The 288,358-nt window shown below is 42.9% G+C and overlaps 5 protein-coding genes and 1 non-coding gene across 30 annotated transcripts; 2 read left to right on the top strand and 4 right to left on the bottom strand.

The window, feature by feature from the left end:
• Window positions 1–64,137: 64,137 nt before the first annotated feature.
• Window positions 64,138–80,840, bottom strand: CCNE1 (cyclin E1). 3 transcript variants are annotated; one of them, XM_073307769.1, is made up of 12 exons: window positions 80,576–80,839; window positions 80,210–80,259; window positions 79,986–80,076; window positions 79,604–79,672; window positions 72,805–72,947; window positions 72,584–72,719; window positions 70,992–71,138; window positions 69,339–69,434; window positions 68,831–68,965; window positions 68,616–68,727; window positions 68,377–68,534; window positions 64,138–66,267 (listed from the first exon to the last, which is right to left on the bottom strand). In XM_073307769.1, the coding sequence occupies exons 2-12, from the start codon at window positions 80,221–80,223 to the stop codon at window positions 66,145–66,147; spliced, it is 1,224 nt and encodes a 407-aa protein (XP_073163870.1). In that variant the 5' UTR covers window positions 80,224–80,259; window positions 80,576–80,839; the 3' UTR covers window positions 64,138–66,144. The 3 variants fall into 3 exon arrangements, with proteins under 3 accessions (XP_073163870.1, XP_073163868.1, XP_073163871.1); XM_073307767.1 differs by having other exon boundaries at window positions 80,210–80,839; XM_073307770.1 differs by lacking the exon at window positions 79,604–79,672 and having other exon boundaries at window positions 80,210–80,840.
• Window positions 80,841–80,963: 123 nt separating this feature from the next.
• On the top strand, window positions 80,964–160,962 carry LOC140896266 (uncharacterized protein F13E9.13, mitochondrial-like). 7 transcript variants are annotated; one of them, XR_012154493.1, is made up of 7 exons: window positions 80,964–81,108; window positions 81,410–81,485; window positions 83,519–83,601; window positions 96,363–96,543; window positions 108,401–108,551; window positions 109,874–110,028; window positions 110,867–110,954. XR_012154493.1 is itself a non-coding variant. In XM_073307777.1 (7 exons), the coding sequence occupies exons 2-7, from the start codon at window positions 81,413–81,415 to the stop codon at window positions 157,437–157,439; spliced, it is 645 nt and encodes a 214-aa protein (XP_073163878.1). In that variant the 5' UTR covers window positions 80,964–81,108; window positions 81,410–81,412; the 3' UTR covers window positions 157,440–160,962. The 7 variants fall into 7 exon arrangements, 6 of the variants coding, with proteins under 6 accessions (XP_073163878.1, XP_073163880.1, XP_073163882.1 ...); XM_073307777.1 differs by lacking the exon at window positions 109,874–110,028 and adding an exon at window positions 157,411–160,962 and having other exon boundaries at window positions 110,867–110,994; XM_073307779.1 differs by lacking the exon at window positions 109,874–110,028 and adding an exon at window positions 137,669–138,183 and having other exon boundaries at window positions 110,867–110,994.
• Window positions 160,963–170,867: 9,905 nt separating this feature from the next.
• C12H19orf12 (chromosome 12 C19orf12 homolog) lies at window positions 170,868–254,319 on the top strand. Of its 8 annotated transcripts, none has more exons than XR_012154495.1 (5): window positions 170,868–171,030; window positions 185,160–185,336; window positions 188,178–188,430; window positions 195,362–195,554; window positions 205,095–215,439. XR_012154495.1 is itself a non-coding variant. In XM_073307790.1 (5 exons), the coding sequence occupies exons 2-4, from the start codon at window positions 185,177–185,179 to the stop codon at window positions 195,441–195,443; spliced, it is 495 nt and encodes a 164-aa protein (XP_073163891.1). In that variant the 5' UTR covers window positions 170,868–171,030; window positions 185,160–185,176; the 3' UTR covers window positions 195,444–195,475; window positions 205,095–215,439. The 8 variants fall into 8 exon arrangements, 7 of the variants coding, with proteins under 7 accessions (XP_073163891.1, XP_073163890.1, XP_073163895.1 ...); XM_073307790.1 differs by having other exon boundaries at window positions 195,362–195,475; XM_073307789.1 differs by lacking the exon at window positions 205,095–215,439 and having other exon boundaries at window positions 195,362–199,116.
• PLEKHF1 (pleckstrin homology and FYVE domain containing 1) lies at window positions 211,880–226,191 on the bottom strand. Of its 5 annotated transcripts, none has more exons than XM_073307773.1 (3): window positions 226,057–226,191; window positions 214,783–214,913; window positions 211,880–214,039 (listed from the first exon to the last, which is right to left on the bottom strand). In XM_073307773.1, the coding sequence occupies exon 3, from the start codon at window positions 214,032–214,034 to the stop codon at window positions 213,207–213,209; it is 828 nt and encodes a 275-aa protein (XP_073163874.1). In that variant the 5' UTR covers window positions 214,035–214,039; window positions 214,783–214,913; window positions 226,057–226,191; the 3' UTR covers window positions 211,880–213,206. The 5 variants fall into 5 exon arrangements, with proteins under 5 accessions (XP_073163874.1, XP_073163875.1, XP_073163872.1 ...); XM_073307774.1 differs by lacking the exon at window positions 226,057–226,191 and adding an exon at window positions 218,466–222,030; XM_073307771.1 differs by lacking the exon at window positions 214,783–214,913 and having other exon boundaries at window positions 226,057–226,190.
• TRNAV-CAC (transfer RNA valine (anticodon CAC)) lies at window positions 233,678–233,750 on the bottom strand. Its single transcript has one exon. It is a non-coding gene; the product is annotated as a tRNA-Val (tRNA).
• An 18,961-nt stretch (window positions 254,320–273,280) lies between the features above and the next one.
• On the bottom strand, window positions 273,281–279,206 carry POP4 (POP4 homolog, ribonuclease P/MRP subunit). 6 transcript variants are annotated; one of them, XR_012154494.1, is made up of 8 exons: window positions 279,091–279,206; window positions 278,637–278,728; window positions 276,032–276,255; window positions 275,273–275,350; window positions 274,992–275,053; window positions 274,399–274,500; window positions 273,701–273,946; window positions 273,281–273,425 (listed from the first exon to the last, which is right to left on the bottom strand). XR_012154494.1 is itself a non-coding variant. In XM_073307783.1 (7 exons), exons 1-7 carry the CDS (start codon window positions 279,095–279,097, stop codon window positions 273,810–273,812), a joined length of 702 nt encoding a protein of 233 aa, XP_073163884.1. In that variant the 5' UTR covers window positions 279,098–279,206; the 3' UTR covers window positions 273,281–273,809. The 6 variants fall into 6 exon arrangements, 5 of the variants coding, with proteins under 5 accessions (XP_073163884.1, XP_073163886.1, XP_073163887.1 ...); XM_073307783.1 differs by having other exon boundaries at window positions 273,281–273,946; XM_073307785.1 differs by having other exon boundaries at window positions 273,281–273,946; window positions 278,676–278,728; window positions 279,091–279,204.
• Between the last annotated feature and the right edge of the window lie 9,152 nt (window positions 279,207–288,358).

Below are 288,358 nucleotides of genomic sequence, written 5' to 3'. Positions count from 1 at the left end.
CTTCTGCAGGAACTGACTCTAAGACATTTGGGTCTAAAAACATAAAAGACTCTTCTGTCTGAGCTAAAGAACCAGCACAGCTGGGCTGGAGGCCGTAGCACACTCTTAAACCTCTACACGTGGTCTCACCTCGAGAGAGGGACAGATAACTGCATGGAGGTAACATGCGTTACACACACACATACATCACCCCAAAAGGGGAGGGGGAAGAGGTAGTGTCCTGGGCCTGCTTCCCCTTTGAACCTACTCATTGCGGTGGCCCTGTACACAAGGGGTAGTATGCTGCACTCCTTGAAGGGGTGTAGCAGTGGCTGCACTAACTAACTCTCCCCCCCCCCTCGAGAAGTGCAGTTTCACATCCCCCCTACAGAGGTCTGTGCATAAATGGCATGACTGAGCCAAGAATGATCATCACTTTTATGAGAAAAATTCCATAGGTTCTTAGACACACAAAACAGTTTTTGCTATCAGTGGAATTGCAAACCCTGTCAAACGTTCTCTGGTGTTAAAAGCATAGTTATGATTTATGGAAAACAAACTATAAATTAGACAATTATCACTGAAAATATACTTATATATGAAAGTGCAAGTAGAGGTTATAAATACTCTGTCATTATTTATATAAACTAAATTGTAGAAATTCTGATGGCTGCAATTTCAGTAGTCTTTCAAAACAAACAAAGGACACACCATTAGCATCTATGACCCCTTTAGTGTGTGTTTGGGTTCTTTTTGTTTTTTGCTTTTTTTATAGAGCAGACACACTTAAAGTAAGATGGCTGCTGCCATCCCATAATTATCAAAGTAGGAGGCTATAATGGTCTAGTTAGTCAGTGGAAAGCCACCCACAACATCAATACATAATTGAACCTGTTTTGGTTTCCATCAAGTTCAGCTTAAAGTTAACCACATGCTTAAGTCTTCACAGGATCAGGGCCAATATAAATTTGTACATGCAAATACCCAGTTTGTGCATACAATCATGATAATCACTTGCACAAATTAGGTATACAATTCTATGTTCATTTTTCCATTCCCATATTTGAAAGCCAGGGCCTATCTACCTTTCTACCCTACTAATTATGTGCCCATCACCATAAAATCTGTGCACTGTTTATATGTTCAGATATCAGGAATGCCAATTCTAATACGATGGGACAAATTCCTTTGTCTTCTAGCCCAGCTCATTTTCTCTGAAATGACTTGTCTTAGATTTTCAGATTAAAAATAACGAGTATATAATTCATAAATACCATATAAATTTTATATTAAAATTTTAAAAACCATACCTACAGTATTTTAGTACCTGACTTGTATATTTATGTGACTATTGTTAGAAGTGACTAATTGGGTTTGATTAGCTTCATCATTAATATTCTGTCCATAATTTAACATGCTTCAATAAAATACCCTAAAGCAGTATAATGATTAGATTTCAGGAATATGTGTTTTGCAATTAAGTTGCTCTTGATTTTGATATGCAGATTAAGAAATGGTGGTCTCATTTAAAAAAAAGCTGCCCTTATTAACTCAGCAGTATACTCTGAAGATTAGGTAAGAAATCCAAGATTTTTTCTTTGTATATGCTAGTTAAAATGTATTTCAATCAAGCATATGTGGGCAAATCAGATTTGATTAGTTTAAGTTCACAGTCATTCTATCTAAATGAATAATGTGTCACCTAACATTGCAAAAATTTGATTAATAGTTTATCAGTTAATTAAAAATGGGGTTTAATTTTTCTTTTTTTAGGAAAATGCAAGGTAGATGTTCCTTGTGTTCATCATAAATGCAAATTATTTCATCTTGAATCTATTGTTCCTTGTTCGTTTCTTAGCCAACTGGCAAGAAAATAAAGCTTTTAGAATGATCTCTTTTAGAAAGAAGTAGTAAAACTTTGCTTGCTTACACATATGGCTGCCAGTTGTCTAACTTCACGTGGGAGAGCGAAGGATTTTTATTTTCTGCATGCATCCCACAAAGCCTCTAATCCTCCCCCACCTTCTATATGTGGACATTTTTGAAAAGGCCCCTAACCATTAGATTATTTCATTTCACACCTCTACAGAGATAACAACCCTGTGTTAACCAGAACACACTTTACTAGTAAAAACTAGAAATTAGTCCATGGATGGCCTGCTAGGGAACTAATGAGGTATATAGAAGGACTTGTGGCCATTTCCACAGATTAAACAAAACACAGGACAGGAAAGGATCTGCAGTCATGGCCAATCCTTTGTTTGCTGAGCACAATAGCCGTGTACAATATTTGTAACCCCCGGTCTTAACTCAGGATTTAGCTAAGGTCTGAAGTATTCTATTTAAAAGTTTTAACACACTCTCTCTCTCTCTCTTATTTATAGGCTATGTAGGTTGCAACACTTATAGTTAAGACTGCCAGACACTTTCCATTATGAGACCCTATTTCCAGTTGCTTATAACTTTGCCAACTTTAACCATTTAATCTGAAATGTTCCATGCTGGATGTCTGCTCAGGTTGATATATATATATATATATATTAATTTCAGTAAAAATAGTTCAGCTGTTTCTCAGCAGAAAAGAGGTTGTTTTGCTCATGTTAATATTTTTTTAAAACATTTTGTTGAGACGCTCTTGAAGCCGCATGCTTTGGAACAGGAACTTGAAATTTGGGAGGGGGAACAGGCTGGTGTTAAGGATGTGTCTTTTGTTGTCCCTATGAAAAATCTGCCCAAATTTGACCAAGGTATGAGCCTCTGAAAATCTCAGTTTATATACATTCAGAGAGACTTGTTAGACTTTGACATATTTTGAAGATTCCATTTGTACTGAACACACAGAGGTTAAGAAGGACTTTCCCTGCAATTGCTCCTCCTGGCGCTCACTGGCCACTGTGGTGCAGGGTACCAGAACTGACAGCAAGAAGACTGTCTCTCCTTGCTCTCAATGCTTCCCACTTCTGGTGCCCAGTCAGCAAGGAAAAGGAGGAGGAAACAGCCTGACTAGCATGTAGAGGACTGAGGAACTGGGCCTTGGGCTGGTGAAGAGGGAGACTGAGAAAGTGGGTCAAATGGTGGGGGATGGGGATAAGGAGCCAACAGGGGGATTGGAACTGGGGACTAGGACGAGGAGACAGGGCATGTTCCGGGTCAGGGATTGGGAAGGGGAGCAGAGGGGTGGGGACTAGAGCATAGAGCCGATGGGGGATGGAAGGGACCCTGGGATGAGGAGCTAAGGGAGGATTAGGGAGGAAAGTGGGACAAGGACAGATTGGAGGGGCCAAGGGCAGAAAAGATCAGATGGGCAGAAGTGTCTGTAATCACAAGAGGACACGCCACTTGAACCTCAAGAACTCAGGAATGATTCCTAAATCTCAATATTCCTCTGCTCTCAGCAAACAGCTGTGAAACCCTCTTGCACATGTACCTCATTTCCCTCATGACCCACACAGAGGATGGCAACCTACTTCTACTATCAGTTACTCTGTCAGCTCAAGTGGCTGAGATCTTTGCAGTGGATCTATAGGTTCTAACTCTGCTGAGTCAAGATTCAAGATTCTACAAGATGGAATTGTGCAGTTTCCCTTTTTAGTAATTTATGGAATTATACACCAGAAACTCTTTTAAAGGAACATTAAGGTTGCAAAGTTAAGTACTCAGATTTAGAAATTGAGGTTGCCTGTGCTACTTTAGTTCAGCCCCCTTGTGTGTGTGCATTATGATATAGTCTTTAAATGCATTATCACATTAGCTTTTCCACACGAGCCCTGCTTCAGTCAGTGCACAAGATGAGCAGTGCTCACTGAATGAGCAGCTATTCAATATTTATATATATAAATGCATGCAATTTAAGAATTGTGAAACTTGATGAAGCCCTCTTTAAAGATGCCTTCACTGACCATCATTCAATATTCAGGGTTATTTGATAGCTTATGAAAAATGAATTGGTGGTTTTAGCATGGTACCTCTGGACAGATATTCACATCATAGAAAATACCCTCACAAATGGTGCTCCTGTTGGCATTCTCAGAGTCAACCAAATGTTGAATGAGCTTGGAGAGTGACCTATTCTCTCACCCCTAAGTATGGTCCATTCAGTGGAAGTCTGAATGGGACTTCAGGGATGATAGGGTGGAGGTTTCTACTGCCACAGTTCATGTTGTTCTTAGCTATTTAGAGGACATCAGTTTCCTTTGTCCAGACAATATCTCTGAGTTACTTTGTCTGTTTTGTACATGTTCATTATAATAGTTTAAAAAATAATCCCAAATGCACAATGATCTATTCCTATTTTAACATGTACAGGCTGGATTAGTGATATGCTCATGATGGTTCCCCCTCTCCACTTTTCCCATTCTCTGTCACTATAGACATCACCACCATTCACCTTGGTGCTCAGGCCTGTAATGTGGGCTCCTTAATCTCAAATGCATGTCCAGACTGTATCCACATTTCTAAGAGCTGTCATTCAGCATGTCTATTCTGCAATTAGACACGCGCTGCTGGCCCCTGCCAGCAGACTCAGGTTCGCGGGGCTCAGGCTAAGGGGCTGTTTAATTGCCTTGTAGACATTTGGATTTGGGCTCCCACCTTGCAGGGGCCTAGACCCTGGTCTCCAGACTCAGCCTGAATGTCTACAATGCAATTAAACAGCCCCTTAGCTCCAGCCCTGTGAGCCCAAAACAGCTGACATGGGCCAGCTGCAGGTTTTTAATTGCAATGTAGACATACCCATTTTCTCTCCATCCAGGCCTTCCTCATCTACCATTTTGTCACTTTCTCACACAAATCTCTCCACACTTTCTTCTGTGTTGTCCCTTGTGCATGGATCACCCTCCCTGAACTGATCCAGAAGGCCACTACCCTCTCTGTGCCTTCAAATCTTTCCTCAGAAAGACCCACTGTTCCCATGATTTCTGCCAGAAATCAGTTGGTTAATGACAGCTTGTGGGGATATCGGGATAGCTGGCACTTAACCTACTTATAATAATTATTTTAAAATTGCAAATGTATATATGTCTGTAAATACATGTATTTAGTTATACCCCTCTCTCCTCCCACTTTTAATGTCACTTTTCTATGGCCTGATTTTTCAGAAGTGCTAAGCTCCAGCCAAAGTAAATGGGAACAAGAGGGTACTTAGTATCTCTGAAAATCCGGCTGTTGGATTGTAAATTCTTCGCATGTGTTTGTACAACACCTTCCACCTACCCAATTCTGACATCAGCCTCTGGGCACAACAACAATATAGATATTAATAGTAATAATAGTAAAGCTATAAATATATTGGGCTAAATTCCGTTTTTGGTTGATTTCAATGGGGCCATGGGCATATGACCAAGAGCAGAATTTGTCCCATGCAATTTTATTTCTGTACTAATCTCCCATATTTTAACTAATAATCTGGTGGCAGGGGTGGGGGTGGAGGAAAGAGGAAAATAGACCATATTTGCATGTGAAAACTGCTGCACATGACATATCTTAATTTTTGCATAATATTACCACTTGCAAGAAATATAGAAGTCACATATAAATATTAATGAAAAGCTGCAAAAGTTGGACATGCAGAGACACAGGGAATCCTGAAATGCCATGCTTTCCTGACATCAGTGGTTCCTTTTGGCTTTATAGACCATCCTATGGTTGCTTGATTGGGGAACTGAAAAGAGAAATAAAAGTATTATTTAATTATTCATTGGATAAGAATAAAAAACCGCTAGTAATTAAACATAAAAATCCAAGTACGTAGTAGAAATATACAATTATAGTTACATGCTCAAAGATTATATTACAGAGAGAGCTACGGGTAACCATGAATAATGGATCCATCAGAAAATACTATTGGCTTCAACTGGAGCTGAGCATACTCAGATTTCTAATGACTAAAACCTAGCTAGTAGTATCCCTAAGATAGAAACTAATTGCTCATGGATAATAATGTACCATACTTGCCCTCCAATATTTATACATAAGTATATTAATATATCATAACATGGTATGACTAAGATCTAAATCAAATGATTATGTCAGTGGCCCATTAAGCAAATAGTATATTAAACCAGAAGAACAGCATATCGTGTTTGCTCCCTATAACAGTAGGTTTAGACCTTAACTAGACTCTCCTATGAATAGAACTATTCACTAGCTGCAGATTAGCAACAAACTTGTCTTATTTAGTTGATTTATTTAGTTGATTGTTGCTGTCTCAAGGTTTTTAAAGGAGTCTACTAATATAAAATATTCATTCTATGACAGACTATACAAAAGCATTCCAATCTTTCACCTCAAGCAGGAACATTCTATTAATATTACTATGAGAACTGGTCAATATTTTTTCATCAGAATATTTCCCCTCAACAAAAAATAGCTTTTCAACTACTACTAATAATAAAATACAAAATCTTTGCAGAAAATTTCAGTTTGTTTGAAATGTTGTGTTTTTTCATTGAAAAAACATTTTTTTCTCGGAAACTTTTCACTTTCCAGTTAAAAAATATAGGTTTTGGTCAAAAGGTTTAGTTTAGATTTTTGAGAACCAAAAGTTTGTGTTGAAAACCAAAATTTTTACCAAAAACATTTTCAGAAACTTATGTTTCGGTTTTTAGCTTCAGTTTTTCACAGAAAAAAACCAAAATATTTTCATGGAAAATTCTGAAATTATTATTTTAAAATTGGCATATGTCAACCAGATCTAGTGAGCATTAACTAGAAAGTGAGCACAGACTTGCTTGAATTTTATCCTAGTACACATATTAATTCTGCTCTCAAACATGAGTACTGCCTCTAATAACTGTATATTCAAACAGTTGGAATGGAGGACTTCTGACTGATGATCAAATTATGTTTTGCTTTATTAGAAATGGATCTTTCCTTCTGGCATGGTCTGTGTGAAACTAATGTCATGACAAAATCAGTTACAATATTGGCATGGAAACAAGAGTTGACAGAGAAACATCACATGACACAGATAATTGAGACAACTCCAAAATGGTTGATACCCTACATAAAGGTGTTTCATCCATAATCATTGTGTTTATTTTGGTAGCACTTAAGGGGCCCAGCTGAGACGTTAGCTATTTTATCAAATGAAGGTATCAAACCTCTTGCTAAAGTTGATCAACTGGCAGAGGACGCAAAGGGGTACATTGAGTTTTACAGGGATCCCTTGGAACAGATAATGGCATAATAATTCACTAAAGGGTGGCGATTAAGGTCTCTACCGAGAGCCACTAGTCCACTGGTCATCATAATCATGGATGATATTTAAGGACTTATGTGTCTATACTTAAAAATTATGTTCTTAAGGCAGATAACCAGGAGGTAACATGTCTCAGACAGGTTGCTTTCAAGAAGGAGGTAACCAGTGCCTCTCTCTCTGTCTGGTCACGTGTGTATTGGGCACTGTATGTATCACAATGGATGCCTGTTTGCTAATTAAGAGATTGTGAAATCTTCAAGAGAAGAAATTTACATGAAGAAATAAACAGAAGAAGGAGATCCTGTTTACAAGTAAAGACAACGGATTGTTGGGGTGCATGTGGGGATGCAAAAACACCCTAGGTCTTTTACTGAGGAGGCAAGCTGACAGCATGACTTGTCTCAGAAATGGAAGATCACCGCCAAGCCTGGCTGTATAAGACTGGTGATGAATACTTTATATATGAGAGTATCTTGTTACTTAAGTCTAGGCTTTAGAACGTATGTTATGATTTTATTTTACAGGTTACCATTTGTTTCCGATATTTTCTACTTGCTATCACTTGAATCTCTATTCTTTGTTAAATAAACTTTTACTTGTTTTCCCTATAAACATATCTAAGGACTTGTCTACACTTACAGTGCTGCAGCAGCACCACTGTAGCACTTAGTAAAGACTCGTCAGCCTAGGTACTCCACCTCCCTGAGAGGCGGTAGCTAAGTCAATGGGAGAAGTTCAGTCAATATAACTGCGTCACTTAGGAGTGTGGTGTAGACGAGGCAGTGTCAAGGGCATCACCACAGGGAGAGAACATGGTTGTCTTGTCCATACAAAAACATGGACAAGCTGCTGCTGTTCAACTTCTCACTTGTACTAAAAAAGTACGTACAACTTACTTCTATCCACATATATGTCCACTAATTCCCAAATTCACTTATGTAAAGATTCACCAAAAGATTGTCCTCCTTGTTTTCAAAACTATTCATGAACTTGCTCCAAACTACGTCCCAGACCTAGGGCCTGATTTTCCACTTCATGTAGTAATTTCATCTGTGCAAAGTGGTGTAAAATGCTATTATCCTGATTTAGTGGCATTTCACATACTCTTTGCATTGACTTTGCCCAAGTATAAATTACTAGAAGAGATGCAAGGTAGTGAAAAATAAGCTCCAGGTCTTTCTCCCTCATTCGTCTCTGCCAATACCTTTAAAAAAAATACAAACTAGAAAATTTTGATATATTTGCATAAATTTAGGCAAAAACATCAGAAGCCCATACCTAACTAATTTAGCAAAATCCCTGTGAGGGTAGCTAATTGCATTTATGGGATGGCTAGAGACTATATACTTTACTAGAGTATGCAAATACCATCAAATACTAGCCATCCCATGAATGCAATTAGATATGCACAGAAATACCATAAACATAATAATAAATAAGTGATCTTGCATATCAATATTATTTTGCTTCATGGTGATAAGCTTTAAGGATAGGGTGGGAAGAGGGAATGAAAGCCAAGCCATTTACAGCACCTTTGTACTGATGTGTTTAGAAGAATTAGTCACACTTTTATATTTTTACATCAAAAAATAAGGCTCCAAAAACCTATTTCCATTTTTAAACAAAAGTGTTAATTTCTTTACCTCAGGGAACAACCTTTCTGTTTTCTAAGTAACCCTGAGAAGATCTGATAGCAGATTTTAAACCCGAACAGTAATAACTGAGAATTCTGGCAAATATGTGTATTAAAAAAATAGAGAAAGGTAGAAATATTTGCTTAGAAGTTTATCTTGTGAAAGAGTTTGGGGTATCTCAAGTTGTATAATCTAGATTATGAGAGAAATCAAGGAAACAGAAGATGACTTTGAAACATTTTAGTGCAAGGGTTATTTGTTAACAGCACAAATCTCTGATTTCATATGAAACCCCCCTGTACACAGCACTGAGCTGATCACCAGAAAAAAACAGCAGATTGTTCAAGTTTCCCTACAGACCTATAGAAAAGCAGTGGAGGAAACAGTAAGACTTGTCAAGTCTGCTCATTGACTCCATCTCTTTTCAAATCTCATCTTAAAAGACGCATCTTTTCTCCCTTGCCTCTGCCTATAAATGTCCTACTGCTCTCTGTTATTAGCCTTAAGAATTAATATCTTAATTTGCCATACAATAGTCCAAATTCAACCTGGTGTAAGTGGTGTCTGTCATTGACTTTGACAGTTGTATTTGTTTAGACAAGATCTGAATTTGGCCCAAAATCTTTATATCACAGCTTCTGTAATAATAACCCCACTACTACCACCTTGCACGTGTATAACACCCTCGATTTGTGGACCACAGGGTCAAAAAAGAGACTTGAAAATACTAATGACTTTAGCCTCAGAGAACCCCTCCGGGGGAAATTTTCAAAAGTGGTTTCTGATTTTGGGTGCTCAGTTTATGAGTGCCCACTTGAGACACCTACAGTCTGATTTTCAGAGATGCTGAGATCCCACCACTTAAGATAAGTTAATGAAAACTAAGTGGAATCCAGGTCTGACCTTACCATGAGACAAACTGAGGTGGCCGCCTCAGGTGTCAGACTGTGGGGGGGCGCCACTAGGACCCAGAGTGTAGAAAATTGTGTCTGCTGCTGGTGCACATGGATTCTCTCTGCTCTACATGCACAGAGATGGTGGAGAGCTGTGCTGGAAGAAGGAGGGCACAAGAGACATAACAGGCAGGCAGTAGGAAAGGTGAGAGGGAATAACAGAAAGCAGCAGGAGCTGCAGGGAGAGAGAGGAGGAGGAGCCTCTTATGACCTCTCTAGTACCCCCAGGAGCCTGGACTAATTAACACCAGCTTCTCAGGGAGCTTCCTGTTTCCTGCTGCTTCCCTGAACCCACTTGAGGAGAACAGGCAGTCAACTGAAGTAGTAGGAGCCAGTTAGGCCCTTAAGACGCTGATCTCTTCCCTCACTCAGGCCCTGCTACCAGCCTGCTTATTTGTCCCCTTCAACTGAGTTGAACCAGGTTCAACTGAGAACCACTATAGCTGGCACAGAACAGCAGTCATGAGTGAAAGAAGAAAACGCCCCTCTGGGGCAGCATTCAGAAAAAGAAAGAAAGCAAAGGAAGCTTTTCTATCTAAGCAGGAAGGAGCTCTCCTGAGATACATAGACACAAATGTTCACGGTGAGCCTTCCGGCCCCAGTGAGGATGTGCATGGTGAGGAGGTGCCTGATCTTCTAGTTAGTCACAGTGCAGGTGACCTGGCAGCTACTGCAGCATCCATATCTCATCTCAAATGGATGTAACCATGCACATTCCTGAAGAAAAGTGCAGATCAGAGAAGAGTGTGGTGGAGGCGCAAGAAACAGCTGCTGCTCAGTTCAGTTCCTTAAGTCTAGATGATCCAGGACAGTGGACCCACTTGAGCAGTAGCCTGAGGGACTTCCTTGTACTGCATGGGCCACAGCAAGTGAAAAACTTCATGTTCCCCGAAGACAATGAAAATAGAAGTTTCTATCCAACACATTACTGGTGTGAAATCCCCAATGGTGACAAAGTGAGAGGCCATGGCTTATGTACTCAAAAACCCAGAATGCTGCATACTGTTTTTGTTGCAAACTCTTCCAGTCTAATGTTCCAGCAACATTGGGTTCTACAGGAACAAAGGACTGGAAAAATCTGACTAGAAATCTGGCATGCCATGAGAAGGCAGCAAATCACCAGAGAGCATTCCATAGGTGGAAAGAGCGTGAGATGAGACTAAGGTTAAAGGCCACCATAGATGATCAGCATCAAGAGAAGATTGTATTAGAGTCTCTTTACTGGTAAAATGTTCTGAAAAGGCTCATTGCCATTGTGAGAATGTTTGCTACCCAAAACTTAGCACTGCGTGGCACTTCAGATCAGCTGTATGTCCCAAATAATGGAAACTTCCTTAAAACTGTGGAGCTGATGGCTGAATTTGATGCTGTACTCCAGGAGCATCTAAGAAGAGTCACCACCCAAGAAATGTACACACACCATTACCTTGGAAAAACAATTCAAAATCAGATCATATAGTTACTGGCAACAAAATCAAACAGAAGACTGTGGTAGATCTGAAGTCAGCAAGATATTACTCTTGTGGCAGACCCAGACCAGTGGGGCACAGGAGTCTGGTAGAAGGCAAATATACTGGCCACTGGATGAATCGTTTTCTGTTCCCTGAGTGACCAGAGCAGGGGCTGCCCTAGAGCAATCAGGAACCTGCTAGAACCAATTAAGACAGGCAAGCTAATCAAGACACCTGGAGCCAATTAAGAACTTTCTAGAATCAATTATGGCAGGCAGGCTAATCTGGACACCTGGTTTAAAAGGGACCTCCCATCGGTTCGTAGGGGGGTGCGCAAGGAGCAGGGAGTGAGAAGGCGTGCTGCTGGAGGACTGAAAAGTTCAAGCGTGATCAGGCTTCAGGAGGAAGATTCTGCAGTAAGGATAAAGAAGGTGCTGGGGGAAGGCCATGGGGAAATAGCCCAGGGAGTTGTAGCTGTCATGCAACTGATACAGGGAACATTGTAGTCAGCTGCTATCCACAGGGCCCTGGGCTGGAACCCGGTGTAGAGGGTGGGCCCGTGTTTCCCCCATCCCCCCAACTCCTAATTGGACACAGGAGAAGTTGACCTGGTCTATGAGAAACACCAGGTGGGAAGATCTAAATTGGAAAGGGATCTGGCCTGTCCCCGACCCACTAGGCAGGACAGAGAGACTGCAGGGATTGTTCTCTGTTTCCCCCATGCTGACCAGTGATGAGGCTAACTGAGTGGACGGCAGGTTTGAGCCACTAACAAAAGTGGCCAAACTGAGGGCTGCTGTGAATCTCTGAGGTGAGCAAATCCACCAATAAGTGCAGGACCCACCAAGGCAGAGGAAGAACTTTGTCACACTCTGTTATTCCTGACTGCACACCTGACATCAGCCATACGGAACAAATGAGTTTAATAGTGCATTTTGTAACAACAACAGAACGTAGTGAAAATGTCCTTGCAATGGTGACTGTCAGACAGCATTTTCTAGAATTTATTGATATTGATGATACTACAGGAGCTGATATGACAAATGTGCTTCTTAAAAAGCTGGAAGATATGGGAATTGCGATAGCTGATATGAGAGGTCAGGGCTACAATAATGGTTCCAACATGAGAGGAAAGCACAGAGGAGTGCAGACACGGATCTCAAGGTTTTTTTGTCCCATCCAGTTCTCATTCATTGAACTTGGTGGTCAGTGATGCAGCATCAGCTTCTAGTGAGGTGGCTGATTTTTTTAATGTAATTCAAAGCATCTATGTATTTTTCTCTGCATCAACTCATCGATGGCAAATTTTGAAGCAAGATCTGGGAACAACTTCTCTGACAGTGAAACCACTGAGTGCCACACAATGGGAAAGTGGAGTGGAGGCAATAAAGCCTGTCAAACACCAAACTGAGAAGATAGATGATGCCATGGTTGCCATTATGGAGGATAATGCTATGACAGGAACTGTTCGTGGGAGAACAGTGGTGGAGGTAAATGGAATCATCAGAAACATGCATAACTTCAAATTTCTGTGTGGCTTAGTGTTGTGGCATGACATACTGCTTGAAATAAATGTTGTAAGCAAGAGTCTCCAAGATGTTGACCTTGATATATCTGGAGCAATGGAACAAGTGGACAAAGCAAAGTCATACCTACAGTCTTACCGGTCAGATGAGGGATTTCAAAAAGTTCTGAAGAGTGCACAGAGTTGGCAGAGGAACTTCACACTGAAGCTATTTTCCCACCCATTCAAGAATACAAGAGTCACCAAAGAAGAAGACATTTTGATTACGAGGCACGGGATAAACCCATAAGAGACCCCAAACAACAATTCAAAGTTGAATTCTTTAATCAGGTGCTAGATTGTGCAATACAGTCAGCTGAAGAATGTTTCGTGCAGCTCAAGAAACACAGCAGTATATTTGGGATGTATGATATTCCAAAACTCCTCACTATACCTGAAGAAGACCTACACCAGCAGTGCAGGGAACTGGAGACAGTGTTGACACATGATGACAAGTGCGATATTGATGTGTGTGATTTAGGTGATGAACTGAAAGCCCTTTCAAGATACATTTCAGCAAGCTCAACTCCAAAGGCTGTTCTGGAATATATGTGACAAATAAGATGACTGCCCTCTTTCCAAAGGCTTTTGTTGCTCTGCGCATACTTCTAACACTTCCTGTAACAGTTGCCAGTGGAGAATGCAGCTTCTCCAAGCTGAAGTTAATAAAAACACATCTATGCTCTACAATGACACAGGAGAGGCTGGTCGGCCTTGCAACCATCTCAACAGAGCATGAGCTGGCCCTGACTGTGGACCTTCAGCAGGAAGCAATTCAAATCTTTGCATCCAAGAAGGCACAGAAAGCACCACTTTGATTATTCAAACAGACAAAAATGCCAGTGTTTACTATGCAGACAAGAAAAGTTACATTTGCTGTTCAGGCGTTTGAAAGTTAAGTGTTACTTAAAATTTTTGAACAAGGCATTTTAAGTTGTTAGTTCTCCTTTATTCGGGGAGGTAGCAGAGCAGTACCATGAAAAGTATAGAACAGGAAGAAGGCAGAATTGAGACCTTTCAAAGTTTTGGCCCAAGCGAGGGGCATGGGGGTATCATTTGAGCTCAGGTGCCGTCTCAGGTGCCAAAATGTTGTGGGCTGGCCCTGGGGAGATCAATACCTCAGAAAACAAAGACATAGCTGTCTAATGTCAAGCTTTAAAAGAAAAGGAGTACTTGTGGCACCTTAGAGACTAACCAATTTATTTGAGCATTAAATTGGTTAGTCTCTAAGGTGCCACCAGTACTCCTTTTCTTTTTGCAAATACAGACTAACACGGCTGTTACTCTGAAGCTTTAAAAGCTGAAGCACCAAGAATTGGAGGTCACTTTTGCAAATTTTCACAAGAAGTTTTCGGATTTCCTGGCTTCCAATTCTGTGCCTCAACAAGAAATCCATTCTCTTTACCCTACCACATAATCTTTGGCTACTCTAAACCATCAGACTTGTGTTTGGAGCAACCCCAACCTTCCTTATGGCAATGGTTGGTGCATTAAGGACAGGAAGATGTTGGCAGCACAGCTCCAGAGAAAGCCATGAGGGCAGGTGACACGAGGAGGCTTGGAAAGTAATACAGAAGGGACAACCCTCTTATACCCTCTGCACTTTCCTTAGCCCCTTGGAACTCAGAACATCTGTGGGGCTAAGGAAGCCATAGCGAGCCTCTCACATCTGCCTCTAGCTGCTTGATACCATAGAAATTCTGAGCAGAAATGTGATTTTTTTTCTGAGTATCTTTAGCCCTACAGTGGGTCCTTCTGCCAGAGGACATGCCAGGCCCTTGGCTAGCTACAGTACCTTTAAATTGCAGCATTCGCCCACAGACAACTGATTACCAAGCAGAAAACTCTAATGACAACTAGTAAGTTTTAAAAGGAGAAAAAAAATTGCTGTTTATAGACTTAAAAACAAAAATACAAGAACAAAAAGGAACAAAGTAAAATAACCACTTTTCTGCAATATTTGTAAAACATATGAATAGCATTGAGAGAATGAAGTCAGTGGTTGGCCGGAATATAAATAACAGAAACTACCACAAATAGACCAGGTCATTAAAAAGTTATAGATAAACTAAAGAGGAGCAGTACACTAGAAAAAAACGATTTAAAATCAAGTTAATAGAAGCTTCTTTCTAATGTTCTATAACTGAGAGCTTAGAATATTTTTTCCCATTGTAAGAACTTATACAAAAACGACAAAGAGAGAAAAATATATAAAAAGCCAAGAAATAATGACTTTTTAATCTTTGATGATATCTACTCAAAGGGTAACTATCTGTGAGGACTGCAAAATTTAACCTATCATTTTCATAGTGACAACAGAATTTATAGTTTAAAGATTTATAGATTTTAAACATTTGGAACTGAACCATCTGGCTCTGAGATAGCCAGTCCCAGCCTCAGTGCTTAAATAGCTAGATCTTTTCTAAGTGAACAAAAGCCAAACCTCAAGTCATCAGCAGCATCTGGCGATAAAGCCTTTATCCAACATGCAGTATTCAGAAATATACTACTAAATTAGCAGGATGTGTCTGAGAAATAGAGCTACATAAATGAACAGACGGAACCTCACTGTGTTTCCTTTGAGAAAGTTCGAACAAGGTATTGAATCTGTTTCTCTCTCTCTCTCTAGATCATGAAGTGATGGATTAAAACTGGATACATGTAAATTAAATTTTTAAAAATCTGTTCAAATAACATTAAAGGGTCAATTCCAACCCTGCCTGGTGTTGTAAAGGGAGACACTGACAGTTGTGTCCTATTGGCCAGGAAAAGATTTTCAGAAGTGGCCTGAGGGACATGTGGTGTGATGTCCTTGGCTGCTGCTCTAAATGGGAGCAGCATATGCTAGCACCTAGCATGGGGAGGGAGGGCTGACTGTCATGGGTCTTTTACAGGAGTGGGTGGGTGGGATTCTGTGGCCTGCAATGTGCAGGTCAGACTAGATGATCATGATGGTCCCTTCTGGCCTTATAGTCTATGAGAAGGTTGTGTGCCATTGAACAGGCTGGAAATGGTTTCTACCCAGCAGAATACACCCATGCCTTCCCTTCCAGCATTAGGGAGAGATCCTGCCCTGCGGCTCTTGTAGGTGAGGAAGAGGAACCCGACACTCAGCAAACTGGAGCCGATGAGGGAAGGCTCTAGCACTATGGGACAAATCACCCACATCTCCCAGATGGGAATTCAAGACTCAAACAGCAGTGGAACTGTGGTTCTGCTATGTGAGGAAACAGTAGGAGGCTGTAGATAAACTACGCAGTGAACTGGGAGAGAGATACTGGGTGGTCAGCAGGAGCACAAGCTATGAGAATATACTGGCCAAGACCTCTAAATATGATGCATGCCACAGGTTGCCACCTGCTGAATCCCAAAGAAAGTCCACTTATCCAGGCTTTGGAAGCAAGAATTTAGCCTTAAGTGTTCAACAAAATCAAGTCTATTGACCGTACCACAACTTGCTGTGCTTCAGTATAGTAGGAGTTTCAGAATAGTGGGTGATCTCACATCTTATAAAAACATAGGCATAATGGGGGGGAATTAAGGATAGAGCTGTATTTTCAGTTCAGAATTTTCTTGTTTTAGTGAATTTAGGCTTCACCCTTAGGCATGGGCGGCCGGTGACCTAGCCATTGGGGGAGGCTATCCCCCAGCTCCTCCCCTTGTGCCTGAGGCCCCACCCCCTCCTTCCTTTTCTGCCCCCCACTGACCCCACAGGAGCCCAGAGAACCCCCACCGTGGCCCCCAGCCCCCAGGTGGCTGGGCAGCGTGGTCACAGCGTCCCCAGCCCTGGTGCCCTGGGCAGCCACCCCCCAGGTCCGGTGCCCCGGGCCGCCAGACAGCACAGCCACAGCACCACCAGCCCCGGAGTGCCAGGAGGGCAGTGCAGCCCCAGTGCCAGCCACCCTGAGTCCTCATGGCAGGCCAGCCAGCCCCAGCCCCAGCCAGCCCGGGCCAGGGCAGAGCGCCAGGAACTGCAGCAGGAGGGGGTGTGAGGGCAGAGTGTGGATGGGGCCACCGCAGGCTGTTTGGGGAGGCACAGACGCCCCTAGCCTACGATACCCGCCGCCCATGCCCTTAGGGCTCAGTCCCTCCCCCAGTACAAAGTTGGCCATGTCCTTTGGTCATGTCCCCAGTGCACTGGAAGGCAGGCTTGACGTAGTTGTTTTGGCTATTTTGGAATTGTTTCTGTTTTTCAATTGCAATATAGAAATAAAACTCTGAAAACAAAGTTTTCCTTGACATATTATAACTGCATTTGCACTGACAAGTGCAAGAGACACGTAACAACTCCTTCAGGACAACACTTTTTTAAAAAAGTTAAAGACTAAAGATAAACCTTCCATAGATGTTGTAATGACTCTTTCATTGATACCATAACAGCTCTGTGTACATTCTTGTACAGGGAACAGCTCATTAAAAAAAAAATCTTAGTTGGCCACTGCATGGGGTCTATGGCTCCTTCAGACCCAATATGGTAGCAACGGGAATGCTGTGACTCATACCTACTTGTTGAAAAAGTTTAAGATTTTATGAAATTGCTAAAGTGATATGTACACTCACATTAGTACTGTATGTTCATATGAATTGTAAGATTTCTTGCACAGATTGTGTGACTTACAAGTCTAATTTGCTCACACAATTACCATGACTGCACGTGCAAATTAGAGCAATTTCACTTGTAAATGGTAATAAACTGGGTACACGATGACTGCGTGACAGTCACTGTAATTATGCCTGTACATTGGGCACAGGATTGCTTATCACTCTAAAAATCTGTTCCTTGCTGTATAGTGTTCAAGGTCTTATCTGCACAGCAAAATTTTCTGTTTTGAGGATTATGATATAATGTGTGGTAGGTAAGCAAATGGACTAGAGCAGGAGTAAATGCAATACATAACTGAGAACACTGAAGGAGTTTAGGGACTCAGAAGTAGAACATCAAGATGGTAGAATTGTTACATTTTACAAGTGTGTGTGAGTAGGTGACTCTCCTACCCTGCTTTGAACAAAAGTATACACACACATCATAGGAGGTCCAAACTTATCCCCTTTCTGGGTCCAAATGTATCCCCTTCCAGAGACATTGGTCTTGTGACGTGTCATTCCATATTATTTATGAAAATATGCTTATGATATGAATATGACATAACTGAGATATACTTTATGCAAGATGGTTCACGTGAAATATCATTGGAAAGGTTACGATTTACTGAATGTGATTGTCCAATTTGTATGCATGTATCATTTCTGTATCTGAAATTAGGAATATTGACTATGTATCTGTATTTCAACTGTGCTCCTTTGAGTGATGCCTACTGCCAACACTTCAGGTACAACAATGGAAAAACCAGACAGGGCACATGGTCCATCAGCAAAGACAATGGACTGTAAAGAGCTTAGTCTTCCTGTGAACATGTGGGTTAGCCTGTGAAGAATAGCTACAGGGGCCATACAGTCAGGTGGTCTTGTCACCTGATACTAAAACATTACCTGGGACTTCTTGTAACTTTCCACTGTAAGGGAAGGGGGGTCAAACTAGGAAACAAAGGACTCTCACCTTATGCAAATCCTATTTAAGGGTGGGAAGTGAGGTAATCCAGGTTGTGAGTTCTCCCCTGCTACCCCATCCAAGATGACTGCTGGAAACAACTAAGACTGAATAGGGGGAAAGAACTGGGCCCAGGCTGGAAGGGTATCTGGCCTGTGAAGAAGCACATTTAGGGTGAGAACTCACATGTAAGCAGTTTCTTTAGTTTATTAAGCTTAGTTTGCGTGCTCTGTTTTATTTTCTTAGTAATCTGCCCTGTTCTGTCTGCTACCTCCTTAACTATTTAAAGTATACCTCTTATAGTTAATACATTTATTTCTGGTTTATAATACAACCCAGTTTATGTGACTTCTAACTGGCGGGGCTAGAAATTCTGCATAGCCTCTTCCACATTGAGGGAAGAGGTGAATGTAACATATCTTTGTGTCTATACTCCAAGGGAGGTAGACATCTGAATGCTGGAGCAAGTTCCGTAAGCTAAATCTTCCCAGAGTTGATCTGCAGCTGGGTGTGGCCCTGCCTGTGTGTGTGTTAAAGGAGGTTTTAAGAGCCTGGCTCAGCAAGACAAGTTAAAGGGGGCCCATGCTGGCAGAACAGGTAGACTGAGTGGAATCTCAGCACATCAGGTGACTTCCCAAGGGGTCCAACCTGTCACAGGTCTATTGCATGAGAACACCACATAGTCCTTCGTGGTTGGAAGTCTCAGCCCAAATGGGCCAGGATTATACTGTCAAGGTTACGATGGAGATATATTGACTGAATTATGTGAGAGCCTTTGTAACAACTGTCTGTCCTATGCCTGTGGCTCTAGCCATTGTTTTCATAAGCACCTAATTCACATACAGTTTTGTTTTTTTTAAATGAAGAAAGACATCAGATCTTCAAACCTGTAAACTTAAAGTTCTTTGGAAAAATCAAAAAGATAAAAGCCTAATATTAAGGGGAGAAAAACAGAGAAATATAGGCCTGAAACAACTAATAAAGTTTTGTGTCAACCAAGCCATAAATTGGTAGAGATTTGCTGGACTTTAGTAATAACTGAAGTAGCAAGAGTTTCCTTATAATATGCTCTTAAGGAAAACTCCAGAGTTCAATGTATCTGAACAGCATGCTTTCGGTTCAGTTTACTGAAATCTTTTTGCCATTTATGGACCATTTCTGCACATAAAGCAGGAAATTAGTGCACTAAAAATGACTGATGCACCAAATTAGTCTGTTTTCTTACTCACAAAATCCCAGAGCAGCTGTATTTAACTTTGACCCAAGCATTCACCTCAGGGGTGAATCACCTAGAGAAGCTGGAATCAGATGGAAAAGTACTCACAGCTCTAGGAAGTATATTTTGTATATTCACCAATAACGTTTTTTTCTTCCAAAAACATAGGTCCCACAGACCCTGTGTAAGGACCCTATATGGCCATAGCAATCACTGGAGCATTGAATCCCTTCAGTATTGCTCCACCTCAATACCTGGTCATTTTTATTCTTTCCATCACTGAGGTGTATCTCAGAATTCATTTCAGCTAGTTCTTTCAGTTAAAAAATTATGCCATTTAAAAAATATTTTGCTTTGTCCTCCTATCTGGCTTAGTGCATTTCAATCAGATTAAAGCAGTGACCATAATTTTCCGCAAAACCATCCCTATTAATAACCTCTACATGTCTGTATCTCTGCTTTTACCTTACCTGAAGCATTTGAGTGTTACCACCCAAGATTTAAGGGAAGGCCCTACCCTCATGACTTCAAGGCATAAAGTGGGGGAAACAGAGTGGTCGAGAACACATGGAAGGTCCATGCCTGCATGGGGCATGATAGTTCAGAGGGGTTCTGGAGTCAACACGCTCCACATAGGACATATGCTCCCCTTGGGGCTTGCTATCAACAGGGTTGAAGGTCTAACCAACCATTCAAGTCAGTGACCAGACCCCTTGGTGTCATGCAGCACCTCTGAGCATGTTAGCCAGTCTCCCAGCCTAGCATAAAGAACAAATGATCTTCCCTTGTAGGATTTCTGAATCTCCAGGTATCATACAGAGTTCAAAGTTGTTCTGGAGGAAGAGCTTCCAGGTTAGCCACTGTCAGGATCCTGGGTGAAGGTATGCAGGACTAGTGGCAGGAGCTTGGGAACCATGAACTGAAGCCAGGGGTCAGAGCCAGTATCATGCCCGAAGCATCAGCCAGAAGTTCAAGCTGGAGTCAGAGTCAGGAATCAGGCCGAGGTATCGGGGCCATGTGGGGTTCCCAGGGTCAATCAGGAGTCAAAATCCAAGTCAGAGGAAAGGTCAATACCAAGAAATCAGAAGCAGGATAATCATAATAGCTAACCAAGGACCTGAATTGTTTCCTGAACAGTTACTGGGATGCCCCAGGGGCTTATATAAGATCAAGAAGCCAATAAGCAATCACTAAGACCATTCTCTGTTAGATCACTTGAGGCAGAACTTCCTGTGGCAAGCAATCCCTGTGGCTTGCGGGTCACAGGGAGCAGTCAGGTTACACCTGCTGCTGGGTGATAGTGTGGGGGTGTTGGTTACCTGGCAGGCTGGGTTCAAATGCTGCAGAACCTTAAAACCAATAAAATAGAGTTGAAGTCCCTACTCAAGACTAGGGGAACCCTTCATGTCCATTAATTGTACAGTTAGGCCTTGTCTACACTACAGGGTTTTGTCGACACAAGTTACACTGACACACAGCCATCGCTGTAATTAAACCGCAGTTGTATGTCCACACTATGCTCCTTGTGTCAGTGGAGTGCACCCACAATAGCAGCTCTTGCATCAACACAGAGAGCTTGTGCAACTGGCCACAAGGTGCTTTGGGAAGGGTTTGCAATGCCTTATGGGGACAGGTACAGCGTCACATGATGAAGGTTTCTCATGGGCATCCTACTAGATTGCCAGCCGCTTTTCAACTGCCCTGGTAACCTGCAACCCAGCGATCTCTGGAAGCATGGATCCTGCACTGCTGCATTGTGCTGTGTGTTATGAACACAAGGCTGTAAGAGGAGCCCAACAGAGGGCTATTCAGCTGTGGGATGCCTTGAAGCAGCATATTAACACTGAGCCACAGTAATGTGTGTTGCTGGAGTATGCTGAGCCTGATATTATTTTCTTGCACCATGCTATGAACCTTGTAATGATTGTAGTGTATCCCCAAAAAGTAACATATTTTAAATCACTTTTTAAAGAAGCATTTGGTACAGACATTGCTGAACACTAACAAAAGAAGCCCATAGAATTGTGTGTGTGTGTGTGTGTGTGTGTGTAACAGGGAGGGCGTGTGCATTTGTGTGTGAGAGAGAGACAGATAGGGTTGCCATCCCAGAATCAGCATTCATCTCCTGGTGACTGTTGAAAGCAATCAGGGAGATTTTAATAGGATATTTTAAGAAAATGACATTATGTCATGTTAGGGGGAAAAAAATCTCCTGGAATAGCTTCAGTCAGAGTTGGCAACCCTAGAGACAGACTGTATTGGGGGCGAGTGAGTGTGTCGGCATGCTGTCCCTTTAAGTTCAGACAGCAGCTGGAAGCAACCAACCCTGTGGCCGAAGCTGGTTCATGGACAGCTGGTGTCCCCCTGTCCCTCCACCCAGCTCAGCAGAGACTGGTACACCGGCACAGGGAGGGGGACAACCTGACATCAGCCCCCACCTCCCTCCCCAGCTCTGCACAGCACAGCAGTCTCCTGCACCCCCACCTCAACACCCACCTTATTCCCCCCCCCCACCCCCCCAGCAGCAGCCTGCCCTGCCTGCCTGCTTGCTGCTGTGGTCCTAGTGCCGGATTCCGTGTTAATGTTTTGATTCCGTGATTTCCTCCGAGTTCTCCCAAAGCCTCCTCTCCCCACAGACCAAGCAGATCCACCCCCTCCCTTGTAGTCCAGGCAGCAGTGCATTCGCTGCTGGGAGCCAGCATGCTCAGCTGGACAGTAGCTCTGTGAGCTCTCCACGCTGAGCAGTTTCAAAACTTCCTGTGGCTTTGAAAGGGGAAGGACCTGTAGCTGGATGCAGGGAAGCGGAGTTCAAAGCAGTGAACAGAGCAGTCACGATGGGCATTGTGGGATACTTGGAGGCCAACTACAGCGATGTAAGGAACGCAGTGTCTACGCTGCCGCTTTGTCGATCTAACTTTGCTGCAAAAAGCTCTACACCTGTGGTCAAGATGGTTTTATTCTGTTGGCAAAGCAGGAAGGAGCATTGTAGTGTGTACATCTCCACTGTTTTGTCAACAAAAGCTGCCTTTTGCCAACAAAACTGGGTAGCGTAAACAAGTCCTAAACGTGGGAAAGAAATAGAATCCTCCTTGTTTGGGCTGGAGACATTGCTCAGCCTCATTATGGAATCACTTCTTAACTCTCCTAATTACTACACAGCTCTCCTCAACTTTTTTTGTTTATAAACGTTGGACTCACATGGCCTGATTCCCCTTTTCACTAAAGCCCTTTGACATTGCTCTAGCAGTGTGATTAATTATATTTACATCTACTTTAAGGCCCATTTACACCTCCAATGCATCGAAAGAGGGCCTCTTGCACCATGCTATGAACCTTGTAATGATTTTTTTATTCCACAAAAAAACTTTTTTTGTGGAATAAAATATACACCCTGTAATCGTGGAGGAGAAAATACTGGATACTGCCACTCTTACTCTGTTTGTGTCAGATTCAGATAAATGGAATTCTTGTAAAAAAAACAATTATGTGTTCCCATGTTTGCTTTACTTTCCCCCAAATGAATCTTTTTTTTATGTTTAAGATTATTTAGCTCTCTTACAGTCCAAGTCATCAATTTTAATAGTTTAGTCCTAACTGGTGGTAAATTGCATATAGACTGAAGGACATCCCTCTACAGGCTTAAGAAGGACAGACTAAGCATACAAAGATAATGAGCTGGGTGCCATATACATCACTGCCTAGTCAAAATCCACATCAACCTCCCAGTCCAATTCTCAGCACAGAAGCCCACAGAGGTGAGGATATAGGGTCAACGCATCCACTGCACTTGGCTATACGGTTCAGTACATGGGTCCTTAGTACCACCTAAAACAGGAACAAATGATGAAAGGGGAAGAACAGGGGGAAGTATTCTGCACGCTGCTGTTCCACATTCATAGGCTTGCAGAGGTGACTGAGGTGGGTAAACTGAAGAGAAGAGAGAAATCACGGAGAAGAACACAAGTACAAGTTGAGCAGGGTTCCCTTAAAGTTATCAGGAAGTTAGCTGAGAAGTGTGACTGGCAGAATCCAGTCTGCCTGCATCAGTCACACTGCTATCCTCAACAAAGAAAGACAGGCCCCTAGGGAAGGGGGACAAATAACTGTTCTTTACACAGAAGACATTCATGAGTCATTTACATTTCTCTAAGTTAAGAGTGTCCCCTTGTAATCGAAACTTTCAATATGATATAATGAGGTGCTGCATCTAGCCATAGATGAGGTCCACAAACACAGACTAGTTCCCTTAGGGCTGTTCTACACTTAAAACTCTGCATCATAGCACTTAAGTGAATACACACCTATGCTGACTGGAGAGCTTCTCCCACTGGCATAGTTAATGCACCTCCCAGAGAGGCAGTAGCTATGTTGACGGGAGAAGCTCTCCTGTCGACATAGCGCTGTCTACACGGTGGATTATCATAGAATCATAGAAGATTAGGGTTGGAAGAGACCTCAGGAGGTTCATCTAGTCCAACCCCCTGCTCAATGCAGGACTAATCCCAACTAAATCATCCCAGCCAAGGCTTTGTTAAGCCTGGCCTTAAAAACTTCTGAGGATAGAAATTCCACCACCTCCCTAGGTAACCCATTCCAGTGCTTCACCACCCTCCTAGTGAAATAGTTTTTCCTAATATCCAGCCTAGACCTTCCTCACTGCAACCTGAGACCATGGTTTTTTGTTTTGTCATCTGTCACCACTGAAAACAGTCTAGCTCCATCCTCTTTAGAACCCCCCTTCAGGTAGTTGAAGGCTGCTGTCAAATCCCCCCTCACTCTTCTCTTCTGCAGACTAAATAAGCCCAGTTCCGTCAGTCTCTCCTCATAAGTCATGTGCCCCAACCCCTAATAATTTTTGTTGCCCTCTGCTAGACTCTCTCCAATTTGTCAACATCCTTTCTGTAGTGGGGGGACCAAAACTGGACACAACACTCCAGATGTGGCCTCACCAGTGCCGAAAAGAAGGGAATAATCACTTCCCTCAATCTGCTGACAATGCTCCTACTAATACAGCCCAATATGCCATTAGCCTTCTTGGCAACAAGGGCACACTGTTGACTCGTATCCAGCTTCTCATCCACTGTAATCCCCAGGTCCTTTTCTGCAGAACTGCTGCTAAGCCAGTCCGTCCCCAGCCTGTAGCAGTGCATGGGATTCTTCTGTCCTAAGTGCAGGACTCTGCACTTGTCCTTGTTGAACCTCGTCAGAGTTTTTTAGACTAATCCTCCAATTGGTCTAGGTCACTCTGGACCCTATCCCTACCCTCCAGCAATCTACCTCTCCCCACAGCTTAGTGTCATCCACAAACTTGTTGAGGGTGCAATCCATCCCATCATCCAGATCATTAATAAAGATGTTGAACAAAACCGGCCCCAGGACTGACCCCTGGGGCACTCCGCTTGATACCAGCTGCCAACTAGACATCCAGCCACTGATCACTACCCATTGAGCCCGACGATCTAGCCAGCTTTCTATCCACCTTATAGTCCATTCATCGAATCCATACTTTTTTATCTTGCTGGCAAGAATACTGTGGGAGACCGTATCAAAAGCTTTGCTAAAGTCAAGATATATCACATCCACTGCTTTCCCCATATCCACAGAGCCAGTTATGTCATCATAGAAGGCAATCAGGTTGGTCACGCATGACTTGCCCTTGGTGAATCCATGTTGACTGTTCCTGATCACCTTCCTCTCCTCCAAGTGCTTCAAAATGGATTCCTTGAGGACCTGCTCCATTATTTTTCCAGGGACTGAGGTAAGGCTGACTGGTCTGTAGCTCCCCGGATTCTCCTTCTTCCCTTTTTTAGATTGGTTCTGTTAGGGTTAGGTTGGTATAACTACGTTGCTCAGGGGTGTGGATTTTTTACACCCCTGAGGGACGTAGTTATGCCAATATAGGTCTGTTGTGTAGACCTGGTCTGAGTCAGATCCTTATACCATCATGCTGACAAGACAATTTAAGGAATGGAAAAAGAAGAAAAAAACCCCCACAATTTGGAGAATAAACCTAATTTTGTTAATCCAAGAATTTTCCAAACCCTTTAAAATTAGATCTACTATAGCACAGTAAAACCTCTAGACAAAATGAGGAGAAGGTGTTCTATAAATGGGGCTCACAGGCAGAGTCCACGCCTCACTGTGAGGCTGCCATATCATCATAATTCTTTACTGTTTGAATGAACTGAAATATGTAGAGAGAGCTGGACAAGAAACACCAGGAATAGAGCACCGGAGTCCCAATTCCTAACTACTAACCTTTAATGCAAAGTGACCATAAAAGGCAAACAGATTAGGCAAATTCTGCTCTCTGTTATACCAAATGGGGCTTCCATGGGTGAATACCGGACCTTCATTTTTAAAAGCTCAGTTTTTCTTTTACTTATTCACATCGGGGAACAATGAAAGACGGGGGATATCACTGAGCAGTCTGATTTTTAAAAGATTATACTAAAAGGTGAATTTATGTACAATAACATTTGCTTACATTTTAGCAGGTTTTGCAAGTCAGTGAGCAGATACCCACAAGCCTGAGTGTCAGAGATGGGCCAAAACAGAATCTTCAACTTGAGCCCCTTTGAATTTTTGGGTCATTTGGAAATGGATCCCTAGACTCTAGATACAATGCAACACTGAACAGGCCTATCTGTCCAGTTTCACTTTAGAAATGGTCAAAATCTCAAGGGAACAGCTTGCAAAAATTTCAGCACCATCAAATCCAAACCTCAAGTTCTATCCCCGGTTCTTCCTCAATACCAAACCATGAATCTAAACTGGAGCCAAATGTCATTTCCTCAGCCCAGCTGTATTTAGCATGAATGAAAATTACAAAGTATGCAGAGAATATTAACATGTCTCTTATATCTCTGAGAAAACATTCAGTTACTGATCTCTGAAAAGAGCAGAGCTCTCAAAAACCTCCCATTCCTGCCACGCAGAGGATCATGTGCCCTCAGCATTAAAGGGGGTAAACACTCCTTAATATGCAGTGAAATCCATCCTCCCCCATTGTCATCAACCAAGTAATAAAATTCACACAGCTAAGTGAGAGATTGTTAATTATTTTATATGGTCATTCTCTCTTGTGCAACACTGAGGTCGGTTACGTGCCAAAGCTTGCTCAGTACTTCACCCACAAAATCATGCACGTGCAGAGCAGAGAAGGACAGACCGACCGGTGGATTTCTTCAGGCCATGCCAAGCAGGGCACATATGCCAATCGATTTATAACCCTAGCAGAGATCAGACAGCAGCGATTGGGGAGAAGCGAGATATTGTAGCATGCAGCAAGTACTGAGGCTAATTCCAGACCAAAGGGGAAGTAGGATAAGAGGAAATTTATGAGTAAGCTCTTGAAGTAATGAAACGAAAGTAATGTTGATTGGCCTCATTTACAGCAGTTCAAAAGCAGATTGTCACCACTGCAGCAGTGAAGGATCGAGGGACAATCATTTCTACGAGAGAGAGAGAGAGAGAGAGAGAGAGAGGAGTTACCTTGAACAGGTTGAGAGAGAAGCTCCTTAGGCCCTCTGGCGACAACATGGCCTAGCAGTGTAAGCACATGACTAGAAGGCATTTAGACCTGGCTCTGTGACTGGCCCTGGGCACATCATTTAGCAGAGCTTAGCACACAGAGGCCAAATTTATGGGTCCCTTACAATGCTTAACAATAACAGTGACAATAATGGGCTCACTGCCTCACGGTTCTCCCTCTGTAACATGAGGAGAGTAACAGCCACAGGAGTGGTAAGAGGAATAGCTGGTTGGTATTTGGAAAGTTCACCTGAAGATAAAAAGCACAATATAAGCACTAAGTGTTGGTATTATCACGGTTGTTAAACTAAGTCAAATGTTTATGGAGGCAACTATTGTTTTTCCCTTACGGAACGTAAACAGAGAGATCTGTGTCACATCACACAAAGTGAATTATTTAAATTAGTGCCTCTCAACTGCATGTGGCCAGCTAGGGCCCAACGCTGCTCCCACTCCCACGGCTGGGCACCCACCACACAGAATCATGTACACCAACACTAGTGCCCTTCCCCACTAACCCATCCACCCACCACTTAATGGAGATCATGCCTATTCCACCTCTTCTGGGGCTCTCAAAACCCTCTAAATGTACCCCTTTTCTGGACTCTCAGGAGTCCTCAGGCTTCTGGATCTTTCATGTGCCCTCATGACTCCCACCTGAGCATCTCAGTCCCTGGGTCCCCAACAGCCATGCTCTGGGTCCCTCAGCCACCCCCTCTCCATTCCTTGCCCCAGATCTCTCAGAATCCCTCTTGGCCCCTTGTGGCCCAATCCCCTCTTTCTGGATCTCTCAGGGGGACCCTCAGTTATCCCTTATGGTTCCCGCCATGTCCCCATCTCTTTCAAGCCTCCCCTCCACTCACGCTGTCTCTCTTCTTGAGGTGGCTGCAGGGGGAGAAGTAGAGTTGGGGACCTGGCCTGGAGGGCCTCTATGATCTGCCTCCCCTGTTCACAGAGCCCTGCAACAGGGCAGGCAGAGATGGCAGCAATTCCTCCTCCAGTCTCCTTCAGCCTGTGCTAGCACCATGCGGGGTGGGATGTGGGAGAAGCTTTGGTGGCTGACGCAGGGGATGAGGCCAGAGAGTGAGGGGGGTCCAGGAGAGTTAGCGGGAGGAACAGCATGAGCCACAAGAATGCAGCTGCTCCCCAACGAAAGGGCTGGAGTGCTGCAGGAGGAGAGGAATGGAGAAGGACATGTGATGTCTCATGAAATTCTCAGACTTGGCGGCGAGGGTGGCCCTAGGCATTTTGCCAGCCAAGGTGGAAAACATTTGTGATGTGTCCCCCCACCCACACCCAACACACCCAAGAGAGGCCACAAAAACCAAAAACAAAGCAGGTAGGCCCAGTGGGCACTCACCTTTAAGCCACCCTTAATATCCACCCCAGCTTCGCTGAGGTCTTGTTAGGCACAAGGATGCACTGTACTCATAGCTTAGATACTGAGAAATGAACATGGCCAATTGACTCTAATAGGAGCAAGACTGGGCCCATAACTTTCAAATAGTCTCAAAGTCATGAGCTTCACTGAGTCTTTACTCCCACTTCAAGAAACAGACATATCCTGCAGCTTGTTCATCTTCTCCCAAGCACAGCATACCTGAAGTCTTCAGAGAGCTGCTAACACAAACCTTTTAATACTGCCCTCTGATGCAAGGCAGGTGTTACCCTTTAGTAGAATCACATGTCCAAGACCATATGATCACCATTCTCTTACCCCCAGTCTGAGTAAGAAAGACCATTCAAAAGTACAGCAGCTAATAGAACCAACAAATCAAAATAAAACCTAGTGCATCACCTTTATTCTATCAGTGTTTCTCAAAGTTTTGTATTGGTGACCCCTTTCCCACAGCAAGCCTCTAAGTGTGACTCCCCCTTATAAATGAAAACATTTTTTATATTTAATACTATTATAAATGCTAGCGGTGAAGCAGGGTTTGGCGGTGGAGGCTGACAGCTCGTGACCCCACATGTAATAACATCCCAACCCCTGAGGGGTCATGACCCCCCCAATCGAGAACCCCTGTTCTAGATCCTATTTGTAGAATGTAGGACAATTGCCTCCCAGATACTGTGTAATACACTAATCGAGAAGCAAGACAGAGGGAAATAATGCCACTAGGTTGAATTGATCACTATTGTAATTCCAATGAAGCCACTAAATTTGCCCTATTATGTTTATACATGAATTATACTGGAATACAATTATTTGAATGTCATTATGTTGAACTATTTGGAAAACATTTGATACTTTTGAATTTGAACATAGCCATCAAACCAGTTTGTCCAGAAACATTCATAGCCAAATACCAGATAGTACTCAGTTCTGTGAAATCTTTTGTCTTTTCCAGGCTGATGTATCATGTTGTGACTAATTTTGCAGGTCACACTGCATTATGTCCTGAGCTGTAATCAAAGTAGCATGCCTGATAAAATCACATATGATACCATTCAGCACAATACATAAGATTTGAAATTATGGATGGGGAAATGGCAATTTCCACATAAATACTGACTTAATTAAGAATGCAGCAAAAATTCACTCTATGTAAACACTTGTTGTTCAAGAATGCAGTATTGTAGCTGAATTCCTACACCTGAAAAAATAGGTTTATTTCTTTAAGGTTTAAATTTTAAAATTAAAATCAGATTTTTTAAATTAATCCTAATCTACAAATTATGACACAATCGGTTTATAATAATAATATAGCCAGTCTTATGTAAATTAGTGATTTCCTGTGTAGATCCCCATCAGTAAGCAAAATGAAGCCTAGAGCTGTGCAACACTTGGTGATTTTACTTTGCTGACCATTGTTTTGTTCAGTTCATGTGGGTTCGTTCCTGTGGTGTTTCACTTTGAGTTTCAGGTTCTAGCAAACCACAAAACTCAAAATGAAATCCAGCTGAAATGACTAAGATTTGCCTGTGCTCATGTCAAAACCATCCCAAGCCAAAAGGAGTCAATCGCCTCACAGGTGGCTCTCAAAGTTTTGCAGGATTGGACCCTTATATTGTAAATTCTTTAAGGTAGAAACTGGTCATTTTTATTTGTCTGCAAAGCACCATATACATATATGGTGTCATATATATAATACCTAATAAGAATATTCAGAACACGGATGATGTTCTTTTCCAATATGTTATAGTTGCATAAGTATATACTTATCCACAAGATGGCAGTAGAATCTTTGAAATATCCTAGTTAGGTGATCAATACCTACATGCATTTTTAAATAAAGTACAACTGTTTGGTCTCAAATTATAACATTTAATATTGTAAGGTGAAAGTAGATTTATTCTGAAACAAGCACAGTAAAGCTAAACATGTTTGGAACATTCTTTCACCCACTTCTTATAATGAACAAAAGAGCAAATCTAAATAATTTCATGGGCTGGTTATAAATCTCAATAATTAATCAGAGTTTTTCATTCCCAAATTCCCAAACACTCCTCTCTTGATAATTGTCATCCCACCCAGCACATCCACACATCCTCCCTCTTTCCCTAATGTAGATTTAGAAACCAGGCACATGGGACTGATACAACATGCAGATAGTTTTTTTAAAAATGAAATAAAAATAAGAGCAACAATAAAGCAGTGGTCTTCGAATTCCACTGCTCCTGTAGAAGTGTTTGCTACTTCACTGCATATAAAATAATAACTAAGTTACCCAGAGATAACCTTCTCTTCTCCTTCACTGTATTGATGCTAGAGACTGGGCCAAACCAAAGCTCAACACCTCCTAACTATAGGAGAGTTTCAAAATTGATCAAGATCTAGGTCTCAGCTTTGTGACTCAGATCCATCTCTGAAGGATGCTAGGCCCTTAGGATAGTCCTGTTCACTCAACAATACCCTTACCTTATTTATTCACACTGAAGGTAAAAGTCCAGAGGTTGCCTGTGTAATGAATCTCCCTCAGTGGGATTTTATGTAAGGTAGGATATCCCTTTTTATCTCTCTGGAGGGGATTATAGAACACAATGAAAGTATCTCTAGAAGGTAGCTTAGTTCAGCCTGACTCCCTTGGTTTAGACCTGATGGGCAAGAGACCAGGAGAAAGCAGAATTATTATAACTGCTATCTTTATAACAACATCCCTTTCTTCATCTTATCAGGCTCTAACAATCTCGCCATATTAAGTGCAGTTTGTTGTGAGTCAAGCTTAGAAAGGCTGGAGTCTTGAATACTTGAAATGTTGTTACCATCATAAAAGGAGAAACCTTTTTCTTAAATATTTTTACAGAACAGCCCCCATCCAATCACAGAGGAAATGCAATAAATCACTTGTAAGCAAGTAATATTCCTGGAACACCAGGACACAAAAGGGACCCTTTCTCCATCAAACATGCTAGACATTAGGTTTGGGGAGAAGTTTCTTCCCTCCCCAGTCTTTGGAAAATCAAGTCACTTATTAAGGTGCCTAAATATGGACTCAAGGGCCTAACTTTAGAAACCCACTTTTGAAACATTGAATGAGACTTGGGCCCTCCATGATTTCATAATCAAAAGCAGAGTCAGGCTGGACAGGCCTTGACTTGCGATGAATGGGCCATGGCTGCTGCTGCTGCCAGCACAATGGACCGGCCAGCCATGACATGAGGCACTAGACAAGCCAGCCAGTGGTTAGATGTAATCACAAGGCATAATCACTGACCCGCTTTCAAATATGATACCATAAAAATTCAACCTAAGGTAAATACATCTTGGAGGGTTAAGGGGTTTTTCCATCCCAAGGTTGAAAATATTAACACAGAAGCTCTGTTCACACTGTGATTTTTTTCCAGACAGCTCATCCACTAATAGAGGCTGCTATACATCTCCTCAATTAAGCAGTCAAGACATTCTGAATAATAAATGAGTACAGGAAGAACTCAGTGCTGCAACTAGAACCCAAATCCCCTGGTTACTCTTGCAAGTGCTCTTCCAGTTGAGTTAGTGGAATATTTCTGCAAGCTCAAGATAGGAGAAAATACTCCAGCTTTACAGTACCTTTCTGTACTCACCCCATCTGGGCAAGCGAAACATTTTAGCGCTTTCTAGACAGCACCATGTGGCCTTTCACTTGCTCTACCCTCCCAGCCACTGCACAGCCCAGAGGGGCTGATGATTAAAGGATCCAGTTCAGTCAGAACTGAGACATATTCATATAAACATCAAAACCCCCACTCTTAGATGCCTCTCTTCCTTCTGCTCACAACAGCAGTCAGTTCCTTACCATCTCTGCAGCTGAGGGAACAGTCTTTAGGATGGCTGGTAGAAAAGCACTGAAAACAGATCCCTGAAAAGTCAGAAAGGACAGTCAGCAAGAATAAGGTGAACGTGGCTAATATAATAACCCCCGCCTGTGCTTGGTGACTTTGTAATGTAACAATCCTCTTCATTTTAATATGAGGGAAGAATATGCGGGAAGAAATAAAAAAGGAAAGAGAATCAACTTAGTTAACGCATCTGTAAAGTACTGTGCCATCTTATGTGCCTGCATGCAGCATGTCATCACATGCACCATGTGAACATGACTGGGGTCTTTGAACACTGCTGTACTAATTAACTTCCAGTTAGATCTGTGCAAAACAAGCTGTGCTTTTTGCTAGAGAGATTGTCAGAGAACAGCTATCAGAAAGGAAGTCTGTTTAACTTTCATTTTTTATTGAGTAGCAAAAAACAGATAGACTACTGCCTATTGTACATGCACCTAAGGGCAAAGGGCGAGATAACTATGCAGTTTACATATTAACCTTATTAATGAAGCTATAACCTGATACAGCCTATTAGTGTGCATTTGATACATAAATAAGGCTAACGTAAATGTCAGGAAGGACAACCCATGTACATCAAACAAGATCAGTTTTTTGTTTACAAGAAATTATGGGTCTCCCCCATTTGAGATGTTTTCTCAACATTTACACCTGGGCAAAGTGGATGTAATGGTAGAATTTTACACCCACTTTGGGTAACATTTTACACGTGCTTAAAAGACTACACAATGTGCCACGCAGTGGAGACCCAGGCCCAATGACTACATCTATTTAGAACAGTGTTATCAAACAGTTCATTGTTTGCATGGGTGGAGGGACAATAAGCAAATTCAAAACATTGGCTCCCAGAAGCCTGTAGAAGTAGCTAAACCCAGCAGCTAGTCAACTAACTGTTTGATGATAAATGCAAATGTACTTAAAGTAAAACATCATTGTACCTCAGATGGGGGGAGGGGAGTTTATGACAATGGAACTCACATTTTGCTATGTGAAAGCAACATCAACTTTTGCATTGCAATCCAAAGTTTATACTGAGTGTCCTTAGGAGATATAAATGGTGAAATTTTCTGCCTGTTTAAAACTCCATTGAAGCCAATGGAACTGCATCACTACAATATCATTTGACTGCAGTGAATGAGACAATTATGTAAATTAATACAAAGAATCCTGGTTTTTTATCCCCTTCTCATAGAATGATGGAAGATCTCTGATCACATGTATTACACGTCTTTAATGGCTTATCCTACTTACAATGCTGGACGCTGCATTTTGCACTAGCTGAAGGTCCCAGGTGGGAATGCTACAGCATGACTCTCTTACAGCCGGGGGAGTGCAGAGAAACAGGACAGAGCAGCTACATGCGCAGAACAGAGGCTGGAACTAAGAAGTAAAAATGTTAAAATTAGCCGTTCAACCCCGTGATGCGTCTACCTGATGGGAACCCACTTTTCAAAATTGGGGTCTCAAGTTTGGTACCTACATTTATAGTTTCATAATTAAGTGCTACTCATTACAGGTATCTACTAATACAGAGACTTGGTGGGATAACTCATATGACTGGAGTACTGTCATGGATGGTTATAAACTGTTCAGGAAGGACAGGCAGGGCAGAAAAGGTGGGGGAGTAGCACTGTATGTAAGGGAGCAGTATGACTGCTCAGAGCTCCGGTACGAAACTGCAGAAAAACCTGAGTGTCTCTGGATTAAGTTTAGAAGTGTGTGCAACAAGAGTGATGTAGTGGTGGGAGTCTGCTATAGACCACCGGACCAGGGGGATGAGGTGGATGAGGCTTTCTTCCGGCAGCTCACGGAAGCTACTAGATCGCATGCCCTGATTCTCATGGGTGACTTTAATTTTCCTGATATCTGCTGGGAGAGCAATACAGCGGTGCATAGACAATCCAGGAAGTTTTTGGAAAGCGTAGGGGACAATTTCCTGGCGCAAGTGCTAGAGGAGCCAACTAGGGGGGGTGCTTTTCTTGACCTGCTGCTCACAAACCGGGTAGAATTAGTGGGGGAAGCAAAAGTGGATGGGAATCTGGGAGGCAGTGACCATGAGTTGGTTGAGTTCAGGATCCTGACGCAGGGAACAAAGGTAAGCAGCAGGATACGGACCCTGGACTTCAGGAAAGCAGACTTCGACTCCCTCAGGGAACGGATGGCCAGGATCCCCTGGGGGACTAACTTGAAGGGGAAAGGAGTCCAGGAGAGCTGGCTGTATTTCAAGGAATCCCTGTTGAGGTTACAGGGACAAACCATCCCGATGAGTCGAAAGAATAGTAAATATGGCAGGCGACCAACTTGGCTTAATGGTGAAATCCTAGCGGATCTTAAACATAAAAAAGAAGCTTACAAGAAGTGGAAGGTTGGACATATGACCAGGGAAGAGTATAAAAATATTGCTCGGGCATGTAGGAATGTTATCAGGAGGGCCAAATCGCACCTGGAGCTGCAGCTAGCCAGAGATGTCAAGAGTAACAAGAAGGGTTTCTTCAGGTATGTTGGCAACAAGAAGAAAGCCAAGGAATGTGTGGGCCCCTTACTGAATGAGGGAGGCAACCTAGTGACAGAGGATGTGGAAAAAGCTAATGTACTCAATGCTTTTTTTGCCTCTGTTTTCACTAACAAGGTCAGCTCCCAGACTGCTGCGCTGGGCATCACAAAATGCGGAAGAGATGGCCAGCCCTCTGTGGAGATAGAGGCGGTTAGGGACTATTTAGAAAAGCTGGACGTGCACAAGTCCATGGGGCCGGACGAGTTGCATCCGAGAGTGCTGAAGGAATTGGCGGCTGTGATTGCAGAGCCACTGGCCATTATCTTTGAAAACTCGTGGCGAACCGGGGAAGTCCCGGATGACTGGAAAAAGGCTAATGTAGTGCCAATCTTTAAAAAAGGGAAGAAGGAAGATCCTGGGAACTACAGGCCAGTCAGCCTCACCTCAGTCCCTGGAAAAATCATGGAGCAGGTCCTCAAAGAATCAATCCTGAAGCACTTGCATGAGAGGAAAGTGATCAGGAACAGCCAGCATGGATTCACCAAGGGAAGGTCATGCCTGACTAATCTAATCGCCTTTTATGATGAGATTACTGGTTCTGTGGATGAAGGGAAAGCAGTGGATGTATTGTTTCTTGACTTTAGCAAAGCTTTTGACACGGTCTCCCATAGTATTCTTGTCAGCAAGTTAAGGAAGTATGGGCTGGATGAATGCACTATAAGGTGGGTAGAAAGTTGGCTAAATTGTCGGGCTCAACGGGTAGTGATCAATGGCTCCATGTCTAGTTGGCAGCCGGTATCAAGTGGAGTGCCCCAAGGGTCGGTCCTGGGGCCGGTTTTATTCAATATCTTCATAAATGATCTGGAGGATGGTGTGGATTGCACTCTCAGCAAATTTGCGGATGATACTAAACTGGGAGGAGTGGTAGATACGCTGGAGGGGAGGGATAGGATACAGAAGGACCTAGACCAATTGGAAGATTGGGCCAAAAGGAATCTGATGAGGTTCAATAAGGATAAGTGCAGGGTCCTGCACTTAGGACGGAAGAACCCAATGCACAGCTACAGACTAGGGACCGAATGGCTAGGCAGCAGTTCTGCAGAAAAGGACCTAGGGGTGACAGTGGACGAGAAGCTGGATATGAGTCAGCAGTGTGCCCTTGTTGCCAAGAAGGCCAATGGCATTTTGGGATGTATAAGTAGGGGCATAGCGAGCAGATCGAGGGACGAGATCGTTCCCCTCTATTCGACATTGGTGAGGCCTCATCTGGAGTACTGTGTGCAGTTTTGGGCCCCACACTTCAAGAAGGATGTGGATAAATTGGAGAGAGTCCAGCGAAGGACAACAAAAATGATTAGGGGACTGGAACACATGAGTTATGAGGAGAGGCTGAGGGAGCTGGGATTGTTTAGCCTGCAGAAGAGAAGAATGAGGGGGGATTTGATAGCTGCTTTCAACTACCTGAAAGGGGGTTCCAAAGAGGATGGCTCTAGACTGTTCTCAATGGTAGCAGATGACAGAACGAGGAGTAATGGTCTCAAGTTGCAGTGGGGGAGGTTTAGATTGGATATTAGGAAAAACTTTTTCACTAAGAGGGTGGTGAAACACTGGAATGCGTTACCTAGGGAGGTGGTAGAATCTCCTTCCTTAGAGGTTTTTAAGGTCAGGCTTGACAAAGCCCTGGCTGGGATGATTTAACTGGGAATTGGTCCTGCTTTGAGCAGGGGGTTGGACTAGATGACCTTCTGGGGTCCCTTCCAACCCTGATATTCTATGATTCTATGATTCTATGATTCTAATGGTGCCTAAATTAAGAATTTTGGTGACTCTGGTGTAGGTGCCTAACATTTAGCAGACAAATGTGAAAGTTTAATCTGGGTAATTTAGAAACAGGAATGTTTAGAATGTTTGCAAATAATTCTTCTATCCAGTGTGAACTCTGCATGCCACAGGTAGCACAAGGACCATGTGATGTGGTAGCTTCTCATTTTTTGCTTCAGTAGACTCATTTTTTATTGAATAGCAGAGTAAATATTTAAGTAAAACTAGTGTAAACTGTTGGCAGGTGTGCCATGCTAAGGAGCAGTCATTTACTTTTAAATAATTAAAAGTCAATATACAAGCACAGCATTCTTGTTTCGGTGTGGAACGCAGCACTGCAGCTCTGTCTACTCTATATGCTCTTTCAGAGCCTGATTTACTAGCAAAACATTTAGCCCAGCTCACTTTACAGAACCGAAGTTTTTAAAATTAGCCTACTTTATGGAATGATTTTAGGTGTTTTGGCTGAACAGACCCATTATTTCTATGCAATACTAAAGTTATGCTACTTGATAAAAAGGGCCCTGGTTTCTTTTGCATTATGCATAGTGGAAGTGTCAGGATGACTTTGATGGTATTTAATTAAATATTTGGCAGTGTTTAATTAATTAAATATTTAAACATTAAATACTAAATATGATGTGATATCTGCTTGGTGGACATTATGTCTCAATAGCCATTAGTCATTTAATAGAACTCAAATTGGCCCTACAAGGCTTCCCCCAGCTAAGTGAGGCCTTAAGTATAGGCACTTTTGGATCCTCATTAATAAGATAACTGAGGCTGGATTCACACTAAGTAGCCACACAGATATCCCTATTAACTGAAATGTTAATGACTCTAGCTGAGAGAAGGCTCTCCAGTCAAGACAGCAGAGGATGTACTGAGAATAAACTAAGATGCGTTGCTTTTTAGACCACAGCAAACTTTCCCCTCACACCCCTGCTGCATTGTTAAAAACAGTAACACAAATGCTAGTCTACGTAACACATTTGTGGCACTCCTTGCTAACCCAGCATCAGCAGCGACCTGCTGGACACCAGATGTCCAATGGAAACCATCTGCATGATTCACAAGGAAAAAGGTCCTTGTTATAAGCTCTTCAGTGCCACCTGCTGGCCTCTAGCTGAAAGAGCCACCGTTGGATGACTCCTGCCCTTCACATGAAAGAGTGGGAGCTCATGAGCAGAGAACAAAGGTGTCAAGTTGTATAGATGCGTGTGGTTTCCCAGCACATACAAATAAAATACCCTGCCTATTTTTAGGTTAACTTCAGGGAATTTTACACCATTTACATGGTTTAGAATTCACATACCATGCCTGAGCCATGTAAAGTGGCTGTTGTGTAAATGGGAATCTGGCTCTCTATTCCCACCACCTGCCATATTCTCCATAACCATTCATTATGGCTTTAATTTATCAAAGCACTGATGCATGGGCCTAGCTTTAAGCATAGGAGTAGTCCCATAGAAGTCAACAGGACTGCTCAAGTACTTAAAGTTAAGCAGATGGTCAAACGCCTTGCTGAATCAAGGTATATCAAAAGAGACAGACTCAGGCTTTCAAACTGTTATGATATTCCCCTGCTAGAAATAATATTTTAAAGGCTTCTGTGGTCTTGCATTTCCTATTTCATTATTGTCTATTCCCAAGACAACCACCTGGGGTGAGGATTTAATATTTTTTCGTCCCAGTGATATTTGTGGTAACATTTATTATTTTTTGCCACTAAATCTGCATATTGGGCAATAGTACCAAATTATATATTTTCTGTTTCCTTCCTCATTGCAATTTCATCAACACTGTTTGCGTGGCAATAATTTCATGAACGACTCATTTGGCGTGGGTGAATCCTGACTCTCTACCACCCCCGCCTTCTGACCCCAGCATAAAGAATGAGTTGGGCCAAGTGTGTAGCCCCTGCACACTGCGCTCCAGCAATCCCAAGCCAGCATAATGGCCTTTGGGGGATCCACTATAAATGAGTGTAATTTAGAACAGCCCGGAGACGGTTCTGAGTACACTGCCCCCCAAACCTATTCCCAGCAACACCAGGAATTGGGGGAGGTGAGAGCACAGAGGTGGCTTAAAGTCACCTTTGCCCCATCCCCTTCAGCAGCTTTTTAAGGTGTATTCCTTTTGGGTGAAGTTTGGTCCTGTGCCTAGGCCTTATGAAGGTCCTTTGCACAGGAACAAATTAAACTCTTAGGGAGGAAGCCATATACCAAGAAATTAGGCTCCTGGAGGCACTCACCTGTGTTTTAAACTTGGGACCAAATCCATATTGTTGTCCTCCAGTAGGGAATCCTGTCTGGTCTCTGTGTAGCAATTGTTTGATTATAGTCTCCTCTTTGCTGCCAGCATTTAGCACAAAAGTGTTCATTTCTACATTTTAAAAGGAACTTGATTTGTAGGATCCACAATTATCTCTGAGTTCATCCTCCTTGGAATCAGTGCAATTAACAGTAGCTTGTTGCATGCTTTCCAGGAACTACTTTTTTCTAAAATTTCAGCAAAGACTCAACTTAATAAGAGAATAAGTTCTTGCCTAAAAGTTGTTAAGAACTTGGCTCCCTAGGCTTTCAGCCCTGGGTTTCTCCCAGACTTTGCTGTTTATAGTCTTTTCACTCTTCACCAACATATGTGCTCCTCTAATCTAATTGCATCTTTCTCTCCTAGAACGGGCAGTTTTCATTTGTTTTAAATACTGTTGTGTCTGCTCCTGGGATTTGCACATTGTGATGTACATAAATTTGTATAGAAATCAGATCCAGGTCTTCCATTGCAAAGATCTCCTTGATGGAGTTATTTATGAAAGAAAGGGCATCTCCTCCTCCCTCTCCTGCTATAAGACAAACCTCAGATTCAATTTTCATCCTTCAGACCCTGCCAGTTTCTCCTGGATCCTGGAAATCTCTGTTTGATTTTTACTGATCAAAGCTTCGGCTGCAGATCCTCTGCTGTCAATACTCCCAGTCTAGCGCTTTGCTTCTGAGATTCTGTCTTGGAGTCCTCCTCCATACCAGTAATATCATTTACTGTTTTCGGCACAGAAATCATTTGGCCAGTAAGGAGAATATAATTCTACAATATTTTTATTTGTGGCTTCAGGGTTTCCAACACCTGCCCTATGTCTTGGTCTAGAGGGTCTGATTCTAGATCAGAGCCAGCTGGTGAATCAGTCATTTTACCTTTGTATTTCATCCCTGCCAGCTTCCTGGGGTTCTTAGAAGTTGCCATCTCAGTACTTTGGCGGGGGGTAAATCAATCCTGGTGGTGGATTTCTGCTGAGGTAGAGCAACCCTCTGCCATCTTGGTCCATGTGACCTCTAGTTGCATCCATTTACATTTCAAGAAATTGAAACAGTGCCTGGAGCCATTGGGGTAATCTAAAGAATATAAACCATCAAACATTAAGCAGCACATTCACTTTCCAAATTATTAGCTAGCTGCGCAGTGTGGATTTACTTTTCAATTTTAGTGGATCTTGTTTTGCAATGTCAAGTTATCAGAAGATACAGTCTAAAGAATACAAAACAAATAGAAGTGCCTCACTTAGTAATCATTCAAGCAACTAGCTCCTTCGTCCCATATTATCTGCCCAGCCCACAGTGAGTGGAGTGAGTGGGTTTGAATTGCTCACAATCTGGTCCGCTCCCCTGAATTACTGCTATCCCAGTTCTTTCTTGTAGTAGTTTTGTATGCTTGTTGCTTGCTGTTAAAAGGCTTTTCATTTTTTGACATTTTATAAATATGTATTGGAACTGAAGGATGCGGGTGAAATAACTGCTGTTTCTTTTTTAAAAGAAAATTAAACATGCCAAACTTAGTTATTCATGCAAACCATCAGTCTGTTATCTCTGATTATGCAGGTGAATATGAGTGAATGAGTGCATTCATCAAAGTAAACTGTCAGAGGCAGGAACACAGTTTTAACCTACCCTTACCTATTTTCTTTTGTACTTCTATTTCTTTATCTTCAACAGGCAGTTCAGTTGCCTAATACTGAGAGTACCTATTTCTCTACAAGTGTATTTTAAGGGGATTAATCAACCTCGAGAAATTGGTGGAGAAAATCTGCACCTACACTATCTATTGCTTTAAAACATCATTTCATCAAGCTATTTTAAGCGCACAGCCCGGAACATATGGTATTTCAAGAACAGAAGCTGAAAGCACAGTACATATGTATTCCTTCACACATGTATTCGTTAAACGCAGAGAGTTTAAGTATTTCGGTAAGCCTCTATATGTGTGCATATATATGTATGTGTGGAAGAAATAAGCAGAAATAAACTTCACACAGAGAAATAAATGACACAGATTTATTTTCATCTCTGCTCCAACCTGCCCCATAGAAACAGTGAAAGACTGGGATATGTAAACTTGAGAAAACAAGAAATATTTTATCAAATCATCTGAATTTATGGAAAGTGCCAAAGTTTACTCTCATTTTTTAGATCAAGAAAATCCATTCCAGCTGGTAGTAAGGCATGGCTTCAGCTCAGGGTGATGACCTGTTCTAGCTCTTGGCATTAATGCAACTCTCATTTCAACAGGAGCCAGCTACAGGCCATGAGACATGGCGGAGGGCATTTTGGCGGTGGCTTCTCACCAGGGCCGTCCTTGTCCATACGCAAAGTATACAGGTGCGTAGGGTACCACATTTCCTGCTCCAGCCGCTGCTCCAGCTCTTCCCACCCCACCCTGCCCCTTCGCCAGCCCACTCCCCGAGGAGTGCAGCAGGGCCAGGCCTGCACTCACTGGCGGTGGGAAGTGCAGCAACCTGGCCCACAGCCATGCTGCCGGTGAGTGTTGGGGGGCGGTTCCTCCCTGCTCCCCAAGCCAACCCCACCCCCCGTGGAGGCCTGGGGTCAGGCCCCTGTTCCCCCCCTGCTATGGTAAACTACACCAGTGGTTCTCAACCAGGGGTACATGTATCCCTGGGGGTATGCAGAGGTCTTTGGGGGTACATCAACTAATCTAGATATTTGCCTACTTTTACAACAGGCTACATAAAAAGCACTGGCAAAGTCAGTACAAATTAAAATTTCATAGACAATTATTTGTTTACACTGCTCTATATATTATACACTGAAATTTAAGTACAATATTTATATTCCAATTGATTTATTTTATAATTTTATGGTAAAAATGAGAAAATCAGCTATTTTTCAGTAATAGTGTCTGGGAACACTTTTGTATTTTTATGTCTGATTTTGTAAGTTTTTAAGTGAGGTGAAACTTGGGGGTACACAAGACAAATCAGACTCTTGAAAGGGGTACAGTAGTCTGAAAAGATTGAGAGCCTCTGAACTACACAACATATGTGACTACAGGGGAGAGAATTTGAACCAGGAAAGGGTCCATGTCTGTTCTTGTTTATGGGCCCAATGCAGGTAAGCAGGAAGAGCACCTTTGATCACTGAAGCTGGGTCCAGTAGCAAAGGGAAGAAAAGGATTACTTGTATGCTCACATCCTTGCTTTACAGGGGGCATGCACAGGGAAATGTGGTGATGTGGAATAGTGTAATTCAGCCATACTACATGTATCAATGTGTCTCGTGTTGTTATGATACTGTATTAAAAGCTTTGGTTTAAACTTCCTGCCTCTTTATTGTTTCCCAAGCACTTACATGCCAATGGATTGTGTACCCAAACACTTACATAAGAACAAAACAGGCAGCCTTGCTGCCACCCCACAGAGAGTGCAGATGTTAAGAGGAGTGGAGAGTACAAAGTAAACCAACATCACTGGTAATGGAGCTGCACATCACCAATGCACTTGTTCTCCTTCCCCCACTGTTGCATTGGAGTCGAGTGAGCAGGAAACATCTGCCCATGCACATTTACATACAGGAGGGCATGGACTGGCTCATTGACCACCCCCAATCATCCAGTGGCTGCAGGATGTAGTAATGTGGAGCAGTGTCCATTGGAGATTGCTGCACCAGAGCAGCCAGTCTGCAGAGGCAGGTACTGGAGTCTGCTGCCTTCTGGCCATCAGGCTAAGCAGCCTCTCGAACAGTTCCCTCTGTTGTCGTTGGTCCTGCTCCTTCACCATCCTGTCATTTTCAGCGTACTTCACCTCATTCTCTCCTCCCTCTCCAGCATGTCTCTCTGCACTTCTGATGTGATACTCTGATCTGTGGCCAAAGTCCTTCTGCGCGCCTGCAGCCAGTCATCCCTGAGCCTTTTCCAGGAGATATTTCACTGCCTGATGACTCATCAGCAAATTACTGGAGAGTAGAACTGGCCAAAACTTGTGACTTTTGGTTCATGAGAAATTTTGTTTTTTGGAATCTGGGTTCATTCCACATCAAAACTAAAGCAATTTGCCCAAACGTCTCTGAGAATCAAAAATTTTGTTTAGGAAATGCTGAAACATTGCCTTTCCAAAATGAAATGTGGAATGGCCATTCCTGCATCTGTGGCTCAGGGACAGCTTGTTACCAAAGCTGACTGACTCTAGTAAAAGCCTGCCTGTGGTTTGATAAAAATCCTGTCAAATCTGTAATAGACTTGGTGAAACATTTTGCTTCAGTGAATCGCCATTTTCTGATGAAATTCAGAACTTCAACCAACTCTAGCAGAGATGTCTAGTAAGCTAGATAGGGGGTAATAGAAAGTTTGCCCTGCCCAGTAATCTCAGACCATCTTGAATTTCTCTTCTATGAAAAGCTCTCAAGCATCATCAACCAGGAATGGACGAAAATTTGGAGGAACAATAAACAGGATGCTGAACTAAGATGCAAACGCTTCATTACAACAGATGTGGCTTTTCAAATCACCCTGCATGGACAGAAGACTGGCAGTTACAAGGAGACTTTAAACTGCTCTGCACTTAAGACAGCTGCAGGTCATACAGTGGGACATACAATCTAGGCTATCTTAGACAATACTTTAATGCTAGTGTCACTGTGAGAATAAACAGACTGCAGTATGTATACAAATATGCATGTATGCTTATGCTGCATGTGTCCCTGCATCTGCCAGCATAGCTCAGTTTAAAATCCCAGCTTTGCACACACGCAATAACGTGTAATAGAATAAATCAGTAGTTGCATGTTTACATTTCTTTTCTCTGCTTGGATTCCATCTTGGATCATGTGTCCAGGAGGAAAGGGGGCCAGGAAATGGCCTCATTTCCACCTCAACTGAAGCAAAGGCCATCCCACAGCGTAACATCTTCCATGGCAATAATTACATTGGTCATAAACCACCAAAACCCCTCCCACTTATGTTGTAATTTCTCCCCACACAATAACAAAGATGGCAGTGGTGACTTAACCAGCTGCAGCTGTGATGGGGATTCCTCCCTGCTCTGTTCCCAACCCCCTTCCCCAACAGATCCATGGACTCCAGGCCATCATTGTTTTCCAGTCCCCCTGCACATGGGGTCTCCAGACTCTCTGCCACTAGGGTCTCTTCTGGCCCCTCTGGTCCTGCTGGCCCTTTTCCAAAAATTAGCTCATTCAATGTCCAAAGCTCATTCAGCATTACTGTGGGCGCCATACGCAGTGCAGAGCTGAGCACCTGGTCAAACTCCTTGTAGTCAGGTTAGGTTGAGGGGGATTTTCCTGACTTGCCGTTGGTGTTTTCTTCTTGCGGTATGAAGTCTTCAGGTTTTTTAATCTCTCCCTGCATTGAATTGCCATCCACTTAATCCCTTCCTCTGCAGGCCTGGTACTACTATCGCCCAGGTGATGATTTCAGGATACATCTCCCCAAACTGTGGACCTTACTGACCTCACACTAGATGTCCCGCAGAAACCTTGGTGGGAGCTCTGGCCAACGAGAAGCATGCTGGGAGGAGGATCTCCCATATCACATTTCTGTTCAGGCACTGTCTGAGTGCTGTGCCGAAAAGGAGCAGGCACATGGAATGTGGGGTTTAAACACCAGCTAGCTACATATCAACTGGTAGGTGTCTTCTGGTGCAGATGAAGGGAGTAGGTAGAAAGGCAGGAAAATACAGTCCTTGGGAACTGTGGAAAGGCATTAAAGGACTATCAGCACCCGAGTTTTGTAACCTGGGTTAGAGCCTTCATCCACACTGCAAAGTAGGTGGGTTAGAGCCCAAATTAAGTAGCAAAACTCAGGCTCTAATCTATAAGAACGTCGATACTGGGTCAGACCAAAGGTCCATCTAGCCTAGTATCCTGTCTTCTGACAGCGGCGCATGCCAGGTGCCCCATAAGTAATGAACAGAACAGTTAATCATTAAGTGATCCATCCCATTACCCATTCCCAGTTTCTGACAGACAGAGGCTAGGAACACCATCCCTGTCCCTCCTGGCTAATAGCCATTGATGGACCTATCCTCCATTAACCTCTCTAGTTCTTTTTTGAATGGTTATAGTCTTGGCCTTCACAAGACTTGGCTTACCCCCACCTGGATAAGCTAGTCTGAGTTCAAAGCACATCTAAATCCAGGTAAAAGGTTTGTTGTGTGCGTTGACAGTATGGGGGAGGAGGGGAGGGTGGTTAAAGCTAAAACACAGGTAAGAGCTAGGTTAATTCTGAAGTGAAGACACACCCTGTATGGGGGAGGTGCTCTTATCTCAATCTTTGTCCTAGGGCGAATCTGGAAAGAGTGATCCCCCCCCCTCGCCCTTCAGATGTTTTGAAAATACATGCTAGTTACCAGGGCTGGTCCTAGTAGGGGTCTAATTGGCACTGCTCTGCATTTGGAGAGGCCCCAAACACTGAGAAACCTCCTATGAGCTCCTGCCCTTAACTTGATGATCTCCTCCCACATAGAAATCCAGAGATCCAAATCCAGAGGGATCCAGGGATCCTCAGACTGTTAAAATGAGAATGGCCCAGTCCATTCTGAGTAACAGTATTTGGAAAGAGGAGTCTTAGTCTGAGCCCAACAGGAGGCAGAACATAGCTAAGTAGTACCTGTCACAGTATCAGGGTAACCTCACCCGCCCCCCACCCCACCTCTTGGTCCATTCCAGGAATGCCTAGTCAGGTATCCTAGCATCACCTGTCTCTGGGCAGGGACCTGTGTCCCACTCCCTTTTGACCAGGGGTTTTAAGGCTGAACAGCTCCCTGCCTTACACTGTGATATTTCCAGCATCTGTGTTGCTTTCTCTCCGAGGGCAACGAACAATGTTTTGCCCACAGTTACAAGTTACCAGACAGCTCTTTCTAAGCAAGCACATTTATTTTAAAGTATACAGAGAAATTATTTTTTTAAATGTTCCTACACTCATGCAAAAAGCTTACCAGCCATCACCCATCAATCTCACGGGACCATAGTAGGTCAAAGTCTTTCCAATCCTCCTGCAAAGGTTGGGACCCCCTTGAATAGAAGGTCCTGTCCATTTGCTGGATCAAAAAGGCAGCCCTGGAGGAGTACAAATGCAGCCTTTTTATACCCAAACCTTTTATACCCAATCTCCTTTCTTTGTTTCCTACTCTCTGGAAACCCAGCTTATAACAGTATATGCAAACCACTCCAGGAGCTGGTACTTCTCTAGAGTTGTTTAGCCCCAGTGACTCGCCTTAATCATCCTCCACTGTTTTTAGTTCTGGTAGGATCTGTGGTAACCCTTCTCTGTGAAGTAGAACACAGTCATTCACAAACCATTCATAAATTTAATACAAAGCCCCGTAAGATATTGCATGGGGTTGCCATGTCTGTCACGGTACCCTCCATATTACTTTTCACAGAGTCTTTTGACAGCTGAGAGTGAGTCTGTGGCAGGGAAAGGGGGATTGATGGCCTAGGTAATGCAGGAGAAAATAGGCCCTATTGGCTACCCTCTTACCCTTACCCTCCACCCAAGTCAGAGTGGAATCAGATTGACAGTGCAATATGTGGGTAGGGTGTAGTGCTTCTGTCTGTGCCCTACTTTTTCTGTGGCACGCTCTGAAGAGAATTACAGTCTCCAAGGTCCTGCCCCAGAACCACAGAAAGACAGACAGATTTTCTATTCTTATGCATTAACCTTGTGTCATGTACATTTTATTTTTCAGCTCCTTTATAAAAAAAGTCAAGCAATCTGCCCCGAAAGACCTTTGACCTCTCCCTAAACACCCCGAAGTTACACACGTGAGTCAATGAAAACAGATGGCCTGGCCTCCATTTCATTTATTATTTGTGTCCTATTCATTTTTAACTGAATCCGAGGCGAGCACGGTCACCGCTTTTTATTGTGCATCGCACCCTCTGGCTGGTTTCATCAATGTCCACGTTAAAGGAGACTCAGCACAGGATAGAATTATTTCAGGCCCACTTGGTTTAAATAACCGACAAGGCAAAAATAACATTTAGGCAAAAAGTCAATGTACCATGATGCCTAACTGGCAAGAACGTAACTGATTTGCCCAGCAGTTTCTGCCTGAACTGTAACAGCTTGCAACAGAAACCAAGCTAGAGTACATGATCATAATAAGAGGCCTCTACCACCCTGGCTGTGAGCGTGTAACTCCCATTAATGTTTTTTAATACCTTTGTCTTTATCTCAGGGTGCACACACACATTGGGAAGGGCTGATTACTGTTTAATGTGACACACTTGGATCATCTGTGCAAAATTTGCAAGTTAATTAATTGGTTACAAATCTTTTTTTTTTTAAAAGAACATTAATGTTGTATTGAAAAGTACTTCCTGCTTGGGTAATGTCAGGAGGCTGTCGACGCCTTCCTGCCTCCCACTGTCTCATGCCTTGCGGGCATCGCTTTCACCACTGATTCAGCTCATTTTGGTGGAAGCGGAAGAGTAGAATTTTAAATCTTCGGTGGCATTCACAGTAAGCCACTGTCCCTACTGTGCTGCTGAAAGCATGCGACGCATGAGGAGTGTAATTGGCCAGGCACTTTCATGGTGGAGTGGAGGGAAGGAGGACTGTTTGTAATAGAAAAACCTCACTGTAATACAATATGACTTTTTGGTATTGGAAAAAATCCACACCATTATACCATCCATGATTTACACACTGGCTGAGGCAGTTTGACAATGAGATTATTTAATGTTACCCTCCTCCCCCATTGTTGCAATGATTTGAACACTGCATATGTAGTCACAGTTTCCTTTCCATTCAAATCCTCTTTCTGACCTTCTTCTCTGACTCATTTCCAAGGTGCGCACTGACCTTCATGCTAATTTATGATTACTAATAGATAAGGATAATGTGACTTCTGAACTGTACTTTTGTGTGCACCGTACTACTTGACTGGCATATTCTGCATTTCTTGACTGGACTGAGATAATTTGAAATTGAAACAGATCCTGGTAGACAACTTAGAAAGCTTTCAAAGTGCCAATGAGTGTTTAGAATTGCACTTTAAGCATGGCAAGCCACTGCAACGTTATATACACCTGTGAACAAAGCAGACTGAAAAGCACACATCACTCTTTTTTACCACAGACATATGCTACATGTCTCTTATTAGCTATTATAATTAGACTTAATAGTATCACAATGTACTTAAGCATATTGTTGATACAGTAATTCTTTACATATTGCACTTGATCCAAGGACCTCACAGCACTTTACAGACATCCGCTAATTAACCCACACAACCCCTGTAGCATATGTTTGTGGTGAAGAGGAGTTCTATTTTGAGCTAGGCCTCTGACTCTCCGGATAGCTTTTGAAAAGTCACTTTAAATCATTGTGACTCAGTTTACCTATGGTGGGTAACGTTAATCTGATAATCTGAGTCACTAAGAATTAAAATGAGTTTTAAAAAGCTAGCCAGAGTCAGGGGCACAATTCAGAATAGAACTCAGGAGTCCAAGTCCTCATTCACCTGCTCTAACTATCAGAAAATACTACCTCTCTATGATTCAGTAATAATGAACAGCATATTTCATACAAAAAATGGATTATTATTGGAATCTCATACATAAAGCCATTCATCTTGTAAGGACCTTGGGAATTGGAGCAGTTGACACATATCAAGACAGAGAGAGAGACAATAGCAAACATGCAAAGACATGGTGAGCAGAGAGGTATATGGAAATGTCAAGAGGGAGAGAAGCTAAATGGAGAAGTAACTCCTTACCTGAGACACAGTTCTTTATCATTCAGAAGATGTGTGTACCACTACACGTTCTAAGCCAGTTTTTCAAATACCTTTAGTACACAGGGTGAGATTTTCAAAAGTATGTTAGCGAGTTAAATAGCTAACTCCCACTGACTTTCAATTGCTTTTGAAAATCCCAGCAATACATAGTGTACACTTTGGTTATTTGCATGCATAATTATCTGATTTGCATGCACAATGGCAGCAATTTTGTTTGTAAATTAGGCACACAATTGCACAAAGATTTTGGACACACAGTTGCATGCCTAAATTATTTGAACATCTGGCCCTATAGTCCTTTGCAATGATTGAAGGGAAGAGCAATATTCTTTAGGCCTCATATCTAGTAAGTACTCTGGTGCCATTATTATGGGTACCATATAAGGATCTGATTAGAACATAATAGAAAATCAATAATGAAATAAATGAAGTTGGGTCCCACATCTTACTGTAAGCATACTCCTTTTACAAGTGTTCTGCAGTGGGTTACCGTATGAAGATTGTGTGAGGCTCACAGCTGGACAGAATACAAAGCACTGTGTGAACTTTTCTCGGGTTATGCAGAAATTGGCAACAGGCAATAGTAACTGGTTATTCCTTTCATTCTGAACAGATCATTCACTCCACCATCTTATTTAGTCACTGGTTCTTTTCCTAGAGTGACAGATAATATAATTGGCAATCGTTGTACAGACCTTGACACAATTACAGTTTCCATGTCACTAGATTAGAAAATACCAGTAAAAGTGACCAGAGGTTTTTCAAAGTGTAGTTGGAAATGTTGACTGCATGTATATGGAGAGATTAGGTGTTTCCACACACACAAAAGAGGGGGCAGGGGCAGTCGGAACACACGGCCAGCACACACTCAAAAAAACTTTCAGAGTATGAATATGCATCTTATCCATAGCAAAATAAGACAATCTTCAGCAGTGTTACCAAACATTCAGATTAATGACAATGCTTCTGTGAAAATGGCCTTGCTGAGTCAGAACACGTTGTTACAAGATGCCAGATTTTGTAAGTAAGCAAAAATGTTGAGCTGTCTGTTTGCTTTAAACAATTATGTCAGCTCTGCAAGTAAAATACATCCCCAATTGACCTCTCCACAACTGCTAGGTGGAGCAACCTCTCTGTGTCTCTTGGGCTATGTCTACACTATAATGGGTTTCCCCCTTCTGGGATACCAAAGTCTCCTTCAATGCTCCCGGGCAGTCTTCCTATTCACTGCCTCACAGTGCCACTCCCACACTGACTGGCAGGGGAACCCAGGCCCGCCCTGTACTTTGGGTTCCGGCTCAGGGCCCCTCTAGTAGTCAGGGTCTGTTCCCTTCTAGATCTTACTGCCTTTCCCTGAGCCCTGTCCTACCTTTCTGCCTTCCTTTCCTCCTCTCCGGGTTTGCCAGCACAAACACACCTCCCTTCCCTCAGGGAGTGATTGCAGACTTTCCCGGCCACCCCTTCGGTTTCCATTTTCCTGTCTTTTACAGAATCCCTGCCTGTCTCTCACAAGTGAGCTTCTCTCTAACGAGCTTCCTCCAGCCTAAAGCTCCCCTGTTTGCAGTCTAACTAGCTGATTGGACTCACCTGGTCCAACTCAGCTCTTGCAGGGCCATAGTGTATTTTGCAAACGTACTGAGGTCTTAGTAACACAAGACCTCACTGCACCATTCTGCTAACCATAAGAGAATGAGCTTCTCATACTGAAACTGTACATAAAGCCAATAGTCATTTAAGTTCAACCCAGAAAAAGAAAATGTGGCTACATGGATATTCAGGGATTACTTACAACATTTCCAGTGCTATGTTCAGGTGAAGAGAGAACACCGAGAAAATTACATAACACCTACATTTTGATAATCCTTTAACTTCTGGTATTTCAACCTCCCAACTATCATCAGGTGAGAGGGAAATATAGTTTGCCATTGCCAGTCTTGAGCGAGTAGTATAGTTTAGCAGCATCCAAAAATTGTTCATAATCATCATAGTCCAGGAAATAGATCTAATTTGCTCAAAAATATTTTGGCAATTCACTGGGTAGAAAATTGCTATTTCTGCTCCAACATTGAAGAATTCCATTTTTTAATTACTGAAATTTGCAATAATAATATTCTTCATATTAGCTCTCCTTCTTTCAAACATACCGTTAGCTTTTTCATCTGGTGTAATGCATTGAGCAGACATAGGTCACTCTTGTTGCTCAGGGTCAGTCATTCTTACCTTCGGAACCAATTTCAGTGTATGACAGAGGACAAAGGTTTATGTATATTCCAGGACAAGTTGTTACGGAAATCAATAGCTTTTGGTAGCAAGAAATACTCACTCTAAATCTGTGCTCATCAAGCTGGTTATACTGTAATAATTAAAACAGGGGTTCTCAAACTGGGGGTTGGGACCCCTCAGGGGGTCACCAGGTTATTACACGAGGGGTCGCAAGCTGCCACCTCCACCCCAAACACTGCTTTGCATCCAGTGTTTCTAATGATGTTACATATATAAATGTTTTTATATTATAAGGGAGGGGTCACAGTTAGAGGCTTGCTATGTGAAAGGGGTCACCAGTAAAAAGTTTGAGAACTACTGAATTAAAAGATAATTCTCTTCTCCATACCTAGTACATATGGATCAAGAACATGTTTTAATATGGTTAAATGTACATTTATATATCTAGGAACAAAGAATGTAGACCATACTTACAGGATGGGGGACTCTATCCTGGGAAGCAATGACTCTGAAAAAGATTTGGGAGTCATGGTGGATAATGAGCTGAACATGAGCTCCCGGTATGACTCAGTGGCCAAAAGAGCTAATGCGATCCTGGGAATCTAAAGTAGGAGTAGAGGGATTATTTTGCCTCTTATATTTGGCAGTGGTGCTACCTCTGCTGGAATTATTTGTCTAGTTCTGGTGCCCACAATTCAAGGATGTTGACATATTGGATGAGGTTTAAGAGAAGAACCACGAGAATGACTACAGCATTAGAAAACATGCCTGATAATGATAAGTGAAACAAATTGAACTCTTTCAGAGTCTAACAAAGAGAAGGTTAAGTAGTGACTTGTTTACAGTCTATAAGTGTCTACATGGGGATTAAATATTTAATAATGAGCTCTTTAATCTAGCAGGGAAAGGTATAACATTATCCAATGGCTGGAAGCTGAAGCTAGACAAATTCAGACTGGTAATGAGGAGTAAATTTTTAACAGTGAGGGTAATTAACCATTGGAACAATGTACCAAGGTTCATGGTGGATTCACCATCCCTGACCATTTTTAAATCAAGGTTGGATGTTTTTCTCAAAGATCTGCTCTAGGAATTATTTTCAGAAAGTCCTACAGCCACTGTAACACTGGAACTCAGTTAGATGATCAGTTAGTTGGTCCCTTCTGGCCCTGGACTCGGAAGGTAGAATTTATTGTGAAAACAAAGCAAATTGAGCATCCAATTCCACAAACAGACATACGTGGCATTCCACTAAAGAGAATGGTATGACACACAGGTACCAAGGGGTCCATGCTAGTGAATACATTTGCAAATTCAGAAACCTAGACAATAATGGAAGAGTGTCTTGACTCATAGATTAGTAAAAGCAAAGGCATCCTAACGCAGTGATTAGTCATCCCATAGAATTCATCATCTCAGAGCATTGACTCATTTCATAAAGGATAACAAACTACTCTCCAAGGTCAACAATTTGCGATGTCTGGCTCAAATCAATCCCGGTTAGAAACAGCTGAGAAGTAAAGGACTCCAAATACACACATACTGGTTGAGAGCTACATACCCAGGATTATCAATGCATTTCTAAAAGATATACAAAGATGATAAATTAGCTGCTTTAGAGTAATCTGTTGATGTTTTATACAGATTGTCTCCAGAAGTTTAGTGTCTCCTTTTTCAGTTCCTACTGGAATGCAATACCTTCACTGATCCAAATAAATAGCCTTAATAGGTAGTTTATGCAAGGTGCATCAACATGCAAGGTGCATCAACACTGATGAAAACTGGGTGCATAATTATCAACAGGCGCAGCTCCATCAAAGCAAACCAGAGTGGGAGGTATAACACAGACAAGGCCCACCCCACCACCTGTGGGCAGAAGGGGGCACTTGGGCTGTCCCATTGTGGGCAGGAGGGGGAGGATACACTGATTGGTCCTCTGTGCATGTCTGGAAGAGAAAGGACACATTGGGTTGGCCCACAGCTAATGTGTGTGGGCAGAGAGGGCATGTGGGCTAACCACCTGTGTGAGTGTGCGGGGAGCCATGTGCATGTGGATGAGCGGGTCTATAAGAATCAGCTGTGTGTGTGTATGGTGGGGGGTGTGGAATATGAGGATATGGAAAAGTGATGGACTCCTATCTCCCAAATATAAATCTCATAGCCTGCTTCATGGTTTTAAATGCATAGAATAGATTTCCCACTCCTGCAAGAAAAGGCCTTATTCATTACATTGGTCCAATACAAAATAAAGCTAATACCTCAGGGAACTATCTTGCAGACACATGGAGACATTCTGAAAACAAGGACAAGTGGCAACCCTTCAATGATCTAACTAGCTGAAAACACTTCATTACTTTATATCGTAACATTATAATTCATGAGAGCAAGCCTCAAGCTGAGGCCCAGCACCCTTTCTTTTGAGCAGAGCTTTCTTGGCTTTTATTTTCTAATACAGACCTTTTTAAACCAATCCCTTCAAGTCCAGACCTTCCTCTCCTTCATTTACGATCCCTGTCTGTCTGCGTTCAAAACTAGTGCTGCTCTCCCCAGCCAGGATCTTTGCTGCAGTGACAGCCATTCCATTCTACTAAAGATCTGCTCTGGCATCTGCTCTGACAATGTTCCACTGCTACTGAATAAAAGATTACATTTAAATCAAACAAAACAATATCCCCCAATTAAGCTCTTTCAATATAAATCACAATTTAAAGCAGCCCCCACATGTGAGCACACTGGAAACCCTTGCTAGCCAGCATTTGAAGCCTCCAGCCTGTCCACATTTCCCTTTGAAGCATGCCTGCTGGCTGCTCACTTGCAATTACAACTCTTTTCAATTTCTCTCTTTTTTTTCATTTAAAAAGATTGAGAGGGATTTAAAAAAACCCTCATCCATCAGATTTATCAAATACAATTTCAGAGGTAAAGTCAGCTGCAGCTACACACTATGAGACTACAAGACAGCTGCAGCTCTGAAAGGAACTGTAGTAATTCACAGCTGAGGTGCTCCATCCTAAGTTTAAGGGCTCAATCCTATAATGAAGTCAATGGGGCTGCTTATATGCTTAAGCTTAAGCAACAAGCTTAAGTGCTTCGCTGGATCGGAGCCACAGTACTCGGCACTTCACAGGATCCAACCCTGATTGCACAGGTCTTGACCAGTGGATCTGGGGGTGAGTAGGTGCTGGATTTGTTATTTGTGTGTGCACATGTTTCTCACACTTCTTTAAATGAACCTGAGATTATCATTATTATTTATATTGTTGTAACAGGCCTGTTAACTTTGTGTGAGGCTAGAATCTGGCAGATTTTCTGCCCTTCTCCTTGGATAAGTTGGTAACTAAATAGCTAATAACAGAATAATAGAAAACAAAAGATTGAAATTATTTTTCCAAGGGAGGGGGGATCCAGACAGAAAATAATAAATAAATAATAATAATAATAATGACATTTGTGTGAAAAACCAATGTGTATATGAGCAGCATGGCTACTTCATTCTCCTGAGATAACAGTCACATGTCATTCAAGTTGGACAAAAGCTAGGATGAGAGAAAAGGACATAGGGTGAAATTCTGGACCCCACTGAAGTCAATGGCAAAACTTTCGTTGACTTCAATAGGATCAAGATTTTACCCACTATGTCAATTTTTCCCCACAGAGAAAATTTCAATTACACAGCAGTTCTCAAACTGTGGGTCAGGACCCCATTTTAATGGGGTCACCAGGGCTGGCTTAGATTTGCTGGGGCCCGGGGCTGAAGCCCGAGCCCCACCACTCAGGGCCAAAGCCAAAGCTCGAGGGCTTCAGCCCGGGGGGCAGAGCTGCGGTTACAGGCCCCCTGCCTGGGACTGAAGCCTTTGGGCTTCAGCTTTGACACCCCACCCCGTCCAGAGCGGTGGGGCTTGGAATTTGGCCCCCCACCCAGGGCAGTGGGGTTCAGGTTTGCTCAGGCTTCAATCCCCCATCCTGGGGTTGTATAGTAATTTTTGTTGTCAGAAGGGGGTCACAGTGCAGTGAAGTTGGAGAACCCTTGAACTACACTATTGCAGAAACTGTGCAATACCATCTGAATACATAAGCTGTTACACTATTAAATGGTTTATTTCTAAAGATAGAATTCTATAAATGCTGTGAGGGTTCAGTCCATTAACAGCACCCAACATGATCAGTTCTTTTTTTATATGAACACTGGCACATTCCTACTTTGGGTTTCTTATGGTCCAGCACATATGAAAATCCTAATAAAAGACCAATGGATGTCTGTGGCAGCTATTGTTATAGTGTTATTTAATTCACAGAATGGCAGTGTTAAAAAGTGACGTGTTTAAGCTAGGTTGCATTAAGAGCTGCTAAACAAAATATTTGCCGTGTACAACAAGAAGTGTTATTGGTCCTGCTTAACCCAGGTTCTACACTGCATATTCGAAAGCACTATCTTTTGGCACCTTATCTATTTACATATATGCAATGTTGTTGAAGCTGTCTCAGTCCCAGGATATTAGAGAGACAAGGCGGAGGAGGTTAAAAACTGGTTACCTACCTTTTGTAACTGTTGTTCTTTGAGATGTGTTCCTCATGTCCATTCCAAGCAGGGGTGTGTGCGCCACATGCATGATCGTCAGAAGGTTTTTCCCCTAGTGGTACCCGTCGGGTCAGCTGTGGAGTCCCCTGGAGTGGTGCCTTCATGGCTGTGTATATAAGTCCCTGCCAATCAGCCACCTCTTCAGTTCCTTCTTGCCGGATATTCCAACCGGGGAGGCAGGTGGGTCTTGGAATGAGCAACACATCTTGAAGAACAACAGGTATGAAAGGTAGGTAACCATTTTTTTGCCTTCGAGTGATTGCCCATGTCAATTCCAAGTAGGCAACTCCCAAGCAGTTCCTCAGAGGAGGGGTTGGAGTTCACCGAGTTGTAGACTGAAACACGGCTCTACCAAATGCAGCATCATCCCTAGCCTGCCGTGTGATGATGTAGTGCGACGTACAGGTATGGAGAGATGACCACGTCACCGCCCTGAAGATGTCCTGAATGGGGACCTGCACCAAGAACGCTGCAGATGAAGCCTACACTCTCGTGGAGTGCGCCATCAACTCTGGGGCTGGAATCTTTGCCAAGTCATAGCACGTCCTGATGCTGGCCATGATCCAATATATATTTTTTGAGATGGGGTGACCACATCTGCACGCAGTATTTAAGATGTTGGTGTACCATGGATTTATATAGAGGCAATATATTTTCTGTCTTATTACCTATCCCTTTGTTTCCCAATATTCTGTTTGCTTTTTTGACTGCCGCTGCACATTGAATAGATGTCTTCAGAGAACTATCCACAAGGACTCCAAGATCTCTTTCTTGACTGAGAATTTAGACCCCATCATTTTATATGTATAGTTGGGATTATGTTTTCCCATTACTTGGCATTTATCAACGCTGAATTTCATGTGCCATTTTGTTACCCAGTCATCCAGTTTTGTGAGATCCTTTTGTAGCTCTTCACAGTCCACTGTAGACTTAACTATCTTGAATAATTTTGTATCGTCTGCAAATTTTGCCACTTCACTGTTTACCCCTTTTTCCAGATCATTTATGAATATGTTGACTAGGACTGTCCCAGTACAGACCCCTAGGGGACACCACTATGTACCGCTCTCTATTCTGAAAAGTGACTATTTATCCCTATACTTTGTTTCCTATCTTTTAGCCTGATACTGATCTATGAGAGGAACTTCCTTTTATCCCATGACAACTTACTTTGCTTAAGAACCTTTGGTGAGGGACCTTGTCAAAGGCTTTCAGGCCTGTAAAGTTTTTCATGTTGCTCCAAGGCACATGTACCGTGATCCCTAGAGATCACCTTTACGGGAGCAGAGCACCTGCCTATTCACTCCTTCCTGCTCAGACCTCCAAAAAGACTGCCAATTGCCAATTCTCCACAAGAAACGGAACTGTGTTGACCAACTCGTTTTGTACAGGCTACCAAAGCTCTGTCATATGGTAAAGATTACTTGTCATTTCTCACCAGAGCTAAATCTGAAATAGCAAGCTAGAGCCAGAAAATATTTTAGGCTGTTTGACAGTCCCCTGAGACATCCAACACTCTTGATCTGCTGCTTTTAGTATGAACAACCTCTGCAAAGACAAAGTGTAAAGACAAACAATACTTCATTATCTTTTGCCTCTCTCTGCAAATTTGTGCAATTCTGAAGAAAATTCAGTTGTATTTAAATTCAGATTTATAATTATTTTTCACGCTTTAGGTACCACAGGGAGATCTTATAGGATTTATAGAGGAAATAACATATTTAAATCGTCAATTTGCTGAAAATTTAACCATAACAGTGGATTAATGTTCAATCGATTCATATTCAAATACATTAGCTTACTTAAAATCTGTTTTAGACCCTTCATGGTATATTCTCTTCATAATGCATGAAAAGCATACACTCTTTACTGTTGATATTTCCTACATTATTTTATTTGCTTTTCCTTTCATTATAAGCAAAAATGATGTTTGGCCACGCAGCCTTTTCCAGGACAAATGTCATACTTCGTGCTTGCAGAGGCAATGAAAAATTAAAAGAAATGATGTTAGATGCCAACATTAAATGTCAAAAAATGATTTTAAGTGATTACTAATATGCTGGTGTGAATGCATTTTATTCAGAAAATCCCTTTTAAGCATATTAATCTGGGAATATTCAAATTTATTATGTAGAACAATATGGCATTAACATGCTAGCTCCTATTTAATGCTTTGGTTCATAGTGACAAAGATACCAATGGGAAATCATTAAACCAATATGTGATTTTTGCAGTATAATAGGTCTATGTTTGGAACTATTGGAAAAACTCACTGAGCTCAAACTAACAGAAAAATTGCAATGATCAGGCAAAGTACAGCAACATTATAAGTGTTAATAGATTTCAGAAAGCGATTTTATGTTAATTCAAATGTTAATGTTGTCCACAGCAGTTGAAAGGAATGCAAGTCTGTGAGACGAGATAGATAGTGTAGTCAATAAGAAAGCAAAGGGCACACAAAAGGCTAGCTTTTTGGTGCGGGATGGTGAGTTTTATTAATTATATTTCCTTTATAAATGTAACAATAACATGTCAGTAATCTACACAGAATGTATTTAATTGATGTTAATGATTTCACTGTTCCATTGTTTTTGCTGGTGGAATCTCTCCATGTCCACTCCGGCCGAAATTCGGCTAGACGGGTCCTGAGAATCCTTGCCTTTTAACACTCTTCTCTCTTAGGGCCTTATCACCCTCCCAGTTAAGTCACTGAGTTTTGCCATCGAGCCTATAATACTCATACCATCTCCATACTCCCCTCTTTCATCCAAGTCCTCCCACGGCTACGTCCTCCAACCTGCTTTCTGAATCTGTTAAAATCACTCACTAACCATTCAGCAGAGGCCACAAAGGATCAATGCGTTTGCCTTTTCTCCCTCTTCTCCAACCCAAAGGGCTAAGCACACAGCCCCTGTAGGCTTGGAAAGGGAAATAAAGGCAGTAATCAAATCTGTCTTCTAGTTTAGAGTGAAAAATGCTACTAAGGCCTCAGGGCAAGCCTGGACTCTATTGTCTGTATTACATATAACAGACTGATGGGTACAAACTCACACACATACACCCGAACACCAAAATGTTTGTTCTCCAACATCCAAGATTTTTTATGTATAAATCCAGAGTAGGATGATCTCAGTAAGTATAAAAGGCCGGCTCACCCTGTGACAAAAACAAAATCAAATGTGCAATTCTGAAAGCTAGATAGAGGCTGGAACTATGCGTGGGGGGCACCTCCTGACTTAAAGTGGTTTTCATTATATATAGGGTTTAGAGTTTGGTTCAATGGCTCTCAGCATCCCCACTACACAAATTATTCCAGCACCCCTGGATTGAGGTCCCTTAGAAAATATGACCCTTAGAGTTCTTGTCCCTTTAAACCTTGCCAGTCTCTCAACTCCATTCACAGAACACCAGGCAGTAATACATGTTACTCTGAGTAGTAATACGTACTGTATGCACACTCGTTTTATGTTATCCAGGGTGGAGCCACTCCAACTCCTCAGACCCAAGTAACCTAGTCTGCAGGAATGTTATGAAACAAAACCCACTTTGCAATATGAGGCCTGGACACAGACCTGTAGCACAACTATATACAGGCTATAGTAGTAGCCACTATAGCACTTGCCTGACCTCTCAGGACACTGCATGGCCCTAAACAGCCCTGTGGATGTACGCTCCTATGTAGTTTGACTATTTAGTATGGTCCTAGTGTGCATACAGCTTGTGGTGCTCACAAGGATAATGGGTTTTAGCTGCATAAACTAGGTGGCTTCTTTCTGTCATTTAACAAATAGATCTTTCACACTTTCCTAGTGTAATCTGAAACATAGGATAGCAAATGATGTGTAGAAAATTAACCTCTTCTTTGGTACCTATCTTGTCTTCTTGTCATACAGAACTCTGGGACAATCCCATGGGATCCTTTGATGGCCTGAACATTGTTCCATTTCCCTGGAGAACAGAGGTGGCCCAGACATTTAATAAATTGTTCTGTCACTGGTGAGGGAAAAATGTTTAAATATAACAAAATGAATTCTGAGAAATCTCAGGTGTATTTTGTTATGTTAATAACTGTTTCCAACTGTTCCCTTTATGTTAAAGGCTTGACTTGTTTTCAGTTTGGGTGAGAAGACCATTTGCTTTTACCTCGCAGTCCTTTTACACTCACCCAAACTACTCATGTGAAAACACTTTCATATGAAAAAAACATTGTCTGGAGCAGTTATTAATCTACCGTTTGAAGCACAGAACACTAATAAAACAACTGAGGATAAACCAACCATTTCTCATTCTGCAAGATTTGGGTCCAAATTAATACCTTTCTCTCTGGCTGATTTGCCAGTCTTTGGAGACAACCACACTTCACGAATTGTGATTTAAAACAGAAGTTTTTATTTTTTGCTCCACTTTGCTAAAAACTATGCTCCAGTATGTGTGTAACTGGGCTTGTGGGAGACATCCCTAGAAACGTTAAACATTGAAAAAATAGAAAATGCACGATCAACAGAGCTGGTTGAGAGGACAAATGGATTTGCCAACTTTGAGTGGCCTCAAAAGGAGGTCTCACAACTGGACCTTACCAGGAGCTCAAAAATATTACTTAGACAACTGATAAGTACTTGGAAGGTTAATGTTATATGAAAGAATGATTACCTATTGAACTCATCACTCCCACTAATTATTAGCATACACAAACGTCGGCTGGAGGAACACCTGTTTGCAGCAATTATAGCCTCTAAATCTTTGTAAAGTATCCAATTAAAAAAGCAACAGCTGAGTAAAATACTGTACTGCAGTGGTACTCAACCTTTCCAGACTACTGTACCCCTTTCAGGAGGCTAATTTTTCTTGTGTACCCCAAGTTTCACCTCACTAAAAAACTACTTGCTTACAAAATCAGACAATACAAAAGTGTCACAGTACACTATTACTGAAAAATCACTTACTTTTGCATTTTTATCATATAATTATAAAATAAATCAATTGGAATATAAATTTAGTGTACTTATATTTCATTGTATAATATATAGAGTGGTATAAACAAGTCCTTGTCTGTATGAAATTTTAATTTGTACTGACTTTGTTAGTGCTTTTATTGTAGCCTGTTTAAAACGAGGAAAATATCTAGATGAGTTGATGTACCCCCGGAAGACCTCTGCATACTCCTGGTTGAGAACCACTGCTGTACTGTATTACTCATTTTGCCTTTCTTTTTGATGATGTAACTCTAGGACTCAGGTGAGAAATACTTTTTTCATACTATTCATTCTAGTTACCTGATCAGTATGTGTGAAGTGCACACAAGTGGAATCAGACCACAATAACTGTAGACATGGCAAGGCACAGCTGTTGCTGCTTCTCAATTTTACAAATGTATAGAAAAAAAGAAAAGTACCTCCTGCAGTTTTACTGGTCCTATACGGTCATTGCTGTGGGTGCTTAACTTCCAGCCAACTTCCTGTATTTTTGGTTCATTACGCTCCTCGCATGCACATTAGAAAGAGTTACTGGCCCAGATTCAGAGTTCAACTGATTTGCTCTAGAAGGGGTTGCAAAAACTTAAACTTGTGCAAGTAACTAATTTATTCCAGCTAATATGTTGCAGTTGCAGATTTTCAGTTTCAATTTTTCAGCTCTCTTTTATAGCTTCCATTTCCTTGCACTACCAAGGGGAGTCAGTTGGCTAATGAACATTCTTAATTGTGCAAGAAACTAATTTTGGTGGAGGTGGGGAGGAGAGAAGGGAGACGAGTCTTGGAATATCTAAGGTTTTTCTTCTAGATACGCAGAAACTAAAAGAATCTATTTCTAATATAGAGAAATGCATGTGATGTTGAGCAATGTGTACATGGTCTTGGCTTTTCGTACTAGGAGCCTAATTTCTGTGATAATGCCACTTTTCTGAAATACTTTTTTTGGGATGAATACAACATTTCATATTGTTAATTAAGGGTTTCTTTCTATGTTGGTAAAACAGACTCAAGGCTACAAACATAATTTACTTCTTAACCAAGATGTGGCATAGTTTCAGTGTCAAGGTTGGCTTTTTAATATCAATTTGTACAAATACCCCAGGCCATTTTACTATACTTTTGAAATTCAAGAGACAACTCATTTTTGGCCCAGTATTCAAGTGTGTTTTTTTTTTTAAAAAAGGCTTTTTATAAAAGCTAAGACCCCTTGAAATATTCCCATGAGGATTTATTTTTTTAAATTGCAGTGGAAGTTATTTTTAAACAATTCAACATTCCCCTACTATATGTGAAATAACAGGCATCAGGACAAAAAACAAAGTATTGCGGATTGTAATTACAAAACTTATTCTTTTGTGAACCCCATAACCACAAGTGTGGTTGAAATCTTGAAATATATGGGAAGGGAAAAAGCAAAAGTCATTGTGGATCATTCTCTGAAAACATCCACTCAATGTGCAGTGGCAGTCAAAAAAGCAAACAGAATTCTGGGAATAATTAAGAAAGGGATAGATAATAGGACAGAAAATATCATGTTGCCTCTATATAAATTCATGGTACGCCCACATCTTGTGGTCGCCCCATCTCAAAAAAGATGGGGTGGAATGGGAAAAGGTTCACAAAAAGGCAACAAAAATGATTAGGGGTATGGAACAGCTTCTGTATGAGGAGAGATTAATAAAACTGGGACTTTTCAGCTTGGAAAAGAGACAGCTAAGGGGAGATATGATTGAGGTCTATAAAATCATGATTGGTGAAGAGAAAATAGATAAGGAAGTGTTGTTTACTACTTCTCATAACACAAGAACTAGGGGTCACCAAATGAAATTAATAGGCAGCAGGTTTAAAACAAACAAAAGGAAGTATTTCTTCACACAACACACAGTTAACCTGTGGAACTCCTTGACAGAAGATGTTGTGAAGGCCAAGACCATAACATAAAAGAACTAGATAAATTCATGGAGGATAGGTCTATCAATGGCTATTAGCCAGGATGGGCAGGAAATGCGTCCCTAGCCTCTGTCTGCCAGAAACTGGGAATGAGCAACAGGGGATGGATCACTTGACGATTACCTGTTCTTTTCATTCCCTCTGAGACAGCTGGCACTGGCCACTGTTGGAAGACAGGATACTGGGCTAGATGGACCTTTGGTCTGACCCAGTAGGGCCTTTCTTATGTAATGTTTACTGTTTTGTGCTTGACAAAGTTCTTTGAGAATTAAATGGATTTCAAGAGATTGAAAAGTGACATTTTAAAATGGGGTTGGGTGCTGTCAGAGGCAGATGTTTAATTTAAAACTTGAAGGGAACAATTATATGCAAAGTGAAGCAAATATTTAATTCAGACTGTGCTGATGTATTCCAGATAGTATGCAGAATGATCTAGTTACCAAAGCTATACTAATGCAAGAACTTAAGAGTTAATGTTAAAAGTGTGTTTTTATAGGCACTTTACATAGTACAAAAATTCAACAACTTTTAGAAAATTCAAGTGAAAGGATCCATCAATCGCACTTACTCCATCCAGCTTACTCCTCCCTCCTAAATAATGTTGCACTTTGAAATCTGAGGTGGGGGGTGGGGGGGCGCGCACGCGGCGGAAGAGAATGAAAGATATACTTTCATTTCCTATTCAAGCAATCAATTTCTAGAAATCTGTTATTTTAACTTGTTATTCAGAAAGCTTTCCATTCTGAGACAATGCAACATAGCTCATTACCACTCAGTACATTGACTCCCATCTTCTACCCCTCTCTACATATAATCCATGCCCAAGTCAAATGAATTCAAAACACATTCCAAAAAAAATTTAAACTCTGCTTCATCTAACTCATGAAAACAGCTGTGTATTAGCATGGCCTAAGCTGTAGTGGCTGATTGAGGGGCTTGAGGAGGGCTATGATTAAGTGCACTCTGAACACAAGTCTCCTTTCCTCAGAAATAAGGCATTTTAAACTTTTTTCGAAGTTACCACCACTTATAGTTAGAACCTAAAGTAGGATCAGTATATAAAGTCAGGCTTCATTTTGGCTAGACACAACTGCTCATAGAAATTGAGTTCCATGAGGTACAACTTACTTCTATCCACGTATCTTTCCATAGGGGTATAGAACATTTGCATTTATTCTCAAACATTAGGATGTCAAACCAGAAAGTTTTTTTCCTAATGGAAACTGAAAATTAGTGCTGGTCACATTTGCTGTGTTTGCTACGGTCTTCAATTTTTCCACAATTGGAGAGGGCAGACTATTAAAGTCCTAAATTAAAAGTGTAACATCCTATTATAAGCAGTCTGTCAGGGTTCCCTCCCCCCTCTGAGATACAGATGGGGGATTCACATGAAAAAACCCCTAAGCTTATATTCCACCAGCTTAGGTTAAAAACTTCCCTAAGGCACAAATTCCTTTCCTTGTCCTTGGACAGTATTGCTGCCATCACCAAGTGATTTAAATGAACGTTCAGGGAGAGGCTACTTGGAGCTCTATCCCCCAAGCCCCTTCACCCCCTTTCCTGGTGAGGCTTGAGAATAATATACCAACCAATAGGTTAAAGTGAGCACAGACCAAATCCCTGTTTTTTAGGGCACTGAAAATCAAAATCAGGTTCTTAAAAGAAGAATTTTATTTTAAAAAAAATGTAAAAGACTCACACCTGCAAAATGAGGATGGAAGATAACTTTACAGCGTAAATAAAAATATTTAAAACCCAGAGGATCACCTCTGACTTTGCTTCCCAGTTACAAAACAGGAATAAAATTACTTCTTAGCATAGGGAAAATTCACAAGATAAAATGAAAAATAATCTAATGCATTTCCTTGCTATTACTTACAATTTCTGTAATTTTAGATGCATCTTTTTAGGAGAAGTTTTTTTCCTGCTTGGTCTCTCTTTGTCCTGAGAGAGAGCACACCACAAAGAGAGCACAAACAAAAACTCCCCACCCCAGAGTTGAAAGTATCTTCTTTCCCTATTAGACTTTCTGGTCAGGTGCCAAATCAGATTAAACAAACTGATTAACCCCTTACAAGTAAGAGATTCTGTACCTCTGGCCAGGAGGGATTTCTGTTACTGCATACATAGAGGTTGTTACCCTTCCTTTATATTTATGACACAGTCAAATGGGGGTTTTGTATATGGTGGTCATTATTTAATACTGAAGCTTTTATAGAAAGCATTAGAAATAATGACTGGAAGGTTTGCATTAAAAACTGATTTCTCATCAATTACAAGGTAAGAATTCTGAAATACTTTTGTTCAGGTTTTAAATGAGTGTGAGGATATTTAAGAGTAGTACTAAGCTACATGCATTTTCACTACTCATGAGTATTTCTAACATTCCTTCCAATAAGGTCCAGGCCTCACTGTCAGTCATATCTCTGCCAGAAGTAAGAACTTCAAGTTGGTAGCTGCCAAATTGTTCAGTTGACATTTACACTTGTTCCTTTAACAACCAATTTACAACCTTTCAGAGAAGGATCTTTCAAGAGACCGAACAGCATCATGAAGATAAAAATGAATTGTTTAACCATAAGCAGCATTATTTAACACTTGATCAAGACTATGCTTTTTTCAATGTATTAGGGCTTTAGATTGTGTCAGATTCCCTCCCACCCAACACGCTAAATTACTTCCAAACACCAGAGTTACCAGCAAGCTTTAGTTTGGACACCAGGAAGTTAATGAAAACCCCAAACAACTTGTATTCCATTCCTCAGTTTCATGCTGCTTCTGCGTAGTTTATGGGAAACTAGCATGAGTAATGCTGAAAGCCTCCCAGAATTTTCAGCATTACATTTGCAGTAGAAACTGCTCACTGACATTTTGAAAAACAAGTGCCAGGACGAACTGAAAAGCTGGTTTACATCTCCTCCTCCCTGCAATATGTGGAGGCGGAATATCAGTTTCCAGAAGTAGTCATTCAAAATATTTGAGAAAAAAAATACACAGTATGAATAGTCCCTGTTTTCAGTTGCATTCACAGCTTCATTCTCTGGATGTTCACATTTCTGTATCCAACAAGAGACTTAGTTCGCAGGGAAGCAGTTGGTGGTAACAGAAGATATCCTTACTTTCTTAATTCCCCCATGTTTTCTGCTTCAAAACAGCTACCTTTACCACACTGATACAACAAATACACATAAAACCAGCTGTCTTGGACAGCATTTTTATTTAAAAATTGATATACAGAGACATAGCAGCATTTACGTAAAGGGTTTTTAAAAAGTCATCAAGTTGTAAGCCAATAGCTTGTAAAGAGGCTCTAAAATGTAGTCTTCCACAGCATTCTCAAACCCATTTGCCCCCACAAGGTGAAATGACCCCGGGATATCCAAAGACAGACACACAGACACACACACAGTTGCAGGTTTTAACTTCAAGCCTTTTTTTTTGAACAGTTGGTCACATCAAGTATTACCTTCCTTAGCAGCATTTGGAGCACTCTTCGGCGTTCTTTTAAGTGGCTGGTGTACTTGATCCATTTATTTAAAATATCAATAGTTAATAAAAACTTTTTCATATAGAAGATTCTTCTGTCACAAAAAAATGCAAGTTTCTTTTTTAGAATCCATAAAAGCTTATGAACTTCACTGGCAGCATTTCCATAATGGAGCAGGATTCAGAACCAGCAAAAACAGGCACTTCAGCTAAATTGTCTCTGATGTAGACAGTTTGCAGTCATATCAGCTTCAGCCCAGTGGACTGTTTCTTACTACTCTGTGGTGGTGTGAGGACACCACTGGGTAAAGGAGAAGTCCTATTTTGCTCAGCCAACATGGCCTGATTTGCTTGAGCTTTGTCCTGAACAAGTAAAAAAAAGGTAATATTTAAGTTAGCGTGTTACAAAATCAGCTTTGATATTCCAGCCATGCATATTAATAAAAGAGGCAAAAGACTTGAGGTATTACTTAAATGCCCATTATTTTTCCAAAGCTATCATTCACACATTTAAACCTCTCTAGTTTGTTTTCACCAACTTATTATCAATTTAAAAATTCTTACACCATAGCACTGAAGTTGCTTCAAAGCTAAGACTGCCTCTGAAAAACCAACTGATAGCAGAATAAGTCTGAGAGTAACGCAGCAGCGCTAATTCTTCAATTTAGGTAATTTTCCAGTGTGCAGCTTTGCCTTAAAAGTATTATCAACGTGAGTCCAGAGTGCAATTTGGCAGGTTCCTATTGAGACCTACCAAACAACTTTACTGTAATCAGATGTATTATATTGCTAGTCAGACACTGTAAATCATGATAGATCTAAGTTAGCAGCATTTTGAATTCCCTTAACCACTATTAGATATAGACCTTACAAGTGTGTAAGAAAGCAGAATTTCAGTTGCTACTAAGCTTTAGAGGGGTTTTTATAATCTACTATATTTTAATCAAAACCTTTTTAATATAAAAGAATTAGTGAATAAAAAGTTAACTCCAGTTTATAATACAGCTGTAATTGCATCAAGCAAATATATTCTGACATTTATTATATATTATAATTGCTTAAAACATTATTGCTTGACTTATTCAACTAGTCAACTGCCAGCAAACCTTGGGATATTGATCTTACTGGCCTATAGTGAGAATTTAGTCACTGGCGGAGAAAGAAAAGAAAAAGAGAAAGAAAGCATTGAAAAATAAATCAAAAGCAGTCATCCAAATTGGGAACGTGTTTTCTTTCCTAAAATTAGACTATTCTATCTTTCCAAACATAATGGGGAAGCTCTATGTTCTATAATCCTTATGGAAAAAATAAGCCCAGTATGCAACACCTGAAGCATCCCAAAGCTGATACCAAGTTAGGGGAAAACCAAATTAGAGGAGGTTTTGTTTCTTTCTTTGACAAGTATTTGCAAGACGGTAGTATGTTTCTGACATAACATATACAAATTACTTTCAAGTGCTCTGTGTATTACGCCATCACCAAGAGCCCACAATCTGAAGAGTGGCCCTTTTGTGCGAGGCACAGCACAAAATATGACAGTCTCTGCCCAAAGGAACTTGCAATTTAAGCTCAAAGTTTGTCATCAGCTGCACTCTTAAGTCCTTCAGTATATACTGGGTATCACTTTTTAAAGGCATTTAGTTTCTGAATTTGCTCTATCGCAGAGGTGGGCAAACTATGGCCTGCGGGCCACTCCTGCCTGGCCCCTGAGCCCTTGGCTCAGGAGGCGAGCCCCTGGCTCCTCCCCTGCTGTTTCCCCTCCTCCTGCAACTTTAGCTCACTGCGCCGCCGGTGCAATGCTCTGGGTGACGAGGTCCTGGGGCAGTGCAGCTGCAGAGCCCGGCCTGACCCAGTGCTCTCACTGCACGGTGGTGTGGCTGGCTCCAGCCGGGCGGCGGGGCTGTAGTGCTGCCAGCCACCGGTGCTCCAGGCAGCGAGGTAAGGGGGCAGGGAGCAGGGGGACTGGAGAGAGGGCAGGGGAGTTTGGGGTGGTGGTCAAGGGGCGGGGGTGTGGACAGAGGTCAGGGTGGTCAGAGGGCAGGGAAAAGGGGGGTTGAATGGGGGCAGTCAGGAAGGAGGGGGGCGGGCAGTCAGGAAGGAGGGGGGCGGGCAGTCAGGAAGGAGGGGGGCGGGGCGGTTGAATGGGGAAGGGGTCCCGGGGGGCAGTCAGGAATGAGAGGAGGTGTTGGATGGGGTGGCAGGGGACAGGGAGCATGGGAGGTGAATGGGGCAGAAGTCCCAGGGGGGTGGGGGCACACCTGGCTGTTTGAGGAGGCACAGCCTCCCCTAACCAGCCCTCCATACAATTTCCAAAACCTGATGCGGCCCTCAGGCCAAAAAGTTTGCCCACCCTGCTCTATCAGGTCACAAATTTTAAAAAAGCCTTGAAATTCCTATACTCTGCAAGAGAATATATAGTTTTTGCCTCTAGAGATTACATAAAGTGAAGATTTTTTTTTAAAAAAAGCATACCAGCAAATCCAAGCTGTTTATATGTGTTTGTATATTGTGCAAATCTTCAGAAGCTATGCCTCTGAAGTGCTTGAGTTTGGAGCTTCCTGCTTCCCTGATAGCGATAGCAAATGGAACCATCCATTTTACACACTCTTCTATATCATACCAGTCATAACCTGGAAGGTAAAGATACTTATGTGAGCTTTAGGTTAACTTACTTGTCAGACAAATATTTGCGATTAGAAAGCGTTAATTACCCGAAACCTTCTGCATCAGTTCAGATGAGGAGAAGTGGTACAAAGCAGAAGCAGCAAGTACTCCATATGTATATTCCAAGCAGCCAATATCGAGCACACAGAGATCCAAAAGCTACACAGGGAGAAGACAGATTCCTAACATGTGACAATCTCATATTACAAATGAGAAGTCTTAACATGAGATGCATGGAGTTTGGGGATGAAGTCACCCTTACCTCTGCTATCTGTACAAAGATTTGCTGGGGATATTGTGGCAGCAACACCTCATAAAGCTCATTTAGATATGCAACTTGCATGTAAATATTTAGCCACGATACAACTGTCAGTGGATTTAAGTTCCAATTAAGAGCCTAAAAAAGACAGATATAAAATTGACAAAAATGTTAACGAAAATGTTATTAGAATATGCATCTTACTCTTTACATCATTACCTAGTGTTGGTGGGAGACTGCATTCCCATTTATGGTAGCAGTGCAAAGAAAACAATGTTCTTTTTCCCAGTGAAACTGAACTTTCCCAAGCAAAAAAAACCTAACCAAGCCACTTTATCTGTAACATTTGAGAAGTATGCAAATTTCTACATCTTATAAGGCACTAGTTTTAACTACAGGAAAAATATTACTCTACCAGAATATTACAACACTAATTGCAGATCTCTGCTGAAGTTGATCACACCATGTTTTGGTCCTTACAGAAATGTAAACAATACAATTTTATAACTACCTTCATAATGATCAATTCCATGCTGAGGATTTCATCTTCTGCACAAGCTCCATCTGTAACATAAGCAAACTGGTGCAACTTTGGTGGATAGATTTCCTGAAAGATAAAAGATCAAAAATATAAGTCAAGTAGAATGTAGATATTCCACATGTAAAAAAACTGAACATTTCAAGTTGTGTAAAACTAAAATCTCATGTTTCAGAGTAGCAGCCGTATTAGTCTGTATTCGCAAAAAGAAAAGGAGTACTAGTGGCACCTTAGAGACTAACCAATTTATTTGAGCATAAGCTTTCGTGAGCTACAGCTCCACTCCATACGGCTAAATGCAGTGTGGAGCTGTAGCTCACGAAAGCTTATGCTCAAATAAATTGGTTAGTCTCTAAGGTGCCACTAGTACTCCTTTTATTTTTAAAATCTCATGGGAGCCCAAGTGTTTGTTGACTCTCATGAATCATGGCAGTGATAAAAAATGGCTTCCCAAAAAGCAAATTTCTTGTTCATAGTCTTCGTTTTCCATTTTTGATTTATCAGTCCAAGTCCAAAATAGAGTTTGACTGCAAGGGATACAATGCATGTTCTCAGAGCTCATATCAAGATCTTCATGTCAGTTATTCCACCACCTCACAAATTCGCCTCTGTATTCCTACTGCATACATGGAGAGATAACACCTGCATATTCCTAAAAATGTTTATTCAGCCTTTAAAAAAAAAAAACCAAAAAAAAAAAAAGTGTGCCACCCCATTTTCTAGGGGCCAGGTTCCAATCTTAGCGGGGGTGTGTGTGTGTCTATTTTTGTGTCACATTACAAGAGGATTAGCCCTCTAGAAGAAATATTAGGAACAACACGGCCAATGACCTATTCTAATTTCCCAAATCTAAGATTATAAACCTGGTGCCCAATGCAGATGTGGTATGAGGATGTATCTCTAGAGGTTATGGGATATATTTGGTCTAAATTTGGCTTGTTAAAAGAGGCAGTGGGGAGAGGAAGAAACAGACATTAGCCCCAATTTAGCTTAACAATTTAAATGCTCTTTTAACATATCTGTTTTTTCAGACAAGTTGGCTTCCCCAACCCTTCCACTCAATTGACAGGTATAAACTTTACCTTACTCACACTTAAAATAAATATCTCATGAGGCCTTATGATTTAGAAGCGGAGCAAGGATGTGTGCCAAAGAATACCTCAAAGAATCAAATGCATTCCAGAGATTTCTATTCATCTTCACCTTTAAGAGTTAAAGCCAAGAGAAAGTCACTTATTTTAATAGTTGAGTTATTCAAACAATTGAGGGATAACTCCTGAGTTAGGTCATCTTGTTCCAATGTCAGTTATGTTCTTTATTGGTAGAGTACTTAGAAGTGGTCTCTGTATCCAGCGACCAACCTTAAAACCCAAGGTAACTAACTTCACCTCAGTTTTTGAATTTCCTAGGAGTACAAAGGAATGGCATATTCTGGTGTAACCTTATATAGGGTAAAATGGGCCAGAGGGGAATTGTAGCAAGAGTGGAGTCTTCTTTCTTCCTACAAACTCCTCCAAAAATTCTTTTCCCCTCAATGACTTCCATAAAGCAAAGATGTACCCAGCACAGAAAAGAAGCAAGCATTTCCAAGCCACTTATGTTTAGGTAGAAGCTAAAGACTTTTACCTCAAGCTTTGCAGCTATGAATAAAGATGAAATGCCAATAAGCTGCAACAGTGTTTTTACAACATTTTGTTGTGTTGCCATAAACCGATCAAAGAAATCTTGTGCCAAGTAAAAAGTCTCTCTGTGAAGTTTGTAGACCTCACAAACCTGCAAGAGATAAACAGTAATGCATATTCATAAGGAAAGCAGAGTACATACAAGTCCTTTTAGGTATCAAACCAACTCATGTACCTACAATGGGGGTTTTGTCTCAAGCAGCGTATAACATTTAATAAGACAAATCTAGGGATATTTCATACAGTAGTTTTAATATAAAAAGAGCTGAAATCAAATATGGGGTAAGAAGGATGGTGTCATGTCCACACTACAGCTGTAAGTTGACCTATGGTAGGTCAACTTACAGCCACCGCAGTGATGTCTTTCCATGGGACATCTGTGACCCTTCAATCCTAATAATTACTGCGGTGGCTGATGCCAGCTGAAGAGGGGCAGCATGAGGGGATGAGAGCCAGGGCTCTCAGCTTCATGCAGCTCTCTGCTCGGTGCCCAGCTGCCCCCCAGGCTCTTCCCTCCCTGCTCCCAGTCAGGAGTGGAAGAGCAGCTATCCAGGCTTCTCGGCTCCTTAAGCAGGGAGCCTTTGGGCAGTAGCCCAACTGGGAGTGGGGAGCCAGAGGAAGCTGGGCTCTAACTGCCTGGCTTTCTTGTCAATTTTCACACAATGTCTGCACAGACACTGCATTGCCTTAACTACACTGCCATGAGAGCGCTTATGTAAGTGGAGTTATGTCAGTGTAGTATGGCACTTACATTGCTGGGACAAGGCTGTAGTGTGTAAAACAAAACAACCAACAAAAAAACCACACACACACACACACGGGAAAGCATGCATGTTACAAGACCAGAGCATCAGGTCTTCATTTTCAAAAATATGTAGCCTCCCCACAGTTCGTAACGGAAAAAAAAATTCTCACAAGTTGGTTGTGACTGAGAAGAACTCTTCAGTCTTCTAAGCCAGTAGGTGGCCAACAGGAAGATACTGTGCAACAAGAATGTTTAAAAATAGCATCTTTTCAATTCTAAGATTATCATGTTAGAAACAGTTGCAGATCACATAGTATACGCTGAAACTATTAGAATTATGACACATTAAGCATTACATCAGGGTTCCCAACTTCTCTACACACACCATCACTTCCCCTCCACCATAATTTCATCTTCATTTGTTTTGCTTTAGTCTAGAACACAAAATGCTGAAATAAAACATTTCATGTAAGTTCCAGGCAGAAGTAGGCATTCACATTCACTGAGTATAAGTTTGATAAACTATCCTTATATTAGATATGAAGTTATCAAACTGCACACTTGAAACTTGGAACCATTAAATTCTACATATTTGGTGCCAACACTCTGGTAAAATTTCTTAGATGTGCACTGAGTAAACAAGTTCCACTAATATTCTGGTGCTGTATGCATTATGTAAAGTGCATGAAAATCAGATCATACTAGGTATTTAGAAAAATTCATGTTATTCAGGGCATCTCTATACCTACCTACAGCACACATAAATTGTTAGCAAGAACAGCAAAGCTCACCTCCATCAGCCAGTCTAGAAGAATTGTTCGCATTTTAGGTTGCAAGAGAGGGTGCTTTTGCATATAATGTTTCTCTCTCACATACGTCTGTTCTTTGTTTAGCATGTTTTTCCAAACATCATCTCTATTTGCCCAGCTAAGGAAAAAATATAAACATGTTAAGTATCAACTGTTAAGTGGTGAATGGGACAGACAAAGAAGGGGGAATGAAATACAATTACCCCAGAATTGGTAGCGGTGAAGTTCTAGATGGACTAAGTCTGAGGTGTACAAAATGAGAAAAGCCAATATTAACTGGCTCATCTTTATCTGGTGTGGGAATCAGCATATGGGGACTTTTCTGGACATCCTTATTCCAAGATGGCTATTAAAGGAAAGAAAAAAATGTTGCACTATAACTGGTTTTATAGTTTCTAGGGCTATTAATGCACACAGACTCCACACAAGACACACTAGTTCAGAGAGGTGATCACTCCTGTAGGCAGCTAAAATTCAGAACAAGTTGAAAGGTGCATTTTCACACGAAGAAAGACTTTCAATTGCTGAGCTTAAAACAAGTCATTTACCTTTCATATTTTGGAATTGAAGGGTCACAGATGTCCCACAGAAAGACAAGTGTTCTCTATAAAGAGTTCTGTTGCAATGTTTTGGATAGAAGGAGATTTTGTGTGAAAATACGATTTTTGTCTGGGAGTCGCATCGCTTATTCCCCACCTGAAGTTCGAATCCTTTCGTTTATGGCATCACAATCCCAGCCAGATTCCCTGGCCTGGGCCAGGCACTAATGATCCAATGCCAGCAGACCAAATTCAGTGATGAATGCTGGTCACGTGCCACATGAGGCATGTTGCACATATGCGAAGACGACAATCAAGGATTAGGACTCAGGTGAGGAATAAGCAAATGAGATTCCCAGACAAAGAGGCTGCTTTTGTGCAAAATGTCCTTGGTAATGAACACAGCAGAGAAGGAATGCTGATTTTGTTTTGTCTTTCAAGATTCAGAGGTTATTGACTGCTCATCTTGTGAAGTTGGTTAAGCAGAAAGCTAACATTTTGCTATCACTTCAGATATATGAAAATGACTTTGTATACATTTTATTTGCCCTAGGATGTTCCCTCTTAGAAAAGAACTAAAACTCATAATAGCTAGTCCATTCATATACAGAATAGGTTACTAACAAATCTGCAAATGGTAGACACCTGACATTCCAGCTATTATAACTTGTTATTTATGTATTTGGAACAGAACACAGACCTAATGCTACTTTTCTTTAAAGAAGGCTTATCTTGGCAAACTAAATTTTAAAAAAGCAAGACTTTACTATAAAGTTATCACCCCAGTTCCTAAAGAAAGACAGAACCCATTTTGCTTAGCCCAATGTTCTGAAAGTTCACAAAGAAAGAAAATCCTATCACCATGAATAAACACATTTATTTTTATTCTAACTAAAACTTGGCATTTGACCTAGTACTGGAGGCAGCCATCTTACTGAAAAAGGAATGCAATTTGTATCAGTGGCAGGGTCAAAAAGCTTCAGCAAGTCCTCAACCTGCTTTAAATAGAAAACACTTGTTTTACAAGTTAAAAATAAGAAGACTTATGAATCAGTTCCAAACCTGGGTTTTTAGTCTGCCTTTGTCACAACTAACACTTTCCAGCACTAGATTCAGAATGCTCATAACCACGTTTTGGTTTATTCATAGTGAAAATTGCTTTGTACTATTTGAGCCACTGCCTGAAAAAGCTAGGCAGTTTTCCTCTTCAAAAAGGAGAAATTGTGCATGCAAATCTATCACAGGCATGTGCACAGCTATGTCCAAGATCCCAGTGCGGTTTGTGTTACTATTTAACTGGGGGGAAAGATGTATCATTCAGAGTAAGACGACAGTAGATTCCCTATGAACTGAAAGTTTAAAATGTCACATCAGCACTTAACTTAATTTTTTGTCCTTCCTCTAAGTTACATTTTAGGTACATCTAGTTCTCCAATTACATGGCAGGCATGGACGACGGTCCTTTGAGTGCAGTTAATCAAACAGACTGTGGTTTGGATAAGAATTAAGGAAGGAGAATTATAAACTTTCTGTATAACGTGGCACATGCTTGGCACCTCAGAAAGACAAGGTCCCTGCCCCTGCCCCAGAGAGCTCACAATCTAAACATGTAGACAAAATGAGGGCAAAGGGAAACAACAAAAGGCAATGCAATTCATCAGTGCACTGAAGTACAGCGGGTGTTTTTAAATAAAAAAATAAGTAAAACTCAATAGGATTGGAACGAGAGGACCTCTAAGATTTAAGAGCAAAATGATGTTTAAGAGTGAAATGATAGGTGAGGGGCTAGGTGTGGTCAGAGCAGCAAGCAAGATACATTATCTTAAGAGGCAGCATTTTAAATAGGCTAAAAAGAAGCAAGATGACCATCTAGCAAGCTAGTGAGGAGGAAGAGGTTATAATCATTGAAGTGAGGGATTATTATTGCTTAGATAAGGGTTTTTGCAGGGGAGATGGAGACAGCTACAGATTTTGTGACAGCACCAATTTCAAATGAGGAAATGTATCAAAAAAGTTGTATTACATCAACTGAGTGGATTGTCAAGTTGCCATTTGTGGGGGGGAGGGGGAAATGGGCAAAGGCTTAGGTAGAAAAACTAGTTCAATTTTTGCCAAGCTTAGTTTAGGTTTGCATAAAGTAACTAGTCCCCAAATCCTGGAGCTGCAATCGGCTCCTCTGCAGGGACCCCACCCTTGTATCCAGGATGGCAGGTGCAGCTGAAAATCTTGGCAGTGTAGCAAAGGAAATCCTATGGTTCGTGGGCTCCTCCAAAGGCACTCTGCAATGCTGGAGCAGGAGTGGGATGTAAGCCAAGACCAGGATTCAGCAAGAAAGGGAAGCCAAAGAATCTAGTGTGGAAGAGGAGTGGTTTTATATGTGAGGTCCAAGAAGTTCTTTGGCAAGGCTCAGATACTTCTATGATGGCTGCGGTAAAAAACCTGTATTTTATTTATATGCTGCTATCTATATCAACAGGAAGGAGGAGTTTGAGAACTCAAGAAAGTTAATGGCTTCGCGGTAATAGGACACACACAAAACACAAAACAAAACAAAAAAAACAGCAAAGGCAGATGAAGAATGAAGAAATCTAGCCATGAGTGAACAAGCAGCAATGTACAGCACCAAATAAAGTCTAGACCACGGCTGTATGTAGGAGGTTGACTCAGAACTACTGAGGGAAAGAGGATATAAGAAGCAAAAGGTTGGATGGATCATCAGCATTGAAGCTGAAGTTACCAAACATGAAGGTGGGATCGGAAGAGAAAGAGGGATATAAACTTAGCCCTCCCCAACTCCGCAAAACCCAGCATGTGCTAGCAACTAGTGCCTGAAGCCATGTTAAGAATAATGCTGTTCTCCTGCAATTTGCCTACAGAAAGTGACACAATGTAATTCTAGTTAGTTTCATTCCCTGAAGGCACTAGGCCGTGGTTCTCAACCTGCGGGCCCATGGGCCGCTTGTGACCCAGTCAACATCCTCAGAGCCATACAGGCAGTATTGGATGTGGCCCACAGTGATAAGTAGGTTGAGAACCACTGCACTAGAGTCAAGTATTATGGCACAGGAAAGATAGACAAGACAGTTCTACCAGCCAGCTTCAAAAAATGAAGAGAAATGTTAAAGAAGTCAGACAAGGGACGGGATCATTGTGATTCATGCTCCAATTCCCAACCCTAAATTTGATAGTAGCCAACGTAATCTTGGTTATAAATTATGTGGACTAAGCTCATCATCCGGGTCTCCCTTTGGTAGGTTGTGTGAAAAAATAATTTCAGTTTAAAGGACCTTTGTTTCACAAAACATCCTGCTAATGTATCAGCACTCATGTTAGTTACGACCAAAATCAGGATGAGAATTGAGAACAGTGCCTGTTATCTTACTTCAAAACCAAATACAAAATTCCTGCAGTACTCAGCTTCCATCAGCCTGATATAACCACCCTTTCATCACATACAGGGTAACATCATCCTAATTAAAAGCTCGGGCCGTACGTTCAACAGAAACAAACTAATGAATTGGGTATTAACATGCCATAAGTGGGATGTGAGAGTGATACTTTATACATGGAGCAAAATGGAGCTTCAACTAGTATACAATAGTTTATTTAATGCAATGTATTTATGTAATGCAGTGTATGTTGCACAGGATTTAAGGCTACTTGCACATTGAAGTTTGCTATGCTATTATTGTGCACCATCTTGCTTTCTCACTAGCAATCAACAAGCTTGCTCTACTCCTGGTGGAACTGCACACAGTCTCATTAGTGGCCTATGGCAATTTATATCAGAGAATAGCTTGTGTCACACCACATACCAAAGAGCTGCTGCTGTGCAACCAAATGTTAGCTTCATGGATTTGTCAAAGGATAACTGTTATAACAAAGTATCCACAGAATCCTCTCAATGTACAGACTGATACTCAGGTACCTCTTATTTATGAACTACAGAGTTGCAGGGCCTTATCAACACCAAGTGGGTTTACAGAAAGCTAAGTCTTTAATTTACACTTCAGGAATTGGTGCTTTAACTGTATTTCAATACATCAATCATTCATGAAGGAATTGTCCCAGCATCTATTTTAAAAAAATCTAATTTTCATGTTAAGACAGGACTGTAATTCCATTTCTAGTTCTGGAATAAGAAGAGTTACAGTAAGAGCATTTTATGCTAAACATTTCAACTTTCTTTCTACTGCCATTTTGGGGAGAGGGGATAAATATCTGGGTACATGTTATTAGAGCTTATTAGTAAGTAGCTACTGTGTAATATATATTTTAAAAAAAACCTCAAATTGAGTGATGCTTTTTAGGGAGGGTGGAGAAAAGGAATTCTAATGAAGGACAGACAGCTCCCCCTTGTCAAAAGTGAGAAATTAGTTTAATATACTGCATAAAAGGAAGACAGACGGGAAGAAGAGATCCCCTCATTAAATGCTCACCATTTGAGCCCTGCTTAATATGTTGAGTGATAACTAGTATATGTGGTTGCAACAAGCAGAGACCATTCCAAACAATGATGTCCATCTGTTATGTAGCACTTCAGTCTTCAAATTTGCAGTTGCCACTTCTGGTTAGATGCACCGCATTATGCATAAGTAGGGCCCTACCAAATTCACGGTCCATTTTGGTCAATTTCACGGTCATAGGATTTTTAAAAGAATAAATTTAATCATTTCAGCTATTTAAAACTGAAATTCACTGTGTTGTAATTGTAGGGGTCCTGACCCAAAAAGGAGTTGTGGGGGGGTCGCAAGGTTATTATAGGGGGGATTGTACTACTTCTACCTTTACTTCTGCATTGCTGCTGGCAGCAGTGCTCCCTTCAGAGCTTGGCAGCTGGAGAGAGGCGGTTGGTGGGCTGAAGCCTAGCTCTGAGGCAGAGCCACTGCCAGGATGGCACGGTATGGTATTGCCACCCTTACTTCTGCACTGCTGCCTGCAAAGCTAGGCCCTCATTCAGCAGCCACTGCTGTCCGGCCACCCAGCTCTGAAGGCAGTAGCGAAGCAGTAAATGATGGCATGGTATGGGATTGCCACCCTCACTTCTGCATTGCTGCTGGCAGGGTGCTGCCCTCAGAGCTGCGTACCCGGACAACAGCCACCACTCTCTGGCCGCCCTGCTCTGAAGGCAGCACAGAAGTAAGGGTAGCAATACCACAACCCCCCTAAAATAGCCTTGTGCCCCTCCCCCACAACTCCTTTTTGCCTCAAGACCCCCAATATGAGAAACACTGGTCTCCACAGTGAAATCTGTATAGTATAGGATAAAAGCACACAAAAGACCAGATTTCACAGTCCGTGACGTGTTTTTCATGGCTGTGAATTTGGTAGGGCCCTATGCATAAGTAACCCTATTACTGAATGAACAGGGTACTGTATTCCCCACTCATGACTTTTGTAGTTTAAATATCCTCCTACATATGCATTAATTAGCTCAAATCCTAACAAGGAAGAGCATGTATGTATATTCTATTTCTTCATGCCTCAGCCAAATTTAATCTGCACATACCTTAAAGGTGTACAGTGAGTGAAACCTCACAAACTCAGTACACATCTCATATTGTGTATGAAAGTGTGGGGCAGTAACTGATAGCATACCCAAGTTTGTGGAACAAAGGAAGAATGGAAGTGGAATGGAAGAATGGAACAAACAAATGAAGTTTAGAATACTAAGGGTTAAAAATCAAAATTAAGTTATCTTAATATTATCACAGGGAGATTTAGAAAGCTAGCACTGCCTGCTAAGGACATTATTTCTCCTCCTAATCTCTACCCCTCCTAGGCCAGTTACTGCTGTCTATCTGAACAACCCCTAGTGCCTTTATAGGGATTACTATGCCTTACCTAGAAGCTTCAGTCCCAGCAATGCCACGGAAGTGTACATCCCCTAGTATATAACATAAAATTTCCAAATCCTAACTGTGCACTTTTTGATTTTTTGGCACTCAGAAAACATTCAGTGTCACAGCAACAACAAACCATTAATGGGCTGTAGGAGGAATACAGATGTCCTCTTTTCCACATTCATATTTAAAGTAGGGAGACAGCTGCAAGAGGGTCCAAACTGCCAGTTATATGGAAGTGGATAGGACATGTGTCCTAACTCTCTAATGAAGTAAATGGGGTTCTGTGCGGCTATCTACCCATGCAAAATTAAGGCCTTAATACATGAAGCCCATGCAAACCAGGATATTTAGTCATGCTATAGTAATACCACAAGAATTCGGACAGACCTCATCTGTTTTATGAGAATGTTAAAGATCCCATGTCACCTTGTGTAAATTGGAAGGGGGTTTCTCTTAGTGTCCCTGGACAAAAGTCTCCCCTCCCCCATTACCATGCAGCATGCTAGTGGTGATGTAGGTACAGAGTTGATGAAATGCTCTACATTCCAAGAAAACTATATAAATTAAAAAAATTACAGTAGTATCAGTAACTATGTATCCACAGCCAAATCAATTACCTGGCTTTCATATTGCTTTTTCTTGTTCATTTCCATTTTAGCAATTTCTTCATCAGGATCCTGTAAGAACTACAGTGGGGGGGGGGGGGGGAGAAAAGAGAGCCATGTGCTAACAAGAATACAGACTCCAGGCCAAACTCTGCCACTCTGAATCATACTGGTGTAAATCCAGTTGTTGCTCCGGGCACATTACGCCCGTGTGACAGAGCACAGCACTTGACCCAGTTAGTGTACACTCCAAATGCCACATGGACATTCACAATCCAGCAAGGGCAACAGAGGCCATGGTCCAAACAGTTCAGCAAAGAGAATCCACATTTACACTGGAATGACAGAGCAGGACTTAGCCCTAGAGGATCAAAGTGAGCCATTTTGTACTTACAGTGGCCACATCAGCTTTCCTCTTTCGGGCTCGCATGGCAAGATCAGCAGCACCCTCACCCTTGGGGGGAACCTTCTCATCCACGTAGTCACTGCCAAGAAAGAGAGATACAGGGCCATAAACCCCTCGAGGGAGTCTCCTCTGGGATCTGCCTAATGGAGATCGTGGCCTACCCCACTTCCACCCCCCACACGCCCTGCAGGGGGCTGGGGAGAGAGACTCACCTCTCCCTGCGCATGGTGCCTGGATGGGACGGGGTGAGGCTGGCTCCGACCTTAGGAGGAGGGAAAGGCAGAGGGTTAGGGGGGGCAGGTCACTGCCTCACAAAGGCGAAGGCGGCAGCAGCTGCAGCTCCCCAGCCCCACAAAGGGCTCCGGACGCGCGGGCGGCGGTGGCCCTCATCGCCGGGCGGGGGGACCCGAGCGGAGTCCGCCGGGGTCGGATGCGGGGTGCATTGGGGGGGGGTCGGATAGGGCCGGGACCTCCCCACCTCCCCCTCGCCTGCCCCCTCACTGGGGCACCTCCAGGAAATGGCCGAGGGGGAGCCCCGGGCACAGGCACCCGACCCTCGCCGCCCGCCCCCGCCTTACCCCGGGGAGAGGGTGCCCTGTGCGAGGCGCTGCCCGGCGGCTGCGGACGGGGCGCGGGGCAGGGCGGGCGGGGAGCGAGGCGCGGGCGGGCTCCGCTGGGCGCCTCCTGCCTCACAGCGCGGTCGCTCCCGTCCCTGCGCAGAGAGCGGCCCCGGCCGAGCGGGACATTTAAATGAGAGGGCGCGGGGCCTCCTCCCTGCCCGGGAGCCGCACACGTGGCCCCGCGCGGGGCCCCGCCGGGAGCCGGCCGGGGCGGGGCGGGGTCTGCGCGGGGAGGCGGCGGGGCGCAGGGGGCTGGGCCCGGGGGCAGGAGGGGAGGCGCGGGAGCCCAGGCTGCGCGGCCACCCGGCTCGGCGGGCAGCCGGCTCGGGCGGGGCCTGCGGGCGCGGGGGCGGAGCCGGCGGCCCCGACGCGGAAGCGGGAGGAAGCAGCGTGGCTTCCCCTGGATGTAAACACGGCGGCGGGGCCGGGCCAGGCCGAGGGGTCGCGCCGAGGGGTCGCGCCGCGGGGCTTCTCCGAGAGGCCCTGCCCAGGTAACGGGGAGCGGCTGGGCCGGGGCAGGGCTGAGGGCCGGACGCTCCCTGCGTTGCGAGGGGAAGAGCCCGGGGGGAACTGCCTGGGGCGCCCGCCTGTGTGGGCTTTGCCTGCCCTGGGTCAGGACAACCCGACTTTCCACTTTAAATCGCACCTCTTCCCTTCCCCTGGATTGCCGCCGTCACACGGGGCTGTACCGCTCAGTAGTGAACCACAGGAGCGTTCAGAACTCCCCCCCCCCCCGGGGCTGACTGACTGACTGACTGACTGACTGACACCCCCCTGTCTGTTTTCCCATAGGTCATGAAGTTTCTGAAGCTCTTTGGGCGATTAAAATCAGTTGTCATTGGGATGGTGCATGTGGGGGCATTACCAGGTAAAAAAGAGGTTTTATACTGATTGCAGCTCAGATAAGCCTGTGTCCAGTGAGTCTGATTTAATACCCCACTGACCCATGTTTGCTATTTCTTAACATCCAACAAGGCACAGAAGAGAAGTGGGGTGGAGCTAGCATATTGACATTCTTCCACGTTGTCCAGCTTGCTGCCTCTTGCCTACCTCCATATGTCTGTAATCTAGCAAGGTAGAAATGCACTATGCACCATATGATCACAACATAGCAGGTGCTGTTATGTGTAACCAGATCCAGCCTTTGCGTAGGAGTGCGCTCCCTGGACTTTACTTAAGTTGCACAAGTTTGTTGGCTGGATTTGCTCTGCTGTCCAGAACGTTAGAGAGTAACAGCCGTGTTAGTCTGTATTCGCAAAAAGAAAAGGAGTACTTGTGGCACCTTAGAGACTAACCAATTTATTAGAGCATAAGCTTTCGTGAGCTACAGCTCACTTCCTCAGATGCAACTGAGGAAGTGAGCTGTAGCTCACGAAAGCTTATGCTCTAATAAATTGGTTAGTCTCTAAGGTGCCACAAGTACTCCTTTTCTCAGAACGTTAGAGTAGGTGACATTTTATGAGATCCCCATGCAGCCCTGGGTGAGCGGGACATTTAAGATCCCACAACCTGAGCTCTTGGGAAGGGAGCCAGAAGAACTGCAGTCCCTGTTGTTGTGTGGGTTTTTTGTTTGTTTTGTTGTTGTTGTTTTTAGGGAATATTGGAAGTTAACCTTGTCGCTGAGCTCACCATTCCCATGGAGGGAAGGTGCTGGAGAGTGACTGGGGGGAATTGAGAATTTATGGGAGGGAGTGAGAGACAAAAGATCAGGGTTTCTTGTCAGGATACAGTGACAGTGACCTACCTGGAAACCTGATAGCTGAGATGAGCATGCAGGTTTTTCACTGGGACATTTGCCCTTGACTTCACAATGGAGCATCAGTAATATTAGCTAGTCAGTGTCAGGCAAATTCTTCAGGCCCTGCCCAGAGTGATCTTATGGTTGTGGCAGACAAATTGAAGGTGGAGCACTCACTAGGCTCGGTATTTTTAGAGTGGCTTCTGAGTTTGGTTGCCCAATTTGTGACATCTACAGCCTGATTTTCAGAGGTTTTTCTGTTGGAATTGTGAGTGTTCAGCACCTCTGAAAATAAAGCCTAAAGTTAGGCACAAAAATATCAGAGGACACTTGAAAGTTTTTGGATTTCATCTTACCTTTAGGGAGAACAGACAGAAAAACAGCAGACTTCACTGCTTTTTGTCTGTTACTCATCAATGAGTTATTTTGCAACAGTTTGCAATTGTAGTTGTATCTCTGTGTCTTGGATACAGTCCTGTGTACTCGCAAAAAGAAAAGGAGTACTTGTGGCACCTTAGAGACTAACCAATTTATTTGAGCATAAGCTTTCGTGAGCTACAACTCACTTCATCCTGTGTACTGAGAATCTTCCTTTTAGCACCAGTGCAGTTTTTAAATTGTCTCCTGTGCATCATTCCTGTTTGTGTGCCTCTGGGAAAACTGTCATGCAAGATTTAACCTCCACTTCTCATGAATCATTGGAGAATCCCTACCAAGCATCCCTTCCTGTCAATTTCTTTGATCTTCTTCCTATTAATTTCCCATCACTGGTGCAGAGTAGTTGCCTGTGACATTGCCACAGATTGAAATACATGCTTTGTCACTGGTAAAGAATGAGGTGTGATCACAATTACAGGCAAGAATGACAAGCTAGGTGCTGGTCTGGTTCAGTGTAAGGTTACATTTGATATTCCTGAAGTATGAGGGCTTTTAAACCAGTTTTAGGAACTCAGTAGTCAAACCATGTCAATCAAGTTCTACTAGGGACAAGATACCATTAAGGTATGAGACATTATGCAACAGCCTACTACTCACATTATTTACTCTGCCAGTTTGTGCCTACTTTGGCAGTTCTGTCAATGCTTGCAATAATCTTAATCTAACTCTGACTTTGTTTTGATTTCTGCTTGTATCATGGCATATAACATTATTGTTCTTTGCAGGGACACCACAGAGCAGTTTGCCATTGACCCAGATCACTGATCAAGCCTGTCATGAGGCTGAGATTTACAAGGATGCTGGAGTTGTAAGTTTCATTTTTCATCCTTCTATTTCGATTTTTGCATAAAGATATTGCTATGTCAGAGTACGACAAATGTTGGTTCTGTGGAGCTAATATTTTCAAGATCACATTTATATTAGAATTCTTGCCAAAACCTGGATCCAGACTGACATACAGATTGTTAGAAGGGGTTTGAAATTCAGTCCTAGATCCACATTTTGCAGATGGCCTCGATTTCTATAATAGTCTAGATCTCAGTATTCCTGAGCTTTGGAAGAATCTGGATTGGCACTTTGCAGCTCAGGGCCAATCACTTAAGCATGTCTGCAATCAAATCCTAGAAGAATCAGACCAGTTAAGGAAGTTAGATTGTCTTCTCTTGTTTTATGTTTATACAGTGCCTACCACATGGGTTCCTGGTCCATAAATAGGTTTCTTAGGCACTATGATAACACAAATAATAATTAATATGATTAAGATAAATTCGTTATTGCCAAACATCTTGTCAGCTTTGTTCTTTGATAAAATTGCTGAACCAGTCTGACAAAGTGGTATATTTGTTTGCCCTACATATTGTATTTTAATATAATTAAAGCGCTCTGTTTTGTGGACTTACTGGAGAATGGAGTATGCCCAGGCAGCAGATCAAGCACCTCCACTTCGCCTCTAAGCAGATTCAACCTGTTCTGGTTGTGCTGGCCCCTTTGTGTATATTATGCAGGGTACAAAAAGCACATGTGTCCATTTCTGCTAAGTGTAACCCTCCCATGATATACCCCTGGCAGTTAGTGCTCTTCTACTTTACATATCTAGAAGATCTGAAAGGCCAGTCTCAGCTAAAGGCAACAAAATGCAGGTACTAGTGACTGAATTTCTATGGACCTCAGGTGTTGTAATAATTTCCATAGTTCAGCAGATTTTTAACAGGGTGCATGTCCTTTTAAAAGGTCAGGGTATGTTTTAAACATTTCATTGCGCTCTGTATCTATGTGCTGCTGCACTTTTTGCTTTGACTTGACTGGAGTGCAAGTTTCTGGCATGGCAATGATGCAGGGTCTCAGTGATTGGGCTTTAAACAGGGCTTAAATGAATAAATAGTCACTCCTGTGAAATACTTTTATTTTCTGCATAACATTTTGAATATGTTTATTTTTATATAGTATCATAAATTCACATGGTACTTTACAGGCAGAGTAAAATTGAATCTAAGAGCGTAAAATCTTAAATTACAGAAAGCTAGAAATGAGATGCAGAACAACATTTAATTTAAAGAAGAGTTTGCAAAGTATTGGATGGATAAACCTAGAAGGAGTCATGGTAAAAGTGGGGAAGGAGAGCCGGGAGCATGAAAGTGAAACAATGAGATGAAAGAGAGTATTAAGAAGAAATCTGTGAGGAGCAGGAGACATGTCAGCTGTAAGAGGGCATGAGGTTATGTATGGCCTTGAAGGCAGAGACGAAAGTAGAATCTGATATGTTAAAAACTTACGCCCAAACCAGGCGAACTGCTTCATGGAGGCAGATCTCTGTGCCTACAAAGAAGGCCATTGGCTTCACAGAGTTTACTCATGCAGAGTTTTCTGGACTGATGCCTCAGACTGTAAGATAGTTGGGTCAGGATCTGAGTTGTTGTTGTTTTTGTCTTCTACAGCAAGGGTTCTGAACCTTTTTCTTTCTGAGGCCCCCCAACATGCTATAAAAACTCCACAGCCCACCTGTGCCACAACTGTTTTTCTGCATATCTAGTAGATTAAAAGATGTATTAAATTGATAGTTATACAGTTAAACACACACACATATAATATAAAAAAGAAAAGGATAAAATAGGCACAAAAATAAAAAACTGAATATTATTTTCTTTGTGTAAATCTGACGGGGTGCAGGTTTTGGCTTGAGGCCCACGCGGCGGGACATAGGCTTTGGCTCCTTAGTCTCTCTGCCCTGCACCCCAGTGAGTCTAGTGCTGGCCCTGAAACCTGCTCGTAGATCCCCAGTTGAGATCTGCATTCTACAGCACAAACCGCTCTGAGCACTTACTGAAAATACAACAGGAAATAAGTGACAGAATTAAGGCGACTAGATGTGGTTAGAGTGGCAGGAGAGGATAAGGACTAGCAGTAGGGCTTTGTGTAGAATGGCTGGGATAGGGAAGCTAGAGGTTAACATTTTGGTAGAGGGATCGGGTACAAAAGTAATCTGTAGTTCTCTTAAAGCCACTGTCAAACATTCCGTTATTTGACTATACTGGAGCTTTAACGAATATTTAGCAGGAGGAATTTTGTTTTCCTTGTGTAAGGAGTTATACATTGAAGCCTTTAGGGTCAAACCTGAAACAGCGTCACAAATACATTTTAAAAAATCTGTTGAAGAAAATGTAAACACTTAAATATAACTCCCTTCATTGGCCTCAGTTTTAGAACATCTTCAGCAATTTTAGACAAGTCACTAATATTAATATATGAGTTCGTGAAAATTTTTTTTTTCGTTTTTGCCTTTCTTTGCTGGATCCTCAATTCCCCTTCTTCAATTAATATAACAAATCCTGTACTAACTGGGCTGCCATAATTTGCAGTATCAAAATGGCTAAACTCTTCACTTGCAAGCTTAAAACTCGCTCTGTAGATAGATGAAAGATTAATGCAGTAATTTCTCTGCATATTAAATCTTATATTCACTCAGAGTAGAAGTAATAGCACAAACATTCCACGTAGCATTCACAAGTGCTGTAATAGTTACATCAAACCTGTCTTTAGTTCCAAAGTTGAACACTTGAAGTAGGCTTTACAGTTGAAATACCTTATTGCATTGTGATTGCAACACCAAACACGTGAGGACTCCGAAAAACAATGAAAACCACACACCTGTTCTTTTGATAACGAGGGTCAGAAATAGCTGTGAATATCAATAAGGAGGTTGTTATAAAATTTGTGCTGAGTACCCCGATAATGCTTTCCTTCTGCTACCCTATATCACTTGCACCATTTTCTCTAGCACTTCGAATGGTATACTGGTTCTCATTATACTTCAAAGGATTACTCGTTTCTGGATATTGAGAGAGCACTCCTCCTCCAAATTCAGCTTCTTCTGGGGAGGCAAGGAATCTATTGTCTCTCTCCCCATGGGGACTTGAGGTGAATGGTTAGACTGCCTCTTCACTTCTCTTGAAGGGTCCTGATGGGTCTCCTCTCCCACTAGAAGACAGATGTTCTTTAGTGCCTCAGACACTGGAAGTGTTGCTCAAATCTACCCAACTTCTGTCTGGCAACTACTTGTTGATAATTACTTGTTTACATAGGCAAAAATGCCCTGTGTACCCAAGCCAATCAAGAATTTAGTATCTATGGGATAGAATCAAAGTCCTGAACAATAGCTATGGGTCTTCAGAAAAGGCCTTCCCCCCCTTTGATCCCCTACATCATTTGCATATAACTATTTCCTCCATGCTAAGAACCTTCACAATCTTGTAAGGTTTCTCTGGCTAAGTGAATTGGACATAACTGCTTTTGAGCTAGCTTATCTTGAAGCAGCACCATCTATCGTAGGCATTCCTAATGTGCCCGTTACCATGGTAGGAAATTGACAAGATCAGCTGGCAGGCTTTATCACTGAAGCGACTCTTCCTCTTTTGGAAGAGGCACTTACACAGCAACAATGCCAGGCCCCATCAACCCTACTGCAGAAGTTGGATTTTAAGATTCATACTTTGGTCACCCACTAGGAAACACAGAGTGTTACCACTATTACTTATGAACTCTATCTACAATAGACCTTTATCAAGCATTTCTCACTAGGGCTATCACCGCTCCCACTGAAGATAAGGTTTTCGTGACTTCAAGGCTGGGAATTGTTAAAATTGCTTAGTGTAGACAAAGCTACAGACAGTTTAAATTTTCAAAGCACTCTATATACACAGCATTGATTAAAGGAAGTCCTGCATCTTTAGAAGGTGACTTGCCCGGTTCCTTAGCAGTTTTTTAACATAATAAATATGAAGGATTTATAATGTTGGAGCACAATAATAAAGACAAGTGAGTGCTCAGATAGGAGGCCATCTGTACTGAAAAATATCAAACACCATCCATGTACTTGTATTGCCAAATAACCAGGTTGCCTAGACAAGATTTTATAAGTGACAGATTCTGAGTCTTTAAGTTCTCTGCAATTTTTCCAGTGTTCTGCTTTCATTTTAAGAGAGGGTTAATACAGGGTTCACAATGTAAATCTCTGGACTTATGTTAACTCAGCCTCACAGAAAGCTTCTACATTGAAACAACAAGGGTTCAAGTTTTCCTCCTTCACATCATTTACTTTAATTAACATTTACTTTCGTCACCTAGTTGAGACTATTTAAATACTACAGTGAAGTACAGGCAATTTAAAAATACAGCAAAATACTCCGCTAGCATGAGGACATTGCTAAAGAAACATTGATTATGTTGTTGTCATGGTTTTTACCCATATAGTTTCCCAAACAAGTCTGTCTTGTTGCACTGGCTCCTTGTAAAGAATTTGGGGTTCTCCCTACCTCCTTTGTACTTGGAAAGTTTTACAGCTATGTGCGTAATTTGCATTAGTTTTTTGGCAGTGAAAAATGAACACCTAGACATATTTTTAACTGCTGGTAAAAGCTGCTGCATGGATATGGCAAGGAATGATGGTTGGAGTCTTAGTGTAACCTGCACTTTACTCCTGGGGGAATTTTGCACCCCTGCACATACGCAGAATTCATGTCCCTTGCAGATTCCCCTTCCCACCTAGTAGAAAATAGATTCTGCCAGGGAAGTGTTGCAATTACTCCTTTTGCCCACCAGAGACTGCTATGGCACCAAAAGAAAGGGCAGATGACTCCAGGCCGAGCAGCCAGCCATGGAGAGGGAGGGGGCAATGGCTGCCTTCCTCACAGCGTCCTGCACACAGGGCCGGGTGAGGAGGCACAGGACACTGGTGGGAGAGGGGCAAACAGACTGAGGCACATGGTGCTGCTAGTGGGTCATCTAGCCTGGGGTACAGAAGGGCTAGTGGGGGGGTCACAGGAGCTATTTGGGTGATACCATTGGGATAGGGGTGGAGGGGGTTGCTGAGTGGGGGTGCAGGGACACATGGGGATAGGGTGAGGGGGGAGCAGGGGCACACAGGGATAGGGCCAGATGTGCCTGACTGAATGGGAGAGGCTAAGGGTCAGCCAGGGTCTGCATGGGGGAGGGTCCTCAACTCCCTAATAATCCCCACCCCAAAAAAACCCCACCACGTTCCATACTTCTCCCAGCCACACCTAACAACCCTCCAGGTTCGTTCCCAGGCTCCTTCCCAGCAATTACTTCCCTCTCCCTCAGCTCTTCTGTTACCGCTGACACCCCCAAGCCTTTTCACTGCTTTTGAGAGGTGTGGGGAATACATTTATGTACTGTAATTTAAATGAACTATTACTCAGAAGTCTATATTAATATGTCTAGTAAGGAATCAATTTGTCAAAAAACATTTTCTGAATCTTTTTTGTTGTCTGTATTGTTACAGATATCTTGCTGACAGGTATTTTGAAATAAATTGTCAAAATAATTGAAACTGGCATGATTATATTTTGTTATTTTGACAAATAAAATATGCAGAATTTTGCAGAATTTTAAAATATTGTGCACAAAATTTTTAGGCACAGAATTTTTATTTCCCCCAGGCATAATCCTTGTTTCTTAACAGTTTCTTAAGTCCCATCCACACTATAGTGTGGTGGAATCTTGCATAATTATTATCTGATATAGCTTGATTTAGTAACAGAGTAGTACACAAAAAACCCCTTACATATCTAAGATAAAGAAGAAATCTTTTTGTTCAAGTAGAGCTTTTGAAGGAAAGCTGGTCTTGTGTTTAGGGTAGATGATTCCTACAAACAGAAAGTAGATCTTGTAGGACAGTGGTCTCCAACCTTTCTGAATTTAAGTGAAACCCAGGATCTGCCCCACCCCTTACCCAAGGCCCTGCTCTGCTCTCTCCATCCTCCCTCCCTCCGTTGCTCACTCTCCCCCACCGTCACTCACTTTCACCCAGCTGGGGCGGGGGATTGGGGTGCAGGCTCTGGGCTGAGTCTGAGGGGTTTGGAGTGTGGGAGGGGGCTCTGGGCTGATTCTGGGGCAGAGGGTTGGGGTGCAGAAGGGGTGCAAGTTCTGGGAGGAAGTTTGGGTGCAGGAGGGGGCTCTGGGCTGGGTCAGAGTGTGGGGTTCAGGAGGGGGTATGGGGTGTCAGCTCTGGGAGGGGGATCAGCATTGGAGTAGGGGGTTGGGGTGCAGGAGGGCGTACGGGATGCTGGCTCCACAAGGGGATTCAGGGCTGGGGGTGCAGGAGAGGTGCGGGCTTCCATCAGGTGGCATTTACTTGGTCGGCGGCACAGCAGGGCTAAGGCTGGCTCCCTGCCTTCCCCGACCCCACGCCACACCCAGAAGCAGCCAGCGTGCCCTTGCAGCCCTGGGGGGGGGCACGTGGCCCTATCCTCCATGACTCCTCTCTGTAGGTACTGCCCCCACAGCTCCCATTAGCCGCAGTTCCCCATTCCTGGCCAATGGGAGCTGCGGGAGCGGTGGTTGCAGGTAGGAGCAGTGTGCAGAGACTCCTGTCCCCCCGGCGTGCCAGCTGCTTCCGGCAACGGCGTGGGGCCTGCCTTAGCCCTGCTGCGCCACCAGACTTTTAGCTGCTGGAGATAGCGATCGACTGGCAGAGGCTCCAGGATCGACCAGTCGAACGCAATCTACCGGTTGGTGACTCCTGTTGTAGGACAATGTGCCAATTGATTTCCTTTTATAGGGGAGCGACTGAGGCAGAGCTAGAGGCATGGATTTTTCCAGAACACATCTGGGTGCTGGAAAGGAGATATAAAATGATGATTCCTAAGTGAAAGTTAGTTTTCTTCTAGACTGTTGTTTGTGTAACTATATCAGCATTAAGGGAAATGGTAGACTCCCCTCTGTAGTTAGAAGGGTTTTTTTTTTTAAGAACAAGTATCCAATATCTAATTGTAACAAAAGGAGAGCTTTTTGTTATTATAATATTTTGCACACAACACATTTTAGACACGTGTACACATCACTCAGAATGAAAGGGGTTACAGGAAATATTTTATATGAGAAGGAAGGCAATTGTCTGAATAAAGAAGATGTAAATAATCTTAATATTCAACTAAAAAGAAATGCTAGAGAAATAATTACAAGAGTTTTATCTGTTCCTATCCAAATAAATTCTGTTTTGGAATATGTAATACTGTAACTGTTGCCATAGATTTCTGCTCTATAAGCTTAAGTTCCAAGAACTTTAATTCAGCATAACTGTTTTCTCTCCACCATTTTAATTAGCTGTCTGATAATGAAATCTGTTTTATATCCATATGAATTCAGTAAAAACACAAAAATCTGTGGTAAGTGTTATAGTTTTGACACAAAAATAAGAAAGCAAGCTTTGAGTTAATGTATCTGTAATTTAGCTCACTGTATTGCAGAACATATGTTCTCTTTTTCAAATTAAACAAAACCTAATGTGCAAAAGATCACAGTCCTATCTGATGGTACCCAAAGAATAACATGTTATTAAAGTAATACCCAGAGCCTGTTGCGTTGCCCAGGGCTGAGGGGCACTCTAGTTGAGGAACAGATCTACTGAAGTGTCTGGGTATAAGTGTATTAAGGGGAAAGGGCTCAATGTTTGTGCTTTTGATTGGAGCTAATGTGTTTTAGTATCTTGTGCTGGGAGCTGTTATAAAAATGGGAGAGGCTTTCATTTTTAGATTTTAATGAATAAATGACATACTATTTTTTTAATGCTCATAGAAAATTTTCAAAAGTTTTCATAAATAATTTCAATGATAATTTTCTGTCCAGACTGTTATCAATATAAAATATTTGTATTCTCTAGGTCACCTAATCTACTGTATGTCTACAAACCACACAATAAAAAATTACCACTTGTGCTATTCAGTATATATTTTTTTCTATCATGAAGCACAGTGTGGACAGCATTAATTTGAGGCCTAGACATAGCCCTCTATGACTTCCCTCTCAAACTGTGGGTCAGCACATAGTCTGCTTCCTCTCTTCTCAGAAGCTACTGTGAAATGCCAGCAACACAGTCCAGTCCCTCAAGTCTGCTCTCTTCATAGGGGCAGTCATAGGGGCAGCCATAGACACTGTTCTTCCTGATTGTTTTATGGTTCATGAGAATGATCTTGTGGAGTGGATTGAGGCTGGCCAGTGCATACACAAAGCAGTGCATCTTCCCAGGCTGTTTGTTGGTGGCGAGTATATTGTGAGACTGGCTAACGGATCTTGGGTGGAATTGAGAGGGGGATAGGAGACACTGATGTTGGGCTCATTGAACTAATGCTTCTTTTCTTATTCCATAGCAGTGGTCAGGACTTAGGAACTCCTTCCTACCACAATAGCAATATGGGAGCGGGGGCTTCTTACCCTGGGAGGATAGGAGTTCTAGCACTTCTGCTGTAACTCTGAAGTGAAGAGGAGACTTTCCTGTAACTCTGGGATGAAGAAGAGAATTCCCATCTCATGAGTTCTAAGTATCTATAATATTTTTTAATTATAAACAAAAACCCCACAAACAACCACTGGCTTGGGTCCTTTTCGCCTCTCGAATGATGCATACACACACAATAAATTATTACTATTACAGCTCTATTAGCTTCTACTTCCTGTACGACAGTATAAACTCTTAACATAAATGGGGGTTGGTTTTTGCCTTTGGGTTATAGGGTCTTTTATATTAGTTATTCTTAAAACTGTGTGGACTTTTGCCCTCCTACTGCTCAGGCAAATAAAAATCTCATAGCATAATTTCTCCCTCCATGGTGATAATTTTTGTTGTGCCCAAGGTTCTGGCAGGTGACTTGAATCGCGCAGTGGGCAGCCACCTCATTGCCTGTGATCCGGGAAAAGGCCTTCTGTGAGATTGGAGGGTTTGGAATCGACTTGCCCAAGGTGACTGCCTCACCATTTTTGCAGGGAGATATGATGCTGCCAGTGGGAGCAAGGAATCCTTCTACATTTTATCTGTTGTCCACCTTCTGGTTCCTCTTGGTGGCTGTTATCTGCTTCATGATGGATCAGAGTTTAGTGCAAGGCTGCATTTCATGTGTGCAGATGATGCAGCCCTTGTGGCTCACAGTGTTGATGCCCTACATCTTATTACTGAGTTCTCTGTTTCATGCAAAATCTTTGGGCTAACAGTAAGCTTGAAGAAGACCTATCATGCACCAAGCCTCTTCAGAACCCATTCCAGATATCATCTTAAATGGTATTCATCTGGATGTTGTTGACCAACTTTGCTACATTGGCTCTACTGTTACCAGCAGTGTAGATCTTGATGCTGAGCTGACCAGTAAAATCGGCAAAGCAGCCCAGGAACTTTGGTCTTTTGCAAGACAGAGCCTGGAACAATAACAAATTGTCAAACTATAGTGAAAATCTGTATTTCTGAGATATGCTTTATCCACTCTTCTATATGGATTAGAAACATGGACAACTTATATCAAATATATCAAAAGACTAAACAGTTTTCATATCAGATGCCTGTGTAAAATTCTTCAAATAAAATCACAAGACAGGCTGATAAATATGGAAGTGTTCAATTGTGCTGGTATGTCATTCATGGCAACGTTGATCAGTAAAAAAGACGAAGATGGCTTGGACATGTCAACCGAATGCCGGATAACTGGATCCCAAAGCGTGTGCTGTGCTCTAAAGATTACAAAGGGTCTAAAAAGAGAGGCAGACCGCTGCATAGATTTCAGGGTGCTTGCAAGGATGATTTAGTATCCTTTGAAATCTCTGTGGATGATTGGGAAATGCCGTTCTGGTTGGCTTGTAGACGGGGTGATGCATTGTGAGGCGGACTGGATCGAGCTTTGTGATGAGCAGCGTCAGAGGAGGAAAGAATCTGCTGCTCGGATTCAGAGCGTTGCTAGCGCGTAGGTATGCCCTACCTGAGGATGGGACTGTCACGTGCGCGTTGGACTGAGCAGCCGTCCAAGAACTCAGCAGCGTATACGCCATGCTAAGCAAAGAGCGACAGTGCCAGTAGCATTTCAGTACAAGCAGTTTTTGTTTCATGCACAAGACCCTTTCTGCCATGGCCAGACTATTTAAAAAAAAAAAAAAAAAAAAAAGTAAACCGACCCATAGAGCTGGTCAGAAGTTCTTTGATGGAACATTTTTTGGTCAGAGAATGCCAATTGTGAAAATTGAAAAACTTTTTGCAGAGACTTTGACAAATTTGCAATGGAGAAATTTCTGGTTTCCTACCAGCTCATCCACCTGCTTTTTCAGCAGCCCAGGCTTCCAGGCTCCTCATTTTTTCCAAGAGCCTGTAAGCATTGGGAGCCCCAGCTCCTAAACTCCCAGGCTCTTTGGTCCTTCCATAGCTTGCCTGGCAGAGTACCATGGAATGGGTCTTCTTCGGGTTTTCAAATCCCAACTTACAAGGTTCCTGGCTCAGCAAGGTAGACTCAGCCAGGGTACCAGAGCTTTCAGAGTCTGTAGCTCTGGGACAGCCCACTGAGAAGACTGCCCCAGAGTTGGGACTCCAGTCTGTTTTTGAAGAGAGTTTTGAAATTTGAATAAATCCAGATCAGAACAAATTTTGAAATATCTTAAATCCTTTGCAAATTGGAGTTGCACGACTCTACAAATCAGCAACTTTGGGACTTTGACGTGTGTGTGTGTGAGAGAGAGAGAGAGAGAGTTACCTTTCCTTTGACATCAGCTGGGTTCAGCAGGCTTTCTTGAATGAGTAGACTAGAAAACATTTGATCAAGTTGGGATTTCTGGAGCAATTATTTGCTGCATCCCAGAGATTTTTATGAAATGTTTTAATTGTATAATTCTGAGAGTCCCAAATGGTGATTGATGGTTAGTCAGTCACCTTTATCCCACAGTGTGAGCACAGGATGAGAAGTGAAGGTGTTAAACTGTTTGGTTGTGCAGTTGAATTGGGCATGATTAAGAACAGATTTGAGGTTTCTTTATCAATACCCATACTGTTTCTCATGGGAGATTAGGTGGTTGGGGGATCCTTGACTTGCAAAGCTGAGTCCTCCCAGTGAGGAAACATCAAATAGTGAATGGCTCCATTAATTTGTTTGAGCTTTCGGACTAGGTCCATTGCTGAGTAACCATTTGTTAGCCAACTAATAAAAGTGTGACCTGTTGCCTCTAAGGAGATGTGTCTCCTATTTGTCTAGGTATTTAACTGTCAGTCACCTGGGGACATCAGCAGTATCCTATTATGTTATTCTCCATCATATTTATTTTAGTATGGTGCAGGTATATGGTCTTATCACACTGTTTCAAGAGACTGTTTAAATGCTCAAATTTGTGTTCCCATTCCTTCATTTTAGGTGTCTGTTTGTGATGTCGGATGTTTAGTCTTTAACTCAGCCATCACATGCTGGCTGCACATTTATGATATCGTATCTTTTGTTTACAGAAATAGCTTCTGCATTAAAAAATACTGTTAAAATGAAAAAAATATACAAATGTAATATTTCCTTAAAAATATTTGTCTTTCTTCCTGGTTCTACATTCTTAAGTTACCATTAGCTGCACCATCATTGATTATTATTTCACTTGTTATCGTCCCTATGGTAAAATTTTCTTTGTTGAAATGCTGTCTCTGGTGCCTTCCAAACACGTTTAGTTCAATTAAGACACCCTTGATAGGCTAAGATCTCTTGGGAATTAATCTCACTTTCCCCTAATTATGGAGTTGTAAAGAAAATAGGAGTTATGTATTTTTTTTTCAAATGATTCCCTTCTGTACTTTTAGAATTAAGTGAAGGTAGGTTAAGAAGGTCCAAATTCTTTTAAGAATCCTTATGTGAATGCAAAACATTAGATTTGAATGGATCTTTCAAGTTATATTTTTAAACTTATTAGTCCTGGGCATAATTATATATGATTTTCAGCTATTGAATATTTTCTAATGTATACCATACTGATGATTAAAAAAAAAACCACTGTCTCATATAATGTACAAAGATGTTTAATGATCACACAGGTTGAATCAGCAAAATAGTTTATAGCCACTCCATTGTTTACCAAATATATGTTTCTACCAAATGAGACATATAGTAGACAATAAAAAGCCAACATCTTCTGTTAAGCAACCTTGAATCCAAAATATGAGCAGTGTTGAAGCTTAATAACAAAGTTATAGGCACCTTGAAAATACTATACCTAGATATTTAACTCCTCCTCTTCTCCCTCAAATTTTAGTCATTTGAAAACATTTTTACTGATACAGTAAAAATACAAACCCCAAAAAACCGCAAAAGAAACCTTTGTTTATCCAAAATAACTTTAGTCTCTTGATATTAATTGATTTGAAAATTTTCTTGATTATCTAAAAATGCAATTGTCCAAACTTATTCAATATACTCTATTCCATCTGAATAATTGAGGTTTGACTCTACAGTATATATTTTAAATTGGATTTATGATTTAACGTGTTCCTCTATAGTTCGCATTGTAGCACAGATTCAAAGGAAATCTAATTGACAAAGTGTGTAATTGAAATCACATTTATTTCATTTTGTGATTACAGATATGATATTGATTTAAAGCATTTTTGCAAGTGGGTATTTGCATCAACAATTTACTGATCCCTTCTTTGAAGAAAAACCTTTAAATATAGTGTTTCTTTTTAATATAAGCCTTTGTCTAATATCAAAATAGCTATGATTTATTTGAAATGGCTCTTCTCAATTTAATCAGATTTCTCTATAATAATCTCCACAGGATGGCTTGATGGTGGAAAATATGCATGACCTTCCTTACACCGTTTATGTTGGGCCAGAAATAACTGCAGCAATGGCAGTCATTAGTGCTGCAGTGAAACACACCTGCCCACGTCTCCCATTGGGTATCCAGATTCTGTGTTCTGCAAATCAACAGGCTGTAGCTGTTGCTCTTGCTTCAGGTAATAGAAATGACTCATAATTTGGTACTGGTAATTGATGTGATATTTCCTCTCTGAAACTTGTGTGCTAACATAGACACCCTCAGGAAGGAGACAGGAAGGGCACAGATCCTTCAGTACACTCTCTCTCTCTCTCTCTCTCCTGAAAAGGCAGGAAGAGGGTTGTACAAAAGATGCCAACTTCATATTGAGATGGTCCCTATTCATTGCTCAAGTGAGAGGCAAATAAAGATTAATTTCATCCACAATGGTTAAACATCTGATTTCAGTTATATCTTGGGATACTCTTGTTAGCTACTGTAACTGAATTTTTGTAAAGGAATGTTTTGATGGGGTAATTAATACGAAGATTTTATTCTTTGAGTGATTGCTCATGTCCATTCAACTTAGGTGTGCGTGCCAGAAGTTTTTCCCTCAGCAGTATGTGTAGGGGACGGGCTCTAGTGCCCCCTGGAGTGGTGCGCATATGTCGTGGCATATAGGGCGTTGCCAGTCCCTTCCACCCTCAGTTCCTTCTTTCCGCCAGTGACTGTGCATGGAACTGGTGCTGCTTCAGCTAGAGCTGTTGCTTTTCGTTCGTTCAAACTCTTCTTTGCCTCTTGCAAATATTACTGTATATAGTTTCCCTCTAATTTAGTTCAACCTTTTTGTTAAGTTGGAGACTTAGTAGGTTGCTAAAGGGACTTCGCCTCAGGATGGGGCATGCCCCAGTCCCCAGACTTTAAACCTGCGATCACTGTAAAAGGCCCATGTGAGCCAGCACTGGCCTCCTTCTGTGGCTCCAGCCAAGAAGCCCAGGAAGATGGGGCAAGGAAGGTCTCCATCTTCCCACAAGGGAAAGGACAAGTCTGGGGTGGACAAAGGCCCTGTTTCAGGCACCTCCTCACCCCCTTCGGGATCCTGGGCCCCAGCTCAGGTTGAGTGGTGTAGCCCAGCCTGCAAAGGCGGAGGTCCTCGGCAGCTCCATGTGCCGTCCACATTGGAGGCCCTCCAAGCAGCGCAAGACATTATGTCCCTCCCGATGCCACACTCTCCAGCCCCTATGGGGTCCCGGTCCCAGGGTAAACCCACGTAGGGACCACCACAGTCTCCACCTTTCCGGCAGCGCTCCCCGTCATGGGGGACATCCTCCCAAAGGTCACCCTCTCGCCGCCGACACGCTTCTGACTGTGATAGGCAGAAGCTTCGTAGCTCCATCCAGTCTCCGGACCTAGGATGAGGGCAGAGAGACTTGAGGCACAGCTCGCCAGTAACCGGGAGCAGACCTCTGGAGGTACACTCCTCCCGGCAGGAGTTTTGCAGTCGGCGCCCGGAATCTCCATGGCACTGGTACCGTTCCAAGGACAGGTCAAGGGACCAACGGTACCGTTCCCCAGACCGTCGCCAATCCCTCAGGGTGGCATCACCACGTGTGGCTGCATCTAGTTCCCAATCTCTCTCCCCACTCGTGAGGCATAGATCGCCAGCCCGGAGTCATTGCGGATCCGCTGCGTACCGCTGGTCACCAGGGCCCCAATCCAGACGCTCATAGAGGTTAGCCACATCCAACTTTGGGATGGGTGACCAGTACCAATCAGCCCTGTCTTGGTCGCAGGGGAGCGACCACTCGGGCTCTGGCTCAAGGTTCCCTAGTGGTGGGAGCAAGGTTCCCTAGCTAGGGAGGTAGCCGGCATGATCTTCCAGAGGTGGGGAACTCCCCAAGTGGATTTGTTCACCACCAGGCAGAACAGGAGGTGCCACCGGTTTTGCTCCAGATGGGGTCTGGGCAATGGCTCCCTCTCTGATGCCCTTCCTCCTTCTGTGGGCAGGAAGCCTGATGCATGCATTTCCTCCGATTCTGCTCATCAGCAAGGTCCTAGTGAAAATCAAGAGGGAAAAGGTGCAGCTTGTCATGATTGCCCCGCTGTGGCCTCACCAGAACTGGTTCGGGATGCTGTCAAGCTGGTCAGCGATCCCGCCCTGGCTTATGCCGAACTGACCGGACCTGCTGTCACAGGATCACGGCCAGCTCTTGCACCCCAACCTCATGTCCCTCCACCTCACAGCATGGATGTTGCGTGGCTGAACCCGGATGAACAGGCCTGTTCGGACGGGGTCCAGAAGGTCCTCCTTGAGAATAGAAAGCCCTGGACTAGGCAGACCTACCTGGCATAGTGGGCGAGGTTCTCCCACTGGGCGGCCGAGCGGGGCATCTCCCTTTCTCATTCTTCGGTGCAGTCGATCTTGGACTACCTGCTTCATTTAAGGAACCAGGGCCTGGTGCACTCCTCTATCCGGGTGCACCTGGCGGCCATTTTGGCATTTCATCCACCAATTCAGGAGCAGACTGTGTTCTCCCATGACATGACTGTCAGGTTCCTTAGAGGCCTTGAGAGGCTCTTTCCTCAAGTCCGATCCCCAGCCCCTCAGTGGGATCTCAGCTTGGTTCTGTCCAGGCTCATGGGCCCGCCCTTTGAGTCTTTGGCCTCATGCTCCCTTTCCACCTATTGTGGAAGGTAGTTTTCCTGGTGGCAGTGATGTCAGCAAGGCGAGACTCCGAGCTATGAACCCTGACTTCAGAACCGCCATACGCGGCCTTCTATAAGGACCAGGTCCAGTTCCAGCCCCACCCAGCTTTCCTTCCCAAGGTAGTGTGTACTCTCCACATGAGCAAGGACGTCTTTCTTCCGGTCTTCTGCCTTGAGCTCCATGAGACTAGTGAAGAGAGGCACCTTCACGCTTTGGACTCTGAGGAGGACTCTGGCTTTCTACCTGGATTGGACAAAGCCTTTCCGTACGTCGACTCAGCTTTTCATCTCTACAGCTGATAGAATGAAGGGCCTTCCAGTGTTCACGCAAAGGACTTCTAACTGGATCACCTCTTGCATTCGAACCTGCTACGAGTTAGCGGGAGTCCTCCACCGCCAATCGTCAGAGCCCACTCGACTAGAGCGCAGGCAGCTTCAGTGGCCTTCCTGGCATGCTTCCCGATCCAGGACATCTGTCAAGCCACGACATGACCCTCAGTACAGATGTTCATGGCCACTGTGCCATCCCGCAGCAGGTTGGGGATGATGCTGGATTCAGCAGAGCTGTATTGCAATCTGCATGTTTGTGAACTCCTTACTTGCCCCCATAGGTACTGCTGGGAGTCAGCTAAGTTGAATGGACATGAGCAATCACTCGAAGAAGAAAAGACAGTTACTTTTTTCCGTAACTGGTGTTCTTCGAGGTGTGTTGCTCATGTCTGTTCCACAATCTGTCCTCCTTCCCCACGGTCAGAGTTTCTGGCAAGAAGCAAATGAGGATGGAGGGGGCCGGCAGTGCCCTATATACTACAGTATACACGCGCCGCTCCTGAGCCAGTCCCCTACGGATACTACTGAAGGAAAAACTTCCAGCACCGGTGCATGTAGCGAGCACACACACCTACGCTGAATGGACGTGAGCATCACCTCTCTTAACCAAAATATTAAGCAATTTAAATTGTGCTTAGAAAAGTTAAATATAAATTCAACTTACCTGGCTACATGAATCCCGTAAGAAACAGCAAGGCTAGCAACAATTGTACAGTCTCCTCCTCCCTGCTGAAAGTTTGGTTCAAACAATTTGTGTTCCACTCATTTGTTTCTTGGTTTAAAGCTGATGGCTGAATTAACACTGAAATCTTGCATTTCGTATCATTACCTTTAAGTAGTGACAAACAAATCTCAGGTTATATCAGCATGCTCTTTTCTAGCTTACAAGTATATTTTCCATGATCTATTTTATCTTCTTGCATTGCTGTATTGCCTTTTTCTTCCATGCTTCACAACCCACACTGTTGCAGGTAAGTTCTCAGGCTACTTTGAACCACTGGAGTCTTTTAGTTACAGAGTCATGGTGAGTGGAGAGCAGATGCATCTTCTTATAATATCATACCATTTAAATGGTGGTTTTTACCAGTTTTTGTTTCTAATGCTTTTGTAATATTTTAGAAACTTTCCCCTAATGATTGTTTTCTCAACAAAAAGGATAAACTGTTCTTTTCTCCCAGTATTTTGCATGGAGTTCAACTGAATATCATTGTTTTAATTTTAATACAAATGACAGTAACTTTGACGAAGATTCTTGTCATATCAGAATATTTTTATTGGTGATTGAGCTTCTCTGTTGTTTTTTTTTTTTTAAAAGCTCAGCTCTGTAAATAATATCTACTGCTGCAGAGCAAGGCAGGCAGCATGTACCATTCCATGTCCATGAATTGTGTGCATGCAAAAATATGCACACACGCTTTCTTTGATGCACTTCAGATCACAGGACTCCCATGTAAAGGACCATTTAAACTGCTCTGACTGGTAGTTTGCACATGCATTTACCCAGATTGCCCATGCAAGAGCAGTATATTCACATGTTTGTGCATGTATAGTTTTAAAAACCTGGCACTTTCTTTTGTAAGACCCACAAAATTAAAAGATGTTTAACTTTGTGTTTTAAAAATATTAAAAATACCATTCAGAAAATGTGGACTTGTCTATTAGAATGACAGCTGTAATTTGGTTGAATTTCTCTCTGAAAATCTTGAGTCTCTTTCTTAAGAGAGTTTTTATTAATAGAAGTGTTTTGTACTGTGATTTCTTTTCAACATTTTAAAAAGTGAAACTGCATTTTTGCTGTTGATCTGGTTGGTAAACTAGCAAGCTTAATCTATTTTCATTGCTTCCCTAAAGCTTATAGGAAAAGCTATGGCTGCAATAAAAAGTAACTAACAAAATCCAGTTATCTTTTAATTTTTAGGTACAGTTTCCATATAGGGATACTTGGCAGTGCTTGCAAAAACGTCAATTTATTGTATTTCAAAAAATCTGAACCGGATGCTTTAAATTAACTGGGATTCATTTAGGGACATGTTGCAGTACCAAAAGGAGAAGATATTGAAGGAGCAATGTATTTCTGACTTCTTAGTCATTGTTAATGAGGGAGAGAATTCCTGAAGGTACTGTTAGAGTTCTGTGCTACTTGCTCTGTAACTGGGGGACTGGAGCTCTGAAGGACCTGTGTTTAATGCATTTCATTCAACTACTGCAAAAATGATTGTATCAAGCTCAATGAACAGGAAAGCAAGAAGAAAGAGGGAATCACTGTAATTTGAAGAGCCCCTTTCAGCAACTCTTCATTAAAGTGAATGCTGCTTTGTAGATCCCTCATCTTTGGTCAGTATTTCTGTAATGATGCAGTAGTGACTTGATTGTGTAATGCTGCAGTTTTGATGGTCAATAGAGGTGACTATTAATAAACAGAGCATTGCACATTTTAGTCTTTGTTACAAAAACACTTAAAGATGTGGTACTTGAAAAAGCAGATGCAGCAGCAGCAACGTCTCCTGCTATTATGTAGCCATTTCATTCCCTCTGGGGAATGTCTGTCTACTCTCTGTCAGTAATAATACCTTGGAACAGAATTGTGTTGGAAAACAGCAGTTGTCTTCTGGCTTTTGAGAAAATGTAAGGAAATCAGAAGAAGCACCAGCACTTTGTCACTCATACAAACATTTTGTCTGTAGGTGAGGAATGAAGCAGAGATGAACTTCTCAATTTCCCCCCCAGCATTTTAACTCAAAGGAATTATCAGATAAATCTGACATTGGCAGTCATATGGTGCTACATTTAAGAATGTAAAAGGAAGGCACCTCCTCCCCTTTTTTTATTGTGTAAGAGTAATGGTCACAGAAAGGAACATGGACTAAAGGAAAAAAGCCTGTCATAAAATACACCCACTTGGTGGAACTTGGTTTCTTTACAGACCTATATATTTATTAATTCTACAGCTCTTTAAAAGAGAGATCAAGGTGCCTGACAACATGCATCATTTTCAAGCAGCCTCAAGAAAATGCAATGGAGTCCGCTGATTATGCAGAAAACAGTAACAGCTAGGTAAACAAGTGTGGACATCAGACGTGCCAAACCTGTGGAAAAAATGCAGAAATTGGGCTTGTTTTTGGCTTAATTGGCTTGTGAGTTGCTTGTTGTCTAGTTTTTGACTTGTAGCTTGTTGCTTTTTTTTTTTTTTTAAATCGGCTTCTGGCAAGCAGGGGCCGGTGTGGGGGAGGAAGAGAGTCAGGGGTGCATATTGGGCTGCCACAGTCCCAGTCTGTACACTAGGGGGATCTTGTCACATAGGGTATGTCTACACTACGAAATTAGGTTGAATTTATAGAACTTGGTTTTGTAGAAAGCGGTTTTATACAGTGAATTGTGTGTGTCCCCACACAAGTGCTCTAAGTGCATGTAGTCAGCGGAGTGTGTCCACAGTACCGAGGCAACCGTCGACTTCCGGAGCGTTGCACCGTAGGTGGCTATCCCACAGTCCCCACAGTCTCCGCCGCCCATCTGAATTCTGGGTAGAAATCCCAGTGCCTGATGAGGCTAAAACATTGTCGCGGGTGGTTCTGGGTACATATCGTCAGGCCCCCGTTCCCTCCCTCACTCCATGAAAGCAGGGGCAGACAATCATTTTGCACCTTTTTTCTTGAGTTACCTGTGCAGACGCCATACCACGGCAAGCATGGAGCCCGCTCAGCAAACCGTTACCGTATGTCTCCTGGGTGCTGGCAGACGTGGTACTGCATTGCTACACAGCAGCAGTTAATTGCCTTTTGGCAGCAGACAGTGCAGTATGACTGGTAGCCGTCATCGACGTAGTCCTGGGTGCTCTTTTAATCGGGTGCCTGGGCAAACATGGGAGTGACTCAGTCAGGTCATTTCCCTTTTAAGTTTCGTCTCGTGGCGATTCAGTCCTACTGGAAGTGCACTGTCTTTTAACCTCCAGCCAGCAGAAGATGATGGCTAGTCGTCATACTGCACCGTCTTCTGCCAAGCACCCAGGAGATGATGATGGCTAACGGTCGTACTGCACAGTCTGCTGCCAGCAAGATGTATAAAGATAGATGAAGTGGCTCAAAACAAGAAGTAGACCAGATATGTTTTGTATTCATTTTCTCCTTCCCTCTGTGAAATCAACGGCCTGCCAAACCCAGTTTTGAGTTCTATCCTTGAGGGGACCATTCAGTTTCTCGCAAAGCCACCCCCTTTGTTGATTTTAATTCCCTGTAAGCCAACCCTGTAAGCCATGTCGTCAGTTGCCTCTCCCTCCATCAGGGCAATGGCAGACAATCGTTCCATGCCTTTTTCTGTGCAGACGCCATACCACGGCAAGCATGGAGCCTGCTCAGATCACTTTGGCAATTAGGAGCACATTAAACACCACACACATTATCCAGCAGTATATGCAGCTCCAGAACCTGACAAAGCGAAACCGAGCGAGTAGGCAATGTCAGCGCGGTGACGAGAGTGATGAGGACATGGATACAGACTTCTCTCAAAGTAGGGGCCCTGGCAATGTGGGCATCATGGTGCTAATGGGCCAGGTTCATGTGGTGGAATGCTGATTCTGGGCTCGGGAAACAAGCACAGACTGGTGGGACCTCATAATGTTGCAGGTCTGGGATGATTCCCAGTGGTTGAGAAACTTTCGCATGCATAAGGGCACTTTTATGGAACTTTGTGACTTGCTTTCCCCTGCCCTGAGGCGCAAGAATACCAAGATGAGAGCAGCCCTCACAGTTGAGAAGCAAGTGGCGATAGTCCTGTGGAAGCTTGCAACGCCAGACAGCTACCGGTCAGTCGGGAATCAATTTGGAGTGGGCAAATCTATTGTGGGGGCTGCTGTGATGCAAGTAGCCCACGCAATCAAAGATCTGCTGATATCAAGGGTAGTGACCCTGGGAAATGTGCAGATCATAGTGGATGGCTTTGCTGCAATGGGATTCCCTAACTGTGGTGGGGCCATAGACGGAACCCATATCCCTATCTTGGCACCGGAGCACCAAGCCAGCGAGTACATAAACGGCAAGGGGTACTTTTCAACAGTGCTGCAAGCACTGGTGGATCACAAGGGACGTTTCACCAACATCAATGTGGGATGGCCGGGAAAGGTACATGACGCTCGCATCTTCAGGAACTCTGGTCTGTTTCAAAAGCTGCAAGAAGGGACTTTATTCCCAGACCAGGAAATAACAGTTGGGGACATTGAAATGCCTATAGTTATGCTTGGGGACCCAGCTACCCCTTAATGCCATGGCTCATGAAGCCGTACACAGGCAGCCTGGACAGTAGTCAGGAGCTGTTCAACTACAGGCTGAGCAAGTGCAGAATGGTGGTAGAATGTGCATTTGGACATTTAAAAGTGCGCTGGCGCAGTTTACTGACTCGGTTAGACCTCAGCGAAACCAATATTCCCACTGTTATTACTGCTTGCTCTGCGCTCCACAATATCTGTGAGAGTAAGGGGGAGACGTTTATGGCGGGGTGGGAGGTTGAGGCAAATCGCCTGGCTGCTGGTTTCGCACAGCCAGACACCAGGGCGGTTAGAAGAGCACAGGAGGGTGCGGTGCTCATCAGAGAAGCTTTGAAAACCAGTTTCATGAATGGACAGGCTACGGTGTGAAAGTTCTGTTTGTTTCTCCATGATGAAACCCCCCGCCCCTTGGTTCACTCTACTTCCCTGTAAGCTAACCACCATCCCCTCCTCCCTTCGATCACCGCTTGCAGAGGCAATAAAGTCATTGTTGCTTCACATTTATGCATTCTTTATTCATTCATTACACAAATAGGGGGATAACTACCAAGGTAGCCCGGGAGGGATGGTGGAGGAGAGAAGCACCAGGAGGGGTGGTGGACGAGGGAAGGACAAGGCCACACAGCACTTTAAAACTTTAAAACTTATTGAATGCCAGCCTTCTGTTGCTTGGGCAGTCCTCTGGGGTGGAGTGGCCGGGTGGCCGGAGGCTCCCCCACCGCGTTCTTGGGCGTCTGGGTGAGGAGGCTATGGAACTTGGGGAGGAGGGCGATTGGTTACACAGGAGCTGTAACGGTGGTCTGTGCTCCTGCTGCCTTTCCTGCAGCTCAACCATACGCTGGAGCACATTGGTTTGATCCTCCAGCAGCCTCAGCATTGAATCCTGCCTCCTCTCATCACGCTGCCGCCACATTTGAACTTCAGCCCTCTCTTCAGCCCGCCACTTACTCTCTTCAGCCCGCCACCTCTCCTCCCGGTCATATTGTGCTTTCCTGCACTCTGACATTGTCTGCCTCCACTCAGTCGTCTGTGCTATGTCAGTGTGGGAGGATACCATGAGCTCAGAGAACATTTCATCATGAGTGCTTTTTTTTCGCCTTCTAATCTTCACTAGCCTCTGGGAAGGAGAAGATCCTGTGATCATTGAAACACATGCAGCTGGTGGGAAAAAAAAAGAAGAGGCAGTGGTATTTAAAAAGACACATTTTCTAGAACAATGGCTATACTCTTTCACGGTAAACCTTGCTGTTAACATTACATACACAGCACATGTGCTTTCATTCCAAGGTCACATTTTGCCTCCCCTCACCACGTGGCTAGCCCCTCCCCTCCCCCCCCCGCCCCTGGCTAACAGCGGGGAACATTTCTGTTCAGCCACAGGCAAACAGCCCAGCAGGAACGGGCACCTCTGCATGTCCCCTTAAGAAAAGCACCCTATTTCAACCAGGTGACCATGAATGATATCACTCTCCTGAGGATAACACAGAGAGATAAAGAACGGATGTTGTTTGAATGCCAGCAAACATACACTGCAATGCTTTGTTCTACAATGATTCCCGAGTACGTGCTACTGGCCTGGTGTGGTAAAGTGTCCTACCATGGTGGGTGGAATCAGGCTGCCCTCCCCAGAAATCTTTTGCAAAGGCTTTGGTAGTACATCCAGGAGAGCTGCAAATGCCAGGGCAAATTAATCATTAAACATGCTTGCTTTTAAACCATGTATAGTATTTTAAAAGGTACACTCACCAGAGGTCTCTTCTCTGCCTGGTGGGTCCGGGAGGCAGCCTTGGGTGGGTCTGGGGGGTACTGCCTCCAGGTCCAGGGTGAGAAACAGTTCCTGGCTGTCGGGAAAACCGGTTTCTCCGCTTGCTTGCTGTGAGCTATCTACAACTTCATCATCATCTTCCTCATCCCCAAAACTTGCTTCTGTGTTACCTCCATCTCCATTGAAGGAGTCAACACGGCTGGGGTAGTGGTGGCTGAACCCCCTAAAATGGCATGCAGCTCATCATAGAAGCGGCATGTTTGGGGCTCTGACCCGGAGCACCCGTTTGCCTCTCTGGTTTTCTGGTAGGCTTGGCTCAGCTCCTTAAGTTTCACGCGGCACTGCTTCGGGTCCCTGTTATGGCCTCTGTCCTTCATGCCCTGGGAGATTTTTGACAAAGGTTTTGGCATTTCGAAAACTGGAACGGAGTTCTGATAGTACGGATTCCTCTCCCCATACAGCGATCAGATCCCGTACCTCCCGTTTGGTCCATGCTGGAGCTCTTTTGCGATTCTGGGACTCCATCATGGTCACCTCTCCTGATGAGCTCTGCATTGTCACCTCTGCTAATGAGCTCTGGCCAGTGTGGCAAGCTGCAGGTGACCATGCAAACAGGAAATTGAAATTCAAAAGTTTGCGGGCCTTTTCCTGTCTACCTGACCAGTGCATCTAAGTTGAGAGTGCTGTCCAGAGTGGTCACAATAGAGCACTCTGGGATAGCTCCCGGAGGCCAATACCGTCTAATTGCGTCCACAGTACCCGAAATTTGACCCGGCAAGGCCGATTTAAGCGCTAATCCACTTGTCAGAGGTGGATTAAGGAAATCGATTTTAAGAGCCCTTTAAGTCGAAAAAAAGGGCTTCATCATGTGGACGGGTGCAGGTTTACATCGATTTAACCCTGCTAAATTCGACCTAAACTCCTAGTGTAGACCAGGGCATAGAGTGTTCGGGTTCTTAGGGATTGGCTTGTTTGGGGCTTGTTTTGAAATGGGATTAGTTTGATTTTTGGGCTTATTATGAAAGTCAGGGTGCTTATTTACTGTGTGAAAGTTGGCAACTGTGGTGAACATCTGTTCTAAGAGGTTTCTGGAAAAATAACTATAGTAGTAAGAGAAAGTGTGGGGTGCATACCCCATCACAGGAGATAATAGCACTTTCCTACCTCACAGTGTAAATACACTAAAGATAGGGAGATTCTCAGATTCCACAGTACTGGGAGCCATATAATTACCTGAGATTCATCTTGTTCCTTTACTACCTATTGTTGCTTCTTCTTAGAATCAAACACTATAGTTGATGCAAGGCAAATGTGAGTTTGGTACACTGGGAGGGGAGAGAATGTGGGGGAAAGGGAGAAATGAAAGTCATTGTCTTAAATAGTGCCCCACAGTATGCAAAAGTTTGAGAACTGCCATTTTACTGGATTACCAATAATGTTCTAAATTCACAACTGAAAATCATTTTTAATTGGGGCCTGATTTTGCATTCAACCAAAACTCCCTTTCTATTTTAATAGGCATTCAATCTCTATAAGAATTACAGGGCCAGATCTCTAAATTTGATCAATTAAATAAAAACTGCAGAAAGTTTTAGAAATTTATTTTAAAATTTGAAATTTGTACATCGAAATCCAAAGATTGTATCTTAGCTGCAATTAGGAGGTAGCTCACCATCCAGCTTACGGGTTTTTCCTTGTAGTGGGCCTAGGAGGTACGGGGGGGGGCTGTTTGTGGAAATTCAGTTTGTGTTGCTCTTGATGTATGCCTTGCACCTAGAGGCTACGGTGATGGGTTGCACTAAAAATCTTTAACACATGTTTTAACTAGGCTTGACAAACTACTTATCAGCAGAGACTTGCTTTTTGTGCTAGTGTCTGAGAACCTCTCAATACTGTATCAGAATAGACTGAAAATGTAATTACAGGATGAAATTTAGGAGAAATGTAATTTCTCTTTGCAGTTCAATTTCATCTTCAGATTTCAAATTTCTTTTCTAGGTCTGGATTTTATCCGAGTTGAAGGGTTTGTTTTTTCTCATGTTGCTGATGAAGGGATTATAAATGCCTGTGCAGGTGATCTGCTAAGATACCGAAAACAAATCGGAGCACAGCATGTTCAAATTTTTGCCGATATTAAAAAGAAACACAGGTAAATATGCGCACTGTTTACATATGTGTTAATGTAAAAATAATCTGATGTTCATTTTACATTAATCTTATTAATTACTCAGAAAGTGAATATTGGGAGAACTTTACTGCTCACACAGGGTCTTGCAAAACTATTAAACTTGCCCCTATAAACTGCAGCTTTCTGCATCTGTGTAATTTGCAGTTGTTTAACTTTCAGAATTTGTAAATGTCTTGTTTCTGACATAAGGTGATGCTTTATATCAGTTAGATGTATCTCCTTATTATGTTTACAAATAAATCATGTTTCATGAGGGTAAGCATCTAAAATAGCTATTTTAATAGCTAAGTTAATATTAATATTTTAATAGCTAAGTTATATGGGTGGCTACCAAATGTGACACATACAAATCATGAGATTTTTGCCACATTAAAAGCTCTTATCCCTTTCCCTCTAATATTGGTTTCTTCAATTTTAAATCAGTGCTGTATGTGGATATGGAGTATGTTTTATGATTATCAGGCAGCAGCATCTTATGACAGCTATGTGAATTCAAGCTGACATTTCATCACAATTGTCATATAGTCCTTTCTGTTATTAGATGTTTCTTTGAAATTTAATTCAGAAAAAGAGAGAACCAAAAAGCTGTGTATTGCGCATATCAAGTAGCTTGAATTCAAGAAAGATTTGTGTGTGGAGTGTGGGAAAAGTCATGGAAATAGCTAGGTTTGGGGCATATTTAATATCTGGTTTAAAAAAAGAAACATTTCATTATAATAAATGATATGCCGCATTTTCAACATAAGTTTAAAGGTTCCTTCAAAGCATTTACTTTCTAACTTCACCTCTCCATATTCTGAACATCTGTGCAATGATATTTCTTCTTCTGAGAAGTCCCAGAATGTGGTACTTCATGCACATATTCTCATCTTTGTCATATGAGACACTCATATTCAGAATGTACACTGAATTGTTCATAGGCTGATACAATGTGGTGTTTGTTATTTGCTTAGTTAATAGTGGAAAGGAGAATGTCATCTAACCAGTTTATGGGAAACAAATATTCATGGGATTATTGAACTAAAGGGCAGGGGTTAAAAGGCTGTGGTGTTTTCTCTAACAACAACAACAAAATGCCTGGCACCAAGAATTAGCAGTGTCCAATTCTCTAACTTGACAAACTGTTTCCCAGGTTATCCTTCGTTACTAGCGTTAGGGATTTCCATTTCCTTTCACTCTGTTTTTTCCCTCCATATTTTTACATATGCACAACTTCATCAAGGCCCTGACATCACAATGACTTTCTTCTGGCTGCAAAAAGTTGTTTGGTATTCTTTTTTTAGCACAGTCACACTGATGGAGAGGGTCATGGCAGAGTGAATATGCCAGAAGAGGCATTGCCTCTCAATATGACTGAAGCAAGTTCCTTCTATTCCATTCCCAGATCTGGTTGGCCCAGAAAGAAGGACACTAGTCCCAGGACTACTGGTCTTTTGTGGTTAGTGCTCTGTACTACCATAACAGAGTATCAGGTTACTGTATAATATTGTCTGTGTTAAATATCGTATTTTCTGATTCTATTGTAGAAAAGATAGGGGGAAATTATAAATGTAAAAGTTGGTGTTTCAAAGGCTAAAACTTTCTCAAATTTTTGAAGCTGTCTAAAGCTGAGGTTGCTCTAGATGTAGGTTTCAGAAAAAGAGGCTAGCTTACACATCTTACTGACAGTTACTGCTTAAAATTTGAATGGTACATCTTTGGATGCATGAAGCAACTACTGTTTGAAGATGATAGCTGCTCTCATTTTTTCCTCCAAAGACAGATATCCAGGATATAGTGCTTGCTAATGACTGAAAGTTAGTTCTTTTTGTTGGCCTTTATGAAATGAGATGATGCTCCTAGTCCAGTTCCTAGAGGACAAGGACCTGATTTACAGAAACACCGAGCACCTACAAATCCACTTGAAATCAGGGGAATTCAGCATCTATGAAAATTAGCCACTCACTACAAAAGCTGCCAGCTCAGTTGGTACTCCAGGGTGACAGTCTAGCACATTTAGCAGTCACTGTGTAGACAGGGTGAGACCCAGACAAAGAGACAAGTGGGTTATGGGTCTAGGATGACCAAACTTTTTTTTCCCTCACATTGTGTTTTTAATGTCAACTGTAAAAAAAAAAAAAGGCACTTAACACTCAAAAGTCAATCTTCAGTTGTTCTGACAGTAGGGAGTTGAAATACAATCATGAGTTGTAAGAAAAGCAGCCTAACATTAAACAAGGTGGATAGCAAGTATGTATGCTGAAAGTAACAACAGGTTATGTTTCTGCTGTTTACAGCGCTCACGCTCTGACAGCAGATGTCAGTATATCAGAGACTGCTAAGGCTGCTGAGCTCTTCCTTGCTGATGGGATTGTATTGACTGGAACAGCTACTGGAATGCAGGCAGATCCTAAAGAATTGAAAGGTGAGAGCTGTCACACGAAGGTCAGGCAACAACCAGTGAATCATTTTCTGGATTAAATATAGAGAGAAATCTATACATTCTCTGTTCTAAAAACAGAGAAACTTTCTTTCACCCTAGTGTTTGATTTGGTCTCGCACAAACCAGCGTGATTTGGGTTTTGGTTGGATGTACAGTAGCATGTTTATAAAAACAATTTTTATAGCATAAAAGTTAAAATTATTGTAAGTATTGGGAAAGTATGCTTGGTAACATTTAAGTGTTACTCATATTGGCTTCTTGTAAGAAAAGGAAGGCTTAATTTCTACATGATTTTAATTTAAGAATGAGATTCTCCATAGTCTTTTTTTAAAAAATAGGCTAATAACTAGACTAGTTAAAAATACTTAACTATTAACATGGAAAGACTATTTATAATTGGATTTCTCATTGTGAAACACATATTCCAGCAGCAAGAGAGGAATCTGCCGAGATTTGGACATTTCGGTTCAGTAATACTAGGGGAAGTGTAGCCTTTAAGAGTTGAAAAAGAATTCTCTTTCTCTGATAAGTGGAAAAGTATGTGACATTTAAATTATTTTTAAAGGCGTATTTGTTTCTAAGAGAGAATAACTTGACCCATGAATTCTGACCTGTGTAGATATCATGTATGGTGCCTGATGTTACTATATTGGCACAGGTTGGAATTGTCTTCAACAAATTGGATTGCTCCTTTGTTACAGTTCATTGTGCTAAGGACTGATATTCACGTAGATGAATGGCTTGAATCTGAGAAATGCTGAGCACCTGCAACTTTCATTTGAAGTCAGCTCCCATCGATATGGCTGGTGTTCATCACCTCCCAGGGTCAGGCTCTAAAAGTAATCATCATATGCTCAACCAAGACTGGGAACATTTTTAGCAAAAATCATGTTTGAAGAAACAAGAAGACTGCTTTTGTGGGTTCCATTCTTGCTGCTTTAAACATGGCTCTTTCTGGTCTAAAGACAGCCAGTCATTCATCCTTCCTTATTACAATTCTAAAGAAGAAAAGGCAGGTGATAAACATACTACATGTTTTACATATTTACCACAGAGACCTGCGTATCAGACCACATTCAGAATGTTACATAGTTAGTGGAAATTTCCAATATTTATCCATACAATACAGGTTCAACACTATGTTGTTACAGGGCATATTAAACTTGACAAATTAGGTTTTCATGTGCATATACAGAATTAAAACAAAGCCCTTGCCAAAGAATAGATGATAAATGACTACATTTTAGCTCACCCTTAGGTAAACTGCAGTGGAAAGCTGGCTATGTATGAAGATAGGCCTCTTAAAGTAATGGATTTTCTCAGTATTAAAACAAAAATTGTTTCATGAAACAGAACCTTCTGAAAACAATGTGACTCTAAAGTTTGACAGACTTAACCTTTGTATCATCCACACCCTTAAATTAGTTTTTGTTTCCCCCTTCTTCAATGGAAAAAAACAAATAAGTCTCAAAAAGTCGTAAAAACCAGAAGGCAAAATTCTGTTCTAGGATGTGTGTAGCTTCCCTTGACTTTGGTGGGTGCCACCTCACACATCAGAGAGCAGATTTTGTCCTATAGTTTTTTACAGTGGGATACCAACCAAGCCAAACCATGGATTCTAGAATTTATGTATACGTGCCAGTTTTATTCTCTTTCTGGCTCCAAAGAACAGAGATCAGAGAAATGACACAAAGTATACCCATTTGTGTGGCTCTCACTTTTGTGTCATGAATACAACAAACCTAGTATTCTGGGTTTGTTTTGGTTGGGTCACACAGCTAAGTGCTGAGATTTTATGACAGTGTGGCAATCCCTCATTTAAGAGGGTTGGTAGTTTTGAATTGTTAATTGGGGAGGGACCTCTTGAAAAATCAGTATTCTTGGGTCGGAAATGAGAGTTTAAGCACATCAGTGTTGGTAATCTCTCTAACAGAATCAGACCTACGGTCACAAAGTTGAGTGTTGGTGTGAGTGAATTTTTGCATTTCACAAGTTTGTGTTGTTAGAAGTACTGTGTTACAATGAAGACGTTAAGTGTAGACAAAATTGGACACCTTTCATCATGTTACAAAATATATAATTTAAAACATTTTATGCCAACTTAAGCTTTGATCTGATCAGCTGTCTCTTGAAAGTAGAACTGAAAAGGCAGTTGAGATTTTGCCATATCCTTTTTCAGATTTGTTATGCAGCAATACAGAAATGCTAGTGCCTTTGTCTCTGATGTATTGAATTGACTGTGATTTGAGGTAGGAAAGAAGTGTTTCTGTCAAACAAGGAAACTGTGTGAAGGGGCTAGAATTTTGTTTAGATTATGTTGATACCTTAATTCAAGCCTCCTAATTGTGGTGATACTTTGCCATGACCAGCCCTGACCAAAGGTCCTTTCACATGATATTGTGAGGATCTCTCAAGTATTATTCTCTGTAAAACTTCTATAGATGACTATAGATACGTCGCTTTTTCTCTGTTTATGAGTGAAGGCAAGCAGGCTCCTCTGAGGCAACTACCAGTCCATTCCACACAGCAGCTGGCAGGCATTGCTTATACAGTCAGTGACTATTGGGCTCTCTGTAGTACCCAGCTACTTCAGTTCTACAAAGTACCTAAGCAGCACCGGTCTAGGAAGTGAGGGACCCAAAGTCCCTTGTGCTTTTGCACTCTACCACTGTTGGGCCATTAAGAAGCAGGCATTAGAATGCTGGGCTTATGTTGCACTTAATTTCTTAGCAGACTATATTTCCATTTGAGAATGTGTTTATCTTTCAGATAGGCAAAATTATATTATAAAAACTTCTATGATGGGAGACTTGTCCAAGTCTAAATAGCTCAAGGCTTGCTTTTGGAGGATAGGTGCTTTCTTCTTTAGATCTCCAGTCCATATCCAGCCTAGGTTGGAAGTAACTAAAAAGTTTTTACTATTTGATGACTGTTTGATGAACTGTGGGAAAATGAGTTAGTGGTCGCAGTCCAGTAACCGCTGGACATGTACCCATGTCACAAAAACCACCAGAGTAGATAGTAATAATTTGGACCTTTGTTGGCATTGTTCACAGTGGGAACATGGAGACCAATTTACCTTTCTGCACATAGGTGGTTCGCTTATGTTGGGTACAAGCGCATTGCTGCTGCCCATGCTGTACCTGTTCTATAGATAAAGAGAGGACATCTGTCTCTAATCTGCACCTTTTACCAGCACTAGGCATAATGATGAAACAAAGCCCTTTGAATTAAAATAACTAAAACGTGTTACAGTACTGCATATACCATAAACACAGTGGTGTGTATGGTACAATGATTATTGCATATGAATAAAATGTTAAAGAAAAGTATTTGAGCAAGTTATTGGGGCATTGTTTAGTTTTACACTGTTTACCTTTTTTTTTTAAAGCTATGAATTGTTGACCTTTATTTCATGCAATTTGTGCATATCCTAGTTCAAAAAGTTTCATTATGCTTTGCTATTTCATCTGATTTTTATTAGACATGTATTCAGATATACTGTCACAAGGAAGAACACAGTGTCCTCTAGTTATAGTTTATTGAAGCAGAGGAATGTCTAAGTATAATTGTATAAACTTTGAGATCTTGTCACGTAGAATACATAGTCACAAAATTATCTGAAAAAGTACAGTAGCTTGCGAAGAGTTGGCTTAAGAGTTATAAACAAGGTTTTGAGTTTAGAGACAATTAACAAATGTAGTGTTTAATGTTAAATTCTACTACGCAGAAACATCATACTGCACTGATTCCCATAATGCTGTTGCCTATTTAAAAAATAAAAAGTTAGAATTTGGGCAGTGATATAGTGCAAGTCTTATTAAACAACACCAAAATGTAAACCATTTGACCTGGATCAACATTATGTCTTACTGTGTGAAAGTATCTGTTTAAAATAATTTGAGTGACTTTACACTCAATTTGGTAACCAAATGTAATGCCAAAGTGGGCAGTAAGGACGATGTATGTTTCCTATCCTGGTACTTTCTGGCTGCCCCCACCTTCTGCACAGGAAAGGACAGATCTGTGTGTGGAGGGTCCACTTCACACACAGATTACTGCAGGATGCTTGGATCCTTTGTTATTTAAGGAAGCCTTTGAAATAGCACATTTCAGTTTTCATTGTCTTAGTCTTTGCTTCTTAGGGCTTCTCTTGGGCCCATATGTCAGCTTAGATATTCTACTCTTCCTGCATGATCAGTTTACTTATTGACTCAGTACAATTATGTAGTGCCGGCAATGTGTCCTGTGCACTTTTCATAAAAACAAATACAGACTTTTGGCCAAATTCTCCTGGGAGAGCAGTTGAGCACTGCAACGCATATCTGTGAAAAGAATGTCATGTTAAATCTGTATTTGAGCCTAAGTAAAGCGGATAGGGTACTCTTAATAGATAGGGCATTGTATAAATAAAATTCTGATTTTGTTTTTGTTCAGTAATATAGTGGAAAGCTAATGAATCTATTATTGTGAGCAGGACTCCTGTCAGGATATAAAATAGGCATGAAAAGGGCTATAGCCCGACTCATCTGATGTGTCTAATTCAGGGCAAGGCTTTCCTTAAAATTGTCTTCCACTGTAGGATGGTCTTATTCTTCTGTGTTTACAGTATGTAGGATGACCAGATAGCAAGTGTAAAAAATCGGGATGGGATGTGGGGGTAATAGATGCCTATATAAGAAAAAAAAAACAAAATTGGGTCCCTATAAAATCAGGACATCTGGTCACCCTAACATTATGTGACAGATGGTGTTTGTTTTAGATGGAAGAATGCTAGCACATCTGACCTAGAGGAAGCTTCAGTAGCATTTGTATAGGTAGCTCTTCTCTTGGTGAAGCAGAATGGAAGTAAATAATTAGTCTTTCCTGTAGCATCATTAACAAGTTACAATTCTTCTGAAACTTTAAAGTAAACAGCATTTTCTTGCAGAGTTATATTTTACATGTGTATCCTTCCTCTGACGCTGTAACCACCTACGCCAGCTTGTTATCACCAAGTAAAGCAATTTTTATATTTCTGTAAAGGTCAGAAATAATGTTCTACACCATTTTCTTTGAGGAAGCAAATAGAGCATCCTGCAAGGCACCGAGTCATTTTTGTGAGAACCAATTTGAAGTTAATGGTGATGAGGAAGTTCAGCACCTATTAGAATTGAGTCTTTATTTTTTCATAGCTAGATATTGACTTGTGCCTTTCAGAGACTTCTGTTAATCATCTGTCCTTTCTCCATAAAAGAAACTGAGCATAATAATAAATTTGAGATCTGAACAACAAACTACTTTCTCTGGACCTTGTATCAATTTCTGTCATATTAAAAAAAACCCAAAAACCTCAGAATGCTTACATCTCACAGTGAACACAGTCACTTGAATAAATCTGAGGGAAATTCACCCTTGTGCACAGGGACTGCACAAAGGCTGAAGAGGGACTTCAGTGTTGCATAAGTCTTGTCTTGTGCCCGGGGTGAATTTCACCATATGCAACCTGGTGAAGGTTCGACTTGTTAAGTGATTTGTTGTTTCTAGATAAAATAATGTGCTGCTTTTATGTCCCACTGCCCTTTTAAAACAAAAATAATATTTACTAGCACTGCCTTTGGCCTGCAAATAAAGTAGATGGAGTTGTCCAAATAGTCCTTATGACCACTGTTTGCTTCTCTGCTTCCCTTCCCCTAAATTAGAAGATCAACTAGAGAGCCTGTTTTTCCTTTTCCTTTCATGGGGAATAACACTGTTTTGCTGCCTCTTCCCTGAAGATCTTGTTCTAGTCATCAGCATAGCATAAATTCAGCAAAGAGACCTGGTAGAAATATACACTGCTCCAACTACCATTATTGTGATTTAAACTGATAACTACAGAATTGTAATGAACACAGCACTATTGAATAGTTCTGCCATTTTAATAATCTCACCGCCTCCACCCAAAAAAACCCATCTGTGCTGACATAAATGGAAACAAGAATAACGTCTTATTCTTGTTGCTGTTACACTTTAATTACCATCTAGAAAGATTTGTTTTTATTGTTTTCCTTTTGGGATGAGAGAGAAATTGATAACACAGTTAAGAATCCTTATTTTTGTATTTAAGTAACTCCCATAGGAATAAATTCTGTCCCCAAGACACTGGGTTCTGACTTGAGTGATCTAGGTTCTATTCTAGATGCTACTTCAATATAAATGACTGCCTCTTTCTATGTGTTTGTACAGCACCTCGTAAAATGAGGCTCTGATCTTATTTGGATGCTAGGTACTGCTGTAATATTAGTAACAAGGGAATCCAAGATGCAGAAGAACCATTGTACTTCTGCTGCGCAAGGGAGCTCCCTCAAAAGCTTAGTTCAGCAGAGGCTTCTTGGTAGGGTTGCCAGCTGCCTAATCACACAAACCCAAACACCCTTCCCCTCCTCCTGTCCTGCCCCTTCCCCAAGCCCATGTCCCTGTCCTGCCACTTCTCCGAGGCCCCGTCCCCACTCACTCCACCCCCCCCTTCCTCTCTCTCCCCCACCCTCACTCACTTTCACCAGGCTGGAGAAGGAGTTTGGGATGCGGGGTGTGGGCTGGGACAGGGAGTTGGAGTGTGGGAGGGGGTTGGGGTGTAGGGTGCAGGCTCTGGGAGGGAGTTTGGGTGCAGGAGTGGGTGCAGGCTCTGGGAGGGAGTTTGGGTGTGGGCTGGGGCCGGGGGTTGGGGAACAGGAGGGGGTGAGGGGGATGGCGCTTACCTCGGGCGGCTCCCAAAAGCGACCAGCACATCCCTCTGGCAGCGGCTCCTAGGCGGGGGGGCCAAGGGGTCTCCACATGCCGCTGCCCCTGTCTACAGGCACTGCTCCCGCAGCTCCCATTGGCTGCAGTTCCTGGCCAATGGGACCTATAGAGTCGGCACTCTGGGCGGGGGCAGCGCGCGGAGACACGCACACACCCAGGAGCCAGAAGGACGTGCTGGCCGCTTCCGAGAGCAGTGCGGAACCAAGGCAGGTAGGGAGCCTGCCTTAGCCCCGCTGCGCCGCCAGACTGTCAGTGCTTAAAATCTCCCAGTTTGGGTGCAGTAGCTCTGGGAGACAGATCGTGATTCCAGTAGACTCTCGACGAAACCAGGAGCATTGGCCACCCTACTTCTTGGGCATCTTCGTGCAGCGTGGTTTGTGGGGGCAGGAGAAGAAAGGGCTAGTACAAGTGAGGCCAGAGGATTCACTGCCAAATAATCATTGCCCCATGTGGAGTGGCGGTCACAAGAGTGGCCGTTAATTGTTTCAGTTGCAGGCTTTGCCTCTTCCTCAGCACTGAAACTGCCCTGTGATGCATGGCCAATGGTGGTTTCGTGTGACCCCAACTTTGTTTCTTTTGCTTGAATAGTGGTTTACAAAACAAATGCAGCATTGTTGTAGCCATGTTGGTCCCAGAATATTAGAGAGACAAGGTGGGTGAGGTAATAGCTTTTATTTATTCTCAGTTGGTGAGAGAGACAAGCTCAAAAGCTTACACAGAGCTGCTCTTCTTTTGTTAGCAGTCATTACAAGTGGTTTCTACAGACAAGCCACGTAATTCTTTACCAGAGAAACCAAGACCAGGTGTTGCTGACAGTCAGTATCATTTTTTAGCAAAGTATCAGTTGGAAATTGGATAAGTCAAGGCTGATTAATTTTGTGTCCCTATAATTTTAAGGGTGGGAGAAGGGAGAATGATTCTAGAGTGGGCTTAATCCTATTGTTGGATTTACATACGTGGCTTTCTTCATCTTAGAAGTTGAACATGCTGTGAAGATTCCAGTGCTGATTGGGTCTGGAGTGACGCTGGAGAATGCAAGGAACTACTTGGATGCAAATGCTTTAATAATTGGTTCATATTTCAAGAAAAAAGGTTATTGGGCAAATAGTGTTGATCCTGACAGAGTAAAGAAATTTATGGATCATATAGGTAAACTGAGAGAATGAATTTATCATCATATAGTATTGTGTTTGTGTAGAATAAGATTTGGTCATAGCACAACTTCTGTGGGGTTACCATACAAATCCAACAGGATATACAGTACCATGCACAAGCAACCTCTATTAGCATTCATGGGAGTTGCATGGGAATTGGTTAATACAATATTAAATGAGGAGAAAAAATCTTCTCTGTGGCTAGCCAGTAAATCAGGTGGCATTTTAAAGAAAATGGGTGTTCTCAGTTTCATTTGTCGAAGGCACATTTCTGCCGCTCTCTACTCCATGTTCCAGTACTAAATTATCTCTTAGACGTTTTCAGGAATATATTCTTTATGACAGGTAAAGAATTTGTGCAGCTTAAGAATTAGCTGAGTTTTGTTTTACATGTGGAATACAATAGGACACCCTAAGATTTCAGCCACCAGTACTGTAAATTGGGCAGGTCAGTTAGCCGCTGTGTGCCTCAGTTTCTCCATCTGTAAAATGGGGATAATAATACCTATTTTAAAAAATGTTGTAGGACATAATGAGATTTTGTAAAGCAATTTCATCTAATAAAAGTTACTATAAAAGTGCAAGATTTTTTTTCATTCAAACTCTATTTGTCAAAAAAATACAATAAAAATGCTGTAAGTTAGTAAAGTCCATTTATTCATGTCTGAATACTAGTGACGTCGTAGCAGAATTTTTGGAAGTCTTGATCCATCACTAACTTCAGACACTCAGCAGCTGCCCCTCCCAGTTTTAAGTGGCACCCCATCTATTTATCTCTTTGTTGGTCCTTTGCTATGATGACCCATCATGAACTCCTTCCGTGATGACTGTCTCAAGATTATTTCCATCTCTATGGCTGATGTGAGCAAACTACATAAGTTTGTGCCTGTTGATTTCTGAGAGCAGAGTCCTCTTTTCTCCAATAATATTTCGAACATAAAAGTATATGCCAGCACCCCATTCAAAGGCTTCAGTTTTCTTCTAGTCATCCACATTAGTTCCCTAAGATTCACTTCCATAAGTCGCTATGGAAAAAAATTATACTTTTCACCAGTTAAACCTTTGTATGTTTCGAGAGGCCACAGTTTTTCTACACTTTTATAAGGGAGGCCACGACTGAACAAGCCATCCCTAGTCTTCTTCCGATTTCTTTAGACTAGCCTCCTTGATTGGACTATGAATGATCCCAGGTAATTAAATCAATCTACTTCCTCTACAGCTTGACCATTAATCTTGTTGTCCACTTGCATCCTGACGTTAGTGATAGTGTCAAGATACATGCATTTTCATTTTTGCCCCTTTCAGTAGTACATATTTCTCATTAACTGTTTTTAACAGACACCAACATTTGTTGAATTCCATTGATGGTTGCAACAAAAAGCATATCCGAGGTCAGTAAGAGGTGTTCACCAATGGAAATCCTAGTTCCTTTCACTTTATCAAAACCTTCAGGGCTTGTCTCACAAGAAATTCTGCATACATATTAAAAAGACTTGGGAGGCAAAGGAGCATTCTGTCTCCATGTACCAATGGAAAACTTACTGCTGTTTGCACCATGATCTGTTGATGATGGAGACTTGTCACAAATTCAATTAGATGCTTTGGAATCCCCATGTCAGCCAGTATCCTCCAGAGACTGTCATGATGGATGATATCAAATGTTTTGGAGTAGTCAGAGAAACGCCTAATCAATGGATTGCTGAATATTTGCAATTTGATTGTATGTGCCTCGTCCCTCTCTAAAATCAGCTTGTGGTGATGGTAGTTCTGCTTCTGTCATTTGCTTCGTGCTGTCCTGAATTATACAGAGGAACACTTTACTTGCATGCTATATCAAGGAGATGGTACAATAGTCACTGTGCTGTTATATTTCCTTTCTTTGGTAAGAGCAGAAAAATTCCCTTTGTCCAATCATCCAGTCAATTTCTAGTCATTCATGCATTGTTGCAAATTTTCCACATGAGATCAATATCACCATCACCAATCACTTTTAACAATTCTGCAGGCACATTATCTACCCCTGGTGCTTTCCCAAGCTTCATTTTCATAAAAGCACGCACCACTTCCTCACTCAGGATTGATGGCTCAGGCTGTGTACTCTCTTTTCTGTCATCCTGTATTGTAAGTGGCTCTGATGAGGCATAGAGGTTGGCACAGTAATCTCTCTGTGTTTGAAATCACCACCTTCAGTAAAAACACTACTGTCATGATCTTTTATTATGCTTGGTTGCAGGGAAAACTTTTTACTAAAATGTCTGACCACTGTGAACATACCTTTTGTTTTATTATTTTAATTCTCGAGTTCCTCACATTTTGCTCTAATGTATTTGCTCTTATCTCCTCTAGTCTGCCTTTCTATCTGTCTGCTCAGTTCCTTACAGCGTATTTTCTCTCCTGCATTCTTCAGTCTCCAACCTTAACCTTCTCTGTTAATTATGGTGCGGTCTGACACTCACTTTTTGGAATGTGTGCTTTAGTGGCTTCAAGCATGATAGTTTTCATTTTATTCCAAAAGTCATTCAGGTTTTTTCTTCTCTTTCACATATGATAGTGACTCACACCTGTTCTTTACGGAAGTCATGTAGTTTTAGTTGATTTGGGACAAGTGCAGACGCAGCGGACCTGACAAACGTCCTATCTTTTTACGTTTTAATTTTATGTTTGAGGGTAACAGTTGATGGTCTGACCCACAGTCTGCACTCAGGGAAGTCTTTGTCCATTGGACGCTTTATCTCCAGCGTCCCTGTATCATTACATAGTTGAACTGGTTCTTTGTCACATCATCAGGTGACCTCCATATATGTAAACATATAGGATGTTGGGTGAAGATATTGTTTGTAATGATCAGATGATTACAGTACAGACTTCGACTAAACATCTTCCTCTCATATTGTAAACCCAGACCACTGTTTCCCTTTATTTCTTTGAGAGCTTACAACTCCAACTTTTGTGTTCAGATCTCCAATTACAAGGGTGATGTCTTCACTTGGTGTTTTAATAAGTGTCTCTTCAAATCATTCATAGAATGCCATAAATTGTTCGCTCGTCAGCTGCATAGAGGCTTAAACCTCTATGATCAACCTTTTAACTGACTTTGCTTGAAGGCAAATTGTAATGGTTGTATTGCTGATTGTATTATATCCAAGCACACACTTTGGTGTCTCCTTGAATAAAATAAATGCAACCCCTTTTTTCTCACTTTCTCAGAACCTGAGTGTATACCACATACCCATCCATCATCATGAAGTGACTTCTACCATTCCATCACAGCTTAGATTTCATGTATATCTATCTTACATCTTTGTAAATGGCAAAGTTCCCTTCATACATACGCCTCACAATCCATGTTCCTGTTCTGATCATTCTTTTATGAAGGTTCAAGTTATTCTTTTCCTTGGTGCAAACATCAGGTACTGTACTTCCCAAAGGATTTGGTACAGCACCATCGTAACTGCAACTGGTACTCTTGATGGCCAGAACCTCCTCCCCAGGATAATTTGATGAGCCTTTTGACGTGGGAGGTATCTCACCATCCAGTGCCACACATGGATCATGTTGCCTTTGTTCTGCCATGATTGGTCTCATGGGAGAAGATACACGGGGTGGTTTCCTATTGCCTTCTCTCTGGTTTGTGGTTGCTGTTGCTTAAATCATGATTTAATAACTCTTCTCCCTGTTGATGGCATTTCCCAATTGGAGGTCCCAATATCCTCCCCAGGACCTCATCTGTCTGAAGCCATTAGTACTTCCTGAGGTTTCAGCCAGTTGTAGATGGTACGGTCTACTGCCATTACAGCATCAGGCTGACTTGGAAATGCTGTACCACAACCAAAATTTTGAAAAAAATTGGGAAATGGATTCACTTTCAGTACTTAATGAAGAGTAAGTGTAAATATTTAAATTATTTTAAATAGAGCTGCTTGACATTTTTTAGGAATTTTGACAAAATATTTTAGTAAAAGTATTTGAAATGAAGATTTAATGCTGTTTCCAGACCAGCTAATTCAGCTCTGCACTTCTCAGGATTAGTATTAGTGATGTTGCAGACTGCCAAGATCCTTCCTGATACACACAGGGGTAATTGTGATGGAAGCCTTTCTTGTTGTACTGAGGGGTAAACACAGATTTTCATTTTTCACAAAGAATTCTTCAACACAGAAAACAATAGTGGATAGATTCAGCCATCTCTTAAAACTAATAAATTATCATGAATAAAAAATGATTTTCCTTAGCCAAAAAAAGGTCTAGAAGTCATTGTGTGCTTATGTAAAATCAGAGAATGATAGAAGTACTAAAAGATCTTTAAAAAATCTTTTTTGTTATTTTGGGTTCATAATGTGAAAATCTGTGTGATGTTTTAGTGAGAATGATGTGGACCCAGACATGTTCTACATGGATACATTTCAGAGAGGTGTTTTTATCTGAGCACCGAAGTGAAAGAAGAAATTTTGCACGATAGTATTTATTTATTATATATTTATAATGTATTTTGCAGATTTGTTGGGTTGGAAATGTATTTACTTCATGAACTATCATGTGAAAAACAGTCAAATGTAAATAAAAATGACAATTTCTGATTATATTTTGAGATTTTACTCTTTCATTTTTGATAGAATGTATGTGTGTTTTCATTCTTTGAGACTGTGAGTGAAATCTGTCCTTTGGAATCTCTCTCTTGACATCTGTGCGTAGCTTCCATTGATGCTAATGTAGATTATGTTATGTATATCAAAGGATAAGTGTAAACCCTTTGTAAGCTGGTGGAGACCCACCCATCTCCAAATAAAATGGCACACTTATTGTAGAGCAAAAAGATAATCTCCCAGAGGTTTTGTTTTGTAAAGATAAAGGTAATTCCAAAAAACACAGCATGAAACTCAACATAAGCCTTCTCCCATGGTTCCTTCTCCCTGGACTTACCTGTCTGTCCCATGGTTCCACCAAAGGCTGTTGAGTCCTTTGACTTGCTGTGTGGCCTGTAGAAAGCACAGATGCTTCAGAAGCATGTGTGTCATACACACACAGAGTTTCAAATCTTCGGAAGTGATGTGTTACAAATGTCTGTGTCTGCAGTAACTTGCACTCCTTCCCCTGCAATTTGGTGGGTCTGGTTGGTGTGTTCCCTCCAGAACTACAGAACATCAGCAGGGAAGAGTAGATAATGTCCTAAAGACGTTACTCTTCCCTTTTCATACATCCCCAGCCCCCAAGCAGAGTCTGCATACACGGGCTGTGTGCAGAAGTATTGGGAAGCATGGGGTCCTTCATATGTTAAATTATTTTTCATCTATTTACACTCTACATATTCGCAAAAAGAAAAGGAGTACTTGTGGCACCTCAGAGACTAACCAATTTATTTGAGCATAAGCTTTCGTGAGCTACAGCTCATTTTATCAGATGCATCAAGGTTCCACAAGTACTCCTTTTCTTTTTGCGAATATAGACTAACACGGCTGCTACTCTGAAACTCTACATATTGTAACATATTAATTTATATGCTAGCCAGGATGTTCACTTTGTGTATTCTTTAAGTCCTTAATACTAAATTATGAGACCCATATTATATAGTACTTGTCCTGTTTACAAAGCCATATGCTGTATAAAATTAAAAAGCAATGTGTTTAGAATTCAGTAAAAACAACTGATTTCCATGTTTTAAAATTAATAATGTTTTTTTTCCCACCTGTGTGTTTATGGGGAGGTTTCAAGCAATTCTGAACTTGCATATATTTCCATACCTGATTGCATAGTAGATGAAGTTCTTCTTGTAGTGTCACATGTTTTCTAGTGGAATTATCACCAACTTTGAAATTCATTGTTAAGAAAATGATGAAACTAGAAAGACTAGCATGTGAACAAAGAGCACCAGCTAATAATCAATCTAGTGTTGGAAAGGTTTTAAAGCAGTCAATTGGAAAGTGCAACAAATACATTGATAATGACTGTGCAGCAATGATAGTTTTTAAAGACACTGATTACAGTTGCTAAAAGTCACATTAATTACTGTGAAGGTGAAAATCTAATGTGTTACTGTAGTGTTACTAGAAACAAAGAAAAATAAAATTACTTGGCCTGATTTTCTACTCACTTATACCATGTTAGTTAAGAGTAACTCTAATGACATCAGTGGAGTAACAAGATTCTAAAAAGGGGGGTTAAGTGAGAGGAGAATCAGGCTCAATGTGTTTAATACCATTGCTGTGATCTAAGTGAGGAACACAACATGTCCTGTTTCTGTAATAGCTATTCTTCGGAACCAAGAAATCTGCACGTTTTGGCAATGTCTATAAGGTCTAAAATGAAATAACATCAGGTACACCGTAACCTTATAAGAGAGAGACCTTCTAGCGATTTTGTGCAATACTCCGAATATGCACTGAATGTGTCAGACAGAGCACCTCCACTCAATGATTGCTACCTCAGTGTAAAAGAGGACCAAGGCCATAATTTGGCCCTAAATTATTATATGAAAATGTAACTGCAGGATGTAGGGACCCATGTCAAAGAAAAGCTGATTTTAAAGCCCAAGAGGGTGATTGATCGCCAACTCTTTATCATTCTTTCTGCTGAAAGTATTTGTCTAGCATCATTAAGCATCTGCTTGTCTGTTGCACACAGATGCTGTAAATAGAATTTGACCTTTTTATGTAGAAAATGCTTGAATATTTAATGTAAAAATATTAAGTTATCAGGAAGGCTGTGTCTTTTGGGAAGAATGTTCAATTTTACACAAGTTCTCAGAGTACTGCAGAGCATGAATAACTTTGCAGCAGAACAAAGCAGCCAGTGTTATGTGTAGAAACTCTAGATGTGAATAACAGCTGTTCAAGAAGACTTATATTAAATATGTATTAATTAATTTGAAGTGCATCACTTAAATATGTGAAGAGATTATCTTGTGTTAATTTACAGTAAAACATTACAGTACTTGTTAGCTTCATTATAGTATCCTAAAGTATTCCTCTGCCTACATGGGAGCATTTTGTTGAGTGTTGATTGTTTTCGATTTGCCCTTTAAAAATGTCAGTGGCCTCTTTCTTGTTGGATTTGTTCTTGCATAGATACTGCACTTTCTTCTGAGCATAGAATGGACACAAATAATTTGAAGCCAAACTGTTTGAAGAAACTTCAGACAAAGAGAGCTTGTAAAAATATGGCTTCAACTATACACAGCCCTGTAATCACCTGGATTTCACACACAAATCTCTCAGTTGCTTGTGAGCAGATAATAGGTGCACAGTTACCTGTTTGTACAGGTAAGGGCCCGTGCATGGAAGTTCAATATCACCTATCATTTAGGTGGCTATTTGGGAAAATTGGGCCCATATAATATACATGAGGTTTAAGGAGTTGATGGGACACTATAAGCATTGTAATTGTGAAACTTACAAAATTGGTTAATAATACATACTTTCTGTAGTTAAATCAATGTACAAACTTTAACTAATCCTCATTACATCTGTAGAGGTAAGAACATAAGAATGGCCATACTGAGTCAGACTAAAGGTCCATCTAGCCCAGTATCCTGTCTTCTGACAGTGGCCAACGCCTGGTGCCCCAGAGGGAATGAACGGGTAATCATCAAGTGATCCATTCCATATCGCTCGTTCCCTGTCGCAGGCAAGCAGAGGCTAGAGACACCATCCCTGCCCATTCTGGCTAATAGCCATTGTTGGACCTATCCCTCCATGAATTTATCTAGTTCTTTTTTGAACCCTGTTATAGTCTTGACCTTCATAACATCCTCTAGCAAAGCATTCCACAGGTTGACGCTACATTGCATGAAGAAATACTTCCTTTTGTTTGTTTTAAACCTGTTGTATATTAATTTCATTTAGTGACACCTAGTTCTTGTGTTATGAGAAGGCGTAAATAACACTTCCTTATTTACTTTCTCCACTCCCGTTATGATTTTATAGACCTCAATCATATCCCCCCTTAGTTGTTTCTTTTCCAAGCTGAAAAGTCCAAGTCTTATTAATCTGTTCTCATATGGCAGCTGTTCCATACCCCTAATAATTTTGTTTCCCTTTTCTGACCTTTTCCAATTCCAATATATCTTTTTTTGAGATGGGGCAACCACGTCTGCACGCAGTATTCAAGATGTGGGCCTATGATGGATTTATATAGAGGCAGTATGATATTTTCTGTCTTATTATCTATCCCTTTCTTAATGTTTCCCAACATTCCATTAGCCTTTTTGACTCCCGCTGCACACTGAGTGGATGTTTTGAGAGAACTATCCACAATAACTCCAAGATCTCTTTCTTGAGTGGTAACAACTAATTTAGATACCATTGTATTATATGTATAGTTGGGATTATGTTTTCTCATGTGCATTACTTTGCATTTATCAACATTGAATTTCATCTGCCATTTTGTTGCCCAGTCACCCAGTTTTGAGAGATCCTTTTGTAGCTCTTCGCAGTCTGCCTGGGACTTAACTATCTTGAATAGTTTTGTATCATCTGCAAATTTTCCACCTCACTGTTTTACCCCTTTTTCCAGGTCATTTATGAATATGTTAAATAGGACTGGTACCAGTACAGACCCCTGGGGGACATCACTATTTACCTCTCTCCATTCTGAAAACTGACCATTTATACCTAACCTTTGTTTCCTATCTTCTAACCAGTTACCAATCCATGAAAGGACCTTCCCTCTTATCCCATGACAGCTTACTTTGCTTAAGAGCCTTTGGTGAGGGACCCTGTCAAAGGCTTTCTGAAAATCTAAGTACCCCTTGTTGACCCCCCTTAAAGAATTCTAGCAGATTGGTGAGGCATGTTTTCCCTTTGCAAAAAACATGTTGACACTTTCCCAACAAATTATGTTAATCTATGTATCTGACAATTTTGTCCTTTACTATAGTTTCAACCAGTTTGTCCAGTATTGAAGTCAAGCTTACCGGCCTGTAATTGCCAGGATTACCTCTGGAGCCCTTTTTAAAAATTGGCATTACATTAGCTATCCTCTAGTCATTTGGTACAGAAACTAATTTAAATGATAGATTACAGACTACAGTTAGTAATTCTGTAATTTCACATTTGAGTTCCTTCAGAACTCTTTGGTTAATACTATCTGGTCCTGGTGACTTATTATTGTTTAGTTTATCAATTTGTTCCAGAATTTCCTCTAATGACACCTCAAATCTGGGACAGTTCCTCAGATTTGTCACCTAAAAACAATGGCTCAGGTTAGGGAATCTCTTTCACATCCTCAGCTGTGAAGACTGATGCAAAGGAACTCATTTTATTTCTCTGCAATGGCCTTATCATCCTTGAGTGCTCCTTTAGCATCTCAATCATCCAGTGGCCTCACTGGTTGTTTAGCAGGCTTCCTGCTTCTGAGGTACTTAAAAAAATTTTGCTATTACTTTTTGAGTCTTAGGTTAGCTGTTCTTCAAATTCTTTTTTGGCCTTCCTAATTATATTTTTACACTTCATTTGCCAGAGTTTATGCTCCTTTCTATTTTTCTCACTAGGATTTAACGTCTACTTTTTGAAAGGATTCCTTTTTGCTTCTGACTGCTTCTTTTACTTTGTTGGTATTAGCCACGGTGGCACTTCTTTAGTTCTCTTACTGTTTTTTAATTTGGGGTGTACATGTAAAGTGGGGTATACATTTAAGTGTCTTTAAAACGTTTCCATGCAGCTTGCAGGAATTTCACTTTTGGCACTGTACCTTTTAATTTCCGTTTCACTAACCTCCTCATTTTTGTGTAGTTCTCCTTTGTGAAATGAAATACTACATGTTGGGCTGTTATGGTGTTTTCCCTTCCACAGGGATGTTAAATTTAATTATATTATAGTCACTATTACCAAGGCGTCCAGCTATATTCACCTTTTGGACCAGATCCTCTGCTCTACTTAGAACTAAATCAAGAATTGCCTCTCCTCTGGTGGGTTCCAGGACCAGCTGCTCCAAAAAGCAGTCATTTAAGGTGTCAAGTAACTTTATCTTTGCATCCCGTCCTGAGGTGACATGTACCCAATCAATATGGGGATAGTTGAAATCCCCCATTATTATTGAGTTTTTTATTTTAATAGCCTCCGATGAAGTGAGCTGCAGCTCAGGAAAACTTATGCTCAAATAAATGTTAGTCTCTAAGGTGCCACAAGTCCTCCTGTTCTTTTTTCTAATCTCCCTGAGCATTTCACAGTCACTATCACCATCCTGGTCAGCTGGTTGGTAATATATCCCAACTGCTATATTCTTATTATTAAAGCATGGAAGTACTATCTATAGCAGGGGTGGGCAAGCTTTTTTGGCCCAAGGGCCACACTGGGGTTGCAAAACAGTATGGAGGACTAGGTAGGGAAGGCTGTGCCTTCCCAAACAGCCTGGCCCCTGCCCCCTCCCGCTTCCCACCCCCTGACTGCTCCCCTCAGAACCCCCAACGCGTCCAACCCCCCTGCTCCTTGTCCCCTGACACCCCCCCAGGACCCCACGCCTCTAACCACCCCCTTTGACCTCACCGCCATTGAACCCCCCTACTCCTTGTTCCCTGACCCGTATCCACACCCCTGCCCCCGACAGCCCCCCAGGACCCTTGCCCCATTCACCCCTCCCCACTTCTTGTCCCCTGACCGCCCCCTCCTGAGACCCCCGTCCCTAACTGCCCCCCCAGGACCCCACCCCCTATCCAACCCTCCCTATTCCCTGTCTCCTGACTGCCCCCCTCCCCGAACCTCCACCCCATCCGACCACCCCCTGTTCCCTGACTGCCCCCTGGGACCTCCTGCCCCCCGCCCCCTTACCATGCCGCTCAGAGCAGCAGGACAGGCTTGTTGGAAAGCCTGGGAGGTGGGAGGGCGCAAGCCACGCTGCTCACTCGGCAGCATGGCTGCGTGGGAGGGGGGACAGCGGGGGCCCGGCTGGGGGTGAGCCTTCCTAGGAGCTCAGGGGCCGGCAGGACGGTCCCCTGCGGGCCATAGTTTGCCCACCTCTGATCTATAGCAATTCTATGGTACAGTTTGGTTCATTTAAGATTTTTACTTCATTTCATTCTACACTTTCTTTCACATATAGTGCCACTCCCCCACCAGCACAACCTGTTCTTTCCTTCCAATGAATTTTATACCCTGGTATTGCTGTGTCCCATTGATTATCTTCATTCCACCAAGTTTCTGTTATGGCTATTCTATCAATATCCTCGTTTAATACAAGGCACTCTAGTTCACCCATTTTATTATTTAGACTTCTAGCACTGGTATATAAGCCTGTTAAAAACTTGTCACTTTTTAGCTGTCTGTCATTACATGATGTAATTGAATGGGACTTTTTTTCATTTGACTCTCTCTCTCATCAGATCCTACTTGTATTTTATCATCTTCCATCCTCTCCTCCTTACTAGGACATAGAGAATCTCCATTAGTAGATCCTCCCTAAGGGATGTGTCTGTCCAAACCATGTGCTCCTCTGCACCCAGCCCTTAGTTTAAAAACTGCTCTATGACCTTTTTAATTTTAAGTTCCAGAAATCTGGTTCCATTTTGGTTTAGGTGGAGCCCATCCTTCCTGTATAGGCTCCTCTTTTCCCAAAAAATTCCCTAGTTCCTAATCTAAACCCCTCCTCCCTACACCTTTGTCTCATCCACACATTGAGAGACTGCAGTTCTGCCTGTCTACCTGGCCCTGCACATGGAACTGGAAGTATTTCAGATAATGCTACCCTAGAGATCCTAGACTTCAAATTCTTACCTAGCAGCCTAAATTTGGATTCCAGTACCTCTCTCCTATTCTTCCCCATGTCATTGGTACCTACATGTACCACAACCAACAGCCCCTCCCCAGCACTACACATAAGTCTATCTAGATGTCTCAAGAGATCTGCAATCTTCTCACCAGGCAGGCAAGTTACCATGCGGGTCTCCCGGTCATCGCAAATCTATGTTTCTAATGATTGAATCGCCCATTACTAATGCCTGTCTTTTCCTAATAACTGGAGTTCCCTCTCCCGGAGAGGTATCCTCAGTGTGAGAAGATACCACAACATCATCTGGAAGGAGGGTCCTAACTATGGGATCGTTTCCCTCTGCTCCAGTTGGATGTTCTCCTTCCCTGAGACTTTCATCCTCCTCAACAGCACAGAGGCTGTGGGACCGTTCTATTGTGTCCTGGAAAGTCTCATCTATGTATCTCTCTGTCTCCCTTAGCTCCTCCAGTTCAGCCACTCTGATCTCCAAAGCCTATACATGGTCTCTGGGGGCCAGGAGCTCCTTGCACTGAATGCACACATATGCCATCTGCCCATAGGGGGGCTGGTAATAATACATGCTGCATTGGGTGCAATAAACTGGATAGCCCCCACTTGTGCTGGACTTCTGCTGGCATTCTTTTTTTACTCCTGAAGTTAGTTCCTTTGTTGAGGTTTTGTTTTTTATCAGGGGGTATTTTTGGCTTTCAGTTTAAAGTATGTATCTAGCCCTCTCTCACACACCCTGTCTAAATTCCCTTGCAAAACTCCTGAAAGCAGTGTCAGGATGAGCTCCACTCTGACATCTGGTGGTGAGGTGTGGCAAGTTGTGGAAAAGAACTTCAGGGGCTGATCTCATTTGCATAGGCACACCCACCCCGCCGAGAATGAGGCCATAACTGCCCAAATGGTCACTTTGGCTGTTGTGGGATCCCCAGTGTCTCTGTTATTGGGGCGGGAAGAATAAATTGTTATTACCCTGATTATGGGAACTGTGCTTGGAACTGTACTTGGCCTTTTGTTATGATGGAGGGACTCACCATCAACTAAGTAGCACTCGCAAGGCAAGGGACATGGGTTCCAAAACTCTGTGAATTGAGAGAGGTTTGAGACAGGTATTAGTACCTAGTGGCGTGGGCCCCTTTGTGAGGGCCTGGAACACTAATTGCACCTCTGTCTTTCTCCACTGTGGAATGTCAGAGCTAATTTTGGGTCTATTAAGAGTCTTGCTACAGGTACTGTGCTGAATTCACTTTGGCCTTATGGTGCACCAGCACTAAGTCTCCCACTACTATGAGCTGAAATCACTGAGCACTGTGTCAAGTAGTGGGGAGCTGGAAGATCTAGAGTGCAGTGGTGCTGTTCATGGATAGGCTGGCAGAGCGTTCGTGAGACGGTGAGGCGAGCTGTGCAGAGCGGAGCTGTTCGTGAGATGGCGAGCTGTGCAGAGCGGAGCCATTTGTGAGACGGCGGAGCAGAGCGGAGCCCTGTGGGGCAGTCAGCTTGAGGACACGTAAGGTGCCCCTTACCTCTTTCCACCACACACAGGCACATTTTAGCCAGACTGGGGAGTAACACTATGCAGATGAACTTTTGAACTCTGGGGCTGGACTTTTTGGACTTTGGGTGATTTGTGGATTGCTGGACTCAAGAGACGTTTGGGTTCTGAGACTCAAGCACCCGAGGGAAAGGATGTGGCCCAATTTGCTGGGGTGGGTCTTTGCTCATGGTTTGGTTAATGAACACTAGTTGTGGTGTTTCCCCAATTTAATGCTGATGTCGTTTACCTCATGTTATTAAAGATTCTTTGCTACACCGAGACTCTGTGCTTGCGAGAGGGGAAGTATTGCCTCTTTGAGGCGCCCAGGGGTGTGTAAGATTTTCCCAGGTCACTGGGTGGGGACTTGAGCCAGTTTTGCATTTGCTTTGATGAGAGCACTGTGTACTGAACCCGGCCCTTGCTGCTATCAACTTGGCCTGGCAGAAGGGTTACACTCCCATTAGCTGCTCCTCGCTAGCTTCTCTGGTCACTTCAGTAGGTGTTTTTACCCTCAGTTAGAAATAGGGAAACTGGGGTAGAGAAGCTAAGTAACTTTGCTGAAGCCCCACCAGAAAGTCAGTGTATGAGTCCCAGTTGGGAGCCCTGAGTTCCTGGCTTTCAGTCCTATGCGCTAACCACTGGATCATATAAAGTGTTGTGTAGAACAGGACCCCATGTAGTCCTCAGCACAATGGGCCAAGTTCCACAGCAGCAACCCCTAAATTCTGTGGCAACATTAATTTATTTTGTCACCATTAAATACCCTTCTTTCCCATCCTCCAGCCCTGACATTAATGCACACAGCAATGGCATATAGTTTGGAAATACTAATGGACGTAAATCATTGATCATTTTCAAGGATGGGCTTTTTGTTACACTTTCCAGGGGGCCTGGAGCCACTTTCTAGACCTCAACTCCTGCACTGTTCTCTGGGCTGCCTAGCTCACCAACTTGCACTTCTGTCTCCCTCACTACAAGCTGGAGACCAGCTCTGGCTTCCCAGCCTTGCTCTGCCAAGCTCCATGAAATAGTCTGGGGAGCGTGCATAGTAATCCAGTCAGCTCCCCCTTGTGAAAAAGCTGGAGAGCCAGAGGCATAGGAAGGGGAGTAGAAAACACAATGCTGAGCATTTGGCTGCAGCAAAATGCTAAATTCCATGGCATTCCTGGCTGAGGTGAAGGGGGATGTTCACACCACTCAGAGCTATCGTTTCAGGCTGTTTGCAGAGGTAGGCAGTTTACACTTGGTTCACATTTTCAAGATTATTTCTACAACCATAAACACTAGAAAGATGTTTTTTTAATGAAATCTGAGATTCTGAAGGATTTTCTGTGACAACAAGGGGTTAATTCTATGGTACATTTCCTCATCATAGAATACATGGAGACCTGTTTTAGGAACAGATTTATCTGAAACATAGGAATCTTTAAAAAGAAACCATTAAAGCATTTGTTATACTTTAAATTAAAACGCATTTTTAATAAATTCACAATCTCTTTCCCCATTCCTTCCACTAAGCCTCGGCAAGTGTAGCCACACGTTGCTCTGTATTCACTGTGCCAAAGCCATCTGTGCTTTCTAGACTGGAGGGTCTTCAGAGAGAGAATGGCTTTTATCCTGTGTTTAACCTATTTTAAAGAATGGTGTCCTGTGATGGTGCTATATAAATGATAAAGAATAAGAAAAATAACTCCTTGGAAGCTTGGAAATTATAATAATTAAAAAGGCAGCACATCCCTAAGAAAACTAACTGACAGGAAAAAAAAAATCACAAAACAGCCCAATGCACCTAACAAACATAACCCTAAACTTAGGCTACATAAAAAAGACATGAGTACAAAAATGCAGGCAGAAGACCAGCAGCAGAGTGGGGCTACCTAGTTTATTGCATTGAATGCAACATGTCTGATTTCCTGCCTCATAGGCAGGTTGTGTGCGTGTGCGTGCAGTGCAGTGCAAGCAACTCATGGCCTTCAGAGACAGTTCAGGCTAATGAGGCCAGCGTGCCTGAACTGGAGAAACCAAGGGAGACAGAGGTACATAGAGGAAATTTTTAGGGACATAGTAGAGCAGTCCTACCACCTGTCCAACAACCTCTGTGCTGTTAAGGAGAATGAAAGTTTCATGGCAGAAGAACATCAAGCTGCAGCAGAGGGAAACAGTCCTATAGTTGGGACCCACCTTCCAGATGCTGTCATGATATCTTCTCTCACTGTGGATATCCCTCCAAGGCCAGGACTCCAGTTATTAGGAAGAGACAGGCAATAATAGTGGGGGATTCGATTATTAGAATCCCCATTATTAGTTGGGTTTGTGGTGACTGGGAGAACTGCATGGTCAATTGCCCGTGGGGTACGAAGGTTGCGGATCTCATGAAACATCTAGGTAGCCTTATAAGTAGTGCTGGGGAGGAGCTGGTGGTCTTGGTACATGTAAGTACAAGTGACCTAGAGAAAGGTAGGAGAGGGATCATGGGGTGAGATTTAGGCTGCTAGGTAAGAAGTCCAGGACCTCCGTGGTAGCATTCTCTGAAATGCTTCTGGTTCACATGCAGGGACAGGAAGACAGATCTAAATAAGTGGATGAGATGATGGTTAGGGAGAAGGGATTTAGGTTTGTTAGGAACTGAGGAATCTTTTGGGAATGAAGGAGCCTATACAGGAGGGATGGGCTCCACCTTAACCAAAATGGACCCAAACTACTGGCATGTAACACTAAAAAGGGTGTAGAGATTTTTTTTTAAATAAGGTCTGGGGGAAGGCTGACATGCGGAGGAGCACATGGTTTGGTCAGAGGCATCTGATAGGGATGAATTTAGTAAAGGGGAAACGCTATATCCTAGTATAGAGGGTAGGAAAGAAGTTGGTAAAGTACAGGTGGGAGCTAGTGAAGAACAGTCAAACGTAAAAGAATCCCACTTAAACATAATACATGAAGGCAAGTAACTAAATATTGAGAAAATGTATAAGTGCTTACATACAAATGCTAGAAGTCTATATACTAACTAAAATGCCTGGCATTAAATGAGGATATTGACATAATAAGGTATCCCAAAAACTTAGTGGAATGATGATAATCAATGGGGCACAGTATTACCAGGGTACAAAATATATAGGAATGACAAAGTAGGCCATGTTAGTGCAGAAGTAGCACTATATGTTAAAAAAAAGCATGGAATCAAATGAGGTGAAAATCTTAAATGAATCAAACTATACCATAGACTCTCTATGGATAGAAATTCTATGCTTATGTAAAAAGATCAGAGCAATAGAAATATATTACCAATCACTTTACCAGGATGGTGACAATGATTGTGAAATGCTAAGGGAGGTTAGAGAGGCTACAAAACCACAAAACACAACAATCATGGATGATTTCAACTATACTTATATTGACTGTGTAATTGTCTCTTCAGGACATGATGCAGAGATAAAATTTGTAGACGACATACATGACTGCTTCTTGGAGCAGCTTCTTCTGGAACCCACAAAGGCAAGGCTATTCTAGATTTAATCATAAGTGTAGTACATGATCTGGTCTAAGAGGTAACTATAGCTGAACCACTCGGTAATAGGGACCATAATGTAGGGGGAGAAATACCAAAAAATACCCCACCATAGTAACATTTAATTTTAAAAAAGGGAACCACACAAGAATGAGGACACTAGTTAGATAGAAATTAAAAAGAGTATTCATAAGGGTGAAATTTCTGCAAACTGCCTGGAGACTTCTTTAAATACCATAATTGAGGCTCAGACTAAACGTATACTCCAAATAATAAAAACAAAAGACAGTAAGAGTTCAAAAAGAATGTCACTATGGCTAAACAGCAGAGTAATGGAGGCCATTAGAGGCACAAAGGCATCGTTTAAAATTTGGAAGTCAAAACCTAATGAGGAAAATAGGGAGATTTACAAACTCTGATAAGTAAAATGTAAATGTATAATAAGGGAGGCCAAGAAAGAATTTGAGAAGCAACTTGCTAAAAACACAAACACTAAATTTTTTTTAGGTACCTCAGAAGCAGTAAGCCTGACAAACAGGCAGTGAGGCTGTCAAGGTTCCTTCCCCAGTCTGAACTCTAGGGTACAGATGTGGGGACCTGCATGAAAAACCCCCAAGCTTATTTTTACCAGCTTAGGTTAAAACTTCCCCAAGGTACAAACTATTTTACCTTTTGCCCCTGGACTTTATTGCTGCCACCACCAAGCGTCTAACAAATATGTAACAGGGGAAGTGCCCACTTGGAAACGTCTTTCCCCCCCAGAATCCTCCCAAACCCTACACCCCCTTTCCTCGGGAAGGCTTGATAAAAATCCTCACCAATTTGCATAGATGAACACCGACCCAAACCCTTGGATCTTAAGAACAATGAAAAAGCAATCAGATTCTTAAAAGAAGAATTTTAATTGAAGAAAAAAAGTAAAAGAATCACCTCTGTAAAATCAGGATGGTAAATACCTTACAGGGTAATCAGATTCAAAACATAGAGAATCCCTCTATGCAAAACCTTGTTACAAAAAGACACAAAAACAGGAATATACATGCCATTCAGCACAACTTATTTTATCAGCCATTTAAACAAAACAGAATCTAACGCATATCTAACTAGATTGCTTATTAGCCCTTTACAGGAGTTCTGACCTGCATTCCTGCTCTGGTCCCGGCAAAAGCAACACACAGACAGAGAGAACCTTTGTTTCTCCCCCCCTCCAGCTTTGAAAGTATCTTGTCTCCTCATTGGTCATTTTGGTCAGGTGCCAGTGCGGTTATCCTAGCTTCTTAACCCTTTACAGGTGAAAGGGTTTTTCCTCTGGCCAGGAGGGATTTAAAGGTGTTTACTCTTCCCTTTATATTTATGACAGAGGCCAATAGACAATAAAGGTTATGTGTCAATAATAGATATTTTAGAACAAATTGATCAACTAAACAGTACTAAATCACCATGACCAAATGGTAGTCACCTAAGAGTTCTGAAGAAACTCAGATACAAAATTGCCAAACCACTAATTATAATATGTAACATATCACTGAAATCAGCCGCTTGTACCAGGTAACTGGACAGTAGATAAAGTAACATTGATTTGTAAAAAAGGGTCTAGAGGAAATCCTGGCAATTGCAGGCCAATGAGCCTAAATTTGATACCAGGCAAATTGTTGAAACTGTAGTAAAAAATATACTTATCAGACACATAGATAAACATGATTGGTTGGGGAAGAGTCTTTTATAAAGAGAAATCACATACTTTGAGGGTGTTATGACATTACATTTCATATTCCTTATGAAAATACTCTTATATGCCCATATTCCTTATGAAAATATGCTTATGATATGAATATGACATAACCGAGATGTACTTTATGCAAGATGGCTCATATGAGATATCATTGGAAAGGTTATGATTTACTGAATGTGATTATCAAATTTGTACACCTGTATCGTTTCTGTATCTGAAGTTAGGAATATCAACTATGTATCTTTATTTCAAATGTGTTACTGTAGGTGTCACCCCCAACCAGTGCTTCAGGTAGAACAGTGGAAAAGCCGGACAGGGCTAATGGGCCATTAGCAGAGACAGTGGACTGTGAACGAGCGTAGTCTTCCTGTGGACACTGGAGACAGCCTATGAGCAATGGCTGCCACAGCCCTTCTGAGACATGGGTCTTTTCACCTGATACTAAACATTACCTTGGACTCCTTGTAACTTTCCACTGGGGGTCAAAAAAAAGGATTCCCGCCTTATGTAAATTCCATTTAGGGGTGAGGAGGAAGGCAAATGGGACTCCTCCTCTCCATGGCTGTCTGCCCGAAAAGAAAGACTGCAAAAGACGCCTGAAGGGAAGGCCAGGGGTAGTCCAGACTGAGACAGGGGTCCAGTCTGAAAAGGAATATAACTGGAACTCTGAACCACAGAAACTTTGCAACCTGCCTAAAATAACATTCAGGGTGAGAATTTACATTTTGTAACCTGTTGCTTAAGTATATTGAGCTCAGTTTGCGTATTTTGTTTTATTTGGTCAGTAATCTTCTTTGTTCTGTCTGTTATCTTAAAACTTAAAATTCACTTTTGTAGTTAATAAACTTATTGCTTGTTTGTAATATAACACAGTTTATGTAATTTCTAACTGAGGGGGCAAGAAGTGTGCATACCTCTCTTCACATTGAGGAAGAGGGTGGATTTTTTGAGCTTGCACTGTACGGATTTTTCTATACAGTGCAAGACAGTATTATTTGGGGTTTATCTCCCAAAAAAGGGTTTGCACTTGAGTGCTGGGGGAGTCACATGACTAAATTAATAGGCAGTACCTTTTCACTCAGCACACAGCTAACCTGTGGAGCTCATTGCCATGTGATCTTGTGTTGGCCAAAAGTATAACAGGGTTAGAAAGAGTACTGGATAAGTTCCTGGAGGATAGGTCCATCCTTGGCTATTAGCCAAGATGGTCAGGGCTGCAACTCCATGCTTGGGATGACTCTAAACCTGTGACTACCAGAAGCTAGAAGTGGAAGACAGGTGTATCACTACATAATTTCCCTGTTCTGTGCACTCCTCCTGTTGGAGATGAGATTCTGGTCAAGATAGACCATGGTCTGACCCAGCATAACAGCTCTTATGTTCCTGCAGCTGAGCTGTCTCCTATCTGAATTGTTTCCTTGCACTCATGATGCTTGTGCACACAGGTTTCTTAGACTAGTATTGCTGAGGATTTGAAAAGGGCAAATCATTGGACTGGGATGTCTTCTTGCAGTTAGGTCTCTCACGTCTCTGTAACACTGATTCTTCTCCACTGGGGTTGGGGGATGGAGCAGAAGACTATCCATGCTGCATTGCATTGTCCCTGCAGAGCCCAGTGCAAAAATCTGGTTTGGAGTGTTATGTTTCTCTGGGTCCCCTCCACGTGTGTTATTGAAGCACTGCAGGGAAACGTATCCAATACACCTTGCATCTACAGGAGACATTGTGCCTGGGGGAAGGAGACCCATGGGAGCTATGTTTAAGAACAGCTGTTACTGCAGACAGCCCTGTTTCAGCAAATGTGTATGGGGGATCTCCTCCTCTCATGGCTACCCTGGATCTACCCAATGCCTGACAGGAAATTCTGCACATTGAACCTTATGGAATTTTCCTGTCTGTCCTTCCCAATCTCAGCCCCCTTTCCCTCTCCCAATGAGAGGAATGATTTGACCCTTTGAAACGTTTACTTTGGGGGGAAAATTCATTTACCAAAAAAGCTAATTGAAAAAAGGGACACATATTGGGTCTAACCACCTCAGTCATGTCCCTCCAACATGATGAATAGTTCAGAATCTTCTATTGATAAATCTATGCTCACTCAATAAAATCTTGAAACCAGTATGTTACTTCGCCCCATTCATATTCCTGACTTCTTCTCTCAACAAGAAACTTTCAGACACTCACTTGTTCTAGCCCAGACAGAGCTATTAAATACTTATCTCAGATTATTCTTCAGCTGACAGTGTTACCACTCCTCTGCTCTGTATGCTAGTTTAGATTGATGCCTTTGGGTCACTGAAATATCCCAGCCCTCATTATAGATGACTCCCTTCCTCCCCTATGCTTTATTCACATTCAGTGAACAGTTGTCGCTGCCTTTCATCCTATCTACAATCTGCTCCACATACAGAAAACAGACACAGCAGCTGAGGCACAGGCCAGAGCAGAGGGGTCTCCAGCAAAATGTTAGAGAGTAAAGGAGGAAATCTTTCCCGCCTGTAGCCAGGCAGCTAACTGAAAACACATGTTCCTCAGTACAAAATTTGATAACCTTTCACCTTGGACGACCCAACCTCCGTTTATTTGCTTACAGTTTGAAGTTGCAGAAGTCCTGGTAAAGCTGTGGGGAGTGTGAGTCTCTCTTTGTGGAACCTCTCTTGGTGGGCAGAGATGTGTGAGGGGAATCATTTTGGTGTGATGAGAAACAGATTTGTTTTATTCAGACTTGGTTTTGTGTTCAAGCCATCCAAAAAGTGACTTTGCTGCTTTCGGCTGAGATGACTCCCCACCCTTCTCCACTTAACTTTCCCCCTCTGCTCCCCACAAAATCGGGGGGGGAGTGGGGGGAAATGCACAGTTCCACAAAGTGGAGCCTATGGGCAGCGAGCCACTGCATTTCACAGGATTTCTTTTTTCCCCAAGGACAAAACTCCCATTGAAATGAATGGGACAGAGATTCCATTCACTTGATTGGGATGCTAGATTATCATGTGTTCCTGCTCCAAACGATGTGCTCTGTTAAAAGGATTTCATTGTTTTTGAAACCAGCATCCAACTTTGCAAAAACAAAATCAGGGGCAGATGCAAAATATAAGAGAGAGGAAATTTCAGAAGGGTGCAGAATCCCCTTCGTTAGCATACTCAGTGGGTCAAATTCAGCCCTTGTGTAAGTGGCCCACTGTTTACAATCTCTCAATCCTTATCCAACAATTTAAAAATTGTAAATGCAACTCCCCTCCCTAACCCTGCCCCCCTTTTGTGTGTGCTAATCAGATTGCTGTGCATAGTGAAATAACAGGTTTGTGTGGAACTGTGGGGTATAATATTTAGCACCATTCTAGTGCATCACAGACAACATCTAATTCATCCCTCAACCACACCCCTCTGAGATCTGAGATAGGCATGGTAAGTATTACCATTCCCATTTTATAGATGGGGAAACTGAGGCAAAGAGGCTAAGTGATTGGTCATGTCTCCAGATGGAGTCTGTGTTAATGTTAGACACAGGGAAAGATTTCCCCACCCCCAAAACTGCCCTTTTATACTTTAGCTTTATCCCAGCTTCCTGTTCTTTCACTTGTACATATACATAGACTAAACCATACTATGCAGGGGAACTAGGAATACTACAAGGGCAGAAACTGACTTAGTAAAGACATTCTTGTGATAAACAAAAGACTCTTTGCACCAGATGCATATAAATAAATAGAAAAGCAGATGGGCTTAGAAATGGAGTGAAGAATAGAGAAGGGCCCTGTAGCAGGGCACAGGCCCCTTCTGCCTTCTTGCACTACAGAAACCTGCTCAGACCCTCCTGGTTGGCGATGCAGGTTGTGCTTTTTATTTTCTGCTCCCTCCTACGGTTTTGCTCAGCAATACTAAGTACAACATCCCTTCTATCCTCAGCCCTTTTCCCAGAGCCCAAGAGGAGAAGATTTCTCCCTTCCTGGAGACCTCTCTGACTCTATACTCAACTATCCCTCCTTCTCTGCCTTACAAGTCTTTCCTATGCCTTTTTTATCAGTCCTCAGATGGTGGGCTAATCAATCCTTTAACTCCCCCAGCCTGCCATTCTGATTAGCGAATTAATTATCTTTCATTCCCAATCAGACTTCTCTGGGGGAGCCAATTAGTGCCAGAGTGATCAGAGTGCTGGCTCACTTGCCAGCTCCCAGCTCTCTCTCACAGGCCTTAGCTGGGATCCAAACTGCCTGAAAGTTCAGTGGGTGAGAGGATCTTGATTTTGTTTCTGGTTAATCTCTAACAAAGAGAAAAAATAAAGGAAGCATCTGGTGGGAAATAACATTCAACTTGTGGTTTCTAGATGCTGTTCTGGGAGGTACTGGCTTCGTGACTGAGGTTCCAAAAGAGGAGTCTGAGAGTTCTGCTCAGTCTGAGAGTTCTGTTTTCTCCTTTGAACCCTTTCTGATAACCTCTGACCGCACCCCAAATAGGGTAGGGATATAACCATCCTTTCAGCTTGTATGGGAGATTTTCAGAGACACAAAGGTACCTGCTTGTCTTCCCTTCAACCTTATTGAGAAAATCCCAGGTAGATAAGGAGGCAGAGACTATCAGCATAGAGGACTATTTGACAGAGATCTAAGGATTAAATTCCCGTTTTGTTTCAGTGTGATGTATGACTTGCAGGTGGATGGGACAGAGCGGAACTGAGATGTAGTAGTCAAGTGGAGGTTCCTTGGGCCATTTGGCCTGTAAAGGGCAGTAAATTAAGAACCCACAAAGGGAAACTCTTGTTCATACCATAGTCAGCCTGTGCAATTCACAGAGGCAGATGCTGCAGCTGAATTTCAAAACAGGACTGGAGAATTCTTTGACTGTTAGTAACATTTCTACACTAGCAAAATGAGAGCTAGGACAATGATGTGAGTAATTCAAGGTCACCTGCAGGGTTCAGGAAAGAATTCTGTTCGCATTGATCTATTAGCTGGGTGCAATATGGGATTCTCCCTTCCTCTGAAGAGTCAAACACTAGCCATGTCTGGGACAGGATAGCTGATTAAATAGCTCAACAGTCTAGTCCACGATGACAATTCCTGTGTAACTAAAACCAGGAAATATAGAAGAGAGAGATTGCAGGGTTAGTAGTGACTTGTATTTTCAATAATTTATCAAGATTCGAGAGTACAGATTTCCTTTGGGGAATATTAGTTCTTAGGTTTACAAAGTGCCTCAGTTGTAAATACCCATAAAAATGACAATTTGGTAAGCTGTATTTATTCTTAAGCGGGTCAAAGGACATTAGTGTATTCCTACTATATAAATCTGTCAAGTACAGAATTTCTTCATGCTCCCAAATCACAAAGGCACCTCTTATAATTCTGGAGAAAATGTACCATTGTTGCCAATCAAGGATAACAAGCAAGCATATCAATCCCTGCCCAATAACTTTTGCCCTTCTCACCAAGTTTTTATCACTGAAACTGGATGCATCAAGGAACTGGCTTTAATGTACACGTACAATGCAGATTTATTATAGGAGGAGAAATACAATCCAGCCTTACTACCCAGATTACTGTTTTAGCACTCATTTTATACCAAGGCTCAGAGTTATATTGGCACCTATTATGATTCTTTCTGCAAACAAGGTTTGACCCCAAATTTTTCAGACTTCATTGTGTACAGGCCAAAGTCTTAGCTGTGCCCAGCAGATACCAGGCACAGCTGAAGTGTGTGTCTGTGGGAGGGGGGGTTACAAAGGAATTAGATGTGGCTCCTTGATTCTGAGACCAGTTCTGTGCCAGTCTTGACTCTGGCATATAAGGCTGCTCTAAAGCAAGCTAGTTAGAATAATGCCCTAGGGGCTGCACACCGATGGGGGATTGTGGAAGCACAGGAGAGCTCTGGCTTTCCCTGCTCAGCCCTAATATGTCTTGTATGTCCTCTTTCTAGCTAGTGTGACCCAGCTACTTTTGAGACCCTTTTTGCCAGGAAACAGTGCAAAGGGGCCAGATCACAGGGGATGATCTGGCCTACTGTCTCAGTATGGCTCCCTTGCACTGTCGGAGCACCATAGTATTAAAGCTTCAGGATATACTTGGCATTTCAAACTCCATGGCGTGAACTGTGAAATAACACTTTGGAAGGCAAGGGCATCCTCTGTGCTATAGTGATATAGAAGGATCTACCAAACACACTCCTCCACTGTAACAGACCCTCCTGGATTTTTAGACATGAGTCTTGTTCAAACCATCACTGAACACTTCATGCTCTTTAGGGCATAAACAAAGAACTGCACCAGGGAAAAAACAGACAGGGCCAAGGCTATCCTGGGTGTAACTCCACTGAAGTGAACCAGGTTTTTTTGCTCTAAGTGTGCAAGGTGTATATCCTAGGGCGTGGCCAGCTCTGCCTTATTATTATAAGTTTTAAAGTGTGGTTGCGCTTTTACACATCTGTGCAAAATAAATTGGACCTGGTTGCTTCTTTCACCTCTATGCAGTAGATAAGTACATAAGCGGTCCCTGTGCACTGTAGGTTGCAGGGGCTTCTTCCTACTGCCCTCTGGTGAGGCAAGACATTTCAAAGAGTGCTGGAAGGGTAGTGGGTCCCTGGCCTGAGGCCCTTCTCCATTCTCTGATGGTCAAGTGAGATGGGGATGTATGCTGAAGTGGTGTAACAGCAGGCGTGCTCTTCTGTGTACTGGGGAGCTCCCAGTGGGGATTCTGCCACAGAGAACAACTGGTTCTTGGTTCTGCCACCTCCTGGCCTCCTCACAGAATCACAGAAAGATCAATTTGCCAGTGAGCCCCCGCACAGGAGTTTCTCTTTGTTTCAGGAACAGGGTGGAACAGTCTTGCAGAGCTGCACCTCCCAGTTGGCTATCAGTCTTCCACATCTCATCTGAGCCTTTCTGGGGGAAAGTCAACAGGTGCAGAGGAGCACATGGGTCAGACAGAGCTATCCCTTAAGGGAGGATTTGCTAAAGGGAATACTCTATATCCTAGGAAAGAGGATAGAATAGAAGTTGATAACTTACAGATAGAAACTGAGGAGAAACAATCAAACAAAAGAGAGTTCCATTCAATTATATCACATGAAGGCAGATAACTAAATATTTTGTAAGTGCTCATATACAAATGCCAGAAGTCTAAATACTAAGATGGGTGAACTTGAGTTCCTGGTATTAAATGAGAATATTAATATAATAGGCATCACAGAAACTTGGCAGAACAATGATAATGAATGGGATATTGTAATATCAGGTTACAAAATATATAGGAATGATGGAGGAGATCATGCTGTTGAGGGAATGGCACTGTATGTTAAAAAAAAAGCATAGAGTCAAATATAATAAACATCTTAATTGAATCAAACTGTATCATAGAATCTCTGTGGATAGAAATCCCATGCCTGAACAATAAGAGTATAGCAGTCAGAATATACTGACCACCTGACCAGGATGATGACAGTGATTGTGAAATACTCAGAGACATTAGAGAAGCTACAAAAAGAGAAAACCCAATAATAATGGTGAATTTCAATTATCCCCCCTATTGACTGGGTATACGTCACCTCAGGACGGGATACAAAGATAAAATTTCTAGACACCATTAAAGACTACTTCTTGAAGCAGCTTGTCCTGGAACTCACAAGGGGAGAGACAATTCTTGATTTAGTCCTAAGTGGAGCACAGGATCTGATCCACGAGGTGAATACAGCTGTGTCACTAGATAGTAGAAACCAAAATGCAATTCAATTTAACATCCTTGTAGTAGGGGAAATCCACCACAGGAGCATTTAACTTTAAAAACAGGAAACACACAAAAATGAGGAAGCTAGCTAAACAGAAATTAAAAGGAACAGTCACAAGGGTGAAATGCCTGCAAGCTGAATGGAAACTATTTAAAAACACCATAACAGAGGCACAAACTAAATGTATACCAAGTAAAAAAAACCAAACAGTAATAGGACCAAAAAATGCCACCATGGCTAAACAGAAGAGTAAAAGAAGTGGTTAGAGGCACAAAGGCAGCCTTTCAAAATTGGAAGTCAAATCCTACTGAGGAAAATAGAAAAGAGCATAAACACTGGCAAGTCAAGTGTAAAAGTATAATTTGGCAGGTCAAAAAAGAATTTGAAGAGTAACTAGCAAAAGACACAAAAGCTAACAGCAATTTTTTCAAAGTATATCAAAAGTAGGAAGCATGCCAAACAATCATTGAGCCCCTGGATGATCAAGTTACTAACAGAGCATGCAAGGAAGACAAGGCCATTGCAAAGAAAGTATTATTTACCCCTTCCCAACACAAGAAACAGGGGTCACTCAATGAAATTAATAGACAGCAAGTTTAAAATAAACACAAGTATTTCTTCATACAATGCACAGTCAACCTGTGGAACTCATTGCCAAAGGATGTTGTGAAGGCCAAAAATATAACTGGGTTTAAAAAAGAATTAGATAAGTTCATGGAGGATAGGCCCATCAATGGGTATTAACCAAAATGGTCAGAGACGCAACACCATGCTCAAGGCAACCCTAAACCTCCAACTGCCAGAAGCTAGTACTGGACGACAAGGGCTGGATCACACGATAATTGTTCTGTTTTGTTCATTTCCTCTGAAGCATTTGACATTGGCCACTGTCCAAAGCAAGGATACTGGGCTAGGTGGACCATTGATCTGACTCAGTATGGCCATTCTTATGTTCGTATGTATAAAATCCTTAAAGACCTTTATTTCTGTACATTTGAGAAAAGTAAAGGCAAGTTCACTCCCTCAGACCAGTGATAAATTTGGCCCTTTGTCTTATTTAAAAATATATATATTACTAAGGGAAGCACAGATATCCATTTTGGGGGAGACGGCTCCTTTGCCCTGAATGGGAATATCTTTCTTAAACCCATATGAGTTTCAGCCAGAAAGTAATAGGAAGGAAAATAATTGTGAACCAACTTGAAGTCAAAGGGAGACGGTAAAATGTTTCCCCCTTGAGGGTCTAAGCTTTGGAAATGCTGGGCACCTCAACCCTCATTGAAATCTCTCAGGATCAGGGCATCAATGACAAATGGGGCCCTGTGTAGCATTTCCTTCCATGAAATTCTCACCTTTCCAGGTAAATACACAACTCTCATATTTGCTAGATTAGTGATGAATCATGACTTTATCCTGTCCATGTGAGAGCCTTTTTTTTTTCACCTTCAAACATTTAACTTACTTGCAGAGTTGACAGAAAAGCAGATTCCCCCCCCCCCAAATATCCATTTGCTTTGCCATTTATCTACTTTGATCTAAAATACAGAACCTGATGGATGCTCTAGGTAAATCAAACATTTTCTGTCTGCCAAAACAGTTTTGCAAATGCTTATTTCATGCCATTACCATTTTTCTGTTTCTTGCAGTAAATCAAAAAGTATCACCCATTCATCCACTTTAAAGAAGTAATGCCTTTCCTTTGCATAATTACACATACCCAGTGGGGATATGTATGCACAGTAAATCTATTCCTTTAAAAGGTTTTGTCTTAAGTACAGCCGTGACATAAATTGGTGTAGAGCAAATTTATTTATTTAATAGGTTGATTCTTTTAACTGGTCGGCTAACTGTTATACTTTCATTGTTTGATTTTGGGAGGGGGGTTCTTATTAATACATCTGATTTATTTACGCAGTAGATGTTTATGTAAAAAGGTCGAACTCCATGTAAGACTTGTGGAAATTGGTATGTGTGTGTCATTTATTCTCATTACACCTTCATTCTTAACTGGTGTTCAGGAGGTCTTCACCATATCTACAATAGATCCTTGAGAATTAAGTAGCTTAATAAATGTGATGAGCAAAACCTGAAGGGAATATGAGTGGAAAAGAGTGTGCGTTTGGACATACTTTCTAGATGGAAGACTGATGTAACCCATCCACAGTGTTAAAGGGATATAGGGAAAGAAATCAACAAAAATAAACTTCTTCCAGTAATAAGTGCCCTGCACAGTATTTTGGCAAAATGAATATACAAAGGAATCTGTTCATCTTCCTCATGTAAACTTGTTCATTTTTATAAATTGTGTCAAATCTAAAGCAGATGGGCCCAGCTGGTGGAAGCTGAGGAGTGAAATGCTGAATTGTTTAGCAGATCCAGGTTTATTTTTAGGCTTTATAGAATTATCTTTAGTTTCCCAGTAAGTGAAATTGAAAGGAAGCATCTTAAAAATTAAATTGTAAAAATTAACAAAACTAGAGCAACAAAAATCAGCAAGACACCAGAGCCTACCTGCAGCCTAACTCACAACAAGTCCTTTCCCTAGTGTATATGCAGTTGTGACTATGGCTCTGACCCTACAAACACTTATACACATGCTGAACCTATGCATGTGAAAACTCCCATTGACTTCAGTGGAACTCTGCACACATGTGTAAAGCACAAGGATTTGCAAGATCAAGAACCTAGTGTTATTAGCAGTGTCATGGAGAACTGGACCAAATACCAGTGTAAATAAATTCTCTGTGGATAGAGCCTTATACTTTCCATGTGGAGGTGAAATTCCAGGTACCTCTTTTTCTTCAGTTATGCCATGAAAAGATGCTGCTGGAACATTGTTTTTTCACAGTGAACTGCAGGTTTTAAACCTAAAAGAAGGTAATTTTATGAAGATTATCAAAACTCTGGAATTTTACAGTGTCCATTTCAAAATGTTACCTTCTCCTACCGGCTTTAGTAGAACTGCGGGTGCTGTCTTTCATGCAGTTGAAAAGGACACATTGGTTTATGATCCAAGGCAAACCTGAGAAAATGTCCTGGGCATGGGACGGGAAGATGCATATAATAATTAGAGATCTGGCAAGGGCTACATAGATCAGTGAGAGAGAAAATATCACGTTTCACATCCCTTGTCCATTAAGGTCACTCTTTTCAGATTTCAGTTAAAGTGGATCTGATTTGTTGTTGTCTTTGCTGTTCTCTTTTTCCAGTATACATATATCTGAGGTTGCCAACTGTCCCTTTTTGTTCCACCACTGACTAGCAGTAGTTGTCACCATATGGGCTAACGACAGCATAGGAGAAGAATAATTAATGCTTAGGGTGGAGAGCAGGGGAAAAACCCATGAGGAAAACATCCAGCTAAAACTTTAAGGGAGAGATCCTCAGGTGGTGTAAAAGAGTGTAGCTGTATTGAAGTCAACAGAGCTATGCTAGTTTATGTCATCTGAGGATCTGTCCCTAATTCTTCTGTTTCAGCTGAATTCCAGCCATTGCATCACACACTTACACTGAACTGTCACAGCAAACATCATTTTTACAGTATTCAGGTGTATATGTGAATGTCACCAGTCAAACCATTCCCACTAACTTGGGCAACGTACACTTCCAGGGAGATCTTATTTTTTGACATTTGGGGTGAATCTAACACTCATGAGAGCTGCTGGATTGAGAGTCCTGGAGACTAAAGGCTCTTTGGGACAGAACCAGCTCAGAGAGTGACAGCATAAGCCTCCCCCCACAGCTCCACCAACATGTTTCAGTTGTGATGCCGGGGGGCCACCTCAAAAGGGGAGAAACTAGTTTAGAATCAAAGCATGTTCAGTGTTTCAAAGCATGTTCAATCTCTTTTGAGATTATTGGCAAGAGTGCTAATTAGGGAGATGGGTTTTGTGATGTGCACATTGGGGCAGGGACCATCTTTTTGCTCTGTGTTTGTACAGCACCTGGCACAGCGGGGTCCTGGTCCATGACTGGGGCTTTAGGTGTCACAGTAATACAAATAATAATCATGCACTGGGAAATGGACTGGGGCCACCAAACCCGTTTCACATAGGCCGCTGAACCACCAGGCCATCAGGCGGCAATGCTCTTCTGTTGCTATCAGCACGCTGTAGCCTGGATTTGAATTGGTATCTGAGGCCCCAGTTCAGCAAAGCACTTAAGCTCATGCCTGTCTTTAAGGATGTGCTTAACTTTAAATCCAGATACGTGCTTGAAGTTAAGCATATGCTTAAGTACTGCTGAATCAAGATGCAAGTGCTAGTGGGTTCCCTATCCCATAACCGACCTTCAGCTATGTAGTCCCCCAGGATGGACCTGATTCTACGCCCACTTCAATCATTAAGAGTTTTGCCATTGACATCAATGGATTTAAGAGCAGTTTGATTATTCATATCTACTTATTAATTACATGTTATTTATAATTACTATTTAGAGCTTGAATGTGCAGCCCTTACTCATGAGGAAGCACTTACTCAGGTGAATAATCCCATTTGATGCCAATCTCCATTGAGTCCACACCAAACTAAATTTTCTACAATAGGTCCCTTATTGGTTATGCTTCTTATTTATACATGTTCCATTCCAATCTTTCAATCACTATTTAGATCCCTTCTTTTAGGTTTTATTGATTTGTAGGCATTTTAGATTTATTGATTATCTGTCTAGCTCTCACTAACTCTTTGTAGCCATGCACTATTGTATGGTTCTCCAAGCATATGTAGCAAAAAGTTTTAAATTGTTAAAACAAGTTTTATTATATTACCTCTCTCAAGTGCTTCAGATGTTGTTTTAAACGTGTATTTGGATCAGTGTGCATTGCTTTCGTGTTTAGAATTAATTTAAAATATTTAGTATAGCAGCTAGATTGCCTTGTTAACAAGTGCTTTACTGAATGTCATGATCTATAGCACACCCTAGTGATATCTGGGAATCATGAAGTAGACCCAATCATTTCAGCTTACTCAGTGGTGAAACAAAGCATACAACCCCACTGAGGGACTTATGTCACTTAAAAGGATTCCTTCAGCTCTGACTTGGGAAAGATGTTTGAATTCTTTTGTTTCTAGGAAGACAGAAAAAAAAAAGATTAGATTTAGGAAACTATAAGACTACAGTGTATTCTTCTGTAAACACAGCATCTATTAAATGACTTCATCTCCTTTTCTGAAAATCTGAAGTGCTGGGCATATTCTGATAACAGAGCACAGGGAAAAGCAGCAGTAGCTCTGTGGAAAAAGAAAAATGATCATTGTTTAAGTCTCAGGACAGTGTACAGAGAGAAGCAGGATAAAATGAAATTATTATCAATATTTTGAAGGAGACCAATGCTTAAGATTCTACATGGGGTAGAAACCAGAATGATTAATATATTTCTGTTGTCTTATAGTGCATTACAGCTAAAATATTCAAACTAAAATTAGGCAGTGTAATACAGATTTTTGTACCCGAACAGGTAGTCTGGTTTTCAGAGGTGCTTTGAAACCTAAATATCGGTTTAGATAGCTAACTGATCCTGCAAAGGGATATGAATATGTTTAACTTTTAATCAATATTGAACTCATCTTTGGCAGGATCAGAATAATTTGGTTTCTTTTTAATGGTGTGAATTTACAGCTTATGAAGAGTACTGAATTGTTATTGCTCAGCATTGTTATCTAAGAAAGGCAAGAAGGTGTGAAAGGACAGAACAGAGGTAAGAGTGATGGGAACTGGGAGAGAAATAGATGGACAAGGCCTGTGAGATTATTTGAAACAAATTCATGGAGGATTTTACATAAATGGGGAGCTGGTGGAACTGTTTGAGGATGGAAGAGATGAGCTTGAGAAGGTCACAGAAGGAAGTTAAAATAGTCAAGATGAGAGAAGATGAAGAGCCTGTCAGCAGAGGTGGATTTGAATCAGTAATACACCTGGGCAATCTTGCAGGGAGGGCACTGAGCTATTTGCACACATACATTAAGGAATGAGAGAAGGTTTAGGATCCAAAGATCACCTATTACTTATGGTTAGTGAGGATGAAAAGTCAAACATATACAGACTCCCACAAAGGGAGATTCCTGAAGGTAACTATAAAAGGCATAAAGAACAGGAGTACTTGTGGCACCTTAGAGACTAACCAATTTATTTGAGCATAAGCTTTCGTGAGCTACAGCCCACTTCATCGGATGCATTCGTCCGATGAAGTGAGCTGTAGCTCACGAAAGCTTACGCTCAAATAAATTGGTTAGTCTCTAAGGTGTCACAAGTACTCCTTTTCTTTTTGTGGATACAGACTAACACGGCTGCTACTCTGAAACCTATAAAAGGCATGTGTCCCTTTTCATATGGACTCAGGGAAGGAGGACGTGTAACAACAGTTCAGACCCTAGTTCAGCGCTCCCAAACTTAAAGTCCCCAAACAAAGTCTCTGGGCCTATTCAGGCTAGACTCCTGAACCTGAGAGACTCCACTGTGGCCTGCATGGCTTCTAATTCCCTCTCTATTCGTACCCGACTTCATGTTTAAATAGCCCAGGCAAAGCCTCAGAATGGGGAAGGGGGACCTTCTTGATTACATCCAGGCAGTCTTAGTTGTAGGCTCCAGCCTGTCCTTTAAAAGGGTAGTTCACTTCTTCACAGTAACGTTGAATTAAAGTCCCAGTGCACTTCCCTGCTCTAACAAAAACTGGACAGAATAGTAATTGTAGAGACTGACCCTGATCCGGGCCATCTGTGTCACTTCAGTGATGCAAAGGGCCCGAAAGCTGGTCTAAATATTAGCTGTCTCAGCAGATTCCCTACGACACTGCCTTTTGCCCCCCAGTTCTGGTTCAGGGAGCATGCAGCTGAGGAAAGAAACTGCACAGCCAAAACCCACTGCACTCTAGCCAGCATAACCATCCATGAGGCTGCTCTAATTTACGCAATGGTCCAACCAACACCAGATGCCTCAGAGATTGCAGGAGCACAAAGCAGAACATGGCTAGAATCAATGATCTGGTCCCACGTCTTTGTTATGCCCGAAAAAGATATTAGCCTACTGTACAGCAGGGCTTATGGTGGATTACTGTCTATCTATCTATGCCCCATACATCATGGTGTCAGTCGTAATTTGGGGAGGGAGAAAACTTTACCTTCAAAAAACTCTGCAGATGCCAGGTTATCTAAACAATAATGGAAATGAGCATTTTGTTTTATGTAAATAAAATTGAAAGTTTGCAACAATTTATATTCCTTATTTAAATGAAATGCAAATTATTTTGTGAAATAGGGAAAAAGCAGCACAACAGAAAACAACACAATTGTTTCCAAGAGCGCTACACATTTATTTCAAATCCACATACAATATTTCATTCATGCTTAATTATTTCCCCAATGCTAGTATAAGCATTACTAGTTCCCTTTGTCTTCCTGATTTTGCATGCAATGTGATTAGCAAAAATGCTTGTGCGCTACCAACTCGTGTACATATGGGGTTTAGCCTCATTGTTTAAGGGGTGGAGCAACAAGCGCTATAAACATTAGTGCTGCCAAATTTGTCACACGTGAGCCCTCAGAGATGTACAAATAGCACTCATTTCATTTAAATCCTCTTCCATATTTTGCATTGCTACCATAACTGCAACTCTATTGTCTGGATGTATTATTTGAAGCAGCTTTTCTCCCATTGTTTGTGTACTGTAATCCTTTAGCTTTCTGTAGTCATCGTGAGAAGCTTACTTGAAAGAAATCACTTAGCTCTCACAGATCACTCTCTCCAAACCTGCTGGCAAAGGAACAGGCCATGACGAAAGCATGAGACCTATGATCTTTCTGAAGAAAATCTCTTCTGTAGAGTTTATAATTTGTTGCTTTCATGGGGCTCTATTCTCAGGGTTTGTGCTCAGCATTATCTTTCCTCCCCTGTGGATTTTTCACCAAGGCATGATGGGAATGTTAGCTGGAAAAAAGAGAAGTAATGCTCACTGTGGACATGTGCCTAATGCACATTTTACACACAGATCAAATACAGGCAAAGGGAGACATCTACTGTTCGACAGAAATTAATAAACCTTGTTTATTCTAATCACAGCAGAATCTCAGCCCTTTATCCTTCCGTGGTGTAAAAACTGGCACATCAGGCTGTGAGTCTTTCAACAGGATTTGGAAAACTGAGTTCCTGTCTGCTCAGTACAGACATAAAACTTCCCATATAGCTTTTCATAAGAGAAAAGACTGGCCCCAATTTGGCCATAATTTTCTCTTTCCAACTTAAGGTTGTCTGCTTGGGTGATGCACTCCATCCCAGAGATAACTGCATTTCGTTGGTGACATGATTTCCTGTATGTGGATTGTTTGTATATAAAATGCTTTGGGATCTTTTAGGTTAAAAGATTCTATATAAATGTAAGATTTTTTATTTTATTTATTTAACTAATGTGCTTCAGTTTTCCTCTAATTAGTTCCTAATTCCTATTTAGTATGTCCCCCAAACTGAGGACCGTGGAGAGCCAGTGATCTATAAAGCACTTGCTGGTAGTCTGTAGAGAGCTGGCTGGTCAGGTGGTGTTGACTCTCTTTGATTCCAGCTGCTAAATCACATTCCAAGATGGCTAAAAATTACGTAAACACTTTCCTGCTGTTGCCTTCCCAGGTAAGCGATTGCTGTGGTAGCCACAAAGTTGATCCTAAATGGGAAGGGAGGTTGTCCATGGGATTGCAAATGGGATGGGAGGTGGCCCATGAGACAATCTCTCTTTAAGAAAAGATTGACACTGCAGGAGGAAGCTCTGAGAAAGCTTGAGAAACTCCTCTTTTAAGGCTTCGCCACAGCTCTGTGCTCAGTTCATCAGTGGGAGTATTTCCATGGGCTTCAAGAAGCTTTGAACCAGGCCCTCAATGTACCAAAATAATTTTATTCGACCTTGTTCATCATCTGGCAATGAGGTGCATGTGTGTGGAAGGAATGAGCAGAACACATGCTTACCCCCATGTCACACAAGAGAGCTAGCACCCACTGAAGTCAATGGAAAGATTCCTCTTGGCTTTGGATCAGGCTGTTAGTGCATATTTCTAGCAATAAATAAATAAATAAAAGTTGTGTTTACTTGGAGCTAGGGTTGTATGTACCTATCACTGAAGAGGAAAAGCCTTCATAGAACATGAATTACTCTCAAAAACCACAAACACTAGAAAGCCTGGAGATTCAAAGTCAAGGACACACTTAAAAACTCCTTAAACATTGGAAATGTGTTGTTAAAGTAATCGCAAATATCTTAACTTAGCCCATGTTGCACTAGACCAAGACATTCTGGTGAAGGAATGTGTGATAAGAACTTTAAGATGAAAACTTAAATCCACAGCATCTACTTTATTTGCACAGTTTGCCCGTAAGGTTGAACTCTGGGGTACACTTTTCTCAGGTATGTTCTGGAGAGGAGTGGGAGGCAGTGGATCAGGGAATAGTCTTTTTTCCTTACCTCTGAAAGACATGGAGATATATGTATTTATGTGTGTTTATTAATGATACTCTAATTAAATGCAGCCAAAGGCACACTTTCAGCTATAGTGTGTGCACAAGTACCTGGGTACATGCTGCTTCTGCTGGTTCAGAACACTGGCTTCATTCGGGTTCATATAGCTTTTTTTGAGAGAGAAGCCCAGTAGTCATTCTGCACTGGTAACATGACTCAGCAATCATCTAGCAGAGCAAATGCAGAACAGCATAAGTGAGTGACACTATAAAGAAGAATTTTAGAAAGTAGAATGGAGTTATCTGCTCTGGAATTTAGAATGTGAAAAAAGTTCCATGGAGTCTTCAATAACCAGAAATGGTCAGGACCATAGTTCTATGTCCATACCATCCCTGGTATTAAAATGGGGATAGACTCAATACTGACTGAGTCGTCGGAGTGCCAGCCTGAGGCAGTGAGTCACCAACACCATTTCTGTAAGAACCTGGGTCTTCCTAAATAATTACCCTTCCAAATACTAATTAGGCCTGTCCCTGTTTAGCTTATGAGATCTGACAAGATCACAGATCTAAAACATCAGGATCAGGAAAACAAATTAAGGCTGCAATCCCACTAAAGGAACCACTCACGTAGACTTTTAGACCCTTGTGGAGTCACACTAAAACCTGTGGGTTCCATGCAGTCCTGAGTGTCTGTACAGTGGATCCCTTTGTAGGATCTGGTCCTAAAGTTCCCTACAAATCTCACTGACTTTGGTAGCCTTAAGCAGCAATCTTTGCATGGGGTTGAATTATTCTTCAACTATTTCTCCAGGACATTAGGCATAAACTTGCTTTTCCTGCTTCTTTCTCACTCTTTCGCTCTCTCATTTTAAAACAAACTCTTTTTGCACTTAATTCAAAAGATAATTCCATGCCCCATTCAAATTTGAGTTGCTTTATGTGTATTGTACAGTGTCCCCTGGGTAGTAATACTGTGTTGCTCACTATTATTTCAAAACTCTTGTATATATTTTTGGATCATCCTTCAAGATTCAAGTGACATAAAGTAATTCATAGTGTTTTGTGACCTTCTGCACCAGTTGTTTATCTTTTTGGCATTGAAACTGATTTTGCCCATCTCGGCATTCCATCACCTGAGTGTGAAGCAGATCAAGAGAGAACCTTTTATAGCATCAGCAGCAAACGTGGGATGATTTAGCTCTCTCATACTGTTCTTCAAAATCACCCAACAAGCTGATGAGGCAAACCGCTTCTTTGCTTAATACCACAAAAGGTGCATAGAAAGCACTTCATATGCAAAACCTACTGTATCATTGAGTTATATTTAGTGAGAAGACACAGTCTAATGCAGTGGTTCTCAACCTTTCCAGACGACAGTACCCCTTGTAGGAGTCTGATTTGTCTTGCGAACCTCAAAGTTTCACCTCACTTAAAAACTACTTGCTTACAAAATCAGACATAAAAATACAAAAGTGTCATAGCACACGATTACTGAAAAATTGCTTACTTTCTCATTTTTACCATATCATTATAAAATAAATGAATTAGAATATTAATACTAATAATTTCAGAATATTAATATTTCAGTTGTATAGCATATAGAGCAGTATAAACAAGTCATTGTCTGTATTAAATTTTAGTTTGTACTGATTTAGCTAGTGCTTTTTATGTACCCTATTGTAAAACTAGGCAACTATCTAGATGAGTCGTTGTACCTCCTGGAAGACTTCTGCGTACCCCTGGTTGAGAACCACTGGTCTAATGAATATCTACCACCAAATGAGAGGAAAAGAATTGCCTCTGAAGCTTCCCTATGATTACAATGAGCCTCAGTAGTCCCTTTGCTGTGTCCTGACTAATGATAGAGTCACTTGCACTATATTATTTAACCACTCAATGAGCATCAATGGGAACTTCTAGAACTTTTGGAAAATCTGGCCACATCTGAGGATGCTTGAGTATGGAATTAGGAACCTAACTATAGATTCATGTTTTCAAAACTTTGATCTCTGTGTTGTATAGAGTTCTAGACAAGGTGTAGCTCTTGGTAAACAAGGGAGACAAAGCTGGAATTGAAGCCATGTGGAAGCTCAGTTGTAACTGTTTTCTATAGTAAATGTCTTCTGTTTAAGAAGGACTGTGATTCTGTATGTCATGACACTACTTTTCACTCACCTTTTCTTTCCTGGTGAGGCTTTCCCTGTATTGATGTTCCAGAGTGCACTGTGCTTATGAAAATCCAGAGCCAAATTTCAGGAACTCTGCAATTTCATAAATGTATTGTGTAACCCACATACCTCCTGGGTGTGGTATTCTGTCCCATCTAGTGGCACCGAGACCACTTAGAGAGAGAGTTAAAATGAGTCTGCTCTACAGCCTTAGCTAAGAGCCAGCTGGCTTTTAGCGCATGCGGTAGAGGCTCATGCACTACGCTCCAGAGGTCCCCAGTTCAATCCCACCTGACAACGACCGAGGTCTGTCGGTGTTACAATTGCATTGAGGATGTGGGAAGACTCAGCTTGCAGATGAGGTTGAGCGAAGCCATGTAACGGAGTGTACTGGAACCTTTCAGAGTTGGTGCCGCTAGCCCACCTCTTAGTGGGGTTTGGTCCTTTAAGGCCATGCATTTAGGGTAGTTATATCATCCAACCAAGAAAGACCCATGTTACTGTAGGCAAGTTTATTTAAAGGGCAGCCTTCCTTTTCTCAGTACAGAGCAGTGTCTCCCAAACTTCTGAAAGCTGAGCCACTCTTCAGAAATTTAAGACAACTGCACCCCTTTAGTCCTGTTATGTGGTATTAAAGACCTACTCCTCCTAATTAATATATCTGTCATGGCATCTCCTTCTTTTACCAGGGGTTCTTTCAACGCAAAGCTCTTGGTAACTTTTACTCTGTGCGAGGTGGTGTCAGGAAATAAATCAAGGGAGAAATGGCTGTCCGACCGCTAGATGGCTGGCACAAACAGGACTACACAAGAGTGCTTTCACTTAAAGCTAAACTTTACTTAGTCTCAAGCATTTACACACGTCTGCAACAGGTTAGTAAAACACCCCCAACCCTCGATAATTACCGAAGCTGAGTGTGGCTTTCAAATGGCACCGTGACAGGCTTCTGCTGGCCAGGCTTCCGTCTGCCGGTGGGGACCTGAAGATGCGTCCAGAAGGAGCGTCCCTGAAGAGCCCCTCCTGAGAAGTCCAATTACCTCAAACTTTTTCCCTTTATTTATATATTAGTAATACAATGACATATCCCTTGACTACTGTTAGCAACACACTATAGTGGTTCAGGCACTTTACTGGTTTGCCAAAATCTTCCCAAACACTTCCTCCTGACTACTCCTCCATGCTTCCCACTCCCACACACATTTTGGGAAACACTGGCAAAGATCTTCATAATATGACACTTCTCTCCTTTCTGACATGCTTTGACAAGCAGTGAAATAGTTAACAATATTGACATTTAAAATATCACCATTAGCATCTGAGTTAGAGCCCACTGAAATGATCAGGCAAGTTCACCTCTCAGAGCTATTGTTTCGGGCTGTCTGAAAATTCAGGTAGACATCTCTATATCAGCTACACTCCTGACAGCTTTTGAAATGTTTTCTTTACAACCATGACAGCTAGAGATTTATTCTTTCTTTTTAAAAGAAAGCCTGAGACTATGGAGAATGATCGAAGTTCTTTCACACATACCCAGGAAAACACTAGGGTAAGGGGAAATCTGGGGGAGAGTTTCTCCAGTCAGTGCTGCCCATGCTCACATAGCTCCCTCTTGGTCACATGGTCCCCCTGGAAACACAACCATCCTAAATGCCTGGTCTGAAAGGGCTGAGACCCAGTAGCAAGCGGGCTAGGAATCTCTACTTTTTTGAGAGCCAGCACACTCTACTACAAGCAGTAGGGGATTATTGGATCCTGACATTGTCACTGAGTAAAGGATAGGGTCTCAGCAGTAGTGCTATTTCTTTTCCATTATCCCCTGCAGAAGGGCAGAGATCCTTGACAATGGCAGTAGGCACCTCTTCCCCTCATGATATTTACATTAAGTGTTGACAGCCAAAATATGTGGCAAACTCAACTTGGTTGCTAGTGCATGGTCCTGTCTCTTGATTGTTTTCTTTCTGTTATATATTAAGCTGTATAATTCCTAGTAACCCTGGAGGGAGAAGGGAAAGATACCACAAGTATGACTGGGAAAATAAATAGTGTAATGCATTGACATTGGAAAAGGGAACAAAGGAAGACGATGCAGCAGGAACAGAAATGAAATACATTTTTAAGAGTCAGGAGCACTGCACTGAACATTTGGAGATTATGGAAAGGTTTTATCTCACAATGGGGCTGCCTTAAACTGCTGTTGTTACTGCCACTGAATTCCAAGTAAACAAATGTAAATTCCTGCTGCTTCTATGATACGTACTGATGAAGGCACCCAATATATCTAGACATGCATTAGACAGACAAGACTAAACTTTGGTTTCAAGTTAAACTATGAAAAAACAAGAAAAAAGATGGAAAAATGGGTTTTCCCTCATTTCCCCATATGCACTATGATTACTCTTTTAAATTTCAGGACTATTTAGAATAGTCACGTAGTTCTCTAAATACACAATGCTAAATTCAGTAGACCTTTGCAAGTTACTATAAAAGACTATGATTGAAGTCCACTATCAGCATACAGCAAATTGTATCATTACCGTGCTTTTCTAATTCTCTCCTGCTTGTCCTTTGCCAGTAAGCCTTATGGGACAATTTTTTAGAGGTGCCATTTTCTTTGCAATGTTCATTTGCATGCACAAACTGGGTCTTGCATAATTGCCAACTTGCATGTGCAATTAACTGGTATACAAATACAAATGTTCTTTTGCAAGGAAGTTCCAGGTTTTAGGGGTATTTTGAGTGTGGATACATTTCTGTAGGTGTTCCCGATGTGCTGTTTTGAATATGTGACAGTCTAAGTCCTTCGTTGTGTACTTATTAAGATCAGAATGATTACATTATGTAATTGTGAGCATGGCTTTACAAGTTAAAGGTACTATTCTCCCCACTGTAACTCTGTCAGTCAACTCATTTCTGTGGTCCCTTAAATAGCTGATTAGATCAGGGCTCTTCCTGAAGGTGCATAGAAGGGGAACATTTGATATAATATTTTCTACACAAATTGATGCCTGGCACCATAAAAAATTGTAGGTGCCTGGCACATAAAACCTCCTCTGTGAGTTTGAGGCCATAGAAACTTTTATCACACGGTGCATAAAGTTATATTTCTTCTTTAAAAATGAGGAAATTTCTCCACAAAAAACATCTGAAAATTTACATTTGCTGAAAACAATATGGACATGTAATACTAGTTACATACTTTAGGTAGTCCACAATTTTTATACTTTGGACTATATGCAATATATTAGTGATGTATGCATCAAAAGAGTTCATACATTTTATTACTGAGTCAGAGCTAAGGTTGTTAAATGGAATGTTGAAGGTGAATGTTCACATCGATGCTGTCGTCTGATTGTATACGTTATAATGGCAACGTGTAAGTAAATTAAATTAATTGGTACTGTAGCGAAGCAGTGTGGTCCCCTGCCACCCCGGAAAGGGACGAGCCTCTCCCAACACCAGAGTGGGTGGAGCCAGTGAGTCCTGCACCCACCCCCAGAGGTCAAGGCGCAGGACAGGAAGTATAAAAGCCCAACCCCAGCACTCACTGGAGGAGCAGCCGCCAGAGAGGCCAGATGTCTCCGGCCTAACTCCCAGCCAGGAGACTGTAGCGACCTATGGCAGACCTAAGGACTGGCCTGGCCTGGCCTGCCAACGCCTAATGCTGCCCAGAGCTCGGAGGAGCTGCCCAGCCTGCCCCTCTCCAGTTACCCAGAGGACCTCATGGTGCTCGACCCCCCCGGAGGACGCCGTCCAGACCCTGGTACCTCCGGGGGTGGGGGGGCTGGAAGTAGCCCGCGGGCAGCCGACCGTAGTCTGGCTGCAGCACTACCAGAGCTGTCATAAATATAAAGGGAAGGGTAAACCGCTTTAAAATCCCTCCTGGCCAGAGGAAAAATCCTCTCACCTGTAAAGGGTTAAGAAGCTAAAGGTAACCTTGCTGGCACCTGACCAAAATGACCAATGAGGAGACAAGATACTTTCAAAAGCTGGGAGGAGGGAGAAAAACAAAGGGCCTGTGTCTGTCTGTGTGATGCTTTTGCCGGAGACAGAACAGGAATGGAGTCTTAGAACTTAGTAAGTAATCTAGCTAGGTATGTGTTAGATTATGATTTCTTTAAATGGCTAAGAAAATAGCTGTGCTGAATAGAATGAATATTCCTGTCTGTGTGTCTTTTTTGTAACTTAAGGTTTTGCCTAGAGGGATTCTCTATGTTTTGAATCTAATTACCCTGTAAGGTATTCACCATCCTGATTTTACAGAGGTGATTCTTTTCTTTTTTACTTCTATTAAAAGTCTTCTTGTAAGGAAACTGAATACTTTTTCATTGTTCTAAGATCCAAGGGTTTGGGTCTGTGGTCACCTATGCAAATTGATGAGGATTTTTACCAAACCTTCCCCAGGAAGTGGGGTGCAAGGGGTGGGAGGATTTTGGGGGGAAAGACGTGTCCAAACTCCATTTTTTCAGGAACCCAGATAAAGTTTGGTGGTGGCGGTGGAAATCCAAGGGCAAAGGGTAAAATAATTTGTATCTTGGGGAAGTTTTAACCTAAACTGGTAAAAGTAAGCTTAGGAAGTTTTCATGCAGGTTCCCACATCTGTACCCTAGAGTTCAGAGTGGGGAAGGAACCTTGACAAGAGCCTATGTCAGTGTGTTGCGGCCAGAATCCCCACTGACTCAGCAGCCGGCCTTTGGCTGCTGCTAGGGCCCCAGGCTGGGACGCAGTGGAGTGGGTGGGCCACCCCCAGGGCATCCCCCCTGCCACCCACAAGTTGGGTGGCAATCTCCCCCTCTCCCAGGCCCCTCTGAGCCGAGAGCCTGGGCTGGTTGTTTACTTGCCTTTGCTCAGCCCCTACCTGAGGACCTGAGCCACTGACGCTTGGCTGCCCCAGCCTGACCCAGGGGCTGGGCCTGCTAATTATATAGCTGTTTGCTCAGCTTCTGCCTGAGGGCCTGAGTCACTGACTCTCTGCTGCCATGCCCTGACCCCGGGCCTGGGCCTGCTAGTTAAATACTGTTGCTCAGCTCCTGCCTGAGGACCTGAGCCCTTGATTCTCTACTGACTGCCGACCATGGCCAGGCGCGAATAACTGTTTGTGTTTGCCTCTACTGCTGCCGCGGCGAGAGACTCCCTCGGCCAGGCTAATTCCCCATCAACAACTGGAAGGAAGTAGTGAGGTGGTGTGGTTCCCTGCCACCCCAGAGAGGGACGAGCCCCAGCCAAACCCCTCTACAGGTGCTTTACAAGTTAAATCTTTACAAAACCTTACAAATGCTTTAGATTTTCTTAAAACTATTGCTGTAGTTAAGTATTTTTTATATATGTTACTTCAGCAAATTTAACACTGAGTTAACAATGATTTTTGTCTGAAGTAGCTACTAGATACAAAATTGTCCTTCCATTAATATTATACTTCCCAAGGGAAGCTTTCCCACTACACACTTTTGACCCAAAATTCTGATATATGTCATATTTGCAAAATGCTCTCCAGAGTAACCCAACAGGAAACAACTTCAGATTATACTTTCATGTGCTACAGATCATGTTACCTCCAGTTAGGAAGACAATATACTAAACTTCCAAGGAAGAAAATTACTAGGGAGCCAGAGACGAGAACAATGTGCCTTGAACTAACAAAGCAGACTAAACGCTGCCTCAGGTATGGCGCTAGTTATTGGTTAAAACTGGACCACGTGATTCTGAAGTATAGTTAGGCAAATCTATGTTTATTAAAGCACATAAATTTGATAGAAACTACATAGAATGAAAATATTTGTCAGTTTCTTCAATTTAAAAGCTTTTTTCCAAATGGCAATGTAAAACAACGTAACAGGGTTAGAAGGTGTTAATGTAGCCACCAGATGGAGCCATCTGTGTAATAAAAGCAGTTTGAAAGGAAATCGTAGTTCGTTTATTGTACTGTATACTTTCCTGTTTCTACAAGAACAACTCTTTGACTTTTGTGCTATATATTCCTCAATATCTAGTCAGCCTATTCAAAAAGTTTGATGGGAATTTTTGACATGTAGTGTTAGAGTGAATAGGTTAGTACTTAAACTAGAATATTTCTAAAATGATAGTATACTACATATGTCATCCGGTGCAGTTTGGTATACACATACTGGGTGAAATTCTGGCTCCAGAGATGTCAATGGCAAAACACCCGTTGAGTACTTCAATGTGGCCAAGATTTCACCCATGGTGCATATATATTTACAGTAGTGCTCATAGCCTAACTAGGATACATTCATCATTACTGAATATTTGTATCTTTGTTTCGCTGGTGTTTTACTCTAGAAAAAATATAGCAAGCCAATGAAATGTCCAGTCACCTGCCCCTAATAAACTATGAATATTTGTCCTTTATTGGAGTTTTAAATGAGCATTTAGTTTCCTTCCCCTGAATATTGCCAGACTCCAGTGCTCCAATCGCCTCCTTCTTTGGAAAGCTGCTTACAGTTGGAATTATTCACCTTTTAAACAATTTACATGACATTTTGTTTTTGTTCTTTTTTGTTTTGTTAAATTAAATGCCTTTTGCATCTAAGTAATAAAAATCAAGAGCATCAGTAGGCCTGTAACATTTGAATATGTTACACTGAGAGGGTTATTTTATGTGATCATATAAAGCGTGGGAGGTTAAGAAGTCCCAAGTGTAACCACAGGGAGGGAAAGAAAGACACAGAGATGGGAAGTTTTATTTCTTATTGGTTTCCTCGTTCATTCCTCTCACTTCCCACAGAGGAGTCTAATGGGAGATGGTTTACTTTAGCATCAGAGAGATGGTATTATAATAAGGCTTCAGTGACAAAGAAACAAAAACAATCAGTTAATAATCCATGCTTTGGAAACACAACCTAGTTTTTTTGTTTGTTTGTTCGTTTTTACATTAGACAACTTTTTGTATATTTTACTGTTGTAAAGAAACATTGTGATGTTTCTGGAGCCATATGTGACACAGCTGTCCAACATTCTTTTAGTTCATTGTTTGCTTGATTACATATGGTAGTGTATCAGACTATCACATCATATCACACCAAATGGATGACTGAAATAAACCTGGATGAAGGAGGCAGAGGTACCCTTGGATGAGCCTGCTTGGTCTAGGGACACACCTTGTTTGCATTTTTGTTCGTTTGTTTGTTTGTTTGTTTGTTTGAGTCGCTCAGCTAAAATTCAGGGGGAAGGGAAGGTTAAGAAAAAAAACATGAAAACCCTCTCAAGGGACCAAGATCCAACAGAATGCTCAAACTCAGGATGACCTCCTCAGGCAGGCAGGACTTAAGGTAAATGCTCCTGGACTACACAATGAGACCACTCAGTCCAGCTCCTTGTAGTCCTGTGAGCATTACCAGAGGTCTCTCGTCCCGGGTTTTGTTCTGTAGGCTTTTGAGTTCTTTGTTCTTGTTGCAGCATTGAGAAGGGTCCCTGCTGGAACCCTGTTCTGCCATCTTTCTAGAGATGTCCATACACACTGCTTTATTCTGGTGATTTTTGGTAAGGGCTTTCTGCACCCTTGCTTCTCCCCAGATGGTGAGACATTCAATGATTTCTGCACAGCTCCATGATGCTGCACATGGCATTGTATGGTAGTATAGATTGTAGAATAGTAGTAATACCCTACTCAGATGTTGAGGTATGTGAATCCAGGAGTAAATGGACCGGTCCTGGCTTCTGGCCAGCATTTGAACAGGGAAGATGACATCTGGGTAACATGACCTCAGAAGAGTGGAGAGTACTCAGGTAAACCGGCTGATCCTGATGACATGCAAAGCAGAGTGGGATAGCAGTTGGCGAACTGCCACCCTAGTGCAAATGAGCATTTGGGTACATGAACATTAGTCCACACTAACTCATCCACAATTAACTTAATCCACTTTCAGTCTGGATTGTGGAATACATATTACTTGGTCAATTAGAGTGCTTTGAAAGAGTGTGTCATGTATATGAAGGTCATTTGAGTATGTACTGGGTAAAGTTAGTGCAATTTAAACCTCCCATATAGACAAGCCCCAAGTGATTGCAGAATCGAGACCTTTAAAATACCAGAGAAATAGCATTTGATTAGGCTAGTGACCTTTTCTTTGCATAGGAGTGTAAACAGAATACGTTACTTCTGGCTTTGCATATCTCGTTTTATAGAAAAATAGTGCTACATTCAGCCGTAAAGAACTCAGATCATTACTGCTGACATTTAGTGTTACTCCACTGTTTGGGCCATTATAGCCTAGACCATCTAAAGATTAATAAGTCTACTACAGCCTTAGCTAAGTGCCAGGTAGCTCTAAGCTCATACAGTAGAGGCTCATATACTAAGCTTCAGAGGTCCCAGGTTCGATCCCAGTGTTACATGTGCACACAGCCAGCCAAGCAAGTCTATTTGCAACAGGGTGGATTTGATTTAAATCACTAGTCAGGAAGGCTTGATTTAATCATGGATTTCTACATAAAAGTGAATTCTTGTTGGTTGTTATAACCTTAATATATATTCTTCACAACTCAGAGATAGATGTAGGTTTCATTTTTAGAAGGTACACACTATACACTTTTAAAGTGATTTAATCTGAAAACTTTTCAGATTAGTTTTACAGCTATATCAGAAAATGAATGATTGGTTATTTCATTTACCAAAAGGTAATTGAAGCAGATATTTATGAAGTCACTCGGAGGTAAACTATCTTCAATTCAACAGGTTAATCCTTTATATTTGGAGGATTTTCTTGCCATGCTGTATTAGGAGGAGAACATCGTCAGACAGACATTTAAACTGTTTTATTTAACTAAAACAACAACGTTAGGTATTTTGGATATATGATATTTTAACAAAACAAGAATATGAATTTTTGAATTTAGTTAAACATTCAAGTTTTTTAAAATCAGGTTTGTTTTTGTTAAAATAGTTTTTAACTGAAATAGTTAAATGAATTTTTTTTAAAAGCAACAAAAATTAAATTGACTGTGTCAGCCAGATCAACATGAGAAACTTAAAACATTGGCTTCTGCAGCTAACTCAGTCATCTTCACCTTCATTTTCCTGTTTGTTCATAATCTGGAAAAGAAAAACAAGCGTTTCTGCTCTTTCAGGTCCCAAATGATTTCTCAATTTGGAACAAATTAGTCCAAAGGAAGAAAATATTCTTTCTACACCGGCAGAAGAAGCTACAGTTGTTAAAAGTGAGATTACCACTTCAACAGTCTCTGAGTCCAAGTGCTTAAGTGACTTCCACCAGTTTGCTGGTGTGACTTTCTTTGAAACATCATCAGCAAACATATATTTCTTGAATGGTTCTTATTCCCAAACTGGGTCTCTTTTACAGCCTGCTGCCATTATAGATTTTCCCTTCTAGTGAGAGAATGGTATGGTAGATTTCAAATCAATGAAGGCTATACTCAGAAAGACCTCAAGACTTCTGGAATATGCTGCTCAAACAGTTCCACTTTTGTTTCTAGTGCCTGTCCCTCCCTTCTCACATTTATCTCCAGACTTCTTCTCCTTGTCCAGATGTATTTCGCTCCCAACAATAGTCTATTCATTGAACTTTCTGAAACGTTGCACTTTTAGAGAGAGGTAAGGGATTGACTCTGTGTACACAAATTTGCAGATGGACAATAGGGTTGAGGTCTGTTATAGCTCACCTCTATATATTATTTCTTTAAAAACATTTTTGCTGTTAACAAGCATGTTATCTCTGGAGATGCAAATCCAGTTTGAGAACTGCAAACCTAAGCATCTCTGATGGTATCTTCTAGACTGAGCACTGAGTCCCATTGGGTAGATAGAAAGATTAGCCTAAATAATCTATGCAGAAGCCCCTAGAACCTCATAAGATTGGGTCCTTAATCCATGAACTATTGGAACTCATTTACAAAACTTTTTTTAAACATTACTTGAATATATTCTCATACTATAGAATTAAAATTTATAATCTTTATTCCATGATGAGAGATCTTTGAGCTATAATGTATCTTAATTAAAACTATCTTCAGATAGGTTTTTTCCTCAAAAAGCATTTTATCAAAAAAATCAGATTTAAATTAAAAAATCCGATTTGTATTTATTTTTTTTAATTCATTGATTTTTATCCACCCTGATTTGCAATGTTAGAAAAGATAGGATGCCCACCAACCCTGTTAAGTCTTAAATGTTCATTCCACAACAACATGAGAGCAACTGTCCAGTTTGACAGGTCCATTTCAGATGGGTTTAAGATGAAAAGCGGAGTGAAACAAGGATGCGTTCTTGCCCCTACACTCTTTGGAATCTTCTTCTGAGTACTCTGGAACTATGCATTTAAGGACATGAAAGATGGAGTGTATCTTCACACAAGATCAGATCGGAAACTCTTCAAACTGTCGTGACTTAAGTCAAAAAGGCGCTAATCAGGGAACTTCTATTCGCTGCTGCTGCTGCCCTCATAGCCCATGATGAAGATCTACTACAAGAACTCATGGACGGACTGCCTTTCAACTGCTTGTCAGGCATTTGCTCTCACCATTAACATCAAGAAAATGGTTGTATTAGGACAAGGGATTCCACAAGATCCTTCAATCACCCTAAATGCAAACCAGCTAGAAGTAGTCCAAAAGTTCAGCTATTTACGTTCTACAGTGACCACCAACCTCTCACTAGATGGAGAACTAAATGTTCGCATTGGAAAGTCTACCATCACCACCTTCAGCAGACTAACTAAAAGAGCATGGAACAACTCAAAGCTGACCATCAAGACCAAAATGCTAGTGTACCAAGCTTGCATCCTCAGCACTCTCATGTATGGCAGGGAACCATGGACAATTTATGCTCATCAGGAGAAAAGGTTAAACAGTTTCCCCCTACATTGTTTATATCGGCAAAGATAAAGTCACCAACACAGAGGTTCTTCAAAGGGCAAATTTACCAACCGTGAAAGCCCTGCTCAAGCAAAGACAACTGCACTGGCTGGGCCATCTGAGTAGTTTGGAAGACGGACGCATACCCAAGGACATGCTATACAGGGCGCTATCAGAGGGAATAAGAACAGGATATCCCAAACTTCATTATAAAGACACATGTAAGTTAGATATAAAGGAATTTGGTATTGATCCTGACCAATGGGAAATCTTGGCAGGTGATCATAACAAGTGGTGCCATCAGGATATCAAAGTCCATGACAGGAGCTGGCTCCTGCAGCTTGAAGAGAAAAGAGCCAAAGATCATGCCAATCTCAGATTGGACTATTCAGTCACCTGAAAAAAGAAAAGGAGTACTTGTGGCACCTTAGAGACTAACCAATTTATTTGAGCATGAGCTTTCGTGAGCTACAGCTCACTTCATCAGATGTTCACCGTGGAAACTGCAGCAGACTTTATATACACACAGAAATCATGAAACAATACCTCCTCCCACCCCACTGTCCTGCTGGTAATAGCTTATCTAAAGTGATCAACAGGTGGGCCATTTCCAGCACAAATCCAGGTTTTCTCACCCTCCACCCCCCCACACAAATTCACTCTCCTGCTGGTGCTAGCCCATCCAAAGTGACAACTCTTTACATAATCAAGTCGGGCTATTTCCTGCATAGATCAAGGTTTTCTCACATCCCCCCCACCCCCATACACACACAAACTCACTCTCCTGCTGGTAATAGCTCATCTAAACTGACCATTCTCCAGGTTTAAATCCAAGTTAAACCAGAACATCTGGGGGGGGGGGTAGGAAAAAACAAGAGGAAACAGGCTACCTTGCATAATGACTTAGCCACTCCCAGTCTCTATTTAAGCCTAAATTAATAGTATCCAATTTGCAAATGAATTCCAATTCAGCAGTTTCTCGCTGGAGTCTGGATTTGAAGTTTTTTTGTTTTAAGATAGCGACCTTCATGTCTGTGATTGCGTGACCAGAGAGATTGAAGTGTTCTCCGACTGGTTTATGAATGTTATAATTCTTGACATCTGATTTGTGTCCATTTATTCTTTTACGTAGAGACTGTCCAGTTTGACCAATGTACATGGCAGAGGGGCATTGCTGGCACATGATGGCATAGATCACATTGGTGGATGTGCAGGTGAACGAGCCTCTGATAGTGTGGCTGATGTTATTAGGCCCTGTGATGGTGTCCCCTGAATAGATATGTGGGCACAATTGGCAACGGGCTTTGTTGCAAGGATAAGTTCCTGGGTTAGTGGTTCTGTTGTGTGGTATGTGGTTGTTGGTGAGTATTTGCTTCAGGTTGCGGGGCTGTCTGTAGGCAAGGACTGGCCTGTCTCCCAAGACTTGTGAGAGTGTTGGGTCATCCTTTAGGATAGGTTGTAGATCCTTAATAATGCGTTGGAGGGGTTTTAGTTGGGGGCTGAAGGTGACGGCTAGTGGCGTTCTGTTATTTTCTTTGTTAGGCCTGTCCTGTAGTAGGTAACTTCTGGGAACTCTTCTGGCTCTATCAATCTGTTTCTTTACTTCTGCAGGTGGGTATTGTAGTTGTAAGAAAGCTTGACAGAGATCTTGTAGGTGTTTGTCTCTGTCTGAGGGGTTGGAGCAAATGCGGTTGTATCGCAGAGCTTGGCTGTAGACGATGGATCGTGTGGTGTGGTCAGGGTGAAAGCTGGAGGCATGCAGGTAGGAATAGCGGTCAGTAGGTTTACGGTATAGGGTGGTGTTTATGTGGCCATTGTTTATTAGCACTGTAGTGTCCAGGAAGTGGATCTCTTGTGTGGACTGGACCAGGCTGAGGTTGGTGGTGGGATGGAAATTGTTGAAATCATGGTGGAATTCCTCAAGGGCTTCTTTTCCATGGGTCCAGATGATGAAGATGTCATCAATATAGCGCAAGTAGAGTAGGGGCTTTAGGGGACGAGAGCTGAGGAAGCGTTGTTCTAAATCAGCCATAAAAATGTTGGCATACTGTGGGGCCATGCGGGTACCCATAGCAGTGCCGCTGATCTGAAGGTATACATTGTCCCCAAATGTGAAATAGTTATGGGTAAGGACAAAGTCACAAAGTTCAGCCACCAGGTTAGCCGTGACATTATCGGGGATAGTGTTCTTGACGGCTTGTAGTCCATCTTTGTGTGGAATGTTGGTGTAGAGGGCTTCTACATCCATAGTGGCCAAGATGGTGTTATCAGGAAGATCACCGATGGATTGAAGTTTCCTCAGGAAGTCAGTGGTGTCTCGAAGGTAGCTGGGAGTGCTGGTAGCGTAGGGCCTGAGGAGGGAGTCTACATAGCCAGACAATCCTGCTGTCAGGGTGCCAATGCCTGAGATGATGGGGCGCCCAGGATTTCCAGGTTTATGGATCTTGGGTAGTAGATAGAATATCCCAGGTCGGGGTTCCAGGGGTGTGTCTGTGCGGATTTGATCTTGTGCTTTTTCAGGAAGTTTCTTGAGCAAATGCTGTAGTTGCTTTTGGTAACTCTCAGTGGGATCATAGGGTAATGGCTTGTAGAAACTCGTGTTGGAGAGCTGCCGAGCAGCCTCTTGTTCATATTCCGACCTATTCATGATGACAACAGCACCTCCTTTGTCAGCCTTTTTGACATTGCAAACCATCTACACCATAGGCTGTAATTCCCACATCTGGATTAGTAGATTAAAGGCTGCCAACAATGTGCGCACACTATCAACACCTGCCCCCTCAGGTGCTGTAGCCTACACAGGTTTCAGAGTAACAGCCGTGTTAGTCTGTATTCGCAGACTACACAGTGATTCATACAGGCTGAAAAAAATGTATGAATGGCCTGCTCCTGGAGTGCTTTGGGGGTGGGGGGATTTAGTCTCTGAAGGCTGAGCAATCCCGGGGGGGGGGTGGTTCCTCCCTGGGGCTGGGCACCTGTCTGAGCCCAAGCTTTGCAAATCCCTGCATTCCCCGGGGCGCTGGGGCAATACACACAGTAATGCTCAGGATGACAGCCTGAGGGTCCTGCCGCTGGGGCCTCTGTGCCAGGACGCAGGGGGCGAGGAAGGGGGGCTGAGAGCCATTGAACCAAACTGTTAAACCCTTTGTATAATGGCAACTACTTCAAGCCAGGCGATGCCGTAGCACCCCTCCTTCCAGCATCTTCCAGCGGGGAGCAGAAGGCACCCTTGGCGGAACTACTCCCCCGGCCCTTGCAAGAGCGGGAGGGGGCCAGCCCCGCCCACCCGCGCGGCCTCCGTAGCAATCTAGGGCGCTTGGGCGGGGACGAGACACAACCTATCAATACCCCCGCCCACGTGTTTCCCCTCGGCCCCGCGCCGGCCGGCTCCCAGCGGCGGCGCCGTTCGCATGCGGCTGCTCCTGCGCCTGGAACCTCCCGGGCCCTTCCGCGTCCGTGACTCTGCGCCCCAGCGGGCCGAGGTAGGCAGCCGGAGCGGCAGCCAGGGGAGCCGGGCGGCACGGAGGGGGCCCGGGGCTGCGGGGCTGGGCGGCACGGAGGGGGCTGCGGGGCACGGAGGCGGCCCGGGGCTGCAGGGCTGCGGGGCACGGAGGGGGCCCGGGGGGAAGGGGAGGAAGCGCCCTGCGCTGGGGGCTGCGGTTTGCGCGTGTCTGCGGGCGACCTCCGCTCGGGGGCCGGGTGCGGGGGGAGCGGTAGGTCCCAGCTGACGTGCCGCTGAGCACAGCGAAGGGCTCCGGCCCGCCGGGGCAGGGTGCGCTCCGCGTCCCTCCCGTGCCGTGGCCCCAGGGCCTTGCTCAGCCGCGCTCGGGCCTGCCGGAGCCTCCGCCGCCCCCCGGCCGGGAAGGCCGCTTGCGCCCACATGGTGGCGGGCGGGCGGCGACCCCACGTTCCGGGGTGTAAACTGGTGTCACCGCCGGCCAGATGTGTGTGTGCGCCACCGCCCTAGGGAGCGCCGGGTACGGGGGGCCACAGCCCTTGGGCAACCTCTGACTCCAAGAACCAGCCCGGCCGGATCGGCTTTAGCAGCCTCTGGGGCCGTGCGCTTCCCCGTTACTTCGTGGCTGGTGTAGAACAGGGTGTGTCTGGCCTCAATCACCGCTCCAAAGGCTTGGGCGTGGGGAGTTTTTTTCTTTTCACCTGATGAGGGAGATTTCCCTGTTAGACGTTCCCAAGGGCTGGTGAGCTGTAATGTTTGTGTTGGATTTTTTTCATCCTAGGCATGAAAATGTCCTCCTCAAATAGATAAAACCAAAAGCTAATTTTTTGTGGGTGTAGTTATTTGAAATGAAATTATTTATTAACACTTTGTCAAGCCCCAAGAAAGTATTAAAGATCACATTCCAAACGCACTTAAAACCTTAGACTGACTATTAAAGAGAACTTCTTTGATGTATAAGTGCAGTTTTGTGTTCCTTGGCTGTTCAAGAGTGTTGCTTGTTGGGTCCTTAGAGATGTTTTCATTTGCCATTTCACCTACAAGGTTTGTAAACAGATAGCCGTCATTTTGGCTGGTCAAAGGTTGCAAGTTGTTTTAGGTTTATAGCATCCAGAAGACACAAGAAGATGTATTCCCTGACCACAAATAGCTTAGAGTCAGAATTTTAGACACAACATGAGAAGGGAACATGTGGATAAGGAGGATGAGATTTACATTATGATCATGTGGTTTCATAGTTTATGCATGTGCAAGATATTACTCAAACCTCAGAAAAAGTGAGGGATGGACTGGACAAAAGGTTCCATCCCCATCTTGCAGATTATGAAACTGGGGCACAAATAAGTGATGTAACTTTACCAAGGTGTGTCAGCCCAACAGTGGTAGAATTTGGAATGGAACCATGTGTTTTGGCTCCGGAGCTGCTGCCCTAACTACTAGAAAGCACTCCCATTGGACTATATGGATCATTGGTGTGGTGGGGAGGTGAGGATGCAGGACTTAATGGACGTTATTCTGATGTGTTGCAGCAAGGAAAGTCTAACGTTCTCTAGAACAGGTGAGCTTTTTTGGTGGGTTTTTTTTCTTTTGTTTTTAGGCAGTCTCCTGCCTGCTATAATTTTTCTTTTCACCTCCAAATGGATTTGATTGTTTTTAGATGTCTCTGCTGGTTTTCCGTTGACTATTCTGGTATGTGGCAAGGGGAGGCATTAGAACCTTTTATTACATCACTGGTTGATCAGGGAAGCGTGACCTCTCTCTCTTGCCTGAATGAGTCATCCAGATACTGGTGACTAATTTCAGGGTTTAACATGGCTTGTATGGTCACGGTGCAGCGCTGGGAGAGAACTCTCCCAGTGCTCTAGAAAAACCACTTCAACGAGACGCGTAGCTACCATCGCTGGTGCACTGTTTACACTGGTCCTTTACAGTGCTGAAACTTGTTTTTCACACCCCTGACCGAGAAAGTTGCAGCGCTGTCAATTTCCAGTGTAGACAAGCCCTTCTACTCCAAGACCATAAAGCATACTTTCAGAATAAATACACTATACTTTAAATGTTACCTGTACATACATCTTGCAATGATTCTGAACCTTGATGAATATCTACAGGCTGTTTGTAGGTATTTTACATGCTACTCTTCATGGATAAATATCCTGTGTGATATGTTTGGTGCAATGAGCGTGTGTGGTCTGAGGTGAGTTATTTGCAAAGAACAGGGACTCTTTGCCAAGGGGTCTCTAGGTTACAGTAAATGATTTAGGAATTTTAGGCATACAAGTCCCACTCAAGGCAGCAGAATGTACCCATGGGTTCTAGAGAGGAAGATCCTCCTTTTGTAGATATGTTTTTACTTCTTGGATTCTTTTATTGGCAGTTTCTGCTACAGCAGTTAGTGGACTTCTGCCCCCACATAACCACGGAGGTTATGTGGACTGCTGAGTCACTGGCTAACAGTCTCTGGGATCATGTGGTGGTTGTGTAACAACCAGGCCAATCATCTACTCAGAGTTACTAGGGGAGATGTCTCAAAAGCTTCTGTAATAACAGCCATTTTATTGGTAGATTATGAAATTAAAATGTCTATGTATACTGGAAATGCATAAAAGGGATATACAGAAATTAGAAATGATCTAATGGAGAGAGCTGTTGAGTTCCCCTGCCTGCCTTTAGTTTTTATTCTTTATTGCAATCAAAATACAATTTGAAGATCACCATAGATCCTTATATATGCTTTCTATTATTTATTGACTTGACAGAAATCTGCTGCAATTGTCCAGAGAGTCTCAGTCCAACTTTTAATGTCACCTTACAGCAGTGGTCTCCAACCTTTTTAAGCCCAGGATCACCTTTTTAATCTAAGGATAACCCAGGATCTAGCCCATCCCTTCCCCGAGGCCCTGCACCTTCTTCCCCCCCCCCCCGCTCACACCACACACACACCCTCCCCCATGCTCACTCACTTTCACTGGGCTTGGGCAGGGTTTTGGGGTTCAGGAGGGGGTGTATGCTCTGGGCTGGGGCCAAGAGGTTTGTAGTGTGGGGGGGTCTCTGGGCTGAGCCTGGGGAAGGGGGTTATGGTGTAGGAGGGGGCTCTGGGCTGTAGCAGAGTGTTGGGGTGCAGGAGGGGGTACAGGGTGCTGGCTCTGGGAGGGGGATCAGGGCTGGGGGTTGGGGTGTGGCCTCCCACCAGGCAGCACTTACCTCTGGCAGCTCCCGGTCAGCGCAGCGAGACTAAGGTAGGCTCCCTGCCTATCCTGGCCCCACACTGCTCCCAGAAGGGGCCAGTGTACCCCTTGAGGGGGGTCACGTGGCTCTGTGAGCTGCCCCTCTCTGCAAGCACCGCCCCCGCAGCTCTCCCGGCCAATGGGAGCTGCATGGAGGGAGACCCCCCCCTCCTTGACCCCTCCCTGGGAGCAGCATGGGGCCAGGGTAGGCAGGGAGTCTGCCCTAGCAGCAGCCACAGTGCACTACTGGGAGATCCTCTGCGATCAACTAGTTGGTGACCACTGCCTTATAGTCACAGGAGTAAAGGTGGTTGCTAATTGAGCAGGGGAATCTACTGGCTTATTGTGTACAAATACTTGATTTGAAGACTGTCATGGAGTTGGCTGTGATAACCTCTGAATGCTGTATGATCTGTAGGTTTGTCAAAGTATTGTAAAGCTATTTTCTGAATCCATATGGTGTGTTAATTCAGAATGGGTTTTTGAGGAATGCACCACGGTAATGGGTGTGGGGGTGTGTGTGCGGGGGGGTGAAAGCCCAGGGATGGGGCAGTAGGGGGTGCGGGGGGGGAGGGGGGAAGAGGGGAAACCCAGAGCTGGGACGGCAGGGGGTGTGGGGGGGGAAGAGCCCAGGGTTGGGGCAACAGGGGAGCCCTGGGGTGGGGGGCAGCCCCAAATGTTTTTGCTTGGTGCGGCAAAAAACCTAGAGCTGGCCCTGTAGATTACCAAAAGGAAGTACCCTATCACAGTAAATTTGGTATTTGTTTGCAAATCAATATGTTTTAATGGTTACCAATGAATGAGAATTAACCTCTCTTTAGGAAAATAACTGGAGAGTACACATGCAACACAAGATTAAAATCACTTATGTAAATCAAGGTTTCCTGTTTGTTGATGTAAATCACGATTAAAATCAGTAGTTTAAATCACTTTGATTTAAAGCAATCCAGCCTGATGCAGACATGCTGTTTGCAGAAGTGTTAATATTTTAACTGGATGGCTTTTCTTGACTATTTTTAAAATAATGTTTGAATTACAATGCAGGTACTGATTAGCTGTTACAAAATCCACTTTTGAAAACTGGTAAGTAAGCAGTTCTGTTAATCTTGTTCCTGAATCACTCCACACGTGCTCACTGACCAGGGACTGAGAGTCTCAGGTGTGGGGATCTAGCATAGTACTGATGAGGTGTCAGAATTAGTTTCAGTTACTAGAATTCACATCTAACTTGGCAGGACAGGTGAGCCTGGGAAGGGAACTGGTGTGTGGAATAGGGAAGGCTTGTGACTCTCAATATGCTACATGTGCACTCAAACCCCATTGTTGATATCTTCACATACGACATTTTCAGAATTAGTACCTTCCTATTTTCATCAGGTGTCCATAGTAATAAAGAATATTGCCAGAAGAGAAGTAATAGGGGCAAATTATTGAAATGTGTCTTCACATGAATAACTTTGTCTATTGAAATACAGTAAATTTCACTTGTAAAGGTTTTTGGATGAGAGAACCAGTTGAGGTGATTGTCTTAGCCATTTTAGGTGTAGATCTTTCAGAACTTCCAGAATCTATCAGTGCATTTTTATAATAAAGTGCCATATTATTATGGTATCGATAGTGTCCTTGGAAGAATTATCTGGCAGTCCTACCTGCCTCTTTCAGGGCATCGTTTTGGTTGTGTAATGGAAATACACCTCTACCCTGATATAATGCGACCCGATATAACACAAATTCGGATATAACACGGTAAAGCAGTGCTCTGGGGGGCAGGGCTGCGTGGGTGTGGTGGATCAAAGCAAGTTTCGATATAACGCGGTTTCACCTATAACGTGGTAAGATTTTTTGGCTCCCAAGGACAGCATTCTGTCAGGGTAGAGGTGTATTTGAATTAGGTATCTTGTTGTAGAAGTGGCTTAAAACCTCTTAGTGAATAATGTTGTGTAATTTAACAACCTGATTTTGAGGCTTCATTAGAGTTTAATATTCAGGACCACACATTTGGTGTTTAACAAAAAAGCTTGTTTGTTTGTTTTTTAAAAGCATAACTTCATTTGTGTGTGAGCTGTCTGCCTTGGCTTTAATGAGCGTGCTTTTTTTGTATTACCTAACCTGCAAAAGCAGCTCGCTACTTCTGTTGAATTAATGTTAGTTAAAAAGTAGAACTTAAATGGGATCAACAGCTGTGGCTCTGGTTATTATGTCTGTAATTGTTCATTGCTCTTCATTCCCAGAGATTACTCCTAAGGCAACTGCCATGTATTTCATGACCCAGATTTTACATACATTTAAAGCTCAACATATACAGGTTATTGGATTTTTTTTTTTTTTTTGAGATGGTTGAAGGTTTAAAATCAAATTCTCTAGCTTGGAGTCATTTAGAATTCTTCCTATTGTGTGTAACACCTACACAGAGCAGCAGATTTGCTCTATCTACTTTCTTATCATTTGTCTACTGATGTAGCTGACTGAGATCTACAACACAAGGGCGGGGAGTCTCTGGGTGCTGTTTCTGTTGTTAGAGTATTGCTTTGAGTCTCTCTCTCTGTGAATTGCTTTGAGAACAGACTCTGTCTTAGAATGTACTAACACAATTAGCAGCTTGCAAGTTTCACACACAGAGGGAGAGAAACAGCACCAAAAACCAAGAGACCTCTTAATTAGTAATACCCTGGAATTTAAACTCTGGGGAATCAAACTCATTTGTGGTTTTAATACAGAACTTCTTTAATATGATCCAACAAGCTCCCAGCCACCACGGGTGGCAAGAGGGACCCCCACTGTTCCCAGCCCCTGCTGATGGCAGGGGGGATCCCTGCCACCACAGGCAGCAAGAGGGACTGCTGGAGCTCCTGGCTGCTGTTGGTGGCAGGAGGACCCCAGCAGCTCCCAGCCACAGCGGGGGACCCTGGAGCTCCCAGTGCGCCCTCTTCTCCCCCCCAGCTGCCCAGCCTATCCATTTTGTCTTGGGTATTTTTAGTAAAAGTCACAGACAGGTCACGGCTTCCGTGAATTTTTCATTATTGCCCGTGACCTATCTGTGACAAAAACTTAGCCTTATGGATAACAAATACATTCGCTGGAAACAGCGTCTTCTGCTTCAGCACCCTAATTCTCCAACAGAGTAACAAAGAAAAAAGAAATCAACAATCAGAATGACTTCTGAAGATGTGGCCAGCTATCAAGGTGTACATGCTCTACTGTCAAATACTAATACTAAATATATGTGGCATTCTACAAGTGTGTATATGTAATAGCATATGTGTTTTAATAGGTCCACAGCTCTTACATGTCTGAGTCTTACCAAATAAATCCTGAACTCCATCAGATTTGTGAATAGGGTAGATGGTGCAATATACTCACAAACTAATCTGGTAAGTAGTTTGACAGAGCAGAAATAAGTGCTTTTTTCATAGTACCTTCAAGGATTTCCTTGGGGCCACTAATGCTTAACAGTAAGCACAAGCTTCAGCATTTTGCAGGATTGGGGCCATTGTGCTGATCACCTTGCTCAGTCAAGCCCTAAAAGAGAGAAAACAAGTATTAAAATCCTTTATAATCACAGTCTTACTGTGGAGGGACCAAAGAGCTCCCAAGTTTCACTGAAAAAGAATGTCTAGATTTGCTTGAATTCCATATTTCTTTTCTGCTTCAGACCTTGAGATCTGACCTCTGCTGTCACTGTGCTAACGCTAATATTTTTTACTCAGTCTTTATTATAGCCATGCCTGATAGTACTGCCATATTTGAAGTTTATCAGAGTTTTCATTATTGTCGTACAATTTTTCTGGTTTTGTGAGAGCAGTCTTTCTCTGCACCCTCAATCTCCTCTTTGCTTGGACCTGAGTGTTGGAGCTTCTTTTTCCTTCCATCAGAGAAACCATAGAACTGTGCACCGTCATCTGTACTGCTTGAGGTGTGATAACCATTGTGAGATAACATTGCTCTTAGTGTTACTTGCCTGTGTAGTCTAAAGGATGTCACAGTTCACTTTACAAATTGTAGGCGCTGACCTAGCACACTTGGTCTTATTTTAATTTATTTGGTTTAAGGAACAGTTTAAGAAAGTCAGCCTGTTGACTGACAGACACCTATATAAGTCATATTCTCAGGTGAACTACTGTCTGATTTAAGTAGCTGGTCGTGTATATTATTGGGTCACTTGCTGGGGTGAGGACGTGGTCAGGTCTTGTATTTCTAATTAGATTAGTCAATTCTGTATATTACCCTGGAGACTCAGTCCAATTTTCAAAGACAAATTTCTCAAATTGTGCTTGAAACGTATGCTGGGAATGCCTGCCTGGCCATACCCAATCTTTTAAACCTTTGGTGTTCTGTTAGGAACCACTGGAGCTTTCTTCCACCGTTCATATTTCCTGGAATAAAAAGACATGGTAACAATGGACCTCAAGCCAATATTGCTAACTAGGGCCTGATTTATCTATTTAGATACTTGCATGACCTCTATCACTGTGGTATTAGAGTGCCTAACACATAATTAAAAAGAGAAATAACAATAATGCTCTCCTTTTTTCCCCTTCACAACCTGGAGGAGAAATAGCTTGATTAGTTTATAGAGTTTCTCTTTGCTTGCTTATGTGAGTTGGTTGTGGGCCTGTGAGAAGAAATCGTTGGGGGAATGCTAATTTGAAGAAGTTAGTTTTGCATTTGGCTGCAAAAGTGTGGAGGCTTGTGGTCATTCTGATCTTTTGTGGGAGTGATCTCCATAGCTCAGATCCAGCTCCTGGAAAAGTTCTCTCCTTCACTAACAAGCTTCCACACTTGGTCCACATTGAATGTAGCTCTTTTTGAGACATCAAGATGATGGTGGGAGAGGTGTTTAGCTAGTATGTGTGACATACCCAGGGTACCAGCTGGACTGTTGAACAGCTGGGTCCCCCTCAATTCTCCAACCTGGGGCATCTTTTACACTGCTTCACTGTGAGAGCAACTACTCCTGGTCTGCCCACACACAACCTCCATGCAGATTACTTCCAGCTATACTTGGGCCCTACCACATTCACAGCCATGAAAATGTGTTGCAGACTGTGAAATCTGGTCTCCTCCCATGAAATCTGGTCTTTTGTGTGCCTTTACCCTATCCTATACAGACTTCATGGGGGGAGACCAGCGTTCCTCTAATTGGGGTCCTGAGCCAAAAGGGAGTTGCAGGGAGGTGACAAGGTTATTTTAGGGGGGTCATGGTATTGTCACCCGTACTTCGGTGCTGCCTTCAGAGCTGAGCAGCCCAGAGAGCAGCGGCTGTTGGCTGGGCACCCAGCTCTGAAGGCAACGCCCTGCCAGCAGCAGCTCAAAATGGTGGCAATACCATACCATGCCACCCTTCTGCGCTGCTGCCTTCAGAGCTGGGCAGACGGACAGTGGCAGCCACTGACTGAGGGCCAAATTCTGCAGGGAGCAGCGCAGAAGTAAGTGTGGTAATACCATACCATGCCATCCTTGCTTCTGCTGGTGGCGGCTCTGCCTTCAGAGCTGGGCTCCTGGCCAGCAGCTGCTGCTTCCCAACTGGCTAGCTCTGAAGGCAGCACTGCTGCGAGCAGCAGCGCAGAAGTAAGGGTAGCAGTACCACAAACCCCCCTACAATAACCTTACGACTTCCCCGGCCTTCCCGTCCACTCCCCAACTCCTTTTTGGATCAGGACCCCTACAGTTACAACACTGTGAAATTTCAGATTTAAGTAGCTGAAATAATGAAATTTCTGATTTTTAAAATCCTGTGACCATGAAATTGACCAAAATGGACCATGAATTTGATAGGGCCCTAGCTATGTTGTATGAGTGCTATAGCCAGCCGCTCTTGAATTACACTGCAGAGCAACACCAGCAAATTCCCACGTCCAGACTTTTCCTCAGAAATGTGCATCTTGTACTGCCCAGCCCTCTCCTGAGCTACACAAGCTCATGTGAAGTCCGTCATTTTATTAATAGAAAATGATGTGCACAAATCCTGTTACCCCAGCTGAAGTTTCCCCAAACACTTCAATCCAAGCACACTGGTTGATACAGCAATAAAACAAATTTATCAACTACAGAAGGAGAGATTGCAAGTGACTACAAGTAATGAGGCACAAAAGTTATAATTAGGTACAAGTAAATAAAAGGTAAAATGCAACTAATACCTAACTTAAGTGAATTCAGAACACCACATGTCTCTCAGAAGGCTGAACTCCTTTCAGTCAGGATCTCTATTCCCAGTCCAAGGCTATTTCCTGTATTCAGGTGTTCTCGATGTTGTTAATAGAGATGAAGGGAGAGACCATTTGGGGCATCCCCCATTTTTTTATCTTTTCGTCTTCCTTGAGGATCATCTCCAGTTGGGGTTCAGGAGACAGTCTGTGGGGATGGGAATCTCCAGCTGTTTCTGTGCCAAGATGTCACACCCTTTCTCCTGCCAAAGAATGGCCATTTAATCAGATGATGGTCTATTTGATTTTATTGACACCTAGCTGAGGAAACTGGTTTGTGGCTGCTCTTAGTAATATCCAGGGATCCTAGTTTTCCAAGCTTAAAAAAACCAAAATACTCCGATTTAAAAAAAAAAAAATTTCCTTGATTAAAATGAAATGTTGAACTTTAGTTTCTCTAGCCGCTATATATATGTATCTGTTGAACACAGTGTTTTATTGATATATGGTAGAACCCCATTTATCCATCTCCCCATATTTACTGAACCATTAGCTGACATCTGGAACCCCAGCCACTATCAGCCCTGGGTGGGCTGGGGCTCTGGCTGTCAGCCCTGCTGCACAGGATTGGTCGCCCGAGACACGTTCCTCCCCCCATCTTAAAATAAGGGATAGAATGCTCTTTGCCAATTCTCCTGATTATTCAAAAATTTTATTATCTGATCTGGCCCTGGTCCCAGTTAGATTGGATAAATGGAGTTCATCTGTAAATTTAAAGCTCTTTTTCAGAAATCAAGCAAAAGAGGGTGAGGTTGCATGCATTGAACAAGTGGCACTGGTACTTACATTAACTACTAACAATTTTATTGAATGTTTTTATTTTTTCACAAAATGCAAAACCTAAAGATTCTCTGTAAAACTTCAAATTCTGTGTTTTTTCTGTGGCAGATGGATTTCTAGGATTCCTGGTAATATCATACAGTAGAATCTTATAACTTTACATACAGTTTTGCTACACACATTTTACCGGGACAGTAACGATCAGCAAGTTGTGAGGTTTCGAATGATACCTCACAAGGCATACTTTGTACAGAATTTATGATCGCCTTGAAAAAGGAATGAACATAGGGGTTCAGTGTGTCATAGTATGGCCACGCAGGACGGAATCCTTGAGGAGGCCAAAAGGACACCCAAACTGCACATTGGGGGCTGTATGCTGTTTAAATTAGACATAAAGGAGATTTAGAGAGCTGTTTGTTGCAGTTACTTCCTGTCAAGGGGCCTTGTGGGACACCTCAGGGTGAGGGGTTTGGAGTTGGAGGAACAGGTGTCCTCAATAAGTCTCTGGATTTGGGAAGGGGAAGGCCATTTCAAGGAGTTTCCATTCACTCCTGAGGCTTGTTGAGAGTTTGACAGGGCTATTTGATGACTGATAACAGGAGATGCTGCAGGGAGGTCAGCAGGATGTATGTACATGTGCTTCTCTTGTCGATGGGCAGGAGGAAAGCACAGAAACTGGCAATACTTGAGGGTTCTCAGTATCAGTCCAGACTGTATCCCTAATTCTCAGGCCTTCATTCAGGGTGAAATTTGGTTACCTTGAATTCAGCAATCAACTTTCACAAGATGAAGCCTGGTAATTCATATTATTCACCCTGCCAGCCAGGGTGGATTTGATTTCAATCAAATTGATTTAAATAATGATTTAAATCACTAGTCAGGAAGACTCAGTTTAATAATGGATTTCTACACAAAAGTGCATTCTTGTTGGTTGTTATGACCTTAATATATATTCTTCACAACTCAGATAGATGTAGGTTTCATTTTTAGAAGGTACACACTATACACTTTTAAAGTGATTTAATTTGAAAACTTTTCAGATTAGTTTTACAGCTATATCAGAAAATGAATGATTGGTTATTTCATTTACCAAAAGGTAATTGAAGCAGATATTTATGAAGTCACTCAGAGGTAAACTATCTTCAATTCAACAGGTTAATCCTTAATATTTGGAGGATTTTCTTGCCATGCTGTATTAGGAGGAGAACATCACCAGACAGACATTTAAACTGTTTTATTTAACTAAAACAACAACGTTAGGTATTCTGGATATATAATATTTTAACAAAACAAGCATATGAATTTTTGAATTTAGTTAAACATTCAAGTTTTTTAAAATCAGGTTTGTTTTTGTTAAAATAGTTTTTAACTGAAATAGTTAAATGAATTTTTTTTTAAAAGCAACAAAAATTAAATTGACTGTGTCAGCCAGGTCAACATGAGAAACTTAAAACATTGGCTTCTGCAGCTAACTCAGTCGTCTTCACCTTCATTTTCCTGTTTGTTCATAATCTGGAAAAGAAAAACAAGCGTTTCTGCTCTTTCAGGTCCCAAATGATTTCTCAATTTGGAACAAATTAGTCCAAAGGAAGAAAATATTCTTTCTACACCGGCAGAAGAAGCTACAGTTGTTAAAAGTGAGATTACCACTTCAACAGTCTCTGAGTCCAAGTGCTTAAGTGACTTCCACCAGTTTGCTGGTGTGACTTTCTTTGAAACATCATCAGCAAACATATATTTCTTGAATGGTTCTTATTCCCAAACTGGGTGTTTTTTACAGCCTGCTGCCATTATAGGTTTTCCCTTCTAGTGAGAGAATGGTATGGTAGATCTCAAATCAATAAAGGCTGCACTCAGAAAGACCTCAAGACTTCTGGAATATGCTGCTCAAACAGTTCCACTTTTGTTTCCCTCCCTTCTCACATTTATCTCCAGACTTCTTCTCCTTGTCCAGATGTATTCTGTTCCCGACAATAGTCTATTCATTGAACTTTTTGAAACTTTGCACTTTTAGAGGGAGGTAAGGGATTGACTCTGTGTACACAAATTTGCAGATGGACAATAGGGTTGAGGTCTGTTATAGCTCACCTCTATATATTATTTCTTTAAAAACATTTTTGCTGTTAACGAGCATGTTATCTCTGGAGTTGCAAATCCACAGTTTGAGAACTGCAAACCTAAGCATCTCTGATGGTATCTTCTAGACTGAGCACTGAGTCCCATTGGGTAGATAAAGATTAACCTAAATAATCTGTACAGAAGCCCCTAGAACCTCATAAGATTGGGTCCTTAATCCATGAACTATTGGAACTCATTTACAAAACTTTTTTTAAACATTACTTGAATATATTCTCATACTATAGAATTAAAATTTATAATCTTTATTGCATGATGAGAGATCTTTGAGCTATAATGTATCTTAATTAAAACTATCTTTAGATAGGTTTTTTTCCTCAAAGCATTTTATCAAAATCTGTTTTAAATAAAATCATTAATTTTTATCTACCCTGCTGCCAGCTGTTGCTCCTCATCTAGAAACTACTTTTACTGTTTATCACTGCACCAGGATGAAAAGTTCAGTCTTCAGTCTACTTCTCTATGCAACAGTCTCATTGAGAAGACAATTAAGAATATATGTAGATGTAGAAGCAATGTATGTCAGTACAGTGCATCTGAGCAATATATAGAATACAGTAATACAGTAGTGCATGGAAACTTCTTTATTTAGACACAGACAAAGAACACATAGAGAAACAGTAATATTTAAAAATATATATTAAAGTATTTCCCCTGCCTTATACATACCCAGTAGCATCTTGTGGTAAACAGTAGATTTTACATTTGCCTAAAATTGCATAAAGTGCTGCTGGTGGCTCAGTGGCTACCTCCCAAAACTTACAAATGTTAATTATAATGCACCCTGTATGCCCTACATCTGCCCTTGGCCCTCACCCATGTCGATAAATTAGGCACATGCTCCAACCCATGTCATTTCTGTACCTTCCTGGCCTGACATCAATTAATTTCAGCCTCATATCTCACCTACCTCCTAGCCCCCTTTCATTTCCACATCACACCCCTTAACCCCCACCCCATCTACCTCTTTCACCTCCGGTATCCTCCTGCAGCTCTGGGGGCTCCTTTTCACACACTCCCTCACTTGTAGGCTTGGATGAGGCAGCTGCAGTGAATCAACACCTAGATTGTAAAATGCTTTGGGGCAGTGACTGTTTGTTGTTCTGTTTTTACGGCACCAAGCTCAATAAGGTCAAATCCCCTGACTGGGGCTCTTATGTACTAGCATAATATGAACATTTTTCATTGCCCTCGTAAATGTTACAGAAAGGGATCTTCATTATGAAATGGCTTTCAAATTTGAAGTTAAGGTGAAAAAAAAATCTCACTTCTCTCTGACACTCTTTACTTCCACTTCTACATCTACAGGGCCTGTCTTTACAAGAAAGTAAGGAATTGACTTGTTAAATGTATATTACGCACACACAAACCTTCATTGAAAAATACGCTATTAATGTTGCAAAGTTAGGAAATGCCAGAATTAAGGATGCCTGTAAATTATAATCTTCTGATCATAACTTGATGTAAGACCGAATCATTGCCTGTTTCTTTTCTCACATGTAGCTGTTGGCAACACTGAATGGACATGACAGTTGTTTAAGGCTAAAGACAACACCCTATACAAATAGGCAGAACATTTAAAAATGTTTCGTTACTGTGATTGTGACCAGATTAAAAAATCTGCACAAAACCAAATACGTTTGGAAGTATGCAACACCTGTCACCTGTTTCTTTTGCTTTTCATTGCTGCATTCCTGTTTCATTGCTATTTGCAAAACTTTTGGTCTCTGTTTTCTTTTGGAAGAAGAAATGTTATTCCAAGAGCTGATCCTTTTTTATAAACTTGACCTTAAAATATATCTTTTCAGGGTCCTAACTAGCCAAGATGCCGATCGACGTTCATGATGTGATGCACCTATTGTGCCGTATCTCTGAGGAGAGGAAGATGAAGGCTGCTGTCAGGCATTCTGGACGAGGAGCTCTAGTAGCGGGTGCAACAGCATTTGTTGGGGGCTTAATGGGTGGTCCACCTGGAATAGCTGTAGGTAAATACACTCTACCATACAAGGAAAGATGGTTTGGCTCATAATAAGATGAGGTGTTGAACTAGGGAATTAAAGAATTGATGTGTGATGTGGTTTAACTAGATGGTAAAGCAGGTTTTCATAATACTTTCTGACAGTGAAAAGATACTCTATGCCGAGTGCTTCGGCTTAAATTCATGGCTGATGTGGAGCCCCGTGAAGGAACTGTTGTTAGATCATTTCCTACAGACCTTTGATAAATAGAGAAAAATGGGTTGGAGATTCCCAATTTTACCCCTTAAGGAAATGTATTTTATTTGGGTATAAAGTGAGGGGGAGGAAATCTTCCCAGTCTAACCATATCAAGGGGCATGAGAATCCTTCCTTAATAAAAAATATCCTCCTGACAGTAAGGTTTTATTTATTTAAAATTTTGTAGTGTGCTTGTTATCATGCTGGATATATTTAGTTTTTTCAGAGTCCCATGTTCCCTGTCAATTAGCGTTTCTCTGTATAACAAAAATGATACTAAAGCCCTGAGCTTAGTTGCAATGAGAGATACAGAAGAGAAAATTCCAGATATCTCCTTTATTAATAACCTTTTGTGGCGTTAAAGCTAGATTACTACTGATGTCACTTGTGCCCTAATCCTTCAAACACTTGAGCCACGCGTGTACATTTAGTCGCATGAGCAGTCCCATACACCTCAATGGGAATACTTACATGAGTAAAGTTGTACATCTGCTCGTGTGTTTGAATAATTGGGGCCCAAGTGACTTCATTCATAAACTAGCTTTAATGCCACAAAAGGGCATTGTAGAAATACAAAATAAACATATAACAGCACAGCCGGAGATACAAAGAGAAACTGTAAAGCTACCAACATTACAAACACCCATCTTAATTAATTATCAGAAAAAAGTCTTGTTACAAAGATGCTACTAAACTTTTCAGTAAGAAATAGGTAAAACCAAATGGTTGTAAGAAATTTATAATATCGAGACCAGTAGGAAGTACTAAGAAGAATGTAGCTGTCCAAATACTTAAAAAACTGGAATTATAGAAATCATCAAATGAAACCAACCTGTTACAGCCACAAATAAATTTTAAAAAAAAAAGGGACAGCTACCTTAAAACTAAAAGGTGCATTGTCCTATATACCCCAGTTTAAGTGACTGTCTTCCTGTCATAGCTGCTAGGGACATTGCAACAAGTGCATTGTTTGGAAGGGAGACTGAGTGCTTGTGTGTCCTTGTCTGTATGCAGCTGTAACTGAATCAGAGGACTCTGATTTTATCTAGATTATTACACTGTAGAAGTAAGTGACCTGTGACTGAACATTCTAAAGTTTTAGCTTGATTATGGAGGCACTTTTAGTTAAGTTTTAGCAGGAATATGCACTAATTATGGTGTAGATGGGTCCTTGGCTGCATTATTCTTTTACTGTAAGCTGGACAGGAGAGTTGTCATTATCCCTGGCTGTGAGGAAGTCATATGATGAGTTCCCCTGCTGTATTTGCCCCCTGAGAAATGTGCAGTTTATCTTGCTTTCCAGTGCCTAGATCAGTTGCTTGGATCCCTTTGAGGGGAGTGAATTGGTGAATGTTAACTGAAGAAAACAAATGATTGTGTAAGAAATCTTCCAGTCTAAGAGCCACATCTGTGATTTTTATTTTTATTTTATTTATTTATTTTTTTCCATGTAGTGCTCCCTAAATCAGGTATTGATGATCTAATAAACGTGTGATGCAGATGAATGCAGCCATTGTAGGCTTTCAAGCATTTCACTAGCATCACCGGAAGAGTTGCAAGCTCAGTAAAATTTGCAAATTAAGAAATTTTTGTCTAGTGAAATGGGTATATAAATGATGATCTAGGAGCAGATCCTGAGAGTGAGGCTTCTGGAAGCTGAGGAGTGTGGTTTTGGAACCCATTTTGGAAACCTGAGGCAGCTAAGCTAACCAGGACATTCCTGGCAGTGGTGTAAATTATTCAAGACTTTACATTTGCTGTTTTATGTTAAAGAGAATTACTTTATAGTTTAGGATTGATTCCCTTTTGAAAGGGAGCACCCATTACAGATCTGTACTATTGAAACTTCCCCCTGGAGTAGGCACAATGATCACCTTGACAGCCGCATAGGATCTCCCACCCCCAGTATTCTTGGGAGGGGACAGATCAGCTCTATACAAAAGAGAAGAGCATGTTTTGGAATCCATGGTACTGCCTGACCAGTGAGAAAGTGCTGATTCAGTAATCAATAGGGTGACTGTCTCTAAATCAGTACTCCCCAAACTGCTGGGTTTGTTTCCTGTTTGGTATCATATAAGCACCAGCCATGCAGGGACTTTATGAAGGAACGAGAGTAATAAGGCCTGTTTAACAGAGGCAGAAAACGTGTACCGTGCTGTGGATTTGTAATGAGAGAGAGAAGTAAATTAATTTTGGCCACCAACGTATGATTTATCTCATGGTTTCCTTGACCAGAGGGCTTTATTTAAAAAATCTGTCTTATCCAGAATCTGTGATCTTCTCTCTTCTCCTGAAGAGACCAGTCAGGGCCATAAAGGATGATTTTTTTTTCACTGATTTAGGGCTTTAAGTTATTAGTACTGATTGTGTTAAGAATTGTTTTGCGATGGGAGCTGACTTAGTCTTGGAAACTCTTTTTGGCCACTTTTAACTTGTTTTATATATAACCATTAAAGTAAATGTGCCCTGGCCACTCAACTCTCTTCGTTAACTTCCGATAGCGACAGCAGCACCAGTGTTGTTTGAAGCCTGGTTATTGTTGGGTAGGGTTTGAAATTTAATAATTAAAAAGTGGAGACTGACTAATTACATCTTCATTGATTTTTCTAGGGGGTGCAGTTGGTGGTTTATTTGGTGCTTGGATGACTGCTGGACAGTTTAAGCCAATCCCTCAGATTATACTGGAACTGCCTCCTGCTGAGCAACAGAAGCTCTATGAAGATACCTTCGCTATTATCAGGAACTTAGACTGGACTGATGCTGCACAGTTGACTGCACTTGTAATGGGAAATGCCGCCCTCCAACAGAAGTTGGCAGCAGTGCTAATAAATTATCTTTCACATGAGCTAAGAGCAGAAATACGGTATGGAGAGTAAACCTTTTCAGAGTGTGTTATTTCACTTTACAGTGAGGGGAATTTTATTTTGACAACTGTGATCTTTTATTTAACATAATGATTACTAGTTAGTGCAGCTAATTATAAAGTTAAGTAAATGCAGTAGGCAGATATAAATACTATTTTGGTTTTTGTGAATCTAGAATTAAATTACTGTATTATCTTAAACTGATTTGCTTTGCCGTTTAAAGTACTGTATATTGAAAACTGAAATCGAGATCATAAAGCATTAAAGGAGCTATGTTTCTCACACCAACTATCATTGGGGAAAATTTTCAGTGTCACTGTAGTAACTTAGGCTCCTAGGTTCCACTTTTAAGAGGGATTTAAGCTCCAAAGTCACTTGGGCACTCTTGAAAATTTTACCCACTATCTACTCATGGACTGTGAAGGTTGCAAGAATGAAGGGACTGCTACTGAGACGTTAAATATCTTCTCAAACTTTTCTTCATTCCCTGCTACAACTTTATCCTAATTATTGAGTCTCTTATTCACATACAAGTCTAACAAATGCCTAGCTGAACCTTATTGCAACAGCTGGACAAAATGTGCACAGCTAGGTTGCTCCTACTATCCTTGTATGGAAAGGCTAGACTCAGAAGGCTGCTAAAATGGTTGTGGCTGGCATCTCCCATCCAATTGCAGAATTGGGGTTGTCATCTCAGCATTGGCTTGTAGAAGAAAAATGCTTTGCTCTGACTGAAATTTGTTGAATCTGAACTGCAGCTGTTAAGTGATACTTTCTTTAAAGTATTTTCAAGGTGTAGTAGTATAATCAACTAATGTTCAAATTAATTCTCTTTAAAGCCAGAGCTAACTTTTTTCTGTGCTGCAGTAGCACAATATATGTATGTCTTATGATAGAAAATAATGTACCCCTGCACCCTGATGGAATATCATGTTTTTATGTATTTTGCTTTAAAACAAATCAGGCACATCAGAACTGTGAACTGAAATATGAGCAAATATGAGGCACGTTGTTTTATTATGTCTAACTATTGAATAATGATTTCGGATGGTTTTCTACACATGTTGAAGCTGCAGTCTCTACATGAAATTATGCTTATCTTCTGATTTTCCACTATTTATATTGAAACGTAAGACAAGCTCACATATACGAAGTGTACAAAGGTGCCTTCTTTTATATGTAAAAATGTACAAGAAGTGAAATGGTTTTTATATTATATTCATTCCCGAGTAGCAAAATCAAAATAAATTTTTTTTTTTGGTCAGGCTTCTAAAATTTGCAATCTGGCTGGGGAAAGGTGTGTTTTATTGACAGTTTACCAAATGTGTTGGGTTTAGCTAATTTACTTTGTACAAATGTAACATGCTATGAGTAAGCCTGTTTTGATTTTCCCCTGCAGAGCTCATGGGCAAGCTTGAGTGTCACTGTCTTTAGTAGTAGTTTCCAGTAAAGTGGAAAGCCGAACAGAAGTGGATTATAACTGGAACAGTCTCAGTGCATAATAATACCAAAGCAGGAGAGTACAGTTTAATTTGCAGGGTGCTTGTAATATAGTTGGCTTTTTCGAAGGTTTTCGAATAAATGTAATCTTACATGTTTTCATACAATCTGGTATCTGTTTTAGAAATATCACTGTGCACAAGTTGGGCAAGCTGTAGAAAACTGTAAATTGAAGTAGTTGCCTTCATAGCCACAACACTTAAAATGAGAGATTGCCAAAGAGGGATAGCAAATGACAATGATTGGATAGTTCATGAGACACCTTTCACACCTTACAGCCTTTCACATCAGGATCATCAATTTAAATCCAGCCAAGATCAGTAGTAACTTGAGGGTAATTTGATATCTGGTTGTAAAGTGGTCCATGTAAAATAAGGTGCTGGCTTCAGTTCTTTTGTTCTAACAAAAATGCGTATGGCTTCAGCGTGCTTTACATTTTACGCATGGGGAAACTGAGGAACGGGTGGAGTGGCTTGTTGAAGGTCACTCAACAGATCAGTGGCAGAACCCACGTCCCCTGAGTCCTAGTCCAGCATGCTATTCACTAGGCCCCGCTGTCTCCTGGAGGCAGGTATCCCCATGATGGCTCTGATTCAGGACAACACTTAAATCATATTAACTTCAGTTGACTGTCGGGAATCAGAACCCGTTAAAAGCATCTTTGCTGGCAGCTGGAAAAGGTCCGTATGTAGACTGGACTACCCACAGGTTCCTCTTTCTCCCATAGACTTGAGGCGTATTGTTGGGGCAGAGTGTGACTATCTTTAATGGATTACTCTGGGCTCCAGGGCTGTCATTTTGCATCTCACAAACTGAAGTTTCCTAAGCACATCACTTTGTTTTATTATGCATTTCAATAATCTCAACCTGTTCTCCATCTCTCTCTGCTCCCAGCACAGTGACCCCACAGTTAGGGAGGTCTAATAGAGGCTCTGTTGTGATGTCAGAGCGTTCAGATGATTGAATGATCCCAATGGCTGAACACCCCCGGGTGTTGCTTATAACTTAATCACAATAACACACTGGGTTGCAGTGAACATAGATGAGTCATTTTTAAATAAGCAGATGACCAAAATCAAAACCTCTTGCAGCGCCAAAAGAAAGTGAGCTGAATTTTCTCAGCACCATCATCTAGTTCGAAGCACTGATGCAGATAAACTCCTGAAGGTAGTGAGACTGTCACTTGCCAAAAACCTAATTTGGCATTCAGAGCATATTATTACTTTTGATAGTGCACAAGAAGCAAAGAATGCAGCTCAATCTCTGTCCAACCTGAGTTTCTGGGGTTGGCAGTGAGAAAAATATCTTTCTACTTGTAAATTGAGAACACTTGATACGGAGAATGGAGTCATCAATGCCAATTTTACAGAGTCCCTTTTAAAAGTAGCCACGCTTAAAAGTTTGTCCCAATCCATGTTGGCAGAACTTCACTGAACATTGCCAGAAGATCCAGTTTCATCCCCTAGGCCTACAATCCTGCAGTTTGAGTTTGCAACTATATTTGTTGTTTGGTCTTGTCAGAGGATTTGGCTGGGTTCAGAACTCCACTGCAAACTTGATCATCTGGAGCAAAAGGGCAGTTGTAAGCTAATTTATTAACATCCATCTGTTGCTGTTCTTTGGCACAGAGAGGTCTGTCCACCACAGCATCCCTTGTAGAGATTGGAAGCAGTCATGGGCAGGAGATAGCAACTTCTAAAATCCATTCCAGCTGCATAATGTCTGGGCTGAGTGTAAGAGACAGTCGTCACCTAGGAAACAAGGTAAAGCAGTGCCAGCAGTTTCAGGAAGCAGCTGAAGAAGAGTCACTATGGGGAGATGAGCATATTTATATAAAGAAACCATCTGCTCCAATGCTGGTTATTAACCTGCTTCATTGTAGATGTGACAGAATCAAGCTAGATTTTTTTCACAGGCAGATGGTGTATTTTTAGCTAAAATTATCTCCCTCCCCCCACCCCCATTTTTTTCTTAAACTGTCTGGCTTTAAAGGGGAAAGCAAACATGATGGAAAACTGTAGCAAAGGGAGGAAGTATCTTGCTTTTTAAAAGGTTGAATTCCAGTGCAGATTAGTAATTGAGACACGCCATCTAGTGGGGGGAAATTGAAGCTTTTCTTAAATCCATGTATATTGTCATATGGACACAGCAATCTCTGGGCTTTCTAATGCTTTACCTCGTGAAACTGGAGTATATCTTATTTGGTTGCTTTAATTCATAAAACTCTTTACGAGGCTAGAAATATTAGCCTACCAATGACTTTCATTGACATGTTTGTGATAAAATTGGTTATTGGTGACTATTAAGGACATAAGAATGGCCATATTGGGTCAGACCAATGGTCCACCTAGCCCAGTATCCTGTCTTCTGACCATGGCCTATGCCCGGTGCTTCAGAGGGAATGAACAGAACAGGCAATCATCAAGTGATCATTCCCTGTCCACTCCCAGCTTCTGGCAATCAGAAGCTAGGGACACTCAGAGCATGGTGTTGTATCCCTACCCATCCTGGCTATTAAGAAATGTATATATCATCTGTAGAGACTGGTGAATGTGTGGTTTTAGTTGGGATAGGAAAATAAATAAATAGCTGCAGGAAGTCAGTTTTACCATTATGATGACTAATACACCCAAGTGGATTTAGCATAGCATTAACATTGCTAAGTAACAGCCAAATAAATAACTGGACTGATCTAAGCTGCTGCCAATTTACAAAGAATCATTGATCATAAGTAGGTTTGGAAGAATTAGGTTTTTATTTTTTATAACTTTTGACAGATATCAGTTTATTTTTAATGCTTTTATTTTCATCAATGTAAATTTTTCATAGTGGTACAAAATTATGGATTTTGAGCACTTTTGCTGCTTTTATCAATTTAAATGTTCACAGTTACTGGAAATTGGGAGGGGTGTGACAATTATCTAATGACTGTAGATGTTGAGATTCAAAAACCATTAAAACACAACTTATCAGCATCATATGTCAAAATAGTCAAAGTAAACATCCTTAAATCAAACTCTTAAGTTTTCAAGCAACATTTTTCTTACTTTGTCTATCTGTAAATTTCAGTGATCGTCAAAGGAAACCTTTTTCTTCATTGGTTTGCATGTATATAGTGAAATTATGTTTACTGACAAAATTCAAATCCTTCCAAGCCTAATCATTGAAGCTGGAAAGTCACTAAAAGATAATTGTTCAATCTTTGGTTTTGCCTACATGTATTTCTTGTTCAATTTTCATTGGTTTTAGTGAGCCTAAGGTGTAAGTAAAGTTAACTTACCATTCCTTTACAAGTTTAAAGATTGGGTTACTGACTGAATACACGACTAGTATAACCATAGTCAATCAGCGTAGGTCAGATCTTCACAACTGGTGTTTTTATGGTAAGACGTTACCTCAGAGGAGAGGGAGTCTGTCAAGGATTACAACTGTTATGGGTTTCAAAGTAACATAGAGAAAGTCAGGATCTGACAAAACTGGAAGTATACGCAAACCCTTTAAACCACTGTCCTGGTGCATTGCTGGATCCATCCCTGACAGAGCATTATGGGAGAAAGCTTGTGGGGGAGAGAAATGCTTCTGTCTATTGAATGCTGTTTTCCTTCCACTCCCTCTACAAAGGCTTCAGGAGCAGCAGTGTTGTATAGGCCTTAACCAGCCCTGCTTACTAAACAGTGGGTGCATGAGAACCTTCCCAAAATAATTTCTAGAGCAGATCTGTTAAAAAAAAAAAAAAAAAAAATCCAATCTTTTTTTCATTTAAAAAATTTAAAATCATCAGTGATGGAGAATCCAACATGACCCTTGGTAAATTGTTCCAATGGTTTTACTCTCCCAGTTAAAAATGTACACCTTTATTTGCAGTCTGAATTGGTCTAGCTTCAACTTCTAGCAACTGGTTCTTGTTATACCTTTCTCTGCCAGATTGAAGAAGCAGTTATTCAATGTGTTCCCCACATAGGTACACTTAGACTGTAACCAAGTCACCCCTTAACCTTCTCTTTGTTAAACTAACAAGATGGAGCTCTATCACTGTGAAGCATGTCTTCTAATCCTCTAATCATTCTCATGACTCTTCTCTGAACCTTTTCCAATTCATCAACATCCTGCTTGAATGGTGGGCATCAGAACTGAACATAGTATTCCAGCAGCAGGTCACAGTAGTGCCAAATACAAAGGTAAAATAATCTCTCTACTCTTTCTCAGGATTCCCCAGTTTATGCGTCCCAGGATCGCATTAGCTCTTTTGGCCACAGCGTGACACTTGAAGCTCATGTTCAGCTGATTATCCACCACAACCCCCAAATCTTTTTCAAACTCACTCCTTCCCAGGATAGAGTTCCCCATCCTGAAAGTATCTTTGTTCCCAGCTGTATACATTTACCCTGACCCATATTAAAATACATATTGTTTGCCTGCACCCAGCTTTCTAGTGATCTAGATCTCTGTAGTGTGTTAAGCACCCCCCCTCACCCCCCCCCATTTGTTTAAAAAATAGAAATAACAGGAACAATCGTTTTTTCTTTTCCCACGCTGCAGGGTAAATAGCTGTATTCATTTATAGGGTGGTTGGTGTGCTGACTTGCTTGTCCGTGTTTGTATTAGAAGTCATGGAAGGACACGGAATTCTTAATTTTTTTTGGTGCAGATTTCCCCAGGGGTAGCGTATGGATCTTTCTAGCCAAGCTTGAGCCCCAGAGCACGGGAAGCAATCTCTTGGTAGTGTGCAGAGAGAAGATGGATTCTTTTTTACAGCGTGTCTGTTTGGCCATCAGTACTGTGAAGTAATCCGAGGGTACATGCCCTTGATAATCGGGAATGTTACAGAGGAGGCAGGTTTTTCAAAGGATTTTTTTTCCTATGAACATCGCCTCAGTCTTGATTCAGTGTTAACCAGCGGCTCATCTTTCAGGGGCTGATTTTAGCTAGGCACTGAGAGAGCTGGGAGATGGTGCTGTTTACATTTGACATAAAGGAGATAGAGCTGGGTGTTAAGCTGTGTACTGCTGGCATTTCAGCCTGTGTTGTCTCACCATCTGTCCCAATAACTTTCATATGACTGTTGAATAGTAACATGGGGAGAGAACTGAGCCTCCTGGGGCTACTCAGATTTGGGCTTTGGAGGAACACTTCCCTATAATGACCCTCCCAGTGACTTATTTTTCAAAAGCATCCCAAAGAAATGGTAACTCTGTGTGCACACAGACACACGTGGTGACAAATCATTCCCTCTAATTATGACGCTTACAATCTCAGATTTTGCCTTGGCAGGACTGTGTTTTCAGTGAGAACTGAGCACACTCAACCACTGATACCTAAAAATCTCAAACTGTATAAAGTCCATGGGGGATATTGTAAAAATATATAGTCTGAAATATCAGACTCCTAAGAATTGAAAAGCTGCATTTTTGTCTTATCCCCATTTTATAGGTGGAAAGTAGGTCTCAAAGTTACACTGGGAAAGAACTGGGATTTGAACCCAGGAATCCTGACTCCTGGTCCTGTGCTCTAACCAGTAGACACATGCCCTTCACAAGCAGTAAGGTATGGGTGCTCATAGGACAGTGTGATATGGAAATACCTGCCTGGTGTTAGTCACATCACCATTCATCACCGCTGCTATGTAAGTATGGAAAAACCTCAGAGTCTCAAAGGGAGGAGAGGCAAATGGCTGATTAATTTCACTTTGAACACTTCTGTTTCTTTCTCCCACACCATGTACAAACAGCTTAGTGTGGCTTTGCTGCTGAAAAACATTTGCAGAACTTCTGCATTTATTATCTCCTTCTCCAGATGTTGCACACGTAGGAATTTTTGCTGCCACAGTGGGGCGCTGTCCTCCTATGCTGTTCACCTATTGTAGTGACTGCATGATGAGACCTAATGGAAGTATTTCCTGGAAGTGATGGCTAGCTCATTTTTGCCCCCATGCAGCTTGTATTGCCAATTCCTTCCCTGTTTGAACAGCTGAGCAATTTGGAGGAGTCTTTTGTAATTGTTTTGGGGTAAAGTTTTGAAGGTGGCTAATTGATCTGATGTAGCATAACTTTGCTGTGTGACCTTGGATGAGTGATTTAAATTCCTCATTCCGTTTCCTTATTTGTAAAATGGGGATGATAGCATTGACCTGCTTTGCAGAGGGTTGCGACTGTGATGTTGTGAAGGCCAAAAGTATAACTGGATTCAAAAAGGAATTAGATAAGTTCATGGAGGATAGGTCCATTAGTGGCTATTATTCAGGGTGGTCAGAGACACAACCCCATGCTGTGGGTGTCCCTAAATCTCCAACTGCAAAAATATGGGACTGGATGACATGGGATGGATCACTCAATAAATTGCCCTGATCTTTTCATTTCGTCTGCAGACAGGATACTGAGCTAAATGGACCACTGATCTGACCCAATATGGCCTTCTAATATTCTTATTGTTAATCATTCAGTGCTGGCTATAGAATGCCCGGAGGTCCTGGTTTGGAAGGAGCTATTGAAGGGTACAGTGTTATCACTTTACTATTTAATATTAGATTATTTCCCAGATTATTTTTTAAATGATTCCACTGTTACAGTCTGATTATTAGCACTCTGATTGCTTTACCCTTTAGGAGACTGGCAAATCCTTAGAGGATTTGATTTTCAGTGAGGTCCTACCCCGGTGCAAACATGTGCAGTTTTACATGTGTGCACACTAACACGCTGGGCAGTTGCAACCTTTACACTCTGTTTACCTTTCATAGCTTCTCTTAGGAAAGAACATGCCCATGGCGAAGGACTCTGAAAAATTGGGCCAGCTCCTCTCTTGGCAGAAGGACACAGTGTAGTGCAAGCAGTGCCAAGCTATTAACCCCACTCTCAGCTGACACTTACTTGGCAAATGATGCAGTGACTGGATGAACGTTTTAAACGCACACATGCTTTTGAGACCAGTTTCTGTGGGCCTTGTCTGCACTAGAAAAATTAGTATTCCTGTTCTAGCAATTGCCATCAGCTCTGCAAGGGCACGAGTGCAGCGTTTCTCAAATGTGACCACCAGTGGATTTTTTTGTGGCCACAGCAGCCTCCAAAGCATGAGTGGAGATTGGAGGAGAGGCATGGGGGGCATTGTTGATAGTGGGGAGCACAATTTAAAGGTTCATCTGCCCCTGAATGGCTTCAGTCACAGTCCCGGTCCCCCCCCCCCTTTACCCTCAGTCTACCCTCCTGGAAAGCAGTGGCCCCTCCCTGCAGTGCCCAGCTGTTGCTCCTGAATCGCTCCCTGCAGTGCCCAGCTGTTGCTCCTGAATCACTGTTACCAAGGGAAGTGAGATGTGCCACCTTTGTGTTTGCACTGGCGCTGCCAGCAGGGATTGGTGCCCTGCACCTTGCAGGCTCCTCAGGAGGTCCAGACAGCAGCTCTGGAGACACTCGGGGCTGGTGTGCACAGCGCCAGAAGTGGCTCATCAGTGGAGGTGGCTGTGGCGTTAGGTTGCTTGGGCGCTCCTCTGGGCAGCTCCCCAGCTCCCACCCAGCTGGGACATGGGGAATCTGGGACTCTGCAGGCAGCCAGTGAGTTCCCAACCCACCTTCCCCCGGGCAGGCTCTCACTGAAGAGCCGTGGGAGGTAGGGACAGAGATGGGTTGGCTCTTGGACATGTCTCTTTATTTGTGTTTCCTAAAGTTAATTATTTTAGGAAAAATTGTGGGAGCAGCCACCGGCAAGAGTTGGTGGCCACACTCTGAGACCACCAAATATTTTGTTGTGAGAACCCCTGCACTAGTGGTAGCAATGGTATCATTATTGCTTTGAATAGGTTGTCCTGACAGAGCAGTGGTAACCCCTGAGCTCTGTCTACACTAACAGCTTAGCACCAGTGCCGCTGTCCCATTGCTGGCTGTTGTAATAATTTTTTTTTTCTACTGTAGGTGCACTCCTGGTGGTAGCACTAGCTGGCTGGGAAGACTGACACTGCTTGATAATAAAGTAGAATGCAGATTTGGGGTATAGCTCAAGTCTAATTTAACAGCAGACTTTCAGCTTGATGATTTTTTTTTTAAACTAATGTCTTTGCATTGCAGTGAACTAAAGCTATTAGCCTTTAATTAGAATAGGAGGTTTCTTCTTTACCTTTCTAGAGATCACAGAAATCCAATACATTTCTCAAGCTGTGAGCCAGAAATCAAACATTCATCACATAATTGCAGTAACTATGTGCTAATACTTCCCATTAAATATGATTTATTAATTCTACAAGAGCATAATAGGAAAAGACATGAATTCCATTCCAAAGTTGGCAAAAATTCCAACATTCCAGTTTAATTTGATGGCTCAAAGATGTCACCAGAACCATGCTGCTGTATGTGAAGAGTTTATACAAAGGTTAGAAAAAGTCTCAAAATTTGGTGAAAACATATTTTACCCTGTATTTGAACTTCTGTGCCTGTGTGATTATTAATGAATAGTGTGGTTTCCGTTTCAATAGGGATCTCTCTCTCCACATTTTGGGCATCATCAAAGGAGATAGCATTGCCTAAGGCACAGGTATTGGACTTGAAAGACCTGGGTTCAATTCCTGCCTTTGTTGATAGTTTGCCAAGTGACTTCCCTTCTTTGTGTACTTTGCTTTAGTTTCCCCATCTGTGAAATGGGGATTATGCTCCTGACCTCTGGAAGGCACTTCAAGATCTCTTGATGAAGATTGCTACGTAAGAACTTCTTGTTCTTTTGCTATTTGCCTCCCTCCAGTTCTACAATGAAGATGTCAAGACACGGAAGAATATTATAAATGTTAGCGTAGGTTCATACTAGTGAAAGGGGTAAAAACTATTAGACCATGAGTCCAGATACTTGCAAAGGCTGGTTATTGTTTCCTGAGAGACTATATCCAATCTTAAACTGATATTATACTTGATCTAAGCTAGTTTGGGGCCCTCTATACTTAAGCCTCAAGGAATCTATATAATGGAATTTGAACGTTTTTAGGTCCTTTCAGTTAACCTTTTTTTCTCCACAGTCTGTATGAAAGAGGTAAAAAGTGCAACCGGTATCTTAAGTTAATGTGTTTCTTCTGAATACGCATATGTCAGATACTCCCTGCTATATAGTTTGATGACAGCATATCATGACCTGCTATTGTATGAAATGATGGGAGTGAATAATCATTGTAATTCTGGCTCAAAACTGATCTAATAAAACTGTCCTTAAGGGATTTATATTTTTATCTCAGCTCTAGTGTATTTCACACAGAAGTTCAATGTCTTGAAAGAAGTTACGGCAAATTAATCATGCAAATTGGGCTGAGTCAACCCGATGAACACTTATAGGTTTAAAGAACAAGGATATTGAAGGTGACCTTTGCTGCAGCTGGCCAATAAGGGCGCCTGGCTCACAACCCTGATACTGCTTCCCTCAGATGACAACATTTTTTAAAAGCTGAAGTTTTGCCAGTCTTATGCTATAGAGCTCACAGAGAGGAGTGTGGATTCTGTCTAAAGGATATCTTCAGAAAAGCAGCACTGTAGGTAATTTTCCCTTACGTGTGTGTGTATGTTCAGCTGAGTTTTCATTTTCACCCAGCTGAAAATGCCAAAGGCCAATGTATATTTAACATTTTATTGCCCTCAATCCAGCTTGCAACTTTTGTTTAATCCTCCTGCGTGGATAGGGCAGCCCATGGCTTCTGCCCCAGGCCCAACTTTTAACTCATGTCCCCCACCGTTCTAGCCAACTTCTCCCTTCATCTAAACATTCTACCCTAAGGCCAAAATTTAGGAGTCTCTCCCAAACTTCCTTCCTCACCGTTACAACTATCTCTGTCCTTCAGCCCCATATAATCCAGTCCTTCAAGTTATAAAAAGACACAACCTTGCTCTTCCTAGCATGAATGAGACTTGCTAGGCTGGCTTAAGAGAATCCAGCAATTTCTTACATGCACTCAGGACCAGTTCAGGTAGGCAAACTGCCATGAATCACCTTTCCAAAGTCCTCTCTAGCATCCCACTCCAATCTTGTCTGTTCATTAAACATTGTGTTCAGCAGGGGCCTGATTCTCTGTAGCCCTGCAGCCTTGTGTAGTCACGTCAGTGCAAAGTGGGTATAAAATGTTTCCCATCGGCTCTGGTAATATTGTACATCCCCTTTGCACTCGTGTCAATGATTGCTCAATGAGCAGGATAGTGGAGGACTGGGCCCTTCAGTAACCTGTTTTGGCTGGGTCCCATTGGTAGTCCCATAAAAGGAGTTCGCTTTCTTGTTCTCTAGCTTGAGACCATTCAGTCTGGGAAGCTTGTGCCATAACTGTGGTGACCATCCTTCCATTGCATAGCAGCTGTTTGCATATTTGAGGGTTTTTTCCCCTTCTGAAGTTTGGCTCTGTGGTGCTGCTGAGCCTAATCCCGGTTCAGGCCTTCCATGTCCACAGTCCGGGCCCTGTGGAACTCTGCATGTTGCCAATGGCTGTGGCACATCCCCCTGAAGTAAGGGGTGAAGATTAGACGTTTTGTTCTAATCCTACGACTAGACAGTAACCAGGATAACGGGTACTTTTGTACTGCCTTCCATCTTCAAAGTGTTGTACTGATATTAGCTAATTAATCCGCAAAGCAGCCCTGTGAGGAAGGTAAGTATGTGTTTCTATTATGCATAATTTTAGCTTTGTTTTGGAAATAAAATCAGACTGGACCTTTACATAGGTTAATTCATTCCCTGATTTCTATCACGGGTTGCCTGTGTTCATCATACCAGGGCAACTGAACCAACTGTCACGGTTGTTTTGGTTGGTTTTGGCATGTCTTTATAAACCTCAGGTATGTATGTGAAACAGCACAGAGTAAATCTAGCATTCCTAGTCTCTTCCAGGTTTTTATGACAGCCCAGCTTCTGTGTGCATATTCTTTTCCTCCCACTCCCATCCTCAGTTATATAGCACCATTTACCAGGCTCAGATCTAACTGCAGGTACGACTCAAGGCATCCAGATAGGGTGTCAGTGGAGAGGGTTGAACCAGTGACCTTTGGATCTAAAACTATGAACCTCTAGTGCCTGAGCTAAACAACCTGGGTTCTAGAGTTCGAACACTATAGCAGACTCATAAACCTCTGTACAAGTAAACTGACACTTTAGGGAGGTGTGGGAACACTTTTTTTGTTTTGACTGCATGACTTCAAACCTTTTCAGCCCCGCCAAGCCTCCTTATCCCTGAAACTACATTCTCCACAATCTTTCCTTCCTCTTCTGGGCAGACTGGCATGTCATGATTTGTGTGTATAAAAACATCTTCTGTATTTTCCACAGTATGCATCCGATGAAGTGAGCTGCAGCTCACGAAAGCTTATGCTCAAATAAATTGGTTAGTCTCTAAGGTGCCACAAGTACTCCTTTTCTTTTTGTGGATACAGACTAACACGGCTGTTACTCTGAAACTTGCATACATGTCACTTCTGGGGTGTTAATATTCCAGCACATCTACTACTGTATGTAAAATGTGACACACCCTGTCCAAAACAATCAAATTACATGAACATTGCAACACATTTGATGTTATGGGAAATGTCTTTCCTGTAAGAAAGGAAAACCCACCCATTGCTTTTGTGCCTGCTCTTCCTCCCTGAAAGTTTTTTCCATTGTACAAGCGTGTAATTAAATAAATGATAGGAAAAATTGACCTCAGTATGTCAGTCATCTGAGACCTCTAATATAAATGTCCTCCAGCTGGATCTCAGAGTCAGCGTACGAAGAAGAATTACATTCAACACCTTTATGGCTTGTTTTAAGTAGACAAGTCCTTTACCCTAATGTTTCCATGCCATCTGAATCCAAATAATTCAGTTGTGAACTACTCTGAAAGCTCATATGACTGTCTCAAGCTCAGATACAATGAACATTACATTGAGAAGCCATCACTGTATGACTCTTTGCTTACGCAAGTCAAAGGAGAGGTTTGTCTTAAAGTGAGATGCTCCCTGGGTCATGTGATTGTTGATATGATCTTTGTGTATTCTTTGAGTAAATCAGCATCTTTAAATCTTTTCACAATGTATGAGATCTAAGTACTGATATCTACAGTGCCCTAAATATCTACTTTTACCAAACTCCGCTTGTTACCTCTCCATGAATGGACAGCGCTAGTGAACCCTCAGATCACACAAATGTTTACAATGCAAGATTCAATCAGTTTTAAGGTAGATGTGTTCTGCCATTCACACGGTTCTTTAGGAAGTTACAAATATTCCACACTCCAGCATAAATGGAAAGAGTTGTGGATGCCCAGCTCCAGGAAAATACAGCCTTTAAAAACTAGAGGCAGAGAGATTTGGGGTGGTAATGGGGGGGGAGAAAGGGAAAATTCAAATATTGCAGGAGGGAGAAACAGCCTGACAGGACTACAGTCAAGGTTTCCAGAAGAGACTATTGATTTCAGGTGTCCTGATTTTAGACTCCCAGTTTGAAAAACCTTAAATGGGCTTGATTTTCAGAAAGAGTTAAGCTGTCTGAAAATCAACCCCTTGAATGTGTCTGGAGTTGGACACCTAAAATCATGAATTACCTTTGAAAATCTTGGCCTCCGATTTAAGTCCTAGAACTCGGCAATGGATCTGGGAAGGGAGCGCTTCTCTGTTTAATATTCAGTGTGTGAGTATCACTAAAGTTTTATAAAATATAAAATTATTGGGGCATCATGGTATGTTTCTTTAAGATTTTGGGCTGAAACAAGAATAGCAGTTTTGTCTGAAGACATAACAGGAGTGACCATGCCTGTTTTACCCTGTTACACTTTTATAGAGATAAGGAACAGGATGGGACAGCAATGAGACCCAGTGTGCTAAAACAATGCAATAGAAGGTAGTAGATTTTTAAGCAGGGCTAGGTCACTTTCTACTTCCTCATTAGCATTACATGAATGACAGGAAAAAATGAAGCCCCCTGCTTTCTGAAGCAGCCAGCACTAAGCATTTCTGTTGGGTTTTTCACTTTATTGACACATTGTGCCAAAATGGAATAAAAATCCAAGTAAACCAAAGCTATGATGTCGCTCCACTTGGAATGGCTTCTTTTAGTGACTGGATATCAAGTTTTTTTGTTGTAAGATAGCGACCTTCATGTCTGTGATTGTGTGACCAGAGAGATTGAAGTGTTCTCCGACTGGTTTATGAATGTTATAATTCTTGACATCTGATTTGTGTCCATTCATTCTTTTACGTAGAGACTGTCCAGTTTGACCAATGTACATGGCAGAGGGGCATTGCTGGCACATGATGGCATATATCACATTGGTGGATGTGCAGGTGAATGAGCCTCTGATAGTGTGGCTGATGTTATTAGGCCCTGTGATGGTGTCCCCTGAATAGATATATGGGCACAGTTGGCAACGGGCTTTGTTGCAAGGATAGGTTCCTGGGTTAGTGGTTCTGTTGTGTGGTATGTGGTTGCTGGTGAGTATTTGCTTCAGGTTGGGGGGCTGTCTGTAGGCAAGGACTGGCCTGTCTCCCAAGATTTGTGAGAGTGTTGGGTCATCCTTCAGGATAGGTTGTAGATCCTTAATAATGCGTTGGAGGGGTTTTAGTTGGGGGCTGAAGGTGACGGCCAGTGGCGTTCTGTTATTTTCTTTGTTAGGCCTGTCCTGTAGTAGGTGACTTCTGGGAACTCTTCTGGCTCTATCAAAGTTTCTTCACTTCCGCAGGTGGGTATTGTAGTTGTAAGAATGCTTGATAGAGATCTTGTAGGTCTCTGTCTGAGGGGTTGGAGCAAATGCGGTTGTATCGCAGAGCTTGGCTGTAGACGATGGATCGTGTGGTGTGGTCAGGGTGAAAGCTGGAGGCATGTAGGTAGGAATAGCGGTCAGTAGGTTTCCGGTATAGGATGGTGTTTATGTGACCATTGTTTATTAGCACTGTAGTGTCCAGGAAGTGGATCTCTTGTGTGGACTGGACCAGGCTGAGGTTGATGGTGGGATGGAAATTGTTGAAATCATGGTGGAATTACTCAAGGGCTTCTTTTCCATGGGTCCAGATGATGAAGATGTCATCAATATAGCGCAAGTAGAGTAGGGACGTTAGGGGACGAGAGCTGAGGAAGCGTTGTTCTAAGTCAGCCATAAAAATGTTGGCATACTGTGGGGCCATGCGGGTACCCATAGCAGTGCCGCTGATCTGAAGGTATACATTGTCCCCAAATGTAAAATAGTTATGGGTAAGGACAAAGTCACAAAGTTCAGCCACCAGGTTCGCCGTGACATTATCGGGGATAGTGTTCTTGACGGCTTGTAGTCCATCTTTGTGTGGAATGTTGGTGTAGAGGGCTTCTACATCCATAGTGGCCAAGATGGTGTTATCAGGAAGATCACCGATGGATTGTAGTTTCCTCAGGAAGCCAGTGGTGTCTCGAAGGTAGCTGGGAGTGCTGGTAGCGTAGGGCCTGAGGAGGGAGTCTACACAGCCAGACAATCCTGCTGTCAGGGTGCCAATGCCTGAGATGATGGGGTGCCCAGGATTTCCAGGTTTATGGATCTTGGGTAGTAGATAGAATATCCCAGGTCGGGGTTCCAGGGGTGAGAGAGTCTGGATTTGTGCAGGAAATGGCCCACCTTGATTACCATGCACATTGTAGGGAGAGTGGTCACTTTGGATGAGCTATTACCAGCAGGAGAGTGAGTTTGTGTGTGTATGGGGGTGGGGAGGTGGGAAAACCTGGATTTGTGCAGGAAATGGCCCACCTTGATTATCATACACATTGTGAAGAGAGTGGTCACTTTGGATGGGCTATTACCAGCAGGAGAGTGAGTTTGTGTGGGGGGGGGCGGAGGGTGAGAAAACCTGGATTTGTGCTGCAAACGGCCCAACTTGATGATCACTTTAGATAAGCTATTACCAGCAGGACAGTGGGGTGGGAGGAGGTATTGTTTCATGGTCTCTGTGTGTATATAATGTCTTCTGCAGTTTCCACGGTATGCATCCGATGAAGTGAGCTGTAGCTCACAAAAGCTCATGCTCAAATAAATTGGTTAGTCTCTAAGGTGCCACAAGTACTCCTTTTCTTTTTGCGAATACAGACTAACACGGCTGTTACTCTGAAACCTACAGTGTTATATGAACATCAGTGACATCACAGATTACACTTCAAATAGTAGATGAGTGGGCAGGGCAGCTTTAGTCAGGCACCACCCTTGATAAATACTTATACTTTTTCCACACAGATTGTAACGCCTCATATAGGCCCTGGGTCTGCAATCTGACCTATGCTGGTGGACTCCTGCTCTTGTGCAAAGCCTTGATGACAGCGTATCTCCGTAGCTCCATTGCAAAGCTGGTTTTGTGGCTGCACAATTGCTCCCCGTCTTACAACTGACTGCCAGCAGAGTAGCACTGTGGGAATTTACTCCAGAAAAAGGCCTTCTGCAGATAAGGCCACACATGATAAAGGCTTCCTTTGCTGCCTACCTGCCCCGGGAGGATGTTCTACTTAAGTCCCATTGTTTTGAACTGGCTATAAACTTACGTGCCGTTGGAGTGAAGTGTGGCCTTGGAGACTGTGTGGGCTATCTGGAATTTGCTGCAGAATGACTGATTATTCAGAATGGCTGTGTCTGGGGTATTTATTGTTCCAGCATGATCCTGGGCCTGCCAGCCTGCATCTACAGCAGAAAACTCTGTCACTTCCACTGGCACTGCTGCAGCCAAGTCAGTGCAAGCTAGGACAGCATGCTGCTTCTGCCCACAGCACTCGCTGCGTAAGTTTCACAGTGCCTGGTACAGCTCTCTGGAGCAGTATTTAATGCCTGTGGTATATTGTGTATGTTGCACATGCTTGTATTTTGTTTTGTCTGGATGCATCACATAATACTACCCAATGAAGGGCTTTGCATTTGAAAATACTATAGAGGCCAATTACCAGCTGCTCCTTGAGCTGCTACCAGACTGACCTGGCACCAGGGGACGCAGATCTGCCATGGGCACCACCAGCTGAGTGTGTTGGTGCTCAAGGAGTTAAGGAGCTTGATTTCATTACTTCAGTCCATTTATTTACGTGGCAAGCTTGGAGCAGAACCCAGATCTAACACCCAATCCAATGCTTTACCACAAGACCAAAGAATCTTCAGCTGCTACTGGAAGATGCATAGTATATGAAAAATACATAGGCGCATTTGTTCTACCTTGGATGTAACTCTTCTGATAACAGCGATGTGAGTAGTTCTTTCCTGTTACGCTGTCAGGAAAAAGAGACGCCTGCCCACCCCTGAGCTAACATTTTCCTTTTTCAAAGCCTGTTTGTGTAAGTGGTCACACCAAAACATTTTGAAATCGTTTTTTCTGGGTAAAAATATAAAAGCAAAACATGTGGTGTGATGAAATAACTATATTTTAACTCCTGTTATTGTAGTTAAGAGGAAAAAAAGGATTTGGCTGCTTTGAAGGATGTGTGCTTTTGATCCCCCCCCCCCCCCGGGGTGAGTTACAAAGTGATCTTTGGCAGGGGGGTGAAGCCTAGTGCTGAATAATTAGTATACTGCAGAGAGTGCAGTTTATTCATGAGTCTAAGAGAAGGCACTACATTGGAATAGTCTTTGAAACAACAAGTCTGTTTGGTCCTGTTTTTGCCCTCCCCTAGAAATTCGTATTGGATGGAAAATCTTAGTACTCTTGAGAAAGAGGAACATAATTCATTTTGACTAAAATTTGGAAAGTAAAGAAGTTCTTTGAACTTGTGGAAGTGGTACAGAAGCTGGCTAGGACAACCTGCTCACAAGGGTTAACTATTTCCACATTGCAAGAGCAGCTGAACACCCCCACTTACTGCTGAGTTTAATGGGCGTTGCAGCTGCTCATTGTTGTTCAAGCAGTTTCTACTGGAGACCTTATTTTTAGAGCTCTGTGACATTCTTTTTATTTTTTATAATTCTTCATTTTCCTTTATGGGAATTTGTTGTTTTGTTTTTGTCCTGCCCCCTGCGGGGTGGAAGCCCTTGGGTGTGGGGGTTGCAGACCTTGCTTAATTTGTAATGAAAGTGGTGCTAGGGCTCAAGCAATGATTTACTTTTATAATTGATGCGGCAAGCCCAGAGGTGCTGAGGCTAGGAACTGCCAAGCCTACAAGTGCCAGGGCTCAGTCCTGGCACAAATTAAGCACTGGTTGCAGAGCAAGCCTGTCCTGCACTCACCTTACAGCTGCAGCTTTTGTCCAGTGGAGCTTGGCTGCCTGCTCTGGGCACTGTGACCTGGTGCATAGGGGAGCAGTGCTGGCCCAGGGTTGGCCCAGCCACCCCTCCATCATGCTGGGAGCAGGACCCGGCTCTGCGGCATACATTTTTTGATGTTTTGCATTAGCAAAAAACAGAGCACTATTTATGTCCCTTAACTTCCTGTCCTAAGGTGTTGCATTTGTTACTCTTGATTCCCTGTGAAAGTAGTGGCAGCTTCTGGGGGGGAGGAAAACAAAAACACACAGCATACAAACCAGAGACACTTTCCTTTTCATGCTCCTCTACTTGCAGTGTCACCTCAGAGATATCACCAAGCTGTGTGCACAACAAGAGCATATTTGACCATGCTGCTTGTACTCAAAGTGGTTCAGTGGCAGTGTGAAGGTGGGAGCTCTTGCGAGGTCTCCAGGTAACTCAGTTCCCAGTGGTTTGGTATAATCTGACCTGCTGCAGCCTTGCTTAATTCCTTCCACACCCATCTAACAACTGAAAACTGCAGCCTGTGATTGGGCTTAAGCAAACACACCTCTTGCTCTTGCTGAACCGACTGTGGTGGTTTTGGGGAATCACTGTGGTTTTACCAGTGGGTTGCTTGGGCTGGGTGCTGCAGAATGAATAGTATGTAAGGATCCGAGCATCTGCTGCTGAAAGGATGGCCTCTTGCTTATGGACAAAATATTCCCCAGTGTTAATAAGCCCTTCTGAAGGCTGCTTTAGCTTGTGCCAGCTGCCAGTAGGAGCCAGGGATCGCTGGGTTACCTAGCTGCTGTGGGAGGAGAGAAGGGTAGAGCATGGATTTGCCATCTGAGCCCCCCCACATGCCTAGGAAGTCCTTGCAAGGTCAGCTGCTCTAATTGAGTGGAGATGTTTCTTCCATCTGAAACCAAGCTGTTAAGGATAGCTGCTTTTTAGTTATTGCTGGTGCTGACTATAATGTGAAATGATTTGCACTGTTCCCTTAAATAGTATTCCAAGCAGGCTGTTTACTGAGGAAATGTTGCCCTTGTCATCCACATCAGAAAGCCCCACCCAGTGCAGTGCAAGCAAGTCCTCTGTATCTTTGCTGAGGAAAGCCCCAGGCATTGAATAGCTGGGGTGCTGCAGGACAATTGTGAGGCAGGAGTTAGTACAGAGCCACTCTAGATCATGAGCAGAATATTATTTTTACAGCAACAGGCATTGAGGAATCATAATACGTATTCAGCACTCAGGTCCCAGTTGCAAGGGAATTCCCTGTGGGTTCATGTAGAAAATATACGAGATCTTCTAGTGAATAAGAGAGCAAATTTGGCTTTAGTAAGTTTGTTCTTCTTTACATAGTTAAAAAACCAAAACTTAAACCAAAGAGTCAAACATGCAGAACCAATATTTTTAGGATGAGCCTCAAGGCTCAGTAGAGATTGGCCCTCCGTGCTATAGTTGCCTTCTCTGTTCCTTTGTGTTTTTGTGTTTTTTTTTTTTTAAATATCCCCCATTAAATGAAAGATGGGTTCTTTGCTGCTGCAGAGCCTATGTCTGAGTGGCAGCCAGATTTCCCACTTGGCTACTCAAATACCCATTCTCCAGGGTTGATCTTACTGGGGTGCCCTCACACGCTTGTAAGCTGCGTCCGGTCCGCAGTATGATCACTATGGCGTACACTGTGTGTTGTCCAGGCAGTACCCTCTAGAATCTAGAAGCTTAGTACGTCTTTAATTGACTGCAGCCCTCTAGAGCCTTTCATTGCACTTTACTCTCACCTCAGATGAGTCACTCTTACCTTTCATTCTTTTGCCTTTGTAGCAAGCTGCTACAGTACGAGTTTTGTTCACTTCATTATATGGCTATTGACTTGGGAGAGCTGAAGCTGTGGTTTTCAACATTCCATGAACTTTAGCTCTGTTTTCCTGTCATTTTGCTTGGAAAGCCTCCAACACATTCAGCAAGTCACATGCCCCAGAGCTTGCATGTCTTTGCATTGCTCAACAAATGGAATGTTTCTCTTCGCTCTCAAAAGCTTCAGGGCCACCCCTCACACTGCGGCAGAAAAAAGAAAGGTTACCCCCCCCTCCACATCAACCAGAAAAGCAGCTCATTTTCATGCCTCGGAGTCTTTTTACGTAAGTGCCAAAAATGTCTCCCAACTCTCTCAATGGCTGGATGCCAATTAGTCATTCAGTCTCCACTTCACTTGGCTTGTCACCCCCCTTGCTCCAGGGTCCATTGAAACAGGCATAAACTTCTCTGAGTGCCCAGACTTTACTTCCTGGCCCTGGTACCTTCCCGGCCTGACAACTCTTCTACCTGCAGCTCTCCTATAGCTTGTATTTCTGGTCTTACAGCTCTTGCACCCACTTTAGTCCAGGTGTAGTCAGCTGGCTCTAGTCCTCCCTGCTTTAGCTCATAGTTTGTGTGCGGATCTGGCTGTCACCATTGTAACATTATGTACCCCTTCCAGTGCTCTTCTGAAAGCACTGCAGTGGGTCAGCTGCCTAGTTCAACATCTGGCAATACTTCCCCAAAACTGCTGCAAAATGGGGCATTTGCACTGGAGTTGGATGGGCAGGTAACCCCCTCAGCAAGAGCAGTGTCATTGCATAGGAGCCACCAGCAAGTGCTGCAGGAAGATCTCCCCCAAAAAACAAACCTGGATACTTTCTCCCTCAAGGTCAGTATTTGTGATTAACGTAGGCCCTAGTTATGTTCAGTTGCCATGCAATTAACACACAGAACCTGCACACTGCTTTTCGTCCCTCTTTAAAATTCTGTAATCAAGCCAGCAGTAGGATTTGTTTAATTCCAAAACAGCAAGCCATTTCTAAATGGAGCAAACATAGGATCAGGCCAAAACAAAAACAAAAATTAACAGAAAGCTAGTCATGTGAAAAATACGGGTGATATTGTATTAGTACGAACCCTGCTGTAAAGCCTGTGTGTTCACAGGGCTGGGAGCCAGGGATCCCCAGGCTCTGAACACCCTCCCTTTCTGTGGTCTTAGCCAAGTCACAACTCGCTGGTCAGACAATTAAAAGAAACACGAGTTTTCTGAAATTTCCTGCCCAGCAATGGCTGCAATCTGCTCTGCGTGTAATACTTACCCAAATAAGTGTGTTGCCAGGGCTACTCAGCCTCTCTCTGAACAGTCTCCTCCTTGCTGCCACGAGTTTAGATCCACACGTGGTCGTGAGCACAGGAGACCCGTTGTGAGCACAGCTCCTAGTGTTTTGTGCGCTGTGTATCAAACTCCTGTCTACACTAATGTGCCTACCAATGGTGCTGAATCGGAGTTAGCAGCGGTGAGAAATTTTATAGAAAACAGCCCAAAAAGGCCTAGTGTAGATAAGCACTCGTAGCACATGTAGCATTGAATTTCCATAGAGCTCTCAAATGTAAAGTATATTTCAACCCCAGTATCTTGTTTAGATTCACAGAAATATTAGTGACTGAGACACTAAATCATCAGCCCTTTCCTTAGTGTCTTACAGTTTATTTTTTGCCCACTAACTTTTATTCTCGCCAGTCTCGGGGAAGGGGGAGGAGGGCAGAATAGGTGGATTGTTTCAGCAGTCCAGGAAAGGGCATGCACTGCAGTACACATTTTACAAGCAGTTTGGGTTCCATGTCAGTTGGCTGCCGCAGTTTAGAGGGGGAACTTTTCTGAATCAAAGACGTCTGTTAAGTATAAGCCCCTTTCACTACAGACTCAATCAGTCCATACAGTGATTAGGTCCCATGAACTGCAGCACATGTCTATACATGGGAGGAGGGAAAGCTGATCTCAGAAGGGAAAAAAAAAATTATTAAGGACTCAGCTGAAGGCACTGAGAGCTTTGTCTGACCAGGGCATACAACATCAGGCCTTATATTAGGGAAGTCTGGGGCTTCTGTTCTGGGCTTTTGTATTTGATATATGTAATTAATTACTTAGTTTGGTTTGTTTGACCCTATACTCACTTATGGGAGAGAGGCTTTATAAATGCACATGCCACTGTTCACAATTATGAACTAGAATTTGAAGAGGGATGGGAAAAAATAGGACTCAATGTTCTTTATTACTCTAAAAACCAGAAACGTTTGTTTTGGTCATGAGGTTTGTTGGCCTTTCCTGCACCATCTCCTCTCCCCGCCCCAGAAAATACCACTTCAATTACTGCAAGGGACAGCAAGAGTCTTGGAGAAACAGTCTGCTGAGAAAGAATGAAATAAACAGAAAGGAAGCTGCAGACTTGGATATTTTTCAGTAATATTCACTTTCAAGTAGTAAATAGAAAACCCGGATGTTCAGTTCATGACTGAAGAGTTGCTGCTGAATTCACCCTAGACTGGATGTGTTTGGATCAAAGCATACGACCTAATGCTTGTTTTTTTCTTAAATAACAGCACATTGACTGGGTCAATTTTTCCCCCTCCTTGGCCATATCTTTATTCACAATCAGTTGAATACTACAAACTGCCTGGACATTGGTAGTATATTAAAAAAAGGAAAAAATTAAATCCATGAGAATAATTACTTTGAACTAATTTAAAAAAAACCAAACACCCCGACCTGGTCATTTGGCATGCAATTCAGTGTTTAGATAGACTGGACTATGGTAAGGAAAAAATTATGTTGAAAATTACTTTTAACTAAATTCTTGCTCGAGACTATAAAATACACAATATAAAATACGCAAAAAAGGTAGCAACTGACCTTTTGTTGTACAGTTATTTGCTGCAATACAATTGCTGTTGTCTAATTTTTGCTGATAGTAAATGGTTTTAGTTACGCATGAGACGATGAAAGACTATTTGAATAGACAGTCTCTCACTTGAGATTAACTTTAATGTCAAAGTTCAATTCAAATTAAGCACATACTTTTATGCCCTGAACCTGAAAACACTCACATGTTAACTCTGAAGCCAGCAGGACTGCTCACGCTTGAAGTTATGCAAGTATGTTTGCAGCAAAGGCTTGGGGCCTTAACGAGCAAGTGAGTCACTGGGCATTGAGTATGTTCAGCACCTCAGAATCTGACCTTAGTTTTGACCATCCACCCATCCCTTCACCACCTCTTGCCGTAGCTCTACCGCTGTGTGCTACATCACCCACCAGGCTGGGGTTCTTCCATCCCTGGGGCTGTGGAATAGAAATCTGGCTGGGTTACTGATTTTGAGACCTGTAAATATATATGCATGGGGTGAGTCTGCTGAGTTGAGCCAGCCTCCTCTTTCTCACCTCACCCCTAAGATAAACCTTAACTCCCCCATTACCTTCTGTCATCACAAAGGCTGTTCGCTGGCTGAGAGGGATGACTTCTCCAGTGCTGTACTAATGATGCTCCTGAGAAGTCAGCAGGGTTTGCTCCAGAGCCACACAAGACTTCCCTGTTCCTGAGATCACCATTTCCCCAGGGCTCCCAGCTTCAGGCAACTTGGGGAGCAAAAGGCAGTCTAAAAGTCTAACCCAGGTCTCCTGCTGGTTATTTTTCAGTATCTTACTGTACTGAGGTCAAAGGGCACCAGCCCAGGCTTCCATGTACTTTGGATTTTAGTTCTATCATTTTATATGTATTCAGTGCTCATGAGAAATCCTATCCTTGGAGGCGGAAGTTCTCTCTCCCCTACAGAGGAGGTACACCACAGGCAGTAGCAGCACAAGCTGCCGCATCAATGGGCCTCTAATACCAACACAAAGGTCCACCCCAGGTGAGTAGTATATTGGAGACAACAATAATACTTAGCTCTTGTACAGAGATCAGTAGATCTCAAAGCTCTTAGCAAAAGAGGTTATTAGCAGCCCCGTTTTACAAATAGGGAAACGGGCACAGAGAGGGGAAGTGACTTGCCCATGGTCACCCAGCAGGCCATTGGCAGAGCAGGTAACAAAACCTTGGTTTACTGGTTCCCAGTCCAGTGCTCTGCCCACTAGACCACCCTACCTTGATGTAGGCCATGCCCTGCAAGTGTAATATGACAATAAATCAGTCTCTAGTGATTTAAGAGAACTAGTAATCAGGAAAACACATGAAAGGAAACAAGATAAAGAGGGGCTAAATTTCACCCTCCAATGTACGCTCACCACTGAAAATACTGAGGGCTATGCGCGGGTCAGAATTTGGCTCCTCAAGCTTTAAGCCAAGGGTAAGAAGGTCAGCTATGGAAAGATGACCAAGATACTTCTGAGGCATAAAATTCTGCATCTGCCGGCCACCGTTCCACTTTGTCATCATCGGATTTATCACTGTCATCACCACTAGATGGTTCATAACCAGTCATGGAAGAGTCAATCTGCTCCGGCTGCTTCTGGTCACCTTCTGCTTCCTTCTTCTTTTCTGCCATCAACTGCCTGTAGCATAGGCTACAGACCCTCAGCGGCTTGGGGGACAAGCGTGGCATCAGAAATCTCTGTCTGGAGCAGTCCCCGCACACAACGAAGCCACACTTCCGACAGTGATGCCTGCGAGTGAGCGTGGAGAACTTGGTCTGTGTGCAGCGCATACAGATATCTGTGGCCTTGTCGGGTATCCAGGGGGCAGCATGCTCCATGGAGGGCTGCCTGCCTGTCTTTGTCAGCAGATGCCTAATGCATTCCTCAAGGTGACTAAGCCATTCTTTCCTTTCTGTGAGGGAGGCTGCAGAAACAACAAAGGACTTCTTCAAAGTTTTAATCATCCATCGATTCTTCATTTGTAAGGTATCCGGCAGTGTCTCTAAGGTGACATCTTCAAGAGGTATGATGTGTTGGGAATTGTACTTCCTTTTGTTTATCACTATGCTCCCATACACAAGGATATCATTGAAAAGAAAGAATACCCGAGGCTTAGGCTTCTTGCGGCATTCTTTGGTCAAAATTCCTTCACCCAAAAGGACCCTTCCTGGCACAGCTAAGGGTTGTCCAGATGCCCCAAAGCAGTTTTCCACGGAAGCAATGCGTTGGCTGTTAATTTCAGTGTTAACCAGATGGTCCATCTCCTTCATTCACCCTAGAGGGGGGAGAGGTGGGGGGGAGGAGGAAATAAAGTAATAACTGTGTTCAGCAAACAACTGAATCAATCCTAGCTTCCAAAATGAACAGCAAATTTAAACAGCAGTAAGTAGCTTTTCAAAGAGCCAGGAGATGAGTTTAAGTTTTCCAGGTGGTACTACCCAGCAATGACTTATTAAAGCACTCTTCAAAATGAAAAGGAAAACCCACTGAAGCGTCTGATATATTTTGTAGCAGGCTGATACTGACTATTCTCAGGAATCAGAATTCAGTTACCCATACTTCAGTTACCTTCTATCGCATACTGGATAAGGTATAAAACTCTGTATTGTGGCTACAGTTATACCAGGATAAAAGTACTTATGCCAGTGTAGTTTATTCCCATTCATATAGATTCCAAAGGGACCTGTGACCATCAGAGCCCCCTCCATACCCACTGGCAAAGGGTTCACTGCCCATGCAACAGCGACTTGTATCAAGCCTGAAACTCACCTCACTTAACTCATTGCTCTCATGATACACAATGTTCTTTATAGATTAGTAAGATATCAAAGGAAATCCAGTGACACACTGGTCATTAATATCATTGTGCAACATATGTGTTAACACTCCATAGCAAATCATGGATACTTACAGACTTTAAAACCATAAAATCAATAACAAAACAAAGGGAAAAAAACAGGTTTTCTTCCAGATAATTATCTTCCCTCCTGGCTCCCTTCTCTAATGTAAACTGCATACCTTGTGTGCAACATCAGCGGAGCCAACAGTGCATTCAGGCTCTTTGAGACAGCAGACGTGGTAATTTCTGTTAGTGTCCAGGGACAGGATACTGCAAAGGGGGTTCGGGAACTGGGGACACCAAGTGCTCCCTGCAAGGCAAAGTAAGGGTAGGGAGAGTCCTAAGGAGTTTGCTTGGCTGGCTGGGAGCTGTCACACAGTTTAGCACCAACAAAGCCTTCTTTTCTAAACATCCAATCTTCATTTAAAAATGGTCAATGATGGAGAATCCACCATGACCCTTGGTATATTGTTCCAATGGTTTATTACTCTGTTAAAAAAAATAAAAATGTACCGCTTAATTGCAGTCTGAATTTGTCTAGCTTCAACTTTCAGCCACTGGATTGTTATCTTTCTCTGCTAGATTGAAGAGCCAATTATTAAATATTTGTTCCTCATGTAGGTGCGAATGGACTGTAATCAAGTCACCTTTTAACCTTGTCTTTGTTAAGCTAAATACACTGAGCTGCTTGAGTCTATTACTATAAAGCATGTTTTCTAATCCTCTGATCATTCTCATGGCTCTTCTCTGAACCCTTTCCAATTGATCAACATCCTGCTTGAATTGTGGGCACCAGAACTGGACACACTATTCCAGCAGCAGTTGCACCCGTGCCAAATACCGAAGTAAAATAACCTCTCTATTCCTTCTCAAGATCCTTCAGTTTATGCACCCCCGCATTGCATTAGTTCTTTTGGCTAAAGCATCATAGGGGGTGCTCATGTTCAGCTTATTATCCACCACAACCCCCAAACCTTTTTCAGAGTCACCGCTTCCCAGGATAGAGTCCCCCCATCCTGGAAGTATGAACTGCATTGTTTGTTCCTGGATGTATAAGTTTACGTTTGATCCTATTAAAATGCATATTATTTGCACCTAGTTTTCCAAGAGCTCCAGATCGCTCTAATTAGTGATCTTTCCTCGTAATTAGTTACCACATCCCCCAATTTGTGCGTCCTGTTCAAACTTTATCTGTGATGATTTTATATTTTCTTCCAGGTCATTGATAAAAATGTTAAATAGCATAGGGCCAAGAACCCATCACTGCGGGACCCCACTGGAAACACACCAGCTCGAGGATGAGTCCCCATTCACTTAAAATTACATGTTGAGACCAAGTAGTTGGTCAGGCTTTAATCCATTTAATGTGCATCATGTTTAGTGTTGTTTGTTGTTGTTTTTTAAATCAAAATGTCATAGTACCAAGTCAAAAATACCTTACAGAGTTCTAAGTACAGTACATCAGCACTATTATCTTTACCAACCAAACTTGTAATCTCATCAAAATAAGATAAAATTAGTTTGACTAGATCTATTTTCCATAAACCCAGATTGATTTGAATTAATTGCATTACTGTCCTTCAATTCCTTATTAATAGAGTCCCATATCAAGCTGCTCCATTATCTTGCCTGGCACTGATGTCAGACTGATAAACCTATAATTACCGTTTTTATCCTTTTTAAAAATTGGCACAATAATAGTTTTTCTAATTTCCCCAATGCTCTGACTTATTGAAAAATCAACATTAATTGTCCACTGAGCTCAGACAGTTCTTTTAAAACTCTTGGATACAAGTTTTCTAGACTGGTTGATTTAAAACTATGTCTAACTTCGGTAGCTTCTGATGAGCATCCTCCAGAGATTCTAGAGGAATGGAAAGTGTTATCACTATACGATGAGACTGCATCAAGCTTTTCCCCCAAAATACGTAACAGAAATATTTACTGAAGAAGGGTTTTAGAGTAGCAGCCATATTAGTCTGTAGCGACAAAAAGAGTACTTGTGGCACCTTAGAGACTAACAAATTTATTTGAGCATAAGCTTTTGTGAGCTGCAGCTCACTTCATTGGATGCATGTAGTGGAAAATATAGCGGGGAGATTTTATACACACAGAGAACATGAAACAATGGGTGTTACCATACACACTGTAAGGAGAGTGATCAGGTAAGGTGAGCTATTACCAGCAGGAGAGAGAGAGAAAAAAACCCAAAGCCTTTTGTAGTGTTAATCAAGGTGGGCCATTTCCAGCAGTTGACAAGAATGTGTGAGGAACAGTAGGGGGGGGAAATAAACATGGGGAAATAGTTTTACTTTGTGTAATGACCCATCCACTCCCAGCCTTTATTCGAGCCTAATTTAATGGTGTCCAGTTTGCAAATTAATTCCAATTCAGCAGTCTCTCGTTGGAGTCTGTTTTTGAAGTTTTTTTGTTGAAGAATTGCCACTTTTAGGTCTAATCGAGTGACCAGAGAGATTGAAGTGTTCTCCAACTGGTTTTGAATGTTATAATTCTTAACATTTGATTTGTGTCCATTTATTCTTTTACGTTGCTGGCCACTCTGCCATGTACATTGGCCAAACCGGACAGTCTCTACAGAACACTTCAATCTCTCTGGTCTTGAATAAAGACTGGGAGCGGATGTGTCATTAAACAAAGAAACTATTTCCCCATGTTTTTTTTTCCCCCCTACTGTTCCTCACACATTCTTGTGAACTGCTGGAAATAGCCCACCTTGATTATCACTACAAAAGGCTTTTTGTTTTTCTCTCTCTCCTGCTGGTAATAGCTCACCTTACCTGAAAAAAGAAAAGGAGTACTTGTGGCACCTTAGAGACTAACCAATTTATTAGAGCATAAGCTTTCGTGAGCTACAGCTCACTTCATCAGATGCATATCGTGGAAACTGCAGCAGACTTTATATATACTTTTTGCGAATACAGACTAACACGGCTGTTACTCTGAAACCTGTCACCTTACCTGATCACTCTCCTTACAGTAAAAAGAAAAGGAGTACTTGTGGCACCTTAGAGACTAACCAATTTATTTGAGCATGAGCATACATGTGTATGGTAACACCCATTGTTTCATGTTCTCTGTGTAAATAAAATCTCCCCACTGTATTTTCTACTGCATGCATCCAATGAAGTGAGCTGTAGCTCATGAAAGCTTATGCTTGAATAAATGCATTAGTCTCTAAGGTGCCACAAGTCCTCCTGTTCTTTTTACTGAAGAAGGGGAATTAGCTAAACTGCTCTAAGGCACCTTTATACTGGCAAAACTGCATCCATGTTAGGAGTCGTACCAGGATAACTATATCGGTGTTAAAAACAGAAAAACTACACCCCTAACCAACAATTATATTGATACAAAAAACTGTGTGCAGATCAGTCCGTAGAAGTCAATACAATCTTACAATGCCTTTTTAAATGTCACTCCTGAAAGGTGCTTGATAGACAGGCATAAAAACTAGAGCTCTGTCTGTACAGCAGGGCTGGCTCTGGCAACCCGCTCATCACTGCACCCCTACCCTAAAAGGGGTTGCCTTTGCAGGTGTGTCCACACTAGCGCTTTTTTTTTAAACCTGTTATTAGCAACTGGTTCAGTTGTACTAAGTGCTCGTGTAAACAGAGTGCAATTGTTTTTACCACCATCTACACTCGCATTTATTGCTAACACCAGTGCAGCTGCACTCCCTGCTGCTAATAGGTGGAAAGTCTGCTAGTGCAGCGATCTAAGTGCAGTCTCCACACCCACTCAATTCTTAGCCTCTCTGATGAGACTACCAACTAAGGCTGCATAGACAAACTTTCCTCTAGGCACTGGAATGAAACAATTAATTGAATTCAAGGATACCACTCACCACCCAGATGGTAACAGCTTTGATCACTGCAAACCCAGGCTGGAACCGAAGCAGAATTCCAGAAGTGGAAGGCTGCATGCTCTATTATCAATTCTCTGAGCTATCCCCTGTGAGCCTCCTCTTATTGGACTGACAAGACTGAAAAAAAAACAAACCCCAAACAAGCCAGCCCACACAACCCAACCCCTGCATTTATCACACCAAGTGTTCCTTTTGTTATTTGTGTTTCCAGTTAAAGACACGTCATTCTGAAAACTTTCTGAATAGTACTAAAGGAACTAGATCATAGCATACTCATTCCTCCCTCATCTCCACAACGCTACTCCCCTGTTCAACATTTTTTTATTTTAAAAGTACCAGGTTACATGATGTGAAAGTAACTCCTTTAAGTCCCTAATTTGGGGTCAATTAAATACCTTCATGCTCATGACGTAAAATCTTCCTCCACTTACACATTTAAAATGCTGTGTTACTGGTATTAGCCCCAAGACTCTGGGTCTAGGTGTAATAACCCACAAGAAACCTCATAAGAAACTGAATCACTTCCTTTTAGACAGCAGTAGCTCAGAGTTCACAGGGGATGTGCATAGGTCTTTGTTTGTTAGCATTTCTTATAATGGCTAATACAAAACTACTCGTTATCTCAAAAACTTAGCTTTCAAAAGATCTAAAAGCCACACAGTGCTTAGACTTCTTAGCGTCAGTGATGGAGACTACATGGAGAAAATTCTAGACAATTTACATTCATAGGGCATTCTTCATCTCAACACACCCTTTCGGGGTAGTGATAGGGAAAACACAACCACCTCCAGAGTAGTAGCTTAAACATCATATAGTGACACTAAGCAGTTTCTAAAAACAGCAGCAGCCAATCAAAATTACTGGAGACAATGAATTTAGAATGTGGCCAGAAGACTGCTATTAATAACCATATAATTTACAGGAAGCTTAGGGCCAAGTTTTCAAAAGAGCTCAGCTCCCACTTAGGAACCTAGATGAAGTGGCTGTATTTTCCAAGCACCCATCAGTTGTCATTGAGTAAAATGGGCATCCTTGGGTGCTGAATCTGCCTGACCACAAATGATCAGGGCCATGTCTTTAGCAGACATGTAAATACAGTGCCTTTAGCAGCAAGGTGCCCAAGGCATTGGCTTCTGTATGAATTTAGAGGGAAAGCCAACATTTCTTCCGGAGCACCTGTGTTTTCCTTGGCAATCTTTCTTCCTAATAAATGATGGAACCACAACAGCTACTTTTTGCGTGTTGTTGGGATTATGTCCCACACAGGCATAATGAGGCGAATGCAAGCTATGAGCAACCAAAAAAAGGACAAACCCCTGACCTCCCTTGAATTCAGGGAAGGCCCTAATGACCCTCTGACTCACTTCTGTCAGGATGTACAGTATTTCTTCAAGGCTATGAGACAATAGATTTGATGGATTCAGACTGCATTAAGCACATCTATTCATCAATGTGTAGTGTAGTCTAAATCCAACTGCAACCTCTACCATACACTGATGAATGAGGGAAAGTAGCACAAAAATAGCAGAGATTTTATTCACTCTTCCTCTAAAGGTTACACAGGAAAATATCTGTCTGTCATTGGAAAGTTTCTCTGAAAAATAAAATATTAGCAGACCATGACTTCTGCTCTGTGAAGTTTAAACCAAGGAAAAAGAAAGAGCAATAATTGTGTCAGGGATGTTTAATGGGATATAAATGCCACCAGGCCCATCCCACTAAGAACACAGCTGAAACTCCGCACCCATCTACTCCACTCCCACATAACACAGTTGTGCATCCATTTCCATATAAGAGTGTTGTTGGAGGCAGCCTTTCCTAGTTATTTCATGGTGGTGCTCATGAGCGATATTAGAATGGGACTTACAAGCACCTTATGCCAGAAGGCCTAAAGGAGCAACATTTTCTTAAGTAATGTTCTAGAGACATTTTCCTTTAAATAAAGGAATTTTGAATGTTGCATTATGGGAAAACTGTCTTCCCCTTGTGTTGGGGAGAGTGGAAAGACAGTCTCAGTGTCACCGCTTAGCTGGTTGGAGCAGATGAGACTCCTCCAGCCTAGGTGGTTATCCTGCAGGCATAACAATGCCAGGATTTAACTTCTGCACTTCCCATTACAGCGAGTCTACAATCATTTTTCTCCCTCCTGCCTACACAGACATTGCACAATAAATGGATGAAAGGTTTAAACAGAAGAATGATTGCACACAGAAGGCACAGCATGGCCCTCGGATAAATGCCATGTACACTGATTTTCCAGATCTGGAGTCTCGCCTGCTTTTGGACACGTACAAACAAAACCTTAGGAGAGGAGCTTTGAGCACAAAGGAGATAAGAAAGACACAATGATACCCAGCCAAAAGAGAAATAGAAGTAATAAAGGAGAGACTGAAACAAGGGCAGATTGGTGTGGGGGAATTCAGGAATTTTGGGATTATCAATGCAGAATTGGATAGGTTTTACAGAGATTCTTAATCCTGTTTATGGCAATCTCACTGCATGGTAATAGAAGAGCTTGACTCCTGGATTCTATTCCCAGCTCTACAACTGACTCACCATGTGATCACCTCCTCTCTTTCCCATGTTACTTATCTGTACAATAGGTAAAATAAGCCTTAGATCTCTCAGAGGGACTCTGTGAGACTATTAGGGTATAAAGTGATTTTAAAAGGGTTGAGTATGTGTAGTGTGTTTAGTAGCTAATTCGAAAGGTGGAGCAGGGTTCAGGACAATGCTCTGGTGAGAATCCCACCACGCCCCATTCTTTCCCAGATGTTGTGGGGTTGGCTGGCTTCTCATTAGGCATTGGTCCTGGACAGTGGAACCCCAATCTTCCATATTAGTCTGTGACTTTTAGGTCAATCCTCTATTTTAGAAGAATGGTAAAGTTTTGTAGTGAGTGGGAGTGCATGGATGGTCAGGAAAGAGACACAGGGAGAATTCTATATACTTCCTAAACTTCTAAATAAACTGACAATGTAATCCCAGATTAAGGATATGCCGCCAGAAGACATAGGGTAAATTTTCATAAACACCTTACTGCAAGTCAGTGGGACTTAGGCTCCTAAATCATTTAGGAAATTTTTTAACTATCATGCTTATTTTGGCTCTTACACAGCACAGAACACTTGCAAATTTTGTTACACCAGAACAATGGGACAACAGACTGCGTGTAAACACCCTTTCCACTCCCAAATGAGAGAAAAACTAAAGGAACTACCTGTCTAGTGGCTTGGATCTGGAGATTATATTCTTGTACCCCAGTACCCTAACCTGTTACTTTTTGAAAGAAGAACTATTAATTACCCAACGGGGGGGAATCCTCCAAACCACTGCTTGTTAGTGTGTTGCCAGTATGGGGTCAGATGGGCAAAACAGTTTTATTACATATCCCTGGTGTCCCATGATCCCACCCATGGATTTCTGCCTCTACAGTAAAATTTGCTCTGATTTAATCAGTTCAAAAATATGAGAAGTTCACTTCCCACCTTACTCCCCAAGGAATAAATGGTTTATTAAAGTGAGTGTATACTTCTCAGATAAACTGTAAATTACCATTTGTTTATGGATTATGCATCAGGTTGCAAAACCAATTTTTCTTTAATAACATTGTGATTAATTTAAAATGTTATTTAGTTTTCTGTACAAATGGAAGGCACTGCATGAATTTAGGGCTTTTCTTACTGGTAAATAAAACAGACTTCTGGGAATATGCAATATTGTATTCCCTCCCCCCCCACCCATGAAGTGAGACACCATAATTTAGGAATAATAAAGTAACAAGCAAATTAAAAAGTCAGGATGTAATTTCTGATCCAGCCTATTAATTTGGGAAAATATGTCATTTTTGTTCTGCTCGTATCGAAGTCTGCTCAGAGACATCACATTAGTTATTAAAGGAAATGCTATGGAGCTAATTAAATCACTACAGTATATTTACCAATAAACAGTAAAATGTGGGCATGCATATACATACATACACACAGGTGCCAGTCGTGATGGTGGGTTTGTGTAATGTGGTCACCGGTCCATCAACTCATTACAAATAGCCATCAAACGGTAAAAACTTTCTCTCATTACAGAACAAGCCCCAACTGGTGGGAATAGCCATGTGAGAGAAGTATTGTGTACATACAGATTTGTAGGAGGAAGGAAAGGAAAGAAACGGAACGAAGGCACAGCCAAAGCAAAAACGGTGTGGGATGGTTGCATACTAGACTAATTTCCCTGGCATTTGACAAACACCTTTTTTTTTTGGTATTCAACTTGCTCTATAGCTAGTTAATATATATTAGCTAATGAATACTGGTGAAATACACTGAACTCTTTGTTTCCACAATTCGATCATTTGGAGTAGTAAATTATATATTAAAAAATTAAATACTGTAGTTGATTAACATGACAATTAAACACAGTGCACAGCTGTTTCAGTCCTTTAAACTGAAAGGGAGCATGGCTTTGGCGAATGCTGCCTCAGGAACAGTGCAGCCAGGGGTGAAAATAACTTAAAGAACTTACCGGTACTCTGGAGTCCTGAGCAGGGGGCGTGGCTCTCGACTGGAAGAGGCGGGGCCTTTAAATACCCAGACCCTTTAAATCAAGAATTAAAAGCCCAAGGGCTCCGGCTGCGGCTAGGAGCCCTGGGACCTTTAAATCACCCCCAGAGCTACCAGCTGTACAGGCAGCTGGGAGCCCCGGGGCAATTTAAAGAGCCCCAGGCTCTGGCCGCCACTACCGCAGCAGAGCTCCAGGCCCCTTAAATCACCGCCGGAGCCCTGCCGCTGCTACCCCAGGGCTCCAGCAGCGGGGCTCGGATGGCCGCTTTGAAGGGCCTGGGGCTCCCCGCAGCGGCCGGAGCCCTGGGCTCTTTAAAGCACAGCCAGAGCCCTGCCGCTGCTACCCTGGGGCTCCGGCCGCTGCAGGGAGCCCAGGACCCTTTAAAGCGCCAGCCTGGGGAAGCCGGTGCGGCCCGGCACGGCACGGCGCACTGGCTCTTGCCGGTACACTGTACCGGCTTTCTTTCACCTCTGAGTGCAGCACAGGTATTTTTCACCCTGATTAAAAATGTTGAGCACAGTTTTCAAGCCTATCTATACACAATGACTTACGCAACCTTTAAGTGTTAACCACAGGGGCCTGGTGGGTTTCCTATGGAGAAGTAGAAGCCTCAGCAATGGCACCTCCCCCCAGGTGCTGTAATCAGCTGTGAGTGCAGGCAGGGGATACTCCAAGTGCCCTGGGGAGTCCATGAGAGTTACCACACATCCACTGCCCACTCAGAGACCTCCATGTCATCACTGATATCCTTCCAGTAAAGAGACCTGGGCATGTCTCCCTCTGGAACCCTTCAACAGAGCACCAGCTGGAATCAGGCTACCTTGGCGTGTGATCTTGTCACTAGCTAATGTGACTGCAGCTGATGAAGGTGTAAGTACCTTCATGGGGAGAAAATACTTGGGACTAAAGGACTCCTAACTTAGTGGAGAAAGGCATGAATGGCTGGAACTTAAAGCCAGACAAGTTCAAATAAGAAATAAGGCACACGTTTTTAACAGTGAGGTGATCAACCGCTAGAACAAAGCACGAAGGGAAGGGGTGCAGACTCTCTCCATTTCTTGAAATCTTCAGATCAAGCCTGGATCCGTTTCCAGAAGATACGCTTTAGTCAGACACAAGTTATTGGGCTCACTACAGGAGTAACTGGGTAAAGTTCTATGGCCTGTGGTATACAGATCACACTAGACAACCTAATGGTCTCTTCTGGCCTTAAAAATCTAATCAGATCTAATCTTCTGTATGTAACACCAAGGTTCTAATCTTCTGTATGTAACACCAAGGCTGCAGGAAGTGTTGCTAGTAATCAGTAGTTAGCACTCTTCTTTTTTATCTTGGTATTAAACATATGCCCCAGGATGGTATTACAAACCGCTAAGTTGCTAGAGATGCACACTCTGCAAGAGTAGAGAGATGGAAGGCCATAACTGCAAGTGAAAAAGTAATGTTAATTGCTGACACAGATCAGTTGTTCATGAATACAAACAGAAAGCTGGAGTCCATTTGCATGAACAAATACACAGTTTGCTTGGGTAAACCCAGCAACTGTGCAGGCCAATCAAGCATAAAGCTGTTTTGAAGGAAAAAAAAAATCAAAATATAACTGTAGATGTTGCAATTAAACAGTTTCCTGGTTTCACCTCAAAGCATTTCAAACTATACTGGTTCAGTTATAATACTGATTTCCTGAGTTCCACACAGACCCTGGTCTCCCAGCACCTGAAAGCTGTCTGTGCATATCACAATGCCACATAAAATGCATGATGCATAATTCCTTAGATGGCAAAAAGTTACAAAATTTGCAATTGATATTGAAACATGGTCATGTATTTTAGCGGGACTAAGCCTATTTTTCCAGAAGGGAAAAAAAAAAAGATAGTAAATACTTAGCATATATATAGCTCTTGTTAATCAGGGATCTTAAAGTGCCTTACAAACATGTAAATTAGGTGAGTATTACTATACCATTTAACAGATGAGTACATCACTGCTAATCATATACATTAAGAAAAGAGATTAGAAACAGTGCAATCACATTACAGAGGAGTTATAGAAGGATTATTATTACTGTTATGATTCAGTATTTGTAAAGCACCAACAACATGCTCAGTGTTGTAGAAGACAAAAATACAAAGAGTTTACTGTCTAAAGGATAGTGAGCAGAAAAACAAAGGAAGTCCCAGGAGCTATGCTGGACTAATCATACCCTGAAGGATTCTTGAGCATTTACTGTTATGAATTTTCTCTGCTTAACACTGTTTAAAATGCACTCTGTGCTTCATATTACTGGATCTTGTTTATAGGACAGAGATTTCCAAACATGTTGCTCAATGCAAATATTTCTAAACTGACTGGGGGAAGGATGACACTGGACTGGGAAGATTTCTGCATGGCCTTGTACCAAACTCTAAGGGCCCAGTCCTGTCACCCTCACTCACAGTGCGTAGTACCTTACCATGCAAAAAGTCCCACTGATTTCAGCTGAACTTTTTTGTGGTGCAAGGTGTAACACTGGCAGGGTCTGGCTCACCCTCGCTGTGATTCAATTCCCTAGCTGGGGATAATAATACTTACCTACCTCACAAGGTTGTGAGAAAAAAAATGTATTAAAGTTTACAAGGTGCTCAGATTCTCGCGTGACTAGGAGTAGAGAAGTACCTATATAAATAGACCCGATCCCACTCCTCGTGGGAGCCAGTGAGTACAACCATGTCACCAACGCGGTTGCAGGGACTTAACACCTGCTACCTATTTACTCGCAATAGCTAAGCGCTGGGCGCTCCCATGTGAAATGCAGCCAAGGCGCGATCCCCGGCGTGGCTCTGCCAGTGACACGTGAAAGTCAGCTGGGGTGCGGTAAAGTTCCTGCTGTTCCTGACTCAGCGCCAGCTGCGGGGGACGCGCTGGAGGGGGACACGGGGGGAGCTGAGGCGGGCTGGGGTCCTGCCGCGGGCAGCGAACGCCTCTCCCCCTGCACACGGGCTGGAGCAACCCGCCCCGCCCCTGCGCGCTTTACCTTGTGCCTTTCCCAGCCGGATCCCCTGCCTCGCGACGCGACGCGACCCGTCCCGCCGCCGCCGCCGCCGCCGCCAGGGGCTTCGCAGATCCCCGCTCCCGGGCGCGGCCGAGGCGACTGCGCTCCGGCTTCCCGCGGCCCGCACCCCCCCCAGCCCTGGAACGCACCGCAGCATTCCTCGCTGCCCCTCAGCCAATCAGCGCGCGGCAGCCGGAACAAGACCGTCCGGTTCTGGAACGCTCCGACTCAACATTCCGCTCTGACCACGCCCCTCTGTTGGATCTCGCCCAGTCGCAACGCCAGAGTGAGAGCCCGGCCAGGGGGCTGAATGGAAGCGGGTGGGGCAGATTGCAGGGGCACGGAGGGGCGTAGGGTCCCCAGCCGCGGAGTTCGGGCCCCCGCAGAGTATGGGGAGGTGAGAGGGGAGCGAGGCTTGGGGTAGCCAGCAGGGGGTGAGGGAAGGATCCGGCTGCTGGCGGTGAGGCAGGGCAGGGCACCCAGCTGCTATGAGTAGGCCGGGCAGGAGGAATCATCACGGTACTGGCTGGGGAGCAAGGGAGCCACCTAGCCGCGGAGAAGAGGGACGTTGGGACCTCCAGCTGTCCAGTGGGACTAGGAATAGAAGCAGTTCGTGGGAAGTTTTCTGTGTCAGCCCAGACCCTGCCGGAGCCTTTCTCTGTGCCACGGGCTGTGTGAGAGATGGGGCAAATCATGGCCTGACTTGCTGAGAGGTTCAGAGGGGATGATAAGTGGTTCCGTGCCTGAAGTATGTAGAGGATCTGGAACTTCATGCATTCCAAAGGCTTGTAGAAGTTTGCCTGTTGTGGGGTTGGGCGCTGTTTTAGTTTCTGGATGCAGTGAAAATCATGTCTTGTTGTTGTATCTCTCTTCTGTTTTGCTTTCAACCTCATGGATGAAATCCGGAACCCATTACAGTCCATGGGAATTTTGCCAGGGGACAAGACTCTCACCCTCTTTGTTTCTCCTTGTTTCAATGATGCCCCTCGCCGCTGTCTTTCTCCAGCGCACCACCAGCCTCAGGAGTGCTTTTGTGGATGGTGCACTTCGTACTGCGCTCCTGCTTACTCTCCTGAAGCACAAAGGGCCGCAGTGATGGCAGCTGAGTGTTGTTCAAAAGGCCACTCCCCATGAGAGAGTTTTCAGGCAATGCTCCTCTGAATGGAGCTTGTGGTTTTAGGTACAGGAAGTTCTCCCATACCGACAATGATCTAATACAGCAAAACAGTAAGGGCTGAGTGACTCGGAGGTGGTAGAGGTCGACATTTGCCAGTTTCTCCAGGGCAGCAAAACTCCTAGGTCTGGCCCTGAGAACAGCGTGCATCTGGGGGGTGCTATATAAGTGGAACCTCTGGGCAGGATCCTCGTGAGCAGCACTGCCGCAGTGACAGCTTGCTTTGTTGCAGGGCAATCCCACATGATTTTCTCCTAAACTGTGAGACAGAGCTGGAGAAGTGCAGGCTTTGGAATTTTACAAACACAAAACTTGCTCCTCCTCTTCCCTCAGAGTGCCCTGGTGTCACTTCTCAAGTCTTGCATTTTAGGGTGTGTCTCACTGAAGGGTGGCCCAGACTGCAAACAAGACACATTATAATGCACAAAAATAGGCTTTCAGGATGGATTCATTGTAAAACAATGTATTAACCAGAGGTTATTGAAGTACAATAGGCAACGTGTCATTGGTCCATAGTCAATAGGGACATCCACTTAATTTTAACACATGACCAGGAGCAGATTTCAAGTAATGCATTTAACAGGCTTTAAGAGCTATTTTATTGGGACACTTCTAAAATCTTGTGCAAGATAATTTAACTTCATTGTGTGCTCCTGAGATGGAATTGCAATTGCGGTTTTTAAAGTCTCTTACATAAGAGATGTTATGAAACTATTTATTACTGTTAAAATTTTGAGACACATGAATTATTTTGTACAATGCAGCTTGATTCTTAATATTTACACAGACATGCACTGAAAGTGCTCATGAATGCAATATTGGTAAATTACTGCATGATTTCTTGTATGCAGCATTGTTGTAGCCATATTGGTCCCAGGATATTAGAGAGGCAAGATAGGTGAGGTAATAGCTTTTATTGGACCAACTTCTGCTGGTGAGAGAGACAAGCTTTCCCCAACAGAAATTGGTCCAATAAAAGATATTACATCACCCTGGGCTGGCCTTAGGGAAAATGGTGCCCTGTGCGCACTTGTTTTTAGGTGTTCCTGCCCCCGCATTGTCCTTGGCCCTCATGGGTGCTCCCCATTGCCCCTGGCCCCTGTGGGCTCTCCACCCCCTTCACCCCTAACCCCTGCAGTGTGTCCCCCTGTGTCTCTAACCCCTGCACCTCTACTGTGGGGAAAGTGACCTGGATGCATGGAGCAGCTGGTATTGCTGCTCTCCCCCGCCCCCCCCCCCCCCCCGGCTCCCAAATGCTGCTCCTCCATGTCCCCCTAGGGGCTGGGACGGGGAGGAGTGAAGAGCAATGCCCAGGTGGGGAAAGCGACCTGGATGCAGGGAGCCCTGATGCCGCTCCCCACTCACAGCTCCGATGGCGGCGCGGAGGAACATTGCGGGGAGCAGTATCTGTGGGTCACTGCTCACTCCCCACCATGTTCCTCCACTGGGAGGAAGCAGGGAGAAATCTGGACACCTCCCTCCCCCACCAGCGCTCCCCTGCCAGCCGGGAGCAGCTTCTGACACTACACTACACAGCGCACCTTTGTGCTGCTGCATGTCGTCCGTCTGACTATGGCTCCCCTGGGCAGTTTCCCGGGTGACTCACCCCTAAGGCCGTCCCTGAGCTCACCCGCCTTGTCTCTACATGATGCCTTGTAATCTTATGTCCATTTATGCTCTCTGAGGCCATTACTGGGTGAAAACCCCACATTGGTTATTAGGGCCATTCATTTCATGGGATCATTGATCTATCCCAGCAGCGTCCTTATTAAAGAAATGTGACTGTATTGAGTATGTGCTGCCTTATGACTATCTTGTGTATAACGACCACAGTAAAATCTAAACTGTCTATAGCCTGACATCCCTAAGTCACTAATCTCTGAGTGCTGTGTTGTTGTTGTTTTTTTAACAAACACCGGCTTCTCTATTTTAGGACACGTGTGCTCACATATAAACCCCAACTTAAAGCTCTTTGAAACATTGACAGTTCACTAATTTATGTTCCAGATGAAGAAGACTGAGGAGAGGACAGAGGAGGGTACTTGACAAGTCAGAGCCAAGACCCTGCTCCAAAAGCCTGCCCAGGGAAGCAGAAGGAGTTCTCTTCCCACCTTCCTTTAGCACCTAGCCTTAAACTCTACATAACAGCCGTGATTTTCTGAGTCCGTGTGAGTGCTGTGGTTGGGGTGCACAATGCAGTTGGTTCAGTGTGACTATTAAAACCTCCATTCTCACAATAGTGTAATGTCCGTGCTCATATACTGATGGCAATACACTGGCATCCCCTCTGCCCTGAACATATTTTGTAATTCCTTCTGTGTTCTGTAAGCCCAGGGATGTCCATGTCAGAGCCCTAAGCATATTTCTCCTGCCACATGCCATTCTCCTCCCTTTACATGCTCTAACCACCACAGACACAGTACCTGTAATAAACAGGCTGCTCAAGATGGAGAGGACATCAGAAACCTGTAATAAGCACAGTCACGGAAAACATACACTTATTTTCCATGTATATGTAGCACTTTACGGTTCTTGAACAAGCATCCATCTTGCAGCTACAGTTCCGGCCAACGAAGCTGAGATGGGCTTCTTCAGAGCCATTAGCAACACTCCTTTGATGAGGGTTGGCAGATGGCCACTCAGATTAGACCAAAAATGGATGCACATTTTCAGTGCCTTATTTGGACACCCAAAGCCTGATTTTCAGAGATGTTTGAGCACCCACAATTTCAGTTAAAGTCAATGAGAATTGTGCATGTTCAGCACCTCTGAAAATCATCCCCCTTTCAGGTGTCTCAAGTTGGGCACTCAAAAATGGAGGCACCCAAAGTTAATGGAAGCATTTGAAAATTGAGATTTACTGTGGTAACGCTGCATAACCCGCATTAGATTAGTGAGCCTGCACTGGTCTATAATTTAGAGACTGGCTCGCTTTCCCAATTTTTAATGAGAACTGATGGATCTCTCAAGATATTAAATGTTTCTTGTCCAAGTTTTAGTTTTCTTTGGTAAGAAGAATATGGAAGTAGCTCTGTATATTTTAAAGCTAAAACATCTGTGTAATCATGGGAACTTACAAGGTCAATTTTTGTCTGTCAGCCCTTACTTCTTGATACTGTTCTTCATACTTCATAGTTGTTTCTGACTGCTGAAAGTGGACTGACTAATTGCGGGTATAAATGGTATGCCATTCCTGCCATCTTTACTCATGCACATAGCCCACTGACGTTTTGTGAGTAAGTGTGGCTGGAATGGGCCTTTGAAGGGCAAATATATTTTTGAAAAATTGGGAGAGGGAAGCGGGCTCAGTTTACAGCAGCACAGAGTAGGCGATGTTGTTGAGCTCAGGTTTTCACTCTTAGAGTTTTATTCTGAGTTTCGTTTTTCTGTGCTGCTGGTGAAGAACGTTAAGGGTGCTGTCCAAATACACTAGAGAAAGAAAAGCACTGAAAAGGCAGACTTCTCTAAACCACAGTTTGTAGGAAACTGATATATTCCTCCCTCCCCAGCCTTTTGACTGGAAATGGGTGTTTAAAAACTATCTCCAAGTTTAACTGCCTTCAGAATGATACCACAGAATTGGATAGATCTCCATGTCTTACAATGTAATACTTAGCTCAGTGCTGTTTGCTTAATACTTGCAGTCAGATATGCAAAGGTTGCAGCAGGCAGAAATCGGTGCACTGACAAATATATCAAAAGCTGTCCTAGGACTCTGTGTAATTCAGGTCTAGCCAGTAATCTTTCATAATGCTTAAGCCTTTCTTTTTCCAGGTGTTAAGCTCGCTTTGAATCCATTGTTAACTTCTCCTATTCATATCCTTTATCCCAATGACTCAATGTTTTGAATGCGTTTTCTCTGGGATTTCTCGTAATAATTGTAATATGTTCAACCCTTTTGACTTTTCTGAAGTGTGATTAAGAACGGCCATGTTGGGTCAGACCAAAGGCCCATCTAGCCCAGTATCCTGTCTTCCAACAGTGGCCAATGCCAGGTGCCCCAGAGGGAATGAACAGAACAGGTAATCATCAAATGATCCATCCCCTGTCGCCCATTCCCAGCTTCTGGAATGCAGAGGCTAGGGACACCCTCCCTGCCCATCCTGGCTAATAGCCATTGATGGACCCATCTTCCTTGGATTTATCTAGTTCTTTTTGAACCCTGTTATAGTCTTGGCCTTCACAACATCCTCTGGCAAAGAGTTCCACAGGTTGACTGTGTGTTGTGTGAAGAAATACTTCCTTTTGTTTGTTTTAAACCTGCTGCCTATTAATTTCATTTGGTGACCCCTAGTTCTTGTATTATGGAAAGGAGTAAATTATACTTCCTTAATTACTTTCTCCATACCAGTCATGATTTTATAGATCTCTATTGTATCTCCCATTAGTCACCTCTTTTCCAAGCTGAAAAGTCCCAGTCTTATTAATCTCTCCTCATACGGAAGCTGCTCCATACCCCTAATCATTTCTGTTTTGTTAATATTTTTAAGCACTGGACTGTTGAGCAGATCTAGCACCTGGCTTGGCTGAACATTCTGTGACTTATGATTATCTTTATTTTCTCCATCCCCAGTCAAAGTGGAACGGTTCAACCAACTGCTGTACAATGCTAGGGAGGCTGCTGTCTCTGAAAGTGTATATCATTTCTAGTCTGTTAGCCAGTCACACTTGAAAATTGGCTTCCTTTCCTTAGTTCAACTTGGCCCAAGTGCCTCAAGTGGAAAAATAAACTCACAGTTTTACAAAGAATCCTAACGACCACTTGTTAAAGGTCTATGGAGCTAGGACTTTTTCAAGTCCTAAAAATTAAGCATTTGTGAGACCAGTCAGAAAAGCTAAAACTTGAAGTACCAGCTTTTAAAGTTCATTTACCTGTTTGTAGTTGTAGCTATCTAATCTGCTGCCCATTGCATTTTTTCTCCAAAAACAACTGGTTTCTCAAGAGCATAAATATCTTCAGCCCAAGTGAGTTGCAATTATTTCAAAGCAAATAAAGGAAATTGCAGCTGTTCAGGCTGAGTCAGCCAAAGGTAAACTCTGTAGGGGAGAAAAGGGCTCTTTATTATCTTCTAGTGGCAAAGTTATTACAACAGCCTGCAGGAAAAGGATTAGTCTATAATGTTAACAAAAACATCTGTTAAATCCTGAGCTAAGTGTATGTTTAACTGAGCATTTTAAAAACATCAGGCATTGTATAAAACTATTCTGAACACAATTCAGTGGAAAGACTCAACTAACATACTTAGGAGTTCAGAGCCCATAGGGTCTTAAGAACTCCAGTGGGCACTATTTTTTAATCTTCATGAAACGTGATGTTAGACAAAACGAGCTTTAAAAACAATGCCATATAGCGATCTGTCAATCAGGAATTCTGCAGTGTGTAGTGTGATTATAAAGGTTTATTAGCATGAGTTTGGGATGATCATACTACTTATGAGTGGCACAGCCAATGTGTAAGTTATGCACATATCACGAACAACTGCCATTAAAACCTTTATATCATACCATCCTATCTCTTGCATGAGCCTGATCTGGCTCCCACTGGACTCAGTAGAAAGACTCCTATGATGAGAGCTGAATCAATATATTTTAGAGTTTACAGAATTTGTGTTAGGAATATTTATTGTACCCCCTTTGCTAAAAAAGCCTTTGAGTACAATTGTGCAGAGCTCACAGAAATAATAGAGCTAATAAATGTTTAAATCACCTGCAAAATGACCTAAAATAGCATTTCTACATTTAAAAATGTCAGTTTCCAACAGATCATTAATTCAAATAGAGAAGTCTTGATGTTCTGTCAGACACATCTAGTCCATTTGCTGGAAGTAAATTTTGACACAGGTTGACTTTGAAGTTAGCCTCTCATTGTCCCATCTTTCCTGGTGCTATTGTCCGAGTAGCTCTGGCTGACGAATCAACAATACATTCTTCCTCTTAAAAACATTACTATTGTATTTTGCTCATGTACTGAGCTTTATTGTAAGGATCTTAAAAGTGTTTCATAAACCGTAATTAAGCGTAAGCCTGTGAAGAAGGTAGATATTTTATACCCTTTTTTACAAATAGGTAAACTGAGCCACAGAGAAGCAGAGTGACATAGTCAAGGTCATGCAGAGCTTTTGATCACACTTCCACTGAAGATGGGAATAATGGGAGCTTTGCCATTGATTTCAGTGGGGAGTAGAGTCCGATTCAATGAATCACTGGCAGATTCAGGAATAGAACCCCAGAGCCCATAGAATCATAGAATATCAGGGTTGGAAGGGACCTCAGGAGGTCATCTAGTCCAACCCCCTGCTCAAAGCAGGACCAATCCCCAATTTTGCACCAGATCCCTAAATGTCCTCCTCAAGGATTGAACTTGCAATCCTGGGTTTAGCAGGCCAATGCTCAAACCACTGAGCTATCCCTTCCCACCCCACAAGACACTGTTTCTGCCTGGTTTCGAACCGGGGACCTTTCGCATGTGAGGCAAACGTGATAACCACTACGCTACAGAAACCACTTAAAAATTTTCATGGAAAATGCAGGTATCAATCCCGCCACCTCTCACATGTTCAGCGAGTGCTCTACCATTTGAGCTAATTCCCCATCCATGGCTCAAGTTCCATGCTCCTAACTACTTGACCATATTCCATTGCTTGAAGTTGAAATTTTGGAAGCTATATCAAATATGTGGGATCACCCTACATTCATTAAAAAGAAATCTGCAGCTTTCTAGGGTTGCACATTTGGATCATCCTAGTATTACAATTTGTTGTGATTCATCCCTATCCACACCCGGATAAATCAGTATCTTAAAAACTGTCATTTGCTGTATGTTTATACAGTGTTGGCACAATGGGGATCTGACCTGGTTGGTCTTTAGGTGTTGCTGCAACTTACATATTTATTCTTAATTATTATTCATTAATATTTAAATTACACAGGATATTCCTATGTTATATAGAGAAATAACAAATTCTGTTCTTACCGAGGGTTGAATTCTAAGAAAAAATAGGAAAGCAAAGTGTTAAACTATCATAAAACCATTTGTATTTAGCAGCATTTTTGGCAAGGTTTCAAAACACTTTTATTGTTAGGCTCTGAAGAAGTGTTTTGCTTTTGCTAACGTTTGCGCTTAGCATTGGCAGTGTTTTGTGCACTTCCATACTTGGAAAAGTCTAGGAACCATGTGCTTCATTTGTCCCTTGCCAGTTTTGGATGACAAATAGCAATAATGAGGCAGCTAGATGGAGAGAGGCTTTTTAGGGGTTTCCCTAGGAAGTAAATAGCAGCTTTAACAGCTTGTTCTATTCACAGTAGATGATACACTTAACCTCAACAATTATATGAGGCCTGATCCAAGCCCATTGAAATCAAAGGGGGTTTTACTATTGACATCAAGGGGTTTCGGATCCAAGACATAATATATAGTTTAAGCTCTGTGTGTATCTATCTTTTTGACCCTAAAATACGGAGGTTGAACATTCTCCTCAATGAACTGTACTTTATACAATGCCATAAATATGTATAGTACTATATGAAAGGAATGGGTCACAAATAAATAACAGATTCAAAACAGCTTACAATTTAAAGGCATGAACAAGTAAAATCCCCTTATTTATATTTCTCTGGTCAAGTTGAGAATCAGTAGCAGAAGGGTGAGTAGTGTCGGAAGAACATGCAAGAATGCATGCAGAAGTGCAGGGAACGTAACTGAGACAGAACTTGCTCCTTTCGAGATTTTGGACTCGCCCTGCCTCCAGACTGCTCCTGACATCCTGAACTAGATTTCCTACCCTTCCCTTCAAAACTCTGAAGGCAAAGTGTTCAAGTGGTGGTGACCTGGGATCTGTCATTTTCTTATGAACTAGCCAGCTTCAGGATGTCTAGTGTACTTTCCGTCTAAGGAAATGAGTGTATGTCCAAAGCCTCCCCAATGATTTACATTATAGCAAATGTGGAGTGATTGCTGAAGCTCTAGTAACATTGACATCACTGCATAAACACCATAAAGATAAACAAGAAGCCTCCAACTTGTGTCCATTTCAGAGTAACCAGCAGTTCAGAAGTGAGTATTTGCCTAGGTTCTCTGTTTACTCCCACTTTCCGGACATTTAGTTTGTATCCCTATTTGGGAACCCCTTATGAGTTTATACATGGTTTTGTTCACAGGCTTTTCAATGCTGTAATTAATTTCTCCTTACCACACTTCTATGAGATGGGGAAATATATTTATCCCCATTCTGCAGATGAGGATCTGAGGTACAGAGAGACTGCGACTAGCTTGAAGTCAGTGGAGCTATACCAGTTTACACCAGGAGAGGATCTGGCCCATTGATTTCAACAGTGGTGAGGACTTCTACTGACTGGGAAACTATGCCTGCCCTTTTCTGCTGAGCATCAACACACTCTGCCTCACCCTCACCATCTCCAGCTTAGATTATGGGAACTTCATTTATTTTATGCCACAGAGAAGCTACATTTACAGCAGGAAGCAGATTGCTCTTTGAGCAGCAAAGGCAGATGTAAACATAGCTGCAGGTCAGAGGCTTCTTGTTCATTTTCTGACTGGAATCAAAGTTATTGATTTAATCTAAAATGGCCTAAACAGGCTTGAAGCTGGTTATCTCAAATATCCCGTAATCCGCTGAGAGAGCTGAGCTCCACAGGGACAATGCCTCAGAGACTCTCAAAGGTATATAGGTGCCTAACTCCTATTGGTTTCAGTGGAAGTTAGGAGCCAAAATACCTCTGAGGATCTGTGCCAAGGTAACTAGGAAATCCCAGGATAAAACTGTCAGGTGTTTGGGGAAGAATGCCCTTAATTGTGTGAGCCCACTGCTGAGACTGAGCCCTAGACTGACAGTATCCAGCTCCGAATGCCAGGGCTGCCTTTTTGTTGATGCTTCTGCCCAGTAATGACCCTTTCCCATGACCAGCCTCTGCAGAAACACTGAGATGAAAGGGTATAGAAGAGAAAAAGAGTGATGAATTTGCTAGAACTGTGAGATATGATCACTGTGTTCAGTGCTAAATAAACTCAGCATGTAAAATAGGTGTGAGGAAAAGACTAGTGTATAAAAAAGGTTGATACAATTTAGCTGGACTGTCTGCAAGTATATATCTTCTGGCTTTAGTCGCCAAGCTTAGCTAGTGTAATTCTGTGCATGTTCCTGTTCTGAATTCTTTTCCCTCGGTGTTGCTATTTTATTTAAACAGTGATCTCATATTCAGTGTGTGCTTTTATTGCACAAGGTAAATCATGATGAACGATTAGGTATTTCAAACACTAAAACTTGGGTAGATTAGGCATTCAAATATTAAAACTGAAAAAACCCCACAACCCAGAACAGGGTACAAGAGTGCGATAATAATCACTTAATTTAAAAACTTCTAAATGTGTTCACCTGTGATTGACTGATTATTCAGAGACACATAAAAAGTTTCATTCAAAAACCTCACTTTGCCTGTTGATATGCCTTTTACTTATGTGGTGAATGTATTTCTAGTCTCTCTTTACCTCAGTTTACGTCTACACTACAATTAGATACCCATGGCTGGCCCATGCCAGCTGACTCAGGCTCGCAGGGCTTAGGTGAAGGGGCTGTTTAATTACAGGGTAGCCATTAGGGCCTGTGCTGAAGCACAAGCTCTGGGACCCTCCCTCTTCACAGAGTTCCAGCCTAATCCCAACTGTCTACACCGCAATTAAACAGCCCTTAACCCAAGCCCTGTGAGCCTGAGTCAGCTGGCACAGGTCAGCCACAGGTTTTTAATGGCAGCAGTGTAGAAGTTAGAAGAGAGTTAGAGTAAGAGCAGAATTGTGCCATCCATAGGACAGATCGGGGCAACCGCCCCGGGCCCTGTGCTTTGGGACGCGGGGTCCAGAGCAGTCTGGGGGGTTAGCAGGGGCTCTGGCGCCGGCAGTAGAGAGTGACCTGGCCCCAGCCCGTCCTGCCGGCTCTGGGCATCGCTCAGGGGAGGGGACAGAAGCAGGAAAGGGGCGGGGGCTTGGGAAAAGGGGTGGAATGGGGGCAGAGATGGGGCAGAGCAGGGGTGGGAAGAGGTAGGGTGGGGCAGGGGCTGGAAGAGGCTGGGGCTTGGGGGAAGTTGTGGAGCGGTGGTGAGGCCTAGGAAAGAGTAGGGGGTGTCTAAGGCCGTGCACCCTCCCAGGGACAGCACTGAGTAAGAAACTCACACATTGAAGGTAAAATTCATCTCAGGAAGAGGGCCCACACAACGCCCACTTTTCTGTGTTAAGGGGAGGGGAGGGCTGCACATTCCCACAGCACTCAACTGAGTTTTGTGCACACAGCATATGTGCAAAGAGCTCTGACAGGTCCAGAGAGTACAACACAGGAAAAGTGACCACACGCTCAAGGTGCCCTGCTGACATCTTGGTAACCCTAAGAGCAAAGCTCTAGTTGGGTGTGATGCCGCCGGTATAAAATGTGGCACTGCCAAGGTCAAGGAGCACCCCACGATACATCTTTAAAGGTAGGAGGAGATTTGTGGACTCCTGGACAAATGGAATCTCTGTCAGCCTGGCTGAGGAGGTGAGGGGGTGGTAGGTTATGCCGGCTATGGGAGTGTTATGCCGATCTGAGTGAGGAGGAAAGCTATAGAGGATCACATCTTAGTCTCGAGGAGTAAAAGAGCTGCCTGTGAGAGAGGGAAAAGGGATTTCTATAGGCAGGGAAGGTTGGTTAAGGTTTGAAGAAGCAAACTTGTGGGTGTGTATCTGGATTGAACTGAAATTCCAAGCCGTACAAGAGAACCTCAGCACCAATCTTTACACCTAGAATTAAAAGTCTGGTGTAATATTAGAACAGCGGTAATGGAAATGTTTGAATTTTCAGGGCTTCGTATGTTTACAAGAACTGCAACTGATTTTTAGTGCAAAAATAACCCTATGTACCCAAAAGAGTCCCCTGACTCCTTCCTTAAACCACCAACGTTACTATATGCAGAGCCCATTGTAATCTGCTGGGGAAAGGTGAGTAGGTGCAGTAAGGTAACCAGGCATAGTGGACCCTTGGGGCCTGCTTCTCAATTACACTAAGGACCCTTTACACCACTTTGGCAGTGTAAAGGGGCCATAAAGTGAGTGTTAGTTACATTTATGCCCAGTTTAAGACCCATTCATGCTGCTAGAGTGATGTACATAAGAATGGCCATATTGGGTCAGACCACTGATCCACCTAGCCCAGTATCCTGTCTTCTGACCGTGGCCAGTGTCTGGTACTTCAGAGGGAATGAACAGAACAGGGCAGTTTATCGAGTGAGCTGTCTCATGTTGTCCAGTTTCAACTTCTGACAGCCAAGGGGCCTTAGTGTAAATGAGACTAAGGCCCTTAATGTACTGGTGCCTTTATATTATTTTTATAAATTTGGGCGTAGCTCCTTGAGAATTACCTGCTCAGAAGGAAGCCCCTGTATACTGGCTGTTCTGTTCAGCTAGATTCAATAGGAAAGACTACAATGAACTATCCCATTCATCCCCCTCTTCCAGGCAGACCGACCTGTTCTATCAGCAAAGTGAGTATTCTTTGACCCAGGGCCAAATCACCCCCTCTCCTAGAAAAGCATGTGGAAGGGAAAAAGTTTTCTAGGGAGCTCAGCGAGTTCCCATGGCATCCTCTCACTGGATAAGAGGGTATTTTTTGAGACCAAAGATGGGACAGAGAGCATTATCCTGTGACTGTGCATATGTCCCAAGAGCTGGTGGGACATCTTCCCTGCATTCCAGTTCCCAAAGACATGCTGCATGCTCTGTGCATGCTTTAGTATCCTGCCCACCCCCTTGCAGGAGAGGAATGGGGTCTGTGTGAGTTCATGTTTTCAGATATTTCTAATTCTGGTGTATTGAGATGTCCACGAGAGACATCACTTTTGATTCAAAATAAGATGTTTCCTTTTCAAGCCTCCCCACCTCACCCACCTTGCTAATATTTGTAAAGGGCACTCCCATTAGTTTGCCTGTACACATTTTTGGCTGTTGAATTTCTTTAACAGGAGCTTCCTTTAATGCCTTAGGCTCCATACCTCATAATGCACCCAGCTTGGGAGAATTTCTTGCTACTACTGCATGCATTAGCCTTCATTAATACAATTAGCATAATACTGATTAGGATTCATTTATTCTTTGCAAGGGAGTAAAGCCAGTAATACATATCTCAGGATCAAATACCTCAGACCCTTGTTTTGGGATAGCTTTATTTTGGAGATGTTTATCTCTTTGCATCCTTCCACCTTCTGGGGAAAAAAAGTCACTTAATTGTAAATCTGCTTGGATCAAGGGAATGCATTGTGATTGTCTTTCAAGCATATTAAATAGGTGAATTGATCTATGGAAGCCATAGAGCTCAGACATGCTGCTCAACAGTCTAAACTGCCAACTTCATCTTCTTCAAGCACAAAAGCTACTTAGTTCCCCCACATCAAAGCCTTTTTTTATAATAGCAATAAGACAACTCTAGAGAGAACCATGTAATATTAACTCCAGGGAGTAATCATCTAATCACAATCTGGGGGTGATTTGAGGCACTCAGCTGGACCAAATGCCTCACAACACCCCAGGAGTGGTTTTATTGCATGATAGCAGTACCCCATTGAGCCTTATTGCTTAATTAAAAACAAATTCCCAAGTAATTCATTTTTTTTGCCTTCCATAAAAACACAGTAGTACATAGCATGTATAAAACGTCCACTAAATGATGGTAGATGCAAATTTATATTGTGAGATACAATCCATTTCTTCACCACTTGCGGTTGAAGTTAAATGTAAAACCATTTCCTATAATCTGTGTGCTGCTGTGTTTAGAGAGGAATAAATATGGGAAAGTGAGGTTCATTGTAGGATGCCTTGTTTTTATTAAATGATATGTTTGGTCTCCTAACCCAGCGATTTATGTTACAGACATTACAGACACACAAAGTCTATGTGCTTCCTTCGTTATCCTGAGGGTTTCCCATCTGTTTTCACCCATGTCCCTTAAGACACCCCACTGTAACTACCATCCTTTTATTCGGTGCTTTACCACCACCACCACCCCGCAGTGATTTACAAACCTTAGCTAACTCTCACAACAACCCTGTGAGAATGGCAATTATTATCCCTGTTTTACAGAAGGAGAAAATGAGTCAGAGATTTTAAGTGACTTCCCTTAAACCTCAGAAGGGATTTGTGTGAGAGCTGGGATTACAATCCAGGATTCTTAACTACCAAATCTATAATTAGATGACTAGAAATACCACTCTATTAAGGGAAAAGGACAAGATGAAACTGACTTGAAAATTTGTCAGTGCTGCTCCTAAACTAGTTGATAGAGATGCTGCCGAAAATGATGAAGCACCACTCTTTAACTGCTCCCTGACAGTTTATTGGCATGAGAATCCAGAATCAGCAACTTTTAACCTGTGGTTTCCACCTACCAAAACCTAGAACTACCAGGGCATCAATGATTTCTGGATAAAGAAAGACATTGTGACAAAAGCTAACCGGTCAGGGCAATGTTGCACACACATTGACATTTTCATGGATTAAATGCTTGTTCCTCAAGAAGATGTTGTCCACAAGAAAATGAAGTCCATTGCGAAGGAGATAGGGATGTGGTTATATGACAATATGAAGGCAAGTGATGCTGAGGAAAAGAGAAAATCAAAATGGTTAATGATGCTCAGTCTAAAGGGTCAGACAGTTTCAGTCACAAATTTAGATTTCTTCAAAAAAATCTTTCTAAGTTTTATAAGCCACTACACCAGGCCAGAGACTGATAATTCTGTTTCATGGCAACTTTGAAGGTTTGAAATTTGTTTTCATTCCTCACTGGAACAAAGCCAAAACCTTTCCAATGTTTTCATGAAACAGAATTGTGTCAAAACATCCTTTTTCAAGTGAAAAAGTTAGATTTTTTGTTTCTCTCTCTCTCTCTCATTCTCTTTCATCAGATCAATGACCAGAGTGCCTGTACCTAAGAAAACTTTCCATAAAAACATCCCTGAAATCAGTAAGTCTCCATGAAATGTTTCAGCTTCTAACAAATAGCATATTTTGATGAAAACACATTTGGTCATAAATGTTCTGACCAGCTGTACACATCATAATGATAGAATGTTTCCTGACTTAATTTTTAAAAATCTAATTAAAATTAAAATGTTGGACAGATTTGAATATTGCTGGGTAGCATTTGCCACCTAAAAAGTCCCCTCATTGGGCTAATGAATGAGAACCAGAAAGTGAGAGTGAGTAGTAAGGAAAGGTGAAACTGACCAGTCTATTTTAATTGTCCAAACTGAATGAAATATAAACAAAAAGAATTACTAAAAATGATTTTTAAAAATTCTTTAAATGTAATTATCGAGGGAATTATTTAGGTGAGAATACGTATTCATAGAAAAATGACTTTAGATAGTGTCCTTTTCAAATAAGTGTTTGTGACTGACAAATATGTACCAGCGTTATCAGGACTCATATTAATCTAGCTTTCATCTAACTCATTGAGACAGGCTACACATAAAATTCAAAGTTGAGTATCCAATAAATGAAAGTTTTAGTAGGCAGATTTTAAAGAAGATGTTTTAATAAATCAGTTAAATGATTTCCTTTCCCTTCTCTCACAATATTTCAGGCATGTTATGACATTTTACAAGATCCTGTATTAATTTATCTTGATCTACTACAATGATGACCACATGAGGTAAAAAGAAAGCTGAGAAAATACTCTATCAGGTAGTGGAGAGGGATTAAATACACACCATTTCAAAACTAAACTTGTCTAGGACTATCACACATCAGGGAGAAGTTTTTATGAGGGGACACAGGTCAGCTCACCATAAATGCTCCCTGACCGCTTCAGCACAGTAACATGCTTTCATCTAAAAAATCATAGAATGGTGAGTTAGGAGACTGAGCCGAAGCTCATAGAGGTCAGGGGGAGTCTTTCAGTTGACTGCAGTGAGCTTTAAATCAGGCCCCCAGGGTTCTGGAGTCATCATGGTGTAGGATTCAGGAGAGAGACTTTGTTTGGCTCCAGTTTGATGGTGCTCTTTGCCTGCTCTTTCTATGTAAGAACTGCCATTGGAAACTTGAAAACTAAATGTATTTGATGGCTGCTTAATGGCATTTGTTAAATGACTTGATGGCTCTCAGACCTATTCCTAGTAGATAAATGTAAAACCCATCATCTCAGCTGATACTAATTGGGCCCTTTGTTTGTAGTCTCAAAAGAGTCCAAGGACTGGATGGGCTTGAAGACTGTATTTCTCTCTCCCCACTAGAAGCAGTCCTGCCTCATCAGAATTGGAACATAATGGGGAGGCAGCAGGAGGAAGGGGACTGAGACTGCCCTAGTAGAAAACTTTCTCTTGGTCCAGTTGGGGACCAGGTTTTGAAACAGAGCAGTGGGTCTATTGGCCTATAGTACAGTCAAATGATGGGGTCCTACTCTAGGAACAACAAGCCCTGCTGAGATGGGCAATAGTGCACTGTTGGTGCATGTCCTGGGTGGTTAAAGGCTCTTGTATCCATTCCATGTATCAATGTCATACCAAAACACGCCTCATTATGAATGAAATTATTGCTCTAATGCCAATAGTTGTTCAGAACATAAACCTCCCAAGCACTGACAAAAGAATAAATTCCTTGGTTTATGAGTTTTCTGATTTTGTTTGTATTTTTAAGCCTGAAAACAAAGAGTAAGCACAATATTATTGTGACACTTTACCCCATATTCTTCATAGTGATATTATTATATGATTATAACATAATTATGATATATTTTATGCAAGATGGGTCATGTAAGGTGTCATTGGAAAAGTTATGATTTGCTGAATATGTTTATCCTATTTGTATGCATGTACCATTTTTGTATCTGAAGTTAAAAATATTGGCAATGTATCTGTACTTCAATTGTAGTTATACCTGGGTAACAGCACTAGACAAGATGCTTTCAGTATAGATAGCTAGTTGGGAAGGGCCTATTCAGGGCAATGAGCCATTGGGGAAACAATAGGCCTTAGAAGAAGTTTATCTCCCACCTGGTGAGCCTTCCTGAGAACACTCCAGACAGCCTGTAAGTAATGGCTGCTATGACTCTACAAGGACATGTGACCAGGCCACAGGATTCTGGACTCCATCTTGGGATGTCAGTATTTTTCCACAAACTGGTCTGGCAATCAAGTTTTGAAACAAAGGGTACCGGCCATATGCTAAAGCTATATAAGGTAAGGAGTGATATCAGTCAACTGTTGTTCTTCACTCCCCACACAAGAAGACTTCTGGAAACACCTAAGGAACAAAGACTGAACTAGGAGGGGAAGTGCTGGATCCAGGCTAAAGGGATTTCTAGTCTGTGTCTGAAAGACCTGGGGATTCCAAGCTGGAAAGCCAGTGCAGCTTGTCCCTTAAGAATCTGCAGCCTGCTTGTATCATCAGCCAGGTTGAGAATTTGCTAATTCATATCCTATCTTTCTAGTATCTTAGACTTAGTTTGCATTTTTGTTTATTTATTAGGTAATCTGCTTTGATCTGTTTGCTATCACTTATAATCTATCTTTTGTAATGAATAAACTTGTTTTTGCTTCATCTAAACCAGTGAGTTGGCGTGAAGTGCTTGGGAATATTAGGTCAGAGAGGCTGTTGCATATTCCTCTCCACTGTATGAGGAGACGAACTGTATGAGCTTGTGCTGTACAATTCCCTATGCAGTGCAAGACGGTACAATTTTGGGTTTATGCTTCGGGGGTGGGGGGTGCCTGTCTGGGGAGCTGAGAGTTATCTTGGCTTTAGCCTTTCGACTGTTGGTTCGTGCCGTGACTAGGCAAAGAGCCTGCATGTAACTGAAAATGCTTGACTTGGTTTGGCTCTGTATCCAATTTTCATATTGATGAGGACAGTGATGTAGAATGGGGGTTCTCAACCTTTTTCTTTCTGAGGCCCCCCCAACATGCTATAAAAACTCTGCGGCCCACCTGGGCCACAATAACTGATTTTCTGCATACAAAAGCCAGGAGCAGAGTTAGGGGCTAGAAAGCAGGACACTTGCCGGGGCCCTCATGCCACAGGAGCCCCCTCGAAGCTACATTGCTCAGACTTCAGCTTCAGCCCTAGGTGGCAGGGCTTGGGCTTCAACCCCATGCAGCAGGGCTTTGGGTTTCTTTCCTGGGCTGCAGCGAGTCTAACGTTGGTCCTGCTTGGTGATCCCCTGAAACCTACTCGTGGCCCTCCAGGGGGCTTCGGACCCCTGGATGAGAACCATTGATTTGGAAAACATATTTGCAATAAGAAAAACTCAATTGTGATAGAAACAGTAAAGAAAAGCAACTGGCAGTAGGATATAACATTCAGCAGACTGGCCATAGATGTAAGTGCAGTAAAGTAGCTAAGTAAGTCCATGTAAGATGATGGAACATTTTTCCTACACTGCAGCAGTGTCTCTCTTCCTCTGTTAGTCTACCAGCTGGGACCCATTTGGGACACTAAAGGGTAACCCATCAGCTGGAAAAATTTCATTGCTACCACATGACACATATCTGGTGATCATCCCCAAGGTGGATGTAGATGCTGAAAGTGGTGCAGGGTTTTTTTTTAATATCATGTAATGTTTAACTAATTTGAAAAAATCATAAAATCACAGAAGGGGCCATAATTTACAGAAATGTGGTTTAATTTTGACCAAAGTTAGCACAAATCTTCTAAATACAATTGATAATGCAATTTGTATACTCAAAATAGGATAATAGGAAAGTTTGGGAAATATATAGCCCCGGGTGATATATTTTATGCATGTTCCCACATTTTTGCCTTCAGTTAAAGCAAAAGATGTAATCACATGATACTATGAGTCTGTAATACATTGAAATATTTGCTATTATTTGTAGAATGGAATGATTTGAGAGGTTTTTCTGTCTACTATTTTTATGAAATTGTGCAGCTAATAAGACCCCTACCCCTAATTATAAAACATATAGTTTGATGTTATCTGCTCCACCGGATACATAGGTCGAAATCACATACAGCACAACTGTAATTATCTTCTTACTATCACTGAATACAATGACAATACCTGTAACCGACTTATATAACAGTCATGACTTTTAGCAGAAGGGCTGTAGAATGTCTTGTATGAATATGTAGTGTGAATAACAAAGTAGAGCTATGTATTGTTATGTAACCCTGCATATAACTGTGAGCTACTGAATATCTAATGCAACACATCTTTCAGCTATATGTACTCTTAAAAACAGTCCGCGTAATTTGCAGATATTTGAAACATTTCTTCTCCCCCCTCAGAATCTGTGTCTAATGTGCTCAACACCCTGTTGCTACACATGCCAGTGTCACAGTTGCAAGTATGGGAGCACACCCCCTCTTCCCTGCACTATTTGCATCTCCCTGTTGCACAGGTTCTCTCACAGCTACACCGCACCAAGGGGCGAACGGCTTCTGGAGCCTGTGACAGCAACGTCATTTTAGGAACAAGACATCCTGTGCTATTTGACACTCATCTGTTATTGATCCATGACACTTGACGCTACTGATCGGTTGCATAATTCCATATGTATGACTGATAATGGGCATGTTTCAGGTGGTGCCTGAAGGACACCATTGTTGGTGGCAGTTTCTCACTTCTTTTGCTCTTCTTAGCAAACAACTCATAACGCACATTAGCCAGAGATGTTTGCTTCTCACGGTAGGCCTGGTTTGACATGAGTAATTGGACATGGATGAGGCCTCATTTCTAGGGAGACAGGATTAGGGAAGTAAATGGATCAGCAAGCTGGAAACAGAATGTCTGCACTAGCTAAAATAATGGGGAACCCTCAGGGAACCATTTACAATGGACAAAATACAATGGCTAAGAGAAATCAGGAATGCAAAGATGGCATAAAAAGTAAGTTGTACATGAACAATGCGTGGACAGAGTATGCTGTACAGGGATTGATTCCTGCAAAGTAACCAAACCAATCCCTAAACATGTGGGGCAATGTACAGTAAATGCAATGCAATGCGTATTGTCCTACCAACTTCACAGTCCAGTTTGGTAAATGTCATGATCATAGGATTTTTAAAATAGTAAATTTAATGAGTTCAGCTATTTAAATCTGAAATTTCATGGTGTTGTAATTGTTGGGGTCCTGGCCCAAAAAGGAGTCGGGGGGGGGGGGTTTGCAAGGTTATTGGGGGGGTTGCAGTACAGCTACCCTTACTTCTGCGCTGCTGCTGGCGGCTGCGCTGTCTTCAGAGCTGGGCAGCTGGAGAGCGGCGGCTGCTGGCCAGGAACCCAGCTCTGAAAGCAGAGCCACCGCCAGCAGCAGCGCAGAAGTCAGGATGGCCTGGCATTGTATCGCCACCCTTACTTCTGTGCTGCTACCTGCAGAGCTGGGCCCTCAGTCAGCAGCTGCCACTGTCTGTCCGCCCAGCTCTGAACGCAGCAGCGCAGAAATGAAGGTGGCCTGGTACGGTTTTGCCACCCTTACTTCTACCCTGCTGCTGGCGGGGTGCTGCACTCAGAGCTGGGCACCCAGCCAACAGCTGCCCCTCTCCTGGACACCCAGCTCTGAAGCCAGCGCAGAAGTAAGGGTGGCAATACCATAACCCCCCTAAAATAACCTTGTGACCCCCTGCAACTCCCTTTTGGATCAGGACCCACAATTTGAGAAACGCTGGTCTCCCCCTAAAAATCTGTATAGTATAGTGTAAAAGCACACAAAAGACCAGATTTCACAGTCCATGATGCATTTCTGCAACTTTCTGCAATTTCAGGTGGGCCCACAGTAGATGTTGCAATGTTCACAAGTGTCTGTTGTCTGGACTTCTTCCAGGTTCAATGATAAAAGGCTTTAGCATTCTTTCAGTCACAACTTTTATACTAGCTGGACAGCAATTTCAGCTGCAGTCAGGCCCTTTGTTGTTGCTGATACAGCTGCCTTAAAATGTATAGTCAGGTAATACTTGGTCAGAGCCTTATCTTTGGTCTTCTCACAGTCTTTGTTGAGAGCTTGCTCGAGATGGCCATATCATGCCATATACCACTGATGTGTCTGGCAGTCCGGTATACTGCTCCCTGACTATCAAGCTTATCCTGTCATGTGACTACAGACATTTGCTTTAACCAAAGGCAAAAAAAGCACTGGGTAAATACATAAACCATATCACCTGGGCCTAAATATTTCCCAAGCATTCCCAAACCCTGCCATTTTGAATACATAGTTGCATTATCAATTGTATTTAGAAGCTTTCTGGTCAAAATTAGACTACGGTTCTTTGAGTTATGGCCTTTTTGGTGATTTTTTTTAATGACTTTTTTCAGATTGGATGCCCAATAATGTTTAAATATTATGTGATGTAGAAAACCTGCACCACATCCAGCAGCTACCTTCACGCTGGGCTTGACCATCAGATGTGTGTCTACTGTGGTAACAAGGAACTGTTTTCTACCTAGTGGGTTACCCTAACTCATTAATAAGACCCCTTTTTAAATCTGGCCTGTAGATTATGTGTGGTTATTGTTAGAGCAAATCACTTTGTGAGGATCTTGCGCCACCTTCTGGTACTAATGCAAGAATGTACCATACTTGTTAAAATATAGATCAGAATAAGCAGAGAAGTAATAGTTATAATGTATAAAGAAAAGGAGGACTTGTGGCACCTTAGAGACTAACCAATTTATTAGAGCATAAGCTTTCGTGAGCTACAGCTCACTTCTTCAGATGCATATCGTGGAAACTGCCTAATAATGTATTTTTCTGTTAGCAAAAAGTTAAAAATGGGACGCCACTGAGAAACCCATACGATCGAAAACATGGTTATAAAACTGTTAGTGTGAGATGATTATACACAGATATTCACAGCCTTGCAGCTTGTGTCATCATTTACACAACTGCAAGGTGAGTGCAAATCAGAATGATAGTTTTCAGAGTAACAGCCGTGTTAGTCTGTATTCGCAAAAAGAAAAGGAGTACTTGTGGCACCTTAGAGACTAACCAATTTATTAGAGCATAAGCTTTCGTGAGCTACAGCTCACTTCCTCAGAATGATAGTGTTATACATACTCTTTGCACATGTACAAATGGCAACACAAGATGAACCAGTGCAGGATGAGGGGCTTATTGCTGACTGAGTCTGTCCTAATATCTTGGTTTAAAAGACTAGGGCTGAAACTTTCAAATTTGGGTACCTAAAGTTGGGCACCTAACATTAGTCACTTGAGTTTGAAAATGTTGGCCCAGGAAGCTGGCTGATTCCGATGTCATGTACATCATTATTACACAGCTCCACTAGCTTCCGATTTCCACTATGCAAAACCAAGACCCAAGTTTTGATATTTGGGTTTCTTGATGCTGCAGCCCAGTCTGCTGCATGTAGGGAAAAATGGCTTTGGGAAGACAAGCATAAAGCGCTGGACCCACTAGATAGCTGAAAAAAAAACCCCAATAGTCTACAAAATCATTTCTTTGGCCACCTTCAATAGAGTACTACCTCCAAACCTAATCCCAGTTCAGGGGCTCATATTGTGTCTGTAATGTAGCCACAGACTTCTCAAATACCTTGGTCCTGCTCCGCCCCTCATGTCCTTTTCTAGGTGTCTTCAGTTTATTGTATCAGGTTTCAGAGTAGCAGCCATGTTAGTCTATATCCGCAAAAAAAACAGGAGTACTTGAGGCACCTTAGAGACTTACAAATTTATTATGTCATCACAAGAACATCAGTGGGAAATTGTAGTAGTGGAAGATGTGGATACTCTGTGAGGCAGACTGGCAGCAATGCAGCTGCCAGACCCCAAAGAAAAAATAAATAGCGGTATTCCCTTACAAAATATTTGAGCACTGTTTCCCTTCACCAGATAATAAATGTCAATCCAGTGTGTATCACTCTTGTTAGTAGCGATTAATCAATATGCTTGATAATTTTGTTCACCTTAGTCATTTATTTTACATTAAGAGTAAGGAAATTCTATCACACACGCATGAAGAGCTTAAATCTGTCTCTGATGCAGTAGCCTCCTCATTTCATTAAGTGGAGCATTACGTTTATCATCTCTAATCAAAGCTCTAGGTTTTCAGTAGGATCCCTAAGATCATAAACAATTGGCCTTTAGTACAATTATAACAGTGGAAACAAAACTAGCTGTATTTTATACACAATATTGTGGAAAATATGTGGTTCTAATCCTATTTGCAAGTGATTACCAACAAGAAATATCACACTGCAAACTATGTGATGAAAAATGTAGAGCGTCTGCTTTACTTACTGGGTTTTTTTTAAAAGACATCTTGTCTGTGTTTTCGCTGGAGATTAGTTTTAGGATATATGGGACCTATTAATTCTAGGATATATGGGATATATACAGAAAAGTAAAAGAACTATGCGAAAGGAGGTGAAGGAACATAAATTTTATGGCTCCAATACTGCTGTCCTTACTTGGGCAAACCGCCCATTGACCAAGATAATGAGCTGTTAAAATGCGGAGCTTTTCTATTAGGGTGGCTGTTTGGAGGCCAATGTGAAAAAAGTATGTTTAGTTCAGCTCAGTTGCCAGGGGGCCAGGCATCCATATCACAAAAATCTCCTTCACAGCAGGCTCCAAGTGGTACCTTTGTTCACAGTCTCAGCAGAGTGGCCATGGACTGAATGAGAATGGAGAGTGAATGACCTTCTTACCCTTTAGTGACAGGTTTCAGAGTAACAGCCGTGTTAGTCTGTATTCGCAAAAAGAAAAGGAGTACTTGTGGCACCCCTTCTAAATCAAGGCTGAGGCTCATTAGTGGGGCAGAAGCTTGGTTTGCCTGTGCTGTTATTGTTCTGTGGGGATAAACAGAGGACGACAGTCTCTAGGTCTTTCATTCTGGCACCTTTCGCTCCCTACTCTGTTTAATACATTCAGGCAGAGTTCTTCTGGGTGGTGTCCAATGTCTCCCTGAACTCCTTCGCAAAGTGCTGGGTATTCTCTGCTCAATGGCCCCTTCCAGGTCCCTCATTTTCAACCTCCAACCTTTCCCCCAGCTCCATTTAGCCATTTGTTGTGGGAAGCAATTACTTGATTTCTGGGCCTATGGAGGTCTTTAGTGCTTGTGGGCTTCATCAACCCTAGCTCAGAATTCAAATAAGCTGGCATCTTTCGCCAACCCTCAAAAATCATTTGGGATGGGGGCGGACTCTACACACGTGAGCTAGAGTGTGTTCGATAAAATCAAACATCACCTGGAGATTTTAATTGAGGAGGTTTTAATTTGCAAACCACTGACCATATTGTCTCATGGACGTTGCTCCAGCAGATCAGAACACTGTTCTGGCATGTTCCGGCTCCACTGAGCAGCTATGTATGAGCACAAAGTGTCTTTGGTAATGGTGTACGTGTGGTGCTCTGTGGCCCCCAAACTGGCTGCTCATGCACGGTCGCGCTTTTAAAAATAAACCCTCATTGAACATTTGCTGTTTTGAGATGCAAATATCAAAGAAATTTTCATACCTGAGCTAGCCCTAGTGGTCTAAAAATACCACCCTTAAAAATAAAGTGCTCAACTATTACAGTAGTGGGTGCTGCATAAGACACTAAACAGAGAGACACTATTATTTAGTAATAGAGATCAAAAAAATATCTAAAATAAGTAAACTTGTATATTTTCAAGCAAGGATTTGTTTTAAGAATGTTAGCTCGTGGGCTGAGCATTCATATGCCACGTTTTAATCTCATCTGAATTTTTATAGCTGCTATAACCTGTGATAGATAAACCTGAAAACAGGGTTTTAGAACAGAAATGTCGAGTCCCTTGACTATAGCCTTGCAAAAAATGTCGCACTAATGAGCTGCAATACCAAGACAAAATAGAATGAGGACAGATGATTGCAAGGCCGACTTAACTCTCAATTTCATCACTTTATTGGGGTTAGGCCAGAACTTGAGAGAGAGAGAGAGTGTGTGTGGGGGTGCGCGTGTGTGCACGCTAGCTTCAAAGCAACAAGTGATTTTTTTTGCGGCTGAATATAATGGGTGAGATCCAGCACTCCTTACTCATTCAGTTCAATGGGAGTTTTTCCCCAGCAAGGCAGGATGGGGCCCAATATTGTGCACGATAAAGAACAATTTAATTTGGTTTTCTATTTTTCCTCTCCTTCTTCATTTCCATACAGAATAAATGAAAATCCGTTCCCGAGCTCCCCAGCCTCCAGAAGGACTCCATGTGCCAATGCTGCTTTCCCCGCTCATTATCATAGTGTTGCAATCAAACTCTAATTTTTGAAATAAAAAAACTGTAGAATCCTTTATTGGCACTATTAAACCTTCCATCTTCATTATTTAGGATGGCTACTTACCTTTTACTCAATGAAGCCATAATGCAACTGCTCCTATAAAACCTATTGAAATGGCTACTGTGGCAGTGAGTAGATTTTCCTCTGTGTAAAATAATCCTCTGTGAGTGAGGCATAACTATCATTTACATTAATTAAGCAGCCATATAATGGGGTGTTCAATAGCTATTACATCATTTAAATTCTTCAATGGACACCTCAACCACCCAAGAACTATCCAGCTGAACGTTTGCAAGCCCATAATTTTAAAATAATCCGTTTGACACAGAACTCACTTAGCAGAGAATGTTGCAGATAATCTTACTGAAAGAAACTCACCATTCATACAGATTTATGTGGCAGTTTTGACACCCAAGACACGGTAATCCCTTCCCCGACACTCCCCCGCCCGACGAACAATGCTATTTAATGAACATTGTCAATGGTCTTGGCATTTTACACACCTTAAAAGAAAGTATTATGCCTACCCCAAGAAGCTCACAGGCTAAGGTCCTGAACCTGCAGTTGGATCCATCCAACCATAAGGGTGTCTGCCCACGTGCATCCTGTTGCAGGATTTAAGGCCTGGGCCTGGATCTGGAGACGCAATTCAAAGGCGTATTCTTTACTCACAAAGTGTTGCTGATAGCATTTCCTGGTGCTTGCTGACTGTCTTACAGTCCCAGCTGCTGCAATGAACAGAGCTTGTGAAAATCTCCACTTCCATGTTTTAAAAAAAGTATGTTTTTAGACCGCACGGTTGGGGAAACAATCTCAGAAACATGACCCAAGTGTCTTTTAGAGGCTCCAGCAGCAGGCAAATAAAACAAACCCACATTTTATTAGTTTTCTTAAAACTCTCATGATTTTTTAAAGCCAGTTATTTGGGGCTTGGGGGGGGGCAGGGGAGTGTTGGATCATATTAAAGAAGTTCTGTATTAAAATCACAAATGAGTTTGATTCCCCGTAGTTTAATTTCCAGGGTATTACTAATTAAGAGGTCTCTTGGTTTTTGGTGCTGTTTCTCTCCCTCTATGTGTGAAACTTGCAAGCTGCTAATTGCGTTAGTACATTCTAAAACAGAGTCTGTTCTCAAAGCAATTCTTTGTAATAACAACTACTCACAAAGAGAGAAACTCAAAGCAATACTCTGTAACAACAGAAACAGCACCCAGAGATTCCCCGCCCTTTTGGTGTATTCATCTTCCTTTGTTAACAATTGTGATTAAAATAGAGATAGAGGATGTATGTGGATGGATGCTTGGTGTGGGTAATAACTGAATGATCAGGGAGGTGCCAGCCTAGGAATCCAATGTCCATCGGCTAAGGAAGGCGTCAAGTGGAAATAACCAGAAGACCCCCAGAGGGCAGACTGGAATCCACCCAACAGCCTCAAGAATGGGAGAACCAAAGAACAAGATAACATCTAGCAGCACGGAGCCATCAGGAATGTGCCATCTGCTGATTGATTCAGCAACAGCATGATGAAGCAATTCCCATAGACTGGCATCGGAAGAAATTCCTATAAAAATGGACTCTGGAAAGTGAGAACTTTGGGGTCTGATTCTGCAAACCAACTTCCAGGAGCATCAGATGTGCATCTGACCCGGACTCGGCTCCACTCTCGTGTACAGGCTACCTGGCCAGTACTCTGTCACGAGCAACTTCTAGGCTGGTAACTATGATGACAACCTTGCAGAACGTGTGTGTGTGTGTGTATGAATGAATGAATGTGTGAATAAATATGAGATTGAATGGAATGTTATAGCTATAAGTAACTGCTTACTATGATTCTTTCTGTATTCACAATAAATGTGGTATTTTGCCTTTTCCCCTTTAATAAGATCCTGCTGGTTTTTATTTTATTGGTATAACAGGAGGGTGGGCTGACTTTAAATGCTTGGGGTTGGCAATACTGTCATTTGACTAATAATTTCACTGAGGTCAATGGGATTGCATGGAGGTAAGAATTGTAGGAGTCGGGCATAGACAGTCCAAAATGTCAAGTGATGTAGCATAGGTAAGATAGACACTAGTTGGAGGAGTAAACCTAGTGTAACAGACCAGGGCATAGGCAATCTGGCCTAATGGTCATGGCTGGGCTGGGGTCCACAAGTCGAGGGTGGCCATGAGGCAGTAGTCAGCGAGCTGGGATCAGTGAAATCACTAGCGCTAGGCTCAGTAGGCAAGAGGCCAGAGCCGAGACATCAGAGACAGTTACCAGGCAGGAATCAGAGGGAAGAGGCAGGGTCAGAGCCAGGCTGGGGTCAGAGATCAGCGATCATTACCAGGTTTGAGTCACACTAGGATTAGAGAGTGGCGATCAGAAGGTCAAGGCGTGGGAGGGCAGTAAGTACTAAGGGTATAATTTTCAAAACTGTTAAGTGGCTTAGGCACATAAGCCTGGCTCCTCAGAGGGTTTTAGGTCTCTAGCTCACACTGAAGCTCACATTGAAATCACTGAGAGTGAGGTGTCTAAATACCTTTGAAGATCTAGACCTTAGGTGTTGCAAGGCTGAGCAGATCAATGCCTAAATAGCTGTAAAAATCTGGGCCATAGGCACTTTAGAAAATGTTACCTATGGGGGGCTAAGTCAATCAAGTGCTTTAGAAAATGTTACTCTAAAAGCCGACATTAATGCCTACGGTTAGCCCCTCCCCCATATCTACAGACCCCAACCAAAATGCAGAGTAAAAATGACTTAAAGCTGACTATCCAAGTAGTGCTGAGTGATAGTCAGTGGGATTTAATTTTTTTTTTCACTGTAGGCAATACTAGGCCAGGAAGGCACATCACAGGGTGAAGAAAGAAGAAAGGAAAGCAGCCAGCCTTTCTGACTCTCAAGGAGGCAAAGCAAAAGGTGAAATTCCTTTGTATTCCTGTGTCGATTGATTTCTGCCTGACTGCATGAATAAAATCATATTCCTGCTACTGAGAATGTTCTTCAAGTCATTCTTTATTCGGCATATAATGATGCTGGGAGCACATTTTGAGAGTTTAGGGAAACAAGGCTGAGTGCATTACATCACTAAAGACATGATGAGATTTATATTAATTGGTAAGGCTGTGAGTCAGTCAGAGAAGTCATGGATTCTGTGACTTTTCAGGACCTCTGTGACTTCTGCAGAGGTGGATGTGGCTGGCCCGGGAGGCAGAACGGGGGGGTGGCCTGAGCAGCTTGGGTAGTCCCCAGGCCAGCCTCAGCAGCCACTGCTGGGGCAGTCACAGACTGCTGTGCTCTCCCGCTCCGCAGTAGCTGTGGGGGGTGGGGGTCCCTCAGGCTGCCACGCCCCCCCCACCCTCTCAACAGCAGCAGGGAGGACTCAGGCCACCACGGCCCCCCCCAGACTCTCCAGCAGCAACAGGGGTCTTGGGCCGCCCCCTCCCCCCCGTGCATCTGGGGTCCCAGGCCATTCCCTGTCCCATGGCACCCAAGATTTAGTCAGGGATATATAGTACAAGTTATGGACAGGTCACGGGGCTGTGAATTTTTGTTTACTGCCTATGACCTGTCCATGCTGTTACTAAAACATAGCCTTAATCTCATCAAGCACAGAAGACCCCCCCCGACATTCTACATAATTTTATGAAAATATGGTAATAAATGTGAATACAATGTAACTGGACTATGGTTCAAGCAAAAGGTCTCTTGTAAGGAATCATTACCAAGCTTATAATCTACTGAGTGTGGTCATCCTATTTGTATGTATGTATCATTCTTGTATCGGAAACTAGAAATATAACTCTGAGGGTCTATTGTAATTTTGCAAAGTGTGGACCATTAATGGTAGTTTGGAATCTTGATGGCGCCTGTCAGCCAGGACACTTGACTTTGGCTGGCTCTGTTCGCTTGCAGCCCTGCCTGTGAGTCAGGCTGGGAGGAATGATGACTTTGGCCAGGGGGTCTCACAGGACATGTGACCATGTCACCTGTCACTGAAATCCATCTTAAACATGGTGCTTTTAGAAGTGGGGCGGGAACCCAGAGACACAAAAGATTCCTGCCTTGTGCCAAAGCTATATAAGGGGGTGGAACAGAACAAAGTGGGCTGCAGTCATGCGAAATCCCCTAGCTACCACCTGAGCTAGAACAAGGGCTGGACCCAGGGAAAGGGTTGTGCCCAGACTAGGATGGCATCCAGTCTGTGAAAGAAACATTGAAACATCTCCGACAGTGAGATTTGATCTGTATTCAGTTTTCCCACTGTACTAGGCTTAGACTTGCGTGTTTTATTTTATTTTGCTTGGTAATTCACTTTGTTCTGTCTGTTACTACTTGGAACCACTTAAATCCTACCTTCTGTATTTAATAAAATCACTTTTTACTTATTATTTAGCCCAGAGTATGTATTAATACCTGGAGGTGTAGGGGGCAAACAGCTGTGCATCTCTCTCAATCAGTGTTATGGAGGGCGAACAATTTATGAGTTTACCCTGTGTAAGCTTTATACTGGGTAAAAGGGATTTATTTGGGGTTTGGACCCTATTGGGAGTTGGGCATCTGAGTGTTAAAGACAGGAACATTTCTTACGCTGCTTTCAGTTAAGCCTGCAGTTTGGTTCAGACCTAGGTCTGTGTTTGTAGCCAGCAAGCTTGTCTGGCACAGTCAGGCAGGGCTCTGGAGTCCCAAGCTGGCAGGGAAAGCAGGGACAGAAGTAGCCTTCGCATATCAGTTGGCAGCCCCAAGGGGGTCTCTGTGATCCAACCCGTCACACCTCTACTGAATATGTTCAGATGAGTCTACTGCTGTTTTTAAAGTAGATGGAAAGAGAGCACAGGGCATTGCCCAAGCTGTATCTCTTGCCCCACAGCAGGAGGGGGGGTACTCTGGGGGAGGGGAACCTGGGGGCACCATGGGTGCTGGGGGGGCCAAGTGGGGTGCCATAGGTGCGGTGTGGGGGATCAGCCTGGGGGCACCACGGATGCTCGGGGGGTGGGAGGGCAGGGGCAGTGTGCTGCCTGGAACCCTGGCTGCTGCTGGAGTGGGGTAGGCAGCGGCACGCTGCCTGGTACCCCCCACTGCTGCTGAGGTGGTGGGGTCTGGGCTGTGTTGTGTGGTCCAGGATCCCTGCTGATGCTGAGGAGGCAGAGAGGGGGGTGCAATGGCCTGAGACTGCCCCAGCAGTGGCCGGTGCGGTTGGCCCAGAGGCGGCCGAAGCTGCTCGGTTTGCCCCCGGGCCCTGCACTGCTGCAGAAGTCCCGGAGGATCCGGAAAGTCACGGAATCTGTGACTTCTGTGACCAACTTAATGATGATGTCCTATGTACTGTTGAGTTGATGCACAGCTGAGACAACACTAGAAAGGCCCAGTTGGCCAATCAGAACAGCTCTCTGATCAATCAAGGACCTGTTCCTACAACCATTACATAAGTGAAATACCACGGAGCTCCAGAGCCAGACACTAATATAATGACAGCTCATGAAAGGGCTTTTCAGGGGAGAGCACTTACCACCAATACTAATTTTTTCTTTGATACAGGGGCCTTGGGTCTCCATTCTTTTCTGTAATCCATGCTCAGCATGCAGACACTTCAGCGCTAGGTGATTTAGAAATACCTATAGACCCCAGCTACTGTTTGCTTGTTCAGCTGCCCAGTTTGATAGGTTGGATCATAGATACCCCCTTGGGGCTGCCGACTGATGTGCCAAGACTACTACTGCCCCTGCTTTCCCTGCCAGCTTGGGACTCCAGCACCCTGTCTTGCTGAGCCAGACACGCCCATCTGCTCCAACACAGACCTGAACCACGTGCCCCAAAGCTGCAGACTTAACTAAAAGCAACTTAAGAAGTGTTCCCATCTTTAACACTCAGATGCCCAACTCCCAATGGGGTCCAAACCCCAAATAAATCTGTTTTACTCTGTATAAAGCTCTTGCAGGGTAAACTCATAAATTGTTCTATAACAAACACTGTTCTATAACACTGATAGACAGATATGCACAGCTGTTTGTCCCCTCCCCCCAGGTATTAATACATATTCTGGGTTAATAAGTAAAAAGTGATTTTATTAAATACAGAAGGTAGGATTTAAGTGGTTCCAAGTAGTAACAGACAGAACAAAGTGAGTTACCAAGCAAAATAAAATAGAACACGCAAGTCTATGTCTAAGAAAACCGAATACAGATGAAAAACCTCATCCAATAAGCTTCATTTTACAGACTAGTCTCCTTCTAGTCTGAGTCCAACAATCACTCACACCCCCTGTAGTTACTGTCCTTTGTTCCAGTTTCTTTCAGGTATCCTTGGGGGTGGAGAGGCTCTCTCTTTAGCCAGCTGAAGACAAAACAGAGGGGTCTCCCATGGGCTTAAATAGACTATCTCTTGTGGGTGGAGACCCCTCTCTCCTATGCAAAGTCCAGCTCCAAGATGGAGTTTTGGAGTCACACGGGCAAGTCACATGTCCATGCTTGACTCAGTTTTTACAGGCAGCAGCCATTGCTTACCTGCTACCTTGAATGTCCTCATGTAGACTTCTTATGTGGAATGGAGGCTTCCAAGAGCCATTGTCCCTTAAGTGCTTCTTGATTGGGCATTTAATTTGCACATTCCTTTCTCAAGAAGCTGACCAAATGCTTTACAAAGGCTACTTAAAAATCAAGCCAGTACACAGCCAATATTCATAACTTTGAATACAAAAATGATATATGCATACAAATAGGATTAATAGATTCAGTAGATCATAACCTTTACAGAGATACGTTATACGGCATATGTAGCATAAAATATATTCTAGTTATGTCATATATACATTCATAAGCATATTTCCATAAAGCCTTATGGGGGGGCACCGTCACACCCCGCATATTGGGATTGTCGCTATACAATTGGGACATCTGGTCACCCTTTGTGTGTGGTGGTGGGGCATTGTAGCTACCCACCATGAAATAGGGAGGCTAAAACTTCCACAAAGTTCCATAAAACCAGTGGTTTCTATGTAAGTCCTTTAAAATAGTAATACCATGTAACCCAGCACAAAGGTTCTCAGCATGCTGTGTTGGACTAGTGTGTGGGGCAGCTTTTTTGGGCTGACAAATATGGTTGGAGTTGTGTGTTTCATCATAATTGCTGTTCAGTGCCCTTCATTCTCCCAATGTTAAACAGATGGCTGCAGGTAGCAAGCTGGTAAGATAACTGGGATAAGCATAACCGTGGGTGTCATTGGCTCTGGCTTCACTCCAAAAGCTAGGTGGGGCTTTTACATCACAATAGGGCTCTTGCAGTGAAAAATCCTCATGGCGACAAGGCACAGGCAGATTTTGCTTCAGTATAGCTAGTCACGGTCAACCCATTACCTCCAACCTTTGCGATGGCTGTCTTTTTTCTCCAGTTGTCAGATGCTGGAGGTGAATGGTGATGCCAGAAGGTAACGAGTGTGTCTGGGGTGACCTGGCAATTCAGGGCAGGGCATATAGTGTAGAATAAGGGAACCTGGGGCCAGCTTCTCAATGGTATGTAGGTGCCTCTGAGTGGAAAGCAGGAAAAAAAGGCTAAGGAGACTCATGACAGTGGAGTGACTGGGCCAGATCTGCTGTCCTAGACAGTTGCCTGCCTTGCCTGTAGCTGTAGTGTTCTCTGAGCTCAGTATTGGTTGCTAACTGAACCACTTCTACTAGCCTGTCTACTGGGCTTTAGCGTCATTGCTACAGTAGCGTGGAATTGTTCTTTGTTGCACTAATTTAGTTGAACCTGAGTTAAAGTGCTTGTCCCAACCACATCAAGGAACCAATACTTGTAAAACAGTTGGGACAGCTGCTATGCAAGATGTGTGAATGTTGCTAGCTCAAGGAATTTCAGCCATCATGTTTCTGCAAGGCCTTTTCCCCTACTGTAGCTAGGACCTAAGTGTTCCCTACTTTTACTTCCAGACCCAAGTGCCCACAGGAACATGCAGAGCAGCTGATTTAATGACATTCGCCTCACATCTTCAGTGCTGCCTGTGCTATAGGTTACTGGTTAAACTAAAAATAGAGGGGAAGAAATATGTGAGCTCATTTGTATTAAGGCTCTATGATTTCAGCATTTGCTAAAGCTCGTCTCCAGATGTGAGCGATTAGGAAGCTGCACGTATTGCAAATACTCTATGTAAGGGAGGAGTTATGAACAGAAATACTTTCTACTGATTGTTAACTGTATTAACAGCTTCCTCTAATGCATATTTCCCAGACACAAACACACACATCATATGAGGTATTGCCTTTACTTGGATTATTATAAGAGTTATATCTTAGTCTAGCAGCAGTCAGCGATTGCACTCAGAGACCATATTTCCTGTGGGAAGCGAACACTGCTATTCATTTTATTCACATCCCCAGGACTATGTTATAGTATTTTGTAGTGATTCCTACAACGATTAAAGTTTAGCTTTATGTTTTTTATAAACAAACAAAAGAGAAGTAAAAATGCAAATAAAAACATGTGATGCAAGTCTCTACCCAAATCAGGGTTTTTGTCACAGGTAGATATGACGTTTCTTGTGGGGTTCTCTGCATGAGAGACCGAGCAATGACACTAATGGCAGAACAAAAGCTAAGCTATGCCACGTTTTCAGCTACCAGACCACATTAATATGCCAAGGATGCTTTTCCATCATGCTCCCAACACCTTTGCTGTGATGAGCAGGCAGTGACTTTTTCTACATACCAGGGCTGGGTGAACCCAGGTAAAACTTTTTGTTAGGTTTGCAAAACTTCTTTGTGTCCACAAAACTCTTCTCCTGTACTTTAAACCAACATGGGGATTTGACAATATCATTGTAGTAAAGAGAAGCCTGTGGCTCACAGCTAGATGAACTCCCAAAATCTAGGTTAACACAAGTGGATGTCCTATATTAGGTCTTCTGCTGTTTTTTCCCTCTCTTTGCCCTCGCTATGCCTTCCTCTCCACCACCTCACTCTTTATTTATCACTCTATTCCACTTTTTTCTTTGCCCCATGACACCCTTTTTTTCAGCCTTGCTGAATCAGCTGAGCCCAGTAGTGTGCACAAGTCAAACTTTTCAACCTACAGCGGTCAGCTGGGCTTGACATTAGGCAAAAACTGGTTTGCCCAGCTCATGTGCATACACCTCCTTTTTAATGTGCCACCCCATTCCTAACTCTTTGTTGCTCCAACCCGGGATGTACCATCGCCTTTGCCTTTGTAACACAACAGAAACCTAATTAAAAACAGTCTGCTTCCTTTTATACAGAGGATCTCCTGTTACAATAGGAAGCAAATGGTAGGCTTCCTACTTTGTCCAGCAATGTGCAATAACAGACTACATATAGGGCTATATAGTACCTAGTCAACTAGCAGTTATAACATGTGTAACGTTTTCTTAGCCAGTGTAATTGAAGAGCTTGCTTATAGGCTGTGACACAAATATTCTCTGATGGCCAGAACTCATGAGAACAAAATGTTCCCAGTGACAGGCATGTAAATTGGATGAGCTTTTCCAATGCTGCAGCCTTCTTCTTAAAGACAAGTCTGATCAAGATAGATGTCCAAGGGTTTGGGGCTGGGCGGGAGGATTGGCTTATGCTTTTGTCAAGCTTTCTGTGAGGTTGGTTGACTTAGACCCATAAACACATCATCGTAACTTCCTTCTCTATGTAACCCAGTACTTTATACCAAGATGAAAGTGTGAATGGGCAATGCAGAAGAATTATGGGTAGGCGTCATATGAGCTGTACATCTCCGGGGACAAAAGGTGAGAACAAGGAGTGGCATATTTTAGAAAACAGCATAGATCTCATCTGCTATTTCCCTGCATGTTTGTATAAAATATTTGCAGCAAAATCCAAATTTCTTATTTTGAATTTGCAAGAATGGGCCGGTTCAACAAACCTCCCATTTTCATCCTTATGATGCCAGCTTTGCACATAAGAGCATTTCAAATCTGAAATTTTGTTTCAAAAAAGACATGTTCCTCAACAATACATGCAAAAAATACACTACATGTTTCAGTGTGAAATCAGCCGGCTCTTCTGACTTTCTGAGCACCAAAATGTCTCAGATTGACATTGGAGTGAAATTTAATTTTAAAAAAATCCGTTGTATATACCCTTATATGTAACCAGACTGAGTTCCCCAGGTCAAGAGACGTTAGGCCCATTGGCCCACAATTTTAAGACCTCCAATGTCACTGAAGCTGGCCTAGTGCCGTCATTTTCTGTCTTATGACTACAACAACCACTGTTCAAGCCCCAGCAGAACACCCGCAGTGAGTCTCTTACTAAAAGAGTTGATGAAGAAAGTAGCATTGATGACTCAGTGTATGTGACTCTGCCTGCCAAATCAATGTCCCAATAGTCTAGCAGGACAAGCACAGTGTTGCTGGAGGTGTCTCCTTTTGGATGAAATTTAAAGCCACTTTAGTCATCAACTATCTTGTGCCAGCAAGTAAAACTCTTGTGTCCCACCTGGTTCATTTGGGGTATGGCCTACCTCAAATTACCCTGGCATTTCAAACAGAGATAGCTCTTTTCTTCCCTTACTGTCTTTAACTGTTGTTCACAGGTCAGCTACCAACTTCTGCCTCAGAGGTAGTTACGTTACAGCCGTAGCTGAAGGGATTCCAGAGTATATAATTAAGAAACCGGTTTGAAATGTATATATATTATTATTAATGGGCAAGTAGAAATTTATAAACAATCTGGAAAAAAACCATCGGTTGCAGCTAAGCAAGCCCATTCATTGCCTGACAGATAACACATCCTCAAGAGAGACTAGGTGTAAAAACCTTTAAGAAAAATGTGTTCCTGCCCCATGCAAGTTTGCGTTCCACATATGACAGGGTAGGTGTCTCCAGGGCAGCTGTGATTAATTTTCCTATATTATAGTATTAAATCCATTAAGTTTTAAATATCTCACCTAATGAAGGGAAGGAGAGTAGTCATGAATCAGCAGAGAAGCATTAGTGGGTGATCACGTCTTTCTTCAATGGTACGTAGTGTCTCCTCTTTCACAAACAGTAGGGGGACGTTTACTTTGCTTTTGCTATAGAAGCCCAGATAGGAGTTCAGTTCAAGGAGCTTATTGGTAGACAAGGATGGCTGCTACTGTACAGTAGTTTGTTGTTGCTTAAGTGATTTATGAAAGCTGTTTGGAACACCTCAAAGAGTCATTAAAAAAGGACTCTCTTTAGGTGATTTACCAACTGCAGTAAAGGCTTCTTGAGTGCTTTAGCTGCTCAGATCCCTTATTATGCTTCATTTGTCATCTGTCTTTATGTGCTACTAGCATGTGATTACCTTGAAGAGTCCTTTGAACATCTCTTCAGCACACACCATTGTAAATAATGAAACACCTGGCTATTATTTATCGAAAGGAGCCTGCTATGTGTTTTTCATTTTTGAGTGCTGAAATATAGCTCGAAACAAAATGGAGCCTGTGTTACGGGTAGTAAATTGTGTTTTGTTCCTGTGGCGTGTGCACATACAATAGAGGATGTGCCCTTCACAGCACAATGAAACATGATTGGGCCTAATTCTAATTTGTACAGCATTCTCATTAATGATGTCTATTTAAGACATCCATTAGAGACCCTTAATGTTAATGAACTGGACTGTGCCAATAAAGTTCTATTAGCTTCCCCTCATTAAATTAATATTATAGACATTTAACAGATGTCTTAATTAGATACTACATCAAGGAATATGAGCTACATTAAAATCAGGCCATTGAAAGTTTGTGTGAGATTTATGTTTTCATATAGTTTTGTTTACTGTTCTTTCTACAATCTTGAAGGGAACAAAATGATTTACATTTCCAGAGACCCTTGAGAGAAGTACAGGACATTTCCTGCTTTTTTATCATGTTGGCTTTTAACAGCAAGTCACGCATCCTGTGGCACAGCTCTATATGAAATCAAAGACCTTCCAGTATTTTATTTTCTAAAAACATTTTCTGGTTTTAATATCTTTCCCATTACTTACACCTCACTAATAGTGACATTATTTTAAAGTGATTCTTGTTTTTTTCTGTACCTTTCTTCCCATAAACCACACTTTAAATTTCCCCTCTTGCTGGTGAGGCATCCCCATGGTGGCACTTTAACTTATTGAGATGAAAGCTAATACCACATGGCCTCACCTTAAAAGAAACGAAACAACTAGTTAATTCTCTTGAGAAATGATTGAGCCACTGGTGGTGTGCTTGTCAGTAACTGAGTCCAGGGGGGCATCAGGGGGATAATTGAGGCTGAAGCTGGTTTGGTCAGGAGGAGCCTGCTCAATCTCCTTACTCCTATCCCAAGAGGTAAGGGCTCCTGTTGCATTCAGTGAGTCCATGAACTGCTGTGGCCAGGTGCTGGGTCTGGAGAGGTGGCTGGATGATGCCCAGCACAGCTCTAGCCTTCACCTTAGAGGATTTTCTGCTCATTGTGGTGCCCTCAGTGCAGGTGGATTGCGTATGGGGGCTATGTACTCCGGTTCTCTCTCCCACCTCGACCCCTCCACTAGATCTGCTGCAGCCACTCCCAGCTGTTCCCAGTACAGCGTGCGCTGCTGCGGCAATGGAGCAGGCACGGCTCCTGGGAACATTTGTTTTAGTTATGACTGACATACTGCCACCATTTTCCTGAGGAACAAAGGTGAAAGAAGGGAAACGGCGATTTTCAACAGTTTGTAACTCAGCTAAATGTGAGACATCTAAGGTCCAGCCTTCGACTTTCTCCCTGACAAATTTCAAAGGCCTGGTGCCAACAAGCTTCTTAAAAAAAAAAAAAAGAAAAGAAAGAAAAAGGGTAGGGATGGGGCATAAGAATCTTTGTAAAGGATAATGATAGGCAACCTATGTATAGGGGTCACCACCAGCTCTCTCTAGAATAAAATCCAACTTACCTCACAGAAGGATGATATGAAGAGAGATATGAAGAGGCAGAGACTGGAGTCTAGGTGGTCAAGTAGCGAGTGGAAGAAGAAAGGAGTCGCGGGAAGAGGTGACAATGGGGCTTGAGTTGTGCTGCAAGTGGACGACAACAATTATAAGTGAACTCACGGAAAATTCAACTACATTCAAATGGGAAATTATTGTAGACTTGGGCTTTTCCATTACAAGTGTTGCCGTGGACTGCTCTCAAAAACAAATATTTATAAAAGATTTGAATGGTAGAAGCCTTTTAAAAAGCAGTGCAGGTATAAAAGGCTAGTAATCTGAGGGTTATTTACAAAAGGACGCTACCTAACATTGTGTAAGTTTTAATGACATAGGGCTATGAAAGACAGCAATTAGGCAATGCAAACTGCAAATAATGTAGGATGAAAGATTTTTATTCTACGTCTATGAAAGAGGGTATTAGTTATCATTAAAATCTTATTTATTTTAGGACATACTGGATATTCAGATAAAGGCAGGGCAATGCAAAGAAGGGTTATACATTGTTAGCCATATTATATACAAATGCAGGAGAGAAGACACAAACATGATACTGAGACAATCTAAAAACTTTTATTGACAGGAATGTAATACCACCAAAACCACAAGCAAGTTTTGAAGGTCCTCCCAAACTGAAGGCCAGTAAAGCTTTAAACAATGCCACTTCTGCATGTCAACAAACTTTGACCAAAACTTTTAGAAACATTGCTTACAAATAGATATTTTTTCATACCTTTTACCTCCAAAGCCAGAGGCTCTTAATAACATAACTCCAATTGTACAGGCCTTAGAAGTGGAAAAAGTATCTAATTATTGTTGTAGTATCTGACTACCTGCCTAAAAAGAAGCACACAGGGCCATGAAATAGAAATCAAGTCATCTCATTAGGCCCCATCTTATGCTAATTCTTTACAGACAGGACTAAGAGACAATGCTGATGGGCATCAGATAAGAAACTAGACAGATACACCAATGTTTGAGGGCTGTTCCTTATTGGAAAACTGGGATTATTGCCTTCTGATGAAATATCTACATTAGATGCTATATTGGTACTGGCAGAAGTTGAGGACTATGAGTATTCTATTGTGTGTGTGTGTGGGGGGGGGGAGAGAAGCGGTGGAAAGGGGAAGAATTCATCATTTGGGGTATAAAGAAAATATTTTTTCTGATAGCTGCCATTTAAAAAAAAACCAAAAAAAAAACAACCCACCTCTCTGAAACTAGTCAATTGTACCCAAGGCAGAGAGAGAAAAGGGAAATAAAGTAGGGTCAAGGTGGCTAGAACGGTCCATGAAAGTACAATTTATTACAATGATATTACTGCAGACTATGAATAAATATATTAAATCAACATTCTTAAAGTGAATTTTGTGCTCATTAAAAAGTACCAGATAGCACTGTAGTCCAAACTTCTTGATAACAGTTCTATTAGAATTTACAGGGCCTGGTAGGTATTCATGCTCCACTCCCATGCATTAAATACTGAATTAAAATTACCATTGATACTCAAAGTGCAGTAGTTTTATATATACAGTAGCTTAAGCTTTGCATATTTCAGACCAGCTTTCAAACACAGTCTGGTTTTCCAGTAACAAAACCAGCTTAAACACTATTTACTTATTTTCACGATTAGTCTTAACTAATTTTATAAATACATTTATGCTGTGGGATACTTTTAAATCAGGATATTACCAGTTTAAACTTCAAGTGGTTTATTAGTAAAAACCCAAGGTAGTCTTGCTTCATGAAAACACAGTTCATAGGTTACAGCTTGTACGCAAATCAAATTTAGAACACAGACAGAGGAGTAACAATTACCTTGTGTATATTTTTTAAGAAGCCTATGGTATGCATTAGTTGTGAATGTTAAAAAGCTGCTTGTGAAGACTGTGGGAGCTATTAATATAATTTTATGAATGCTGTGCATCTCTCTACTTGTTTGAGTATTATGATGGGGCTGGCTCTATAGAATCCTCGGCTTAAATTGTGGCTGGACTCTGATCAGATCTTCAGGAACCCAGCAATTACTAGAATTCAATTGCCTAGCACTCATGTGGACAATACAGTGAATCTACTATTAGGAGACTACTTTTGACCCCCTCTCAAGAAACATTTAAATCAGTTTTCACCAATGCAGCAGCCCTGCTGGAAACCTAAGGAGAGTGTTGCTACAAATGTATCTAGTTGTTTCACTATACTTGTGGTTCATTATGAAACGTGTTCAAGAGACCAATTAACCAAACCTAGCCAATTTACTGCTGAAAATCAATAGTATAGCACAGGAAGGAGTTATTATGCTACTGATCCTTCCAGGAACCTGTTTCTAGCAGTGTGTCAGTTTGCCACACACAAGTGCGCTTCCCAAAATACACCCCCAAACCCACTTCTATAGCACAGTTGCTTATAAGTTAGAAAGCACTTTATAAGATGCAACCTACCATTTCCTTAACTTCTTGTTCTGTACCTTTTCTTATCTGTTTTGGCTACTACATTTTAAATAAGTTGACTGTGAAGGAACCTGTACTTAGACATAGAGCAAATGTATCTTTTCTTTAGTCAGAATTTATATTTGTTAATGCCAAAAGCTACGTTTTGCTGTGCAGAGGGTTGTGGGATATATAATCTCTCGACATAAGTGAGGAATGTGGCAGAACTGTGGAAAAGTTAACATAACTGCCCACATGCTGGGTATAATACAACATTAATATGGTATGCCCTATGCCTAATCTATATGTACTGGCTAACAATATCTGCAAGCAGGAACTCTGAAACAAAGGAACTTTGAAATAAGTAAGCCTATGACCTGAGGAACAGATTCAGAGTGGTGGGTGGGAGCAGATTGTCCAAGAGGCAGAAGTTGTAGGATGCAGCCTGTCTCATAGGCCCAATGATGGGGAATGGGGCACCAAAGCCCAGTCAGACTGGAACAGGTTCAGAGAAGGGTTACTATGATGGATCAGGGGAATGGAGACCCTATTTTATGAGAAGACTAGAAGAGCTTTTGCTAGGCTGAACAAGCCAGGAAGGCTGAGTGTGGATATGACTGCTCTCTATAAATACATGAGGGGTTAAGCACTAGGGAGGCAGAAGAGCTATTTAAGCTAAAGGACAATGTGGCAGAAGAAGAAATGAGTAAAAACTGGCCCTGAATAAATTCAGGCTAGAAATTAGGCTTCTAATGACCAGAGAACTGAGGCTGTGGAACAGTCTTCCAATAAGAGCAATGGGGACAAAGCGCCTAACTCGTTTTAAAGTGGAGCATGATAAAGTTTATGAATGGGATTATCTGACTGGGTTTCCTGCACCCAGGAAGTCCCTGCCAGTGCTATGTCCTACGTTCCAGACCGACAAACTGGCAAGGAAGGGCTAAGTTTAGCTTAGCCAATATGTTTTTAGGCTTTTGTTGTTTTAACCCTTTTCTCTGTTATGTTCCCATAGCCAAATAACACTTATTCTGAAAGGAAAGATTTTATGCATTGAGAATTCTACCTACAAGGATATTTTCTGTTTTCAGACATGCTACCTTTATAATCCTGACCAAATTAATGCCTTCTTCCTTTTTACTACAACATAAGCCTGCATTTGAAATTTTTTTTATTTCAGCACAGTAATTTTTGAAACACATTTTGCCCAAGAATTGCAGTTTCTATAAAAGATATTCCCTTAATTTCCTCAACACAGGCAGGGTGCAATGATAAAGAACCTTTGCACTACACAGCTTAATATGAGCATTCTTTTTAGGAGTGTTAAAAGCATTTTCCCCCCCTCTGTTTAATATTCTTTGAACAACCTTAAAAGGCACTCAGGAGCAGCCACGGACTAGGCCTTCTTGTTTGCCATACTAGAATACTAGTATTCAAATGCTCTTCCCTCTCAGCCTGCCTTGATCTAATAATTGTCAGAGTTTCAAAACAGAGGGACCTCCATATAATATGCAAATAATTTTAAAAAAAATCAGAAAGATTGGAGGAAAGTGGAAAAAGGATTGAGCAAACCTCAAATTAATAAATAGCCAGAGCTTCGCGAACCAGCTGAGCAGCGGCGAACCAGCTGAGCAGCGGGGGACAGCAGAGCAGCTCACAGCAGGAGTTTGCCTGGGACTGGTAAGTATCCTTGTGTGTGTGTGTTTGCTTGCTGAGGAAGTATCAGAGTGTGTTTTTGCTGGGAGGGCAGTGTGAGAGCCTGAGTGAGTGTCTGATTGGCTGCTAGCCTGCAGGGGGCGGGCATTAGGGTGTCCGTTTGTTTGTGTCAGGGAAGCCTGGCTGTTTAAAAATAGCCAGAGCTTCGCGAACCAGCTGAGCGGCGGGGGACAGCAGAGCAGCTCACAGCAGGAGTTTGCCTGGGAGTTCGCCTGGAGTGAGCCCAGTGAGGCTTACGTCTTGCAAACTGCTCTGAGGAAGCTCATAGTAGGAAGGGGATATGGAAGTGGGGGGGTTCAGCTGTTGTGACCTGCACTGGATGTGCCATGTTTGTCTTTCTTCCACAGGACAGAAGCGACTTTGTCTGTACAAAGTGCAAGCTGGTCTCCATATTGGAAGAGAAGATTGAAGGTCTGGAGCAACAGACAACAACCCTGCGTTGCATACGAGAAACTGAGGATTTTCTGGACAAAACTCAGGATATGCTTCTAGGGGCACAAAGCTCTAAAGATATAGAGCAGGTTGCACAGAGGAGCCAAGAGGCCAGTGAAGAAGCTTGGCAACATGTGACCTCCAGAAGAGGAAAGCGGAATGTCTGGGTTCCAGTAACACAGACACAGGTAACTAACCGCTTTCATGTTCTCTCCACAGGTATCGTTGCGGAGAGTGGACCAGATGATATGTCTGGGGCAAGAAAGCAGAAGGAGACTCCGCTGGTTGGAAGGCATGAGATGCAATGTCCTGAGGCTGGGGGTTCCACGACCACCACTCCCAAGAGGAGAAGGCGGGTGGTGGTGGTTGGGGACTCTCTCCTCCGGGGGACTGAGTCATCTATCTGCCGCCCTGACCGGGAAAACCGAGAAGTCTGCTGCTTGCCAGGGGCTAAGATTCGCGATGTGACGGAGAGACTGCCGAGACTCATCAAGCCCTCGGATCACTACTCCTTCCTGCTTCTCCATGTGGGCACCAATGATACTGCCAAGAATGACCTTGAGCGGATCACTGCGGACTACGTGGCTCTGGGAAGAAGGATAAAGGAGTTGGAGGCGCAAGTGGTGTTCTCGTCCATCCTTCCCGTGGAAGGAAAAGGCCTGGGTAGGGACCGTCGAATCGTCGAAGTCAACGAATGGCTACGCAGGTGGTGTCGGAGAGAAGGCTTTGGATTCTTTGACCATGGGATGGTGTTCCATGAAGGAGGAGTGCTGGGCAGAGACGGGCTCCATCTTACGAAGAGAGGGAAGAGCATCTTTGCCAGCAGGCTGGCTAACCTAGTGAGGAGGGCTTTAAACTAGGTTCACCGGGGGAAGGAGACCAAAGCCCTGAGGTAAGTGGGAAAGCGGGATACCGGGAGGAAGCACAGGCAGGAATGTCTGTGAGGGGACGGCTCCTGCCTCATACTGGGAATGAGGGGCGATCAACAGGTTATCTCAAGTGCTTATATACGAATGCACAAAGCCTTGGAAACAAGCAGGGAGAACTGGAGGTCCTGGTGATGTCAAGGAACTATGACGTGATTGGAATAACAGAGACTTGGTGGGATAACTCACATGACTGGAGTACTGTAATGGATGGTTATAAACTGTTCAGGAAGGACAGGCAGGGCAGAAAAGGTGGGGGAGTAGCACTGTATGTAAGGCAGCAGTATGACTGCTCAGAGCTCCGGTACGAAACTGTAGAAAAACCTGAGTATCTCTGGATTAAGTTTAGAAGTGTGTGCAACAAGAGTGATGTAGTGGTGGGAGTCTGCTATAGACCACCGGACCAGGGGGATGAGGTAGATGAGGCTTTCTTCTGGCAGCTCACGGAAGCTACTAGATCGCATGCCCTGATTCTCATGGGTGACTTTAATTTTCCTGATATCTGCTGGGAGAGCAATACAGCAGTGCATAGACAATCCAGGAAGTTTTTGGAAAGCGTAGGAGACAATTTCCTGGCGCAAGTGCTAGAGGAGCCAACTGGGGGGGCGCTTTTCTTGACCTGCTGCTCACAAACCGGGTAGAATTAGTGGGGGAAGCAAAAGTGGATGGGAATCTGGGAGGCAGTGACCGTGAGTTGGTTGAGTTCAGGATCCTGACGCAGGGAAGAAAGGTAAGCAGCAGGATACGGACACTGGACTTCAGGAAAGCAGACTTCGACTCCCTCAGGGAACGGATGGCCAGGATCCCCTGGGGGACTCACATGAAGGGGAAAGGAGTCCAGGAGAGCTGGCTGTATTTCAAGGAATCCCTGTTGAGGTTACAGGGACAAACCATCCCGCTGAGTCGAAAGAATAGTAAATATGGCAGGCGACCAGCTTGGCTTAATGGTGAAATCCTAGCGGATCTCAAACATAAAAAAGAAGCTTACAAGAAGTGGAAGGTTGGACATATGACCAGGGGAGAGTATAAAAATATTGCTCAGGCATGTAGGAATGATATCAGGAGGGCCAAATCGCACCTGGAGCTGCAGCTAGCGAGAGATGTCAAGAGTAACAAGAAGGGTTTCTTCAGGTATGTTGGCAACAAGAAGAAAGCCAAGGAAAGTGTGGGCCCCTTACTGAATGAGGGAGGCAACCTAGTGACAGAGGATGTGGAAAAAGCTAATGTACTCAATGCTTTTTTTGCCTCTGTCTTCACTAACGAGGTCAGCTCCCAGACTGCTGCGCTGGGCATCACAAAATGGGGAAGAGATGGCCAGCCCTCTGTGGAGATAGAGGTGGTTAGGGACTATTTAGAAAAGCTGGACATGCACAAGTCCATGGGGCCGGACGAGTTGCATCCGAGAGTGCTGAAGGAATTGGCGGCTGTGATTGCAGAGCCATTGGCCATTATCTTTGAAAACTTGTGGCGAACGGGGGAAGTCCCGGATGACTGGAAAGAGGCTAATGTAGTGCCAATCTTTAAAAAAGGGAAGGAGGAGGATCCTGGGAACTACAGGCCAGTCAGCCTCACCTCAGTCCCTGGAAAAATCATGGAGCAGGTCCTCAAGGACTCAATTCTGAAGCACTTGTATGAGAGGAAAGTGATCAGGAACAGCCAGCATGGATTCACCAAGGGAAGGTCATGCCTGACTAATCTAATCGCCTTTTATGATGAGATTACTGGTTCTGTGGATGAAGGGAAAGCAGTGGATGTATTGTTTCTTGACTTTAGCAAAGCTTTTGACACTGTCTCCCACAGTATTCTTGTCAGCAAGTTAAGGAAGTATGGGCTGGATGAATGCACTATAAGGTGGGTAGAAAGTTGGCTAGATTGTCGGGCTCAACGGGTAGTGATCAATGGCTCCATGTCTAGTTGGGAGCCAGTGTCAAGTGGAGTGCCCCAGGGGTCGGTCCTGGGGCCGGTTTTGTTCAATATCTTCATAAATGATCTGGAGGATGGTGTGGATTGCACTCTCAGCAAATTTGCGGATGATACTAAACTGGGAGGAGTGGTAGATACGCTGGAGGGGAGGGATAGGATACAGAAGGACCTAGACAAATTGGAGGATTGGGCCAAAAGAAATCTGACGAGGTTCAATAAGGATAAGTGCAGGGTCCTGCACTTAGGATGGAAGAATCCAATGCACCGCTACAGACTAGGGACTGAATGGCTAGGCAGCAGTTCTGCGGAAAAGGACCTAGGGGTGACAGTGGATGAGAAGCTGGATATGAGTTAGCAGTGTGCCCTTGTTGCCAAGAAGGCCAATGGCATTTTGGGATGTATAAGTAGGGGCATAGCGAGCAGATCGAGGGACGTGATCGTCCCCCTCTATTCGACATTGGTGAGGCCTCATCTGGAGTACTGTGTCCATTTTTGGGCCCCACACTACAAGGAGGATGTGGATAAATTGGAGAGAGTGCAGCGAAGGGCAACAAAAATGATTAGGGGTCTAGAACACATGACTTATGAGGAGAGGCTGAGGGAGCTGGGATTGTTTAGTCTGCAGAAGAGAAGAATGAGGGGGGATTTGATAGCTGCTTTCAACTACCTGAAAGGGGGTTCCAAAGAGGATGGCTCTAGACTGTTCTCAATGGTAGCAGATGACAGAACGAGGAGTAATGGTCTCAAGTTGCAGTGGGGGAGGTTTAGATTGGATATTAGGAAAAACTTTTTCACTAAGAGGGTGGTGAAACACTGGAATGCGTTACCTAGGGAGGTGGTAGAATCTCCTTCCTTAGAGGTTTTTAAGATCAGGCTTGACAAAGCCCTGGCTGGGATGATTTAACTGGGAATTGGTCTGGCTTCGAGCAGGGGGTTGGACTAGATGACCTTCTGGGGTCCCTTCCAACCCTGATATTCTGTGATTAAACCTCTCCCCTGTGAAAACACTATTTTCTATTCCACAGTGAAATCTACAAGTGTCCTATTATTTTAAAGGGATCATTGCAGAGTTAGCCCTTCCAATGCAAGACAGCCAGAATGGGTGATCTGGCAGAGTAGACAAGAAATTTAATGAAGTGACAAGTCATACCACAGTGAGAAGACACAGGCTATAGTGATATCCTTGGCAGCTAGAAAGACTGCGCTAAACTTATCTATGCATTTATACTTCCCTCATCTGTATATTGTTTGTAAGCACTGGTATGTGTCACAGATAGGTCAAAATAAAACTGAGCAGATGAAACAGTTGCTCCTGCTTCTAGGAGAAAATAGTTTACACAAAGCAAGTGTATAAAATTTAAGTCATAAAAAATTATTTTGTGTTTACACCACCAAGTGGTGATTATACTGTAAAAGCCTTAAGTCTTTTACAGTCTTCTTACAAGCACTGTAATATGTATGGAAGCCAAAACACAGAATTTAAAAACAAGTTGTAAACAAGATTTAATTCATTTTCAGTACGTAAATTCCTCCATATAAGCCTGTCTGTCCACGAAACACATCAGAGAGAGAACTTTTAACATCAGGAATTAGAATTCATACATGTTCCACCGTATGATTTACCTGAAAATATGTAAATTGAGACATCTATTATATACACTAAACCAACACAATTAAAGTTATATTAAGTCAAAAAATAATTGGGAAAAGGATTTTATTTTTAAAAACAAAGTGATGTGAATCACAAATGTTAGTTTACTATTTAAAAAAAAGACCAAAATGTGATACACTATATTTTCAGGAAATGAAATAATGACATTTACTGCAATCTGAGGATTCTGGGAGACCACCTAGTACATAAAAACAGATGTAACATAAATGTGTCTTGTAACTCATACTTCTGTATAAAGAAACACTTTAGAGGACGTAGAATTCCATATGTTCTTGTTTTTTAACTTGATTTTCAGTTTATGAATGAATCCCCAATATCTTTGAATTTCCTTAAAATCACAGGTCAATAGTTCCTTTTGCTTTGAACTTCTTTGCAGAACGCTCACTTGCTCTAAGCTGGAACTTGCTACCATAGATGTGGGAAATAAAGCCATCAACCTCCAGGCTAAATACATTGTTAAGCTTGGGAATAACTGAAAGAGAAGTTGAAGAGGAAAAAACAAAACAAAACTATTAGTAATGTACTAATGTAATTCTCTGTCCTTCAAGGTTCTGGTACTTTGGCATGACTAAGTCTTAGAAGGCCTGTCTTCTTCAAGAATTCTAATGTTTGAAAGCATCCAATGTTTTGAAACATCCGATTAGTATGTCACAAAGAGCATCAAAACTGACAATCAGATCAACACAATCAATCTGATTCTGGCATATCTTTTGCTATTTTCCATGAAGCCAATCTGTCCATAGGTGTTCTGCTCTGGTGAGAATTCTGTTCAACAAGAACATGGCTGCATGATTTTTATTAATAAGTACTATGCGGCCTGCATTGCCACTTGGGCTTACAAAGAACGTATCAGATGAATAATGTGCAGAAGTAATATTTTGACTACTCAAAATGTGAAAGATAGAGAAAACTTGTAGTACATACCTTTTAATTTATCTTCTTTAGTGATAATTTTGAAAATATGCTTCATTTCCTGTAGAATAATTCCCGTGATCCCAACATAAGAGGGACATTTTGATTTAGTTACTAAAAAAACCAAAAACCAACAACAAACAGATGTATCAGTAGAAGAATTTGCAAATGATCTATATTGTAGCTTCATAATTTTAAAAAGGTAGCTTGTAGTAATTCAGAATAAATATATCTAATTCTACTAAGAAGTCATACTAATACTAGTAGCAATCACATAGCTATTGGTGGCTGTGCATATTAACAATGAATTCTAACAAAGGAGGGTTTCCACAAGTACTTAAATGAAGTACCGGGGTAAGTCTGATCAGGGGGGAGTAGGTCAAATAATAATTAGGTCTCAATATGTGACCCCAAAGTAGGTAACATTTGGAGAGTTTACACAAGTACTAAGACTACAGAAAGAACAGTTAAATGTGTTTGTGGCAGAAGTTAAGGGAAAGGAACATGTGGGTTTAGAAACAGGAAGTGTAGGGTGACTGCCACCCCTTTGGGAGGACTTTGAAAGAAGCCCTCAAAAAAAAAAAAAGGAAAGGAAAAAGTAATACCTGTAACAATAGCTCCATGGAGATCAGCTTTTAGCAATTTGGCCTGAATCATCTGTGGTTGTCTTAAAAAAAAACAAAGAAAAACATTAAAAAAAAAAATCTATATTTACAATAAATTTTGTCTGTGGTGTTAAAGTCAGTACACTTTTGTATTTACAAAAATATAGAAATACATGCTTGTTTAAAAACATTATGCAAAATGTTTATACTTATGGTAATAAGATGATAGTCTTTGAAAGATCAATCTAGACCCTACATATTTTTAAATAAACTGAACTTACGCATCTGGTCTGAGTCCATTACACAGATCCCTGATGTATTGTTTCCAGAGTTCATGTAATGGTAGAAACAACTCATATCTTCAATAGTCAGCAAGAGACAAAAAAGATTATACAGTATCTTTTCAGAAGTCTGTATGATACAAAACAACAGCTTAACTACTAACCAACCTATAATTTACATACAAAGTTAGAACTTGTTTCTTTGGAGTATCTCATGAAGTCATTAGCTATACAATACAACATTCCAAGCTGTAAGATTACTTACTCTAAAAAGAGGTTTCTAATGTACATCACATAAGATGTTGCATTTTGTGTGCTTAGAAACTCCTACTCTTGTATTCTCTCTGTCTACTTCATTTTCCAACTATGCAAAGAGGATGCATTTTAATAAAATCATTTAATGCACTGTGAGATACTAAGTCTGGTCACTGTCATTCTAACCTTTTAAACTAGGGACCTGTGGCTCCGTATAGTAATTTGATACTGACTTCTCACCATATTTAGATTTACAAGCACAAAAAGAAGGCAATGTCAGTGATATTCACAATATATACTTCTAAAATAAAAAAATAAAGAACTGTCCTTACATAGCCAAATGTTATGAGCAGCACAGAACTGACCTAACTCAGCAAAAGGTTAAGAGTACTAATTAATAACTGTTAGCACCAATACATACATGCTGCTGCACGTACGCTGCTTTCAACAAGCTTTCAACTTTTACTTGATAACTCACAAAAAGAAAGCCTTTTAAGTTCTTACTTTTGCTGTTCTGGTTTAATTTCAAAGAGACGCATTTCTCTCCTCTGCTTGGCAGAAAACCCTTTTGTTTTCTTCCTTTTGTCCTTTTTCCTTCTTTTAGGACAATGCTCAAGAACTACAGCTTTTCGGGTTAGCTTATCCTGGATGGCTTCATCTTTCAGTCGTGGCATACTACGCTTCAGAAAGGCATTTACAAAAGCTTCAGCCTCTTTTGATCCTTGAAGCTCCAAAATAAAAGTTGTTAAAAGTTAAGAATATCCACTGACTAGTAATCTCATCAGTGTTTGGTACCACTGATATTAAATACATGTTAATATACCATGAAAAACTGATAATATTCTAGATACTTAAGTTATTTATATTTCCATGAAACATTTCCACACTGACCCATCAAAGTGCCTCAAAATCCTTAAGTGAGGGGACTAACTTTAGAGATGTGATGGTAGTTTAGTTTCCATAGCCATTCCATCATCCTTTTATCTGTGAAGGCTGAACGGGTTCTATGATGTGGAAGTCTATTCATTAGACATTAGCTATGAGAAGAAACTGATTGCAGAGAGGCTTGTTTACAACAGATAACTTAAAGAAGTGAAGCCAGACTCATTGCAAATAAGTAGGGACCTACCAAATTCACGGTCATGAAAAACACGTCATGGACCGTGAAACCTAGTCTTTTGTGTGCTTTTTACCCTACACTATACAGATTTCACAGGGGAGACCAGCGTTTCTCAAATTGGGGGTCCTGACCCAGAAGGGAGTTAATGGGGGGGAGGGGGTCACAAGGTTATTTTGAAAGAGTGGGTAATGATATTGCCACCCTTACTACTGCAATGCCTTCAGCGCCCCGCCAGCAACAGCACAGAAGGGTGGCAATACCACATCATGCCACCCTTACTTCTGCACTGCTGCTTTCCGAGCTGGGTAGCCGAAGAGTGGGCAGCTGCTGACTAAAGGCCCAGCTTTGCAGGTAGCAGTGCAAAACTAAGGGTGGCAATACTGTACCAGGCCATCCTTACTTCTGTGCTGCGGCTGGCGATGGCTCTGCCTTCAGACCAGGGCTCCCGGCCAGTAACCACCTCTCTCCAGCTGTCAAGCTCTAAAGGCAGCACCGCCACCAGCAGCGGTGCAGAAGTAATGGCAGCAATACTGCAATACCCCCTACAATAACCTTGTGAACACCCCTACAATAACCTTGTGAACACCCCCCCCCCAACCAACAACTCCTTTTTGGGTCAGGGCCCCTTCAGTTACAATACTGTGAAATTTCAGATTCAAATAGCTGAAATCATGAAATTTACAATTTTTAAAATCCTATGATCATGATATTGACCAAAATGGACTGTGAATTTGGTAGGGACCTACAGATAAGCCATCTATCAGTTATCAGACAAATCTGACTTTGTTACTGACTTTAAACAGGTGACAAAGCAAAAGAGTTCATATTCCACTAAGAATTCTGGGCTATCTAGTTCCAAACTCACTCTTAAGAGCCAACATTCCCATTTTCATACAAACATCCTAATAATTATAAAAAGAAAAATACAGATAAGACAGCAATTTGTGCAGGAAGAGTGTTGTCCAAGTTTCTCCACTGAAGTCACCACAGATTTTTAAGAATCTGTTTCAAACAGAAACTGTTATTTTCAGGGTTATGTAAAACAGCTGTTTCAAGCTATATCCCAGGGGTTCTCAAACTGGGGGTTGGGACCCCTCAGGGGGTTGCAAGGTTATTTACATGGGGGGTCACGAGCTGCCAGCCTCCACCCCAAATCCTGCCTTTCCTCCAGCATTTATAATGGTGTAAAATATATTAAAATATGTTTTTAATTTATAAGGGGGGGGGTCGCACTCAGAGGCTTACTGTGACAGGTGTCACCACTACAAAAGTTTGAAAACCACTGCTATATCCACTTGAAAGTTTCCATGTAAAACATAAAACACCAGCTATTGTTATGAAAAAAGGTAAGCCAGTTTAGCCAACATCGCTATGATACATTATTTGCTAAGACTTTATGAAGTTTAAGAGGCTCCAAATTTGAGTCTTAGAAAACAGGTAGGGGAAAAGACAGTAACAGTCAAAACATTCAGGCAAAATTATTCAGGACCCCACTACACACAGTGAGTATATGTATAAAAAAGAAAAACAGTTAGGGCCCTGCACCTGTGTTGAGAACCATTGTCTCTAATTGGGCTCCACATAGGTGCAGGGTCCTGCCTGCATAGATCAAGTTGGAGCACTGAGTCCTTGAGAATGAACAAGTTGCTAGAAAAACTTTATGGAAAAATAGTTAAAAAAATTCTAAATACCATCTTCAGCCACATGTAGTCAGGTTTCTGAACCTGTGTTTTTAAACTGGCTCATAACTCTAAAATGATCAAAATGACCTTTGCTAAGCCAAAGTGGAAACAATATTTAGTGCTTGCTGAATGACTCTGACCAAAATGCCAAGACTAGAATTCAATTCTAACATTATCTTGATTAACCTCCCTGTACCAGATGAAAATGATCATGACCAAGGTTTTAGATAAAATGGACAATCTGAATAAGAAACAAACAGCATTAACTCACGTTACCAGCTACAAAAGAGGTGAGTCCAACTCACACCATTTTCTTTATGAGAACAGCAATTAAAGTCGCTGATACCTGGAGATCCAATAGCTTTGCAGCCTGCGGCGGTAGCGTACTATAAATCACACCTGCAACACACATTAACACAATTCCCTGTGATCAGGGGCATCACCTTTCCCCACACGACTTTAGCGAGTCTGCTTCCCCGCCCGGGGGCCCACCGGGGCCACGCAGCGAGGAGCGCTGGAGAGCACGATGGGACATGCCGCTCGCCCCTCAGCGGGGCCGGGCTGCCGGCAAACGCGGGGGGTGACCCCACCCCAGCAGGGGGAGGCGCTGGTCGCTGGGCGAGCCCGCGGAGCCGCCGCTGTCTGCGACACGTACAACTAGGAGCCGGGGGGGGGGGTGGGATGGGACCCCGGCCCACGATATGGGGGGCGAGAACGGGGCGATAGAAGCCTCTCAACGGCCCAGCCCCCCAAGCACTTACTCTCCATCTTGGTAACTAGGCAGCGCTTCCGGCTCCGACCAACGAAGTCAGCACGCTGCGACCTAGCCCGAGGCGCGTCACAGCCAGGCTCCCAAAGGAACGCGCATGCGTAGCAGCGAGGAGGCGGGGCCGTACCAACTGGCGCGCGCACAAATATCCACAAGGAGTTCGCCCCCTGCAGCGCAACAGCTTCCGGGGGCTTTGTCCCCTCAGCCAACCAAAGCCAAGCGCATGCGCCCGTGTACCTCGACCTATCCCCACCCCCAGGGAACGCACGCTCTGCAACCTGGGAGCGCTTGTTAGCAAACGCAAAAAGAAAAGGAGGACTTGTGGCACCTTAGACCCTAGCCAATTTATTTGAGCATGAGCTTTCGTGAGCTACAGCTCACTTCATCGGATGCATACTGGGGAAACTGCAGAAGACACTATATACACACAGAGACCATGAAACAATACCTCCTCCCACCCCACTCTCCTGCTGGTAATAGCTTATCTAAAGTGATCATCAAGTTGGGCCATTTCCAGCACAAATCCAGGTTTTCTCACGCCCCCCGCCCCAACTCACTCTCCTGCTGGTAATAGCCCATCCAAAGTGACCACTCTCTTTAAAACGTGCATGATAATCAAGTTGGGCCATTTCCAGCACAAATCCAGGTTTTCTCACCCCCACCCCCATACACACACAAACTCACTCTCCTGCTGGCAATAGCTCATCCAAACTGACCACTCTCCCTACAATGTGCATGGTAATCAAGGTGGGCCATTTCCAGCACAAATCCAAGTTTAACCAGAACGTCGGTGGGGGGCAGTTAGAAAAAAACAAGGGGAAATAGGCTACCTTGCATAATGACTTAGCCACTCCCAGTCTCTATTTAAGCCTAAATTAATAGTATCCAATTAGCAAACGATTACTGAAGGAGGACGCATGTGCATTGAGCTGCGCTGAACGGGCTTTCGGAGAAGAGCACATGTGCAACAGCCCCGCCCCGAAAAGGCCGAAGTAAAAGGAGATGAGGCGGGCTCTATAGCCTCGGCCGCCGTCACTCTGCGCCCAGCCGGCCCTGCCGTTGCTGCCCCAGGAGCCGGCCTGGCGGGCGGAACCCGCGAGATGTCCGTTACCAGGGAGGCTGCCCTGGCCGCGCCGAGCCCACTGGCTCGCAGGAGGCTGGATTAATGCAAGGGCTTTAGGGGCTGCAGCCTCGGGCTGAGGGGCGGCCACAAAAATAAATCCGTAATTATATGCAATTCGGTGGTCACCAACCCATCAATCGTGATTGACTGGTCGCTCCTGGAGCCTCTGCCAGTCGATGGCGATCTCCAGGCTGCTAAAAGTCCAGCCGTGCAGCAAGGCTCAGGCAGGCTGCCTGCCATGGCCCCAGGCCGCTCCCGCTGCCGGCACGTCTCTGTGGCTCCTGGCGGGGGGGGGGGGGCGGAGGTGGCTCTGCATGCTGCCCCGCCCCCAGCACCGTCCCCGCAGCTCCCATTGGCCAGTTCCCGGCCAATGGGAGCTGCGTGGGCGGTGTTTGTGGGTGTGGGCAGTGCACAGAGACATGCTGTCCCCCTCCCCACGGGGGTGTGCAGAGATGTGCCAGCAGCCAGCCACTTCCAGGAGCAGTGGGGGGCGATCCCTGAACCCTGCTACGCTACTGGCCCGGAGCCACCTGTGGTAAGCGCCTCCTGGCCGGAGCCTACACTGCACCTCAACCCCACCCCCAGGTCAGAATCCCCTCCTGCACCAAACTCCCTCCCTCCCAGAGCCTGCAGCCCTCGCCCCCATCCTGCACCCAAATTCCCTCCCAGAAAGAAACTAATATAACAGCTCTTCTAAGGTAAGAAGTAGGCTATTTTGAATTAACTTAACTATAGTCTACATGTTTTGAGACTGAACTGTAACCACAGAATGGCTTTATGTTAATTAAAAGTCAAGTTTAGTATAGCGTTAATAGCCTCGATGCCATAATTGTGACAATTTTGTTTTAAATTAGGAAGAAGACTTATATACAGGGGCTTCACAAAACCTAATAGCCGTGGGCCCACAGGAGAATTAATCTGGCCCTGCTGCAGGGGCTTCGAGAACAACATCCAACAGCAACAGCGTGGCAATAAAGTCAGGACAGGAGGCAACCCCCAGTCTCCTCCAAGACACCCAGTCTCACTCCCACCCCACCAACACACCACTGGTACCACCTGTACATCCACTATCACCCAGGCCCTCACCAGTACACCCAGCGTCACCCAGCCCTCTGCCAACACGCCCACTTAGCCAGCTCCTCACCAGTACACCCAGCGTCACCCAGCCCTCTGCCAACACGCCCACTTAGCCAGCTCCTCACCAGTACACCCAGCGTCACCCAGCCCTCTGCCAACACGCCCACTTAGCCAGCTCCTCACCAGTACACCCAGCGTCACCCAGCCCTCTGCCAACACGCCCACTTAGCCAGCTCCTCACCAGTACACCCAGCGTCACCCAGCCCTCTGCCAACACGCCCACTTAGCCAGCTCCTCACCAATACACCCAGCGTCACCCAGCCCTCTGCCAACACGCCCACTTAGCCAGCTCCTCACCAGTACACCCAGCGTCACCCAGCCCTCTGCCAACACGCCCACTTAGCCAGCTCCTCACCAATACACCCAGCGTCACCCAGCCCTCTGCCAACACGCCCACTTAGCCAGCTCCTCACCAGTACACCCAGCGTCACCCAGCCCTCTGCCAACACGCCCACTTAGCCAGCTCCTCACCAGTACACCCAGCGTCACCCAGCCCTCTGCCAACACGCCCACTTAGCCAGCTCCTCACCAATACACCCAGCGTCACCCAGCCCTCTGCCAACACGCCCACTTAGCCAGCTCCTCACCAGTACACCCAGCGTCACCCAGCCCTCTGCCAACACGCCCACTTAGCCAGCTCCTCACCAGTACACCCAGCGTCACCCAGCCCTCTGCCAACACGCCCACTTAGCCAGCTCCTCACCAGTACACCCAGCGTCACCCAGCCCTCTGCCAACACGCCCACTTAGCCAGCTCCTCACCAGTACACCCAGCGTCACCCAGCCCTCTGCCAACACGCCCACTTAGCCAGCTCCTCACCAGTACACCCAGCGTCACCCAGCCCTCTGCCAACACGCCCACTTAGCCAGCTCCTCACCAGTACACCCAGCGTCACCCAGCCCTCTGCCAACACGCCCACTTAGCCAGCTCCTCACCAGTACACCCAGCGTCACCCAGCCCTCTGCCAACACGCCCACTTAGCCAGCTCCTCACCAGTACACCCAGCGTCACCCAGCCCTCTGCCAACACGCCCACTTAGCCAGCTCCTCACCAGTACACCCAGCGTCACCCAGCCCTCTGCCAACACGCCCACTTAGCCAGCTCCTCACCAGTACACCCAGCGTCACCCAGCCCTCTGCCAACACGCCCACTTAGCCAGCTCCTCACCAGTACACCCAGCGTCACCCAGCCCTCTGCCAACACGCCCACTTAGCCAGCTCCTCACCAGTACACCCAGCGTCACCCAGCCCTCTGCCAACACGCCCACTTAGCCAGCTCCTCACCAGTACACCCAGCGTCACCCAGCCCTCTGCCAACACGCCCACTTAGCCAGCTCCTCACCAGTACACCCAGCGTCACCCAGCCCTCTGCCAACACGCCCACTTAGCCAGCTCCTCACCAATACACCCAGCGTCACCCAGCCCTCTGCCAACACGCCCACTTAGCCAGCTCCTCACCAGTACACCCAGCGTCACCCAGCCCTCTGCCAACACGCCCACTTAGCCAGCTCCTCACCAGTACACCCAGCGTCACCCAGCCCTCTGCCAACACGCCCACTTAGCCAGCTCCTCACCAGTACACCCAGCGTCACCCAGCCCTCTGCCAACACGCCCACTTAGCCAGCTCCTCACCAGTACACCCAGCGTCACCCAGCCCTCTGCCAACACGCCCACTTAGCCAGCTCCTCACCAGTACACCCAGCGTCACCCAGCCCTCTGCCAACACGCCCACTTAGCCAGCTCCTCACCAGTACACCCAGCGTCACCCAGCCCTCTGCCAACACGCCCACTTAGCCAGCTCCTCACCAGTACACCCAGCGTCACCCAGCCCTCTGCCAACACGCCCACTTAGCCAGCTCCTCACCAGTACACCCAGCGTCACCCAGCCCTCTGCCAACACGCCCACTTAGCCAGCTCCTCACCAGTACACCCAGCGTCACCCAGCCCTCTGCCAACACGCCCACTTAGCCAGCTCCTCACCAGTACACCCAGCGTCACCCAGCCCTCTGCCAACACGCCCACTTAGCCAGCTCCTCACCAATACACCCAGCGTCACCCAGCCCTCTGCCAACACGCCCACTTAGCCAGCTCCTCACCAGTACACCCAGCGTCACCCAGCCCTCTGCCAACACGCCCACTTAGCCAGCTCCTCACCAGTACACCCAGCGTCACCCAGCCCTCTGCCAACACGCCCACTTAGCCAGCTCCTCACCAATACACCCAGCGTCACCCAGCCCTCTGCCAACACGCCCACTTAGCCAGCTCCTCACCAGTACACCCAGCGTCACCCAGCCCTCTGCCAACACGCCCACTTAGCCAGCTCCTCACCAGTACACCCAGCGTCACCCAGCCCTCTGCCAACACGCCCACTTAGCCAGCTCCTCACCAGTACACCCAGCGTCACCCAGCCCTCTGCCAACACGCCCACTTAGCCAGCTCCTCACCAGTACACCCAGCGTCACCCAGCCCTCTGCCAACACGCCCACTTAGCCAGCTCCTCACCAGTACACCCAGCGTCACCCAGCCCTCTGCCAACACGCCCACTTAGCCAGCTCCTCACCAGTACACCCAGCGTCACCCAGCCCTCTGCCAACACGCCCACTTAGCCAGCTCCTCACCAGTACACCCAGCGTCACCCAGCCCTCTGCCAACACGCCCACTTAGCCAGCTCCTCACCAGTACACCCAGCGTCACCCAGCCCTCTGCCAACACGCCCACTTAGCCAGCTCCTCACCAGTACACCCAGCGTCACCCAGCCCTCTGCCAACACGCCCACTTAGCCAGCTCCTCACCAGTACACCCAGCGTCACCCAGCCCTCTGCCAACACGCCCACTTAGCCAGCTCCTCACCAGTACACCCAGCGTCACCCAGCCCTCTGCCAACACGCCCACTTAGCCAGCTCCTCACCAGTACACCCAGCGTCACCCAGCCCTCTGCCAACACGCCCACTTAGCCAGCTCCTCACCAGTACACCCAGCGTCACCCAGCCCTCTGCCAACACGCCCACTTAGCCAGCTCCTCACCAGTACACCCAGCGTCACCCAGCCCTCTGCCAACACGCCCACTTAGCCAGCTCCTCACCAGTACACCCAGCGTCACCCAGCCCTCTGCCAACACGCCCACTTAGCCAGCTCCTCACCAATACACCCAGCGTCACCCAGCCCTCTGCCAACACGCCCACTTAGCCAACTCCTCACCAGTACACCCAGCGTCACCCAGCCCTCTGCCAACACGCCCACTTAGCCAGCTCCTCACCAGTACACCCAGCGTCACCCAGCCCTCTGCCAACACGCCCACTTAGCCAGCTCCTCACCAATACACCCAGCGTCACCCAGCCCTCTGCCAACACGCCCACTTAGCCAGCTCCTCACCAATACACCCAGCGTCACCCAGCCCTCTGCCAACACGCCCACTTAGCCAGCTCCTCACCAATACACCCAGCGTCACCCAGCCCTCTGCCAACACGCCCACTTAGCCAGCTCCTCACCAGTACACCCAGCGTCACCCAGCCCTCTGCCAACACGCCCACTTAGCCAGCTCCTCACCAGTACACCCAGCGTCACCCAGCCCTCTGCCAACACGCCCACTTAGCCAGCTCCTCACCAATACACCCAGCGTCACCCAGCCCTCTGCCAACACGCCCACTTAGCCAGCTCCTCACCAGTACACCCAGCGTCACCCAGCCCTCTGCCAACACGCCCACTTAGCCAGCTCCTCACCAATACACCCAGCGTCACCCAGCCCTCTGCCAACACGCCCACTTAGCCAGCTCCTCACCAGTACACCCAGCGTCACCCAGCCCTCTGCCAACACGCCCACTTAGCCAGCTCCTCACCAGTACACCCAGCGTCACCGAGCCCTCTGCCAACACGCCCACTTAGCCAGCTCCTCACCAATACACCCAGCGTCACCCAGCCCTCTGCCAACACGCCCACTTAGCCAGCTCCTCACCAGTACACCCAGCGTCACCCAGCCCTCTGCCAACACGCCCACTTAGCCAGCTCCTCACCAATACACCCAGCGTCACCCAGCCCTCTGCCAACACGCCCACTTAGCCAGCTCCTCACCAGTACACCCAGCGTCACCCAGCCCTCTGCCAACACGCCCACTTAGCCAGCTCCTCACCAGTACACCCAGCGTCACCCAGCCCTCTGCCAACACGCCCACTTAGCCAGCTCCTCACCAGTACACCCAGCGTCACCCAGCCCTCTGCCAACACGCCCACTTCGCCAGCTCCTCACCAATACACCCAGCGTCACCCAGCCCTCTGCCAACACGCCCACTTCGCCAGCTCCTCACCAATACACCCAGCGTCACCCAGCCCTCTGCCAACACGCCCACTTCGCCAGCTCCTCACCAGTACACCCAGCGTCACCCAGCCCTCTGCCAACACGCCCACTTAGCCAGCTCCTCACCAATACACCCAGCGTCACCCAGCCCTCTGCCAACACGCCCACTTAGCCAGCTCCTCACCAGTACACCCAGCGTCACCCAGCCCTCTGCCAACACGCCCACTTAGCCAGCTCCTCACCAGTACACCCAGCGTCACCCAGCCCTCTGCCAACACGCCCACTTAGCCAGCTCCTCACCAGTACACCCAGCGTCACCCAGCCCTCTGCCAACACGCCCACTTAGCCAGCTCCTCACCAGTACACCCAGCGTCACCCAGCCCTCTGCCAACACGCCCACTTAGCCAGCTCCTCACCAGTACACCCAGCGTCACCCAGCCCTCTGCCAACACGCCCACTTAGCCAGCTCCTCACCAGTACACCCAGCGTCACCCAGCCCTCTGCCAACACGCCCACTTAGCCAGCTCCTCACCAGTACACCCAGCGTCACCCAGCCCTCTGCCAACACGCCCACTTAGCCAGCTCCTCACCAGTACACCCAGTGTCACCAAACCCCACATCCACTCTCACTAACCCCCACCAGTATATCCAGTGTCACCCATCAACACACCTGTTAGGATATAGATATTCAGGCCTGCCTGCAAAGGCCTGTACTTTAAGAATTTAGGTGTATTCTTATCACTTGGCTAGTTAGAGGTATAAAAGAAAGAATCAAAATCACTGTAAGGTCCAATGTAAGGTCCTTCTCTTACTGTGACAGTCTGGGGCCCTGTTCTTAGGCTAAGGCCTTTGGCTAAGCGACAGAGGCAGCCATAAGCTGGGAAGCGACCGGTCACATCCTCACATTCCAAAGTAGTCACATGGAAAGAAGGTGCTATTGGGCTGTTAGGAATACAATCCTGTCCTGATAGTGCCTATCAGCTCCAGAGAAAGGGAAGTGCCTAGAAAATGTAAAAGAAAACTTAGTTTGATAGCATCCTGTCTGGCAAGAACTCACTTATCAATACTGGGATGTGAAATCCTCACTTCTGTATTGTCTTGCCATTATAGTTCCCACTTTGCTATTGTTTGTCTGTATAATCTCTGTCTGGTTCTGTGATTGTTCCTGTCTGCTGTATAATTAATCTTGCTGGGTGTAAACTAATTAAGGTGGTGGGATATAATTGGTCACATAATCATGTTACAATATGTTAGGATTGGTTAGTTAAATTTTAGTAGAATGATTGGTTAAGGTATAGCTAAGAATATTACTATATAAATTAGGGGCAAACAGGAAGTAAGTTGGGATTCAGAAATAAGGAAAAGGAACTTGTATTTAAGCTTGCTGGAAGTTCACCCCAATAAACATCGAATTGTTTGCACCTTCGGACTTCGGGTATTGTTGCTCTCTGTTCATGTGAGAAGGACCAGGGAAGTGGGAGAGTGAAGGAATAAGCTCTCTAACAACACCCAGTGTCAGACCCACCACTCACTCATACATCCCGTGCCAGCCTAGCTTCTCACCAATACACCTAGTGCCAGCCCCTGCACTCACCAATACAGACACTGTTCACTCACCAGTACAGCAACTTTTAGCCCACGTACCAGTTCAGCTACTGATAGCCCCCCCAATACCTCCCTCCTATCCCTACTCCAGACCTTAACCTCCCGGTGTTACCCTGTCCCAATAAGTTAACCTTTCTCATACCAACCCTCCCTGATACCACCTTTTACCCCGGTAGTACTCACTCCCTGATACTACCCCCTTGCCATATCCCCAGTACCCTTCCTGCCTGATACTTCTCTGATATCAACCCTTTGTCAATACCGCATACTTATCATTGCCTCCTTGATGCTTCCCAGTTCCAATCTCCTTGATTTCACTCACTCCTGATATTACTCCCTGCTTGATACTATCCCCTTCCCAATACCACCCTGAAAGCACTCCTCTCCGGTACTATCCCTTTGTCACTAGCACATGCTTATCGATACCTCCCTGATACATCCCAATCCCACCCCTTTCCTGATTTCAGTAACTCCCTGATTCTAACCTTCCCAATACTTTCATCCCTTTGTCTCTACAATACCATGATGTCCCTAATACCACCTTGCTGCTGCCATCCTCTCCCCGATATCTTCCCAATACTAACCGCTCACCAAATACTTCCTTGATTTCAGCCATTTGCTCATATGACCCTGATACCATCCTCTCCTCAGTACTTCACCAATACCATCCCTTCATTCATACCACTCACTCCCTAATACCATTCTCTTACTGATACCTCCCTCATACCACCCTCTGATAACCTCTTGATATCAGCCACCTACCAGTGCCACTGCAATACCATCCATTCTCTATACTACCCGCTCTATGTTATGTTTTTAACACAGTTCTCTCCACCCTATCAACCCATTACCACTTCAGAAGTTATTTTTCCTCCTTTGGTATCCTGCTGTCAATTGAATTGTCTCATTAGACTAACCTCACACTTGGTAAGGCAATTCACATCTTTTCAAGTATTTATACCTGCTCCCGTATTTTCCACTCCCTGCATCTGATGAAATGGGTTCTAGCCCACAAAAGCTTATGCCCAAATAAATTTTTTAGTCTTTAAGGTGCCACACGGACTCCTCATTGTTTTTCCAGTGTCATCTGTGACTTGATACCACAG

The sequence above is a fragment of the Lepidochelys kempii genome, chromosome 12 (assembly GCF_965140265.1).
Source record: "Lepidochelys kempii isolate rLepKem1 chromosome 12, rLepKem1.hap2, whole genome shotgun sequence".
In the NCBI taxonomy this organism is placed as follows: domain Eukaryota; kingdom Metazoa; phylum Chordata; order Testudines; family Cheloniidae; genus Lepidochelys; species Lepidochelys kempii.
The sequence above is the reverse complement of the archived record's forward strand: the minus strand, read 5'-3'. Positions and strand labels throughout refer to the sequence as shown.

Bases quoted from the DNA above. Each gene is read 5' to 3' on its own strand.
- C12H19orf12 (XM_073307790.1), top strand. From the start codon at position 185,177: ATGCCGATCGACGTTCATGATGTGATGCACCTATTGTGCCGTATCTCT. The intron at 185,337-188,177 runs GTAAATACACTC...TGATTTTTCTAG, and splicing joins TCCACCTGGAATAGCTGTAG to GGGGTGCAGTTGGTGGTTTA. The intron at 188,431-195,361 runs GTATGGAGAGTA...CCCATTTTATAG, and splicing joins GAGCTAAGAGCAGAAATACG to GTGGAAAGTAGGTCTCAAAG.
- POP4 (XM_073307783.1), bottom strand. The intron at 276,256-278,636 runs GTGTGAGTTGGA...TTTATTTTGGAG, and splicing joins CTGTTCTCATAAAGAAAATG to CTTCAAGGATCAAAAGAGGC. The intron at 273,947-274,398 runs GTATGTACTACA...CTTCTCTTTCAG, and splicing joins TAAAGAAGATAAATTAAAAG to TTATTCCCAAGCTTAACAAT.
- PLEKHF1 (XM_073307773.1), bottom strand. From the start codon at position 214,034: ATGAAGGAGATGGACCATCTGGTTAACACTGAAATTAACAGCCAACGC.
- LOC140896266 (XM_073307776.1), top strand. From the start codon at position 81,413: ATGAAGTTTCTGAAGCTCTTTGGGCGATTAAAATCAGTTGTCATTGGG. The intron at 81,486-83,518 runs GTAAAAAAGAGG...TGTTCTTTGCAG, and splicing joins GCATGTGGGGGCATTACCAG to GGACACCACAGAGCAGTTTG. The intron at 96,544-108,400 runs GTAATAGAAATG...TTTCTTTTCTAG, and splicing joins AGCTGTTGCTCTTGCTTCAG to GTCTGGATTTTATCCGAGTT.
- CCNE1 (XM_073307767.1), bottom strand. The intron at 69,435-70,991 runs GTAAAAGTCTTT...TTTATCTTTCAG, and splicing joins TCATAGCTGCAAAGCTTGAG to GAAATCTATCCACCAAAGTT. The intron at 68,966-69,338 runs GTAGTTATAAAA...TGTCTTTTTTAG, and splicing joins TGGAATTGATCATTATGAAG to GCTCTTAATTGGAACTTAAA.